General features: G+C 44.3%; 1 pseudogene; it reads right to left on the bottom strand.

Moving 5' to 3' along the window:
• Positions 1-217,598: 217,598 nt before the first annotated feature.
• Positions 217,599-220,915, bottom strand: LOC113735758 (probable leucine-rich repeat receptor-like protein kinase IMK3; annotated as a pseudogene).
• Positions 220,916-288,358: the final 67,443 nt, after the last annotated feature.

Consider the following 288,358-nt stretch of genomic DNA (forward strand, 5'->3'; position numbering starts at 1 on the left):
AAGCATGGATCAGGGCCCACTCAATGATCCGGTCCGAGTTCCATTGGGCCTAGTCACACGTGCACGAGCCAAGCTCTTCAAGGAATCCCTCCAAGGCCTTGTTCGAATGGTCCAAGACCAACATGGAATCCATTGGGATGTTGAAGGCATAGAAGGAGAAAAGCAAATCATCTACACCATGATGCAAGCCCATGGAGAGTCAAGCGGGCCTCCAATTGATTGGACAGAGTGTGGTCTTTAGGCCTTAATGTTGCTTAGGGTTAGATTAACTGTGTAGTAGAAGCATGGGCCGGCCTATCTCGACATCAAGATGGCCGACTGCCTTTTTAGAGTTTCCTTAGGGTTTTAGTAACCTCTAGCCCATAAAAGGGCTGGCTTTGTAAGGGTTTTGGACACAAGTTGGAACAATAAAGTGTGATTAATTTCGATTCTTAAAGTTAAGAGAGATCGAGCCTTTTTACTTGCCTTGGCATGGGTTGTGAGCAATCTTGCATCTCGTCTTAGATTGTTCTACCGACCTATCCATTAGAGTAATCACCTTGGTGAGTCGTCGTTCTACCGCCCATAATCAACTCGTTTCGTCCCGTTTGATTCTAGGTTCCGCAATCCAAGCGTTGGACCACCTCGCAAGATCCTTGGGCAAACGTGCTACGTGTCTCGAAACGAATTGTTCGAGATGTATCCATTAGAGTAATCCCTTCTGTGGAGTCGTCGTTCTACCGCCTATAATTATATCGTGTCGTCGTTTTGTTCTAGGTTCCGCATTCCAAATCATCTTGCGTCTCGTCCACGATTGTTCTACCCACCTATCCATTAGAGTAGTCACTTCTGTGGAGTCATCGTTCTACCGTCTATAATCAAATCGTGTTGTCCGTTTGATTCTATGTTCCGCAATCCGAGCGTTGGACCACCTCGCTACATCCTTGCGCAAACATGCTACGTGTCTCGAAAAGAGTTGATCGAGGACCGTATCAGTGATTTGTGCATGGATCAGGGCCCACGCCATGACCCCGTCCGAGTTCCATTGGGCCCAGTCACACGTGCACGAGCCAAGCTCTTCAAGGGTTCCCTCCAAGGCCTTGTTCGAATGGTCCAAGACTTATATGGAGTCCATAGGGATATTGAAAGCCTAGAAGGAGACAAGCAAATCATCTACTCCATGATCCTAGCCCATGGAGAGTCAAGCGGGCCTCCAATTGATTGGACAGAGCGTGGTATTTTGGCTTTAATTTTGCTTAGGGTTAGATTAACTACACCCGGCCCATCTCGACACCAAGATGGCCGACTGCTCTTTTAGGGTTTCCTTAGGATTTTAGTAACCTCTAGCCTATAAAAGGGCTTGCATTGTAAGGGTTTTGGACACAAGTTGGATCAATAAAGTTTGATTAATTTCGATTCTTCTTGTTAAGAGATATTCGAGCCTTTTTACTTGCCTTGGCAAGGGTTGTGAGCAATCTTGCATCTCGTCGTAGATGGTTCTACCGACTGGTCCATTAGAGTACTCATATCTGTGGTGTCGTCGTTCGACCGCCTACAATCAAATCGTGTCTTTCGTTTGATTCTGGGTTTCGTAATCCAAGCGTCGGACCATCTCGCTAGATCCTTGGGCAAACATGCTACGTGTCACGAAACGAGTTGATCTAGGACCGTATCAGTGATGTAAGCATGGATCAGGGCCCACTCAATGATCCGGTCCGAGTTCCACTGGGCCTAGTCACACGTGCACGAGCCAAGCTCTTCAAGGAATCCCTCCAAGGCCTTGTTCGAATGGTCCAAGACCAACATGGAGTCCATTGGGATATTGAAGGCTTAGAAGGTGACAAACAAATCATCTACACCATGATGCAAGCCCATGGAGAGTCAAGCGGGCCTCCAATTGATTGTGCAGAGTATGGTCTTTAGGCCTTAATGTTGCTTAGGGTTAGATTAACTGTGTAGTAGAAGCATGTGCCGGCCCATCTCGACACCAAGATGGCCGACTGCTCTTTTAGAGTTTCCTTAGGGTTTTAGTAACCTCTAGCCTATAAAAGGGCTGGCTTTGTAAGGGTTTTGGACACAAGTTGGAATAATAAAGTTTGATTAATTTCGATTCTTAAAGTTAAGAGAGATCGAGCCTTTTACTTGCCTTGGCATGGGTTGTGAGCAATCTTGCGTCTCGTCTTAGATTGTTCTACCGACCTATCCATTAGAGTAATCACCTAGGTGGAGTCGTCGTTCTACCGCCTATAATCAAATCGTGTTGTCCCGTTTGATTTTAGGTTCCGCAATCCAAGCGTTGGACCACCTCGCTAGATCCTTGGGCAAACGTGCTACGTGTCTTGAAACGAGTTGTTCGAGATGTATCCATTAGAGTAATCCCCTCTGTGGAGTCGTCGTTCTACCGCCTATAATTATATCGTGGCATCGTTTGGTTCTAGGTTCCGCATTCCAAATCATATTGCGTCTCGTCCACGATTGTTCTACCCACCAATCCATTAGAGTAGTCACCTTTGTGGAGTCATCGTTCTACCGTCTATAATCAAATCGTGTTGTCCGTTTGATTCTAGGTTCCGCAATCCGAGCGTTGGACTACCTCGCTAGATCCTTACGCAAACATGCTACGTGTCTCGAAAAGAGTTGATCGAGGACCGTATCAGTGATTTGTGAATGGAACAGGGCCCATGCCATGACCCCCGTCCGAGTTCCATTGGGCCCATTCACACGTGCACGAGCCAAGCCCTTCAAGGGTTCCCTCCAAGGCCTTGTTCGAATGGACCAAGACTAACATGGAGTCCATAGGGATATTGAAAGCCTAGAAGGAGACAAGCAAATCATCTACTCCATGATCCAAGCCCGGGGAGAGTCAAGCGGGCCTCCAATTGATTGGACAGAGCGTGGTATTTTGGGCTTAATTTTGCTTAGGGTTAGATTAACTACACCCTGCCAATCTCGACACCAAGATGGCCGACTGCTCTTTTAGGGTTTCCTTAGGATTTTAGTAACCTCTAGCCTATAAAAGGGCTTGCATTGTAAGGGTTTTGGACACAAGTTGGAGCAATAAAGTTTGATTAATTTCGATTCTTCTTGTTAAGAGATATTCGAGCCTTTTTACTTGCCTTGGCAAGGGTTGTGAGCAATCTTGCGTCTCGTCGTAGATGGTTCTACCGACTTGTCCATTAGAGTACTCATATCTGTGGCGTCGTCGTTCTACCACCTACAATCAAATCGTGTCTTTCGTTTGATTCTGGGTTTCGTAATCCAAGCGTCGGACCATCTCGCTAGATCCTTGGGCAAACATGCTACGTGTCACGAAACGAGTTGATCTAGGACCGTATCAGTGATGTAAGCATGGATCAGGGCCCACTCAATGATCCGGTCCGAGTTCCATTGGGCCTAGTCACACGTGCACGAGCCAAGCTCTTCAAGGAATCCCTCCAAGGCCTTGTTCGAATGGTCCAAGACCAACATGGAATCCATTGGGATGTTGAAGGCATAGAAGGAGAAAAGCAAATCATCTACACCATGATGCAAGCCCATGGAGAGTCAAGCGGGCCTCCAATTGATTGGACAGAGTGTGGTCTTTAGGCCTTAATGTTGCTTAGGGTTAGATTAACTGTGTAGTAGAAGCATGGGCCGGCCTATCTCGACATCAAGATGGCCGACTGCCTTTTTAGAGTTTCCTTAGGGTTTTAGTAACCTCTAGCCCATAAAAGGGCTGGCTTTGTAAGGGTTTTGGACACAAGTTGGAACAATAAAGTGTGATTAATTTCGATTCTTAAAGTTAAGAGAGATCGAGCCTTTTTACTTGCCTTGGCATGGGTTGTGAGCAATCTTGCATCTCGTCTTAGATTGTTCTACCGACCTATCCATTAGAGTAATCACCTTGGTGAGTCGTCGTTCTACCGCCCATAATCAACTCGTTTCGTCCCGTTTGATTCTAGGTTCCGCAATCCAAGCGTTGGACCACCTCGCAAGATCCTTGGGCAAACGTGCTACGTGTCTCGAAACGAATTGTTCGAGATGTATCCATTAGAGTAATCCCTTCTGTGGAGTCGTCGTTCTACCGCCTATAATTATATCGTGTCGTCGTTTTGTTCTAGGTTCCGCATTCCAAATCATCTTGCGTCTCGTCCACGATTGTTCTACCCACCTATCCATTAGAGTAGTCACTTCTGTGGAGTCATCGTTCTACCGTCTATAATCAAATCGTGTTGTCCGTTTGATTCTATGTTCCGCAATCCGAGCGTTGGACCACCTCGCTACATCCTTGCGCAAACATGCTACGTGTCTCGAAAAGAGTTGATCGAGGACCGTATCAGTGATTTGTGCATGGATCAGGGCCCACGCCATGACCCCGTCCGAGTTCCATTGGGCCCAGTCACACGTGCACGAGCCAAGCTCTTCAAGGGTTCCCTCCAAGGCCTTGTTCGAATGGTCCAAGACTTATATGGAGTCCATAGGGATATTGAAAGCCTAGAAGGAGACAAGCAAATCATCTACTCCATGATCCTAGCCCATGGAGAGTCAAGCGGGCCTCCAATTGATTGGACAGAGCGTGGTATTTTGGCTTTAATTTTGCTTAGGGTTAGATTAACTACACCCGGCCCATCTCGACACCAAGATGGCCGACTGCTCTTTTAGGGTTTCCTTAGGATTTTAGTAACCTCTAGCCTATAAAAGGGCTTGCATTGTAAGGGTTTTGGACACAAGTTGGATCAATAAAGTTTGATTAATTTCGATTCTTCTTGTTAAGAGATATTCGAGCCTTTTTACTTGCCTTGGCAAGGGTTGTGAGCAATCTTGCATCTCGTCGTAGATGGTTCTACCGACTGGTCCATTAGAGTACTCATATCTGTGGTGTCGTCGTTCGACCGCCTACAATCAAATCGTGTCTTTCGTTTGATTCTGGGTTTCGTAATCCAAGCGTCGGACCATCTCGCTAGATCCTTGGGCAAACATGCTACGTGTCACGAAACGAGTTGATCTAGGACCGTATCAGTGATGTAAGCATGGATCAGGGCCCACTCAATGATCCGGTCCGAGTTCCACTGGGCCTAGTCACACGTGCACGAGCCAAGCTCTTCAAGGAATCCCTCCAAGGCCTTGTTCGAATGGTCCAAGACCAACATGGAGTCCATTGGGATATTGAAGGCTTAGAAGGTGACAAACAAATCATCTACACCATGATGCAAGCCCATGGAGAGTCAAGCGGGCCTCCAATTGATTGTGCAGAGTATGGTCTTTAGGCCTTAATGTTGCTTAGGGTTAGATTAACTGTGTAGTAGAAGCATGTGCCGGCCCATCTCGACACCAAGATGGCCGACTGCTCTTTTAGAGTTTCCTTAGGGTTTTAGTAACCTCTAGCCTATAAAAGGGCTGGCTTTGTAAGGGTTTTGGACACAAGTTGGAATAATAAAGTTTGATTAATTTCGATTCTTAAAGTTAAGAGAGATCGAGCCTTTTACTTGCCTTGGCATGGGTTGTGAGCAATCTTGCGTCTCGTCTTAGATTGTTCTACCGACCTATCCATTAGAGTAATCACCTAGGTGGAGTCGTCGTTCTACCGCCTATAATCAAATCGTGTTGTCCCGTTTGATTTTAGGTTCCGCAATCCAAGCGTTGGACCACCTCGCTAGATCCTTGGGCAAACGTGCTACGTGTCTTGAAACGAGTTGTTCGAGATGTATCCATTAGAGTAATCCCCTCTGTGGAGTCGTCGTTCTACCGCCTATAATTATATCGTGGCATCGTTTGGTTCTAGGTTCCGCATTCCAAATCATATTGCGTCTCGTCCACGATTGTTCTACCCACCAATCCATTAGAGTAGTCACCTTTGTGGAGTCATCGTTCTACCGTCTATAATCAAATCGTGTTGTCCGTTTGATTCTAGGTTCCGCAATCCGAGCGTTGGACTACCTCGCTAGATCCTTACGCAAACATGCTACGTGTCTCGAAAAGAGTTGATCGAGGACCGTATCAGTGATTTGTGAATGGAACAGGGCCCATGCCATGACCCCCGTCCGAGTTCCATTGGGCCCATTCACACGTGCACGAGCCAAGCCCTTCAAGGGTTCCCTCCAAGGCCTTGTTCGAATGGACCAAGACTAACATGGAGTCCATAGGGATATTGAAAGCCTAGAAGGAGACAAGCAAATCATCTACTCCATGATCCAAGCCCGGGGAGAGTCAAGCGGGCCTCCAATTGATTGGACAGAGCGTGGTATTTTGGGCTTAATTTTGCTTAGGGTTAGATTAACTACACCCTGCCAATCTCGACACCAAGATGGCCGACTGCTCTTTTAGGGTTTCCTTAGGATTTTAGTAACCTCTAGCCTATAAAAGGGCTTGCATTGTAAGGGTTTTGGACACAAGTTGGAGCAATAAAGTTTGATTAATTTCGATTCTTCTTGTTAAGAGATATTCGAGCCTTTTTACTTGCCTTGGCAAGGGTTGTGAGCAATCTTGCGTCTCGTCGTAGATGGTTCTACCGACTTGTCCATTAGAGTACTCATATCTGTGGCGTCGTCGTTCTACCACCTACAATCAAATCGTGTCTTTCGTTTGATTCTGGGTTTCGTAATCCAAGCGTCGGACCATCTCGCTAGATCCTTGGGCAAACATGCTACGTGTCACGAAACGAGTTGATCTAGGACCGTATCAGTGATGTAAGCATGGATCAGGGCCCACTCAATGATCCGGTCCGAGTTCCATTGGGCCTAGTCACACGTGCACGAGCCAAGCTCTTCAAGGAATCCCTCCAAGGCCTTGTTCGAATGGTCCAAGACCAACATGGAATCCATTGGGATGTTGAAGGCATAGAAGGAGAAAAGCAAATCATCTACACCATGATGCAAGCCCATGGAGAGTCAAGCGGGCCTCCAATTGATTGGACAGAGTGTGGTCTTTAGGCCTTAATGTTGCTTAGGGTTAGATTAACTGTGTAGTAGAAGCATGGGCCGGCCTATCTCGACATCAAGATGGCCGACTGCCTTTTTAGAGTTTCCTTAGGGTTTTAGTAACCTCTAGCCCATAAAAGGGCTGGCTTTGTAAGGGTTTTGGACACAAGTTGGAACAATAAAGTGTGATTAATTTCGATTCTTAAAGTTAAGAGAGATCGAGCCTTTTTACTTGCCTTGGCATGGGTTGTGAGCAATCTTGCATCTCGTCTTAGATTGTTCTACCGACCTATCCATTAGAGTAATCACCTTGGTGAGTCGTCGTTCTACCGCCCATAATCAACTCGTTTCGTCCCGTTTGATTCTAGGTTCCGCAATCCAAGCGTTGGACCACCTCGCAAGATCCTTGGGCAAACGTGCTACGTGTCTCGAAACGAATTGTTCGAGATGTATCCATTAGAGTAATCCCTTCTGTGGAGTCGTCGTTCTACCGCCTATAATTATATCGTGTCGTCGTTTTGTTCTAGGTTCCGCATTCCAAATCATCTTGCGTCTCGTCCACGATTGTTCTACCCACCTATCCATTAGAGTAGTCACTTCTGTGGAGTCATCGTTCTACCGTCTATAATCAAATCGTGTTGTCCGTTTGATTCTATGTTCCGCAATCCGAGCGTTGGACCACCTCGCTACATCCTTGCGCAAACATGCTACGTGTCTCGAAAAGAGTTGATCGAGGACCGTATCAGTGATTTGTGCATGGATCAGGGCCCACGCCATGACCCCGTCCGAGTTCCATTGGGCCCAGTCACACGTGCACGAGCCAAGCTCTTCAAGGGTTCCCTCCAAGGCCTTGTTCGAATGGTCCAAGACTTATATGGAGTCCATAGGGATATTGAAAGCCTAGAAGGAGACAAGCAAATCATCTACTCCATGATCCTAGCCCATGGAGAGTCAAGCGGGCCTCCAATTGATTGGACAGAGCGTGGTATTTTGGCTTTAATTTTGCTTAGGGTTAGATTAACTACACCCGGCCCATCTCGACACCAAGATGGCCGACTGCTCTTTTAGGGTTTCCTTAGGATTTTAGTAACCTCTAGCCTATAAAAGGGCTTGCATTGTAAGGGTTTTGGACACAAGTTGGATCAATAAAGTTTGATTAATTTCGATTCTTCTTGTTAAGAGATATTCGAGCCTTTTTACTTGCCTTGGCAAGGGTTGTGAGCAATCTTGCATCTCGTCGTAGATGGTTCTACCGACTGGTCCATTAGAGTACTCATATCTGTGGTGTCGTCGTTCGACCGCCTACAATCAAATCGTGTCTTTCGTTTGATTCTGGGTTTCGTAATCCAAGCGTCGGACCATCTCGCTAGATCCTTGGGCAAACATGCTACGTGTCACGAAACGAGTTGATCTAGGACCGTATCAGTGATGTAAGCATGGATCAGGGCCCACTCAATGATCCGGTCCGAGTTCCACTGGGCCTAGTCACACGTGCACGAGCCAAGCTCTTCAAGGAATCCCTCCAAGGCCTTGTTCGAATGGTCCAAGACCAACATGGAGTCCATTGGGATATTGAAGGCTTAGAAGGTGACAAACAAATCATCTACACCATGATGCAAGCCCATGGAGAGTCAAGCGGGCCTCCAATTGATTGTGCAGAGTATGGTCTTTAGGCCTTAATGTTGCTTAGGGTTAGATTAACTGTGTAGTAGAAGCATGTGCCGGCCCATCTCGACACCAAGATGGCCGACTGCTCTTTTAGAGTTTCCTTAGGGTTTTAGTAACCTCTAGCCTATAAAAGGGCTGGCTTTGTAAGGGTTTTGGACACAAGTTGGAATAATAAAGTTTGATTAATTTCGATTCTTAAAGTTAAGAGAGATCGAGCCTTTTACTTGCCTTGGCATGGGTTGTGAGCAATCTTGCGTCTCGTCTTAGATTGTTCTACCGACCTATCCATTAGAGTAATCACCTAGGTGGAGTCGTCGTTCTACCGCCTATAATCAAATCGTGTTGTCCCGTTTGATTTTAGGTTCCGCAATCCAAGCGTTGGACCACCTCGCTAGATCCTTGGGCAAACGTGCTACGTGTCTTGAAACGAGTTGTTCGAGATGTATCCATTAGAGTAATCCCCTCTGTGGAGTCGTCGTTCTACCGCCTATAATTATATCGTGGCATCGTTTGGTTCTAGGTTCCGCATTCCAAATCATATTGCGTCTCGTCCACGATTGTTCTACCCACCAATCCATTAGAGTAGTCACCTTTGTGGAGTCATCGTTCTACCGTCTATAATCAAATCGTGTTGTCCGTTTGATTCTAGGTTCCGCAATCCGAGCGTTGGACTACCTCGCTAGATCCTTACGCAAACATGCTACGTGTCTCGAAAAGAGTTGATCGAGGACCGTATCAGTGATTTGTGAATGGAACAGGGCCCATGCCATGACCCCCGTCCGAGTTCCATTGGGCCCATTCACACGTGCACGAGCCAAGCCCTTCAAGGGTTCCCTCCAAGGCCTTGTTCGAATGGACCAAGACTAACATGGAGTCCATAGGGATATTGAAAGCCTAGAAGGAGACAAGCAAATCATCTACTCCATGATCCAAGCCCGGGGAGAGTCAAGCGGGCCTCCAATTGATTGGACAGAGCGTGGTATTTTGGGCTTAATTTTGCTTAGGGTTAGATTAACTACACCCTGCCAATCTCGACACCAAGATGGCCGACTGCTCTTTTAGGGTTTCCTTAGGATTTTAGTAACCTCTAGCCTATAAAAGGGCTTGCATTGTAAGGGTTTTGGACACAAGTTGGAGCAATAAAGTTTGATTAATTTCGATTCTTCTTGTTAAGAGATATTCGAGCCTTTTTACTTGCCTTGGCAAGGGTTGTGAGCAATCTTGCGTCTCGTCGTAGATGGTTCTACCGACTTGTCCATTAGAGTACTCATATCTGTGGCGTCGTCGTTCTACCACCTACAATCAAATCGTGTCTTTCGTTTGATTCTGGGTTTCGTAATCCAAGCGTCGGACCATCTCGCTAGATCCTTGGGCAAACATGCTACGTGTCACGAAACGAGTTGATCTAGGACCGTATCAGTGATGTAAGCATGGATCAGGGCCCACTCAATGATCCGGTCCGAGTTCCATTGGGCCTAGTCACACGTGCACGAGCCAAGCTCTTCAAGGAATCCCTCCAAGGCCTTGTTCGAATGGTCCAAGACCAACATGGAATCCATTGGGATGTTGAAGGCATAGAAGGAGAAAAGCAAATCATCTACACCATGATGCAAGCCCATGGAGAGTCAAGCGGGCCTCCAATTGATTGGACAGAGTGTGGTCTTTAGGCCTTAATGTTGCTTAGGGTTAGATTAACTGTGTAGTAGAAGCATGGGCCGGCCTATCTCGACATCAAGATGGCCGACTGCCTTTTTAGAGTTTCCTTAGGGTTTTAGTAACCTCTAGCCCATAAAAGGGCTGGCTTTGTAAGGGTTTTGGACACAAGTTGGAACAATAAAGTGTGATTAATTTCGATTCTTAAAGTTAAGAGAGATCGAGCCTTTTTACTTGCCTTGGCATGGGTTGTGAGCAATCTTGCATCTCGTCTTAGATTGTTCTACCGACCTATCCATTAGAGTAATCACCTTGGTGAGTCGTCGTTCTACCGCCCATAATCAACTCGTTTCGTCCCGTTTGATTCTAGGTTCCGCAATCCAAGCGTTGGACCACCTCGCAAGATCCTTGGGCAAACGTGCTACGTGTCTCGAAACGAATTGTTCGAGATGTATCCATTAGAGTAATCCCTTCTGTGGAGTCGTCGTTCTACCGCCTATAATTATATCGTGTCGTCGTTTTGTTCTAGGTTCCGCATTCCAAATCATCTTGCGTCTCGTCCACGATTGTTCTACCCACCTATCCATTAGAGTAGTCACTTCTGTGGAGTCATCGTTCTACCGTCTATAATCAAATCGTGTTGTCCGTTTGATTCTATGTTCCGCAATCCGAGCGTTGGACCACCTCGCTACATCCTTGCGCAAACATGCTACGTGTCTCGAAAAGAGTTGATCGAGGACCGTATCAGTGATTTGTGCATGGATCAGGGCCCACGCCATGACCCCGTCCGAGTTCCATTGGGCCCAGTCACACGTGCACGAGCCAAGCTCTTCAAGGGTTCCCTCCAAGGCCTTGTTCGAATGGTCCAAGACTTATATGGAGTCCATAGGGATATTGAAAGCCTAGAAGGAGACAAGCAAATCATCTACTCCATGATCCTAGCCCATGGAGAGTCAAGCGGGCCTCCAATTGATTGGACAGAGCGTGGTATTTTGGCTTTAATTTTGCTTAGGGTTAGATTAACTACACCCGGCCCATCTCGACACCAAGATGGCCGACTGCTCTTTTAGGGTTTCCTTAGGATTTTAGTAACCTCTAGCCTATAAAAGGGCTTGCATTGTAAGGGTTTTGGACACAAGTTGGATCAATAAAGTTTGATTAATTTCGATTCTTCTTGTTAAGAGATATTCGAGCCTTTTTACTTGCCTTGGCAAGGGTTGTGAGCAATCTTGCATCTCGTCGTAGATGGTTCTACCGACTGGTCCATTAGAGTACTCATATCTGTGGTGTCGTCGTTCGACCGCCTACAATCAAATCGTGTCTTTCGTTTGATTCTGGGTTTCGTAATCCAAGCGTCGGACCATCTCGCTAGATCCTTGGGCAAACATGCTACGTGTCACGAAACGAGTTGATCTAGGACCGTATCAGTGATGTAAGCATGGATCAGGGCCCACTCAATGATCCGGTCCGAGTTCCACTGGGCCTAGTCACACGTGCACGAGCCAAGCTCTTCAAGGAATCCCTCCAAGGCCTTGTTCGAATGGTCCAAGACCAACATGGAGTCCATTGGGATATTGAAGGCTTAGAAGGTGACAAACAAATCATCTACACCATGATGCAAGCCCATGGAGAGTCAAGCGGGCCTCCAATTGATTGTGCAGAGTATGGTCTTTAGGCCTTAATGTTGCTTAGGGTTAGATTAACTGTGTAGTAGAAGCATGTGCCGGCCCATCTCGACACCAAGATGGCCGACTGCTCTTTTAGAGTTTCCTTAGGGTTTTAGTAACCTCTAGCCTATAAAAGGGCTGGCTTTGTAAGGGTTTTGGACACAAGTTGGAATAATAAAGTTTGATTAATTTCGATTCTTAAAGTTAAGAGAGATCGAGCCTTTTACTTGCCTTGGCATGGGTTGTGAGCAATCTTGCGTCTCGTCTTAGATTGTTCTACCGACCTATCCATTAGAGTAATCACCTAGGTGGAGTCGTCGTTCTACCGCCTATAATCAAATCGTGTTGTCCCGTTTGATTTTAGGTTCCGCAATCCAAGCGTTGGACCACCTCGCTAGATCCTTGGGCAAACGTGCTACGTGTCTTGAAACGAGTTGTTCGAGATGTATCCATTAGAGTAATCCCCTCTGTGGAGTCGTCGTTCTACCGCCTATAATTATATCGTGGCATCGTTTGGTTCTAGGTTCCGCATTCCAAATCATATTGCGTCTCGTCCACGATTGTTCTACCCACCAATCCATTAGAGTAGTCACCTTTGTGGAGTCATCGTTCTACCGTCTATAATCAAATCGTGTTGTCCGTTTGATTCTAGGTTCCGCAATCCGAGCGTTGGACTACCTCGCTAGATCCTTACGCAAACATGCTACGTGTCTCGAAAAGAGTTGATCGAGGACCGTATCAGTGATTTGTGAATGGAACAGGGCCCATGCCATGACCCCCGTCCGAGTTCCATTGGGCCCATTCACACGTGCACGAGCCAAGCCCTTCAAGGGTTCCCTCCAAGGCCTTGTTCGAATGGACCAAGACTAACATGGAGTCCATAGGGATATTGAAAGCCTAGAAGGAGACAAGCAAATCATCTACTCCATGATCCAAGCCCGGGGAGAGTCAAGCGGGCCTCCAATTGATTGGACAGAGCGTGGTATTTTGGGCTTAATTTTGCTTAGGGTTAGATTAACTACACCCTGCCAATCTCGACACCAAGATGGCCGACTGCTCTTTTAGGGTTTCCTTAGGATTTTAGTAACCTCTAGCCTATAAAAGGGCTTGCATTGTAAGGGTTTTGGACACAAGTTGGAGCAATAAAGTTTGATTAATTTCGATTCTTCTTGTTAAGAGATATTCGAGCCTTTTTACTTGCCTTGGCAAGGGTTGTGAGCAATCTTGCGTCTCGTCGTAGATGGTTCTACCGACTTGTCCATTAGAGTACTCATATCTGTGGCGTCGTCGTTCTACCACCTACAATCAAATCGTGTCTTTCGTTTGATTCTGGGTTTCGTAATCCAAGCGTCGGACCATCTCGCTAGATCCTTGGGCAAACATGCTACGTGTCACGAAACGAGTTGATCTAGGACCGTATCAGTGATGTAAGCATGGATCAGGGCCCACTCAATGATCCGGTCCGAGTTCCATTGGGCCTAGTCACACGTGCACGAGCCAAGCTCTTCAAGGAATCCCTCCAAGGCCTTGTTCGAATGGTCCAAGACCAACATGGAATCCATTGGGATGTTGAAGGCATAGAAGGAGAAAAGCAAATCATCTACACCATGATGCAAGCCCATGGAGAGTCAAGCGGGCCTCCAATTGATTGGACAGAGTGTGGTCTTTAGGCCTTAATGTTGCTTAGGGTTAGATTAACTGTGTAGTAGAAGCATGGGCCGGCCTATCTCGACATCAAGATGGCCGACTGCCTTTTTAGAGTTTCCTTAGGGTTTTAGTAACCTCTAGCCCATAAAAGGGCTGGCTTTGTAAGGGTTTTGGACACAAGTTGGAACAATAAAGTGTGATTAATTTCGATTCTTAAAGTTAAGAGAGATCGAGCCTTTTTACTTGCCTTGGCATGGGTTGTGAGCAATCTTGCATCTCGTCTTAGATTGTTCTACCGACCTATCCATTAGAGTAATCACCTTGGTGAGTCGTCGTTCTACCGCCCATAATCAACTCGTTTCGTCCCGTTTGATTCTAGGTTCCGCAATCCAAGCGTTGGACCACCTCGCAAGATCCTTGGGCAAACGTGCTACGTGTCTCGAAACGAATTGTTCGAGATGTATCCATTAGAGTAATCCCTTCTGTGGAGTCGTCGTTCTACCGCCTATAATTATATCGTGTCGTCGTTTTGTTCTAGGTTCCGCATTCCAAATCATCTTGCGTCTCGTCCACGATTGTTCTACCCACCTATCCATTAGAGTAGTCACTTCTGTGGAGTCATCGTTCTACCGTCTATAATCAAATCGTGTTGTCCGTTTGATTCTATGTTCCGCAATCCGAGCGTTGGACCACCTCGCTACATCCTTGCGCAAACATGCTACGTGTCTCGAAAAGAGTTGATCGAGGACCGTATCAGTGATTTGTGCATGGATCAGGGCCCACGCCATGACCCCGTCCGAGTTCCATTGGGCCCAGTCACACGTGCACGAGCCAAGCTCTTCAAGGGTTCCCTCCAAGGCCTTGTTCGAATGGTCCAAGACTTATATGGAGTCCATAGGGATATTGAAAGCCTAGAAGGAGACAAGCAAATCATCTACTCCATGATCCTAGCCCATGGAGAGTCAAGCGGGCCTCCAATTGATTGGACAGAGCGTGGTATTTTGGCTTTAATTTTGCTTAGGGTTAGATTAACTACACCCGGCCCATCTCGACACCAAGATGGCCGACTGCTCTTTTAGGGTTTCCTTAGGATTTTAGTAACCTCTAGCCTATAAAAGGGCTTGCATTGTAAGGGTTTTGGACACAAGTTGGATCAATAAAGTTTGATTAATTTCGATTCTTCTTGTTAAGAGATATTCGAGCCTTTTTACTTGCCTTGGCAAGGGTTGTGAGCAATCTTGCATCTCGTCGTAGATGGTTCTACCGACTGGTCCATTAGAGTACTCATATCTGTGGTGTCGTCGTTCGACCGCCTACAATCAAATCGTGTCTTTCGTTTGATTCTGGGTTTCGTAATCCAAGCGTCGGACCATCTCGCTAGATCCTTGGGCAAACATGCTACGTGTCACGAAACGAGTTGATCTAGGACCGTATCAGTGATGTAAGCATGGATCAGGGCCCACTCAATGATCCGGTCCGAGTTCCACTGGGCCTAGTCACACGTGCACGAGCCAAGCTCTTCAAGGAATCCCTCCAAGGCCTTGTTCGAATGGTCCAAGACCAACATGGAGTCCATTGGGATATTGAAGGCTTAGAAGGTGACAAACAAATCATCTACACCATGATGCAAGCCCATGGAGAGTCAAGCGGGCCTCCAATTGATTGTGCAGAGTATGGTCTTTAGGCCTTAATGTTGCTTAGGGTTAGATTAACTGTGTAGTAGAAGCATGTGCCGGCCCATCTCGACACCAAGATGGCCGACTGCTCTTTTAGAGTTTCCTTAGGGTTTTAGTAACCTCTAGCCTATAAAAGGGCTGGCTTTGTAAGGGTTTTGGACACAAGTTGGAATAATAAAGTTTGATTAATTTCGATTCTTAAAGTTAAGAGAGATCGAGCCTTTTACTTGCCTTGGCATGGGTTGTGAGCAATCTTGCGTCTCGTCTTAGATTGTTCTACCGACCTATCCATTAGAGTAATCACCTAGGTGGAGTCGTCGTTCTACCGCCTATAATCAAATCGTGTTGTCCCGTTTGATTTTAGGTTCCGCAATCCAAGCGTTGGACCACCTCGCTAGATCCTTGGGCAAACGTGCTACGTGTCTTGAAACGAGTTGTTCGAGATGTATCCATTAGAGTAATCCCCTCTGTGGAGTCGTCGTTCTACCGCCTATAATTATATCGTGGCATCGTTTGGTTCTAGGTTCCGCATTCCAAATCATATTGCGTCTCGTCCACGATTGTTCTACCCACCAATCCATTAGAGTAGTCACCTTTGTGGAGTCATCGTTCTACCGTCTATAATCAAATCGTGTTGTCCGTTTGATTCTAGGTTCCGCAATCCGAGCGTTGGACTACCTCGCTAGATCCTTACGCAAACATGCTACGTGTCTCGAAAAGAGTTGATCGAGGACCGTATCAGTGATTTGTGAATGGAACAGGGCCCATGCCATGACCCCCGTCCGAGTTCCATTGGGCCCATTCACACGTGCACGAGCCAAGCCCTTCAAGGGTTCCCTCCAAGGCCTTGTTCGAATGGACCAAGACTAACATGGAGTCCATAGGGATATTGAAAGCCTAGAAGGAGACAAGCAAATCATCTACTCCATGATCCAAGCCCGGGGAGAGTCAAGCGGGCCTCCAATTGATTGGACAGAGCGTGGTATTTTGGGCTTAATTTTGCTTAGGGTTAGATTAACTACACCCTGCCAATCTCGACACCAAGATGGCCGACTGCTCTTTTAGGGTTTCCTTAGGATTTTAGTAACCTCTAGCCTATAAAAGGGCTTGCATTGTAAGGGTTTTGGACACAAGTTGGAGCAATAAAGTTTGATTAATTTCGATTCTTCTTGTTAAGAGATATTCGAGCCTTTTTACTTGCCTTGGCAAGGGTTGTGAGCAATCTTGCGTCTCGTCGTAGATGGTTCTACCGACTTGTCCATTAGAGTACTCATATCTGTGGCGTCGTCGTTCTACCACCTACAATCAAATCGTGTCTTTCGTTTGATTCTGGGTTTCGTAATCCAAGCGTCGGACCATCTCGCTAGATCCTTGGGCAAACATGCTACGTGTCACGAAACGAGTTGATCTAGGACCGTATCAGTGATGTAAGCATGGATCAGGGCCCACTCAATGATCCGGTCCGAGTTCCATTGGGCCTAGTCACACGTGCACGAGCCAAGCTCTTCAAGGAATCCCTCCAAGGCCTTGTTCGAATGGTCCAAGACCAACATGGAATCCATTGGGATGTTGAAGGCATAGAAGGAGAAAAGCAAATCATCTACACCATGATGCAAGCCCATGGAGAGTCAAGCGGGCCTCCAATTGATTGGACAGAGTGTGGTCTTTAGGCCTTAATGTTGCTTAGGGTTAGATTAACTGTGTAGTAGAAGCATGGGCCGGCCTATCTCGACATCAAGATGGCCGACTGCCTTTTTAGAGTTTCCTTAGGGTTTTAGTAACCTCTAGCCCATAAAAGGGCTGGCTTTGTAAGGGTTTTGGACACAAGTTGGAACAATAAAGTGTGATTAATTTCGATTCTTAAAGTTAAGAGAGATCGAGCCTTTTTACTTGCCTTGGCATGGGTTGTGAGCAATCTTGCATCTCGTCTTAGATTGTTCTACCGACCTATCCATTAGAGTAATCACCTTGGTGAGTCGTCGTTCTACCGCCCATAATCAACTCGTTTCGTCCCGTTTGATTCTAGGTTCCGCAATCCAAGCGTTGGACCACCTCGCAAGATCCTTGGGCAAACGTGCTACGTGTCTCGAAACGAATTGTTCGAGATGTATCCATTAGAGTAATCCCTTCTGTGGAGTCGTCGTTCTACCGCCTATAATTATATCGTGTCGTCGTTTTGTTCTAGGTTCCGCATTCCAAATCATCTTGCGTCTCGTCCACGATTGTTCTACCCACCTATCCATTAGAGTAGTCACTTCTGTGGAGTCATCGTTCTACCGTCTATAATCAAATCGTGTTGTCCGTTTGATTCTATGTTCCGCAATCCGAGCGTTGGACCACCTCGCTACATCCTTGCGCAAACATGCTACGTGTCTCGAAAAGAGTTGATCGAGGACCGTATCAGTGATTTGTGCATGGATCAGGGCCCACGCCATGACCCCGTCCGAGTTCCATTGGGCCCAGTCACACGTGCACGAGCCAAGCTCTTCAAGGGTTCCCTCCAAGGCCTTGTTCGAATGGTCCAAGACTTATATGGAGTCCATAGGGATATTGAAAGCCTAGAAGGAGACAAGCAAATCATCTACTCCATGATCCTAGCCCATGGAGAGTCAAGCGGGCCTCCAATTGATTGGACAGAGCGTGGTATTTTGGCTTTAATTTTGCTTAGGGTTAGATTAACTACACCCGGCCCATCTCGACACCAAGATGGCCGACTGCTCTTTTAGGGTTTCCTTAGGATTTTAGTAACCTCTAGCCTATAAAAGGGCTTGCATTGTAAGGGTTTTGGACACAAGTTGGATCAATAAAGTTTGATTAATTTCGATTCTTCTTGTTAAGAGATATTCGAGCCTTTTTACTTGCCTTGGCAAGGGTTGTGAGCAATCTTGCATCTCGTCGTAGATGGTTCTACCGACTGGTCCATTAGAGTACTCATATCTGTGGTGTCGTCGTTCGACCGCCTACAATCAAATCGTGTCTTTCGTTTGATTCTGGGTTTCGTAATCCAAGCGTCGGACCATCTCGCTAGATCCTTGGGCAAACATGCTACGTGTCACGAAACGAGTTGATCTAGGACCGTATCAGTGATGTAAGCATGGATCAGGGCCCACTCAATGATCCGGTCCGAGTTCCACTGGGCCTAGTCACACGTGCACGAGCCAAGCTCTTCAAGGAATCCCTCCAAGGCCTTGTTCGAATGGTCCAAGACCAACATGGAGTCCATTGGGATATTGAAGGCTTAGAAGGTGACAAACAAATCATCTACACCATGATGCAAGCCCATGGAGAGTCAAGCGGGCCTCCAATTGATTGTGCAGAGTATGGTCTTTAGGCCTTAATGTTGCTTAGGGTTAGATTAACTGTGTAGTAGAAGCATGTGCCGGCCCATCTCGACACCAAGATGGCCGACTGCTCTTTTAGAGTTTCCTTAGGGTTTTAGTAACCTCTAGCCTATAAAAGGGCTGGCTTTGTAAGGGTTTTGGACACAAGTTGGAATAATAAAGTTTGATTAATTTCGATTCTTAAAGTTAAGAGAGATCGAGCCTTTTACTTGCCTTGGCATGGGTTGTGAGCAATCTTGCGTCTCGTCTTAGATTGTTCTACCGACCTATCCATTAGAGTAATCACCTAGGTGGAGTCGTCGTTCTACCGCCTATAATCAAATCGTGTTGTCCCGTTTGATTTTAGGTTCCGCAATCCAAGCGTTGGACCACCTCGCTAGATCCTTGGGCAAACGTGCTACGTGTCTTGAAACGAGTTGTTCGAGATGTATCCATTAGAGTAATCCCCTCTGTGGAGTCGTCGTTCTACCGCCTATAATTATATCGTGGCATCGTTTGGTTCTAGGTTCCGCATTCCAAATCATATTGCGTCTCGTCCACGATTGTTCTACCCACCAATCCATTAGAGTAGTCACCTTTGTGGAGTCATCGTTCTACCGTCTATAATCAAATCGTGTTGTCCGTTTGATTCTAGGTTCCGCAATCCGAGCGTTGGACTACCTCGCTAGATCCTTACGCAAACATGCTACGTGTCTCGAAAAGAGTTGATCGAGGACCGTATCAGTGATTTGTGAATGGAACAGGGCCCATGCCATGACCCCCGTCCGAGTTCCATTGGGCCCATTCACACGTGCACGAGCCAAGCCCTTCAAGGGTTCCCTCCAAGGCCTTGTTCGAATGGACCAAGACTAACATGGAGTCCATAGGGATATTGAAAGCCTAGAAGGAGACAAGCAAATCATCTACTCCATGATCCAAGCCCGGGGAGAGTCAAGCGGGCCTCCAATTGATTGGACAGAGCGTGGTATTTTGGGCTTAATTTTGCTTAGGGTTAGATTAACTACACCCTGCCAATCTCGACACCAAGATGGCCGACTGCTCTTTTAGGGTTTCCTTAGGATTTTAGTAATGAAGGCTTAGAAGGAGAAAAGCAAATCATCTACACCATGATGCAAGCCCATGGAGAGTCAAGCGGGCCTCCAATTGATTGGACAGAGTGTGGTCTTTAGGCCTTAATGTTGCTTAGGGTTAGATTAACTGTGTAGTAGAAGCATGGGCCGGCCTATCTCGACATCAAGATGGCCGACTGCCTTTTTAGAGTTTCCTTAGGGTTTTAGTAACCTCTAGCCCATAAAAGGGCTGGCTTTGTAAGGGTTTTGGACACAAGTTGGAATAATAAAGTTTGATTAATTTCGATTCTTAAAGTTAAGAGAGATCGAGCCTTTTACTTGCCTTGGCATGGGTTGTGAGCAATCTTGCGTCTCGTCTTAGATTGTTCTACCGACCTATCCATTAGAGTAATCACCTAGGTGGAGTCGTCGTTCTACCGCCTATAATCAAATCGTGTTGTCCCGTTTGATTTTAGGTTCCGCAATCCAAGCGTTGGACCACCTCGCTAGATCCTTGGGCAAACGTGCTACGTGTCTTGAAACGAGTTGTTCGAGATGTATCCATTAGAGTAATCCCCTCTGTGGAGTCGTCGTTCTACCGCCTATAATTATATCGTGGCATCGTTTGGTTCTAGGTTCCGCATTCCAAATCATATTGCGTCTCGTCCACGATTGTTCTACCCACCAATCCATTAGAGTAGTCACCTTTGTGGAGTCATCGTTCTACCGTCTATAATCAAATCGGGTTGTCCGTTTGATTCTAGGTTCCGCAATCCGAGCGTTGGACTACCTCGCTAGATCCTTACGCAAACATGCTACGTGTCTCGAAAAGAGTTGATCGAGGACCGTATCAGTGATTTGTGAATGGAACAGGGCCCATGCCATGACCCCCGTCCGAGTTCCATTGGGCCCATTCACACGTGCACGAGCCAAGCCCTTCAAGGGTTCCCTCCAAGGCCTTGTTCGAATGGACCAAGACTAACATGGAGTCCATAGGGATATTGAAAGCCTAGAAGGAGACAAGCAAATCATCTACTCCATGATCCAAGCCCGGGGAGAGTCAAGCGGGCCTCCAATTGATTGGACAGAGCGTGGTATTTTGGGCTTAATTTTGCTTAGGGTTAGATTAACTACACCCTGCCAATCTCGACACCAAGATGGCCGACTGCTCTTTTAGGGTTTCCTTAGGATTTTAGTAACCTCTAGCCTATAAAAGGGCTTGCATTGTAAGGGTTTTGGACACAAGTTGGAGCAATAAAGTTTGATTAATTTCGATTCTTCTTGTTAAGAGATATTCGAGCCTTTTTACTTGCCTTGGCAAGGGTTGTGAGCAATCTTGCGTCTCGTCGTAGATGGTTCTACCGACTTGTCCATTAGAGTACTCATATCTGTGGCGTCGTCGTTCTACCACCTACAATCAAATCGTGTCTTTCGTTTGATTCTGGGTTTCGTAATCCAAGCGTCGGACCATCTCGCTAGATCCTTGGGCAAACATGCTACGTGTCACGAAACGAGTTGATCTAGGACCGTATCAGTGATGTAAGCATGGATCAGGGCCCACTCAATGATCCGGTCCGAGTTCTATTGGGCCTAGTCACACGTGCACGAGCCAAGCTCTTCAAGGAATCCCTCCAAGGCCTTGTTCGAATGGTCCAAGACCAACATGGAATCCATTGGGATGTTGAAGGCATAGAAGGAGAAAAGCAAATCATCTACACCATGATGCAAGCCCATGGAGAGTCAAGCGGGCCTCCAATTGATTGGACAGAGTGTGGTCTTTAGGCCTTAATGTTGCTTAGGGTTAGATTAACTGTGTAGTAGAAGCATGGGCCGGCCTATCTCGACATCAAGATGGCCGACTGCCTTTTTAGAGTTTCCTTAGGGTTTTAGTAACCTCTAGCCCATAAAAGGGCTGGCTTTGTAAGGGTTTTGGACACAAGTTGGAACAATAAAGTGTGATTAATTTCGATTCTTAAAGTTAAGAGAGATCGAGCCTTTTTACTTGCCTTGGCATGGGTTGTGAGCAATCTTGCATCTCGTCTTAGATTGTTCTACCGACCTATCCATTAGAGTAATCACCTTGGTGAGTCGTCGTTCTACCGCCCATAATCAACTCGTTTCGTCCCGTTTGATTCTAGGTTCCGCAATCCAAGCGTTGGACCACCTCGCAAGATCCTTGGGCAAACGTGCTACGTGTCTCGAAACGAATTGTTCGAGATGTATCCATTAGAGTAATCCCTTCTGTGGAGTCGTCGTTCTACCGCCTATAATTATATCGTGTCGTCGTTTTGTTCTAGGTTCCGCATTCCAAATCATCTTGCGTCTCGTCCACGATTGTTCTACCCACCTATCCATTAGAGTAGTCACTTCTGTGGAGTCATCGTTCTACCGTCTATAATCAAATCGTGTTGTCCGTTTGATTCTATGTTCCGCAATCCGAGCGTTGGACCACCTCGCTACATCCTTGCGCAAACATGCTACGTGTCTCGAAAAGAGTTGATCGAGGACCGTATCAGTGATTTGTGCATGGATCAGGGCCCACGCCATGACCCCGTCCGAGTTCTATTGGGCCCAGTCACACGTGCACGAGCCAAGCTCTTCAAGGGTTCCCTCCAAGGCCTTGTTCGAATGGTCCAAGACTTATATGGAGTCCATAGGGATATTGAAAGCCTAGAAGGAGACAAGCAAATCATCTACTCCATGATCCTAGCCCATGGAGAGTCAAGCGGGCCTCCAATTGATTGGACAGAGCGTGGTATTTTGGCTTTAATTTTGCTTAGGGTTAGATTAACTACACCCGGCCCATCTCGACACCAAGATGGCCGACTGCTCTTTTAGGGTTTCCTTCGGATTTTAGTAACCTCTAGCCTATAAAAGGGCTTGCATTGTAAGGGTTTTGGACACAAGTTGGAGCAATAAAGTTTGATTAATTTCGATTCTTCTTGTTAAGAGATATTCAAGCCTTTTTACTTGCCTTGGCAAGGGTTGTGAGCAATCTTGCGTCTCGTCGTAGATGGTTCTACCGACTTGTCCATTAGAGTACTCATATCTGTGGCGTCGTCGTTCTACCGCCTACAATCAAATCGTGTCTTTCGTTTGATTCTGGGTTTCGTAATCCAAGCGTCGGACCATCTCGCTAGATCCTTGGGCAAACATGCTACGTGTCACGAAACGAGTTGATCTAGGACCGTATCAGTGATGTAAGCATGGATCAGGGCCCACTCAATGATCCGGTCCGAGTTCCATTAGGCCTAGTCACACGTGCACGAGCCAAGCTCTTCAATGAATCCCTCCAAGGCCTTGTTCGAATGGTCCAAGACCAACATGGAATCCATTGGGATGTTGAAGGCATAGAAGGAGAAAAGCAAATCATCTACACCATGATGCAAGCCCATGGAGAGTCAAGCGGGCCTCCAATTGATTGGACAGAGTGTGGTCTTTAGGCCTTAATGTTGCTTAGGGTTAGATTAACTGTGTAGTAGAAGCATGGGCCGGCCTATCTCGACATCAAGATGGCCGACTGCCTTTTTAGAGTTTCCTTAGGGTTTTAGTAACCTCTAGCCCATAAAAGGGCTGGCTTTGTAAGGGTTTTGGACACAAGTTGGAACAATAAAGTGTGATTAATTTCGATTCTTAAAGTTAAGAGAGATCGAGCCTTTTTACTTGCCTTGGCATGGGTTGTGAGCAATCTTGCGTCTCGTCTTAGATTGTTCTACCGACCTATCCATTAGAGTAATCACCTTGGTGAGTCGTCGTTCTACCGCCCATAATCAACTCGTTTCGTCCCGTTTGATTCTAGGTTCCGCAATCCAAGCGTTGGACCACCTCGCAAGATCCTTGGGCAAACGTGCTACGTGTCTCGAAACGAATTGTTCGAGATGTATCCATTAGAGTAATCCCTTCTGTGGAGTCGTCGTTCTACCGCCTATAATTATATCGTGTCGTCGTTTTGTTCTAGGTTCCGCATTCCAAATCATCTTGCGTCTCGTCCACGATTGTTCTACCCACCTATCCATTAGAGTAGTCACTTCTGTGGAGTCATCGTTCTACCGTCTATAATCAAATCGTGTTGTCCGTTTGATTCTATGTTCCGCAATCCGAGCGTTGGACCACCTCGCTACATCCTTGCGCAAACATGCTACGTGTCTCGAAAAGAGTTGATCGAGGACCGTATCAGTGATTTGTGCATGGATCAGGGCCCACGCCATGACCCCGTCCGAGTTCCATTGGGCCAGTCACACGTGCACGAGCCAAGCTCTTCAAGGGTTCCCTCCAAGGCCTTGTTCGAATGGTCCAAGACTTATATGGAGTCCATAGGGATATTGAAAGCCTAGAAGGAGACAAGCAAATCATCTACTCCATGATCCTAGCCCATGGAGAGTCAAGCGGGCCTCCAATTGATTGGACAGAGCGTGGTATTTTGGCTTTAATTTTGCTTAGGGTTAGATTAACTACACCCGGCCCATCTCGACACCAAGATGGCCGACTGCTCTTTTAGGGTTTCCTTAGGATTTTAGTAACCTCTAGCCTATAAAAGGGCTTGCATTGTAAGGGTTTTGGACACAAGTTGGATCAATAAAGTTTGATTAATTTCGATTCTTCTTGTTAAGAGATATTCGAGCCTTTTTACTTGCCTTGGCAAGGGTTGTGAGCAATCTTGCATCTCGTCGTAGATGGTTCTACCGACTTGTCCATTAGAGTACTCATATCTGTGGTGTCGTCGTTCGACCGCCTACAATCAAATCGTGTCTTTCGTTTGATTCTGGGTTTCGTAATCCAAGCGTCGGACCATCTCGCTAGATCCTTGGGCAAACATGCTACGTGTCACGAAACGAGTTGATCTAGGACCGTATCAGTGATGTAAGCATGGATCAGGGCCCACTCAATGATCCGGTCCGAGTTCCACTGGGCCTAGTCACACGTGCACGAGCCAAGCTCTTCAAGGAATCCCTCCAAGGCCTTGTTCGAATGGTCCAAGACCAACATGGAGTCCATTGGGATATTGAAGGCTTAGAAGGTGACAAACAAATCATCTACACCATGATGCAAGCCCATGGAGAGTCAAGCGGGCCTCCAATTGATTGGGCAGAGTATGGTCTTTAGGCCTTAATGTTGGTTAGGGTTAGATTAACTGTGTAGTAGAAGCATGTGCCGGCCCATCTCGACACCAAGATGGCCGACTGCTCTTTTAGAGTTTCCTTAGGGTTTTAGTAACCTCTAGCCTATAAAAGGGCTGGCTTTGTAAGGGTTTTGGACACAAGTTGGAATAATAAAGTTTGATTAATTTCGATTCTTAAAGTTAAGAGAGATCGAGCCTTTTACTTGCCTTGGCATGGGTTGTGAGCAATCTTGCGTCTCGTCTTAGATTGTTCTACCGACCTATCCATTAGAGTAATCACCTAGGTGGAGTCGTCGTTCTACCGCCTATAATCAAATCGTGTTGTCCCGTTTGATTTTAGGTTCCGCAATCCAAGCGTTGGACCACCTCGCTAGATCCTTGGGCAAACGTGCTACGTGTCTTGAAACGAGTTGTTCGAGATGTATCCATTAGAGTAATCCCCTCTGTGGAGTCGTCGTTCTACCGCCTATAATTATATCGTGGCATCGTTTGGTTCTAGGTTCCGCATTCCAAATCATATTGCGTCTCGTCCACGATTGTTCTACCCACCAATCCATTAGAGTAGTCACCTTTGTGGAGTCATCGTTCTACCGTCTATAATCAAATCGTGTTGTCCGTTTGATTCTAGGTTCCGCAATCCGAGCGTTGGACTACCTCGCTAGATCCTTACGCAAACATGCTACGTGTCTCGAAAAGAGTTGATCGAGGACCGTATCAGTGATTTGTGAATGGAACAGGGCCCATGCCATGACCCCCGTCCGAGTTCCATTGGGCCCATTCACACGTGCACGAGCCAAGCCCTTCAAGGGTTCCCTCCAAGGCCTTGTTCGAATGGACCAAGACTAACATGGAGTCCATAGGGATATTGAAAGCCTAGAAGGAGACAAGCAAATCATCTACTCCATGATCCAAGCCCGGGGAGAGTCAAGCGGGCCTCCAATTGATTGGACAGAGCGTGGTATTTTGGGCTTAATTTTGCTTAGGGTTAGATTAACTACACCCGGCCCATCTCGACACCAAGATGGCCGACTGCTCTTTTAGGGTTTCCTTAGGATTTTAGTAACCTCTAGCCTATAAAAGGGCTTGCATTGTAAGGGTTTTGGACACAAGTTGGATCAATAAAGTTTGATTAATTTCGATTCTTCTTGTTAAGAGATATTCGAGCCTTTTTACTTGCCTTGGCAAGGGTTGTGAGCAATCTTGCATCTCGTCGTAGATGGTTCTACCGACTTGTCCATTAGAGTACTCATATCTGTGGTGTCGTCGTTCGACCGCCTACAATCAAATCGTGTCTTTCGTTTGATTCTGGGTTTCGTAATCCAAGCGTCGGACCATCTCGCTAGATCCTTGGGCAAACATGCTACGTGTCACGAAACGAGTTGATCTAGGACCGTATCAGTGATGTAAGCATGGATCAGGGCCCACTCAATGATCCGGTCCGAGTTCCACTGGGCCTAGTCACACGTGCACGAGCCAAGCTCTTCAAGGAATCCCTCCAAGGCCTTGTTCGAATGGTCCAAGACCAACATGGAGTCCATTGGGATATTGAAGGCTTAGAAGGTGACAAACAAATCATCTACACCATGATGCAAGCCCATGGAGAGTCAAGCGGGCCTCCAATTGATTGGGCAGAGTATGGTCTTTAGGCCTTAATGTTGCTTAGGGTTAGATTAACTGTGTAGTAGAAGCATGTGCCGGCCCATCTCGACACCAAGATGGCCGACTGCTCTTTTAGAGTTTCCTTAGGGTTTTAGTAACCTCTAGCCAATAAAAGGGCTGGCTTTGTAAGGGTTTTGGACACAAGTTGGAATAATAAAGTTTGATTAATTTCGATTCTTAAAGTTAAGAGAGATCGAGCCTTTTACTTGCCTTGGCATGGGTTGTGAGCAATCTTGCGTCTCGTCTTAGATTGTTCTACCGACCTATCCATTAGAGTAATCACCTAGGTGGAGTCGTCGTTCTACCGCCTATAATCAAATCGTGTTGTCCCGTTTGATTTTAGGTTCCGCAATCCAAGCGTTGGACCACCTCGCTAGATCCTTGGGCAAACGTGCTACGTGTCTTGAAACGAGTTGTTCGAGATGTATCCATTAGAGTAATCCCCTCTGTGGAGTCGTCGTTCTACCGCCTATAATTATATCGTGGCATCGTTTGGTTCTAGGTTCCGCATTCCAAATCATATTGCGTCTCGTCCACGATTGTTCTACCCACCAATCCATTAGAGTAGTCACCTTTGTGGAGTCATCGTTCTACCGTCTATAATCAAATCGTGTTGTCCGTTTGATTCTAGGTTCCGCAATCCGAGCGTTGGACTACCTCGCTAGATCCTTACGCAAACATGCTACGTGTCTCGAAAAGAGTTGATCGAGGACCGTATCAGTGATTTGTGAATGGAACAGGGCCCATGCCATGACCCCCGTCCGAGTTCCATTGGGCCCATTCACACGTGCACGAGCCAAGCCCTTCAAGGGTTCCCTCCAAGGCCTTGTTCGAATGGACCAAGACTAACATGGAGTCCATAGGGATATTGAAAGCCTAGAAGGAGACAAGCAAATCATCTACTCCATGATCCAAGCCCGGGGAGAGTCAAGCGGGCCTCCAATTGATTGGACAGAGCGTGGTATTTTGGGCTTAATTTTGCTTAGGGTTAGATTAACTACACCCTGCCAATCTCGACACCAAGATGGCCGACTGCTCTTTTAGGGTTTCCTTAGGATTTTAGTAACCTCTAGCCTATAAAAGGGCTTGCATTGTAAGGGTTTTGGACACAAGTTGGAGCAATAAAGTTTGATTAATTTCGATTCTTCTTGTTAAGAGATATTCGAGCCTTTTTACTTGCCTTGGCAAGGGTTGTGAGCAATCTTGCGTCTCGTCGTAGATGGTTCTACCGACTTGTCCATTAGAGTACTCATATCTGTGGCGTCGTCGTTCTACCGCCTACAATCAAATCGTGTCTTTCGTTTGATTCTGGGTTTCGTAATCCAAGCGTCGGACCATCTCGCTAGATCCTTGGGCAAACATGCTACGTGTCACGAAACGAGTTGATCTAGGACCGTATCAGTGATGTAAGCATGGATCAGGGCCCACTCAATGATCCGGTCCGAGTTCCATTGGGCCTAGTCACACGTGCACGAGCCAAGCTCTTCAAGGAATCCCTCCAAGGCCTTGTTCGAATGGTCCAAGACCAACATGGAGTTCATTGGGATGTTGAAGGCATAGAAGGAGAAAAGCAAATCATCTACACCATGATGCAAGCCCATGGAGAGTCAAGCGGGCCTCCAATTGATTGGACAGAGTGTGGTCTTTAGGCCTTAATGTTGCTTAGGGTTAGATTAACTGTGTAGTAGAAGCATGGGCCGGCCTATCTCGACATCAAGATGGCCGACTGCCTTTTTAGAGTTTCCTTAGGGTTTTAGTAACCTCTAGCCCATAAAAGGGCTGGCTTTGTAAGGGTTTTGGACACAAGTTGAAACAATAAAGTGTGATTAATTTCGATTCTTAAAGTTAAGAGAGATCGAGCCTTTTTACTTGCCTTGGCATGGGTTGTGAGCAATCTTGCGTCTCGTCTTAGATTGTTCTACCGACCTATCCATTAGAGTAATCACCTTGGTGGAGTCGTCATTCTACCGCCCATAATCAACTCGTTTCGTCCCGTTTGATTCTAGGTTCCGCAATCCAAGTGTTGGACCACCTCGCTAGATCCTTGGGCAAACGTGCTACGTGTCTCGAAACGAATTGTTCGAGATGTATCCATTAGAGTAATCCCTTCTGTGGAGTCGTCGTTCTACCGCCTATAATTATATCGTGTCGTCGTTTTGTTCTAGGTTCCGCATTCCAAATCATCTTGCGTCTCGTCCACGATTGTTCTACCCACCTATCCATTAGAGTAGTCACCTCTGTGGGGTCATCGTTCTACCGTCTATAATCAAATCGTGTTGTCCGTTTGATTCTAGGTTCCGCAATCCGAGCGTTGGACCACCTCGCTACATCCTTGCGCAAACATGCTACGTGTCTCGAAAATAGTTGATCGAGGACCGTATCAGTGATTTGTACATGGATCAGGGCCCACGCCATGACCCCGTCCGAGTTCCATTGGGCCCAGTCACACGTGCACGAGCCAAGCTCTTCAAGGGTTCCCTCCAAGGCATTGTTCGAATGGTCCAAGACTTATATGGAGTCCATAGGGATATTGAAAGCCTAGAAGGAGACAAGCAAATCATCTACTCCATGATCCAAACCCGTGGAGAGTCAAGCGGGCCTCCAATTGATTGGACAGAGCGTGGTATTTTGGCTTTAATTTTGCTTAGGGTTAGATTAACTACACCCGGCCCATCTCGACACCAAGATGGCCGACTGCGCTTTTAGGGTTTCCTTCGGATTTTAGTAACCTCTAGCCTATAAAAGGGCTTGCATTGTAAGGGTTTTGGACACAAGTTGGAGCAATAAAGTTTGATTATTTTCGATTCTTCTTGTTAAGAGATATTCGAGCCTTTTTACTTGCCTTGGCAAGGGTTGTGAGCAATCTTGCGTCTCGTCGTAGATGGTTCTACCGACTTGTCCATTAGAGTACTCATATCTGTGGTGTCGTCGTTCTACCGCCTACAATCAAATCGTGTCTTTCGTTTGATTCTGGGTTTCGTAATCCAAGCGTCGGACCATCTCGCTAGATCCTTGGGTAAACATGCTACGTGTCACGAAACGAGTTGATCTAGGACCGTATCAGTGATGTAAGCATGGATCAGGGCCCACTCAATGATCCGGTCCGAGTTCCATTGGGCCTAGTCACACGTGCACGAGCCAAGCTCTTCAAGGAATCCCTCCAAGGCCTTGTTCGAATGGTCCACGACCAACATGGAGTCCATTGGGATGTTGAAGGCTTAGAAGGAGAAAAGCAAATCATCTACACCATGATGCAAGCCCATGGAGAGTCAAGCGGGCCTCCAATTGATTGGACAGAGTGTGGTCTTTAGGCCTTAATGTTGCTTAGGGTTAGATTAACTGTGTAGTAGAAGCATGGGCCGGCCTATCTCGACATCAAGATGGCCGACTGCCTTTTTAGAGTTTCCTTAGGGTTTTAGTAACCTCTAGCCCATAAAAGGGCTGGCTTTTTAAGGGTTTTGGACACAAGTTGGAACAATAAAGTGTGATTAATTTCGATTTTTAAAGTTAAGAGAGATCGAGCCTTTTTACTTGCCTTGGCATGGGTTGTGAGCAATCTTGCGTCTCGTCTTAGATTGTTCTACCGACCTATCCATTAGAGTAATCACCTTGGTGAGTCGTCGTTCTACCGCCCATAATCAACTCGTTTCGTCCCGTTTGATTCTAGGTTCCGCAATCCAAGCGTTGGACCACCTCGCTAGATCCTTGGGCAAACGTGCTACGTTTCTCGAAACGAATTGTTCGAGATGTATCCATTAGAGTAATCCCTTCTGTGGAGTCGTCGTTCTACCGCCTATAATTATATCGTGTCGTCGTTTTGTTCTAGGTTCCGCATTCCAAATCATCTTGCGTCTCGTCCACGATTGTTCTACCCACCTATCCATTAGAGTAGTCACCTCTGTGGAGTCATCGTTCTACCGTCTATAATCAAATCGTGTTGTCCGTTTGATTCTAGGTTCCGCAATCCGAGCGTTGGACCACCTCGCTACATCCTTGCGCAAACATGCTACGTGTCTCGAAAAGAGTTGATCGAGGACCGTATCAGTGATTTGTGCATGGATCAGGGCCCACGCCATGACCCCGTCCGAGTTCCATTGGGCCCAGTCACACGTGCACGAGCCAAGCTCTTCAAGGGTTCCCTCCAAGGCCTTGTTCGAATGGTCCAAGACTTATATGGAGTCCATAGGGATATTGAAAGCCTAGAAGGAGACAAGCAAATCATCTACTCCATGATCCAAACCCGTGGAGAGTCAAGCGGGCCTCCAATTGATTGGACAGAGCGTGGTATTTTGGCTTTAATTTTGCTTAGGGTTAGATTAACTACACCCGGCCCATCTCGACACCAAGATGGCCGACTGCGCTTTTAGGGTTTCCTTCGGATTTTAGTAACCTCTAGCCTATAAAAGGGCTTGCATTGTAAGGGTTTTGGACACAAGTTGGAGCAATAAAGTTTGATTATTTTCGATTCTTCTTGTTAAGAGATATTCGAGCCTTTTTACTTGCCTTGGCAAGGGTTGTGAGCAATCTTGCGTCTCGTCGTAGATGGTTCTACCGACTTGTCCATTAGAGTACTCATATCTGTGGTGTCGTCGTTCTACCGCCTACAATCAAATCGTGTCTTTCGTTTGATTCTGGGTTTCGTAATCCAAGCGTCGGACCATCTCGCTAGATCCTTGGGTAAACATGCTACGTGTCACGAAACGAGTTGATCTAGGACCGTATCAGTGATGTAAGCATGGATCAGGGCCCACTCAATGATCCGGTCCGAGTTCCATTGGGCCTAGTCACACGTGCACGAGCCAAGCTCTTCAAGGAATCCCTCCAAGGCCTTGTTCGAATGGTCCACGACCAACATGGAGTCCATTGGGATGTTGAAGGCTTAGAAGGAGAAAAGCAAATCATCTACACCATGATGCAAGCCCATGGAGAGTCAAGCGGGCCTCCAATTGATTGGACAGAGTGTGGTCTTTAGGCCTTAATGTTGCTTAGGGTTAGATTAACTGTGTAGTAGAAGCATGGGCCGGCCTATCTCGACATCAAGATGGCCGACTGCCTTTTTAGAGTTTCCTTAGGGTTTTAGTAACCTCTAGCCCATAAAAGGGCTGGCTTTTTAAGGGTTTTGGACACAAGTTGGAACAATAAAGTGTGATTAATTTCGATTTTTAAAGTTAAGAGAGATCGAGCCTTTTTACTTGCCTTGGCATGGGTTGTGAGCAATCTTGCGTCTCGTCTTAGATTGTTCTACCGACCTATCCATTAGAGTAATCACCTTGGTGAGTCGTCGTTCTACCGCCCATAATCAACTCGTTTCGTCCCGTTTGATTCTAGGTTCCGCAATCCAAGCGTTGGACCACCTCGCTAGATCCTTGGGCAAACGTGCTACGTTTCTCGAAACGAATTGTTCGAGATGTATCCATTAGAGTAATCCCTTCTGTGGAGTCGTCGTTCTACCGCCTATAATTATATCGTGTCGTCGTTTTGTTCTAGGTTCCGCATTCCAAATCATCTTGCGTCTCGTCCACGATTGTTCTACCCACCTATCCATTAGAGTAGTCACCTCTGTGGAGTCATCGTTCTACCGTCTATAATCAAATCGTGTTGTCCGTTTGATTCTAGGTTCCGCAATCCGAGCGTTGGACCACCTCGCTACATCCTTGCGCAAACATGCTACGTGTCTCGAAAAGAGTTGATCGAGGACCGTATCAGTGATTTGTGCATGGATCAGGGCCCACGCCATGACCCCGTCCGAGTTCCATTGGGCCCAGTCACACGTGCACGAGCCAAGCTCTTCAAGGGTTCCCTCCAAGGCCTTGTTCGAATGGTCCAAGACTTATATGGAGTCCATAGGGATATTGAAAGCCTAGAAGGAGACAAGCAAATCATCTACTCCATTATCCTAGCCCGTGGAGAGTCAAGCGGGCCTCCAATTGATTGGACAGAGTGTGGTATTTTGGCTTTAATTTTGCTTAGGGTTAGATTAACTACACCCGGCCCATCTCGACACCAAGATGGCCGACTGCTCTTTTAGGGTTTCCTTAGGATTTTAGTAACCTCTAGCCTATAAAAGGGCTTGCATTGTAAGGGTTTTGGACACAAGTTGGATCAATAAAGTTTGATTAATTTCGATTCTTCTTGTTAAGAGATATTCGAGCCTTGTTACTTGCCTTGGCAAGGGTTGTGAGCAATCTTGCATCTCGTCGTAGATGGTTCTACCGACTTGTCCATTAGAGTACTCATATCTGTGGTGTCGTCGTTCGACCGCCTACAATCAAATCGTGTCTTTCGTTTGATTCTGGGTTTCGTAATCCAAGCGTCGGACCATCTCGCTAGATCCTTGGGCAAACATGCTACGTGTCACGAAACGAGTTGATCTAGGACCGTATCAGTGATGTAAGCATGGATCAGGGCCCACTCAATGATCCGGTCCGAGTTCCACTGGGCCTAGTCACACGTGCACGAGCCAAGCTCTTCAAGGAATCCCTCCAAGGCCTTGTTCGAATGGTCCAAGACCAACATGGAGTTCATTGGGATGTTGAAGGCATAGAAGGAGAAAAGCAAATCATCTACACCATGATGCAAGCCCATGGAGAGTCAAGCGGGCCTCCAATTGATTGGGCAGAGTATGGTCTTTAGGCCTTAAGGTTGCTTAGGGTTAGATTAACTGTGTAGTAGAAGCATGGGCCGGCCCATCTCGACACCAAGATGGCCGACTGCTCTTTTAGAGTTTCCTTAGGGTTTTAGTAACCTCTAGCCTATAAAAGGGCTGGCTTTGTAAGGGTTTTGGACACAAGTTGGAATAATAAAGTTTGATTAATTTCGATTCTTAAAGTTAAGAGATATCGAGCCTTTTACTTGCCTTGGCATGGGTTGTGAGCAATCTTGCGTCTCGTCTTAGATTGTTCTACCGACCTATCCATTAGAGTAATCACCTAGGTGGAGTCGTCGTTCTACCGCCTATAATCAAATCGTGTTGTCCCGTTTGATTTTAGGTTCCGCAATCCAAGCGTTGGACCACCTCGCTAGATCCTTGGGCAAACGTGCTACGTGTCTTGAAACGAGTTGTTCGAGATGTATCCATTAGAGTAATCCCCTCTGTGGAGTCGTCGTTCTACCGCTTAAAATTATATCGTGGCATCGTTTGGTTCTAGGTTCCGCATTCCAAATCATCTTGCGTCTCGTCCACGATTGTTCTACCCACCAATCCATTAGAGTAGTCACCTTTGTGGAGTCATCGTTCTACCGTCTATAATCAAATCGTGTTGTCCGTTTGATTCTAGGTTTCGCAATCCGAGCGTTGGACTACCTCGCTAGATCCTTACGCAAACATGCTACGTGTCTCGAAAAGAGTTGATCGAGGACCGTATCAGTGATTTGTGCATGGATCAGGGCCCATGCCATGACCCCGTCCGAGTTCCATTGGGCCCATTCACACGTGCACGAGCCAAGCCCTTCAAGGGTTCCCTCCAAGGCCTTGTTCGAATGGACCAAGACTAACATGGAGTCCATAGGGATATTGAAAGCCTAGAAGGAGACAAGCAAATCATCTACTCCATGATCCAAGTCCGGGGAGAGTCAAGCGGGCCTCCAATTGATTGGACAGAGCGTGGTATTTTGGGCTTAATTTTGCTTAGGGTTAGATTAACTACACCCTGCCAATCTCGACACCAAGATGGCCGACTGCTCTTTTAGGGTTTCCTTAGGATTTTAGTAACCTCTAGCCTATAAAAGGGCTTGCATTGTAAGGGTTTTGGACACAAGTTGGAGCAATAAAGTTTGATTAATTTCGATTCTTCTTGTTAAGAGATATTCGAGCCTTTTTACTTGCCTTGGCAAGGGTTGTGAGCAATCTTGCGTCTCGTCGTAGATGGTTCTACCGACTTGTCCATTAGAGTACTCATATCTGTGCCGTCGTCGTTCTACCGCCTACAATCAAATCGTGTCTTTCGTTTGATTCTGGGTTTCGTAATCCAAGCGTCGGACCATCTCGCTAGATCCTTGGGCAAACATGCTACGTGTCACGAAACGAGTTGATCTAGGACCGTATCAGTGATGTAAGCATGGATAAGGGCCCACTCAATGATCCGGTCCGAGTTCCATTAGGCCTAGTCACACGTGCACGAGCCAAGCTCTTCAATGAATCCCTCCAAGGCCTTGTTCGAATGGTCCAAGACCAACATGGAATCCATTGGGATGTTGAAGGCATAGAAGGAGAAAAGCAAATCATCTACACCATGATGCAAGCCCATGGAGAGTCAAGCGGGCCTCCAATTGATTGGACAGAGTGTGGTCTTTAGGCCTTAATGTTGCTTAGGGTTAGATTAACTGTGTAATAGAAGCATGGGCCGGCCTATCTCGACATCAAGATGGCCGACTGCCTTTTTAGAGTTTCCTTAGGGTTTTAGTAACCTCTAGCCCATAAAAGGACTGGCTTTGTAAGGGTTTTGGACACAAGTTGGAACAATAAAGTGTGATTAATTTCGATTCTTAAAGTTAAGAGAGATCGAGCCTTTTTACTTGCCTTGGCCTGGGTTGTGAGCAATCTTGCGTCTCGTCTTAGATTGTTCTACCGACCTATCCATTAGAGTAATCACCTTGGTGGAGTCGTCATTCTACCGCCCATAATCAACTCGTTTCGTCCCGTTTGATTCTAGGTTCCGCAATCCAAGCGTTGGACCACCTCGCTAGATCCTTGGGCAAACGTGCTACATGTCTCGAAACGAATTGTTCGAGATGTATCCATTAGAGTAATCCCTTCTGTGGAGTCGTCGTTCTACCGCCTATAATTATATCGTGTCGTCTTTTTGTTCTAGGTTCCGCATTCCAAATCATCTTGCGTCTCGTCCACGATTGTTCTACCCACCTATCCATTAGAGTAGTCACCTCTGTAGAGTCATCGTTCTACCGTCTATAATCAAATCGTGTTGTCCGTTTGATTCTAGGTTCCGCAATCCGAGCGTTGGACCACCTCGCTACATCCTTGCGCAAACATGCTATGTGTCTCGAAAAGAGTTGATCGAGGACCGTTTCAGGGATTTGTACATGGATCAGGGCCCACGCCATGACCCCGTCCGAGTTCCATTGGGCCCAGTCACACGTGCACGAGCCAAGCTCTTCAAGGGTTCCCTCCAAGGCCTTGTTCGAATGGTCCAAGACTTATATGGAGTCCATAGGGATATTGAAAGCCTAGAAGGAGACAAGCAAATCATCTACTCCATGATCCAAGCCCGTGGAGAGTCAAGCGGGCCTCCAATTGATTGGACAGAGCGTGGTATTTTGGCTTTAATTTTGCTTAGGGTTATATTAACTACACCCGGCCTATCTCGACACCAAGATGGCCGACTGCTCTTTTAGGGTTTCCTTAGGATTTTAGTAATCTCTAGCCTATAAAAGGGCTTGCATTGTAAGGGTTTTGGACACAAGTTGGATCAATAAAGTTTGATTAATTTCGATTCTTCTTGTTAAGAGATATTCGAGCCTTTTTACTTGCCTTGGCAAGGGTTGTGAGCAATCTTGCGTCTCGTCGTAGATGGTTCTACCGACTTGTCCATTAGAGTACTCATATCTGTGGCGTCGTCGTTCTACCGCCTACAATCAAATCGTGTCTTTCGTTTCATTCTGGGTTTCGTAATCCAAGCGTCGGACCATCTCGCTAGATCCTTGGGCAAACATGCTACGTGTCACGAAACGAGTTGATCTAGGACCGTATCAGTGATGTAAGCATGGATCAGGGCCCACTCAATGCTCCGGTCCGAGTTCCACTGGGCCTAGTCACACGTGCACGAGCCAAGCTCTTCAAGGAATGCCTCCAAGGCCTTGTTCGAATGGTCCAAGACCAACATGGAGTCCATTGGGATATTGAAGGCTTAGAAGGTGACAAACAAATCATCTACACCATGATGCAAGCCCATGGAGAGTCAAGCGGGCCTCCAATTGATTGGGCAGAGTATGGTCTTTAGGCCTTAATGTTGCTTAGGGTTAGATTAACTGTGTAGTAGAAGCATGGGCCGGCCCATCTCGACACCAAGATGGCCGACTGCTCTTTTAGAGTTTCCTTAGGGTTTTAGTAACCTCTAGCCTATAAAAGGGCTGGCTTTGTAAGGGTTTTGGACACAAGTTGGAATAATAAAGTTTGATTAATTTCGATTCTTAAAGTTAAGAGAGATCGAGCCTTTTACTTGCCTTGGCATGGGTTGTGAGCAATCTTGCGTCTCGTCTTAGATTGTTCTACCGACCTATCCATTAGAGTAATCACCTAGGTGGAGTCGTCGTTCTACCGCCTATAATCAAATCGTGTTGTCCCGTTTGATTTTAGGTTCCGCAATCCAAGCGTTGGACCACCTCGCTAGATCCTTGGGCAAACGTGCTACGTGTCTTGAAACGAGTTGTTCGAGATGTATCCATTAGAGTAATCCCCTCTGTGGAGTCGTCGTTCTACCGCCTAAAATTATATCGTGGCATCGTTTGGTTCTAGGTTCCGCATTCCAAATCATCTTGCGTCTCGTCCACGATTGTTCTACCCACCAATCCATTAGAGTAGTCACCTTTGTGGAGTCATCGTTCTACCGTCTATAATCAAATCGTGTTGTCCGTTTGATTCTAGGTTCCGCAATCCGAGCGTTGGATTACCTCGCTAGATCCTTACGCAAACATGCTACGTGTCTCGAAAAGAGTTGATCGAGGACCGTATCAGTGATTTGTGCATGGATCAGGGCCCATGCCATGACCCCGTCCGAGTTCCATTGGGCCCATTCACACGTGCACGAGCCAAGCCCTTCAAGGGTTCCCTCCAAGGCCTTGTTCGAATGGACCAAGACTAACATGGAGTCCATAGGGATATTGAAAGCCTAGAAGGAGACAAGCAAATCATCTACTCCATGATCCAAGCCCGGGGAGAGTCAAGCGGGCCTCCAATTGATTGGACAGAGCGTGGTATTTTGGGCTTAATTTTGCTTAGGGTTAGATTAACTACACCCTGCCAATCTCGACACCAAGATGGCCGACTGCTCTTTTAGGGTTTCCTTAGGATTTTAGTAACCTCTAGCCTATAAAAGGGCTTGCATTGTAAGGGTTTTGGACACAAGTTGGAGCAATAAAGTTTGATTAATTTCGATTCTTCTTGTTAAGAGATATTCGAGCCTTTTTACTTGCCTTGGCAAGGGTTGTGAGCAATCTTGCGTCTCGTCGTAGATGGTTCTACCGACTTGTCCATTAGAGTACTCATATCTGTGGCGTCGTCGTTTTACCGCCTACAATCAAATCGTGTCTTTCGTTTGATTCTGGGTTTCGTAATCCAAGCGTCGGACCATCTCGCAAGATCCTTGGACAAACATGCTACGTGTCACGAAACGAGTTGATCTAGGACCGTATCAGTGATGTAAGCATGGATCAGGGCCCACTCAATGATCCGGTCCGAGTTCCATTAGGCCTAGTCACACGTGCACGAGCCAAGCTCTTCAATGAATCCCTCCAAGGCCTTGTTCGAATGGTCCAAGACCAACATGGAATCCATTGGGATGTTGAAGGCATAGAAGGAGAAAAGCAAATCATCTACACCATGATGCAAGCCCATGGAGAGTCAAGCGGGCCTCCAATTGATTGGACAGAGTGTGGTCTTTAGGCCTTAATGTTGCTTAGGGTTAGATTAACTGTGTAATAGAAGCATGGGCCGGCCTATCTCGACATCAAGATGGCCGACTGCCTTTTTAGAGTTTCCTTAGGGTTTTAGTAACCTCTAGCCCATAAAAGGACTGGCTTTGTAAGGGTTTTGGACACAAGTTGGAACAATAAAGTGTGATTAATTTCGATTCTTAAAGTTAAGAGAGATCGAGCCTTTTTACTTGCCTTGGCATGGGTTGTGAGCAATCTTGCGACTCGTCTTAGATTGTTCTACCAACCTATCCATTAGAGTAATCACCATGGTGGAGTCGTCATTCTACCGCCCATAATCAACTCGTTTCGTCCCGTTTGATTCTAGGTTCCGCAATCCAAGCGTTGGACCACCTCGCTAGATCCTTGGGCAAACGTGCTACATGTCTCGAAACGAATTGTTCGAGATGTATCCATTAGAGTAATCCCTTCTGTGGAGTCGTCGTTCTACCGCCTATAATTATATCGTGTCGTCTTTTTGTTCTAGGTTCCGCATTCCAAATCATCTTGCGTCTCGTCCACGATTGTTCTACCCACCTATCCATTAGAGTAGTCACCTCTGTAGAGTCATCGTTCTACCGTCTATAATCAAATCGTGTTGTCCGTTTGATTCTAGGTTCCGCAATCCGAGCGTTGGACCACCTCGCTACATCCTTGCGCAAACATGCTATGTGTCTCGAAAAGAGTTGATCGAGGACCGTTTCAGGGATTTGTACATGGATCAGGGCCCACGCCATGACCCCGTCCGAGTTCCATTGGGCCCAGTCACACGTGCACGAGCCAAGCTCTTCAAGGGTTCCCTCCAAGGCCTTGTTCGAATGGTCCAAGACTTATATGGAGTCCATAGGGATATTGAAAGCCTAGAAGGAGACAAGCAAATCATCTACTCCATGATCCAAGCCCGTGGAGAGTCAAGCGGGCCTCCAATTGATTGGACAGAGCGTGGTATTTTGGCTTTAATTTTGCTTAGGGTTATATTAACTACACCCGGCCTATCTCGACACCAAGATGGCCGACTGCTCTTTTAGGGTTTCCTTAGGATTTTAGTAATCTCTAGCCTATAAAAGGGCTTGCATTGTAAGGGTTTTGGACACAAGTTGGATCAATAAAGTTTGATTAATTTCGATTCTTCTTGTTAAGAGATATTCGAGCCTTTTTACTTGCCTTGGCAAGGGTTGTGAGCAATCTTGCGTCTCGTCGTAGATGGTTCTACCGACTTGTCCATTAGAGTACTCATATCTGTGGCGTCGTCGTTCTACCGCCTACAATCAAATCGTGTCTTTCGTTTCATTCTGGGTTTCGTAATCCAAGCGTCGGACCATCTCGCTAGATCCTTGGGCAAACATGCTACGTGTCACGAAACGAGTTGATCTAGGACCGTATCAGTGATGTAAGCATGGATCAGGGCCCACTCAATGCTCCGGTCCGAGTTCCACTGGGCCTAGTCACACGTGCACGAGCCAAGCTCTTCAAGGAATGCCTCCAAGGCCTTGTTCGAATGGTCCAAGACCAACATGGAGTCCATTGGGATATTGAAGGCTTAGAAGGTGACAAACAAATCATCTACACCATGATGCAAGCCCATGGAGAGTCAAGCGGGCCTCCAATTGATTGGGCAGAGTATGGTCTTTAGGCCTTAATGTTGCTTAGGGTTAGATTAACTGTGTAGTAGAAGCATGGGCCGGCCCATCTCGACACCAAGATGGCCGACTGCTCTTTTAGAGTTTCCTTAGGGTTTTAGTAACCTCTAGCCTATAAAAGGGCTGGCTTTGTAAGGGTTTTGGACACAAGTTGGAATAATAAAGTTTGATTAATTTCGATTCTTAAAGTTAAGAGAGATCGAGCCTTTTACTTGCCTTGGCATGGGTTGTGAGCAATCTTGCGTCTCGTCTTAGATTGTTCTACCGACCTATCCATTAGAGTAATCACCTAGGTGGAGTCGTCGTTCTACCGCCTATAATCAAATCGTGTTGTCCCGTTTGATTTTAGGTTCCGCAATCCAAGCGTTGGACCACCTCGCTAGATCCTTGGGCAAACGTGCTACGTGTCTTGAAACGAGTTGTTCGAGATGTATCCATTAGAGTAATCCCCTCTGTGGAGTCGTCGTTCTACCGCCTAAAATTATATCGTGGCATCGTTTGGTTCTAGGTTCCGCATTCCAAATCATCTTGCGTCTCGTCCACGATTGTTCTACCCACCAATCCATTAGAGTAGTCACCTTTGTGGAGTCATCGTTCTACCGTCTATAATCAAATCGTGTTGTCAGAGTCAAGCGGGCCTCCAATTGATTGGACAGAGCGTGGTATTTTGGGCTTAATTTTGCTTAGGGTTAGATTAACTACACCCTGCCAATCTCGACACCAAGATGGCCGACTGCTCTTTTAGGGTTTCCTTAGGATTTTAGTAACCTCTAGCCTATAAAAGGGCTTGCATTGTAAGGGTTTTGGACACAAGTTGGAGCAATAAAGTTTGATTAATTTCGATTCTTCTTGTTAAGAGATATTCGAGCCTTTTTACTTGCCTTGGCAAGGGTTGTGAGCAATCTTGCGTCTCGTCGTAGATGGTTCTACCGACTTGTCCATTAGAGTACTCATATCTGTGGCGTCGTCGTTCTACCGCCTACAATCAAATCGTGTCTTTCGTTTGATTCTGGGTTTCGTAATCCAAGCGTCGGACCATCTCGCTAGATCCTTGGGCAAACATGCTACGTGTCGCGAAACGAGTTGATCTAGGACCGTATCAGTGATGTAAGCATGGATCAGGGCCCACTCAATGATCCGGTCCGAGTTCCATTGGGACTAGTCACACGTGCACGAGCCAAGCTCTTCAAGGAATCCCTCCAAGGCCTTGTTCGAATGGTCCAAGACCAACATGGAGTCCATTGGGATGTTGAAGGCTTAGAAGGAGAAAAGCAAATCATCTACACCATGATGCAAGCCCATGGAGAGTCAAGCGGGCCTCCAATTGATTGGACAGAATGTGGTCTTTAGGCCTTAATGTTGCTTAGGGTTAGATTAACTGTGTAGTAGAAGCATGGGCCGGCCTATCTCGACATCAAGATGGCCGACTGCCTTTTTAGAGTTTCCTTAGGGTTTTAGTAACCTCTAGCCCATAAAAGGGCTGGCTTTGTAAGAGTTTTGGACACAAGTTGGAACAATAAAGTGTGATTAATTTCGATTCTTAAAGTTAAGAGAGATCGAGCCTTTTTACTTGCCTTGGCATGGGTTGTGAACAATCTTGCGTCTCGTCTTAGATTGTTCTACCGACCTATCCATTAGAGTAATCACCTTGGTGGAGTCGTCATTCTACCGCCCATAATCAACTCGTTTCTACCCGTTTGATTCTAGGTTCCGCAATCCAAGCGTTGGACCACCTCGCTAGATCCTTGGGCAAACGTGCTACGTGTCTCGAAACGAATTGTTCGAGATGTATCCATTAGAGTAATCCCTTCTGTGGAGTCGTCGTTCTACCGCCTATAATTATATCGTGTCGTCTTTTTGTTCTAGGTTCCGCATTCCAAATCATCTTGCGTCTCGTCCACGATTGTTCTACCCACCTATCCATTAGAGTAGTCACCTCTGTGGAGTCATCGTTCTACCGTCTATAATCAAATCGTGTTGTCCGTTTGATTCTAGGTTCCGCAATCCGAGCGTTGGACCACCTCGCTACATCCTTGCGCAAACGTGCTACGTGTCTCGAAAAGAGTTGATCGAGGACAGTATCAGGGATTTGTACATGGATCAGGGCCCACGCCATGACCCCGTCCGAGTTCCATTGGGCCCAGTCACACGTGCACGAGCCAAGCTCTTCAAGGGTTCCCTCCAAGGCCTTGTTCGAATGGTCCAAGACTTATATGGAGTCCATAGGGATATTGAAAGCCTAGAAGGAGACAAGCAAATCATCTACTCCATGATCCAAGCCCGTGGAGAGTCAAGCGGGCCTCCAATTGATTGGACAGAGCGTGGTATTTTGGCTTTAATTTTGCTTAGGGTTAGATTAACTACACCCGGCCCATCTCGACACCAAGATGGCCGACTGCTCTTTTAGGGTTTCCTTAGGATTTTAGTAACCTCTAGCCTATAAAAGGGCTTGCATTGTAAGGGTTTTGGACACAAGTTGGATCAATAAAGTTTGATTAATTTCGATTCTTCTTGTTAAGAGATATTCGAGCCTTTTTACTTGCCTTGGCAAGGGTTGTGAGCAATCTTGCGTCTCGTCGTAGATGGTTCTACCGACTTGTCCATTAGAGTACTCATATCTGTGGTGTCGTCGTTCTGCCGCCTACAATCAAATCGTGTCTTTCGTTTGATTCTGGGTTTCGTAATCCAAGCGTCGGACCATCTCGCTAGATCCTTGGGCAAACATGCTACGTGTCACGAAACGAGTTGATCTAGGACCGTATCAGTGATGTAAGCATGGATCAGGGCCCACTCAATGCTCCGGTCCGAGTTGCACTGGGCCTAGTCACACGTGCACGAGCCAAGCTCTTCAAGGAATCCCTCCAAGGCCTTGTTCGAATGGTCCAAGACCAACATGGAGTCCATTGGGATATTGAAGGCTTAGAAGGTGACAAACAAATCATCTACACCATGATGCAAGCCCATGGAGAGTCAAGCGGGCCTCCAATTGATTGGACAGAGTGTGGTCTTTAGGCCTTAATGTTGCTTAGGGTTAGATTAACTGTGTAGTAGAAGCATGGGCCGGCCTATCTCGACATCAAGATGGCCGACTGCCTTTTTAGAGTTTCCTTAGGGTTTTAGTAACCTCTAGCCCATAAAAGGGCTGGCTTTGTAAGAGTTTTGGACACAAGTTGGAACAATAAAGTGTGATTAATTTCGATTCTTAAAGTTAAGAGAGATCGAGCCTTTTTACTTGCCTTGGCATGGGTTGTGAACAATCTTGCGTCTCGTCTTAGATTGTTCTACCGACCTATCCATTAGAGTAATCACCTTGGTGGAGTCGTCATTCTACCGCCCATAATCAACTCGTTTCTACCCGTTTGATTCTAGGTTCCGCAATCCAAGCGTTGGACCACCTCGCTAGATCCTTGGGCAAACGTGCTACGTGTCTCGAAACGAATTGTTCGAGATGTATCCATTAGAGTAATCCCTTCTGTGGAGTCGTCGTTCTACCGCCTATAATTATATCGTGTCGTCTTTTTGTTCTAGGTTCCGCATTCCAAATCATCTTGCGTCTCGTCCACGATTGTTCTACCCACCTATCCATTAGAGTAGTCACCTCTGTGGAGTCATCGTTCTACCGTCTATAATCAAATCGTGTTGTCCGTTTGATTCTAGGTTCCGCAATCCGAGCGTTGGACCACCTCGCTACATCCTTGCGCAAACGTGCTACGTGTCTCGAAAAGAGTTGATCGAGGACCGTATCAGGGATTTGTACATGGATCAGGGCCCACGCCATGACCCCGTCCGAGTTCCATTGGGCCCAGTCACACGTGCACGAGCCAAGCTCTTCAAGGGTTCCCTCCAAGGCCTTGTTCGAATGGTCCAAGACATATATGGAGTCCATCGGGATATTGAAAGCCTAGAAGGAGACAAGCAAATCATCTACTCCATGATCCAAGCCCGTGGAGAGTCAAGCGGGCCTCCAATTGATTGGACAGAGCGTGGTATTTTGGCTTTAATTTTGCTTAGGGTTAGATTAACTACACCCGGCCCATCTCGACACCAAGATGGCCGACTGCTCTTTTAGGGTTTCCTTAGGATTTTAGTAACCTCTAGCCTATAAAAGGGCTTGCATTGTAAGGGTTTTGGACACAAGTTGGATCAATAAAGTTTGATTAATTTCGATTCTTCTTGTTAAGAGATATTCGAGCCTTTTTACTTGCCTTGGCAAGGGTTGTGAGCAATCTTGCGTCTCGTCGTAGATGGTTCTACCGACTTGTCCATTAGAGTACTCATATCTGTGGTGTCGTCGTTCTGCCGCCTACAATCAAATCGTGTCTTTCGTTTGATTCTGGGTTTCGTAATCCAAGCGTCGGACCATCTCGCTAGATCCTTGGGCAAACATGCTACGTGTCACGAAACGAGTTGATCTAGGACCGTATCAGTGATGTAAGCATGGATCAGGGCCCACTCAATGCTCCGGTCCGAGTTGCACTGGGCCTAGTCACACGTGCACGAGCCAAGCTCTTCAAGGAATCCCTCCAAGGCCTTGTTCGAATGGTCCAAGACCAACATGGAGTCCATTGGGATATTGAAGGCTTAGAAGGTGACAAACAAATCATCTACACCATGATGCAAGCCCATGGAGAGTCAAGCGGGCCTCCAATTGATTGGGCAGAGTATGGTCTTTAGGCCTTAATGTTGCTTAGGGTTAGATTAACTGTGTAGTAGAAGCATGGGCCGGCCCATCTCGACACCAAGATGGCCGACTGCTCTTTTAGAGTTTCCTTAGGGTTTTAGTAACCTCTAGCCTATAAAAGGGCTGGCTTTGTAAGGGTTTTGGACACAAGTTGGAATAATAAAGTTTGATTAATTTCGATTCTTAAAGTTAAGAGAGATCGAGCCTTTTACTTGCCTTGGCATGGGTTGTGAGCAATCTTGCGTCTCGTCTTAGATTGTTCTACCGACCTATCCATTAGAGTAATCACCTAGGTGGAGTCGTCGTTCTACCACCTATAATCAAATCGTGTTGTCCCGTTTGATTTTAGGTTCCGCAATCCAAGCGTTGGACCACCTCGCTAGATCCTTGGGCAAACATGCTACGTGTCTTGAAACGAGTTGTTCGAGATGTATCCAATAGAGTAATCCCCTCTGTGGAGTCGTCGTTCTACCGCCTAAAATTATATCGTGGCATCGTTTGGTTCTAGGTTCCGCATTCCAAATCATCTTGCGTCTCGTCCACGATTGTTCTACCCACCAATCCATTAGAGTAGTCACCTTTGTGGAGTCATCGTTCTACCGTCTATAATCAAATCGTGTTGTCCGTTTGATTCTAGGTTCCGCAATCAGAGCGTTGGACTACCTCGCTAGATCCTTACGCAAACATGCTACGTGTCTCGAAAAGAGTTGATCGAGGACCGTATCAGTGATTTGTGCATGGATCAGGGCCCATGCCATGACCCCGTCCGAGTTCCATTGGGCCCATTCACACGTGCACGAGCCAAGCCCTTCAAGGGTTCCCTCCAAGGCCTTGTTCGAATGGACCAAGACTAACATGGAGTCCATAGGGATATTGAAAGCCTAGAAGGAGACAAGCAAATCTTCTACTCCATGATCCAAGCCCGGGGAGAGTCAAGCGGGCCTCCAATTGATTGGACAGAGCGTGGTATTTTGGGCTTAATTTTGCTTAGGGTTAGATTAACTACACCCTGCCAATCTCGACACCAAGATGGCCGACTGCTCTTTTAGGGTTTCCTTAGGATTTTAGTAACCTCTAGCCTATAAAAGGGCTTGCATTGTAAGGGTTTTGGACACAAGTTGGAGCAATAAAGTTTGATTAATTTCGATTCTTCTTGTTAGGAGATATTCGAGCCTTTTTACTTGCCTTGGCAAGGGTTGTGAGCAATCATGCGTCTCGTCGTAGATGGTTCTACCGACTTGTCCATTAGAGTACTCATATCTGTGGCGTCGTCGTTCTACCGCCTACAATCAAATCGTGTCTTTCGTTTGATTCTGGGTTTCGTAATCCAAGCGTCGGACCATCTCGCTAGATCCTTGGGAAACATGCTACGTGTCGCGAAACGAGTTGATCTAGGACCGTATCAGTGATGTAAGCATGGATCAGGGCCCACTCAATGATCCGGTCCGAGTTCCATTGGGACTAGTCACACGTGCACGAGCCAAGCTCTTCAAGGAATCCCTCCAAGGCCTTGTTCGAATGGTCCAAGACCAACATGGAGTCCATTGGGATGTTGAAGGCTTAGAAGGAGAAAAGCAAATCATCTACACCATGATGCAAGCCCATGGAGAGTCAAGCGGGCCTCCAATTGATTGGACAGAGTGTGGTCTTTAGGCCTTAATGTTGCTTAGGGTTAGATTAACTGTGTAGTAGAAGCATGGGCCGGCCTATCTCGACATCAAGATGGCCGACTGCCTTTTTAGAGTTTCCTTAGGGTTTTAGTAACCTCTAGCCCATAAAAGGGCTGGCTTTGTAAGGGTTTTGGACACAAGTTGGAACAATAAAGTGTGATTAATTTCGATTCTTAAAGTTAAGAGAGATCGAGCCTTTTTACTTGCCTTGGCATGGGTTGTGAGCAATCTTGCGTCTCGTCTTAGATTGTTCTACCGACCTATCCATTAGAGTAATCACCTTGGTGGAGTCGTCATTCTACCGCCCATAATCAACTCGTTTCTTCCCGTTTGATTCTAGGTTCCGCAATCCAAGCGTTGGACCACCTCGCTAGATCCTTGGGCAAACGTGCTACGTGTCTCGAAACGAATTGTTCGAGATGTATCCATTAGAGTAATCCCTTCTGTGGAGTCGTCGTTCTACCGCCTATAATTATATCGTGTCGTCTTTTTGTTCTAGGTTCCGCATTCCAAATCATCTTGCGTCTCGTCCACGATTGTTCTACCCACCTATCCATTAGAGTAGTCACCTCTGTGGAGTCATCGTTCTACCGTCTATAATCAAATCGTGTTGTCCGTTTGATTCTAGGTTCCGCAATCCGAGCGTTGGACCACCTCGCTACATCCTTGCGCAAACGTGCTACGTGTCTCGAAAAGAGTTGATCGAGGACCGTATCAGGGATTTGTACATGGATCAGGGCCCACGCCATGACCCCGTCCGAGTTCCATTGGGCCCAGTCACACGTGCACGAGCCAAGCTCTTCAAGGGTTCCCTCCAAGGCCTTGTTCGAATGGTCCAAGACATATATGGAGTCCATCGGGATATTGAAAGCCTAGAAGGAGACAAGCAAATCATCTACTCCATGATCCAAGCCCGTGGAGAGTCAAGCGGGCCTCCAATTGATTGGACAGAGCGTGGTATTTTGGCTTTAATTTTGCTTAGGGTTAGATTAACTACACCCGGCCCATCTCGACACCAAGATGGCCGACTGCTCTTTTAGGGTTTCCTTAGGATTTTAGTAACCTCTAGCCTATAAAAGGGCTTGCATTGTAAGGGTTTTGGACACAAGTTGGATCAATAAAGTTTGATTAATTTCGATTCTTCTTGTTAAGAGATATTCGAGCCTTTTTACTTGCCTTGGCAAGGGTTGTGAGCAATCTTGCGTCTCGTCGTAGATGGTTCTACCGACTTGTCCATTAGAGTACTCATATCTGTGGTGTCGTCGTTCTGCCGCCTACAATCAAATCGTGTCTTTCGTTTGATTCTGGGTTTCGTAATCCAAGCGTCGGACCATCTCGCTAGATCCTTGGGTGTGAGAACCCGTAAAAACCCTAATCTTTTCCTAGGGTTTATTTCCCCTTAATTGCATGTTTTCTGCGTTTTCTGGCTTAGGAAATTTTCCTGATGAATTTTTATGAGCAATTATAGTTTTAAGATGATTTTTCTAGTATTGGAGAATTTTTAGAAAATTAAGAATATATATTGGACGTGGGACCCACTAGTGCGATAAGTTCGGAAAAATTCGGCCAATAAGATTAAGTTTCGGATACTGTGAAAAATTTATCGGGTGTTAAGAGATATGTAGAGTGTGTGAAATGATTGATGTGAGAGAGAAAAGAAAGATAAGAATGCATTTATGAAGGTGACAAGTGTCACCTTCTCATTGGATGGCTTTTAAGAAACACTATTCATTTTCTTGACTTTTTTGACCAAGGGATTAAATATCAAAAATTGCACAAAATTCACCATTTTGCACCCTTGATGGCCGGCCCTCTCCAAGCAAGAAGAAAAACAAAACTCTTCAACATTCTAGCAAACTCCTAGCTCAAATCAACTAAACCACTTGTTTAACTTAGTTTTCACTCCATAAAATTCTTCCTTCTAGAGCTAGTAAGTTGTTTGGTGAACTTTGTTTGAAGGATTAAGGTGCCCAACATCTTCCTCTCTCTTGGTTCTTGGTAAGTGAAGCTTGAAACACCCTACTACACCTAATGATGCTTATGTTGTGCTTATTAGTGATAAGAGTGCTGAAATTTCTGGTTTTAATCTTGGTTTGAAGTGATTTGGTGAAGTTTTCCATTTTATGATGATTTTTCTGGTTTAATTGGATATGATTGGGTGGTCATGTATGATGATTGGAAATGATGTTTAATGACTCTAGGAGGTGGAAAAAGTGATTAAGTGCAATCAATTTCTGTTTTGGAAGAAATTTCAGAAAATTAGGTTTTGTAGTTCTTCATTCTGCCCGAATTTATTGCACCATGTTAGAGGCCGAATTGGACTTTGCTCAAAACATGAAAGTTGTAGGTATTGATATGTTTGAGGTGCCTGTAAAATTTCAGGTCATTTGGATTAATGTGGAATGAGTTATGACGAAATTACTGTAGCTGTTCTGCTTTGGACAGAATGCGAAAACTGTACTGGTTATTGGCCATTTTGACTGGAATTGGTTTGGATTTAGTTGTTGGTGTCTTCTGATGAAATGTATCTGGATGTCTTAGCTAACATATGCCTTTGGAATTTCGGCATTTGGACTTCTATGGACTGAGATATACCGATTACAGTTTTCTGTGTTTTGCAAACCTGTTTTGGTGATTCTGGTTTAGTGTTTGGCATTTTTGACCTAGTTGGGCCAGGAACTGGATTGAGTGACCTTCTACATTGTTGTAGCCCTGTTTCATAGTTTCGAAACGGTGGGTCTTGCACCCCCATCCGATAACCGTAGTGAAAGTGGTGTCATTACCGCATTATGAGGTCAAATACGTTTTTTTTGTTAAGGCCTAAGTTAAAGCCATTTCTTAATTTCTGGTTACCTATGATGCTTATTTATGCATATGAAACCCTATTAGGGTTATAATTGGTATGGCTATATGACTCGTTATCGAGTCTCTTTTAGGGCTTGCTTTCATTTCGGTTGTTTCCTAGCTAACTTTTGCACTTGTACCACTTTGAGCCTAGCGAACGGCTTTTGGGAAATGAGATGAATTTTGTGTGAGGTGTTGGGACTGATTTGAGGATATAATGAAGCCTTGATGGCTGGAAAAGTAAGAATTTTAGGGGAGGTGCTGCCCGATTTTATAGGCCGTTTGGTTCCTTTAAGTTGGATTTGCCTTTTGGTGGAAATGAAAGGCTTTTGGGTTGTTTGCGCCTAAGTCTTCATGTTACCTTTTTGTTTCCAAGAAAATCATGTTTTCCACCCTTGCATTGGTAATTATTTGGCGAGGCATACGACAAGTAGTCGAGCCTCATGTGCACTGTGTTTACTCGATTATGGATGTGAAACCTTCAATTGGTTTATTTTGTTATTTTAGGGTTTTTGGCGATTAAGGCCAATCTGAAGTGAAAACTTTTGAAGTTGAACCGGTGAGTGTACCACTCCCCTCCATTGCTGTTTAACTTGATTTCTGCTCTGCAATCTGTTTATTTGTTCGAGACGGGGGTGTACTTTATCACACTCGTTCTCTAGTCTGTTCATATGCCAATTTACTATGCAAAATTTGAATCTGTTATCTGTGTCTGCATCTGTTCGAATTTCTATGACCTATGAGCTCAATCCTGTGGCTAAGTTATTCGAGTCGGGCCGGCAAGGGCCTGGACGATTAGATAACGAACCACGGTAGTCTGTTCGGGGATTTTTGGGTATTGAGACCCTTGATTCCGGTATACTCGAGTATTACCATTTCTGTTCGGTTACGGTGAGCGGGCCCGGTAAAGGGGTGTTTGGTGGACGGAATTCGGTGTAAAGAGGGGTCTACGGACGTTTTGGTTCTATATACGTTGACGGAGAGTCAACCGGTTTGGATCAAGTACTGCGCTGGAAATTTGGCTCCTGAGAGCCACCCGTATCCTTCTGATTTGAATCATTGGTTCCTTTGCTTTACATCTGGCATGTGTATCTGATTTGTTAAATGTGAAATGCCATGATTTTCTGCTATATGTTTGGTACCTCATTGAGCGCAAGCTCACCCCTTTCTGTTCCTTTTGTTTTCCTTACAGGAAAATAAACCCTTTTGGTCTGGATTTGACAAATGGCTGCCAAATTGAGCTAGTTGAACATATCTTTTGTATAGCTCATGTATTAAAACCCTAAGTGTACTTTTGGGGCGTTTTCTCTTTTGATTTGGCAAACCGTGTATATGTATTAACTTTTGAAAACTTTTGTATGTCCTTTTGGATTGTAATCGCTAAAGTTCAGATGTGAATGTTTGTTAGCTATTTCGGTTGGGTTCTGACGGGTCGGTTACTATTCATGGCCGACCCCGGATTTCATTTTTTTTTATTCTGGGTTATTTTACCATTTTGACTTGTTTACGCTCGTTTGTAAGTTCCGGATCGCTATAGATAGTTCTAGTCTGCATCGTGAGTCCTGGCGAGAGCTGGGCAGGCAGTCCGCTCACCACTTTGGTTCGCCTTAGGGGAAAGTGGGGCTGTCACAAGTGGTATCAGAGCCACTTCGCGTGGTCTCTGCGCGGAGTGAGACTGGGCCAAGTGGTGTTGTGGTCCTAATTTCATGAATATGTCTAAGTGCTCGTTTGAGCGTAAGTTATGAACCGGGCATGTGATAAGTGTACGAATCATTATTATGCAACTTGAGGAAGATAGATATGTATGTCGGGTAGGAATCTATAATATGGACGATTTACGCTTGGGACCGGTCGGCTCGAGATGTGAATTATCCTAGACGAGATTCTTGCGCCCGGATACGAAAGATATGAAGGCCTAGGGTAGAAAGGATTTGGTGAACTAGAAAGGCAATTCTATGGAACTTCGTGTGGTTTGTTCGGGTGGTTAAGCGTGATCGACCTTGATTAAGATATAAATATTTGGACGAAACCCTAGAAGGGGGACAAGGATGTATCGAAAGTGTCCTCTCGGGTGTACTCCTTAGAACAACATCAAGTCTTTGACCCTTTGGAGGACATGGAAGGTAATAATTTACTGAACCTGGCCAGTGAAGGGGTACCGATCTGTTAGCTAAGTATAGTGCTCAATTTAATCCCGGAGTAATCAATGATAAGGAATTTCGAGGACGAAATTCTTTTAAGGGGGAGAGAGTGTGAGAACCCGTAAAAACCCTAATCTTTTCCTAGGGTTTATTTCCCCTTAATTGCATGTTTTCTGCGTTTTCTGGCTTAGGAAATTTTCCTGATGAATTTTTATGAGCAATTATAGTTTTAAGATGATTTTTCTAGTATTGGAGAATTTTTAGAAAATTAAGAATATATATTGGACGTGGGACCCACTAGTGCGATAAGTTCGGAAAAATTCGGCCAATAAGATTAAGTTTCGGATACTGTGAAAAATTTATCGGGTGTTAAGAGATATGTAGAGTGTGTGAAATGATTGATGTGAGAGAGAAAAGAAAGATAAGAATGCATTTATGAAGGTGACAAGTGTCACCTTCTCATTGGATGGCTTTTAAGAAACACTATTCATTTTCTTGACTTTTTTGACCAAGGGATTAAATATCAAAAATTGCACAAAATTCACCATTTTGCACCCTTGATGGCCGGCCCTCTCCAAGCAAGAAGAAAAACAAAACTCTTCAACATTCTAGCAAACTCCTAGCTCAAATCAACTAAACCACTTGTTTAACTTAGTTTTCACTCCATAAAATTCTTCCTTCTAGAGCTAGTAAGTTGTTTGGTGAACTTTGTTTGAAGGATTAAGGTGCCCAACATCTTCCTCTCTCTTGGTTCTTGGTAAGTGAAGCTTGAAACACCCTACTACACCTAATGATGCTTATGTTGTGCTTATTAGTGATAAGAGTGCTGAAATTTCTGGTTTTAATCTTGGTTTGAAGTGATTTGGTGAAGTTTTCCATTTTATGATGTTTTTTCTGGTTTAATTGGATATGATTGGGTGGTCATGTATGATGATTGGAAATGATGTTTAATGACTCTAGGAGGTGGAAAAAGTGATTAAGTGCAATCAATTTCTGTTCTGGAAGAAATTTCAGAAAATTAGGTTTTGTAGTTCTTCATTCTGCCCGAATTTATTGCACCATGTTAGAGGCCGAATTGGACTTTGCTCAAAACATGAAAGTTGTAGGTATTGATGTGTTTGAGGTGCCTGTAAAATTTCAGGTCATTTGGATTAATGTGGAATGAGTTATGACGAAATTACTGTAGCTGTTCTGCTTTGGACAGAATGCGAAAACTGTACTGGTTATTGGCCATTTTGACTGGAATTGGTTTGGATTTAGTTGTTGGTGTCTTCTGATGAAATGTATCTGGATGTCTTAGCTAACATATGCCTTTGGAATTTCGGCATTTGGACTTGTATGGACTGAGATATACCGATTACAGTTTTCTGTGTTTTGCAAACCTGTTTTGGTGATTCTGGTTTAGTGTTTGGCATTTTTGACCTAGTTGGGCCAGGAACTGGATTGAGTGACCTTCTACATTGTTGTAGCCCTGTTTCATAGCTTCGAAACGGTGGGTCTTGCACCCCCATCCGATAACCGTAGTGAAAGTGGTGTCATTACCGCATTATGAGGTCAAATACGTTTTTTTTGTTAAGGCCTAAGTTAAAGCCATTTCTTAATTTCTGGTTACCTATGATGCTTATTTATGCATATGAAACCCTATTAGGGTTATAATTGGTATGGCTATATGACTCGTTATCGAGTCTCTTTTAGGGCTTGCTTTCATTTCGGTTGTTTCCTAGCTAACTTTTGCACTTGTACCACTTTGAGCCTAGCGAACGGCTTTTGGGAAATGAGATGAATTTTGTGTGAGGTGTTGGGACTGATTTGAGGATATAATGAAGCTTTGATGGCTGGAAAAGTAAGAATTTTAGGGGAGGTGCTGCCCGATTTTATAGGCCGTTTGGTTCCTTTAAGTTGGATTTGCCTTTTGGTGGAAATGAAAGGCTTTTGGGTTGTTTGCGCCTAAGTCTTCATGTTACCTTTTTGTTTCCAAGAAAATCATGTTTTCCACCCTTGCATTGGTAATTATTTGGCGAGGCATACGACAAGTAGTCGAGCCTCATGTGCACTGTGTTTACTCGATTATGGATGTGAAACCTTCAATTGGTTTATTTTGTTATTTTAGGGTTTTTGGCGATTAAGGCCAATCTGAAGTGAAAACTTTTGAAGTTGAACCGGTGAGTGTACCACTCCCCTCCATTGCTGTTTAACTTGATTTCTGCTCTGCAATCTGTTTATTTGTTCGAGACGGGGGTGTACTTTATCACACTCGTTCTCTAGTCTGTTCATATGCCAATTTACTATGCAAAATTTGAATCTGTTATCTGTGTCTGCATCTGTTCGAATTTCTATGACCTATGAGCTCAATCCTGTGGCTAAGTTATTCGAGTCGGGCCGGCAAGGGCCTGGACGATTAGATAACGAACCACGGTAGTCTGTTCGGGGATTTTTGGGTATTGAGACCCTTGATTCCGGTATACTCGAGTATTACCATTTCTGTTCGGTTACGGTGAGCGGGCCCGGTAAAGGGGTGTTTGGTGGACGGAATTCGGTGTAAAGAGGGGTCTACGGACGTTTTGGTTCTATATACGTTGACGGAGAGTCAACCGGTTTGGATCAAGTACTGCGCTGGAAATTTGGCTCCTGAGAGCCACCCGTATCCTTCTGATTTGAATCATTGGTTCCTTTGCTTTACATCTGGCATGTGTATCTGATTTGTTAAATGTGAAATGCCATGATTTTCTGCTATATGTTTGGTACCTCATTGAGCGCAAGCTCACCCCTTTCTGTTCCTTTTGTTTTCCTTACAGGAAAATAAACCCTTTTGGTCTGGATTTGACAAATGGCTGCCAAATTGAGCTAGTTGAACATATCTTTTGTATAGCTCATGTATTAAAACCCTAAGTGTACTTTTGGGGCGTTTTCTCTTTTGATTTGGCAAACCGTGTATATGTATTAACTTTTGAAAACTTTTGTATGTCCTTTTGGATTGTAATCGCTAAAGTTCAGATGTGAATGTTTGTTAGCTATTTCGGTTGGGTTCTGACGGGTCGGTTACTATTCATGGCCGACCCCGGATTTCATTTTTTTTTTATTCTGGGTTATTTTACCATTTTGACTTGTTTACGCTCGTTTGTAAGTTCCGGATCGCTATAGATAGTTCTAGTCTGCATCGTGAGTCCTGGCGAGAGCTGGGCAGGCAGTCCGCTCACCACTTTGGTTCGCCTTAGGGGAAAGTGGGGCTGTCACAAGTGGTATCAGAGCCACTTCGCGTGGTCTCTGCGCGGAGTGAGACTGGGCCAAGTGGTGTTGTGGTCCTAATTTCATGAATATGTCTAAGTGCTCGTTTGAGCGTAAGTTATGAACCGGGCATGTGATAAGTGTACGAATCATTATTATGCAACTTGAGGAAGATAGATATGTATGTCGGGTAGGAATCTATAATATGGACGATTTACGCTTGGGACCGGTCGGCTCGAGATGTGAATTATTCTAGACGAGATTCTTGCGCCCGGATACGAAAGATATGAAGGCCTAGGGTAGAAAGGATTTGGTGAACTAGAAAGGCAATTCTATGGAACTTCGTGTGGTTTGTTCGGGTGGTTAAGCGTGATCGACATTGATTAAGATATAAATATTTGGACGAAACCCTAGAAGGGGGACAAGGATGGATCGAAAGTGTCCTCTCGGGTGTACTCCTTAGAACAACATCAAGTCTTTGACCCTTTGGAGGACATGGAAGGTAATAATTTACTGAACCTGGCCAGTGAAGGGGTACCGATCTGTTAGCTAAGTATAGTGCTCAATTTAATCCCGGAGTAATCAATGATAAGGAATTTCGAGGACGAAATTCTTTTAAGGGGGAGAGAGTGTGAGAACCCGTAAAAACCCTAATCTTTTCCTAGGGTTTATTTCCCCTTAATTGCATGTTTTCTGCGTTTTCTGGCTTAGGAAATTTTCCTGATGAATTTTTATGAGCAATTATAGTTTTAAGATGATTTTTCTAGTATTGGAGAATTTTTAGAAAATTAAGAATATATATTGGACGTGGGACCCACTAGTGCGATAAGTTCGGAAAAATTCGGCCAATAAGATTAAGTTTCGGATACTGTGAAAAATTTATCGGGTGTTAAGAGATATGTAGAGTGTGTGAAATGATTGATGTGAGAGAGAAAAGAAAGATAAGAATGCATTTATGAAGGTGACAAGTGTCACCTTCTCATTGGATGGCTTTTAAGAAACACTATTCATTTTCTTGACTTTTTTGACCAAGGGATTAAATATCAAAAATTGCACAAAATTCACCATTTTGCACCCTTGATGGCCGGCCCTCTCCAAGCAAGAAGAAAAACAAAACTCTTCAACATTCTAGCAAACTCCTAGCTCAAATCAACTAAACCACTTGTTTAACTTAGTTTTCACTCCATAAAATTCTTCCTTCTAGAGCTAGTAAGTTGTTTGGTGAACTTTGTTTGAAGGATTAAGGTGCCCAACATCTTCCTCTCTCTTGGTTCTTGGTAAGTGAAGCTTGAAACACCCTTACTACACCTAATGATGCTTATGTTGTGCTTATTAGTGATAAGAGTGCTGAAATTTCTGGTTTTAATCTTGGTTTGAAGTGATTTGGTGAAGTTTTCCATTTTATGATGATTTTTCTGGTTTAATTGGATATGATTGGGTGGTCATGTATGATGATTGGAAATGATGTTTAATGACTCTAGGAGGTGGAAAAAGTGATTAAGTGCAATCAATTTCTGTTTTGGAAGAAATTTCAGAAAATTAGGTTTTGTAGTTCTTCATTCTGCCCGAATTTATTGCACCATGTTAGAGGCCGAATTGGACTTTGCTCAAAACATGAAAGTTGTAGGTATTGATGTGTTTGAGGTGCCTGTAAAATTTCAGGTCATTTGGATTAATGTGGAATGAGTTATGACGAAATTACTGTAGCTGTTCTGCTTTGGACAGAATGCGAAAACTGTACTGGTTATTGGCCATTTTGACTGGAATTGGTTTGGATTTAGTTGTTGGTGTCTTCTGATGAAATGTATCTGGATGTCTTAGCTAACATATGCCTTTGGAATTTCGGCATTTGGACTTGTATGGACTGAGATATACCGATTACAGTTTTCTGTGTTTTGCAAACCTGTTTTGGTGATTCTGGTTTAGTGTTTGGCATTTTTGACCTAGTTGGGCCAGGAACTGGATTGAGTGACCTTCTACATTGTTGTAGCCCTGTTTCATAGCTTCGAAACGGTGGGTCTTGCACCCCCATCCGATAACCGTAGTGAAAGTGGTGTCATTACCGCATTATGAGGTCAAATACGTTTTTTTTGTTAAGGCCTAAGTTAAAGCCATTTCTTAATTTCTGGTTACCTATGATGCTTATTTATGCATATGAAACCCTATTAGGGTTATAATTGGTATGGCTATATGACTCGTTATCGAGTCTCTTTTAGGGCTTGCTTTCATTTCGGTTGTTTCCTAGCTAACTTTTGCACTTGTACCACTTTGAGCCTAGCGAACGGCTTTTGGGAAATGAGATGAATTTTGTGTGAGGTGTTGGGACTGATTTGAGGATATAATGAAGCCTTGATGGCTGGAAAAGTAAGAATTTTAGGGGAGGTGCTGCCCGATTTTATAGGCCGTTTGGTTCCTTTAAGTTGGATTTGCCTTTTGGTGGAAATGAAAGGCTTTTGGGTTGTTTGCGCCTAAGTCTTCATGTTACCTTTTTGTTTCCAAGAAAATCATGTTTTCCACCCTTGCATTGGTAATTATTTGGCGAGGCATACGACAAGTAGTCGAGCCTCATGTGCACTGTGTTTACTCGATTATGGATGTGAAACCTTCAATTGGTTTATTTTGTTATTTTAGGGTTTTTGGCGATTAAGGCCAATCTGAAGTGAAAACTTTTGAAGTTGAACCGGTGAGTGTACCACTCCCCTCCATTGCTGTTTAACTTGATTTCTGCTCTGCAATCTGTTTATTTGTTCGAGACGGGGGTGTACTTTATCACACTCGTTCTCTAGTCTGTTCATATGCCAATTTACTATGCAAAATTTGAATCTGTTATCTGTGTCTGCATCTGTTCGAATTTCTATGACCTATGAGCTCAATCCTGTGGCTAAGTTATTCGAGTCGGGCCGGCAAGGGCCTGGACGATTAGATAACGAACCACGGTAGTCTGTTCGGGGATTTTTGGGTATTGAGACCCTTGATTCCGGTATACTCGAGTATTACCATTTCTGTTCGGTTACGGTGAGCGGGCCCGGTAAAGGGGTGTTTGGTGGACGGAATTCGGTGTAAAGAGGGGTCTACGGACGTTTTGGTTCTATATACGTTGACGGAGAGTCAACCGGTTTGGATCAAGTACTGCGCTGGAAATTTGGCTCCTGAGAGCCACCCGTATCCTTCTGATTTGAATCATTGGTTCCTTTGCTTTACATCTGGCATGTGTATCTGATTTGTTAAATGTGAAATGCCATGATTTTCTGCTATATGTTTGGTACCTCATTGAGCGCAAGCTCACCCCTTTCTGTTCCTTTTGTTTTCCTTACAGGAAAATAAACCCTTTTGGTCTGGATTTGACAAATGGCTGCCAAATTGAGCTAGTTGAACATATCTTTTGTATAGCTCATGTATTAAAACCCTAAGTGTACTTTTGGGGCGTTTTCTCTTTTGATTTGGCAAACCGTGTATATGTATTAACTTTTGAAAACTTTTGTATGTCCTTTTGGATTGTAATCGCTAAAGTTCAGATGTGAATGTTTGTTAGCTATTTCGGTTGGGTTCTGACGGGTCGATTACTATTCATGGCCGACCCCGGATTTCATTTTTTTTTTATTCTGGGTTATTTTACCATTTTGACTTGTTTACGCTCGTTTGTAAGTTCCGGATCGCTATAGATAGTTCTAGTCTGCATCGTGAGTCCTGGCGAGAGCTGGGCAGGCAGTCCGCTCACCACTTTGGTTCGCCTTAGGGGAAAGTGGGGCTGTCACATTGGGCAAACATGCTACGTGTCACGAAACGAGTTGATCTAGGACCGTATCAGTGATGTAAACATGGATCAGGGCCCACTCAATGCTCCGGTCCGAGTTCCACTGGGCCTAGTCACACGTGCACGAGCCAAGCTCTTCAAGGAATCCCTCCAAGGCCTTGTTCGAATGGTCCAAGACCAACATGGAGTCCATTGGGATATTGAAGGCTTAGAAGGTGACAAACAAATCATCTACACCATGATGCAAGCCCATGGAGAGTCAAGCGGGCCTCCAATTGATTGGGCAGAGTATGGTCTTTAGGCCTTAATGTTGCTTAGGGTTAGATTAACTGTGTAGTAGAAGCATGGGCCGGCCCATCTCGACACCAAGATGGCCGACTGCTCTTTTAGAGTTTCCTTAGGGTTTTAGTAACCTCTAGCCTATAAAAGGGCTGGCTTTGTAAGGGTTTTGGACACAAGTTGGAATAATAAAGTTTGATTAATTTCGATTCTTAAAGTTAAGAGAGATCGAGCCTTTTACTTGCCTTGGCATGGGTTGTGAGCAATCTTGCGTCTCGTCTTAGATTGTTCTACCGACCTATCCATTAGAGTAATCACCTAGGTGGAGTCGTCGTTCTACCGCCTATAATCAAATCGTGTTGTCCCGTTTGATTTTAGGTTCCGCAATCCAAGCGTTGGACCACCTCGCTAGATCCTTGGGCAAACGTGCTACGTGTCTTGAAACGAGTTGTTCGAGATGTATGCATTAGAGTAATCCCCTCTGTGGAGTCGTCGTTCTACCGCCTAAAACTATATCGTGGCATCGTTTGGTTCTAGGTTCCGCATTCCAAATCATCTTGCGTCTCGTCCACGATTGTTCTACCCACCAATCCATTAGAGTAGTCACCTTTGTGGAGTCATCGTTCTTCCGTCTATAATCAAATCGTGTTGTCCGTTTGATTCTAGGTTCCGCAATCAGAGCGTTGGACTACCTCGCTAGATCCTTACGCAAACATGCTACGTGTCTCGAAAAGAGTTGATCGAGGACCGTATCAGTGATTTGTGCATGGATCAGGGCCCATGCCATGATCCCGTCCGAGTTCCATTGGGCCCATTCACACGTGCACGAGCCAAGCCCTTCAAGGGTTCCCTCCAAGGCCTTGTTCGAATGGACCAAGACTAACATGGAGTCCATAGGGATATTGAAAGCCTAGAAGGAGACAAGCAAATCATCTACTCCATGATCCAAGCCCGGGGAGAGTCAAGCGGGCCTCCAATTGATTGGACAGAGCGTGGTATTTTGGGCTTAATTTTGCTTAGGGTTAGATTAACTACACCCTGCCAATCTCGACACCAAGATGGCCGACTGCTCTTTTAGGGTTTCCTTGGGATTTTAGTAACCTCTAGCCTATAAAAGGGCTTGCATTGTAAGGGTTTTGGACACAAGTTGGAGCAATAAAGTTTGATTAATTTCGATTCTTCTTGTTAAGAGATATTCGAGCCTTTTTACTTGCCTTGGCAAGGGTTGTGAGCAATCTTGCGTCTCGTCGTAGATGGTTCTACCGACTTGTCCATTAGAGTACTCATATCTGTGGCGTCGTCGTTCTACCGCCTACAATCAAATCGTGTCTTTCGTTTGATTCTGGGTTTCGTAATCCAAGCGTCGGACCATCTCGCTAGATCCTTGGGCAAACATGCTACGTGTCGCGAAACGAGTTGATCTAGGACCGTATCAGTGATGTAAGCATGGATCAGGGCCCACTCAATGATCCGGTCCGAGTTCCATTGGGACTAGTCACACGTGCACGAGCCAAGCTCTTCAAGGAATCCCTCCAAGGCCTTGTTCGAATGGTCCAAGACCAACATGGAGTCCATTGGGATGTTGAAGGCTTAGAAGGAGAAAAGCAAATCATCTACACCATGATGCAAGCCCATGGAGAGTCAAGCGGGCCTCCAATTGATTGGACAGAGTGTGGTCTTTAGGCCTTAATGTTGCTTAGGGTTAGATTAACTGTGTAGTAGAAGCATGGGCCGGCCTATCTCGACATCAAGATGGCCGACTGCCTTTTTAGAGTTTCCTTAGGGTTTTAGTAACCTCTAGCCCATAAAAGGGCTGGCTTTGTAAGGGTTTTGGACACAAGTTGGAACAATAAAGTGTGATTAATTTCGATTCTTAAAGTTAAGAGAGATCGAGCCTTTTTACTTGCCTTGGCATGGGTTGTGAGCAATCTTGCGTCTCGTCTTAGATTGTTCTACCGACCTATCCATTAGTGTAATCACCTTGGTGGAGTCGTCATTCTACCGCCCATAATCAACTCGTTTCTTCCCGTTTGATTCTAGGTTCCGCAATCCAAGCGTTGGACCACCTCGCTAGATCCTTGGGCAAACGTGCTACGTGTCTCGAAACGAATTGTTCGAGATGTATCCATTAGAGTAATCCCTTCTGTGGAGTCGTCGTTCTACCGCCTATAATTATATCGTGTCGTCTTTTTGTTCTAGGTTCCGCATTCCAAATCATCTTGCGTCTCGTCCACGATTGTTCTACCCACCTATCCATTAGAGTAGTCACCTCTGTGGAGTCATCGTTCTACCGTCTATAATCAAATCGTGTTGTCCGTTTGATTCTAGGTTCCGCAATCCGAGCGTTGGACTACCTCGCTAGATCCTTACGCAAACATGCTACGTGTCTCGAAAAGAGTTGATCGAGGACCGTATCAGTGATTTGTGCATGGATCAGGGCCCATGCCATGACCCCGTCCGAGTTCCATTGGGCCCATTCACACGTGCACGAGCCAAGCCCTTCAAGGGTTCCCTCCAAGGCCTTGTTCGAATGGACCAAGACTAACATGGAGTCCATAGGGATATTGAAAGCCTAGAAGGAGACAAGCAAATCATCTACTCCATGATCCAAGCCCGGGGAGAGTCAAGCGGGCCTCCAATTGATTGGACAGAGCGTGGTATTTTGGGCTTAATTTTGCTTAGGGTTAGATTAACTACACCCTGCTAATCTCGACACCAAGATGGCCGACTGCTCTTTTAGGGTTTCCTTAGGATTTTAGTAACCTCTAGCCTATAAAAGGGCTTGCATTGTAAGGGTTTTGGACACAAGTTGGAGCAATAAAGTTTGATTAATTTCGATTCTTCTTGTTAAGAGATATTCGAGCCTTTTTACTTGCCTTGGCAAGGGTTGTGAGCAATCTTGCGTCTCGTCGTAGATGGTTCTACCGACTTGTCCATTAGAGTACTCATATCTGTGGCGTCGTCGTTCTACCGCCTACAATCAAATCGTGTCTTTCGTTTGATTCTGGGTTTCGTAATCCAAGCGTCGGACCATCTCGCTAGATCCTTGGGCAAACATGCTACGTGTCGCGAAACGAGTTGATCTAGGACCGTATCAGTGATGTAAGCATGGATCAGGGCCCACTCAATGATCCGGTCCGAGTTCCATTGGGACTAGTCACACGTGCACGAGCCAAGCTCTTCAAGGAATCCCTCCAAGGCCTTGTTCGAATGGTCCAAGACCAACATGGAGTCCATTGGGATGTTGAAGGCTTAGAAGGAGAAAAGCAAATCATCTACACCATGATGCAAGCCCATGGAGAGTCAAGCGGGCCTCCAATTGATTGGACAGAGTGTGGTCTTTAGGCCTTAATGTTGCTTAGGGTTAGATTAACTGTGTAGTAGAAGCATGGGCCGGCCTATCTCGACATCAAGATGGCCGACTGCCTTTTTAGAGTTTCCTTAGGGTTTTAGTAACCTCTAGCCCATAAAAGGGCTGGCTTTGTAAGGGTTTTGGACACAAGTTGGAACAATAAAGTGTGATTAATTTCGATTCTTAAAGTTAAGAGAGATCGAGCCTTTTTACTTGCCTTGGCATGGGTTGTGAGCAATCTTGCGTCTCGTCTTAGATTGTTCTACCGACCTATCCATTAGAGTAATCACCTTGGTGAGTCGTCGTTCTACCGCCCATAATCAACTCGTTTCGTCCCGTTTGATTCTAGGTTCCGCAATCCAAGCGTTGGACCACCTCGCAAGATCCTTGGGCAAACGTGCTACGTGTCTCGAAACGAATTGTTCGAGATGTATCCATTAGAGTAATCCCTTCTGTGGAGTCGTCGTTCTACCGCCTATAATTATATCGTGTCGTCGTTTTGTTCTAGGTTCCGCATTCCAAATCATCTTGCGTCTCGTCCACGATTGTTCTACCCACCTATCCATTAGAGTAGTCACTTCTGTGGAGTCATCGTTCTACCGTCTATAATCAAATCGTGTTGTCCGTTTGATTCTATGTTCCGCAATCCGAGCGTTGGACCACCTCGCTACATCCTTGCGCAAACATGCTACGTGTCTCGAAAAGAGTTGATCGAGGACCGTATCAGTGATTTGTGCATGGATCAGGGCCCACGCCATGACCCCGTCCGAGTTCCATTGGGCCCAGTCACACGTGCACGAGCCAAGCTCTTCAAGGGTTCCCTCCAAGGCCTTGTTCGAATGGTCCAAGACTTATATGGAGTCCATAGGGATATTGAAAGCCTAGAAGGAGACAAGCAAATCATCTACTCCATGATCCTAGCCCATGGAGAGTCAAGCGGGCCTCCAATTGATTGGACAGAGCGTGGTATTTTGGCTTTAATTTTGCTTAGGGTTAGATTAACTACACCCGGCCCATCTCGACACCAAGATGGCCGACTGCTCTTTTAGGGTTTCCTTAGGATTTTAGTAACCTCTAGCCTATAAAAGGGCTTGCATTGTAAGGGTTTTGGACACAAGTTGGAGCAATAAAGTTTGATTAATTTCGATTCTTCTTGTTAAGAGATATTCGAGCCTTTTTACTTGCCTTGGCAAGGGTTGTGAGCAATCTTGCGTCTCGTCGTAGATGGTTCTACCGACTTGTCCATTAGAGTACTCATATCTGTGGCGTCGTCGTTCTACCGCCTACAATCAAATCGTGTCTTTCGTTTGATTCTGGGTTTCGTAATCCAAGCGTCGGACCATCTCGCTAGATCCTTGGGCAAACATGCTACGTGTCGCGAAACGAGTTGATCTAGGACCGTATCAGTGATGTAAGCATGGATCAGGGCCCACTCAATGATCCGGTCCGAGTTCCATTGGGACTAGTCACACGTGCACGAGCCAAGCTCTTCAAGGAATCCCTCCAAGGCCTTGTTCGAATGGTCCAAGACCAACATGGAGTCCATTGGGATGTTGAAGGCTTAGAAGGAGAAAAGCAAATCATCTACACCATGATGCAAGCCCATGGAGAGTCAAGCGGGCCTCCAATTGATTGGACAGAGTGTGGTCTTTAGGCCTTAATGTTGCTTAGGGTTAGATTAACTGTGTAGTAGAAGCATGGGCCGGCCTATCTCGACATCAAGATGGCCGACTGCCTTTTTAGAGTTTCCTTAGGGTTTTAGTAACCTCTAGCCCATAAAAGGGCTGGCTTTGTAAGGGTTTTGGACACAAGTTGGAACAATAAAGTGTGATTAATTTCGATTCTTAAAGTTAAGAGAGATCGAGCCTTTTTACTTGCCTTGGCATGGGTTGTGAGCAATCTTGCGTCTCGTCTTAGATTGTTCTACCGACCTATCCATTAGAGTAATCACCTTGGTGAGTCGTCGTTCTACCGCCCATAATCAACTCGTTTCGTCCCGTTTGATTCTAGGTTCCGCAATCCAAGCGTTGGACCACCTCGCAAGATCCTTGGGCAAACGTGCTACGTGTCTCGAAACGAATTGTTCGAGATGTATCCATTAGAGTAATCCCTTCTGTGGAGTCGTCGTTCTACCGCCTATAATTATATCGTGTCGTCGTTTTGTTCTAGGTTCCGCATTCCAAATCATCTTGCGTCTCGTCCACGATTGTTCTACCCACCTATCCATTAGAGTAGTCACTTCTGTGGAGTCATCGTTCTACCGTCTATAATCAAATCGTGTTGTCCGTTTGATTCTATGTTCCGCAATCCGAGCGTTGGACCACCTCGCTACATCCTTGCGCAAACATGCTACGTGTCTCGAAAAGAGTTGATCGAGGACCGTATCAGTGATTTGTGCATGGATCAGGGCCCACGCCATGACCCCGTCCGAGTTCCATTGGGCCCAGTCACACGTGCACGAGCCAAGCTCTTCAAGGGTTCCCTCCAAGGCCTTGTTCGAATGGTCCAAGACTTATATGGAGTCCATAGGGATATTGAAAGCCTAGAAGGAGACAAGCAAATCATCTACTCCATGATCCTAGCCCATGGAGAGTCAAGCGGGCCTCCAATTGATTGGACAGAGCGTGGTATTTTGGCTTTAATTTTGCTTAGGGTTAGATTAACTACACCCGGCCCATCTCGACACCAAGATGGCCGACTGCTCTTTTAGGGTTTCCTTAGGATTTTAGTAACCTCTAGCCTATAAAAGGGCTTGCATTGTAAGGGTTTTGGACACAAGTTGGATCAATAAAGTTTGATTAATTTCGATTCTTCTTGTTAAGAGATATTCGAGCCTTTTTACTTGCCTTGGCAAGGGTTGTGAGCAATCTTGCATCTCGTCGTAGATGGTTCTACCGACTAGTCCATTAGAGTACTCATATCTGTGGTGTCGTCGTTCGACCGCCTACAATCAAATCGTGTCTTTCGTTTGATTCTGGGTTTCGTAATCCAAGCGTCGGACCATCTCGCTAGATCCTTGGGCAAACATGCTACGTGTCACGAAACGAGTTGATCTAGGACCGTATCAGTGATGTAAGCATGGATCAGGGCCCACTCAATGATCCGGTCCGAGTACCACTGGGCCTAGTCACACGTGCACGAGCCAAGCTCTTCAAGGAATCCCTCCAAGGCCTTGTTCGAATGGTCCAAGACCAACATGGAGTCCATTGGGATATTGAAGGCTTAGAAGGTGACAAACAAATCATCTACACCATGATGCAAGCCCATGGAGAGTCAAGCGGGCCTCCAATTGATTGGGCAGAGTATGGTCTTTAGGCCTTAATGTTGCTTAGGGTTAGATTAACTGTGTAGTAGAAGCATGTGCCGGCCCATCTCGACACCAAGATGGCCGACTGCTCTTTTAGAGTTTCCTTAGGGTTTTAGTAACCTCTAGCCTATAAAAGGGCTGGCTTTGTAAGGGTTTTGGACACAAGTTGGAATAATAAAGTTTGATTAATTTCGATTCTTAAAGTTAAAAGAGATCGAGCCTTTTACTTGCCTTGGCATGGGTTGTGAGCAATCTTGCGTCTCGTCTTAGATTGTTCTACCGACCTATCCATTAGAGTAATCACCTAGGTGGAGTCGTCGTTCTACCACCTATAATCAAATCGTGTTGTCCCGTTTGATTTTAGGTTCCGCAATCCAAGCGTTGGACCACCTCGCTAGATCCTTGGGCAAACGTGCTACGTGTCTTGAAACGAGTTGTTCGAGATGTATCCAATAGAGTAATCCCCTCTGTGGAGTCGTCGTTCTACCGCCTAAAATTATATCGTGGCATCGTTTGGTTCTAGGTTCCGCATTCCAAATCATCTTGCGTCTCGTCCACGATTGTTCTACCCACCAATCCATTAGAGTAGTCACCTTTGTGGAGTCATCGTTCTACCGTCTATAATCAAATCGTGTTGTCCGTTTGATTCTAGGTTCCGCAATCCGAGCGTTGGACCACCTCGCTACATCCTTGCGCAAACGTGCTACGTGTCTCGAAAAGAGTTGATCGAGGACCGTATCAGTGATTTGTGCATGGATCAGGGCCCATGCCATGACCCCGTCCGAGTTCCATTGGGCCCATTCACATGTGCACGAGCCAAGCCCTTCAAGGGTTCCCTCCAAGGCCTTGTTCGAATGGACCAAGACTAACATGGAGTCCATAGGGATATTGAAAGCCTAGAAGGAGACAAGCAAATCATCTACTCCATGATCCAAGCCCGGGGAGAGTCAAGCGGGCCTCCAATTGATTGGACAGAGCGTGGTATTTTGGGCTTAATTTTGCTTAGGGTTAGATTAACTACACCCTGCCAATCTCGACACCAAGATGGCCGACTGCTCTTTTAGGGTTTCCTTAGGATTTTAGTAACCTCTAGCCTATAAAAGGGCTTGCATTGTAAGGGTTTTGGACACAAGTTGGAGCAATAAAGTTTGATTAATTTCGATTCTTCTTGTTAAGAGATATTCGAGCCTTTTTACTTGCCTTGGCAAGGGTTGTGAGCAATCTTGCGTCTCGTCGTAGATGGTTCTACCGACTTTTCCATTAGAGTACTCATATCTGTGGCGTCGTCGTTCTACCGCCTACAATCAAATCGTGTCTTTCGTTTGATTCTGGGTTTCGTAATCCAAGCGTCGGACCATCTCGCTAGATCCTTGGGCAAACATGCTACGTGTCGCGAAACGAGTTGATCTAGGACCGTATCAGTGATGTAAGCATGGATCAGGGCCCACTCAATGATCCGGTCCGAGTTCCATTAGGCCTAGTCACACGTGCACGAGCCAAGCTCTTCAATGAATCCCTCCAAGGCCTTGTTCGAATGGTCCAAGACCAACATGGAATCCATTGGGATGTTGAAGGCATAGAAGGAGAAAAGCAAATCATCTACACCATGATGCAAGCCCATGGAGAGTCAAGCGGGCCTCCAATTGATTGGACAGAGTGTGGTCTTTAGGCCTTAATGTTGCTTAGGGTTAGATTAACTGTGTAGTAGAAGCATGGGCCGGCCTATCTCGACATCAAGATGGCCGACTGCCTTTTTAGAGTTTCCTTAGGGTTTTAGTAACCTCTAGCCCATAAAAGGGCTGGCTTTGTAAGGGTTTTGGACACAAGTTGGAACAATAAAGTGTGATTAATTTCGATTCTTAAAGTTAAGAGAGATCGAGCCTTTTTACTTGCCTTGGCATGGGTTGTGAGCAATCTTGCGTCTCGTCATAGATTGTTCTACCGACCTATCCATTAGAGTAATCACCTTGGTGAGTCGTCGTTCTACCGCCCATAATCAACTCGTTTCGTCCCGTTTGATTCTAGGTTCCGCAATCCAAGCGTTGGACCACCTCGCTAGATCCTTGGGCAAACGTGCTACGTGTTTCGAAACGAATTGTTCGAGATGTATCCATTAGAGTAATCCCTTCTGTGGAGTCGTTGTTCTACCGCCTATAATTATATCGTGTCGTCGTTTTGTTCTAGGTTCCGCATTCCAAATCATCTTGCGTCTCGTCCACGATTGTTCTACCCACCTATCCATTAGAGTAGTCACCTCTGTGGAGTCTTCGTTCTACCGTCTATAATCAAATCGTGTTGTCCGTTTGATTCTAGGTTCCGCAATCCGAGCGTTGGACCACCTCGCTACATCCTTGCACAAACATGCAACGTGTCTCGAAAAGAGTTGATCGAGGACCGTATCAGTGATTTGTAAATGGATAAGGGCCCACGCCATGACCCCGTCCGAGTTCCATTGGGCCCAGTCACACGTGCACGAGCCAAGCCCTTCAAGGGTTCCCTCCAAGGCCTTGTTCGAATGGTCCAAGACTTATATGGAGTCCATAGGGATATTGAAAGCCTAGAAGGAGACAAGCAAATCATCTACTCCATGATCCAAGCCCGTGGAGAGTCAAGCGGGCCTCCAATTGATTGGACAGAGCGTGGTATTTTGGCTTTAATTTTGCTTAGGGTTAGATTAACTACACCCGGCCCATCTCGACACCAAGATGGCCGACTGCTCTTTTAGGGTTTCCTTAGAATTTTAGTAACCTCTAGCCTATAAAAGGGCTTGCATTGTAAGGGTTTTGGACACAAGTTGGATCAATAAAGTTTGATTAATTTCGATTCTTCTTGTTAAGAGATATTCGAGCCTTTTTACTTGCCTTGGCAAGGGTTGTGAGCAATCTTGCGTCTCGTCGTAGATGGTTCTACCGACTTGTCCATTAGAGTACTCATATCTGTGGTGTCGTCGTTCTACCGCCTACAATCAAATCGTGTCTTTCGTTTGATTCTGGGTTTCGTAATCCAAGAGTCGGACCATCTCGCTAGATCCTTGGGCAAACATGCTCGAGTCACGAAACGAGTTGATCTAGGACCGTATCAGTGATGTAAGCATGGATCAGGGCCCATTCAATGATCCGGTCCGAGTTCCATTGGGCCTAGTCACACGTGCACGAGCCAAGCTCTTCAAGGAATCCCTCCAAGGCCTTGTTCGAATGGTCCAAGACCAACATGGAGTCCATTGGGATGTTGAAGGCTTAGAAGGAGAAAAGCAAATCATCTACACCATGATGCAAGCCCATGGAGAGTCAAGCGGGCCTCCAATTGATTGGACAGAGTGTGGTCTTTAGGCCTTGATGTTGCTTAGGGTTAGATTAACTGTGTAGTAGAAGCATGGGCCGGCCTATCTCGACATCAAGATGGCCGACTGCCTTTTTAGAGTTTCCTTAGGGTTTTAGTAACCTCTAGCCAATAAAAGGGCTGGCTTTGTAAGGGTTTTGTACACAAGTTGGAACAATAAAGTGTGATTCATTTCGATTCTTAAAGTTAAGAGAGATCGAGCCTTTTTACTTGCCTTGGCATGTGTTGTGAGCAATCTTGCGTCTCGCCTTAGATTGTTCTACCAACCTATCCATTAGAGTAATCACCTTGGTGGAGTCGTCATTCTACTGCCCATAATCAACTCGTTTCGTCCCGTTTGATTCTAGGTTCCGCAATCCAAGCGTTGGACCACCTCGCTAGATCCTTGGGCAAACGTGCTACGTGTCTCGAAACGAATTGTTCGAGATGTATACATTAGAGTAATCCCTTCTGTGGAGTCGTCGTTCTACCGCCTATAATTATATCGTGTCGTCGTTTTGTTCTAGGTTCCGCATTCCAAATCATCTTGCGTCTCGTCCACGATTGTTCTACCCACCTATCCATTAGAGTAGTCACCTCTGTGGAGTCATCGTTCTACCGTCTATAATCAAATCGTGTTGTCCGTTTGATTCTAGGTTCCGCAATCCGAGCGTTGGACCACCTCGCTACATCCTTGCGCAAACATGCTACGTGTCTCGAAAAGAGTTGATCGAGGACCGTATCAGTGATTTGTGCATGGATCAGGGCCCACGCCATGACCCCGTCCGAGTTCCATTGGGCCCAGTCACACGTGCACGAGCCAAGCTCTTCAAGGGTTCCCTCCTAGGCCTTGTTCGAATGGTCCAAGACTTATATGGAGTCCATAGGGATATTGAAAGCCTAGAAGGAGACAAGCAAATCCTCTACTCCATGATCCTACCCCGTGGAGAGTCAAGCGGGCCTCCAATTGATTGGACAGAGCGTGGTATTTTGGCTTTAATTTTGCTTAGGGTTAGATTAACTACACCCGGCCCATCTCGACACCAAGATGGCCGACTGCTCTTTTAGGGTTTCCTTAGGATTTTAGTAACCTCTAGCCTATAGAAGGGCTTGCATTGTAAGGGTTTTGGACACAAGTTGGATCAATAAAGTTTGATTAATTTCGATTCTTCTTGTTAAGAGATATTCGAGCCTTTTTACTTGCCTTGGCAAGGGTTGTGAGCAATCTTGCATCTCGTCGTAGATGGTTCTACCGACTTGTCCATTAGAGTACTCATATCTGTGGTGTCGTCGTTCTACCGCCTACAATCAAATCGTGTCTTTCGTTTGATTCTGGGTTTCGTAATCCAAGCGTCGGACCATCTCGCTAGATCCTTGGGCAAACATGCTACGTGTCACGAAACGAGTTGATCTAGGACCGTATCAGTGATGTAAGCATGGATCAGGGCCCACTCAATGATCCGGTCCGAGTTCCACTGGGCCTAGTCACACGTGCACGAGCCAAGCTCTTCAAGGAATCCCTCCAAGGCCTTGTTCGAATGGTCCAAGACCAACATGGAGTCCATTGGGATGTTGAAGGCTTAGAAGGAGAAAAGCAAATCATCTACACCATGATGCAAGCCCATGGAGAGTCAAGCGGGCCTCCAATTGATTGGACAGAGTGTGGTCTTTAGGCCTTAATGTTGCTTAGGGTTAGATTAACTGTGTAGTAGAAGCATGGGCCGGCCTATCTCGACATCAAGATGGCCGACTGCCTTTTTAGAGTTTCCTTAGGGTTTTAGTAACCTCTAGCCCATAAAAGGGCTGGCTTTGTAAGGGTTTTGGACACAAGTTGGAACAATAAAGTGTGATTAATTTCGATTCTTAAAGTTAAGAGAGATCGAGCCTTTTTACTTGCCTTGGCATGGGTTGTGAGCAATCTTGCGTCTCGTCTTAGATTGTTCTACCGACCTATCCATTAGAGTAATCACCTTGGTGGAGTCGTCATTCTACCGCCCATAATCAACTCGTTTCTTCCCGTTTGATTCTAGGTTCCGCAATCCAAGCGTTGGACCACCTCGCTAGATCCTTGGGCAAACGTGCTACGTGTCTCGAAACGAATTGTTCGAGATGTATCCATTAGAGTAATCCCTTCTGTGGAGTCGTCGTTCTACCGCCTATAATTATATCGTGTCGTCTTTTTGTTCTAGGTTCCGCATTCCAAATCATCTTGCGTCTCGTCCACGATTGTTCTACCCACCTATCCATTAGAGTAGTCACCTCTGTGGAGTCATCGTTCTACCGTCTATAATCAAATCGTGTTGTCCGTTTGATTCTAGGTTCCGCAATCCGAGCGTTGGACTACCTCGCTAGATCCTTACGCAAACATGCTACGTGTCTCGAAAAGAGTTGATCGAGGACCGTATCAGTGATTTGTGCATGGATCAGGGCCCATGCCATGACCCCGTCCGAGTTCCATTGGGCCCATTCACACGTGCACGAGCCAAGCCCTTCAAGGGTTCCCTCCAAGGCCTTGTTCGAATGGACCAAGACTAACATGGAGTCCATAGGGATATTGAAAGCCTAGAAGGAGACAAGCAAATCATCTACTCCATGATCCAAGCCCGGGGAGAGTCAAGCGGGCCTCCAATTGATTGGACAGAGCGTGGTATTTTGGGCTTAATTTTGCTTAGGGTTAGATTAACTACACCCTGCTAATCTCGACACCAAGATGGCCGACTGCTCTTTTAGGGTTTCCTTAGGATTTTAGTAACCTCTAGCCTATAAAAGGGCTTGCATTGTAAGGGTTTTGGACACAAGTTGGAGCAATAAAGTTTGATTAATTTCGATTCTTCTTGTTAAGAGATATTCGAGCCTTTTTACTTGCCTTGGCAAGGGTTGTGAGCAATCTTGCGTCTCGTCGTAGATGGTTCTACCGACTTGTCCATTAGAGTACTCATATCTGTGGCGTCGTCGTTCTACCGCCTACAATCAAATCGTGTCTTTCGTTTGATTCTGGGTTTCGTAATCCAAGCGTCGGACCATCTCGCTAGATCCTTGGGCAAACATGCTACGTGTCGCGAAACGAGTTGATCTAGGACCGTATCAGTGATGTAAGCATGGATCAGGGCCCACTCAATGATCCGGTCCGAGTTCCATTGGGACTAGTCACACGTGCACGAGCCAAGCTCTTCAAGGAATCCCTCCAAGGCCTTGTTCGAATGGTCCAAGACCAACATGGAGTCCATTGGGATGTTGAAGGCTTAGAAGGAGAAAAGCAAATCATCTACACCATGATGCAAGCCCATGGAGAGTCAAGCGGGCCTCCAATTGATTGGACAGAGTGTGGTCTTTAGGCCTTAATGTTGCTTAGGGTTAGATTAACTGTGTAGTAGAAGCATGGGCCGGCCTATCTCGACATCAAGATGGCCGACTGCCTTTTTAGAGTTTCCTTAGGGTTTTAGTAACCTCTAGCCCATAAAAGGGCTGGCTTTGTAAGGGTTTTGGACACAAGTTGGAACAATAAAGTGTGATTAATTTCGATTCTTAAAGTTAAGAGAGATCGAGCCTTTTTACTTGCCTTGGCATGGGTTGTGAGCAATCTTGCGTCTCGTCTTAGATTGTTCTACCGACCTATCCATTAGAGTAATCACCTTGGTGAGTCGTCGTTCTACCGCCCATAATCAACTCGTTTCGTCCCGTTTGATTCTAGGTTCCGCAATCCAAGCGTTGGACCACCTCGCAAGATCCTTGGGCAAACGTGCTACGTGTCTCGAAACGAATTGTTCGAGATGTATCCATTAGAGTAATCCCTTCTGTGGAGTCGTCGTTCTACCGCCTATAATTATATCGTGTCGTCGTTTTGTTCTAGGTTCCGCATTCCAAATCATCTTGCGTCTCGTCCACGATTGTTCTACCCACCTATCCATTAGAGTAGTCACTTCTGTGGAGTCATCGTTCTACCGTCTATAATCAAATCGTGTTGTCCGTTTGATTCTATGTTCCGCAATCCGAGCGTTGGACCACCTCGCTACATCCTTGCGCAAACATGCTACGTGTCTCGAAAAGAGTTGATCGAGGACCGTATCAGTGATTTGTGCATGGATCAGGGCCCACGCCATGACCCCGTCCGAGTTCCATTGGGCCCAGTCACACGTGCACGAGCCAAGCTCTTCAAGGGTTCCCTCCAAGGCCTTGTTCGAATGGTCCAAGACTTATATGGAGTCCATAGGGATATTGAAAGCCTAGAAGGAGACAAGCAAATCATCTACTCCATGATCCTAGCCCATGGAGAGTCAAGCGGGCCTCCAATTGATTGGACAGAGCGTGGTATTTTGGCTTTAATTTTGCTTAGGGTTAGATTAACTACACCCGGCCCATCTCGACACCAAGATGGCCGACTGCTCTTTTAGGGTTTCCTTAGGATTTTAGTAACCTCTAGCCTATAAAAGGGCTTGCATTGTAAGGGTTTTGGACACAAGTTGGATCAATAAAGTTTGATTAATTTCGATTCTTCTTGTTAAGAGATATTCGAGCCTTTTTACTTGCCTTGGCAAGGGTTGTGAGCAATCTTGCATCTCGTCGTAGATGGTTCTACCGACTTGTCCATTAGAGTACTCATATCTGTGGTGTCGTCGTTCGACCGCCTACAATCAAATCGTGTCTTTCGTTTGATTCTGGGTTTCGTAATCCAAGCGTCGGACCATCTCGCTAGATCCTTGGGCAAACATGCTACGTGTCACGAAACGAGTTGATCTAGGACCGTATCAGTGATGTAAGCATGGATCAGGGCCCACTCAATGATCCGGTCCGAGTACCACTGGGCCTAGTCACACGTGCACGAGCCAAGCTCTTCAAGGAATCCCTCCAAGGCCTTGTTCGAATGGTCCAAGACCAACATGGAGTCCATTGGGATATTGAAGGCTTAGAAGGTGACAAACAAATCATCTACACCATGATGCAAGCCCATGGAGAGTCAAGCGGGCCTCCAATTGATTGGGCAGAGTATGGTCTTTAGGCCTTAATGTTGCTTAGGGTTAGATTAACTGTGTAGTAGGAGCATGTGCCGGCCCATCTCGACACCAAGATGGCCGACTGCTCTTTTAGAGTTTCCTTAGGGTTTTAGTAACCTCTAACCTATAAAAGGGCTGGCTTTGTAAGGGTTTTGGACACAAGTTGGAATAATAAAGTTTGATTAATTTCGATTCTTAAAGTTAAAAGAGATCGAGCCTTTTACTTGCCTTGGCATGGGTTGTGAGCAATCTTGCGTCTCGTCTTAGATTGTTCTACCGACCTATCCATTAGAGTAATCACCTAGGTGGAGTCGTCGTTCTACCACCTATAATCAAATCGTGTTGTCCCGTTTGATTTTAGGTTCCGCAATCCAAGCGTTGGACCACCTCGCTAGATCCTTGGGCAAACGTGCTACGTGTCTTGAAACGAGTTGTTCGAGATGTATCCAATAGAGTAATCCCCTCTGTGGAGTCGTCGTTCTACCGCCTAAAATTATATCGTGGCATCGTTTGGTTCTAGGTTCCGCATTCCAAATCATCTTGCGTCTCGTCCACGATTGTTCTACCCACCAATCCATTAGAGTAGTCACCTTTGTGGAGTCATCGTTCTACCGTCTATAATCAAATCGTGTTGTCCGTTTGATTCTAGGTTCCGCAATCCGAGCGTTGGACCACCTCGCTACATCCTTGCGCAAACGTGCTACGTGTCTCGAAAAGAGTTGATCGAGGACCGTATCAGTGATTTGTGCATGGATCAGGGCCCATGCCATGACCCCGTCCGAGTTCCATTGGGCCCATTCACACGTGCACGAGCCAAGCCCTTCAAGGGTTCCCTCCAAGGCCTTGTTCGAATGGACCAAGACTAACATGGAGTCCATAGGGATATTGAAAGCCTAGAAGGAGACAAGCAAATCATCTACTCCATGATCCAAGCCCGGGGAGAGTCAAGCGGGCCTCCAATTGATTGGACAGAGCGTGGTATTTTGGGCTTAATTTTGCTTAGGGTTAGATTAACTACACCCTGCCAATCTCGACACCAAGATGGCCGACTGCTCTTTTAGGGTTTCCTTAGGATTTTAGTAACCTCTAGCCTATAAAAGGGCTTGCATTGTAAGGGTTTTGGACACAAGTTGGAGCAATAAAGTTTGATTAATTTCGATTCTTCTTGTTAAGAGATATTCGAGCCTTTTTACTTGCCTTGGCAAGGGTTGTGAGCAATCTTGCGTCTCGTCGTAGATGGTTCTACCGACTTTTCCATTAGAGTACTCATATCTGTGGCGTCGTCGTTCTACCGCCTACAATCAAATCGTGTCTTTCGTTTGATTCTGGGTTTCGTAATCCAAGCGTCGGACCATCTCGCTAGATCCTTGGGCAAACATGCTACGTGTCGCGAAACGAGTTGATCTAGGACCGTATCAGTGATGTAAGCATGGATCAGGGCCCACTCAATGATCCGGTCCGAGTTCCATTAGGCCTAGTCACACGTGCACGAGCCAAGCTCTTCAATGAATCCCTCCAAGGCCTTGTTCGAATGGTCCAAGACCAACATGGAATCCATTGGGATGTTGAAGGCATAGAAGGAGAAAAGCAAATCATCTACACCATGATGCAAGCCCATGGAGAGTCAAGCGGGCCTCCAATTGATTGGACAGAGTGTGGTCTTTAGGCCTTAATGTTGCTTAGGGTTAGATTAACTGTGTAGTAGAAGCATGGGCCGGCCTATCTCGACATCAAGATGGCCGACTGCCTTTTTAGAGTTTCCTTAGGGTTTTAGTAACCTCTAGCCCATAAAAGGGCTGGCTTTGTAAGGGTTTTGGACACAAGTTGGAACAATAAAGTGTGATTAATTTCGATTCTTAAAGTTAAGAGAGATCGAGCCTTTTTACTTGCCTTGGCATGGGTTGTGAGCAATCTTGCGTCTCGTCATAGATTGTTCTACCGACCTATCCATTAGATTAATCACCTTGGTGAGTCGTCGTTCTACCGCCCATAATCAACTCGTTTCGTCCCGTTTGATTCTAGGTTCCGCAATCCAAGCGTTGGACCACCTCGCTAGATCCTTGGGCAAACGTGCTACGTGTTTCGAAACGAATTGTTCGAGATGTATCCATTAGAGTAATCCCTTCTGTGGAGTCGTTGTTCTACCGCCTATAATTATATCGTGTCGTCGTTTTGTTCTAGGTTCCGCATTCCAAATCATCTTGCGTCTCGTCCACGATTGTTCTACCCACCTATCCATTAGAGTAGTCACCTCTGTGGAGTCTTCGTTCTACCGTCTATAATCAAATCGTGTTGTCCGTTTGATTCTAGGTTCCACAATCCGAGCGTTGGACCACCTCGCTACATCCTTGCGCAAACATGCAACGTGTCTCGAAAAGAGTTGATCGAGGACCGTATCAGTGATTTGTAAATGGATAAGGGCCCACGCCATGACCCCGTCCGAGTTCCATTGGGCCCAGTCACACGTGCACGAGCCAAGCCCTTCAAGGGTTCCCTCCAAGGCCTTGTTCGAATGGTCCAAGACTTATATGGAGTCCATAGGGATATTGAAAGCCTAGAAGGAGACAAGCAAATCATCTACTCCATGATCCAAGCCCGTGGAGAGTCAAGCGGGCCTCCAATTGATTGGACAGAGCGTGGTATTTTGGCTTTAATTTTGCTTAGGGTTAGATTAACTACACCCGGCCCATCTCGACACCAAGATGGCCGACTGCTCTTTTAGGGTTTCCTTAGAATTTTAGTAACCTCTAGCCTATAAAAGGGCTTGCATTGTAAGGGTTTTGGACACAAGTTGGATCAATAAAGTTTGATTAATTTCGATTCTTCTTGTTAAGAGATATTCGAGCCTTTTTACTTGCCTTGGCAAGGGTTGTGAGCAATCTTGCGTCTCGTCGTAGATGGTTCTACCGACTTGTCCATTAGAGTACTCATATCTGTGGTGTCGTCGTTCTACCGCCTACAATCAAATCGTGTCTTTCGTTTGATTCTGGGTTTCGTAATCCAAGAGTCGGACCATCTCGCTAGATCCTTGGGCAAACATGCTCGAGTCACGAAACGAGTTGATCTAGGACCGTATCAGTGATGTAAGCATGGATCAGGGCCCATTCAATGATCCGGTCCGAGTTCCATTGGGCCTAGTCACACGTGCACGAGCCAAGCTCTTCAAGGAATCCCTCCAAGGCCTTGTTCGAATGGTCCAAGACCAACATGGAGTCCATTGGGATGTTGAAGGCTTAGAAGGAGAAAAGCAAATCATCTACACCATGATGCAAGCCCATGGAGAGTCAAGCGGGCCTCCAATTGATTGGACAGAGTGTGGTCTTTAGGCCTTGATGTTGCTTAGGGTTAGATTAACTGTGTAGTAGAAGCATGGGCCGGCCTATCTCGACATCAAGATGGCCGACTGCCTTTTTAGAGTTTCCTTAGGGTTTTAGTAACCTCTAGCCAATAAAAGGGCTGGCTTTGTAAGGGTTTTGTACACAAGTTGGAACAATAAAGTGTGATTCATTTCGATTCTTAAAGTTAAGAGAGATCGAGCCTTTTTACTTGCCTTGGCATGTGTTGTGAGCAATCTTGCGTCTCGCCTTAGATTGTTCTACCAACCTATCCATTAGAGTAATCACCTTGGTGGAGTCGTCATTCTACTGCCCATAATCAACTCGTTTCGTCCCGTTTGATTCTAGGTTCCGCAATCCAAGCGTTGGACCACCTCGCTAGATCCTTGGGCAAACGTGCTACGTGTCTCGAAACGAATTGTTCGAGATGTATACATTAGAGTAATCCCTTCTGTGGAGTCGTCGTTCTACCGCCTATAATTATATCGTGTCGTCGTTTTGTTCTAGGTTCCGCATTCCAAATCATCTTGCGTCTCGTCCACGATTGTTCTACCCACCTATCCATTAGAGTAGTCACCTCTGTGGAGTCATCGTTCTACCGTCTATAATCAAATCGTGTTGTCCGTTTGATTCTAGGTTCCGCAATCCGAGCGTTGGACCACCTCGCTACATCCTTGCGCAAACATGCTACGTGTCTCGAAAAGAGTTGATCGAGGACCGTATCAGTGATTTGTGCATGGATCAGGGCCCACGCCATGACCCCGTCCGAGTTCCATTGGGCCCAGTCACACGTGCACGAGCCAAGCTCTTCAAGGGTTCCCTCCTAGGCCTTGTTCGAATGGTCCAAGACTTATATGGAGTCCATAGGGATATTGAAAGCCTAGAAGGAGACAAGCAAATCATCTACTCCATGATCCTACCCCGTGGAGAGTCAAGCGGGCCTCCAATTGATTGGACAGAGCGTGGTATTTTGGCTTTAATTTTGCTTAGGGTTAGATTAACTACACCCAGCCCATCTCGACACCAAGATGGCCGACTGCTCTTTTAGGATTTCCTTAGGATTTTAGTAACCTCTAGCCTATAAAAGGGCTTGCATTGTAAGGGTTTTGGACACAAGTTGGATCAATAAAGTTTGATTAATTTCGATTCTTCTTGTTAAGAGATATTCGAGCCTTTTTACTTGCCTTGGCAAGGGTTGTGAGCAATCTTGCATCTCGTCGTAGATGGTTCTACCGACTTGTCCATTAGAGTACTCATATCTGTGGTGTCGTCGTTCTACCGCCTACAATCAAATCGTGTCTTTCGTTTGATTCTGGGTTTCGTAATCCAAGCGTCGGACCATCTCGCTAGATCCTTGGGCAAACATGCTACGTGTCACGAAACGAGTTGATCTAGGACCGTATCAGTGATGTAAGCATGGATCAGGGCCCACTCAATGATCCGGTCCGAGTTCCACTGGGCCTAGTCACACGTGCACGAGCCAAGCTCTTCAAGGAATCCCTCCAAGGCCTTGTTCGAATGGTCCAAGACCAACATGGAGTCCATTGGGATATTGAAGGCATAGAAGGAGAAAAGCAAATCATCTACACCATGATGCAAGCCCATGGAGAGTCAAGCGGGCCTCCAATTGATTGGACAGAGTGTGGTCTTTAGGCCTTAATGTTGCTTAGGGTTAGATTAACTGTGTAGTAGAAGCATGGGCCGGCCTATCTCGACATCAAGATGGCCGACTGCCTTTTTAGAGTTTCCTCAGGGTTTTAGTAACCTCTAGCCCATAAAAGGGCTGGCTTTGTAAGGGTTTTGGACACAAGTTGGAACAATAAAGTGTGATTAATTTCGATTCTTAAAGTTAAGAGAGATCGAGCCTTTTTACTTGCCTTGGCATGGGTTGTGAGCAATCTTGCGTCTCGTCTTAGATTGTTCTACCGACCTATCCATTAGAGTAATCACCTTGGTGGAGTCGTCATTCTACCGCCCATAATCAACTCGTTTCGTCCCGTTTGATTCTAGGTTCCGCAATCCAAGCGTTGGACCACCTCGCTAGATCCTTGGGCAAACGTGCTACATGTCTCGAAACGAATTGTTCGAGATGTATCCATTAGAGTAATCCCTTCTGTGGAGTCGTCGTTCTACCGCCTATAATTATATCGTGTCGTCTTTTTGTTCTAGGTTCCGCATTCCAAATCATCTTGCGTCTCGTCCACGATTGTTCTACCCACCTATCCATTAGAGTAGTCACCTCTGTGGAGTCATCGTTCTACCGTCTATAATCAAATCGTGTTGTCCGTTTGATTCTAGGTTCCGCAATCCGAGCGTTGGACCACCTCGCTACATCCTTGCGCAAACATGCTACGTGTCTCGAAAAGAGTTGATCGAGGACATTATCAGGGATTTGTACATGGATCAGGGCCCACGCCATGACCCCGTCCAAGTTCCATTGGGCCCAGTCACACGTGCACGAGCCAAGCTCTTCAAGGGTTCCCACCAAGGCCTTGTTCGAATGGTCCAAGACTTATATGGAGTCCATAGGGATATTGAAAGCCTAGAAGGAGACAAGCAAATCATCTACTCCATGATCCAAGCCCGTGGAGAGTCAAGCGGGCCTCCAATTGATTGGACAGAGCGTGGTATTTTGGCTTTAATTTTGGTTAGGGTTAGATTAACTACACCCGGCCTATCTCGACACCAAGATGGCCGACTGCTCTTTTAGGGTTTCCTTAGGATTTTAGTAATCTCTAGCCTATAAAAGGGCTTGCATTGTAAGGGTTTTGGACACAAGTTGGATCAATAAAGTTTGATTAATTTCGATTCTTCTTGTTAAGAGATATTCGAGCCTTTTTACTTGCCTTGGCAAGGGTTGTGAGCAATCTTGCGTCTCGTCGTAGATGGTTCTACCGACTTGTCCATTAGAGTACTCATATCTGTGGTGTCGTCGTTCTGCCGCCTACAATCAAATCGTGTCTTTCGTTTGATTCTGGGTTTCGTAATCCAAGCGTCGGACCATCTCGCTAGATCCTTGGGCAAACATGCTACGTGTCACGAAACGAGTTGATCTAGGACCGTATCAGTGATGTAAGCATGGATCAGGGCCCACTCAATGATCCGGTCCGAGTTCCATTAGGCCTAGTCACACGTGCACGAGCCAAGCTCTTCAATGAATCCCTCCAAGGCCTTGTTCGAATGGTCCAAGACCCACATGGAATCCATTGGGATGTTGAAGGCATAGAAGGAGAAAAGCAAATCATCTACACCATGATGCAAGCCCATGGAGAGTCAAGCGGGCCTCCAATTGATTGGACAGAGTGTGGTCTTTAGGCCTTAATGTTGCTTAGGGTTAGATTAACTGTGTAGTAGAAGCATGGGCCGGCCTATCTCGACATCAAGATGGCCGACTGCCTTTTTAGAGTTTCCTTAGGGTTTTAGTAACCTCTAGCCTATAAAAGGGCTGGCTTTGTAAGGGTTTTGGACACAAGTTGGAATAATAAAGTTTGATTAATTTCGATTCTTAAAGTTAAGAGAGATCGAGCCTTTTACTTGCCTTGGCATGGGTTGTGAGCAATCTTGCGTCTCGTCTTAGATTGTTCTACCGACCTATCCATTAGAGTAATCACCTAGGTGGAGTCGTCGTTCTACCGCCTATAATCAAATCGTGTTGTCCCGTTTGATTTTAGGTTCCGCAATCCAAGCGTTGGACCACCTCGCTAGATCCTTGGGCAAACGTGCTACGTGTCTTGAAACGAGTTGTTCGAGATGTATCCATTAGAGTAATCCCTTCTGTGGAGTCGTTGTTCTACCGCCTATAATTATATCGTGTCGTCGTTTTGTTCTAGGTTCCGCATTCCAAATCATCTTGCGTCTCGTCCACGATTGTTCTACCCACCTATCCATTAGAGTAGTCACCTCTGTGGAGTCTTCGTTCTACCGTCTATAATCAAATCGTGTTGTCCGTTTGATTCTAGGTTCCGCAATCCGAGCGTTGGACCACCTCGCTACATCCTTGCGCAAACATGCAACGTGTCTCGAAAAGAGTTGATCGAGGACCGTATCAGTGATTTGTAAATGGATAAGGGCCCACGCCATGACCCCGTCCGAGTTCCATTGGGCCCAGTCACACGTGCACGAGCCAAGCCCTTCAAGGGTTCCCTCCAAGGCCTTGTTCGAATGGTCCAAGACTTATATGGAGTCCATAGGGATATTGAAAGCCTAGAAGGAGACAAGCAAATCATCTACTCCATGATCCAAGCCCGTGGAGAGTCAAGCGGACCTCCAATTGATTGGACAGAGCGTGGTATTTTGGCTTTAATTTTGCTTAGGGTTAGATTAACTACACCCGGCCCATCTCGACACCAAGATGGCCGACTGCTCTTTTAGGGTTTCCTTAGGATTTTAGTAACCTCTAGCCTATAAAAGGGCTTGCATTGTAAGGGTTTTGGACACAAGTTGGATCAATAAAGTTTGATTAATTTCGATTCTTCTTGTTAAGAGATATTCGAGCCTTTTTACTTGCCTTGGCAAGGGTTGTGAGCAATCTTGCGTCTCGTCGTAGATGGTTCTACCGACTTGTCCATTAGAGTACTCATATCTGTGGTGTCGTCGTTCTACCGCCTACAATCAAATCGTGTCTTTCGTTTGATTCTGGGTTTCGTAATCCAAGAGTCGGACCATCTCGCTAGATCCTTGGGCAAACATGCTCGAGTCACGAAACGAGTTGATCTAGGACCGTATCAGTGATGTAAGCATGGATCAGGGCCCATTCAATGATCCGGTCCGAGTTCCATTGGGCCTAGTCACACGTGCACGAGCCAAGCTCTTCAAGGAATCCCTCCAAGGCCTTGTTCGAATGGTCCAAGACCAACATGGAGTCCATTGGGATGTTGAAGGCTTAGAAGGAGAAAAGCAAATCATCTACACCATGATGCAAGCCCATGGAGAGTCAAGCGGGCCTCCAATTGATTGGACAGAGTGTGGTCTTTAAGCCTTGATGTTGCTTAGGGTTAGATTAACTGTGTAGTAGAAGCATGGGCCGGCCTATCTCGACATCAAGATGGCCGACTGCCTTTTTAGAGTTTCCTTAGGGTTTTAGTAACCTCTAGCCAATAAAAGGGCTGGCTTTGTAAGGGTTTTGGACACAAGTTGGAACAATAAAGTGTGATTCATTTCGATTCTTAAAGTTAAGAGAGATCGAGCCTTTTTACTTGCCTTGGCATGTGTTGTGAGCAATCTTGCGTCTCGCCTTAGATTGTTCTACCAACCTATCCATTAGAGTAATCACCTTGGTGGAGTCGTCATTCTACTGCCCATAATCAACTCGTTTCGTCCCGTTTGATTCTAGGTTCCGCAATCCAAGCGTTGGACCACCTCGCTAGATCCTTGGGCAAACGTGCTACGTGTCTCGAAACGAATTGTTCGAGATGTATACATTAGAGTAATCCCTTCTGTGGAGTCGTCGTTCTACCGCCTATAATTATATCGTGTCGTCGTTTTGTTCTAGGTTCCGCATTCCAAATCATCTTGCGTCTCGTCCACGATTGTTCTACCCACCTATCCATTAGAGTAGTCACCTCTGTGGAGTCATCGTTCTACCGTCTATAATCAAATCGTGTTGTCCGTTTGATTCTAGGTTCCGCAATCCGAGCGTTGGACCACCTCGCTACATCCTTGCGCAAACATGCTGCGTGTCTCGAAAAGAGTTGATCGAGGACCGTATCAGTGATTTGTGCATGGATCAGGGCCCACGCCATGACCCCGTCCGAGTTCCATTGGGCCCAGTCACACGTGCACGAGCCAAGCTCTTCAAGGGTTCCCTCCAAGGCCTTGTTCGAATGGTCCAAGACTTATATGGAGTCCATAGGGATATTGAAAGCCTAGAAGGAGACAAGCAAATCATCTACTCCATGATCCTACCCCGTGGAGAGTCAAGCGGGCCTCCAATTGATTGGACAGAGCGTGGTATTTTGGCTTTAATTTTGCTTAGGGTTAGATTAACTACACCCGGCCCATCTCGACACCAAGATGGCCGACTGCTCTTTTAGGGTTTCCTTAGGATTTTAGTAACCTCTAGCCTATAAAAGGGCTTGCATTGTAAGGGTTTTGGACACAAGTTGGATCAATAAAGTTTGATTAATTTCGATTCTTCTTGTTAAGAGATATTCGAGCCTTTTTACTTGCCTTGGCAAGGGTTGTGAGCAATCTTGCATCTCGTCGTAGATGGTTCTACCGACTTGTCCATTAGAGTACTCATATCTGTGGTGTCGTCGTTCTACCGCCTACAATCAAATCGTGTCTTTCGTTTGATTCTGGGTTTCGTAATCCAAGCGTCGGACCATCTCGCTAGATCCTTGGGCAAACATGCTACGTGTCACGAAACGAGTTGATCTAGGACCGTATCAGTGATGTAAGCATGGATCAGGGCCCACTCAATGATCCGGTCCGAGTTCCACTGGGCCTAGTCACACGTGCACGAGCCAAGCTCTTCAAGGAATCCCTCCAAGGCCTTGTTCGAATGGTCCAAGACCAACATGGAGTCCATTGGGATATTGAAGGCATAGAAGGAGAAAAGCAAATCATCTACACCATGATGCAAGCCCATGGAGAGTCAAGCGGGCCTCCAATTGATTGGACAGAGTGTGGTCTTTAGGCCTTAATGTTGCTTAGGGTTAGATTAACTGTGTAGTAGAAGCATGGGCCGGCCTATCTCGACATCAAGATGGCCGACTGCCTTTTTAGAGTTTCCTCAGGGTTTTAGTAACCTCTAGCCCATAAAAGGGCTGGCTTTGTAAGGGTTTTGGACACAAGTTGGAACAATAAAGTGTGATTAATTTCGATTCTTAAAGTTAAGAGAGATCGAGCCTTTTTACTTGCCTTGGCATGGGTTGTGAGCAATCTTGCGTCTCGTCTTAGATTGTTCTACCGACCTATCCATTAGAGTAATCACCTTGGTGGAGTCGTCATTCTACCGCCCATAATCAACTCGTTTCGTCCCGTTTGATTCTAGGTTCCGCAATCCAAGCGTTGGACCACCTCGCTAGATCCTTGGGCAAACGTGCTACATGTCTCGAAACGAATTGTTCGAGATGTATCCATTAGAGTAATCCCTTCTGTGGAGTCGTCGTTCTACCGCCTATAATTATATCGTGTCGTCTTTTTGTTCTAGGTTCCGCATTCCAAATCATCTTGCGTCTCGTCCACGATTGTTCTACCCACCTATCCATTAGAGTAGTCACCTCTGTGGAGTCATCGTTCTACCGTCTATAATCAAATCGTGTTGTCCGTTTGATTCTAGGTTCCGCAATCCGAGCGTTGGACCACCTCGCTACATCCTTGCGCAAACATGCTACGTGTCTCGAAAAGAGTTGATCGAGGACCGTATCAGGGATTTGTACATGGATCAGGGCCCACGCCATGACCCCGTCCGAGTTCCATTGGGCCCAGTCACACGTGCACGAGCCAAGCTCTTCAAGGGTTCCCACCAAGGCCTTGTTCGAATGGTCCAAGACTTATATGGAGTCCATAGGGATATTGAAAGCCTAGAAGGAGACAAGCAAATCATCTACTCCATGATCCAAGCCCGTGGAGAGTCAAGCGGGCCTCCAATTGATTGGACAGAGCGTGGTATTTTGGCTTTAATTTTGGTTAGGGTTAGATTAACTACACCCGGCCTATCTCGACACCAAGATGGCCGACTGCTCTTTTAGGGTTTCCTTAGGATTTTAGTATTCTCTAGCCTATAAAAGGGCTTGCATTGTAAGGGTTTTGGACACAAGTTGGATCAATAAAGTTTGATTAATTTCGATTCTTCTTGTTAAGAGATATTCGAGCCTTTTTACTTGCCTTGGCAAGGGTTGTGAGCAATCTTGCGTCTCGTCGTAGATGGTTCTACCGACTTGTCCATTAGAGTACTCATATCTGTGGTGTCGTCGTTCTGCCGCCTACAATCAAATCGTGTCTTTCGTTTGATTCTGGGTTTCGTAATCCAAGCGTCGGACCATCTCGCTAGATCCTTGGGCAAACATGCTACGTGTCACGAAACGAGTTGATCTAGGACCGTATCAGTGATGTAAGCATGGATCAGGGCCCACTCAATGATCCGGTCCGAGTTCCATTAGGCCTAGTCACACGTGCACGAGCCAAGCTCTTCAATGAATCCCTCCAAGGCCTTGTTCGAATGGTCCAAGACCCACATGGAATCCATTGGGATGTTGAAGGCATAGAAGGAGAAAAGCAAATCATCTACACCATGATGCAAGCCCATGGAGAGTCAAGCGGGCCTCCAATTGATTGGACAGAGTGTGGTCTTTAGGCCTTAATGTTGCTTAGGGTTAGATTAACTGTGTAGTAGAAGCATGGGCCGGCCTATCTCGACATCAAGATGGCCGACTGCCTTTTTAGAGTTTCCTTAGGGTTTTAGTAACCTCTAGCCTATAAAAGGGCTGGCTTTGTAAGGGTTTTGGACACAAGTTGGAATAATAAAGTTTGATTAATTTCGATTCTTAAAGTTAAGAGAGATCGAGCCTTTTACTTGCCTTGGCATGGGTTGTGAGCAATCTTGCGTCTCGTCTTAGATTGTTCTACCGACCTATCCATTAGAGTAATCACCTAGGTGGAGTCGTCGTTCTACCGCCTATAATCAAATCGTGTTGTCCCGTTTGATTTTAGGTTCCGCAATCCAAGCGTTGGACCACCTCGCTAGATCCTTGGGCAAACGTGCTACGTGTCTTGAAACGAGTTGTTCGAGATGTATCCATTAGAGTAATCCCTTCTGTGGAGTCGTTGTTCTACCGCCTATAATTATATCGTGTCGTCGTTTTGTTCTAGGTTCCGCATTCCAAATCATCTTGCGTCTCGTCCACGATTGTTCTACCCACCTATCCATTAGAGTAGTCACCTCTGTGGAGTCTTCGTTCTACCGTCTATAATCAAATCGTGTTGTCCGTTTGATTCTAGGTTCCGCAATCCGAGCGTTGGACCACCTCGCTACATCCTTGCGCAAACATGCAACGTGTCTCGAAAAGAGTTGATCGAGGACCGTATCAGTGATTTGTAAATGGATAAGGGCCCACGCCATGACCCCGTCCGAGTTCCATTGGGCCCAGTCACACGTGCACGAGCCAAGCCCTTCAAGGGTTCCCTCCAAGGCCTTGTTCGAATGGTCCAAGACTTATATGGAGTCCATAGGGATATTGAAAGCCTAGAAGGAGACAAGCAAATCATCTACTCCATGATCCAAGCCCGGGGAGAGTCAAGCGGGCCTCCAATTGATTGGACAGAGCGTGGTATTTTGGGCTTAATTTTGCTTAGGGTTAGATTAACTACACCCTGCCAATCTCGACACCAAGATGGCCGACTGCTCTTTTAGGGTTTCCTTAGGATTTTAGTAACCTCTAGCCTATAAAAGGGCTTGCATTGTAAGGGTTTTGGACACAAGTTGGAGCAATAAAGTTTGATTAATTTCGATTCTTCTTGTTAAGAGATATTCGAGCCTTTTTACTTGCCTTGGCAAGGGTTGTGAGCAATCTTGCGTCTCGTCATAGATGGTTCTACCGACTTGTCCATTAGAGTACTCATATCTGTGGCATCGTCGTTCTACCGCCTACAATCAAATCGTGTCTTTCGTTTGATTCTGGGTTTCGTAATCCAAGCGTCGGACCATCTCGCTAGATCCTTGGGCAAACATGCTATGTGTCGCGAAACGAGTTGATCTAGGACCGTATCAGTGATGTAAGCATGGATCAGGGCCCACTCAATGATCCGGTCCGAGTTCCATTAGGCCTAGTCACACGTGCACGAGCCAAGCTCTTCAATGAATCCCTCCAAGGCCTTGTTCGAATGGTCCAAGACCAACATGGAATCCATTGGGATGTTGAAGGCATAGAAGGAGAAAATCAAATCATCTACACCATGATGCAAGCCCATGGAGAGTCAAGCGGGCCTCCAATTTATTGGACAGAGTGTGGTCTTTAGGCCTTAATGTTGCTTAGGGTTAGATTAACTATGTAGTAGAAGCATGGGCCGGCCCATCTCGACATCAAGATGGCCGACTGCCTTTTTAGAGTTTCCTTAGGGTTTTAGTAACCTCTAGCCCATAAAAGGGCTGGCTTTGTAAGGGTTTTGGACACAAGTTGGAACAATAAAGTGTGATTAATTTCGATTCTTAAAGTTAAGAGAGATCGAGCCTTTTTACTTGCCTTGGCATGGGTTGTGAGCAATCTTGCGTCTCGTCTTAGATTGTTCTACCGACATATCCATTAGAGTAATCACCTTGGTGGAGTCGTCATTCTACCGCCCATAATCAACTCGTTTCGTCCCGTTTGATTCTAGGTTCCGCAATCCAAGCGTTGGACCACCTCGCTAGATCCTTGGGCAAACGTGCTACGTGTCTCGAAACGAATTGTTCGAGATGTATCCATTAGAGTAATCCCTTCTATGGAGTCGTTGTTCTACCGCCTATAATTATATCGTGTCGTCGTTTTGTTCTAGGTTCCGCATTCCAAATCATCTTGCGTCTCGTCCACGATTGTTCTACCCACCTATCCATTAGAGTAGTCACCTCTGTGGAGTCATCGTTCTACCGTCTATAATCAAATCGTGTTGTCCGTTTGATTCTAGGTTCCGCAATCCGAGCGTTGGACCACCTCGCTACATCCTTGCGCAAACATGCTACGTGTCTCGAAAAGAGTTGATCGAGGACCGTATCAGTGATTTGTGCATGGATCAGGGCCCACGCCATGACCCCGTCCGAGTTCCATTGGGCCCAGTCACACGTGCACGAGCCAAGCTCTTCAAGGGTTCCCTCCAAGGCCTTGTTCGAATGGTCCAAGACTTATATGGAGTCCATAGGGATATTGAAAGCCTAGAAGGAGACAAGCAAATCATCTACTCCATGATCCTACCCCGTGGAGAGTCAAGCGGGCCTCCAATTGATTGGACAGAGCGTGGTATTTTGGCTTTAATTTTGCTTAGGGTTAGATTAACTACACCCGGCCCATCTCGACACCAAGATGGCCGACTGCTCTTTTAGGGTTTCCTTAGGATTTTAGTAACCTCTAGCCTATAAAAGGGCTTGCATTGTAAGGGTTTTGGACACAAGTTGGATCAATAAAGTTTGATTAATTTCGATTCTTCTTGTTAAGAGATATTCGAGCCTTTTTACTTGCCTTGGCAAGGGTTGTGAGCAATCTTGCATCTCGTCGTAGATGGTTCTACCGACTTGTCCATTAGAGTACTCATATCTGTGGTGTCGTCGTTCTACCGCCTACAATCAAATCGTGTCTTTCGTTTGATTCTGGGTTTCGTAATCCAAGCGTCGGACCATCTCGCTAGATCCTTGGGCAAACATGCTACGTGTCACGAAACGAGTTGATCTAGGACCGTATCAGTGATGTAAGCATGGATCAGGGCCCACTCAATGATCCGGTCCGAGTTCCACTGGGCCTAGTCACACGTGCACGAGCCAAGCTCTTCAAGGAATCCCTCCAAGGCCTTGTTCGAATGGTCCAAGACCAACATGGAGTCCATTGGGATATTGAAGGCATAGAAGGAGAAAAGCAAATCATCTACACCATGATGCAAGCCCATGGAGAGTCAAGCGGGCCTCCAATTGATTGGACAGAGTGTGGTCTTTAGGCCTTAATGTTGCTTAGGGTTAGATTAACTGTGTAGTAGAAGCATGGGCCGGCCTATCTCGACATCAAGATGGCCGACTGCCTTTTTAGAGTTTCCTTAGGGTTTTAGTAACCTCTAGCCCATAAAAGGGCTGGCTTTGTAAGGGTTTTGGACACAAGTTGGAACAATAAAGTGTGATTAATTTCGATTCTTAAAGTTAAGAGAGATCGAGCCTTTTTACTTGCCTTGGCATGGGTTGTGAGCAATCTTGCGTCTCGTCTTAGATTGTTCTACCGACCTATCCATTAGAGTAATCACCTTGGTGGATTCGTCATTCTACCGCCCATAATCAACTCGTTTCGTCCCGTTTGATTCTAGGTTCCGCAATCCAAGCGTTGGACCACCTCGCTAGATCCTTGGGCAAACGTGCTACATGTCTCGAAACGAATTGTTCGAGATGTATCCATTAGAGTAATCCCCTTCTGTGGAGTCGTCGTTCTACCGCCTATAATTATATCGTGTCGTCTTTTTGTTCTAGGTTCCGCATTCCAAATCATCTTGCGTCTCGTCCACGATTGTTCTACCCACCTATCCATTAGAGTAGTCACCTCTGTGGAGTCATCGTTCTACCGTCTATAATCAAATCGTGTTGTCCGTTTGATTCTAGGTTCCGCAATCCGAGCGTTGGACCACCTCGCTACATCCTTGCGCAAACATGCTACATGTCTCGAAAAGAGTTGATCGAGGACCGTATCAGGGATTTGTACATGGATCAGGGCCCACGCCATGACCCCGTCCGAGTTCCATTGGGCCCAGTCACACGTGCACGAGCCAAGCTCTTCAAGGGTTCCCACCAAGGCCTTGTTCGAATGGTCCAAGACTTATATGGAGTCCATAGGGATATTGAAAGCCTAGAAGGAGACAAGCAAATCATCTACTCCATGATCCAAGCCCGTGGAGAGTCAAGCGGGCCTCCAATTGATTGGACAGAGCGTGGTATTTTGGCTTTAATTTTGGTTAGGGTTAGATTAACTACACCCGGCCTATCTCGACACCAAGATGGCCGACTGCTCTTTTAGGGTTTCCTTAGGATTTTAGTAATCTCTAGCCTATAAAAGGGCTTGCATTGTAAGGGTTTTGGACACAAGTTGGATCAATAAAGTTTGATTAATTTCGATTCTTCTTGTTAAGAGATATTCGAGCCTTTTTACTTGCCTTGGCAAGGGTTGTGAGCAATCTTGCGTCTCGTCGTAGATGGTTCTACCGACTTGTCCATTAGAGTACTCATATCTGTGGTGTCGTCGTTCTGCCGCCTACAATCAAATCGTGTCTTTCGTTTGATTCTGGGTTTCGTAATCCAAGCGTCGGACCATCTCGCTAGATCCTTGGGCAAACATGCTACGTGTCACGAAACGAGTTGATCTAGGACCGTATCAGTGATGTAAGCATGGATCAGGGCCCACTCAATGCTCCGGTCCGAGTTCCACTGGGCCTAGTCACACGTGCACGAGCCAAGCTCTTCAAGGAATCCCTCCAAGGCCTTGTTCGAATGGTCCAAGACCAACATGGAGTCCATTGGGATATTGAAGGCTTAGAAGGTGACAAACAAATCATCTACACCATGATGCAAGCCCATGGAGAGTCAAGCGGGCCTCCAATTGATTGGGCAGAGTATGGTCTTTAGGCCTTAATGTTGCTTAGGGTTAGATTAACTGTGTAGTAGAAGCATGGGCCGGCCCATCTCGACACCAAGATGGCCGACTGCTCTTTTAGAGTTTCCTTAGGGTTTTAGTAACCTCTAGCCTATAAAAGGGCTGGCTTTGTAAGGGTTTTGGACACAAGTTGGAATAATAAAGTTTGATTAATTTCGATTCTTAAAGTTAAGAGAGATCGAGCCTTTTACTTGCCTTGGCATGGGTTGTGAGCAATCTTGCGTCTCGTCTTAGATTGTTCTACCGACCTATCCATTAGAGTAATCACCTAGGTGGAGTCGTCGTTCTACCGCCTATAATCAAATCGTGTTGTCCCGTTTGATTTTAGGTTCCGCAATCCAAGCGTTGGACCACCTCGGTAGATCCTTGGGCAAACGTGCTACGTGTCTTGAAACGAGTTGTTCGAGATGTATCCATTAGAGTAATCCCCTCTGTGGAGTCGTCGTTCTACCGCCTAAAATTATATCGTGGCATCGTTTGGTTCTAGGTTCCGCATTCCAAATCATCTTGCGTCTCGTCCACGATTGTTCTACCCACCAATCCATTAGAGTAGTCACCTTTGTGGAGTCATCGTTCTACCGTCTATAATCAAATCGTGTTGTCCGTTTGATTCTAGGTTCCGCAATCCGAGCGTTGGACTACCTCGCTAGATCCTTACGCAAACATGCTACGTGTCTCGAAAAGAGTTGCTCGAGGACCGTATCAGTGATTTGTGCATGGATCAGGGCCCATGCCATGACCCCGTCCGAGTTCCATTGGGCCCATTCACACGTGCACGAGCCAAGCCCTTCAAGGGTTCCCTCCAAGGCCTTGTTCGAATGGACCAAGACTAACATGGAGTCCATAGGGATATTGAAAGCCTAGAAGGAGACAAGCAAATCATCTACTCCATGATCCAAGCCCGGGGAGAGTCAAGCGGGCCTCCAATTGATTGGACAGAGCATGGTATTTTGGGCTTAATTTTGCTTAGGGTTAGATTAACTACACCCTGCCAATCTCGACACCAAGATGGCCGACTGCTCTTTTAGGGTTTCCTTAGGATTTTAGTAACCTCTAGCCTATAAAAGGGCTTGCATTGTAAGGGTTTTGGACACAAGTTGGAGCAATAAAGTTTGATTAATTTCGATTCTTCTTGTTAAGAGATATTCTAGCCTTTTTACTTGCCTTGGCAAGGGTTGTGAGCAATCTTGCGTCTCGTCGTAGATGGTTCTACCGACTTGTCCATTAGAGTACTCATATCTGTGGCGTCGTCGTTCTACCGCCTACAATCAAATCGTGTCTTTCGTTTGATTCTGGGTTTCGTAATCCAAGCGTCGGACCATCTCGCTAGATCCTTGGGCAAACATGCTACGTGTCGCGAAACGAGTTGATCTAGGACCGTATCAGTGATGTAAGCATGGATCAGGGCCCACTCAATGATCCGGTCCGAGTTCCATTAGGCCTAGTCACACGTGCACGAGCCAAGCTCTTCAATGAATCCCTCCAAGGCCTTGTTCGAATGGTCCAAGACCAACATGGAATCCATTGGGATGTTGAAGGCATAGAAGGAGAAAAGCAAATCATCTACACCATGATGCAAGCCCATGGAGAGTCAAGCGGGCCTCCAATTGATTGGACAGAGTGTGGTCTTTAGGCCTTAATGTTGCTTAGGGTTAGATTAACTGTGTAGTAGAAGCATGGGCCGGCCTATCTCGACATCAAGATGGCCGACTGCCTTTTTAGAGTTTCCTTAGGGTTTTAGTAACCTCTAGCCCATAAAAGGGCTGGCTTTGTAAGGGTTTTGGACACAAGTTGGAACAATAAAGTGTGATTAATTTCGATTCTTAAAGTTAAGAGAGATCGAGCCTTTTTACTTGCCTTGGCATGGGTTGTGAGCAATCTTGCGTCTCGTCTTAGATTGTTCTACCGACCTATCCATTAGAGTAATCACCTTGGTGGAGTCGTCATTCTACCGCCCATAATCAACTCGTTTCGTCCCGTTTGATTCTAGGTTCCGCAATCCAAGCGTTGGACCACCTCGCTAGATCCTTGGGCAAACGTGCTACGTGTCTCGAAACGAATTGTTCGAGATGTATCCATTAGAGTAATCCCTTCTATGGAGTCGTCGTTCTACCGCCTATAATTATATCGTGTCGTCGTTTTGTTCTAGGTTCCGCATTCCAAATCATCTTGCGTCTCGTCCACGATTGTTCTACCCACCTATCCATTAGAGTAGTCACCTCTGTGGAGTCATCGTTCTACCGTCTATAATCAAATCGTGTTGTCCGTTTGATTATAGGTTCCGCAATCCGAGCGTTGGACCACCTCGCTACATCATTGCGCAAACATGCTACGTGTCTCGAAAAGAGTTGATCGAGGACCGTATCAGTGATTTGTGCATGGATCAGGGCCCACGCCATGACCCCGTCCGAGTTCCATTGGGCCCAGTCACACGTGCACGAGCCAAGCTCTTCAAGGGTTCCCTCCAAGGCCTTGTTCGAATGGTCCAAGACTTATATGGAGTCCATAGGGATATTGAAAGCCTAGAAGGAGACAAGCAAATCATCTACTCCATGATCCTACACCGTGGAGAGTCAAGCGGGCCTCCAATTGATTGGACAGAGCGTGGTATTTTGGCTTTAATTTTGCTTAGGGTTAGATTAACTACACCCGGCCCATCTCGACACCAAGATGGCCGACTGCTCTTTTAGGGTTTCCTTAGGATTTTAGTAACCTCTAGCCTATAAAAGGGCTTGCATTGTAAGGGTTTTGGACACAAGTTGGATCAATAAAGTTTGATTAATTTCGATTCTTCTTGTTAAGAGATATTCGAGCCTTTTTACTTGCCTTGGCAAGGGTTGTGAGCAATCTTGCATCTCGTCGTAGATGGTTCTACCGACTTGTCCATTAGAGTACTCATATCTGTGGTGTCGTCGTTCTACCGCCTACAATCAAATCGTGTCTTTCGTTTGATTCTGGGTTTCGTAATCCAAGCGTCGGACCATCTCGCTAGATCCTTGGGCAAACATGCTACGTGTCACGAAACGAGTTGATCTAGGACCGTATCAGTGATGTAAGCATGGATCAGGGCCCACTCAATGATCCGGTCCGAGTTCCACTGTGCCTAGTCACACGTGCACGAGCCAAGCTCTTCAAGGAATCCCTCCAAGGCCTTGTTCGAATGGTCCAAGACCAACATGGAGTCCATTGGGATATTGAAGGCATAGAAGGAGAAAAGCAAATCATCTACACCATGATGCAAGCCCATGGAGAGTCAAGCGGGCCTCCAATTGATTGGACAGAGTGTGGTCTTTAGGCCTTAATGTTGCTTAGGGTTAGATTAACTGTGTAGTAGAAGCATGGGCCGGCCTATCTCGACATCAAGATGGCCGACTGCCTTTTTAGAGTTTCCTTAGGGTTTTAGTAACCTCTAGCCCATAAAAGGGCTGGCTTTGTAAGGGTTTTGGACACAAGTTGGAACAATAAAGTGTGATTAATTTCGATTCTTAAAGTTAAGAGAGATCGAGCCTTTTTACTTGCCTTGGCATGGGTTGTGAGCAATCTTGCGTCTCGTCTTAGATTGTTCTACCGACCTATCCATTAGAGTAATCACCTTGGTGGATTCGTCATTCTACCGCCCATAATCAACTCGTTTCGTCCCGTTTGATTCTAGGTTCCGCAATCCAAGCGTTGGACCACCTCGCTAGATCCTTGGGCAAACGTGCTACATGTCTCGAAACGAATTGTTCGAGATGTATCCATTAGAGTAATCCCTTCTGTGGAGTCGTCGTTCTACCGCCTATAATTATATCGTGTCGTCTTTTTGTTCTAGGTTCCGCATTCCAAATCATCTTGCGTCTCGTCCACGATTGTTCTACCCACCTATCCATTAGAGTAGTCACCTCTGTGGAGTCATCGTTCTACCGTCTATAATCAAATCGTGTTGTCCGTTTGATTCTAGGTTCCGCAATCCGAGCGTTGGACCACCTCGCTACATCCTTGCGCAAACATGCTACGTGTCTCGAAAAGAGTTGATCGAGGATCGTATCAGTGATTTGTACATGGATCAGGGCCCACGCCATGACCCCGTCCGAGTTCCATTGGGCCCAGTCACACGTGCACGAGCCAAGCTCTTCAAGGGTTCCCACCAAGGCCTTGTTCGAATGGTCCAAGACTTATATGGAGTCCATAGGGATATTGAAAGCCTAGAAGGAGACAAGCAAATCATCTACTCCATGATCCAAGCCCGGGGAGAGTCAAGCGGGCCTCCAATTGATTGGACAGAGCGTGGTATTTTGGGCTTAATTTTGCTTAGGGTTAGATTAACTACACCCTGCCAATCTCGACACCAAGATGGCCGACTGCTCTTTTAGGGTTTCCTTATGATTTTAGTAACCTCTAACCTATAAAAGGGCTTGCATTGTAAGGGTTTTGGACACAAGTTGGAGCAATAAAGTTTGATTAATTTCGATTCTTCTTGTTAAGAGATATTCGAGCCTTTTTACTTGCCTTGGCAAGGGTTGTGAGCAATCTTGCGTCTCGTCATAGATGGTTCTACCGACTTGTCCATTAGAGTACTCATATCTGTGGCATCGTCGTTCTATCGCCTACAATCAAATCGTGTCTTTCGTTTGATTCTGGGTTTCGTAATCCAAGCGTCGGACCATCTCGCTAGATCCTTGGGCAAACATGCTATGTGTCGCGAAACGAGTTGATCTAGGACCGTATCAGTGATGTAAGCATGGATCAGGGCCCACTCAATGATCCGGTCCGAGTTCCATTAGGCCTAGTCACACGTGCACGAGCCAAGCTCTTCAATGAATCCCTCCAAGGCCTTGTTCGAATGGTCCAAGACCAACATGGAATCCATTGGGATGTTGAAGGCATAGAAGGAGAAAAGCAAATCATCTACACCATGATGCAAGCCCATGGAGAGTCAAGCGGGCCTCCAATTGATTGGACAGAGTGTGGTCTTTAGGCCTTAATGTTGCTTAGGGTTAGATTAACTGTGTAGTAGAAGCATGGGCCGGCCCATCTCGACATCAAGATGGCCGACTGCCTTTTTAGAGTTTCCTTAGGGTTTTAGTAACCTCTAGCCCATAAAAAGGCTGGCTTTGTAAGGGTTTTGGACACAAGTTGGAACAATAAAGTGTGATTAATTTCGATTCTTAAAGTTAAGAGAGATCGAGCCTTTTTACTTGCCTTGGCATGGGTTGTGAGCAATCTTGCGTCTCGTCTTAGATTGTTCTACCGACCTATCCATTAGAGTAATCACCTTGGTGGAGTCGTCATTCTACCGCCCATAATCAACTCGTTTCGTCCCGTTTGATTCTAGGTTCCGCAATCCAAGCGTTGGACCACCTCGCTAGATCCTTGGGCAAACGTGCTACGTGTCTCGAAACGAATTGTTCGAGATGTATCCATTTGAGTAATCCCTTCTGTGGAGTCGTCGTTCTACCGCCTATAATTATATCGTGTCGTCGTTTTGTTCTAGGTTCCGCATTCCAAATCATCTTGCGTCTCGTCCACGATTGTTCTACCCACCTATCCATTAGAGTAGTCACCTCTGTGGAGTCATCGTTCTACCGTCTATAATCAAATCATGTTGTCCGTTTGATTCTAGGTTCCGCAATCCGAGCGTTGGACCACCTCGCTACATCCTTGCGCAAACATGCTACGTGTCTCGAAAAGAGTTGATCGAGGACCGTATCAGTGATTTGTACATGGATCAGGGCCCACGCCATGACCCCGTCCGAGTTCCATTGGGCCCAGTCACACGTGCACGAGCCAAGCTCTTCAAGGGTTCCCTCCAAGGCCTTGTTCGAATAGTCCAAGACTTATATGGAGTCCATAGGGATATTGAAAGCCTAGAAGGAGACAAGCAAATCATCTACTCCATGATCCAAGCCCGTGGAGAGTCAAGCGGGCCTCCAATTGATTGGACAGAGCGTGGTATTTTGGCTTTAATTTTGCTTATGGTTAGATTAACTACACCCGGCCCATCTCGACACCAAGATGGCCGACTGCACTTTTAGGGTTTCCTTAGGATTTTAGTAACCTCTAGCCTATAAAAGGGCTTGCATTATAAGGGTTTTGGACACAAGTTGGAGCAATAAAGTTTGATTAATTTCGATTCTTCTTGTTAAGAGATATTCGAGCCTTTTTACTTGCCTTGGCAAGGGTTGTGAGCAAACTTGCGTCTCGTCGTAGATGGTTCTACCGACTTGTCCATTAGAGTACTCATATCTGTGGTGTCGTCGTTCTACCGCCTACAATCAAATCGTGTCTTTCGTTTGATTCTGGGTTTCGTAATCCAAGCGTCGGACCATCTCGCTAGATCCTTGGGCAAACATGCTACGTGTCACGAAACGAGTTGATCTAGGACCGTATCAGTGATGTAAGCATGGATCAGGGCCCACTCAATGATCCGGTCCGAGTTCCATTGGGCCTAGTCACACGTGCACGAGCCAAGCTCTTCAAGGAATCCCTCCAAGGCCTTGTTCGAATGGTCCAAGACCAACATGGAGTCCATTGGGATGTTGAAGGCTTAGAAGGAGAAAAGCAAATCATCTACACCATGATGCAAGCCCATGGAGAGTCAAGCGGGCCTCCAATTGATTGGACAGAGTGTGGTCTTTAGGCCTTAATGTTGCTTAGGGTTAGATTAACTGTGTAGTAGAAGCATGGGCCGGCCTATCTCGACATCAAGATGGCCGACTGCCTTTTTAGAGTTTCCTTAGGGTTTTAGTAACCTCTAGCCCATAAAAGGGCTGGCTTTGTAAGGGTTTTGGACACAAGTTGGAACAACAAAGTGTGATTCATTTCGATTCTTAAAGTTAAGAGAGATCGAGCCTTTTTACTTGCCTTGGCATGGGTTGTGAGCAATCTTGCGTCTCGTCTTAGATTGTTCTACCAACCTATCCATTAGAGTAATCACCTTGGTGGAGTCGTCATTCTACCGCCCATAATCAACTCGTTTCGTCCCGTTTGATTCTAGGTTCCGCAATCCAAGCGTTGGACCACCTCGCTAGATCCTTGGGCAAACGTGCTACGTGTCTCGAAACGAATTGTTCGAGATGTATCCATTAGAGTAATCCCTTCTGTGGAGTCGTCGTTCTACCGCCTATAATTATATCGTGTCGTCGTTTTGTTCTAGGTTCCGCATTCCAAATCATCTTGCGTCTCGTCCACGATTGTTCTACCCACCTATCCATTAGAGTAGTCACCTCTGTGGAGTCATCGTTCTACCGTCTATAATCAAATCGTGTTGTCCGTTTGATTCTAGGTTCCGCAATCCGAGCGTTGGACTACCTCGCTAGATCCTTACGCAAACATGCTACGTGTCTCGAAAAGAGTTGATCGAGGATCGTATCAGTGATTTGTGCATGGATCAGGGCCCATGCCATGACCCCGTCCGAGTTCCATTGGGCCCATTCACACGTGCACGAGCCAAGCCCTTCAAAGGTTCCCTCCAAGGCCTTGTTCGAATGGACCAAGACTAACATGGAGTCCATAGGGATATTGAAAGCCTAGAAGGAGACAAGCAAATCATCTACTCCATGATCCAACCCCGGGGAAGGTGAAGCGGGCCTCCAAATGATTGGACAGAGCGTGGTATTTTGGGCTTAATTTTGCTTAGGGTTAGATTAACTACACCCTGCCAATCTCGACACCAAGATGGCCGACTGCTCTTTTAGGGTTTCCTTCGGATTTTAGTAACCTCTAGCCTATAAAAGGGCTTACATTGTAAGGGTTTTGGACACAAGTTGGAGCAATAAAGTTTGATTAATTTCGATTCTTCTTGTTAAGAGATATTCGAGCCTTTTTACTTGCCTTGGCAAGGGTTGTGAGCAATCTTGCGTCTCGTCGTAGATGGTTCTACCGACTTGTCCATTAGAGTACTCATATCTGTGGTGTCGTCGTTCTACCGCCTACAATCAAATCGTGTCTTTCGTTTGATTCTGGGTTTCGTAATCCAAGCGTCGGACCATCTCGCTAGATCCTTGGGCAAACATGCTACGTGTCACGAAACGAGTTGATCTAGGACCGTATCAGTGATGTAAGCATGGATCAGGGCCCACTCAATGATCCGGTCCGAGTTCCATTGGGCCTAGTCACACGTGCACGAGCCAAGCTCTTCAAGGAATCCCTCCAAGGCCTTGTTCGAATGGTCCAAGACCAACATGGAGTCCATTGGGATGTTGAAGGCTTAGAAGGAGAAAAGCAAATCATCTACACCATGATGCAAGCCCATGGAGAGTCAAGCGGGCCTCCAATTGATTGGACAGAGTGTGGTCTTTAGGCCTTAATGTTGCTTAGGGTTAGATTAACTGTGTAGTAGAAGCATGGGCCGGCCTATCTCGACATCAAGATGGCCGACTGCCTTTTTAGAGTTTCCTTAGGGTTTTAGTAACCTCTAGCCCATAAAAGGGCTGGGTTTGTAAGGGTTTTGGACACAAGTTGGAACAATAAAGTGTGATTAATTTCGATTTTTAAAGTTAAGAGAGATCGAGCCTTTTTACTTGCCTTGGCATGGGTTGTGAGCAATCTTGCGTCTCGTCTTAGATTGTTCTACTGACATATCCATTAGAGTAATCACCTTGGTGAGTCGTCGTTCTACCGCCCATAATCAACTCGTTTCGTCCCGTTTGATTCTAGGTTCCGCAATCCAAGCGTTGGACCACCTCGCTAGATCCTTGGGCAAACGTGCTACGTGTCTCGAAACGAATTGTTCGAGATGTATCCATTAGAGTAATCCCTTCTGTGGAGTCGTCGTTCTACCGCCTATAATTATATCGTGTCGTCGTTTTGTTCTAGGTTCCGCATTCCAAATCATCTTGCGTCTCGTCCACGATTGTTCTACCCACCTATCCATTAGAGTAGTCACCTCTGTGGAGTCATCGTTCTACCGTCTATAATCAAATCGTGTTGTCCGTTTGATTCTAGGTTCCGCAATCCGAGCGTTGGACCACCTCGCTACATCCTTGCGCAAACATGCTACGTGTCTCGAAAAGAGTTGATCGAGGACCGTATCAGTGATTTGTGCATGGATCAGGGCCCACGCCATGACCCCGTCCGAGTTCCATTGGGCCCAGTCACACGTGCACGAGCCAAGCTCTTCAAGGGTTCCCTCCAAGGCCTTGTTCGAATGGTCCAAGACTTATATGGAGTCCATAGGGATATTGAAAGCCTAGAAGGAGACAAGCAAATCATCTACTCCATGATCCAAGCCCGTGGAGAGTCAAGCGGGCCTCCAATTGATTGGACAGAGCGTGGTATTTTGGCTTTAATTTTGCTTATGGTTAGATTAACTACACCCGGCCCATCTCGACACCAAGATGGCCGACTGCTCTTTTAGGGTTTCCTTAGGATTTTAGTAACCTCTAGCCTATAAAAGGGCTTGCATTATAAGGGTTTTGGACACAAGTTGGAGCAATAAAGTTTGATTAATTTCGATTCTTCTTGTTAAGAGATATTCGAGCCTTTTTACTTGCCTTGGCAAGGGTTGTGAGCAAACTTGCGTCTCGTCGTAGATGGTTCTACCGACTTGTCCATTAGAGTACTCATATCTGTGGTGTCGTCGTTCTACCGCCTACAATCAAATCGTGTCTTTCGTTTGATTCTGGGTTTCGTAATCCAAGCGTCGGACCATCTCGCTAGATCCTTGGGCAAACATGCTACGTGTCACGAAACGAGTTGATCTAGGACCGTATCAGTGATGTAAGCATGGATCAGGGCCCACTCAATGATCCGGTCCGAGTTCCATTGGGCCTAGTCACACGTGCACGAGCCAAGCTCTTCAAGGAATCCCTCCAAGGCCTTGTTCGAATGGTCCAAGACCAACATGGAGTCCATTGGGATGTTGAAGGCTTAGAAGGAGAAAAGCAAATCATCTACACCATGATGCAAGCCCATGGAGAGTCAAGCGGGCCTCCAATTGATTGGACAGAGTGTGGTCTTTAGGCCTTAATGTTGCTTAGGGTTAGATTAACTGTGTAGTAGAAGCATGGGCCGGCCTATCTCGACATCAAGATGGCCGACTGCCTTTTTAGAGTTTCCTTAGGGTTTTAGTAACCTCTAGCCCATAAAAGGGCTGGCTTTGTAAGGGTTTTGGACACAAGTTGGAACAACAAAGTGTGATTCATTTCGATTCTTAAAGTTAAGAGAGATCGAGCCTTTTTACTTGCCTTGGCATGGGTTGTGAGCAATCTTGCGTCTCGTCTTAGATTGTTCTACCAACCTATCCATTAGAGTAATCACCTTGGTGGAGTCGTCATTCTACCGCCCATAATTAACTCGTTTCGTCCCGTTTGATTCTAGGTTCCGCAATCCAAGCGTTGGACCACCTCGCTAGATCCTTGGGCAAACGTGCTACGTGTCTCGAAACGAATTGTTCGAGATGTATCCATTAGAGTAATCCCTTCTGTGGAGTCGTCGTTCTACCGCCTATAATTATATCGTGTCGTCGTTTTGTTCTAGGTTCCGCATTCCAAATCATCTTGCGTCTCGTCCACGATTGTTCTACCCACCTATCCATTAGAGTAGTCACCTCTGTGGAGTCATCGTTCTACCGTCTATAATCAAATCGTGTTGTCCGTTTGATTCTAGGTTCCGCAATCCGAGCGTTGGACTACCTCGCTAGATCCTTACGCAAACATGCTACGTGTCTCGAAAAGAGTTGATCGAGGATCGTATCAGTGATTTGTGCATGGATCAGGGCCCATGCCATGACCCCGTCCGAGTTCCATTGGGCCCATTCACACGTGCACGAGCCAAGCCCTTCAAAGGTTCCCTCCAAGGCCTTGTTCGAATGGACCAAGACTAACATGGAGTCCTTAGGGATATTGAAAGCCTAGAAGGAGACAAGCAAATCATCTACTCCATGATCCAAGCCCGGGGAAGGTGAAGCGGGCCTCCAAATGATTGGACAGAGCGTGGTATTTTGGGCTTAATTTTGCTTAGGGTTAGATTAACTACACCCTGCCAATCTCGACACCAAGATGGCCGACTGCTCTTTTAGGGTTTCCTTCGGATTTTAGTAACCTCTAGCCTATAAAAGGGCTTGCATTGTAAGGGTTTTGGACACAAGTTGGAGCAATAAAGTTTGATTAATTTCGATTCTTCTTGTTAAGAGATATTCGAGCCTTTTTACTTGCCTTGGCAAGGGTTGTGAGCAATCTTGCGTCTCGTCGTAGATGGTTCTACCGACTTGTCCATTAGAGTACTCATATCTGTGGTGTCGTCGTTCTACCGCCTACAATCAAATCGTGTCTTTCGTTTGATTCTGGGTTTCGTAATCCAAGCGTCGGACCATCTCGCTAGATCCTTGGGCAAACATGCTACGTGTCACGAAACGAGTTGATCTAGGACCGTATCAGTGATGTAAGCATGGATCAGGGCCCACTCAATGATCCGGTCCGAGTTCCATTGGGCCTAGTCACACGTGCACGAGCCAAGCTCTTCAAGGAATCCCTCCAAGGCCTTGTTCGAATGGTCCAAGACCAACATGGAGTCCATTGGGATGTTGAAGGCTTAGAAGGAGAAAAGCAAATCATCTACACCATGATGCAAGCCCATGGAGAGTCAAGCGGGCCTCCAATTGATTGGACAGAGTGTGGTCTTTAGGCCTTAATGTTGCTTAGGGTTAGATTAACTGTGTAGTAGAAGCATGGGCCGGCCTATCTCGACATCAAGATGACCGACTGCCTTTTTAGAGTTTCCTTAGGGTTTTAGTAACCTCTAGCCCATAAAAGGGCTGGGTTTGTAAGGGTTTTGGACACAAGTTGGAACAATAAAGTGTGATTAATTTCGATTTTTAAAGTTAAGAGAGATCGAGCCTTTTTACTTGCCTTGGCATGGGTTGTGAGCAATCTTGCGTCTCGTCTTAGATTGTTCTACCGACATATCCATTAGAGTAATCACCTTGGTGAGTCGTCGTTGTACCGCCCATAATCAACTCGTTTCGTCCCGTTTGATTCTAGGTTCCGCAATCCAAGCGTTGGACCACCTCGCTAGATCCTTGGGCAAACGTGCTACGTGTCTCGAAACGAATTGTTCGAGATGTATCCATTAGAGTAATCCCTTCTGTGGAGTCGTCGTTCTACCGCCTATAATTATATCGTGTCGTCGTTTTGTTCTAGGTTCCGCATTCCAAATCATCTTGCGTCTCGTCCACGATTGTTCTACCCACCTATCCATTAGAGTAGTCACCTCTGTGGAGTCATCGTTCTACCGTCTATAATCAAATCGTGTTGTCCGTTTGATTCTAGGTTCCGCAATCCGAGCGTTGGACCACCTCGCTACATCCTTGCGCAAACATGCTACGTGTCTCGAAAAGAGTTGATCGAGGACCGTATCAGTGATTTGTGCATGGATCAGGGCCCACGCCATGACCCCGTCCGAGTTCCATTGGGCCCAGTCACACGTGCACGAGCCAAGCTCTTCAAGGGTTCCCTCCAAGGCCTTGTTCGAATGGTCCAAGACTTATATGGAGTCCATAGGGATATTGAAAGCCTAGAAGGAGACAAGCAAATCATCTACTCCATGATCCAAGCCCGTGGAGAGTCAAGCGGGCCTCCAATTGATTGGACAGAGCGTGGTATTTTGGCTTTAATTTTGCTTATGGTTAGATTAACTACACCCGGCCCATCTCGACACCAAGATGGCCGACTGCTCTTTTAGGGTTTCCTTAGGATTTTAGTAACCTCTAGCCTATAAAAGGGCTTGCATTATAAGGGTTTTGGACACAAGTTGGAGCAATAAAGTTTGATTAATTTCGATTCTTCTTGTTAAGAGATATTCGAGCCTTTTTACTTGCCTTGGCAAGGGTTGTGAGCAAACTTGCGTCTCGTCGTAGATGGTTCTACCGACTTGTCCATTAGAGTACTCATATCTGTGGTGTCGTCGTTCTACCGCCTACAATCAAATCGTGTCTTTCGTTTGATTCTGGGTTTCGTAATCCAAGCGTCGGACCATCTCGCTAGATCCTTGGGCAAACATGCTACGTGTCACGAAACGAGTTGATCTAGGACCGTATCAGTGATGTAAGCATGGATCAGGGCCCACTCAATGATCCGGTCCGAGTTCCATTGGGCCTAGTCACACGTGCACGAGCCAAGCTCTTCAAGGAATCCCTCCAAGGCCTTGTTCGAATGGTCCAAGACCAACATGGAGTCCATTGGGATGTTGAAGGCTTAGAAGGAGAAAAGCAAATCATCTACACCATGATGCAAGCCCATGGAGAGTCAAGCGGGCCTCCAATTGATTGGACAGAGTGTGGTCTTTAGGCCTTAATGTTGCTTAGGGTTAGATTAACTGTGTAGTAGAAGCATGGGCCGGCCTATCTCGACATCAAGATGGCCGACTGCCTTTTTAGAGTTTCCTTAGGGTTTTAGTAACCTCTAGCCCATAAAAGGGCTGGCTTTGTAAGGGTTTTGGACACAAGTTGGAACAACAAAGTGTGATTCATTTCGATTCTTAAAGTTAAGAGAGATCGAGCCTTTTTACTTGCCTTGGCATGGGTTGTGAGCAATCTTGCGTCTCGTCTTAGATTGTTCTACCAACCTATCCATTAGAGTAATCACCTTGGTGGAGTCGTCATTCTACCGCCCATAATCAACTCGTTTCGTCCCGTTTGATTCTAGGTTCCGCAATCCAAGCGTTGGACCACCTCGCTAGATCCTTGGGCAAACGTGCTACGTGTCTCGAAACGAATTGTTCGAGATGTATCCATTAGAGTAATCCCTTCTGTGGAGTCGTCGTTCTACCGCCTATAATTATATCGTGTCGTCGTTTTGTTCTAGGTTCCGCATTCCAAATCATCTTGCGTCTCGTCCACGATTGTTCTACCCACCTATCCATTAGAGTAGTCACCTCTGTGGAGTCATCGTTCTACCGTCTATAATCAAATCGTGTTGTCCGTTTGATTCTAGGTTCCGCAATCCGAGCGTTGGACTACCTCGCTAGATCCTTACGCAAACATGCTACGTGTCTCGAAAAGAGTTGATCGAGGATCGTATCAGTGATTTGTGCATGGATCAGGGCCCATGCCATGACCCCGTCCGAGTTCCATTGGGCCCATTCACACGTGCACGAGCCAAGCCCTTCAAAGGTTCCCTCCAAGGCCTTGTTCGAATGGACCAAGACTAACATGGAGTCCATAGGGATATTGAAAGCCTAGAAGGAGACAAGCAAATCATCTACTCCATGATCCAAGCCCGGGGAAGGTGAAGCGGGCCTCCAAATGATTGGACAGAGCGTGGTATTTTGGGCTTAATTTTGCTTAGGGTTAGATTAACTACACCCTGCCAATCTCGACACCAAGATGGCCGACTGCTCTTTTAGGGTTTCCTTCGGATTTTAGTAACCTCTAGCCTATAAAAGGGCTTGCATTGTAAGGGTTTTGGACACAAGTTGGAGCAATAAAGTTTGATTAATTTCGATTCTTCTTGTTAAGAGATATTCGAGCCTTTTTACTTGCCTTGGCAAGGGTTGTGAGCAAACTTGCGTCTCGTCGTAGATGGTTCTACCGACTTGTCCATTAGAGTACTCATATCTGTGGTGTCGTCGTTCTACCGCCTACAATCAAATCGTGTCTTTCGTTTGATTCTGGGTTTCGTAATCCAAGCGTCGGACCATCTCGCTAGATCCTTGGGCAAACATGCTACGTGTCACGAAACGAGTTGATCTAGGACCGTATCAGTGATGTAAGCATGGATCAGGGCCCACTCAATGATCCGGTCCGAGTTCCATTGGGCCTAGTCACACGTGCACGAGCCAAGCTCTTCAAGGAATCCCTCCAAGGCCTTGTTCGAATGGTCCAAGACCAACATGGAGTCCATTGGGATGTTGAAGGCTTAGAAGGAGAAAAGCAAATCATCTACACCATGATGCAAGCCCATGGAGAGTCAAGCGGGCCTCCAATTGATTGGACAGAGTGTGGTCTTTAGGCCTTAATGTTGCTTAGGGTTAGATTAACTGTGTAGTAGAAGCATGGGCCGGCCTATCTCGACATCAAGATGGCCGACTGCCTTTTTAGAGTTTCCTTAGGGTTTTAGTAACCTCTAGCCCATAAAAGGGCTGGGTTTGTAAGGGTTTTGGACACAAGTTGGAACAATAAAGTGTGATTAATTTCGATTTTTAAAGTTAAGAGAGATCGAGCCTTTTTACTTGCCTTGGCATGGGTTGTGAGCAATCTTGCGTCTCGTCTTAGATTGTTCTACCGACATATCCATTAGAGTAATCACCTTGGTGAGTCGTCGTTCTACCGCCCATAATCAACTCGTTTCGTCCCGTTTGATTCTAGGTTCCGCAATCCAAGCGTTGGACCACCTCGCTAGATCCTTGGGCAAACGTGCAACGTGTCTCGAAACGAATTGTTCGAGATGTATCCATTAGAGTAATCCCTTCTGTGGAGTCGTCGTTCTACCGCCTATAATTATATAGTGTCGTCGTTTTGTTCTAGGTTCCGCATTCCAAATCATCTTGCGTCTCGTCCACGATTGTTCTACCCACCTATCCATTAGAGTAGTCACCTCTGTGGAGTCATCGTTCTACCGTCTATAATCAAATCGTGTTGTCCGTTTGATTCTAGGTTCCGCAATCCGAGCGTTGGACCACCTCGCTACATCCTTGCGCAAACATGCTACGTGTCTCGAAAAGAGTTGATCGAGGACCGTATCAGTGATTTGTGCATGGATCAGGGCCCACGCCATGACCCCGTCCGAGTTCCATTGGGCCCAGTCACACGTGCACGAGCCAAGCTCTTCAAGGGTTCCCTCCAAGGCCTTGTTCGAATGGTCCAAGACTTATATGGAGTCCATAGGGATATTGAAAGCCTAGAAGGAGACAAGCAAATCATCTACTCCATGATCCAAGCCCGTGGAGAGTCAAGCGGGCCTCCAATTGATTGGACAGAGCGTGGTATTTTGGCTTTAATTTTGCTTATGGTTAGATTAACTACACCCGGCCCATCTCGACACCAAGATGGCCGACTGCTCTTTTAGGGTTTCCTTAGGATTTTAGTAACCTCTAGCCTATAAAAGGGCTTGCATTATAAGGGTTTTGGACACAAGTTGGAGCAATAAAGTTTGATTAATTTCGATTCTTCTTGTTAAGAGATATTCGAGCCTTTTTACTTGCCTTGGCAAGGGTTGTGAGCAAACTTGCGTCTCGTCGTAGATGGTTCTACCGACTTGTCCATTAGAGTACTCATATCTGTGGTGTCGTCGTTCTACCGCCTACAATCAAATCGTGTCTTTCGTTTGATTCTGGGTTTCGTAATCCAAGCGTCGGACCATCTCGCTAGATCCTTGGGCAAACATGCTACGTGTCACGAAACGAGTTGATCTAGGACCGTATCAGTGATGTAAGCATGGATCAGGGCCCACTCAATGATCCGGTCCGAGTTCCATTGGGCCTAGTCACACGTGCACGAGCCAAGCTCTTCAAGGAATCCCTCCAAGGCCTTGTTCGAATGGTCCAAGACCAACATGGAGTCCATTGGGATGTTGAAGGCTTAGAAGGAGAAAAGCAAATCATCTACACCATGATGCAAGCCCATGGAGAGTCAAGCGGGCCTCCAATTGATTGGACAGAGTGTGGTCTTTAGGCCTTAATGTTGCTTAGGGTTAGATTAACTGTGTAGTAGAAGCATGGGCCGGCCTATCTCGACATCAAGATGGCCGACTGCCTTTTTAGAGTTTCCTTAGGGTTTTAGTAACCTCTAGCCCATAAAAGGGCTGGCTTTGTAAGGGTTTTGGACACAAGTTGGAACAACAAAGTGTGATTCATTTCGATTCTTAAAGTTAAGAGAGATCGAGCCTTTTTACTTGCCTTGGCATGGGTTGTGAGCAATCTTGCGTCTCGTCTTAGATTGTTCTACCAACCTATCCATTAGAGTAATCACCTTGGTGGAGTCGTCATTCTACCGCCCATAATTAACTCGTTTCGTCCCGTTTGATTCTAGGTTCCGCAATCCAAGCGTTGGACCACCTCGCTAGATCCTTGGGCAAACGTGCTACGTGTCTCGAAACGAATTGTTCGAGATGTATCCATTAGAGTAATCCCTTCTGTGGAGTCGTCGTTCTACCGCCTATAATTATATCGTGTCGTCGTTTTGTTCTAGGTTCCGCATTCCAAATCATCTTGCGTCTCGTCCACGATTGTTCTACCCATCTATCCATTAGAGTAGTCACCTCTGTGGAGTCATCGTTCTACCGTCTATAATCAAATCGTGTTGTCCGTTTGATTCTAGGTTCCGCAATCCGAGCGTTGGACCACCTCGCTACATCCTTGCGCAAACATGCTACGTGTCTCGAAAAGAGTTGATCGAGGACCGTATCAGTGATTTGTGCATGGATCAGGGCCCACGCCATGACCCCGTCCGAGTTCCATTGGGCCCAGTCACACGTGCACGAGCCAAGCTCTTCAAGGGTTCCCTCCAAGGCCTTGTTCGAATGGTCCAAGACTTATATGGAGTCCATAGGGATATTGAAAGCCTAGAAGGAGACAAGCAAATCATCTACTCCATGATCCTAGCCCGTGGAGAGTCAAGCGGGCCTCCAATTGATTGGAGAGAGCGTGGTATTTTGGCTTTAATTTTGCTTAGGGTTAGATTAACTACACCCGGCCCATCTCGACACCAAGATGGCCGACTGCTCTTTTAGGGTTTCCTTAGGATTTTAGTAACCTCTAGCCTATAAAAGGGCTTGCATTGTAAGGGTTTTGGACACAATTTGGATCAATAAAGTTTGATTAATTTCGATTCTTCTTGTTAAGAGATATTCGAGCCTTTTTACTTGCCTTGGCAAGGGTTGTGAGCAATCTTGCATCTCGTCGTAGATGGTTCTACCGACTTGTCCATTAGAGTACTCATATCTGTGGTGTCGTCGTTCTACCGCCTACAATCAAATCGTGTCTTTCGTTTGATTCTGGGTTTCGTAATCCAAGCGTCGGACCATCTCGCTAGATCCTTGGGCAAACATGCTACGTGTCACGAAACGAGTTGATCTAGGACCGTATCAGTGATGTAAGCATGGATCAGGGCCCACTCAATGATCCGGTCCGAGTTCCACTGGGCCTAGTCACACGTGCACGAGCCAAGCTCTTCAAGGAATCCCTCCAAGGCCTTGTTCGAATGGTCCAAGACCAACATGGAGTCCATTGGGATATTGAAGGCTTAGAAGGTGACAAACAAATCATCTACACCATGATGCAAGCCCATGGAGAGTCAAGCGGGCCTTCAATTGATTGGGCAGAGTATGGTCTTTAGGCCTTAAGGTTGCTTAGGGTTAGATTAACTGTGTAGTAGAAGCATGGGCCGGCCCATCTCGACACCAAGATGGCCGACTGCTCTTTTAGAGTTTCCTTAGGGTTTTAGTAACCTCTAGCCTATAAAAGGGCTGGCTTTGTAAGGGTTTTGGACACAAGTTGGAATAATAAAGTTTGATTAATTTCGATTCTTAAAGTTAAGAGAGATCGAGCCTTTTACTTGCCTTGGCATGGGTTGTGAGCAATCTTGCGTCTCGTCTTAGATTGTTCTACCGACCTATCCATTAGAGTAATCACCTAGGTGGAGTCGTCGTTCTACCGCCTATAATCAAATCGTGTTGTCCCGTTTGATTTTAGGTTCCGCAATCCAAGCGTTGGACCACCTCGCTATATCCTTGGGCAAACGTATCCATTAGAGTAATCCCCTCTATGGAGTCGTCGTTCTACCGCCTAAAATTATATCGTGGCTTCGTTTGGTTCTAGGTTCCGCATACCAAATCATCTTGCGTCTCTTCCACGATTGTTCTACCCACCAATCCATTAGAGTAGTCACCTTTGTGGAGTCATCGTTCTACCGTGTATAATCAAATCGTGTTGTCCGTTTGATTCTAGGTTCCGCAATCCGAGCGTTGGACTACCTCGCTAGATCCTTACGCAAACATGCTACGTGTCTCGAAAAGAGTTGATCGAGGACCGTATCAGTGATTTGTGCATGGATCAGGGCCCATGCCATGTCCCCGTCCGAGTTCCATTGGGCCCATTCACACGTGAACGAGCCAAGCCCTTCAAGGGTTCCCTCCAAGGCCTTGTTCGAATGGACCAAGACTAACATGGAGTCCATAGGGATATTGAAAACCTAGAAGGAGACAAGCAAATCATCTACTCCATGATCCAACCCCGGGGAGAGTCAAGCGGACCTCCAATTGATTGGACAGAGCGTGGTATTTTGGGATTAATTTTGCTTAGGGTTAGATTAACTACACCCTGCCAATCTCGACACCAAGATGGCCGACTGCTCTTTTAGGGTTTCCTTAGGATTTTAGTAACCTCTAGCCTATAAAAGGGCTTGCATTGTAAGGGTTTTGGACACAAGTTGGAACAATAAAGTTTGATTAATTTCGATTCTTCTTGTTAAGAGATATTCGAGCCTTTTTACTTGCCGTGGCAAGGGTTGTGAGCAATCTTGCGTCTCGTCGTAGATGGTTCTACCGACTTGTCCATTAGAGTACTCATATCTGTGGTGTCGTCGTTCTACCGCCTACAATCAAATCGTGTCTTTCGTTTGATTCTGGGTTTCGTAATCCAAGCGTCGGACCATCTCGCTAGATCCTTGGGCAAACATGCTACGTGTCACGAAACGAGTTGATCTAGGACCGTATCAGTGATGTAAGCATGGATCAGGGCCCACTCAACGATCCGGTCCGAGTTCCATTTGGCCTAGTCACACGTGCACGAGCCAAGCTCTTCAAGGAATCCCTCCAAGGCCTTGTTCGAATGGTCCAAGACCAACATGGAGTCCATTGGGATGTTGAAGGCTTTGAAGGAGAAAAGCAAATCATCTACACCATGATGCAAGCCCATGGAGAGTCAAGCGGGCCTCAAATTCATTGGACAGAATGTGGTCTTTAGGCCTTAATGTTGCTTAGGGTTAGATTAACTGTGTAGTACAAGCATGGGCCGGCCTATCTCGACATCAAGATGGCCGACTGCCTTTTTAGAGTTTCCTTAGGGTTTTAGTAACCTCTAACCTATAAAAGGGCTGGCTTTGTAAGGGTTTTGGACACAAGTTGGAACAAAAAAGTGTGATTAATTTCGATTCTTAAAGTTAAGAGAGATCGAGCCTTTTTACTTGCCTTGGCAAGGGTTGTGAGCAATCTTGCGTCTCGTCTTAGATTGTTCTACCAACCTATCCATTAGAGTAATCACCTCGGTGGAGTCGTCGTTCTTCCGCCCATAATCAAATCGTTTCGTCCCGTTTGATTCTAGGTTCCGCAATCCAAGCGTTGGACCACCTCGCTAGATCCTTGGGCAAACGTGCTACGTGTTTTGAAACGAGTTGTTCGAGATGTATCCATTAGAGTAATCCCCTCTGTGGAGTCGTCATTCTACCGCCTATAATTATATCGTGGCATCGTTTGGTTCTGGGTTCCGCATTCCAAATCATCTTGCATCTCGTCCATGATTGTTCTACCCACCAATCCATTAGAGTAGTCACCTTTGTGGAGTCATCGTTCTACCGTCTATAATCAAATCGTGTTGTTCGTTTGATTCTAGGTTCCGCAATCCGAGCGTTGGACCACCTCGCTAGATCCATACGCAAACATGCTACGTGTCTCGAAAAGAGTTGATCGAGGACCGTATCAGTGATTTGTGCATGGATCAGGGCCCATGCCATGACCCCGTCCAAGTTCCATTGGGCCCATTCACACGTGCACGAGCCAAGCCCTTCAAGGGTTCCCTCCAAGGCCTTGTTCGAATGGACCAAGACTAACATGGAGTCCATAGGGATATTGAAAGCCTAGAAGGAGACAAGCAAATCATCTACTCCATGATCCAAGCCCGTGGAGAGTCAAGCGGGCCTCCAATTGATTGGACAGAGCGTGGTATTTTGGCCTTAATTTTGCTTAGGGTTAGATTAACTACACCCTGCCAATCTCGACACCAAGATGGCCGACTGCTCTTTTAGGGTTTCCTTCGGATTTTAGTAACCTCTAGCCTATAAAAGGGCTTGCATTGTAAGGGTTTTGGACACAAGTTGTAGCAATAAAGTTTGATTAATTTCGATTCTTCTTGTTAAGAGATATTCGAGCCTTTTTACTTGCCTTGGCAAGGGTTGTGAGCAATCTTGCGTCTCGTCGTAGATGGTTCTACCGACTTGTCCATTAGAGTACTCATATCTGTGGTGTCGTCGTTCTACCGCCTACAATCAAATCGTGTCTTTCGTTTGATTCTGGGTTTCGTAATCCAAGCGTCGGACCATCTCGCTAGATCCTTGGGCAAACATGCTACGTGTCACGAATCGAGTTGATCTAGGACCGTATCAGTGATGTAAGCATGGATCAGGGCCCACTCAATGATCCGGTCCGAGTTCCATTGGGCCTAGTCACACGTGCACGAGCCAAGCTCTTCAAGGAATCCCTCCAAGGCCTTGTTCGAATGGTCCAAGACCAACATGGAGTCCATTGGGATGTTGAAGGCTTAGAAGGAGAAAAGCAAATCATCTACACCATGATGCAAGCCCATGGAGTGTCAAGAGGGGCTCCAATTGATTTGACAGAGTGTGGTCTTTAGGCCTTAATGTTGCTTAGGGTTAGATTAACTGTGTAGTATAAGCATGGGCCGGCCTATCTCGACATCAAGATGGCCGACTGCCTTTTCAGAGTTTCCTTAGGGTTTTAGTAACCTCTAGCCCATAAAAGGGCTGGCTTTGTAAGGGTTTTGGACACAAGTTGGAACAATAAAGTGTGATTCATTTCGATTCTTAAAGTTAAGAGAGATCGAGCCTTTTTAGTTGCCTTGGCATGGGTTGTGAGCAATCTTGCGTCTCGTCTTAGATTGTTCTACCAACCTATCCATTAGATTAATCACCTTGGTGGAGTCGTCATTCTACCGCCCATAATCAACTCGTTTCGTCCCGTTTGATTCTAGGTTCCGCAATCCAAGCGTTGGACCACCTCGCTAGATCCTTGGGCAAACGTGCTACGTGTCTCGAAACGAATTGTTCGAGATGTATCCATTAGAGTAATCCCTTCTGTGGAGTCGTCGTTCTACCGCCTATAATTATATCGTGTCGTCGTTTGGTTCTAGGTTCCGCATTCCAAATCATCTTGCGTCTCGTCCACGATTGTTCTACCCACCTATCCATTAGAGTAGTCACCTCTGTGGAGTCATCGTTCTACCGTCTATAATCAAATCGTGTTGTCCGTTTGATTCTAGGTTCCGCAATCCGAGCGTTGGACCACCTCGCTAGATCCTTGCGCAAACATGCTACGTGTCTCGAAAAGAGTTGATCGAGGACCGTATCAGTGATTTGTGCATGGATCAGGGCCCACGCCATGACCCCGTCCGAGTTCCATTGGGCCCAATCACACGTGCACGAGCCAAGCCCTTCAAGGGTTCCCTCCAAGGGCTTGTTCGAATGGACCAAGACTAACATGGAGTCCATAGGGATATTGAAAGCCTAGAAGGAGACAAGCAAATCATCTACTCCATGATCCAAGCCCGTGGAGAGTCAAGCGGGCCTCCAATTGATTGGACAGAGCGTGGTATTTTGGCCTTAATTTTGCTTAGGGTTAGATTAACTACACCCGGCCCATCTCGACACCGATGGCCGACAGCTCTTTTAGCATTTCCTTAGGATTTTAGAAACCTCTAGCCTATAAAAGGGCTTGCATTGTAAGGGTTTTGGACACAAGTTGGATCAATAAAGTTTGATTAATTTCGATTCTTCTAGTTAAGAGATATTCGAGCTTTTTTACTTGCCTTGGCAAGGTTTGTGAGCAATCTTGCATCTCGTCGTAGATGGTTCTACCGACTTGTCCATTAGAGTACTCATATCTGTGGTGTTGTCGTTCTACCGCCTACAATCAAATCGTGTCTTTCGTTTGATTCTGGGTTTCGTAATCCAAGCGTCGACCATCTCACTAGATCCTTGGGCAAACATGCTACGTGTCACGAAACGAGTTGATCTAGGACCGTATCAGAGATGTAAGCATGGATCAGGGCCCACTCAATGATCCGGTCCGAGTTCCACTGGGCCTAGTCACACGTGCACGAGCCAAGCTCTTCAAGGAATCCCTCCAAGGCCTTGTTCGAATGGTCCAAGACCAACATGGAGTCCATTGGGATATTGAAGGCTTAGAAGGTGACAAACAAATCATCTACACCATGATGCAAGCCCATGGAGAGTCAAGCGGGCCTCCAATTGATTGGGCAGAGTGTGGTCTTTAGGCCTTAATGTTGCTTAGGGTTAGATTAACTGTGTAGTAGAAGCATGGGCCGGCCCATCTCGACACCAAGATGGCCGACTGCTCTTTTAGAGTTTCCTTAGGGTTTTAGTAACCACTAGCCTATAAAAGGGCTGGCTTTGTAAGGGTTTTGGACACAAGTTGGAACAATAAAGTGTGATTAATTTCGATTCTTAAAGTTAAGAGAGATCGAGCCTTTTTACTTGCCTTGGCAAGGGTTGTGAGCAATCTTGCGTCTCGTCTTAGATTGTTCTACCAACCTATCCATTAGAGTAATCACCTCGGTGGAGTCGTCGTTCTACCGCCCATAATCAAATCGTTTCGTCCCGTTTGATTCTAGGTTCCGCAATCCAAGCGTTGGACCACCTCGCTAGATCCTTGGGCAAACGTGCTACGTGTTTTGAAACGAGTTGTTCGAGATGTATCCATTAGAGTAATCCCCTCTGTGGAGTCGTCGTTCTACCGCCTATAATTATATCGTGGCATCGTTTGGTTCTGGGTTCCGCATTCCAAATCATCTTGCATCTCGTCCATGATTGTTCTACCCACCAATCCATTAGAGTAGTCACCTTTGTGGAGTCATCGTTCTACCGTCTATAATCAAATCGTGTAGTCCGTTTGATTCTAGGTTCCGCAATCCGAGCATTGGACCACCTCGCTAGATCCTTACGCAAACATGCTACGTGTCTCGAAAAGAGTTGATCGAGGACCGTATCAGTGATTTGTGCATGGATCAGGGCCCACGCCATGACCCCGTCCGAGTTCCATTGGGCCCGGTCACACGTGCACGAGCCAAGCTCTTCAAGGGTTCCCTCCAAGGGCTTGTTCGAATGGACCAAGACTAACATGGAGTCCATAGGGATATTGAAAGCCTAGAAGGAGACAAGCAAATCATCTACTCCATGATCCAAGCCCGTGGAGAGTCAAGCGGGCCTCTAATTGATTGGACAGAGCGTGGTATTTTGGCCTTAATTTTGCTTAGGGTTAGATTAACTACACCGGGCCCATCTCGACACCAAGATGGCCGACTGCTCTTTTAGGGTTTCCTTCGGATTTTAGTAACCTCTAGCCTATAAAAGGGCATGCATTGTAAGGGTTTTGGACACAAGTTGGAGCAATAAAGTTTGATTAATTTCGATTCTTCTTGTTAAGAGATATTCGAGCCTTTTTACTTGCCTTGGCAAGGGTTGTGAGCAATCTTGCGTCTCGTCGTAGATGGTTCTACCGACTTGTCCATTAGAGTACTCATATCTGTGGTGTCGTCGTTCTACCGCCTACAATCAAATCGTGTCTTTCGTTTGATTCTGGGTTTCGTAATCCAAGCGTCGGACCATCTCGCTAGATCCTGGGGCAAACATGCTACGTGTCATGAAACGTGTTGATCTAGGACCGTATCAGTGATGTAAGCATGGATCAGGGCCCACTCAATGATCCGGTCCGAGTTTCATTTGGTCTAGTCGCACGTGCACGAGCCAAGCTCTTCAAGGAATCCCTCCAAGGCCTTGTTCGAATGGTCCAAGACCAACATTAAGTCCATCGGGATGTTGATGGCTTAGAAGGTGACAAACAAATCATCTACACCATGATGCAAGCCCATGGAGAGTCAAGCGGGCCTCCAATTGATTGGGCAGAGTGTGGTATTTAGGCCTTAATGTTGCTTAGGGTTAGATTAACTGTGTAGTAGAAGCATGGGCCGGCCCATCTAGACACCAAGATGGCCGACTGCTCTTTTAGAGTTTCCTTAGGGTTTTAGTAACCTCTAGCCTATAAAAGGGCAGGCTTTGTAAGGGTTTTGGACACAAGTTGGAACTATAAAGTTTGATTAATTTCGATTCTTAAAGTTAAGAGAGATCGAGCCTTTTTACTTGCCTTGGCATGGGATGTGAGCAATCTTGCGTCTCGTCTTAGATTGTTCTACCGACCTATCCATTAGAGTAATCACCTTGGTGGAGTCGTCGTTCTACCGCCTATAATCAAATCGTGTCGTCCTGTTTGATTTTAGGTTCCGCAATCCAAGCGTTGGACCACCTCGCTAGATCCTTGGGCAAACGTGCTACGTGTCTCAAAACGAGTTGTTCGAGATGTATCCATTAGAGTAATCCCCTCTGTGGAGTCGTCGTTCTACCGCCTATAATTATATCGTGTCGTCGTTTGGTTCTAGGTTCCGCATTCCAAATTATCTTGCGTCTCGTCCGTGATTGTTCTATCCACCTATCCGTTAGAGTAGTCACCTCTGTGGAGTCATCGTTCTACCGTCTATAATCAAATCGTGTTGTCTGTTTGATTCTAGGTTCCGCAATCCGAGCGCTGGACCACCTCGCTAGATCCTTGCGCAAACATGCTACGTGTCTCGAAAAGAGTTGATCGAGGACCGTATCAGTGATTTGTGCATGGATCAGGGCCCACGCCATGACCCCGTCCGAGTTCCATTGGGCCCAGTCACACGTGCACGAGCCAAGCTCTTCAAGGGTTCCCTCCAAGGCCTTGTTCGAATGGTCCAAGACTTATATGGAGTCCATAGGGATATGGAAAGCCTAGAAGGAGACAAGCAAATCATCTACTCCATGATCCATGCCCGTGGAGAGTCAAGAGGGCCTCCAATTGATTGGACAGAGCGTGGTATTTTGGCTTTAATTTTGCTTAGGGTTAGATTAACTACACCCGGCCCATCTCGACACCAAGATGGCCGACTGCTCTTTTAGGGTTTCCTTAGGATTTTAGTAACCTCGAACCTATAAAAGGGCTTGCATTGTAAGGGTTTTGGACACAAGTTGGATCAATAGAGTTTGATTAATTTCGATTCTTCTTGTTAAGAGATATTCGAGCCTTTTTACTTGCCTTGGCAAGGGTTGTGAGCAATCTTGCGTCTCGTCGTAGATGGTTCTACCGACTTGTCCATTAGAGTACTCATATCTGTGGTGTCGTCGTTCTACCGCCTACAATCAAATCGTGTCTTTCGTTTGATTCTGGGTTTCGTAATCCAAGCGTTGGACCATCTCGCTAGATCCTTGGGCAAACATGCTACGTGTCACGAAACGAGTTGATCTAGGACCGTATCCGTGATGTAAGCATGGATCAGGGCCCACTCAATGATCCGGTCCGAGGTCCACTGGGCATAGTCACACGTGCACGAGCCAAGCTCTTCAAGGAATCCCTCCAAGGCCTTGTTCGAATGGTCCAAGACCAACATGGAGTCCATTGGTATGTTGAAGGATTAGTAGGAGAAAAGCAAATCATCTACACCATGATGCAAGCCCATGGAGAGTCAAGCGGGCCTCCAATTGATTGGACAGAGTGTGGTCTTTAGGCCTTAATGTCGCTTAGGGTTAGATTAACTGTGTAGTAGAAGCATGGGCCGGCCCATCTCGACACCAATATGGCCGACTGCTCTTTTAGAGTTTCCTTAGGCTTTTTGTAACCTCTAGCCTATAAAAGGGCTAGCTTTGTAAGGGTTTTGGACACAAGTTGGAACAATAAAGTTTGATTAATTTCGATTCTTAAAGTTAAGAGAGATCGAGCCTTTTTACTTGCCTTGGCATGGTTGTGAGCAATCTTGCGTCTCGTCTTAGATTGTTCTACCGACCAATCCATTAGAGTAATCACCTTGGTGGAGTCGTCGTTCTACCGCCTATAATCAAATCGTGTCGTCCCGTTTGATTCTAGGTTCCGCAATCCAAGCGTTGGACCACCTCGCTAGATCCTTGGGCAAACGTGCTACGTGTCTTGAAACGAGTTGTTCGGGATGTATCCATTAGAGTGATCCCCTCTGTGGAGTCGTCGTTCTACCGCCTATAATTATATCGTGGCGTCGTTTGGTTATAGGTTCCGCATTCCAAATCATCTTGCGACGATTGTTCTACCCACCAATCCATTAGAGCAGTCACCTTTGTGGAGTCATCGTTCTACCGTCTATAATCAAATGGTGTTGTCCGTTTGATTTTAGGTTCCGCAATCCGAGCGTTGGACCACCTCGCTAAATCCTTGCGCAAACATGCCACGTGTCTCGAAAAGAGTTGATCGAGGACCGTATCAATGATTTGTGCATGGATCAGGGCCCATGCCATGACCCCGTCCGAGTTCCATTGGGCCCAGTCACACGTGCACGAGCCAAGCTCTTCAAGGGTTCCCTCCAAGGCCTTGTTCGAATGGACCAAGACTAACATGGAGTCCATAGGGATATTGAAAGCCTAGAAAGAGACAAGCAAATCATCTACTCCATGATCCAAGCCCGTGGAGAGTCAAGCGGGCTTCCAATTGATTGGACCGAGCGTGGTATTTTGGCCTTAATTTTGCTTAGGGTTAGATTAACTACATCCGGCCCATCTCGACACCAAGATGGCCGACTGCACTTTTAGGATTTTAGTAACCTCTAGCCTAAAAAAGGGCTTGCATTGTAAGGGTTTTGAACACAAGTTGGATCAATAAAGTTTGATTAATTTCGATTCTTCTTGTTAAGAGATATTCGAGCCTTTTTACTTGCCTTGGCTAGGGTTGTGAGCAATCTTGCATCTCGTCGTAGATGGTTCTACCGACTTGTCCATTAGAGTACTCATATCTGTGGTGTCGTCGTTCTACCGCCTACAATCAAATCGTGTCTTTCGTTTGATTCTGGGTTTCGTAATCCAAGCGTCGGACCATCTCGCTAGATCCTTGGGCAAACATGCTACGTGTCACGAAACGAGTTGATCTAGGACCGTATCAGTGATGTAAGCATGGATCAGGGCCCACTCAATGATCCGGTCCGAGTTCCATTGGGCCTAGTCACACGTGCACGAGCCAAGCACTTCAAGGAATCCCTCCAAGGCCTTGTTCGAATGGTCCAAGACCAACATGGAGTCCATTGGGATGTTGAAGGCTTAGAAGGAGAAAAGCAAATCATCTACACCATGATGCAAGCCCATGGAGAGTCAAGCGGGCCTCCAATTGATTGGACAGAGTGTGGTCTTTAGGCCTTAATGTTGCTTAGGGTTAGATTAACTGTGTAGTAGAAGCATGGGCCGGCCCATCTAGACACCAAGATGGCCGACTGCTTTTTTAGAGTTTCCTTAGGGTTTTAGTAACCTCTAGCCTATAAAAGGGCTGGCTTTGTAAGGGTTTTGGACACTAGTTGGAATAATAAAGTTTGATTAATTTCGATTCTTAAAGTTAAGAGAGATCGAGCCTTTTTACTTTCCTTGGCATGGGTTGTGAGCAATCTTGCGTCTCGCCTTAGATTGTTCTACCGACCTATCCATTAGAGTAATCACCTCGGTGGAGTCGTCGTTCTACCGCCTATTATCAAATCGTGTTGTCCCGTTTGATTCTAGGTTCCGCAATCCAAGCGTTGGACCACCTCGCTAGATCCTTGGGCAAACGTGCTACGTGTCTTGAAACGAGTTGTTCGAGATGCATCCATTAGAGTAATCCCCTCTGTGGAGTCATTCTACCGCCTATAATTATATCGTGGCGTCGTTTGGTTATAGGCTCCGCATTCCAAATCATCTTGCGTCTCGTCCACGATTGTTCTACCCACCAATCCATTAGAGTAGTCACCTTTGTGGAGTCATCGTTCTACCGTCTATAATCAAATGGTGTTGTCCGTTTGATTCTAGGTTCCGCAATCCGAGAGTTGGACCATCTCGCTACATCCTTGCGCAAACATGCTACGTGTCTCGAAAAGAGTTGATCGAGGACCGTATCAGTGATTTGTGCATGGATCAGGGCCCACGCCATGACCCCATCCGAGTTCCATTGGGCCCAGTCACACGTGCACGAGCCAAGCTCTTCAAGGGTTCCCTCCAAGGGCTTGTTCGAATGGACCAAGACTAACATGGAGTCCATAGGGATATTGAAAGCCTAGAAGGAGACAAACAAATCATCTACTCCATGATCCAAGCCCGTGGAGAGTCAAGCGGCCCTCCAATTGATTGGACAGAGCGTGGTATTTTGGCCTTAATTTTGCTTAGGGTTAGATTAACTACACCCGGCCCATCTCGACACCAAGATGGCCGACTGCTCTTTTAGGGTTTCCTTAGGATTTTAGTAACCTCTAGCCTATAAAAGGGCTTGCATTCTAAGCGTTTTGGACACAAGTTGGATCAATAAAGTTTGATTAATTTCGATTCTTCTTGTTAAGAGAGATTCGAGCCTTTTTACTTGCCTTGGCAAGGGTTGTGAGCAATCTTGCGTCTCGTCGTAGATGGTTCTACCGACTTGTCCATTAGAGTACTCATATCTGTGGTGTCGTCGTTCCATCGCCTACAATCAAATCGTGTCTTTCGTTTGATTCTGGGTTTCGTAATCCAAGCGTTGGACCATCTCGCTAGATCCTTGGGCAAACATGCTACGTGTCACGAAACGAGTTGATCTAGGACCGTATCGGTGATGTAAGCATGGATCAGGGCCCACTCAATGATCCGGTCCGAGTTCCACTCGGCCTAGTCACACGTGCACGAGCCAAGCTCTTCAAGGAATCCCTCCAAGGCCTTGTTCGAATGGTCCAAGACCAACATGGAGTCCATTGGGATGTTGAAGGCTTAGAAGGAGACAAGCAAATCATCTACACCATGATGCAAGTCCATGGAGAGTCAAGCGGGCCTCCAATTGATTGGGCAGAGTGTGGTCTTTAGGCCTTAATGTTGCTTAGGGTTAGATTAACTGTGTAGTAGAAGCATGGGTCGGCCCATCTCGACATCAAGATGGCCGACTGCTCTTTTAGAGTTTCCTTAGGGTTTTAGTAACCTCTAGCCTATAAAAGGGCTGGCTTTGTAAGGGTTTTGGACACAAGTTGGAACAATAAAGTTTGATTAATTTCGATTCTTAAAGTTAAGAGAGATCGAGCCTTTTTACTTGCCTTGGCATGGTTGTGAGCAATCTTGCGTCTCGTCTTAGATTGTTCTACCGACCAATCCATTAGAGTAATCACCTCGGTGGAGTCGTTGTTCTATCGCCTATCATCAAATCATGTCGTCCCGTTTGATTCTAGGTTCCGTAATCCAAGCGTTGGACCACCTCGCTAGATCCTTGGGCAAACGTGCTACGTTTCTCGAAACGAGTTGTTCGAGATGTATCCATTAGAGTAATCCCCTCTGTGGAGTCGTCGTTCTACCGCCAATAATAATATCGTGTCGTTGTTTGGCTCTAGGTTCCGCATTCCAAATCATCTTGCGTCTCGTCCACGATTGTTCTACCCACCTATCCATTAGAGTAGTCACCTCTGAGGAGTCATCGTTCTACCGTTTATAATCAAATCGTGTTGTCCGTTTGATTCTAGGTTCCGCAATCCGAGCGTTGGACCACCTCGCTAGATCGTTGCGTAAACATGCTACGAGTCTCGAAAAGAGTTGATCGAGGACCGTATCAGTGATTTGTGCATGGATCAGGGCCCACGCCATGACACCGTCCGAGTTCCATTGGCCCAGTCACACGTGCACGAGCCAAGCCCTTCCAGGGTTCCCTCCAAGGCCTTGTTCGAATGGTCCAAGACTAACATGGAGTCCATAGGGATAGTGAAAGCCTAGAAGAAGACAAGCAAATCATCTACTCCGTGATCCAAGCCCGGGGAGAGTCAAGCGGCCCTCCAATTGATTGAATAGAGCGTGGTATTTTGGCCTTAATTTTGCTTAGGGTTAGATTAACTACACCCGGCCCATCTCGACACCAAGATGGCCGACTACTCTTTTAGGGTTTCCTTCGGATTTTAGTAACCTCTAGCCTATAAAAGGGCTTGCATTGTAAGGGTTTGGGACACAAGTTAGATCAATAAAGTTTGATTAATTTCGATTCTTCTTCTTAAGAGAGATTCGAGCCTTTTTACTTCCCTTGGCAAGGGTTGTGAGCAATCTTGCGTCTCGTCGTAGATGGTTCTACCGACTTGTCCATTAGAGTACTCATATCTGTGGTGTCGTCGTTCTACCGCCTACAATCAAATCTTGTCTTTCTTTTGATTCTAGGTTTCGTATTCCAAGCATTGGACCATCTCGCTAGATCCTTGGGCAAACATGCTACGTGTTACGAAATGAGTTGATCTAGGACCGTTTCAGTGATATAAGCATGGATCGAGGTCCACTCAAAGATCCGGTCCGAGTTCCATTGGGCCTAGTCACACGTGCACGAGCCAAGCTCTTCAAGGAATCCCTCCAAGGTCTTGTTCGAATGGTCCAAGACCAACATTGAGTCCATTGGGATATTGAAGGCTTAGAAGGAGACAAGCAAATCATCTACACCGTGATGCAAGCCCATGGAGAGTCAAGCGGGCCACCAATTGATTGGGCAGAGTGTGGTCTTTAGGCCTTAATGTTGCTTAGGGTTAGATTAACTGTGTAGTAGAAGCATGGGCCGGCCCATCTCGACATCAAGATGGCCGACTGCTCTTTTAGAGTTTCCTTAGGGTTTTAGTAACCTCTAGCCTATAAAAGGGCTGGCTTTGTAAGGGTTTTGGACACAAGTTGGAGCAATAAAGTTTGATTAATTTCGATTCTTAAAGTTAAGAGAGATCGAGCCTTTTTACTTGCCTTGGCATGGTTGTGAGCAATCTTGCGTCTCGTCTTAGATTGTTCTACCGACCAATCCATTAGAGTAATCACCTCGGTGGAGTCGTCGTTCTATCGCCTATCATCAAATCATGTCGTCCCGTTTGATTCTAGGTTCCGCAATCCAAGCGTTGGACCACCTCGCTAGATCCTTGGGCAAACGTGGTACGTTTCTCGAAACGAGTTGTTCGAGATGTATCCATTAGAGTAATCCCCTCTGTGGAGTCGTCGTTCTACCGCCAATAATAATATCGTGTCGTTGTTTGGCTCTAGGTTCCGCATTCCAAATAATCTTGCGTCTCGTCCACGATTGTTCTACCCACCTATCCATTAGAGTAGTCACCTCTGAGGAGTCATCGTTCTACCGTCTATAATCAAATCGTGTTGTCCGTTTGATTCTAGGTTCTGCAATCCGAGTGTTGGACTACCTCGCTAGATCCTTGCGCAAACATGCTACGTGTCTCGAAAAGAGTTGATCGAGGACCGTATCAGTGATTTGTGGATGGATCAGGGCCCACGCCATGACGCTGTCTGAGTTCCATTGGGCCCAGTCACACGTGCACGAGCCAAGCTCTTCAAGGGTTCCTTCCAAGACCTTGTTCGAATGGTCCAAAATTAGCATGGAGTCCATAGGGATATTGAAAGCCTAGAAGGAGGCAAGCAAATCATCTACTCCATGATCCAAGCCCGTGGAGAGTCAAGCGGGCCTCCAATTGATTGGAAAGAGCATGGTATTTTGGCCTTAATTTTGCTTAGGGTTAGATTAACCACACCCGGCCCATCTCGACACCAAGATGGCCGACTGCACTTTTAGGGTTTCCTTAGAGTTTTAGTAACCTCTAGCCTATAAAATGGCTTGCATTGTAAGGGTTTCGAACACAAGTTGGATCAATAAATTTTGATTAATTTCGATTCTTCTTGTTATGAGAGATTCGAGCCTTTTTACTTGCCTTGGCAAGGGTTGTGAGCAATCTTGCGTCTCGTCGTAGATGGTTCTACCGACTTGTCCATTAGAGTACTCATATCTGTGGTGTCGTCGTTCTACCGCCTACAATCAAATCGCGTCTTTCGTTTGATTCTGGGTTTCGTAATCCAAGTGTTGGACCATCTCGCTAGATCCTTGGGAAACATGCTACGTGTCACGAAACGAGTTGATCTAGGACCATATCAGTGATGTAAGCATGGATCAGGGCCCACTCAATGATCCGGTCCGAGTTCCATTGGGCCTAGTCACACGTGCACGAGCCAAGCTCTTCAAGGAATCCCTCCAAGGCCTTGTTCGAATAGTCCAAGACCAACATGGAGTCCATTGGGATGTTGAAGGCTTAGAAGGAGACAAGCAAATCATCTATACCATGATGCAAGCCCATGGTGAGTCAAGCGGGCCTCCAATTGATTGGGCAGAGTGTGGTCTTTAGGCCTTAATGTTGCTTAGGGTTAGATTAACTGCGTAGTAGAAGCATGGGCCGGCCCATCTCGACATCAAGATGGCCGACTGCTCTTTTAGAGTTTCCTTAGGGTTTTAGTAACCTCTAGCCTATAAAAGGGCTGGCTTTGTAAGGGTTTTGGACACAAGTTGGAACAATAAAGTTTGATTATTTTCGATTCTTAAAGTTAAGAGAGATCGAGCCTTTTTACTTCCCTTGGCATAGGTTGTGAGCAATCTTGCGTCGCGTCTTAAATTGTTCTACCGACCTATCCATTAGAGTAATCACGTCGGTGGAGTCGTCGTTCTACCGCTTATAATCAAATTGTGTCGTCCCTTTGATTCTAGGTTCCGCAATCCAAGTGTTGGACCACCTCGCTAGATCCTTGGGCAAACATGCTACGTGTCTCGAAACGAGTTGTTCGAGATGTATCCATTAGAGTAATCCCCTCTGTGGTGTCGTCGTTCTACCGCCTATAATTATATCGTCTCGTCGTTTGGTTCTAGGTTCCGCATTCCAAATCATCTTGCGTCTCGTCACGATTGTTCTACCGACCTATCCATTAGAGTACTCATCTCTGTGGAGTCATCGTTCTACCGTCTATAATCAAATCGTGTTGTCCGTTTGATTCTAGGTTCCGCAATCCGAGCGTTGGACCAACTCGCTAGATCCTTGCGCAAACATGCTATGAGTCTCGAAAAGAGTTGATCGAGGACCGTATCAGTGATTTGTGCATGGATCAGGGCCCACGCCATGACACTGTCCGAGTTCCATTGGGCCCAGTCACACGTGCACGAGCCAAGCTCTTCCAGGGTTCCCTCCAAGGCCTTGTTCGAATGGTCCAGGACTAACATGGAGTCCATAGGGATATTGAAAGCCTAGAAGGAGACAAGCAAATCATCTACTCCGTGATCCAAGCCCGGGGAGAGTCAAGCGGGCCTCCAATTGATTGGACAGAGCGTGGTATTTTGGCCTTAATTTTACTTAGGGTTAGATTAACTACACCCGGCCCATCTCGACACCAAGATGGCCGACTGCACTTTTAGGGTTTTCTTAGGATTTTAGTAACCTCTAGCCTATAAAAGGGCCTGCATTGTAAGGGTTTGGAACACAAGTTGGATCAATAAATTTTGATTAATTTCGATTCTTCTAGTTAAGAGAGATTCGAGCCTTTTTACTTGCCTTGGCAAGGGTTGTGAGCAATCTTGCGTCTCGTCGTAGATGGTTCTACCGACTTGTCCATTAGAGAACTCATATCTGTGGTGTCGTCGTTCTACCGCCTACAATCAAATCGTGTCTTTCATTTGATTCTGGGTTTCGTAATCCAAGCGTTGGGCCATCTCGCTAGATCCTTGGGCAAACATGCTACGTGTCACGAAACGAGTTGATCTAGGACCGTATCAGTGATGTAAGCATGGATCAGGGCCCACTCAATGATCCGGTCCGATTTCCATTGGGCCTAGTCACACGTGCACGAGACAAACACTTTAAGGAATCCCTCCAAGGCCTTGTTCGAATGGTCCAAGACCAACATGGAGTCCATTGGGATGTTGAAGGCTTAGAAGGAGACAAGCAAATCATCTATACCATGATGCAAGCCCAGGGTGAGTCGAGCGGGCCTCCAATTGATTGGGCAGAGTGTGGTCCTTAGACCTTAATGTTGCTTAGGGTTAGATTAACTGTGTAGTAGAAGCATGGATCGACCCATCTCGACATCAAGATGGCCGACTGCTCTTTTAGGGTTTCCTTAGGATTTTTGTAACCTCTAGCCTATAAAAGGGCTTGCATTGTAAGGGTTTGGGACACAAGTTAGATCAATAAAGTTTGATTAATATCGATTCTTCTTCTTAAGAGAGATTCGAGCCTTTTTACTTGCCTTGGCAAGGGTTGTGAGCAATCTTGCGTCTCGTCGTAGATGGTTCTACCGACTTGTCCATTAGAGTACTCATATCTGTGGTGTCGTCGTTCTACCGCCTACAATCAAATCGTGTCTTTCGTTTGATTCTAGGTTTCGTATTCCAAGCATTGGACCATCTCGCTAGATCCTTGGGCAAACATGCTACGTGTCACGAAACGAGTTGATCTAGGACCGTTTCAGTGATGTAAGCATGGATCAAGGTCCACTCAATGATCCGGTCCGAGTTCCATTGGGCCTAGTCACACGTGCACGAGCCAAGCTCTTCAATGAATCCCTCCAACGCCTTGTTCGAATGGTCCAAGACCAACATTGAGTCCATTGGGATATTGAAGGCTTAGAAGGAGACAAGCAAATCATATACACCATGATGCAAGCCTATGGAGAGTCAAGCGGGCCTCCAATTGATTGGGCAGAGTGTGGTCTTTAGGCCTTAATGTTGCTTAGGGTTAGATTAACTGTGTTGTAGAAGCATGGGCCGGCCCATCTCGACATCAAGATGGCCGACTGCTCTTTTAGAGTTTCGTTAGGGTTTTAGTAACCTCTAGCCTATAAAAGGGCTGGCTTTGTAAGGGTTTTGGTCACAAGTTGGAACAATAAAGTTTGATTAATTTCGATTCTTAAAATTAAGAGAGATCGAGACTTTTTACTTGCCTTGGCATGGGTTGTGAGCAATCTTGCGTCTCGTCTTAGATTGTTCTACCGACCTATCGATTAGAGTAATCACCTCGGTGGAGTCGTCGTTCTATCGCCTATCATCAAATCATGTCGTCCCGTTTGATTCTAGGTTCCGCAATCCAAGCGTTGGACCACCTCGCTAGATCCTTGGGCAAACGTGCTACGTTTCTCGAAACGAGTTGTTCGAGATGTATCCATTAGAGTAATCCCCTCTGTGGAGTCGTCGTTCTACCGCCTATAATAATATCGTGTCATTGTTTGGCTCTAGGTTTCGCATTCCAAATCATCTTGCGTCTCGTCCACGATTGTTCTACCCACCTATCCATTAGAGTTGTCACCTCTGTGGAGTCATCGTTCTACCGTCTATAATCAAATCGTGTTGTCCGTTTGATTCTAGGTTCTGCAATCGGAGTGTTGGACCACCTCGCTAGATCCTTGCGCAAACATGCTACGTGTCTCGAAAAGAGTTGATCGAGGACCGTATAAGTGATTTGTGGATGGATCAGGGCCCACGCCATGACCCTGTCTGAGTTCCACTGGGCCCAGTCACACGTGCACGAGCCAAGCTCTTCAAGGGTTCCTTCCAAGGCCTTGTTCGAATGGTCCAAAACTAGCATGGAGTCTATAGGGATATTGAAAGCCTAGAAGGAGACAAGCAAATCATCTACTCCATGATCCAAGCCTGTGGAGAGTCAAGCAGGACTCCAATTGATTGGACAGAGCGTGGTATTTTGGCCTTAATTTTGCTTAGGGTTAGATTAACCACACCCGGCCCATCTCGACACCAAGATGGCCGACTGCACTTTTAGGGTTTCCTTAGGATTTTAGTAACCTCTAGCCTATAAAAGGGCCTGCATTGTAAGGGTTTGGAACACAAGTTGGATCAATAAATTTTGATTAATTTCGATTCTTCTTGTTAAGAGAGATTCGAGCCTTTTTACTTGCCTTGGCAAGGGTTGTGAGCAATCTTGCATCTCGTCGTAGATGGTTCTACCGACTTGTCCATTAGAGAACTCATATATGTGGTGTCGTCGTTCTACCGCCTACAATCAAATCGTGTCTTTCATTTGATTATGGGTTTCGTAATCCAAGCGTTGGGCCATCTCGCTAGATCCTTGGGCAAACATGCTACGTGTCACGAAACGAGTTGATCTAGGACCGTATCAGTGATGTAAGCATGGATCAGGGCCCACTCAATGATCCGGTCCGAGTTCCATTGGGCCTAGTCACACGTGCACGAGCCAAGCTCTTCAAGGAATCCCTCCAAGGCCTTGTTCGAATAGTCCAAGACCAACATGGAGTCCATTGGGATGTTGAAGGCTTAGAAGGAGACAAGCAAATCATCTATACCATGATGCAAGCCCATGGTGAGTCAAGCGGGCCTCCAATTGATTGGGCAGAGTGTGGTCTTTAGGCCTTAATGTTGCTTAGGGTTAGATTAACTGCGTAGTAGAAGCATGGGCCGGCCCATCTCGACATCAAGATGGCCGACTGCTCTTTTAGAGTTTCCTTAGGGTTTTAGTAACCTCTAGCCTATAAAAGGGCTGGCTTTGTAAGGGTTTTGGACACAAGTTGGAACAATAAAGTTTGATTATTTTCGATTCTTAAAGTTAAGAGAGATCGAGCCTTTTTACTTCCCTTGGCATAGGTTGTGAGCAATCTTGCGTCGCGTCTTAAATTGTTCTACCGACCTATCCATTAGAGTAATCACGTCGGTGGAGTCGTCGTTCTACCGCTTATAATCAAATTGTGTCGTCCCTTTGATTCTAGGTTCCGCAATCCAAGTGTTGGACCACCTCGCTAGATCCTTGGGCAAACGTGCTACGTGTCTCGAAACGAGTTGTTCGAGATGTATCCATTAGAGTAATCCCCTCTGTGGTGTCGTCGTTCTACCGCCTATAATTATATCGTCTCGTCGTTTGGTTCTAGGTTCCGCATTCCAAATCATCTTGCGTCTCGTCACGATTGTTCTACCGACCTATCCATTAGAGTACTCATCTCTGTGGAGTCATCGTTCTACCGTCTATAATCAAATCGTGTTGTCCGTTTGATTCTAGGTTCCGCAATCCGAGCGTTGGACCAACTCGCTAGATCCTTGCGCAAACATGCTATGAGTCTCGAAAAGAGTTGATCGAGGACCGTATCAGTGATTTGTGCATGGATCAGGGCCCACGCCATGACACTGTCCGAGTTCCATTGGGCCCAGTCACACGTGCACGAGCCAAGCTCTTCCAGGGTTCCCTCCAAGGCCTTGTTCGAATGGTCCAGGACTAACATGGAGTCCATAGGGATATTGAAAGCCTAGAAGGAGACAAGCAAATCATCTACTCCGTGATCCAAGCCCGGGGAGAGTCAAGCGGGCCTCCAATTGATTGGACAGAGCGTGGTATTTTGGCCTTAATTTTACTTAGGGTTAGATTAACTACACCCGGCCCATCTCGACACCAAGATGGCCGACTGCACTTTTAGGGTTTTCTTAGGATTTTAGTAACCTCTAGCCTATAAAAGGGCCTGCATTGTAAGGGTTTGGAACACAAGTTGGATCAATAAATTTTGATTAATTTCGATTCTTCTAGTTAAGAGAGATTCGAGCCTTTTTACTTGCCTTGGCAAGGGTTGTGAGCAATCTTGCGTCTCGTCGTAGATGGTTCTACCGACTTGTCCATTAGAGAACTCATATCTGTGGTGTCGTCGTTCTACCGCCTACAATCAAATCGTGTCTTTCATTTGATTCTGGGTTTCGTAATCCAAGCGTTGGGCCATCTCGCTAGATCCTTGGGCAAACATGCTACGTGTCACGAAACGAGTTGATCTAGGACCGTATCAGTGATGTAAGCATGGATCAGGGCCCACTCAATGATCCGGTCCGATTTCCATTGGGCCTAGTCACACGTGCACGAGACAAACACTTTAAGGAATCCCTCCAAGGCCTTGTTCGAATGGTCCAAGACCAACATGGAGTCCATTGGGATGTTGAAGGCTTAGAAGGAGACAAGCAAATCATCTATACCATGATGCAAGCCCAGGGTGAGTCGAGCGGGCCTCCAATTGATTGGGCAGAGTGTGGTCCTTAGACCTTAATGTTGCTTAGGGTTAGATTAACTGTGTAGTAGAAGCATGGATCGACCCATCTCGACATCAAGATGGCCGACTGCTCTTTTAGGGTTTCCTTAGGATTTTTGTAACCTCTAGCCTATAAAAGGGCTTGCATTGTAAGGGTTTGGGACACAAGTTAGATCAATAAAGTTTGATTAATATCGATTCTTCTTCTTAAGAGAGATTCGAGCCTTTTTACTTGCCTTGGCAAGGGTTGTGAGCAATCTTGCGTCTCGTCGTAGATGGTTCTACCGACTTGTCCATTAGAGTACTCATATCTGTGGTGTCGTCGTTCTACCGCCTACAATCAAATCGTGTCTTTCGTTTGATTCTAGGTTTCGTATTCCAAGCATTGGACCATCTCGCTAGATCCTTGGGCAAACATGCTACGTGTCACGAAACGAGTTGATCTAGGACCGTTTCAGTGATGTAAGCATGGATCAAGGTCCACTCAATGATCCGGTCCGAGTTCCATTGGGCCTAGTCACACGTGCACGAGCCAAGCTCTTCAATGAATCCCTCCAACGCCTTGTTCGAATGGTCCAAGACCAACATTGAGTCCATTGGGATATTGAAGGCTTAGAAGGAGACAAGCAAATCATATACACCATGATGCAAGCCTATGGAGAGTCAAGCGGGCCTCCAATTGATTGGGCAGAGTGTGGTCTTTAGGCCTTAATGTTGCTTAGGGTTAGATTAACTGTGTTGTAGAAGCATGGGCCGGCCCATCTCGACATCAAGATGGCCGACTGCTCTTTTAGAGTTTCGTTAGGGTTTTAGTAACCTCTAGCCTATAAAAGGGCTGGCTTTGTAAGGGTTTTGGTCACAAGTTGGAACAATAAAGTTTGATTAATTTCGATTCTTAAAATTAAGAGAGATCGAGACTTTTTACTTGCCTTGGCATGGGTTGTGAGCAATCTTGCGTCTCGTCTTAGATTGTTCTACCGACCTATCGATTAGAGTAATCACCTCGGTGGAGTCGTCGTTCTATCGCCTATCATCAAATCATGTCGTCCCGTTTGATTCTAGGTTCCGCAATCCAAGCGTTGGACCACCTCGCTAGATCCTTGGGCAAACGTGCTACGTTTCTCGAAACGAGTTGTTCGAGATGTATCCATTAGAGTAATCCCCTCTGTGGAGTCGTCGTTCTACCGCCTATAATAATATCGTGTCATTGTTTGGCTCTAGGTTTCGCATTCCAAATCATCTTGCGTCTCGTCCACGATTGTTCTACCCACCTATCCATTAGAGTTGTCACCTCTGTGGAGTCATCGTTCTACCGTCTATAATCAAATCGTGTTGTCCGTTTGATTCTAGGTTCTGCAATCGGAGTGTTGGACCACCTCGCTAGATCCTTGCGCAAACATGCTACGTGTCTCGAAAAGAGTTGATCGAGGACCGTATAAGTGATTTGTGGATGGATCAGGGCCCACGCCATGACCCTGTCTGAGTTCCACTGGGCCCAGTCACACGTGCACGAGCCAAGCTCTTCAAGGGTTCCTTCCAAGGCCTTGTTCGAATGGTCCAAAACTAGCATGGAGTCTATAGGGATATTGAAAGCCTAGAAGGAGACAAGCAAATCATCTACTCCATGATCCAAGCCTGTGGAGAGTCAAGCAGGACTCCAATTGATTGGACAGAGCGTGGTATTTTGGCCTTAATTTTGCTTAGGGTTAGATTAACCACACCCGGCCCATCTCGACACCAAGATGGCCGACTGCACTTTTAGGGTTTCCTTAGGATTTTAGTAACCTCTAGCCTATAAAAGGGCCTGCATTGTAAGGGTTTGGAACACAAGTTGGATCAATAAATTTTGATTAATTTCGATTCTTCTTGTTAAGAGAGATTCGAGCCTTTTTACTTGCCTTGGCAAGGGTTGTGAGCAATCTTGCATCTCGTCGTAGATGGTTCTACCGACTTGTCCATTAGAGAACTCATATATGTGGTGTCGTCGTTCTACCGCCTACAATCAAATCGTGTCTTTCATTTGATTATGGGTTTCGTAATCCAAGCGTTGGGCCATCTCGCTAGATCCTTGGGCAAACATGCTACGTGTCACGAAACGAGTTGATCTAGGACCGTATCAGTGATGTAAGCATGGATCAGGGCCCACTCAATGATCCGGTCCGAGTTCCATTGGGCCTAGTCACACGTGCACGAGCCAAGCTCTTCAAGGAATCCCTCCAAGGCCTTGTTCGAATAGTCCAAGACCAACATGGAGTCCATTGGGATGTTGAAGGCTTAGAAGGAGACAAGCAAATCATCTATACCATGATGCAAGCCCATGGTGAGTCAAGCGGGCCTCCAATTGATTGGGCAGAGTGTGGTCTTTAGGCCTTAATGTTGCTTAGGGTTAGATTAACTGCGTAGTAGAAGCATGGGCCGGCCCATCTCGACATCAAGATGGCCGACTGCTCTTTTAGAGTTTCCTTAGGGTTTTAGTAACCTCTAGCCTATAAAAGGGCTGGCTTTGTAAGGGTTTTGGACACAAGTTGGAACAATAAAGTTTGATTATTTTCGATTCTTAAAGTTAAGAGAGATCGAGCCTTTTTACTTCCCTTGGCATAGGTTGTGAGCAATCTTGCGTCGCGTCTTAAATTGTTCTACCGACCTATCCATTAGAGTAATCACGTCGGTGGAGTCGTCGTTCTACCGCTTATAATCAAATTGTGTCGTCCCTTTGATTCTAGGTTCCGCAATCCAAGTGTTGGACCACCTCGCTAGATCCTTGGGCAAACGTGCTACGTGTCTCGAAACGAGTTGTTCGAGATGTATCCATTAGAGTAATCCCCTCTGTGGTGTCGTCGTTCTACCGCCTATAATTATATCGTGTCGTCGTTTGGTTCTAGGTTCCGCATTCCAAATCATCTTGCGTCTCGTCACGATTGTTCTACCGACCTATCCATTAGAGTACTCATCTCTGTGGAGTCATCGTTCTACCGTCTATAATCAAATCGTGTTGTCCGTTTGATTCTAGGTTCCGCAATCCGAGCGTTGGACCACCTCGCTAGATCCTTGCGCAAACATGCTATGAGTCTCGAAAAGAGTTGATCGAGGACCGTATCAGTGATTTGTGCATGGATCAGGGCCCACGCCATGACACTGTCCGAGTTCCATTGGGCCCAGTCACACGTGCACGAGCCAAGCTCTTCCAGGGTTCCCTCCAAGGCCTTGTTCGAATGGTCCAGGACTAACATGGAGTCCATAGGGATATTGAAAGCCTAGAAGGAGACAAGCAAATCATCTACTCCGTGATCCAAGCCCGGGGAGAGTCAAGCGGGCCTCCAATTGATTGGACAGAGCGTGGTATTTTGGCCTTAATTTTACTTAGGGTTAGATTAACTACACCCGGCCCATCTCGACACCAAGATGGCCGACTGCACTTTTAGGGTTTTCTTAGGATTTTAGTAACCTCTAGCCTATAAAAGGGCCTGCATTGTAAGGGTTTGGAACACAAGTTGGATCAATAAATTTTGATTAATTTCGATTCTTCTAGTTAAGAGAGATTCGAGCCTTTTTACTTGCCTTGGCAAGGGTTGTGAGCAATCTTGCGTCTCGTCGTAGATGGTTCTACCGACTTGTCCATTAGAGAACTCATATCTGTGGTGTCGTCGTTCTACCGCCTACAATCAAATCGTGTCTTTCATTTGATTCTGGGTTTCGTAATCCAAGCGTTGGGCCATCTCGCTAGATCCTTGGGCAAACATGCTACGTGTCACGAAACGAGTTGATCTAGGACCGTATCAGTGATGTAAGCATGGATCAGGGCCCACTCAATGATCCGGTCCGATTTCCATTGGGCCTAGTCACACGTGCACGAGACAAACACTTCAAGGAATCCCTCCAAGGCCTTGTTCGAATGGTCCAAGACCAACATGGAGTCCATTGGGATGTTGAAGGCTTAGAAGGAGACAAGCAAATCATCTATACCATGATGCAAGCCCAGGGTGAGTCGAGCGGGCCTCCAATTGATTGGGCAGAGTGTGGTCCTTAGACCTTAATGTTGCTTAGGGTTAGATTAACTGTGTAGTAGAAGCATGGATCGACCCATCTCGACATCAAGATGGCCGACTGCTCTTTTAGGGTTTCCTTAGGATTTTTGTAACCTCTAGCCTATAAAAGGGCTTGCATTGTAAGGGTTTGGGACACAAGTTAGATCAATAAAGTTTGATTAATATCGATTCTTCTTCTTAAGAGAGATTCGAGCCTTTTTACTTGCCTTGGCAAGGGTTGTGAGCAATCTTGCGTCTCGTCGTAGATGGTTCTACCGACTTGTCCATTAGAGTACTCATATCTGTGGTGTCGTCGTTCTACCGCCTACAATCAAATCGTGTCTTTCGTTTGATTCTAGGTTTCGTATTCCAAGCATTGGACCATCTCGCTAGATCCTTGGGCAAACATGCTACGTGTCACGAAACGAGTTGATCTAGGACCGTTTCAGTGATGTAAGCATGGATCAAGGTCCACTCAATGATCCGGTCCGAGTTCCATTGGGCCTAGTCACACGTGCACGAGCCAAGCTCTTCAATGAATCCCTCCAACGCCTTGTTCGAATGGTCCAAGACCAACATTGAGTCCATTGGGATATTGAAGGCTTAGAAGGAGACAAGCAAATCATCTACACCATGATGCAAGCCTATGGAGAGTCAAGCGGGCCTCCAATTGATTGGGCAGAGTGTGGTCTTTAGGCCTTAATGTTGCTTAGGGTTAGATTAACTGTGTTGTAGAAGCATGGGCCGGCCCATCTCGACATCAAGATGGCCGACTGCTCTTTTAGAGTTTCGTTAGGGTTTTAGTAACCTCTAGCCTATAAAAGGGCTGGCTTTGTAAGGGTTTTGGTCACAAGTTGGAACAATAAAGTTTGATTAATTTCGATTCTTAAAATTAAGAGAGATCGAGACTTTTTACTTGCCTTGGCATGGGTTGTGAGCAATCTTGCGTCTCGTCTTAGATTGTTCTACCGACCTATCGATTAGAGTAATCACCTCGGTGGAGTCGTCGTTCTATCGCCTATCATCAAATCATGTCGTCCCGTTTGATTCTAGGTTCCGCAATCCAAGCGTTGGACCACCTCGCTAGATCCTTGGGCAAACGTGCTACGTTTCTCGAAACGAGTTGTTCGAGATGTATCCATTAGAGTAATCCCCTCTGTGGAGTCGTCGTTCTACCGCCTATAATAATATCGTGTCATTGTTTGGCTCTAGGTTTCGCATTCCAAATCATCTTGCGTCTCGTCCACGATTGTTCTACCCACCTATCCATTAGAGTTGTCACCTCTGTGGAGTCATCGTTCTACCGTCTATAATCAAATCGTGTTGTCCGTTTGATTCTAGGTTCTGCAATCGGAGTGTTGGACCACCTCGCTAGATCCTTGCGCAAACATGCTACGTGTCTCGAAAAGAGTTGATCGAGGACCGTATAAGTGATTTGTGGATGGATCAGGGCCCACGCCATGACCCTGTCTGAGTTCCACTGGGCCCAGTCACACGTGCACGAGCCAAGCTCTTCAAGGGTTCCTTCCAAGGCCTTGTTCGAATGGTCCAAAACTAGCATGGAGTCTATAGGGATATTGAAAGCCTAGAAGGAGACAAGCAAATCATCTACTCCATGATCCAAGCCTGTGGAGAGTCAAGCAGGACTCCAATTGATTGGACAGAGCGTGGTATTTTGGCCTTAATTTTGCTTAGGGTTAGATTAACCACACCCGGCCCATCTCGACACCAAGATGGCCGACTGCACTTTTAGGGTTTCCTTAGGATTTTAGTAACCTCTAGCCTATAAAAGGGCCTGCATTGTAAGGGTTTGGAACACAAGTTGGATCAATAAATTTTGATTAATTTCGATTCTTCTTGTTAAGAGAGATTCGAGCCTTTTTACTTGCCTTGGCAAGGGTTGTGAGCAATCTTGCATCTCGTCGTAGATGGTTCTACCGACTTGTCCATTAGAGAACTCATATATGTGGTGTCGTCGTTCTACCGCCTACAATCAAATCGTGTCTTTCATTTGATTATGGGTTTCGTAATCCAAGCGTTGGGCCATCTCGCTAGATCCTTGGGCAAACATGCTACGTGTCACGAAACGAGTTGATCTAGGACCGTATCAGTGATGTAAGCATGGATCAGGGCCCACTCAATGATCCGGTCCGAGTTCCATTGGGCCTAGTCACACGTGCACGAGCCAAGCTCTTCAAGGAATCCCTCCAAGGCCTTGTTCGAATAGTCCAAGACCAACATGGAGTCCATTGGGATGTTGAAGGCTTAGAAGGAGACAAGCAAATCATCTATACCATGATGCAAGCCCATGGTGAGTCAAGCGGGCCTCCAATTGATTGGGCAGAGTGTGGTCTTTAGGCCTTAATGTTGCTTAGGGTTAGATTAACTGCGTAGTAGAAGCATGGGCCGGCCCATCTCGACATCAAGATGGCCGACTGCTCTTTTAGAGTTTCCTTAGGGTTTTAGTAACCTCTAGCCTATAAAAGGGCTGGCTTTGTAAGGGTTTTGGACACAAGTTGGAACAATAAAGTTTGATTATTTTCGATTCTTAAAGTTAAGAGAGATCGAGCCTTTTTACTTCCCTTGGCATAGGTTGTGAGCAATCTTGCGTCGCGTCTTAAATTGTTCTACCGACCTATCCATTAGAGTAATCACGTCGGTGGAGTCGTCGTTCTACCGCTTATAATCAAATTGTGTCGTCCCTTTGATTCTAGGTTCCGCAATCCAAGTGTTGGACCACCTCGCTAGATCCTTGGGCAAACGTGCTACGTGTCTCGAAACGAGTTGTTCGAGATGTATCCATTAGAGTAATCCCCTCTGTGGTGTCGTCGTTCTACCGCCTATAATTATATCGTGTCGTCGTTTGGTTCTAGGTTCCGCATTCCAAATCATCTTGCGTCTCGTCACGATTGTTCTACCGACCTATCCATTAGAGTACTCATCTCTGTGGAGTCATCGTTCTACCGTCTATAATCAAATCGTGTTGTCCGTTTGATTCTAGGTTCCGCAATCCGAGCGTTGGACCACCTCGCTAGATCCTTGCGCAAACATGCTATGAGTCTCGAAAAGAGTTGATCGAGGACCGTATCAGTGATTTGTGCATGGATCAGGGCCCACGCCATGACACTGTCCGAGTTCCATTGGGCCCAGTCACACGTGCACGAGCCAAGCTCTTCCAGGGTTCCCTCCAAGGCCTTGTTCGAATGGTCCAAGACTAACATGGAGTCCATAGGGATATTGAAAGCCTAGAAGGAGACAAGCAAATCATCTACTCCGTGATCCAAGCCCGGGGAGAGTCAAGCGGGCCTCCAATTGATTGGACAGAGCGTGGTATTTTGGCCTTAATTTTACTTAGGGTTAGATTAACTACACCCGGCCCATCTCGACACCAAGATGGCCGACTGCACTTTTAGGGTTTTCTTAGGATTTTAGTAACCTCTAGCCTATAAAAGGGCCTGCATTGTAAGGGTTTGGAACACAAGTTGGATCAATAAATTTTGATTAATTTCGATTCTTCTAGTTAAGAGAGATTCGAGCCTTTTTACTTGCCTTGGCAAGGGTTGTGAGCAATCTTGCGTCTCGTCGTAGATGGTTCTACCGACTTGTCCATTAGAGAACTCATATCTGTGGTGTCGTCGTTCTACCGCCTACAATCAAATCGTGTCTTTCATTTGATTCTGGGTTTCGTAATCCAAGCGTTGGGCCATCTCGCTAGATCCTTGGGCAAACATGCTACGTGTCACGAAACGAGTTGATCTAGGACCGTATCAGTGATGTAAGCATGGATCAGGGCCCACTCAATGATCCGGTCCGATTTCCATTGGGCCTAGTCACACGTGCACGAGACAAACACTTCAAGGAATCCCTCCAAGGCCTTGTTCGAATGGTCCAAGACCAACATGGAGTCCATTGGGATGTTGAAGGCTTAGAAGGAGACAAGCAAATCATCTATACCATGATGCAAGCCCAGGGTGAGTCGAGCGGGCCTCCAATTGATTGGGCAGAGTGTGGTCCTTAGACCTTAATGTTGCTTAGGGTTAGATTAACTGTGTAGTAGAAGCATGGATCGACCCATCTCGACATCAAGATGGCCGACTGCTCTTTTAGGGTTTCCTTAGGATTTTTGTAACCTCTAGCCTATAAAAGGGCTTGCATTGTAAGGGTTTGGGACACAAGTTAGATCAATAAAGTTTGATTAATATCGATTCTTCTTCTTAAGAGAGATTCGAGCCTTTTTACTTGCCTTGGCAAGGGTTGTGAGCAATCTTGCGTCTCGTCGTAGATGGTTCTACCGACTTGTCCATTAGAGTACTCATATCTGTGGTGTCGTCGTTCTACCGCCTACAATCAAATCGTGTCTTTCGTTTGATTCTAGGTTTCGTATTCCAAGCATTGGACCATCTCGCTAGATCCTTGGGCAAACATGCTACGTGTCACGAAACGAGTTGATCTAGGACCGTTTCAGTGATGTAAGCATGGATCAAGGTCCACTCAATGATCCGGTCCGAGTTCCATTGGGCCTAGTCACACGTGCACGAGCCAAGCTCTTCAATGAATCCCTCCAACGCCTTGTTCGAATGGTCCAAGACCAACATTGAGTCCATTGGGATATTGAAGGCTTAGAAGGAGACAAGCAAATCATCTACACCATGATGCAAGCCTATGGAGAGTCAAGCGGGCCTCCAATTGATTGGGCAAAGTGTGGTCTTTAGGCCTTAATGTTGCTTAGGGTTAGATTAACTGTGTTGTAGAAGCATGGGCCGGCCCATCTCGACATCAAGATGGCCGACTGCTCTTTTAGAGTTTCGTTAGGGTTTTAGTAACCTCTAGCCTATAAAAGGGCTGGCTTTGTAAGGGTTTTGGTCACAAGTTGGAACAATAAAGTTTGATTAATTTCGATTCTTAAAATTAAGAGAGATCGAGACTTTTTACTTGCCTTGGCATGGGTTGTGAGCAATCTTGCGTCTCGTCTTAGATTGTTCTACCGACCTATCGATTAGAGTAATCACCTCGGTGGAGTCGTCGTTCTATCGCCTATCATCAAATCATGTCGTCCCGTTTGATTCTAGGTTCCGCAATCCAAGCGTTGGACCACCTCGCTAGATCCTTGGGCAAACGTGCTACGTTTCTCGAAACGAGTTGTTCGAGATGTATCCATTAGAGTAATCCCCTCTGTGGAGTCGTCGTTCTACCGCCTATAATAATATCGTGTCATTGTTTGGCTCTAGGTTTCGCATTCCAAATCATCTTGCGTCTCGTCCACGATTGTTCTACCCACCTATCCATTAGAGTTGTCACCTCTGTGGAGTCATCGTTCTACCGTCTATAATCAAATCGTGATGTCCGTTTGATTCTAGGTTCTGCAATCGGAGTGTTGGACCACCTCGCTAGATCCTTGCGCAAACATGCTACGTGTCTCGAAAAGAGTTGATCGAGGACCGTATAAGTGATTTGTGGATGGATCAGGGCCCACGCCATGACCCTGTCTGAGTTCCACTGGGCCCAGTCAAACGTGCACGAGCCAAGCTCTTCAAGGGTTCCTTCCAAGGCCTTGTTCGAATGGTCCAAAACTAGCATGGAGTCTATAGGGATATGGAAAGCCTAGAAGGAGACAAGCAAATCATCTACTCCATGATCCAAGCCTGTGGAGAGTCAAGCAGGACTCCAATTGATTGGACAGAGCGTGGTATTTTGGCCTTAATTTTGCTTAGGGTTAGATTAACCACACCCGGCCCATCTCGACACCAAGATGGCCGACTGCACTTTTAGGGTTTCCTTAGGATTTTAGTAACCTCTAGCCTATAAAAGGGCCTGCATTGTAAGGGTTTGGAACACAAGTTGGATCAATAAATTTTGATTAATTTCGATTCTTCTTGTTAAGAGAGATTCGAGCCTTTTTACTTGCCTTGGCAAGGGTTGTGAGCAATCTTGCATCTCGTCGTAGATGGTTCTACCGACTTGTCCATTAGAGAACTCATATATGTGGTGTCGTCGTTCTACCGCCTACAATCAAATCGTGTCTTTCATTTGATTATGGGTTTCGTAATCCAAGCGTTGGGCCATCTCGCTAGATCCTTGGGCAAACATGCTACGTGTCACGAAACGAGTTGATCTAGGACCGTATCAGTGATGTAAGCATGGATCAGGGCCCACTCAATGATCCGGTCCGATTTCCATTGGGCCTAGTCACACGTGCACGAGCCAAGCTCTTCAAGGAATCCCTCCAAGGCCTTGTTCGAATAGTCCAAGACCAACATGGAGTCCATTGGGATGTTGAAGGCTTAGAAGGAGACAAGCAAATCATCTATACCATGATGCAAGCCCATGGTGAGTCAAGCGGGCCTCCAATTGATTGGGCAGAGTGTGGTCTTTAGGCCTTAATGTTGCTTAGGGTTAGATTAACTGCGTAGTAGAAGCATGGGACGGCCCATCTCGACATCAAGATGGCCGACTGCTCTTTTAGAGTTTCCTTAGGGTTTTAGTAACCTCTAGCCTATAAAAGGGCTGGCTTTGTAAGGGTTTTGGACACAAGTTGGAACAATAAAGTTTGATTATTTTCGATTCTTAAAGTTAAGAGAGATCGAGCCTTTTTACTTCCCTTGGCATAGGTTGTGAGCAATCTTGCGTCGCGTCTTAAATTGTTCTACCGACCTATCCATTAGAGTAATCACGTCGGTGGAGTCGTCGTTCTACCGCTTATAATCAAATTGTGTCGTCCCTTTGATTCTAGGTTCCGCAATCCAAGTGTTGGACCACCTCGCTAGATCCTTGGGCAAACGTGCTACGTGTCTCGAAAAGAGTTGATCGAGGACCGTATCAGTGATTTGTGCAAGGATCAGGGCCCACGCCATGACCCCGTCCGAGTTCCATTGGGCCCAGTCACACGTGCACGAGCCAAGCTCTTCAAGGGTTCCCTCCAAGGCCTTGTTCGAATGGTCCAAGACTAACATGGAGTCCATAGGGATATTGAAAGCCTTGAAGGAGACAAGCAAATCATCTACTCCATGATCCAAACCCGTGGAGAGTCAAGCGGGCATCCAATTGATTGGACAGAGCGTGGTATTTTGGCCTTAATTTTGCTTTGGGTTAGATTAACTGCACCCGGCCCATCTCGACACCAAGATGGCCGACTACTCTTTTAGTGTTTCCTTAGGATTTTAGTAACCTCTAGCCTATAAAAGGGCTTGCATTGTAAGGGTTTTGGACACAAGTTGGATCAATAAAGTTTGATTAATTTCGATTCTTCTTGTTAAGAGAGATTCGAGCCTTTTTACTTGCCTTGGCAAGGGTTGTGAGCAATCTTGCGTCTCGTCGTAGATGGTTCTACCGACTTGTCCATTAGAGTACTCATATCTGTGGTGTCGTCGTTCTACCGCCTACAATCAAATCGTGTCTTTCGTTTGATTCTGGGTTTCGTAATCCAAGCGTTGGACCATCTCGCTAGATCCTTGGACAAACATGCTACGTGTCACGAAACGAGTTGATCTAGGACCGTATCAGTGATGTAAGCATGGATCAGGGCCCACTCAATGATCCGGTCCGAGTTCTATTGGGCCTAGTCACACGTGCACGAGCCAAGCTCTTCAAGGAATCCCTCCAAGGCCTTGTTCGAATGGTCCAAGACCAACATGGAGTCCATTGGGATGTTGAAGGCTTAGAAGTAGACAAGCAAATCATCTACACCATGATACAAGCCCATGGAGAGTCAAGCGGGCCTCCAATTGATTGGGCAGAGTGTGGTCCTTTGACCTTAATGTTGCTTAGGGTTAGATTAACTGTGTAGTAGAAGCATGGATCGACCCATCTCGACATCAAGATGGCCGACTGCTCTTTTAGGGTTTCCTTAGGATTTTTGTAACCTCTAGCCTATAAAAGGGCTTGCATTGTAAGGGTTTGGGACACAAGTTAGATCAATAAAGTTTGATTAATATCGATTCTTCTTCTTAAGAGAGATTCGAGCCTTTTTACTTGCCTTGGCAAGGGTTGTGAGCAATCTTGCGTCTCGTCGTAGATGGTTCTGCCGACTTGTCCATGAGAGAACTCATATCTGTGGTGTCGTCGTTCTACCGCCTACAATCAAATCGTGTCTTTCGTTTGATTCTAGGTTTCGTAATCCAAGCGTTGGGCCATCTCGCTAGATCCTTGGGCAAACATGCTACGTGTCACGAAACGAGTTGATCTAGGACCGAATCAGTGATGTAAGCATGGATCAGGGTCCACTCAATGATCCGGTCCGAGTTCCAATGGGCCTAGTCACACGTGCACGAGCCAAGCTCTTCAATGAATCCCTCCAACGCCTTGTTCGAATGGTCCAAGACCAACATTGAGTCCATTGGGATATTGAAGGCTTAGAAGGAGACAAGCAAATCATCTACACCATGATGCAAGCCTATGGAGAGTCAAGCGGGCCTCCAATTGATTGGGCAAAGTGTGGTCTTTAGGCCTTAATGTTGCTTAGGGTTAGATTAACTGTGTTGTAGAAGCATGGGCCGGCCCATCTCGACATCAAGATGGCCGACTGCTCTTTTAGAGTTTCGTTAGGGTTTTAGTAACCTCTAGCCTATAAAAGGGCTGGCTTTGTAAGGGTTTTGGTCACAAGTTGGAACAATAAAGTTTGATTAATTTCGATTCTTAAAATTAAGAGAGATCGAGACTTTTTACTTGCCTTGGCATGGGTTGTGAGCAATCTTGCGTCTCGTCTTAGATTGTTCTACCGACCTATCGATTAGAGTAATCACCTCGGTGGAGTCGTCGTTCTATCGCCTATCATCAAATCATGTCGTCCCGTTTGATTCTAGGTTCCGCAATCCAAGCGTTGGACCACCTCGCTAGATCCTTGGGCAAACGTGCTACGTTTCTCGAAACGAGTTGTTCGAGATGTATCCATTAGAGTAATCCCCTCTGTGGAGTCGTCGTTCTACCGCCTATAATAATATCGTGTCATTGTTTGGCTCTAGGTTTCGCATTCCAAATCATCTTGCGTCTCGTCCACGATTGTTCTACCCACCTATCCATTAGAGTTGTCACCTCTGTGGAGTCATCGTTCTACCGTCTATAATCAAATCGTGATGTCCGTTTGATTCTAGGTTCTGCAATCGGAGTGTTGGACCACCTCGCTAGATCCTTGCGCAAACATGCTACGTGTCTCGAAAAGAGTTGATCGAGGACCGTATAAGTGATTTGTGGATGGATCAGGGCCCACGCCATGACCCTGTCTGAGTTCCACTGGGCCCAGTCAAACGTGCACGAGCCAAGCTCTTCAAGGGTTCCTTCCAAGGCCTTGTTCGAATGGTCCAAAACTAGCATGGAGTCTATAGGGATATGGAAAGCCTAGAAGGAGACAAGCAAATCATCTACTCCATGATCCAAGCCTGTGGAGAGTCAAGCAGGACTCCAATTGATTGGACAGAGCGTGGTATTTTGGCCTTAATTTTGCTTAGGGTTAGATTAACCACACCCGGCCCATCTCGACACCAAGATGGCCGACTGCACTTTTAGGGTTTCCTTAGGATTTTAGTAACCTCTAGCCTATAAAAGGGCCTGCATTGTAAGGGTTTGGAACACAAGTTGGATCAATAAATTTTGATTAATTTCGATTCTTCTTGTTAAGAGAGATTCGAGCCTTTTTACTTGCCTTGGCAAGGGTTGTGAGCAATCTTGCATCTCGTCGTAGATGGTTCTACCGACTTGTCCATTAGAGAACTCATATATGTGGTGTCGTCGTTCTACCGCCTACAATCAAATCGTGTCTTTCATTTGATTATGGGTTTCGTAATCCAAGCGTTGGGCCATCTCGCTAGATCCTTGGGCAAACATGCTACGTGTCACGAAACGAGTTGATCTAGGACCGTATCAGTGATGTAAGCATGGATCAGGGCCCACTCAATGATCCGGTCCGATTTCCATTGGGCCTAGTCACACGTGCACGAGCCAAGCTCTTCAAGGAATCCCTCCAAGGCCTTGTTCGAATAGTCCAAGACCAACATGGAGTCCATTGGGATGTTGAAGGCTTAGAAGGAGACAAGCAAATCATCTATACCATGATGCAAGCCCATGGTGAGTCAAGCGGGCCTCCAATTGATTGGGCAGAGTGTGGTCTTTAGGCCTTAATGTTGCTTAGGGTTAGATTAACTGCGTAGTAGAAGCATGGGCCGGCCCATCTCGACATCAAGATGGCCGACTGCTCTTTTAGAGTTTCCTTAGGGTTTTAGTAACCTCTAGCCTATAAAAGGGCTGGCTTTGTAAGGGTTTTGGACACAAGTTGGAACAATAAAGTTTGATTATTTTCGATTCTTAAAGTTAAGAGAGATCGAGCCTTTTTACTTCCCTTGGCATAGGTTGTGAGCAATCTTGCGTCGCGTCTTAAATTGTTCTACCGACCTATCCATTAGAGTAATCACGTCGGTGGAGTCGTCGTTCTACCGCTTATAATCAAATTGTGTCGTCCCTTTGATTCTAGGTTCCGCAATCCAAGTGTTGGACCACCTCGCTAGATCCTTGGGCAAACGTGCTACGTGTCTCGAAAAGAGTTGATCGAGGACCGTATCAGTGATTTGTGCAAGGATCAGGGCCCACGCCATGACCCCGTCCGAGTTCCATTGGGCCCAGTCACACGTGCACGAGCCAAGCTCTTCAAGGGTTCCCTCCAAGGCCTTGTTCGAATGGTCCAAGACTAACATGGAGTCCATAGGGATATTGAAAGCCTTGAAGGAGACAAGCAAATCATCTACTCCATGATCCAAACCCGTGGAGAGTCAAGCGGGCATCCAATTGATTGGACAGAGCGTGGTATTTTGGCCTTAATTTTGCTTTGGGTTAGATTAACTGCACCCGGCCCATCTCGACACCAAGATGGCCGACTACTCTTTTAGTGTTTCCTTAGGATTTTAGTAACCTCTAGCCTATAAAAGGGCTTGCATTGTAAGGGTTTTGGACACAAGTTGGATCAATAAAGTTTGATTAATTTCGATTCTTCTTGTTAAGAGAGATTCGAGCCTTTTTACTTGCCTTGGCAAGGGTTGTGAGCAATCTTGCGTCTCGTCGTAGATGGTTCTACCGACTTGTCCATTAGAGTACTCATATCTGTGGTGTCGTCGTTCTACCGCCTACAATCAAATCGTGTCTTTCGTTTGATTCTGGGTTTCGTAATCCAAGCGTTGGACCATCTCGCTAGATCCTTGGACAAACATGCTACGTGTCACGAAACGAGTTGATCTATGACCGTATCAGTGATGTAAGCATGGATCAGAGCCCACTCAATGATCCGGTCCGAGTTCTATTGGGCCTAGTCACACGTGCACGAGCCAAGCTCTTCAAGGAATCCCTCCAAGGCCTTGTTCGAATGGTCCAAGACCAACATGGAGTCCATTGGGATGTTGAAGGCTTAGAAGTAGACAAGCAAATCATCTACACCATGATACAAGCCCATGGAGAGTCAAGCGGGCCTCCAATTGATTGGACAGAGTGTGGTCTTTAGGCCTTAATGTTGCTTAGGGTTAGATTAACTGTGTAGTAGAAGCATGGGCCGGCCCATCTCGACACCAAGATGGCCGACTACTCTTTTAGTGTTTCCTTAGGATTTTAGTAACCTCTAGCCTATAAAAGGGCTTGCATTGTAAGGGTTTTGGACACAAGTTGGATCAATAAAGTTTGATTAATTTCGATTCTTCTTGTTAAGAGAGATTCGAGCCTTTTTACTTGCCTTGGCAAGGGTTGTGAGCAATCTTGCGTCTCGTCGTAGATGGTTCTACCGACTTGTCCATTAGAGTACTCATATCTGTGGTGTCGTCGTTCTACCGCCTACAATCAAATCGTGTCTTTCGTTTGATTCTGGGTTTCGTAATCCAAGCGTTGGACCATCTCGCTAGATCCTTGGACAAACATGCTACGTGTCACGAAACGAGTTGATCTAGGACCGTATCAGTGATGTAAGCATGGATCAGAGCCCACTCAATGATCCGGTCCGAGTTCTATTGGGCCTAGTCACACGTGCACGAGCCAAGCTCTTCAAGGAATCCCTCCAAGGCCTTGTTCGAATGGTCCAAGACCAACATGGAGTCCATTGGGATGTTGAAGGCTTAGAAGGAGACAAGCAAATCATCTACACCATGATGCAATCCCATGGAGAGTCAAGCGGGCCTCCAATTGATTGGGCAGAGTGTGGTCTTTAGGCCTTAATGTTGCTTAGGGTTAGATTAACTGTGTAGTAGAAGCATGGGCCGGCCCATCTCGACACCAAGATGGCCGACTACTCTTTTAGTGTTTCCTTAGGATTTTAGTAACCTCTAGCCTATAAAAGGGCTTGCATTGTAAGGGTTTTGGACACAAGTTGGATCAATAAAGTTTGATTAATTTCGATTCTTCTTGTTAAGAGAGATTCGAGCCTTTTTACTTGCCTTGGCAAGGGTTGTGAGCAATCTTGCGTCTCGTCGTAGATGGTTCTACCGACTTGTCCATTAGAGTACTCATATCTGTGGTGTCGTCGTTCTACCGCCTACAATCAAATCGTGTCTTTCGTTTGATTCTGGGTTTCGTAATCCAAGCGTTGGACCATCTCGCTAGATCCTTGGACAAACATGCTACGTGTCACGAAACGAGTTGATCTAGGACCGTATCAGTGATGTAAGCATGGATCAGAGCCCACTCAATGATCCGGTCCGAGTTCTATTGGGCCTAGTCACACGTGCACGAGCCAAGCTCTTCAAGGAATCCCTCCAAGGCCTTGTTCGAATGGTCCAAGACCAACATGGAGTCCATTGGGATGTTGAAGGCTTAGAAGGAGACAAGCAAATCATCTACACCATGATGCAATCCCATGGAGAGTCAAGCGGGCCTCCAATTGATTGGGCAGAGTGTGGTCTTTAGGCCTTAATGTTGCTTAGGGTTAGATTAACTGTGTAGTAGAAGCATGGCCGGCCCATCTCGACATCAAGATGGCCGACTGCTCTTTTAGAGTTTCCTTAGGGTTTTAGTAACCTCTAGCCTATAAAAGTGCTGCTTTGTAAGGGTTTTGGACACAAGTTGGAACAATAAAGTTTGATTAATTTCGATTCTTCTTCTTAAGAGAGATTCGAGCCTTTTTACTTGCCTTGGCAAGGGTTGTGAGCAATCTTGCGTCTCGTCGTAGATGGTTCTGCTGACTTGTCCATTAGAGAACTCATATCTGTGGTGTCGTCGTTCTACCGCCTACAATCAAATCGTGTCTTTCGTTTGATTCTGGGTTTCGTAATCCAAGCGTTGGGCCATCTCGCTAGATCCTTGGGCAAACATGCTACGTGTCACGAAACGAGTTGATCTAGGACCGTATCAGTGATGTAAGCATGGATCAGGGCCTACTCAATGATCCGGTCCGATTTCCATTGGGCCTAGTCACACGTGCACGAGACAAACTCTTCAAGGAATCCCTGCAAGGCCTTGTTCGAATGGTCCAAGACCAACATGGAGTCCATTGGGATGTTGAAGGCTTAGAAGGAGACAAGCAAATCATCTATACCATGATGCAAGCCCAGGGCGAGTCGAGCGGGCCTCCAATTGATTGGGCAGAGTGTGGTCCTTAGACCTTAATGTTGCTTAGGGTTAGATTAACTGTGTAGTAGAAGCATGGATCGACCCATCTCGACATCAAGATGGCCGACTGCTCTTTTAGGGTTTCCTTAGGATTTTAATAACCTCTAGCCTATAAAAGGGCTTGCATTGTAAGGGTTTGGGACACATGTTAGATCAATAAAGTTTGATTAATATCGATTCTTCTTCATAAGAGAGATTCGAGCCTTTTTACTTGTCTTGGCAAGGGTTGTGAGCAATCTTGCGTCTCGTCGTAGATGGTTCTACCGACTTGTCCATTAGAGTACTCATATCTGTGGTGTCGTCGTTCTACCGCCTACAATCAAATCGTGTCTTTCGTTTGATTCTAGGTTTCGTATTCCAAGCATTGGACCATCTCTCTAGATCCTTGGGTAAACATGCTACGTGTCACGAAACGAGTTGATCTAGGACCGTTTCAGTGATGTAAGCATGGATCAAGGTCCACTCAATGATCCGGTCCGAGTTCCATTGGGCCTAATCACTCGTGCACGAGCCAAGCTCTTCAAGGAATCCCTCCAACGCCTTGTTCGAATGGTTCAAGACCAACATTGAGTCCATTGGGATATTGAAGGCTTAGAAGGAGACAAGCAAATCATCTACACCATGATGCAAGCCCATGGAGAGTCAAGCGGGCCTCCAATTGATTGGGCAGAGTGTGGTCTTTAGGCCTTAATGTTGCTTAGGGTAAGATTAACTGTGTAGTAGAAGCATGGGCCGGCCCATCTCGACATCAAGATGGCCGACTGCTCTTTTAGAGTTTCCTTAGGGTTTTAGTAACCTCTAGCCTATAAAAGGGCTGGCTTTGTAAGGGTTTTGGACACAAGTTGGAACAATAAAGTTTGACTAATTTCGATTCTTAAAGTTAAGAGAGATCGAGCCTTTTTACTTGCCTTGGCATGGGTTGTGAGCAATCTTGCGTCTCGTCTTATATTGTTCTACCGACCAATCCATTAGAGTAATCATCTCGGTGGAGTCGTCGTTCTATCGCCTATCATCAAATCATGTCGTCCCGTTTGATTTTAGGTTCCGCAATCCAAGCGTTGGACCACCTCGCTAGATCTTTGGGCAAACGTGCTACGTTTCTCGAAACGAGTTGTTCGAGATGTATCCATTAGAGTAATCCCCTCTGTGGAGTCGTCGTTCTACCGCCTATAATAATATCGTGTCGTTGTTAGGCTCTAGGTTCCGGATTCCAAATCATCTTGCGTCTCGTCCACGATTGTTCTACCCTCCTATCCATTAGAGTAGTCACCTCTGTGGAGTCATCGTTCTACCGTCTATAATCAAATCGTGTTGTCCGTTTGATTCTAGGTTCTGCAATCCGAGTGTTGGACCACCTCGCTAGATTCTTGCGCAAACATGCTACGTGTCTCGAAAAGAGTTGATCGAGGACCGTATCAGTGATTTGTGGATGGATCAGGGCCCACGCCATGACCCTGTCGGAGTTCCATTGGGCCCAGTCACACGTGCACGAGCCAAGCACTTCAAGGGTTCCTTCCAAGGCCTTGTTCGAATGGTCCAAAACTAGCATGGAGTCCATAGGGATATTGAAAGCCTAGAAGGAGACAAGCAAATCATCTACTCCATGATCCAAACCCGTCGAGAGTCAAAGGGGCCTCCAATAGATTGGACAGAGCGTGGTATTTTGGCCTTAATTTTCCTTAGGGTTAGATTAACTACACCCGGCCCATCTCGACACCATGATGGCCGACTGCTCTTTTAGGGTTTCCTTAGGATTTTAGTAACCTCTAGCCTATAAAAGGGCTTGCATTGTAAGGGTTTTGAACACAAGTTGGATCAATAAAGTTTGATTAATTTCGATTCTTCTTGTTAAGAGAGATTCGAGCCTTTTTACTTGCCTTGGCAAGGGTTGTGAGCAATCTTGCGTCTCGTCGTAGATGGTTCTACCGACTTGTCCATTAGAGTATTCATATCTGTGGTGTCGTCGTTCTACCGCCTACAATCAAATCGTGTCTTTCGTTTGATTCTGGGTTTCGTAATCCAAGCGTCGGACCATCTCGCTAGATCCTTGGGCAAACATGCTACGTGTCACGAAACGAGTTGATCTAGGACCGTATCAGTGATGTAAGCATGGATCAGGGCCCACTCAATGATCCGGTCCGAGTTCCATTGGACCTAGTCACACGTGCACGAGCCAAGCTCTTCATGGAATCCCTCCAAGGCCTTGTTCGAATGGTCCAAGACCAACATGGAGTCCATTGGGATGTTGAAGGCTTAGAAGGAGACAAGCAAATCATCTACACCATGATGCAAGCCTATGGTGAGTCAAGCGGGCCTCCAATTGATTGGGCAGAGTGTGGTCTTTAGGCCTTAATGTTGCTTAGGGTTAGATTAACTGTGTAGTAGAAGCATGGGCCGGCCCATCTCGACATCAAGATGGCCGACTGCTCTTTTAGAGTTTCCTTAGGATTTTAGTAACCTCTTGCCTATAAAAGGGCTGGCTTTGTAAGGGTTTTGGACACAAGTTGGAACAATAAAGTTTGATTAATTTCGATTCTTAATGTTAAGAGAGATCGATCCTTTTTACTTGCCTTGGCATGGGTTGTGAGCAATCTTGCGTCTCATCTTAGATTGTTCTACCGACCTATCCATTAGAGTAATCACCTCGGTGGAGTCTTCGTTCTACCGCCTATAATCAAATCGTGTCGTCCCGTTTGATTCTAGGTTCCGCAATCCAAGCGTTGGACCACCTCGCTAGATCCTTGGGCAAACCTGCTACGTGTCTCAAAACGAGTTGTTCGAGATGTATCCATTAGAGTAATCCCCTCTGTGGAGTCGTCGTTCTACCGCCTATAATTATATCGTGTCGTCGTTTGGTTCTAGGTTCCGCATTCCAAATCATCTTGCGTCTCGTCCACGATTGTTCTACCTACCTATCCATTAGAGTAGTCACCTCTGTGGAGTCATCGTTCTGCAGTCTATAATCTAATCGTGTTGCCCGTTTGATTCTAGGTTCCGTAATCCGAGCATTGGACCACCTCGCTAGATCCTTGCGCAAACATGCTACGTGTCTCGAAAAGAGTTGATCGAGGACCGTATCAGTGATTTGTGCAAGGATCAGGGCCCACGCCATGACCCCGTCCGAGTTCCATTGGGCCCAGTCACACGTTCACGAGCCAAGCTCTTCAAGGGTTCCCTCCAAGGCCTTGTTCGAATGGTCCAAGACTAACATGGAGTCCATAGGGATATTGAAAGCCTAGAAGGACACAAGCAAATCATCTACTCCATGATCCAAACCCGTGGAGAGTCAAGCGGGCATCCAATTGATTGGACAGAGCGTGGTATTTTGGCCTTAATTTTGCTTTGGGTTAGATTAACTGCACCCGGCCCATCTCGACACCAAGATGGCCGACTACTCTTTTAGTGTTTCCTTAGGATTTTAGTAACCTCTAGCCTATAAAAGGGCTTGCATTGTAAGGGTTTTGGACACAAGTTGGATCAATAAAGTTTGATTAATTTCGATTCTTCTTGTTAAGAGAGATTCGAGCCTTTTTACTTGCCTTGGCAAGGATTGTGAGCAATCTTGCGTCTCGTCGTAGATGGTTCTACCGACTTGTCCATTAGAGTACTCATATCTGTGGTGTCGTCGTTCTACCGCCTACAATCAAATCGTGTCTTTCGTTTGATTCTGGGTTTCGTAATCCAAGCGTTGGACCATCTCGCTAGATCCTTGGACAAACATGCTACGTGTCACGATACGAGTTGATCTAGGACCGTATCAGTGATGTAAGCATGGATCAGGGCCCACTCAATGATCCGGTCCGAGTTTTATTGGGCCTAGTCACACGTGCACGAGCCAAGCTCTTCAAGGAATCCCTCCAAGGCCTTGTTCGAATGGTCCAAGACCAACATGGAGTCCATTGGGATGTTGAAGGCTTAGAAGTAGACAAGCAAATCATCTACACCATGATGCAAGCCCATGGAGAGTCAAGTGGGCCTCCAATTGATTGGACAGAGTGTGGTCTTTAGGCCTTAATGTTGCTTAGTGTTAGATTAACTGTGTAGTAGAAGCATGGGCCGGCCTATCTCGACATCAAGATGGCCGACTGCCCTTTTAGAGTTTCCTTAGGGTTTTAGTAACCTCTAGCCTATAAAAGGGCTGACTTTGTAAGGGTTTTGAACACAAGTTGGAACAATAAAGTTTGATTAATTTCGATTATTAAAGTTAAGAGAGATCGAGCCTTTTTACTTGCCTTGGCATGGGTTGTGAGCAATCTTGCGTCTCGTCTTAGATTGTTCTACCGACCTATCCATTTGAGTAATCACCTCGGTGGAGTCGTCGTTCTACCGCCTATAATCAAATCGTGTCGTCCCGTTTGATTCTAGGTTCCGCAATCCAAGCGTTGGACCACCTCGCTAGATCCTTGGGCAAACGTGCTACGTGTCTCGAAAAGAGTTGTTCGAGATGTATCCATTAGAGTAATCCCCTCTGTGGAGTCGTCATTCTACCGCCTATAATTATATCGTGTCGTCGTTTGGTTCTAGGTTCCGCATTCCAAATCATCTTGTGTCTCGTCCACGATTGTTCTACCTACCTATCCATTAGAGTAGTCACCTCTGTGGAGTCATCGTTCTACCGTCTATAATCAAATCATGTTGTCCGTTTGATTCTAGGTTCCGCAATCCGAGCATTGGACCACCTCGCTAGATCCTTGCGCAAACATGCTACGTGTCTCGAAAAGAGTTGATCGAGGACCGTATCAGTGATTTGTGGATGGATCAGGGCCCACGCCATGACCCTGTCGGAGTTCCATTGGGCCCAGTCACACGTGCACGAGCCAAGCTCTTCAAGGGTTCCTTCCAAGGCCTTGTTCGAATGGTCCAAAACTAGCATGGAGTCCATAGGGATATTGAAAGCCTAGAAGGAGACAAGCAAATCATCTACTCCATGATCCAAACCCGTCGAGAGTCAAAGGGGCCTCCAATAGATTGGACAGAGCGTGGTATTTTGGCCTTAATTTTCCTTAGGGTTAGATTAACTACACCCGGCCCATCTCGACACCATGATGGCCGACTGCTCTTTTAGGGTTTCCTTAGGATTTTAGTAACCTCTAGCCTATAAAAGGGCTTGCATTGTAAGGGTTTTGAACACAAGTTGGATCAATAAAGTTTGATTAATTTCGATTCTTCTTGTTAAGAGAGATTCGTGCCTTTTTACTTGCCTTGGCAAGGGTTGTGAGCAATCTTGCGTCTCGTCGTAGATGGTTCTACCGACTTGTCCATTAGAGTATTCAAATCTGTGGTGTCGTCGTTCTACCGCCTACAATCAAATCGTGTCTTTCGTTTGATTCTGGGTTTCGTAATCCAAGCGTCGGACCATCTCGCTAGATCCTTGGGCAAACATGCTACGTGTCACGAAACGAGTTGATCTAGGACCGTATCAGTGATGTAAGCATGGATCAGGGCCCACTCAATGATCCGGTCCGAGTTCCATTGGACCTAGTCACACGTGCACGAGCCAAGCTCTTCATGGAATCCCTCCAAGGCCTTGTTCGAATGGTCCAAGACCAACATGGAGTCCATTGGGATGTTGAAGGCTTAGAAGGAGACAAGCAAATCATCTACACCATGATGCAAGCCTATGGTGAGTCAAGCGGGCCTCCAATTGATTGGGCAGAGTGTGGTCTTTAGGCCTTAATGTTGCTTAGGGTTAGATTAACTGTGTAGTAGAAGCATGGGCCGGCCCATCTCGACATCAAGATGGCCGACTGCTCTTTTAGAGTTTCCTTAGGATTTTAGTAACCTCTTGCCTATAAAAGGGCTGGCTTTGTAAGGGTTTTGGACACAAGTTGGAACAATAAAGTTTGATTAATTTCGATTCTTAATGTTAAGAGAGATCGATCCTTTTTACTTGCCTTGGCATGGGTTGTGAGCAATCTTGCGTCTCGTCTTAGATTGTTCTACCGACCTATCCATTAGAGTAATCACCTCGGTGGAGTCTTCGTTCTACCGCCTATAATCAAATCGTGTCATCCCGTTTGATTCTAGGTTCCGCAATCCAAGCGTTGGACCACCTCGCTAGATCCTTGGGCAAACGTGCTACGTGTCTCATAACGAGTTGTTCGAGATGTATCCATTAGAGTAATCCCCTCTGTGGAGTCGTCGTTCTACCGCCTATAATTATATCGTGTCGTCGTTTGGTTCTAGGTTCCGCATTCCAAATCATCTTGCGTCTCGTCCACGATTGTTCTACCTACCTATCCATTAGAGTAGTCACCTCTGTGGAGTCATCGTTCTGCAGTCTATAATCTAATCGTGTTGCCCGTTTGATTCTAGGTTCCGTAATCCGAGCATTGGACCACCTCGCTAGATCCTTGCGCAAACATGCTACGTGTCTCGAAAAGAGTTGATCGAGGACCGTATCAGTGATTTGTGCAAGGATCAGGGCCCACGCCATGACCCCGTCCGAGTTCCATTGGGCCCAGTCACACGTTCACGAGCCAAGCTCTTCAAGGGTTCCCTCCAAGGCCTTGTTCGAATGGTCCAAGACTAACATGGAGTCCATAGGGATATTGAAAGCCTAGAAGGACACAAGCAAATCATCTACTCCATGATCCAAACCCGTGGAGAGTCAAGCGGGCATCCAATTGATTGGACAGAGCGTGGTATTTTGGCCTTAATTTTGCTTTGGGTTAGATTAACTGCACCCGGCCCATCTCGACACCAAGATGGCCGACTGCTCTTTTAGGGTTTCCTTAGGATTTTACTAACCTCTAGCCAATAAAAGGGCTTGCATTGTAAGGGTTTTGGACACAAGTTGGATCAATAAAGTTTGATTAATTTCGATTCTTCTTGTTAAGAGAGATTCGAGCCTTTTTACTTGCCTTGGCAAGGATTGTGAGCAATCTTGCGTCTCGTCGTAGATGGTTCTAGCGACTTGTCCATTAGAGTACTCATATCTGTGGTGTCGTCGTTCTACCGCCTACAATCAAATCGTGTCTTTCGTTTGATTCTGGGTTTCGTAATCCAAGCGTCGGACCATCTCGCTAGATCCTTGGGCAAACATGCTACGTGTCACGAAACGAGTTGATCTAGGACCGTATCCGTGATGTAAGCATGGATCAGGGCCCACTCAATGATCCGGTCCGAGTTCCATTGGGCCTAGTCACACGTGCACGAGCCAAGCTCTTCAAGGAATCCCTCCAAGGCCTTGTTCGAATGGTCCAAGACCAACATGGAGTCCATTGGGATGTTGAAGGCTTAGAAGTAGACAAGCAAATCATCTACACTATGATGCAAGCCCATGGAGAGTCAAGCGGGCCTCCAATTGATTGGACAGAGTGTGGTCTTTAGGCCTTAATGTTGCTTAGTGTTAGATTAACCGTGTAGTAGAAGCATGGGCCGGCCTATCTCGACATCAAGATGGCCGACTGCCCTTTTAGAGTTTCCTTAGGGTTTTAGTAACCTCTAGCCTATAAAAGGGCTGGCTTTGTAAGGGTTTTGAACACAAGTTGGAACAATAAAGTTTGATTAATTTCGATTATTAAAGTTAAGAGAGATCGAGCCTTTTTACTTGCCTTGGCATGGGTTGTGAGCAATCTTGCGTCTCGTCTTAGATTGTTCTACCGACCCATCCATTTGAGTAATCACCTCGGTGGAGTCGTCGTTCTACCGCCTATAATCAAATCGTGTCGTCCCGTTTGATTCTAGGTTCCGCAATCCAAGCGTTGGACCACCTCGCTAGATCCTTGGGCAAACGTGCTACGTGTCTCGAAATGAGTTGTTCGAGATGTATCCATTAGAGTAATCCCCTCTGTGGAGTCGTCGTTCTACCGCCTATAATTATATCGTGTCGTCGTTTGGTTCTAGGTTCCGCATTCCAAATCATCTTGCGTCTCGTCCACGATTGTTCTACCTACCTATCCATTAGAGTAGTCACCTCTGTGGAGTCATCGTTCTACCGTCTATAATCAAATCATGTTGTCCGTTTGATTCTAGGTTCCGCAATCCGAGCATTGGACCACCTCGCTAGATCCTTGCGCAAACATGCTACGTGTCTCGAAAAGAGTTGATCGAGGACCGTATCAGTGATTTGTGCATGGATCAGGGCCCACGCCATGACCCCGTCCGAGTTCCATTGGGCCCAGTCACACGTGCACGAGCCAAGCTCTTCAAGGGTTCCCTCCAAGGCCTTGTTCGAATGGTCCAAGACTAACATGGAGTCCATAGGGATATTGAAAGCCTAGAAGGAGACAAGCAAATCATCTACTCCATGATCCAAACCCATGGAGAGTCAAGCGGGCCTCCAATTGATTGGACAGAGCATGGTATTTTGGCCTTAATTTTGCTTAGGGTTAGATTAACTACACCCGGCCCATCTCGACACCAAGATGGCCGACTGCTCTTTTAGGGTTTCCTTAGGATTTTAGTAACCTCTAGCCTATAAAAGGGCTTGCATTGTAAGGGTTTTGGACACAAGTTGGGTCAATAAAGTTTGATTAATTTCGATTCTTCTTGTTAAGAGAGATTCGAGCCTTTTTACTTGCCTTGGCAAGGGTTGTGAGCAATCTTGCGTCTCGTCGTAGATGGTTCTACCGACTTGTCCATTAGAGTACTCATATCAGTGGTGTCGTCGTTCTACCGCCTACAATCAAATCGTGTCTTTCGTTTGATTCTAGGTTTCGTATTCCAAGCATTGGACCATCTCGCTAGATCCTTGGGCAAACGTGGTACGTGTCACGAAACTAGTTGATCTAGGACCGTTTCAGTGATGTAAGCATGGATCAAGGTCAACTCAATGATCCGGTCCGAGTTCCAATGGGCCTAGTCACTCGTGCACGAGCCAAGCTCTTCAAGGAATCCCTCCAACGCCTTGTTCGAATGGTCCAAGACCAACATTGAGTCCATTGGGATATTGAAGGCTTAGAAGGAGACAAGCAAATCATCTACACCATGATGTAAGCCCATGGAGAGTCAAGCGGGCCTCCAATTGATTGGGCAGAGTGTGGTCTTTAGGCCTTAATGTTGCTTAGGGTTAGATTAACTGTGTAGTAGAAGCATGGGCCGGCCCATCTCGACATCAAGATGGCCGACTGCTCTTTTAGAGTTTCCTTAGGGTTTTAGTAACCTCTAGCCTATAAAAGTGCTGCTTTGTAAGGGTTTTGGACACAAGTTGGAACAATAAAGTTTGATTAATTTCGATTCTTAAAGTTAAGAGAGATCGAGCCTTTTTACTTGCCTTGGCATGGGTTGTGAGCAATCTTGCGTCTCGTCTTAGACTGTTCTACCGAACAACGCATTAGAGTAATCACCTCGGTGGAGTCGTCGTTCTATCGCCTATCATCAAATCATGTCGTCCCGCTTGATTTTAGGTTCCGCAATCCAAGCGTTGGACCACCTCGCTAGATCTTTGGGCAAACGTGCTACGTTTCTCGAAACGAGTTGTTCGAGATGTATCCATTAGAGTAATCCCCTCTCTGGAGTCGTCGTTCTACCGCCTATAATAATATCGTGTCGTCGTTTGGTTCTAGGTTCCGCATTCCAAATCATCTTGCGTCCACGATTGTTCTACCTACCTATCCATTAGAGTAGTCACCTCTGTGGAGTCATCGTTCTACCGTCTATAATCAAATCGTGTTGCCCGTTTGATTCTAGGTTCTGCAATCCGAGCATTGGACCACGTCGCTAGATCCTTGCGCAAACATGCTACGTGTCTCGAAAAGAGTTGATCGAGGACCGTATCAGTGATTTGTGCATGGATCAGGGCCCATGCCATGACCCCGTCCGAGTTCCATTGGGCCCAGTCTCACGTGCACGAGCCAAGCTCTTCAAGGGTTCCCTCCAAGGCCTTGTTCGAATGGTCCAAGACTGACATGGAATCCATAGGGATATTGAAAGCCTAGAAGGAGACAAGCAAATCATCTACTCTATGATCCAAACCCGTGGAGAGTCAAGCGGGCATCCAATTGATTGGACAGAGCGTGGTATTTTGGCCTTAATTTTGCTTAGGGTTAGATTAACTACACCCGGCCCATCTCGACACCAAGATGGCCGACTACTCTTTTAGGGTTTCCTTAGGATTTTAGTAACCTCTAGCCTATAAAAGGGCTTGCATTGTAAGGGTTTTGGACACAAGTTGGATCAATAAAGTTTGATTAATTTCGATTCTTCTTGTTAAGAGAGATTCGAGCCTTTTTACTTGCCTTGGCAAGGGTTGTGAGCAATCTTGCGTCTCGTCGTAGATGGTTCTACCGACTTGTCCATTAGAGTACTCATATCTGTGGTGTCGTCGTTCTACCGCCTACAATCAAATCGTGTCTTTCGTTTGATTCTGGGTTTCGTAATCCAAGCGTTGGACCATCTCGCTAGATCCTTGGACAAACATGCTACGTGTCACGAAACGAGTTGATCTAGGACCGTATCAGTGATGTAAGCATGGATCAGGGCCCACTCAATGATCCGGTCCGAGTTCCATTGGGCCTAGTCACACGTGCACGAGCCAAGCTCATCAAGGAATCCCTCCAAGGCCTTGTTCGAATAGTCCAAGACCAACATGGAGTCCATTGGGATGTGGAAGGCTTAGAAGTAGACAAGCAAATCATCTACACCATGATGCAAGCCCATGGAGAGTCAAGCGGGCCTCCAATTGATTGGGCAGAGTGTGGTCTTTAGGCCTTAATGTCGCTTAGGGTTAGATTAACTGTGTAGTAGAAGCATGGGCCGGCCCATCTCGACATCAAGATGGCCGACTGCTCTTTTAGAGTTTCCTTAGGATTTTAGTAACCTCTTGCCTATAAAAGGGCTGGCTTTGTAAGGGTTTTGGACACAAGTTGGAACAATAAAGTTTGATTAATTTCGATTCTTAATGTTAAGAGAGATCGAGCCTTTTTACTTGCCTTGGCATGGGTTGTGAGCAATCTTGCGTCTCGTCTTAGATTGTTCTACCGACCTATCCATTAGAGTAATCACCTCGGTGGAGTCGTCGTTCTACCGCCTATAATCAAATCGTGCCGTCCTGTTTGATTCTAGGTTCCGCAATCCAAGCGTTGGACCACCTCGCTAGATCCTTGGGCAAACGTGCTACGTGTCTCGAAACGAGTTGTTCGAGATGTATCCATTAGAGTAATCTCCCCCTGTGGAGTCGTCGTTCTATCGCCTATAATTATATCGTGGCGTTGTTTGGTTCTAGGTTCCGCATTCCAATTCATCTTGCGTCTCGTCCACGGTTGTTCTACCCACCTATCCATTAGAGTAGTCACCTCTGCGGAGTCATCGTTCTGCCGTCTTTAATCAAATCGTGTTGTCCGTTTGATTCTAGGTTCCGCAATCCGAGCGTTGGACCACCTCGCTAGATCTTTGCGCAAACATGCTACGTGTCTCGAAAAGAGTTGATCGAGGACCGTATCAGTGATTTGTGCATGGATCAGGGCCCACGCCGTGACCCCTTCTGAGTTCCATCGGGCCCAGTCACACGTGCACGAGCCAAGCTCTTCAAAGGTTCCCTTCCAGGCCTTGTTCGAATGGTCCAAGACTAATATGGAGTCCATAGGGATATTGTAAGCCTAAAAGGAGACAAGCAAATCATCTCCATGATCCAAGCCCATGGAGAGTCAAGCGGGCCTCCAATTGATTGGACAGAGCGTGGTATTTTGGCCTGAATTTTGCTTAGGGATAGATTAACTACACCCGGCCCATCTCAACACCAAGATGGCCGACTACTCTTTTAGGGTTTTCTTTGGATTTTAGTAAACTCTAGCCTATAAAAGGGCTTGCATTGTAAGGGTTTTGGAAACAAGTTGGATCAATAAAGTTTGATTAATTTCGATTCTTCTTGTTAAGAGAGATTCGAGCCTTTTTACTTGCCTTGGCAAGGGTTGTGAGCAATCTTGCGTCTCGTCGTAGATGGTTCTACCGACTTGTCCATTAGAGTACTCATATCTGTGGTGTCGTCGTTCTACCGCCTACAATCAAATCGTGTCTTTCGTTTGATTCTGGGTTTCGTAATCCAAGCGTTGGACCATCTCACTAGATCCTTGGGCAAACATGCTACGTGTCACGAAACGAGTTGATCTAGGACCGTATCAGTGATGTAAGCATGGATCAGGGCCCACTCAATGATCCGGTCCGAGTTCCATTGGGCCTAGTCACACGTGCACGAGCCAAACTCTTCAAGGAATCCTTCCAAGGCCTTGTTCGAATGGTCCAAGACCAACATGGAGTCCATTGGGATGTTGAAGGCTTAGAAGTAGACAAGCAAATCATCTACACCATGATGCAAGCCCATGGAGAGTCAAGCGGGCCTCCAATTGATTGGACAGAGTGTGGTCTTTAGGCCTTAATGTTGCTTAGTGTTAGATTAACTGTGTAGTAGAAGCATGGGCCGGCCTATCTCGACATCAAGATTGCCGACTGCCCTTTTAGAGTTTCCTTAGGGTTTTAGTAACCTCTAGCCTATAAAAGGGCTGGCTTTGTAAGGGTTTTGGACACAAGTTGGAACAATAAAGTTTGATTAATTTCGATTCTTAAAGTTAAGAGAGATCGAGCCTTTTTACTTGCCGTGGCATGGGTTGTGAGCAATCTTGCGTCTCGTCTTAGATTGTTCTACCGACCTATCCATTAGAGTAATCACCTCGGTAGAGTCGTTGTTCTACCGCCTATAATCAAATCGTGTCGTCCCGTTTGATTCTATGTTCCGCAATCAAAGCGTTGGACCACCTCGCTAGATCCTTGGGCAAACGTGCTACGTGTCTTGAAACGAGTTGTTCGAGATCTATCCATTAGAGTAATCCCCTCTGTGGAGTCGTCGTTCTACCGCCTATAATTATATCGTGGCGTCGTTTGGTTCTAGGTTCCGCATTCCAAATCATCTTGCGTCTCGTCCACGATTGTTCTACCCACCTATCCATTAGAGTAGTCACCTTTGTGGAGTCATCGTTCTGCAGTCTATAATCAAATCGTGTTGTCCGTTTGATTCTAGGTTCCGCAATCCGAGCGTTGGACCACCTCGTTAGATCCTTGCGCAAACATGCTACGTGTCTCGAAAAGAGTTGATCGAGGACCGTATCAGTGATTTGTGCATGGATCAGGGCCCACGCCATGACCCCGTCCGAGTTCCATTGGGCCCAGTCACACGTGCACGGGCCAAGCTCTTCAAGGGTTCCCTCCAAGGCCTTGTTCGAATGGTCCAAGACTAACATGGAGTCCATAGGGATATTGAAAGCCTAGAAGGAGACAAGCAAATCATCTACTCCATGATCCAAACCCGTCGAGAGTCAAAGGGGCCTCCAATAGATTGGACAGAGCGTGGTATTTTGGCCTTAATTTTCCTTAGGGTTAGATTAACTACACCCGGCCCATCTCGACACCAAGATGGCCGACTGCTCTTTTAGGGTTTCCTTAGGATTTTAGTAACCTCTAGCCTATAAAAGGGCTTGCATTGTAAGGGTTTTGGACACAAGTTGGATCAATAAAGTTTGATTAATTTCGATTCTTCTTGTTAAGAGAGATTCGAGCCTTTTTACTTGCCTTGGCAAGGGTTGTGAACAATCTTGCGTCTCGTCGTAGATGGTTCTACCGACTTGTCCATTAGAGTATTCATATCTGTGGTGTCGTCGTTCTACCGCCTACAATCAAATCGTGTCTTTCGTTTGATTCTGGGTTTCGTAATCCAAGCGTCGGACCATCTCGCTAGATCCTTGGGCAAACATGCTACGTGTCACGAAACGAGTTGATCTAGGACCGTATCCGTGATGTAAGCATGGATCAGGGCCCACTCAATGATCCGGTCCGAGTTCCATTGGGCCTAGTCACACGTGCACGAGCCAAGCTCTTCAAGGAATCCCTCCAAGGCCTTGTTCGAATGGTCCAAGACCAACATGGAGTCCATTGGGATGTTGAAGGCTTAGAAGTAGACAAGCAAATCATCTACACTATGATGCAAGCCCATGGAGAGTCAAGCGGGCCTCCAACTGATTGGACAGAGGGTGGTCTTTAGGCCTTAATGTTGCTTAGTGTTAGATTAACCGTGTAGTAGAAGCATGGGCCGGCCTATCTCGACATCAAGATGGCCGACTGCCCTTTTAGAGTTTCCTTAGGGTTTTAGTAACCTCTAGCCTATAAAAGGGCTGGCTTAATAAGGGTTTTGGACACAAGTTGGAACAATAAAGTTTGATTAATTTCGCTTCTTAAAGTTAAGAGAGATCGAGCCTTTTTACTTGCCGTGGCATGGGTTATGAGCAATCTTGCGTCTCGTCTTAGATTGTTCTACCGACCTATCCATTAGAGTAATCACCTCGGTGGAGTCGTCGTTCTACCGCCTATAATCAAATTGTGTCGTCCCGTTTGATTCTATGTTCCGCAATCAAAGCGTTGGACCACCTCGCTAGATCCTTGGGCAAACGTGCTACGTGTCTTGAAACGAGTTGTTCGAGATGTATCCATTAGAGTAATCCCCTCTGTGGAGTCGTCGTTCTACCGCCTATAATTATATCGTGGCGTCGTTTGGTTCTAGGTTCCGCATTCCAAATCATCTTGCGTCTCGTCCACGATTGTTCTACCCACCTATCCATTAGAGTAGTCACCTTTGTGGAGTCATCGTTCTACAGTCTATAATCAAATCGTGTTGTCCGTTTGATTCTAGGTTCCGCAATCCGAGCGTTGGACCACCTCGCTAGATCCTTGCGCAAACATGCTACGTGTCTCGAAAAGAGTTGATCGAGGACCGTATCAGTGATTTGTCCATGGATCAGGGCCCACGCCATGACCCCGTTCGAGTTCCATTGGGCCCAGTCACACGTGCACGAGCCAAGCTCTTCATGGGTTCCCACCAAGGCCTTGTTTGTGACGGCCCCACCTCCCCCTAAGGCGAACCAGAGGGTTCGGCGGGCCGCCTGCCCAGCTCTCGCCGGGACTCAGTCGCTCACTACAGTTCTCAACCCAATTACAATATAAATCTCAAAATTACATCAAATTCTCCAATGATTACATATTACAAATGCAGCGGAAACTGATTCCAATCATGGAACGTATACTTACATCCATATCAATTTCAAATATTTACACAAGCCCAACTCATACATAAAATAGATCCAAACTTAAACTGTGCACGATATAAGCCATCCAGTCACGTGAATAAGCACTCCAAGCTTTTCTTCGCCTTGAGCCCTGTGGGGGGGGAAATAAAACATTTTTGGGGTGAGCTAGAAGCTCAGCGAGTAACCATTAAAATCAGTAATCAATTCAGTTTCACAGTCGTTCATTTCAGTGATGTCATGATTTCAAGATCAAATGTACACTTATTGCTCTCGTGAGCCAGCGAAATCGTTGTACTTAAACATCCAACGCTCCAAACAAACATTTAACAGTAAACAGTCAGTGGGGAGCCATTTGCTCCAGATGAACAGTACACAGAGGTGGAGACGTTGGTGTTCACCACACGAATTCCAAGCACTCATTTAAGCCAAAACATGTCATGGGGCACATGCAAGCACTCATGATATGCAATCAAGTAAATAGTGCAAGAAACGGTTCATAAAAGCTTTAACAATAGTTTGGGGTCACTCACCTCCACGGCTCAGAAACCATCCATCATATAACATTGCCTTGCTCAAATCCAAGTCTTAGATCACAAACCCAATGCAAACAAGTCCCTTCAATGTTCGGACAGCACTTCCCCTACATTTGCTAACTTTTCCATCCATCATGGCTTCATTATTTCTTCAGCCAGTCCCAAAGTCACACAAATAAGTTCATCTAATATCCATTCAGCAAGCTCCAAGAAGTACAAAGACAAGTAAAGCAAGGGAAAAAGTCCGGAAATGAAGGTTAAGCTCAAAACCAGAAAAACAGTTTTGACGTCATTTTGCGGTAATGGTACCAAGGGCGCTACGATTGTCGGATGGGGGTGTAAGATACACCGTTTCGAAGCTAAGAGATAGGGCTTCAATATTACAGAAGGTCACTCAACCCAGTTTCGAGCACAACTAGGTCAAATATGCCAAAAATACCAAACCAGAACCACTAAAACAGGTTCACAAATCCCACTATGCTGTAATGAACACAACTCAGTCTATACAGGTCCAAATGCCGAAATTCCAAAGGCATATGTTAGCTAAGACATCCAGCTACATTTCATCAGAAGACACCAACTTCAAAATCCAAACCAATTCCAGTCAAAACAAACTATTACAAGCGCAGTTTTCGCATTCTGATCAACCCAGAACAGCAACAGTAAAATCGACATATCTCACTCTACACTAGTCCAAATGACCTGAAATTTTACAGGCACTTCAAACACATCAATACCTACAACTTTCATGTTTTAAGCCAAGGCCAATTCGGCCTCTAACATGGTGCAATAAATTCGGGCAGAATGTAGCTTCATGAACCCTAACTTTCCAAAATTTATTCCAAATCCAAAATTGGTTGCAAATATCAATCATTTCCATCCACTAGAGTCATAACCCCTCATTATCAATCATCATAAACAACCACAACACCATAATCCAATTAAACCAGAAAAATCATCAATAAAATCAAAACTTCACCAAATCACTTCAAACCAAGATAAAACCAGAAATTTCAGCACTTTAATCACTACTAATCATATCTTAAGCATCAATAGGTGTAGGTGGAAGTTTAAGCTTCACTTACCAAGTAAACAAGAGAGGGAGAGATGTTGGCCACCTTAGACCTTCAAACAAACTTCACTACAACACCTACTAGCACTAGAAGAAAGGTTTTTATGGAGTAGAATCTAATCTAGGCTTTTGTTTGTGGAAGATTGAAGCAAATGGAGCTTGAAAGTTGAAGAAATGCACTTCCTTCTTGAGCTAGGGAGATCCGGCCACCAAGAGAAGAAAATGGTGATTTTTGTGCATTTTTTTTGATATTTAATCCTTTGGTCAAAAAAAGTCAAGAAAGTGAATAGTAATTCTTAAAGTCCAACCAATGAAAATGTGACACTTGTCACCTCATTAAATGCATTCCTATCCTTTATTTCTTCTCTCACATCAATCATTTCACACACTCTACTTGTCTATTAACACCCGATAAATTTTACACAGTATCCGGAATTTAACCTAATTGGCCGAATTTTTCCGAACTTTTCGCACTAGTGGGTCCCACGTCCAATATATATTCTTAATTTTTAAAAAACTCACTAATGCTAGAAAAATCATCTAAAAACTTTAGTTGCTCATAAAATCCACCCAGATAATATTTCTAAGCCAGAAATGCAAAAATTATGCAATTAAAGGAACTAAAACCCTAGGAAAATATTAGGGTTTTTACGGGTTCTCACACTTTTTTTTTTCGGGGCGTCACATTGTTCGAATGGTCCAAGACTAACATGGAGTCCATAGGGATATTGAAAGCCTAGAAGGAGACAAGCAAATCATCTACTCCATGATCCAAACCCGTGGAGAGTCAAGCGGGCCTCCAATTGATTGGACAGAGCGTGGTATTTTGGCCTTAATTTTGCTTTGGGTTAGATTAACTACACCCGGCCCATCTCGACACCAAGATGGCCGACTGCTCTTTTAGGGTTTCCTTAGGATTTTAGTAACCTCTAGCCTATAAAAGGGCTTGCATTGTAAGGGTTTTGGACACAAGTTGGATCAATAAAGTTTGATTAATTTCGATTCTTCTTGTTAAGAGAGATTCGAGCCTTTTTACTTGCCTTGGCAAGGGTTGTGAGCAATCTTGCGTCTCGTCGTAGATGGTTCTACCGACTTGTCCATTAGAGTATTCATATCTGTGGTGTCGTCGTTCTACCGCCTACAATCAAATCGTGTCTTTCGTTTGATTCTGGGTTTCGTAATCCAAGCGTTGGACCATCTCGCTAGATCCTTGGGCAAACATGCTACGTGTCACGAAACGAGTTGATCTAGGACCGTATCAGTGATGTAAGCATGGATCAGGGCCCACTCAATGATCCGGTCCGAGTTCCATTGGGCCTAGTCACACGTGCACGAGCCAAGCTCTTCAAGGAATCCCTCCAAGGCCTTGTTCGAATGGTCCAAGACCAACATGGAGTCCATTGGGATGTTGAAGGCTTAGAAGTAGACAAGCAAATCATCTACACCATGATGCAAGCCCATGGAGAGTGAAGCGGGCCTCCAATTGATTGGACAGAGTGTGGTCTTTAGGCCTTAATGTTGCTTAGTGTTAGATTAACTGTGTAGTAGAAGCATGGGCCGGCCTATCTCGACATCAAGATGGCCGACTGCCCTTTTAGAGTTTCCTTAGGGTTTTAGTAACCTCTAGCCTATAAAAGGGCTGGCTTTGTAAGGGTTTTGGACACAAGTTGGAACAATAAAGTTTGATTAATTTCGATTCTTAAAGTTAAGAGAGATCGAACCTTTTTACTTGCCTTGGTATGGGTTGCGAGCAATCTTGCGTCTCGTCTTAGATTGTTCTACCGACCTATCCATTAGAGTAATCACCTCGGTGGAGTCGTCGTTCTACCGCCTATAATCAAATCGTGTCGTCCCGTTTGATTCTAGGTTCCGCAATCCAAGCGTTGGACCACCTCGCTAGATCCTAGGGCAAACGTGCTACGTGTCTCGAAACGAGTTGTTCGAGATGTATCCATTAGAGTAATCCCCTCTGTGGAGTCGTCGTTCTACCGCCTATAATTATATCGTGTCGTCGTTTGGTTCTAGGTTTCGCATTCCAAATCATCTTGCGTCTCGTCCACGATTGTTCTACCTACCTATCCATTAGAGTAGTCACCTCTGTGGAGTCATCGTTCTACCGTCTATAATCAAATCATGTTGTCCGTTTGATTCTAGGTTCCGCAATCCGAGCATTGGACCACCTCGCTAGATCCTTGCGCAAACATGCTACGTGTCTCGAAAAGAGTTGATCGAGGACCGTATCAGTGATTTGTGCATGGATCAGGGCCCACGCCATGACCCCGTCCGAGTTCCATTGGGCCCAGTCACACGTGCACGAGCCAAGCTCTTCAAGGGTTCCCTCCAAGGCCTTGTTCGAATGGTCCAAGACTAACATGGAGTCCATAGGGATATTGAAAGCCTAGAAGGAGACAAGCAAATCATCTACTCCATGATCCAAACCCATGGAGAGTCAAGCGGGCCTCCAATTGATTGGACAGAGCATGGTATTTTGGCCTTAATTTTGCTTAGGGTTAGATTAACTACACCCGGCCCATCTCGACACCAAGATGGCCGACTGCTCTTTTAGGGTTTCCTTAGGATTTTAGTAACCTCTAGCCTATAAAAGGGCTTGCATTGTAAGGGTTTTGGACACAAGTTGGGTCAATAAAGTTTGATTAATTTCGATTCTTCTTGTTAAGAGAGATTCGAGCCTTTTTACTTGCCTTGGCAAGGGTTGTGAGCAATCTTGCGTCTCGTCGTAGATGGTTCTACCGACTTGTCCATTAGAGTACTCATATCAGTGGTGTCGTCGTTCTACCGCCTACAATCAAATCGTGTCTTTCGTTTGATTCTAGGTTTCGTATTCCAAGCATTGGACCATCTCGCTAGATCCTTGGGCAAACGTGCTACGTGTCACGAAACTAGTTGATCTAGGACCGTTTCAGTGATGTAAGCATGGATCAAGGTCAACTCAATGATCCGGTCCGAGTTCCAATGGGCCTAGTCACTCGTGCACGAGCCAAGCTCTTCAAGGAATCCCTCCAACGCCTTGTTCGAATGGTCCAAGACCAACATTGAGTCCATTGGGATATTGAAGGCTTAGAAGGAGACAAGCAAATCATCTACACCATGATGTAAGCCCATGGAGAGTCAAGCGGGCCTCCAATTGATTGGGCAGAGTGTGGTCTTTAGGCCTTAATGTTGCTTAGGGTTAGATTAACTGTGTAGTAGAAGCATGGGCCGGCCCATCTCGACATCAAGATGGCCGACTGCTCTTTTAGAGTTTCCTTAGGGTTTTAGTAACCTCTAGCCTATAAAAGTGCTGCTTTGTAAGGGTTTTGGACACAAGTTGGAACAATAAAGTTTGATTAATTTCGATTCTTAAAGTTAAGAGAGATCGAGCCTTTTTACTTGCCTTGGCATGGGTTGTGAGCAATCTTGCGTCTCGTCTTAGACTGTTCTACCGAACAACGCATTAGAGTAATCACCTCGGTGGAGTCGTCGTTCTATCGCCTATCATCAAATCATGTCGTCCCGCTTGATTTTAGGTTCCGCAATCCAAGCGTTGGACCACCTCGCTAGATCTTTGGGCAAACGTGCTACGTTTCTCGAAACGAGTTGTTCGAGATGTATCCATTAGAGTAATCCCCTCTGTGGAGTCGTCGTTCTACCGCCTATAATAATATCGTGTCGTCGTTTGGTTCTAGGTTCCGCATTCCAAATCATCTTGCGTCCACGATTGTTCTACCTACCTATCCATTAGAGTAGTCACCTCTGTGGAGTCATCGTTCTACCGTCTATAATCAAATCGTGTTGCCCGTTTGATTCTAGGTTCTGCAATCCGAGCATTGGACCACGTCGCTAGATCCTTGCGCAAACATGCTACGTGTCTCGAAAAGAGTTGATCGAGGACCGTATCAGTGATTTGTGCATGGATCAGGGCCCATGCCATGACCCCGTCCGAGTTCCATTGGGCCCAGTCTCACGTGCACGAGCCAAGCTCTTCAAGGGTTCCCTCCAAGGCCTTGTTCGAATGGTCCAAGACTGACATGGAATCCATAGGGATATTGAAAGCCTAGAAGGAGACGAGCAAATCATCTACTCTATGATCCAAACCCGTGGAGAGTCAAGCGGGCATCCAATTGATTGGACAGAGCGTGGTATTTTGGCCTTAATTTTGCTTAGGGTTAGATTAACTACACCCGGCCCATCTCGACACCAAGATGGCCGACTACTCTTTTAGGGTTTCCTTAGGATTTTAGTAACCTCTAGCCTATAAAAGGGCTTGCATTGTAAGGGTTTTGGACACAAGTTGGATCAATAAAGTTTGATTAATTTCGATTCTTCTTGTTAAGAGAGATTCGAGCCTTTTTACTTGCCTTGGCAAGGGTTGTGAGCAATCTTGCGTCTCGTCGTAGATGGTTCTACCGACTTGTCCATTAGAGTACTCATATCTGTGGTGTCGTCGTTCTACCGCCTACAATCAAATCGTGTCTTTCGTTTGATTCTGGGTTTCGTAATCCAAGCGTTGGACCATCTCGCTAGATCCTTGGACAAACATGCTACGTGTCACGAAACGAGTTGATCTAGGACCGTATTAGTGATGTAAGCATGGATCAGGGCCCACTCAATGATCCGGTCCGAGTTCCATTGGGCCTAGTCACACGTGCACGAGCCAAGCTCATCAAGGAATCCCTCCAAGGCCTTGTTCGAATAGTCCAAGACCAACATGGAGTCCATTGGGATGTGGAAGGCTTAGAAGTAGACAAGCAAATCATCTACACCATGATGCAAGCCCATGGAGAGTCAAGCGGGCCTCCAATTGATTGGGCAGAGTGTGGTCTTTAGGCCTTAATGTCGCTTAGGGTTAGATTAACTGTGTAGTAGAAGCATGGGCCGGCCCATCTCGACATCAAGATGGCCGACTGCTCTTTTAGAGTTTCCTTAGGATTTTAGTAACCTCTTGCCTATAAAAGGGCTGGCTTTGTAAGGGTTTTGGACACAAGTTGGAACAATAAAGTTTGATTAATTTCGATTCTTAATGTTAAGAGAGATCGAGCCTTTTTACTTGCCTTGGCATGGGTTGTGAGCAATCTTGCGTCTCGTCTTAGATTGTTCTACCGACCTATCCATTAGAGTAATCACCTCGGTGGAGTCGTCGTTCTACCGCCTATAATCAAATCGTGTCGTCCTGTTTGATTCTAGGTTCCGCAATCCAAGCGTTGGACCACCTCGCTAGATCCTTGGGCAAACGTGCTACGTGTCTCGAAACGAGTTGTTCGAGATGTATCCATTAGAGTAATCTCCCCCTGTGGAGTCGTCGTTCTATCGCCTATAATTATATCGTGGCGTTGTTTGGTTCTAGGTTCCGCATTCCAATTCATCTTGCGTCTCGTCCACGGTTGTTCTACCCACCTATCCATTAGAGTAGTCACCTCTGCGGAGTCATCGTTCTGCCGTCTTTAATCAAATCGTGTTGTCCGTTTGATTCTAGGTTCCGCAATCCGAGCGTTGGACCACCTCGCTAGATCTTTGCGCAAACATGCTACGTGTCTCGAAAAGAGTTGATCGAGGACCGTATCAGTGATTTGTGCATGGATCAGGGCCCACGCCGTGACCCCTTCTGAGTTCCATCGGGCCCAGTCACACGTGCACGAGCCAAGCTCTTCAAAGGTTCCCTTCCAGGCCTTGTTCGAATGGTCCAAGACTAATATGGAGTCCATAGGGATATTGTAAGCCTAAAAGGAGACAAGCAAATCATCTCCATGATCCAAGCCCATGGAGAGTCAAGCGGGCCTCCAATTGATTGGACAGAGCGTGGTATTTTGGCCTGAATTTTGCTTAGGGATAGATTAACTACACCCGGCCCATCTCAACACCAAGATGGCCGACTACTCTTTTAGGGTTTTCTTTGGATTTTAGTAAACTCTAGCCTATAAAAGGGCTTGCATTGTAAGGGTTTTGGAAACAAGTTGGATCAATAAAGTTTGATTAATTTCGATTCTTCTTGTTAAGAGAGATTCGAGCCTTTTTACTTGCCTTGGCAAGGGTTGTGAGCAATCTTGCGTCTCGTCGTAGATGGTTCTACCGACTTGTCCATTAGAGTACTCATATCTGTGGTGTCGTCGTTCTACCGCCTACAATCAAATCGTGTCTTTCGTTTGATTCTGGGTTTCGTAATCCAAGCGTTGGACCATCTCACTAGATCCTTGGGCAAACATGCTACGTGTCACGAAACGAGTTGATCTAGGACCGTATCAGTGATGTAAGCATGGATCAGGGCCCACTCAATGATCCGGTCCGAGTTCCATTGGGCCTAGTCACACGTGCACGAGCCAAACTCTTCAAGGAATCCTTCCAAGGCCTTGTTCGAATGGTCCAAGACCAACATGGAGTCCATTGGGATGTTGAAGGCTTAGAAGTAGACAAGCAAATCATCTACACCATGATGCAAGCCCATGGAGAGTCAAGCGGGCCTCCAATTGATTGGACAGAGTGTGGTCTTTAGGCCTTAATGTTGCTTAGTGTTAGATTAACTGTGTAGTAGAAGCATGGGCCGGCCTATCTCGACATCAAGATTGCCGACTGCCCTTTTAGAGTTTCCTTAGGGTTTTAGTAACCTCTAGCCTATAAAAGGGCTGGCTTTGTAAGGGTTTTGGACACAAGTTGGAACAATAAAGTTTGATTAATTTCGATTCTTAAAGTTAAGAGAGATCGAGCCTTTTTACTTGCCGTGGCATGGGTTGTGAGCAATCTTGCATCTCGTCTTAGATTGTTCTACCGACCTATCCATTAGAGTAATCACCTCGGTAGAGTCGTTGTTCTACCGCCTATAATCAAATCGTGTCGTCCCGTTTGATTCTATGTTCCGCAATCAAAGCGTTGGACCACCTCGCTAGATCCTTGGGCAAACGTGCTACGTGTCTTGAAACGAGTTGTTCGAGATGTATCCATTAGAGTAATCCCCTCTGTGGAGTCGTCGTTCTTCCGCCTATAATTATATCGTGGCGTCGTTTGGTTCTAGGTTCCGCATTCCAAATCATCTTGCGTCTCGTCCACGATTGTTCTACCCACCTATCCATTAGAGTAGTCACCTTTGTGGAGTCATCGTTCTGCAGTCTATAATCAAATCGTGTTGTCCGTTTGATTCTAGGTTCCGCAATCCGAGCGTTGGACCACCTCGCTAGATCCTTGCGCAAACATGCTACGTGTCTCGAAAAGAGTTGATCGAGGACCGTATCAGTGATTTGTGCATGGATCAGGGCCCACGCCATGACTCCGTCCGAGTTCCATTGGGCCCAGTCACACGTGCACGGGCCAAGCTCTTCAAGGGTTCCCTCCAAGGCCTTGTTCGAATGGTCCAAGACTAACATGGAGTCCATAGGGATATTGAAAGCCTAGAAGGAGACAAGCAAATCATCTACTCCATGATCCAAACCCGTCGAGAGTCAAAGGGGCCTCCAATAGATTGGACAGAGCGTGGTATTTTGGCCTTAATTTTCCTTAGGGTTAGATTAACTACACCCGGCCCATCTCGACACCAAGATGGCCGACTGCTCTTTTAGGGTTTCCTTAGGATTTTAGTAACCTCTAGCCTATAAAAGGGCTTGCATTGTAAGGGTTTTGGACACAAGTTGGATCAATAAAGTTTGATTAATTTCGATTCTTCTTGTTAAGAGAGATTCGAGCCTTTTTACTTGCCTTGGCAAGGGTTGTGAGCAATCTTGCGTCTCGTCGTAGATGGTTCTACCGACTTGTCCATTAGAGTATTCATATCTGTGGTGTCGTCGTTCTACCGCCTACAATCAAATCGTGTCTTTCGTTTGATTCTGGGTTTCGTAATCCAAGCGTCGGACCATCTCGCTAGATCCTTGGGCAAACATGCTACGTGTCACGAAACGAGTTGATCTAGGACCGTATCCGTGATGTAAGCATGGATCAGGGCCCACTCAATGATCCGGTCCGAGTTCCATTGGGCCTAGTCACACGTGCACGAGCCAAGCTCTTCAAGGAATCCCTCCAAGGCCTTGTTCGAATGGTCCAAGACCAACATGGAGTCCATTGGGATGTTGAAGGCTTAGAAGTAGACAAGCAAATCATCTACACTATGATGCAAGCCCATGGAGAGTCAAGCGGGCCTCCAATTGATTGGACAGAGTGTGGTCTTTAGGCCTTAATGTTGCTTAGTGTTAGATTAACCGTGTAGTAGAAGCATGGGCCGGCCTATCTCGACATCAAGATGGCCGACTGCCCTTTTAGAGTTTCCTTAGGGTTTTAGTAACCTCTAGCCTATAAAAGGGCTGGCTTTGTAAGGGTTTTGGACACAAGTTGGAACAATAAAGTTTGATTAATTTCGCTTCTTAAAGTTAAGAGAGATCGAGCCTTTTTACTTGCCGTGGCATGGGTTATGAGCAATCTTGCGTCTCGTCTTAGATTGTTCTACCGACCTATCCATTAGAGTAATCACCTCGGTGGAGTCGTCGTTCTACCGCCTATAATCAAATTGTGTCGTCCCGTTTGATTCTATGTTCCGCAATCAAAGCGTTGGACCACCTCGCTAGATCCTTGGGCAAACGTGCTACGTGTCTTGAAACGAGTTGTTCGAGATGTATCCATTAGAGTAATCCCCTCTGTGGAGTCGTCGTTCTACCGCCTATAATTATATCGTGGCGTCGTTTGGTTCTAGGTTCCGCATTCCAAATCATCTTGCGTCTCGTCCACGATTGTTCTACCCACCTATCCATCAGAGTAGTCACCTTTGTGGAGTCATCGTTCTACAGTCTATAATCAAATCGTGTTGTCCGTTTGATTCTAGGTTCCGCAATCCGAGCGTTGGACCACCTCGCTAGATCCTTGCGCAAACATGCTACGTGTCTCGAAAAGAGTTGATCGAGGACCGTATCAGTGATTTGTCCATGGATCAGGGCCCACGCCATGACCCCGTTCGAGTTCCATTGGGCCCAGTCACACGTGCACGAGCCAAGCTCTTCATGGGTTCCCACCAAGGCCTTGTTTGTGACGGCCCCACCTCCCCCTAAGGCGAACCAGAGGGTTCGGCGGGCCGCCTGCCCAGCTCTCGCCGGGACTCAGTCGCTCACTACAGTTCTCAACCCAATTACAATATAAATCTCAAAATTACATCAAATTCTCCAATGATTACATATTACAAATGCAGCGGAAACTGATTCCAATCATGGAACGTATACTTACATCCATATCAATTTCAAATATTTACACAAGCCCAACTCATACATAAAATAGATCCAAACTTAAACTGTACACGATATAAGCCATCCAGTCACGTGAATAAGCACTCCAAGCTTTTCTTCGCCTTGAGCCCTGTGGGGGGGGAAATAAAACATTTTTGGGGTGAGCTAGAAGCTCAGCGAGTAACCATTAAAATCAGTAATCAATTCAGTTTCACAGTCGTTCATTTCAGTGATGTCATGATTTCAAGATCAAATGTACACTTATTGCTCTCGTGAGCCAGCGAAATCGTTGTACTTAAACATCCAACGCTCCAAACAAACATTTAACAGTAAACAGTCAGTGGGGAGCCATTTGCTCCAGATGAACAGTACACAGAGGTGGAGACGTTGGTGTTCACCACACGAATTCCAAGCACTCATTTAAGCCAAAACATGTCATGGGGCACATGCAAGCACTCATGATATGCAATCAAGTAAATAGTGCAAGAAACGGTTCATAAAAGCTTTAACAATAGTTTGGGGTCACTCACCTCCACGGCTCAGAAACCATCCATCATATAACATTGCCTTGCTCAAATCCAAGTCTTAGATCACAAACCCAATGCAAACAAGTCCCTTCAATGTTCGGACAGCACTTCCCCTACATTTGCTAACTTTTCCATCCATCATGGCTTCATTATTTCTTCAGCCAGTCCCAAAGTCACACAAATAAGTTCATCTAATATCCATTCAGCAAGCTCCAAGAAGTACAAAGACAAGTAAAGCAAGGGAAAAAGTCCGGAAATGAAGGTTAAGCTCAAAACCAGAAAAACAGTTTTGACGTCATTTTGCGGTAATGGTACCAAGGGCGCTACGATTGTCGGATGGGGGTGTAAGATACACCGTTTCGAAGCTAAGAGATAGGGCTTCAATATTACAGAAGGTCACTCAACCCAGTTTCGAGCACAACTAGGTCAAATATGCCAAAAATACCAAACCAGAACCACTAAAACAGGTTCACAAATCCCACTATGCTGTAATGAACACAACTCAGTCTATACAGGTCCAAATGCCGAAATTCCAAAGGCATATGTTAGCTAAGACATCCAGCTACATTTCATCAGAAGACACCAACTTCAAAATCCAAACCAATTCCAGTCAAAACAAACTATTACAAGCGCAGTTTTCGCATTCTGATCAACCCAGAACAGCAACAGTAAAATCGACATATCTCACTCTACACTAGTCCAAATGACCTGAAATTTTACAGGCACTTCAAACACATCAATACCTACAACTTTCATGTTTTAAGCCAAGGCCAATTCGGCCTCTAACATGGTGCAATAAATTCGGGCAGAATATAGCTTCATGAACCCTAACTTTCCAAAATTTATTCCAAATCCAAAATTGGTTGCAAATATCAATCATTTCCATCCACTAGAGTCATAACCCCTCATTATCAATCATCATAAACAACCACAACACCATAATCCAATTAAACCAGAAAAATCATCAATAAAATCAAAACTTCACCAAATCACTTCAAACCAAGATAAAACCAGAAATTTCAGCACTTTAATCACTACTAATCATATCTTAAGCATCAATAGGTGTAGGTGGAAGTTTAAGCTTCACTTACCAAGTAAACAAGAGAGGGAGAGATGTTGGCCACCTTAGACCTTCAAACAAACTTCACTACAACACCTACTAGCACTAGAAGAAAGGTTTTTATGGAGTAGAATCTAATCTAGGCTTTTGTTTGTGGAAGATTGAAGCAAATGGAGCTTGAAAGTTGAAGAAATGCACTTCCTTCTTGAGCTAGGGAGATCCGGCCACCAAGAGAAGAAAATGGTGATTTTTGTGCATTTTTTTTGATATTTAATCCTTTGGTCAAAAAAAGTCAAGAAAGTGAATAGTAATTCTTAAAGTCCAACCAATGAGAATGTGACACTTGTCACCTCATTAAATGCATTCCTATCCTTTCTTTCTTCTCTCACATCAATCATTTCACACACTCTACTTGTCTATTAACACCCGATAAATTTTACACAGTATCCGGAATTTAACCTAATTGGCCGAATTTTTCCGAACTTTTCGCACTAGTGGGTCCCACGTCCAATATATATTCTTAATTTTTTAAAAACTCACTAATACTAGAAAAATCATCTAAAAACTTTAGTTGCTCATAAAATCCACCCAGATAATATTTCTAAGCCAGAAATGCAAAAATTATGCAATTAAAGGAACTAAAACCCTAGGAAAATATTAGGGTTTTTACGGGTTCTCACACTTTTTTTTTTCGGGGCGTCACATTGTTCGAATGGTCCAAGACTAACATGGAGTCCATAGGGATATTGAAAGCCTAGAAGGAGACAAGCAAATCATCTACTCCATGATCCAAACCCGTGGAGAGTCAAGCGGGCCTCCAATTGATTGGACAGAGCGTGGTATTTTGGCCTTAATTTTGCTTTGGGTTAGATTAACTACACCCGGCCCATCTCGACACCAAGATGGCCGACTGCTCTTTTAGGGTTTCCTTAGGATTTTAGTAACCTCTAGCCTATAAAAGGGCTTGCATTGTAAGGGTTTTGGACACAAGTTGGATCAATAAAGTTTGATTAATTTCGATTCTTCTTGTTAAGAGAGATTCGAGCCTTTTTACTTGCCTTGGCAAGGGTTGTGAGCAATCTTGCGTCTCGTCGTAGATGGTTCTACCGACTTGTCCATTAGAGTATTCATATCTGTGGTGTCGTCGTTCTACCGCCTACAATCAAATCGTGTCTTTCGTTTGATTCTGGGTTTCGTAATCCAAGCGTTGGACCATCTCACTAGATCCTTGGGCAAACATGCTACGTGTCACGAAACGAGTTGATCTAGGACCGTATCAGTGATGTAAGCATGGATCAGGGCCCACTCAATGATCCGGTCCGAGTTCCATTGGGCCTAGTCACACGTGCACGAGCCAAGCTCTTCAAGGAATCCCTCCAAGGCCTTGTTCGAATGGTCCAAGACCAACATGGAGTCCATTGGGATGTTGAAGGCTTAGAAGTAGACAAGCAAATCATCTACACCATGATGCAAGCCCATGGAGAGTGAAGCGGGCCTCCAATTGATTGGACAGAGTGTGGTCTTTAGGCCTTAATGTTGCTTAGTGTTAGATTAACTGTGTAGTAGAAGCATGGGCCGGCCTATCTCGACATCAAGATGGCCGACTGCCCTTTTAGAGTTTCCTTAGGGTTTTAGTAACCTCTAGCCTATAAAAGGGCTGGCTTTGTAAGGGTTTTGGACACAAGTTGGAACAATAAAGTTTGATTAATTTCGATTCTTAAAGTTAAGAGAGATCGAACCTTTTTACTTGCCTTGGTATGGGTTGCGAGCAATCTTGCGTCTCGTCTTAGATTGTTCTACCGACCTATCCATTAGAGTAATCACCTCGGTGGAGTCGTCGTTCTACCGCCTATAATCAAATCGTGTCGTCCCGTTTGATTCTAGGTTCCGCAATCCAAGCGTTGGACCACCTCGCTAGATCCTAGGGCAAACGTGCTACGTGTCTCGAAACGAGTTGTTCGAGATGTATCCATTAGAGTAATCCCCTCTGTGGAGTCGTCGTTCTACCGCCTATAATTATATCGTGTCGTCGTTTGGTTCTAGGTTTCGCATTCCAAATCATCTTGCGTCTCGTCCACGATTGTTCTACCTACCTATCCATTAGAGTAGTCACCTCTGTGGAGTCATCGTTCTACCGTCTATAATCAAATCGTGTTGTTCGTTTGATTCTAGGTTTCGCAATCCGAGCATTGGACCACCTTGCTAGATCCTTGCGGAAACATGCTACGTGTCTCGAAAAGAGTTGATCGAGGACCGTATCAGTGATTTGTGCATGGATCAGGGCCCACGCCATGACCCCGTCCGAGTTCCATTGGGCCCAGTCACACGTGCACGAGCCAAGCTCTTCAAGGGTTCCCTCCAAGGCCTTGTTCGAATGGTCCAAGACTAACATGGAGTCCATAGGGATATTGAAAGCCTAGAAGGAGACAAGCAAATCATCTACTCCATGATCCAAACCCGTCGAGAGTCAAAGGGGCCTCCAATAGATTGGACAGAGCGTGGTATTTTGGCCTTAATTTTCCTTAGGGTTAGATTAACTACACCCGGCCCATCTCGACACCAAGATGGCCGACTACTCTTTTAGGGTTTCCTTAGGATTTTAGTAACCTCTAGCCTATAAAAGGGCTTGCATTGTAAGGGTTTTGGACACAAGTTGGATCAATAAAGTTTGATTAATTTCGATTGTTCTTGTTAAGAGAGATTCGAGCCTTTTTACTTGCCTGGCAAGGGTTGTGAGCAATTTTGCGTCTCGTCGTAGATGGTTCTACCGACTTGTCCATTAGAGTACTCATATCAGTGGTTTCGTCGTTCTACCGCCTACAATCAAATCGTGTCTTTCGTTTGATTCTGGGTTTCGTAATCCAAGCGTTGGACCATCTCGCTAGATCCTTGGGCAAACATGCTACGTGTCACGAAACGAGTTGATCTAGGACCGTATCAGTGATGTAAGCATGGATCAGGGCCCAGCCCGCTCAATGATCCGGTCCGAGTTCCATTGGGCCTAGTCACACGTGCACGAGCCAAGCTCTTCAAGGAATCCCTCCAAGGCCTTGTTCGAATGGTCCAACACCAACATGGAGTCCATTGGGATGTTGAAGGCTTAGAAGTAGACAAGCAAATCATCTACACCATGATCCAAACCCGTGGAGAGTCAAACGGGCCTCCAATAGATTGGACAGAGCGTGGTATTTTGGCCTTAATTTTGCTTAGGGTTAGATTAACTACACCCGGCCCATGTCGACACCAAGATGGCCGACTGCTCTTTTAGGGTTTCCTTAGGATTTTAGTAACCTCTAGCCTATAAAAGGGCTTGCATTGTAAGGGTTTTGGACACAAGTTGGATCAATAAAGTTTGTTTTATTTCGATTCTTCTTGTTAAGAGAGATTCGAGCCTTTTTACTTGCCTTGGCAAGGGTTGTGAGCAATTTTGCGTCTCGTCGTAGATGGTTCTACCGACTTGTCCATTAGAGTACTCATATCTGTGGTGTCGTCGTTCTACCGCCTACAATCAAATCGTGTCTTTCGTTTGATTCTGGGTTTCGTAATCCAAGCGTTGGACCATCTCGCTAGATCCTTGGGCAAACATGCTACGTGTCACGAAACGAGTTGATCTAGGACCGTATCAGTGATGTAAGCATGGATCAGGGCCCACTCAATGATCCGGTCCGAGTTCCATTGGGCCTAGTCACACGTGCACGAGCCAAGCTCTTGAAGGAATCCCTCCAAGGCCTTGTTCGAATGGTCCAAGACCAACATGGAGTCCATTGGGATGTTGAAGGCTTAGAAGTAGACAAGCAAATCATCTACACCATGATCCAAACCCGTGGAGAGTCAAACGGGCCTCCAATAGATTGGACAGAGCGTGGTATTTTGGCCTTAATTTTGCTTAGGGTTAGATTAACTACACCCGGCCCATGTCGACACCAAGATGGCCGACTGCTCTTTTAGGGTTTCCTTAGGATTTTAGTAACCTCTAGCCTATAAAAGGGCTTGCATTGTAAGGGTTTTGGACACAAGTTGGATCAATAAAGTTTGATTAATTTCGATTCTTCTTCTTAAGAGAGATTCGAGCCTTTTTACTTGCCTTGGCAAGGGTTGTGAGCAATTTTGCGTCTCGTCGTAGATGGTTCTACCGACTTGTCCATTAGAGTACTCATATCTGTGGTGTCGTCGTTCTACCGCCTACAATCAAATCGTGTCTTTCGTTTGATTCTGGGTTTCGTAATCCAAGCGTTGGACCATCTCGCTAGATCCTTGGGCAAACATGCTACGTGTCACGAAACGAGTTGATCTAGGACCGTATCAGTGATGTAAGCATGGATCAGGGCCCACTCAATGATCCGGTCCGAGTTCCATTGGGCCTAGTCACACGTGCACGAGCCAAGCTCTTGAAGGAATCCCTCCAAGGCCTTGTTCGAATGGTCCAAGACCAACATGGAGTCCATTGGGATGTTGAAGGCTTAGAAGTAGACAAGCAAATCATCTACACCATGATCCAAACCCGTGGAGAGTCAAACGGGCCTCCAATAGATTGGACAGAGCGTGGTATTTTGGCCTTAATTTTGCTTAGGGTTAGATTAACTACACCCGGCCCATGTCGACACCAAGATGGCCGACTGCTCTTTTAGGGTTTCCTTAGGATTTTAGTAACCTCTAGCCTATAAAAGGGCTTGCATTGTAAGGGTTTTGGACACAAGTTGGATCAATAAAGTTTGATTAATTTCGATTCTTCTTCTTAAGAGAGATTCGAGCCTTTTTACTTGCCTTGGCAAGGGTTGTGAGCAACCTTGCGTCTCGTCGTAGATGGTTCTACCGACTCGTCCATTAGAGTATTCATATCTGTGGTGTCGTCGTTCTACCGCCTCCAATCAAATCGTGTCTTTCGTTTGATTCTGGGTTTCGTAATCCAAGCGTTGGACCATCTCGCTAGATCCTTGGGCAAACATGCTACGCGTCACGAAACGAGTTGATCTAGGACCGTATCAGTGATGTAAGCATGGATCAGGGCCCACTCAATGATCCGGTCCGAGTTCCATTGGGCCTAGTCACACGTGCACGAGCCAAGCTCTTCAAGGAATCCCTCCAAGGCCTTGTTCGAATGGTCCAAGACCAACATGGAGTTCATTAGGATGTTGAAGGCTTAGAAGGAGACAAGCAAATCATCTACACCGTGATGCAAGCCCATGGAGAGTCAAGCGGGCCTCCAATTGATTGGGCAGAGTGTGGTCGACTGCTCTTTTAGAGTTTCCTTAGGGTTTTAGTAACCTCTAGCCTATAAAAGGGCAGGCTTTGTAAGGGTTTTGGTCACAAGTTGGAACAATAAAGTTTGATTAATTTCGATTCTTAAAGTTAATAGAGATCAAGTCTTTTTACTTGCCTTGGCATGGATTGTGAGCAATCTTGCGTCTCGTCTTAGATTGTTCTTCCAACCTATCCATTAGAGTAATCACCTCGGTGGAGTCATCGTTCTACCGCCTATAATCAAATCGTGTAGTCCCGTTTGATTCTACGTTCCGCAATCCAAGCGTTGGACCACCTCGCTAGATCCTTGGGCAAACGTGCTATGTGTCTTGAAACGAGTTGTTTGAGATGTATCCATTAGAGTAATCCCCTCTGTGGAGTCGTCGTTCTACCGCCTATAATTATATCGTGGCGTCGTTTGGTTCTAGGTTCCGCATTCCAAATCATCTTGCGTCTCATCCACGATTGTTCTACCCACCTATCCATTAGAGTAGTCACCTTTGGGGAGTCATCGTTCTGCCGTCTATAATCAAATCGTGTTGTCCGTTTGATTCTAGGTTCCGCAATCCGAGCGTTGGACCACCTCACTAGATCCTTGCGCAAACATGCTACGTGTCTTGAAAAGAGTTGATCGAGGACCGTATTAGTGATTTGTCCATGGATCAGGGCCCACGCCATGACCCCCTCCCAGTTCCATTGGGCCCAGTCACACGTGCACGAGCCAAGCTCTTCAAGGGTTCGCTCCAAGGCCTTGTTCGAATGGTCCAAGACTAACATGGAGTCCATAGGGATTTTGAAAACCTAGAAGGAGACAAGCAAATCATCTACTCCATGATCCAAGCCCGTGGAGAGTCAAGCGGGCCTCCAATTGATTGGACAGAGCGTGGTATTTTGGCCTTAATTTTGCTTTGGGTTAGATTAACTACACCCGGCCCATCTCGACACCAAGATGGCCGACTGCTCTTTTAGGGTTTCCTTAGGATTTTACTAACCTCTAGCCTATAAAAGGGCTTGCATTGTAAGGGTTTTGAACACAAATTGGATCAATAAAGTTTGATTAATTTCGATTCTTCTTGTTAAAAGAGATTCGAGCCTTTTTACTTGCCTTGGCAAGGGTTGTGAGTAACCTTGCGTCTCGTCGTAGATGGTTCTACCGACTTGTCCATTAGAGTACTCATATCTGTGGTGTCGTCGTTCTACCGCCTACAATCAAATCGTGTCTTTCGTTTGATTCTGGGTTTCGTAATCCAAGCGTTGGACCATCTCGCTAGATTCTTAGGCAAACATGCTACGCGTCACGAAACGAGTTGATCTAGGACCGTATCAGTGATGTATGCATGGATCAGGGCCCACTCAATAATCCGGTCCGAGTTCCATTGGGCCTAGTCACACGTGCACGAGCCAAGCTCTTCAAGGAATCCCTCCAAGGCCTTGTTCGAATGGTCCAAGACCAACATGGAGTCCATTGGGATGTTGAAGGCTTAGAAGTAGACAAGCAAATCATCTACACCATGATCCAAACCCGTGGAGAGTCAAACGGGCCTCCAATAGATTGGACAGAGCGTGGTATTTTGGCCTTAATTTTGCTTAGGGTTAGATTAACTACACCCGGCCCATCTCGACACCAAGATGGCCGACTGCTCTTTTAGGGTTTCCTTAGGATTTTAGTAACCTCTAGCCTATAAAAGGGCTTGCATTGTAAGGGTTTTGGACACAAGTTGGATCAATAAAGTTTGATTAATTTCGATTCTTCTTGTTAAGAGAGATTCGAGCCTTTTTACTTGCCTTGGCAAGGGTTGTGAGCAATTTTGCGTCTCGTCGTAGATGGTTCTACCGACTTGTCAATTAGAGTATTCATATCTGTGGTGTCGTCGTTCTACCGCCTACAATCAAATCGTGTCTTTCGTGTGATTCTGGGTTTCGTAATCCAAGCGTTGGACCATCTCGCTAGATCCTTGGGCAAACATGCTACGCGTCACGAAACGAGTTGATCTAGGACCGTATCAGTGATGTATGCATGGATCAGGGCCCACTCAATAATCCGGTCCGAGTTCCATTGGGCCTAGTCACACGTGCACGAGCCAAGCTCTTCAAGGAATCCCTCCAAGGCCATGTTCGAATGGTCCAAGACCAACATGGAGTCCATTGGGATGTTGAAGGCTTAGAAGTAGACAAGCAAATCATCTACACCATGATGCAAACCCATGGAGAGTCAAGCGGGCCTCCAATTGATTGGGCAGAGTGTGGTCTTTAGGCCTTAATGTTGCTTAGGGTTAGATTAACTGTGTAGTAGAAGCATGGGCCGGCCCATCTCGACATCAAGATAGCCGACTGCTCTTTTAGAGTTTTCTTAGGGTTTTAGTAACCTCTAACCTATAAAAGGGCTGGCTTTGTAAGGGTTTTGGACACAAGTTGGAACAATAAAGTTTGATTAATTTCGATTCTTAAAGTTAAGAGAGATCGAGCCTTTTTACTTGCCTTGGCATGGGTTGTGAGCAATCTTGCGTCTCGTCTTAGATTGTTCTACCGACCTATCCATTAGAGTAATCACCTCGGTGGAGTCGTCGTTCTACCGCCTATAATCAAATCGTGTCGTCCCGTTTGATTCTAGGTTCCGCAATCCAAGCATTGGACCACCTCGCTAGATCCTTGGGTAAACGTGCTACGTGTCTTGAAACGAGTTGTTCGAGATGTATCCATTAGAGTAATCCCCTCTGTGGAGTCGTCGTTCTTCCGCCTATAATTATATCGTGGCGTCGTGTGGTTCTAGGTTCTGCATTCCAAATCATCTTGCGTCTCGTCCACGATTGTTCTACCCACCTATCCATTAGAGTAGTCACCTTTGTGGAGTCATCGTTCTGCAGTCTATAATCAAATCGTGTTGTCCGTTTGATTCTAGGTTCCGCAATCCGAGCGTTGGACCACCTCGCTAGATCCTTGCGCAAACATGCTACGTGTCTCGAAAAGAGTTGATCGAGGACCGTATCAGTGATTTGTGCATGGATCAGGGCCCACGCCATGACCCCGTTCGAGTTCCATTGGGCCCAGTCACACGTGCACGAGCCAAGCACTTCAAGGGTTCGCTCCAAGGCCTTGTTCGAATGGTCCAAGACTAATATGGAGTCCATAGGAATATTGAAAGCCTAGAAGGAGACAAGCAAATCATCTACTCCATGATCCAGGCCCGTGGAGAGTCAAGCGGGCCTCCAATTGATTGGACAGAGCGTGGTATTTTGGCTTTAATTTTGCTTAGGGTTAGATTAATTACACCCGGCCCATCTCGACACCATGATGGCCGACTGCTCTTTTAGGGTTTCCTTAGGATTTTACTAACCTCTAGCCTATAAAAGGGCTTGCATTGTAAGGGTTTTGGACAGAAGTTGGATCAATAAAGTTTGATTAATTTCGATTCTTCTTGTTAAGAGATATTCGTGCCTTTTTACTTGCCTTGGCAAGGGTTGTGAGCAATCTTGCGTCTCGTCGTAGATGGTTCTACCGACTTGTCCATTAGAGTACTCATATCTGTGATGTCGTCGTTCTACCGCCTACAATCAAATCGTGACTTTCGTTTGATTCTGGGTTTCGTAATCCAAGCGTTGGACCATCTCGCTAGATCCTTGGGTAAACATGCTACGTGTTGCGAAACGAGTTGATCTGGGACCGTATCAGTGATGTAAGCATGGATCAGGGCCCACTCAATGATCCGGTCCGAGTTCCATTGGATCTAGTCACACGTGCACGAGCCAAGCTCTTCAAGGAATCCTTCCAAGGCTTTGTTCGAATGGTCCAAGACCAACATGGAGTCCATTGGGATATTGAAGGCTTAGAAGGAGACAAGGAAATCTTCTACACCATGATGCAAGCCCATGGAGAGTCAAGCGGGCCTCCAATTGATTGGGCAGAGTGTGGTCTTTAGGCCTTAATGTTACTTAGGATTAGATTAACTGTGTAGTAGAAGCATGGGCCGGCCCATCTCGACATCAAGATAGCCGACTGCTCTTTTAGAGTTTCCTTAGGATTTTAGTAACCTCTAGCCTATAAAAGGGCTGGCTTTGTAAGGGTTTTGGACACAAGTTGGAACAATAAAGTTTGATTAATTTCGATTCTTAAAGTTGAGAGAGATCGAGCCTTTTTACTTGCCTTGGCATGGGTTGTGAGCAATCTTGCGTCTCGTCTTAGATTGTTCTACCGACCTATCCATTAGAGTAATCACTTCGGTGGAGTCGTCGTTCTACCGCCTATAATCAAATCGTGTCGTCCCGTTTGATTCTAGGTTCCGCAATCCAAGCGTTGGACCACCTCGCTAGATCCTTGGGTAAACGTGCTACGTGTCTTGAAACGAGTTGTTCGAGATGTATCCATTAGAGTAATCCCCTCTGTGGAGTCGTCGTTCTACCGCCTATAATTATATCGTGGCGTCGTTTGGTTCTAGGTTCCGCATTCCAAATCATCTTGCGTCTCGTCCACGATTGTTCTACCCACCTATCCATTAGAGTAGTCACCTTTGTGGAGTCATCGTTCTGCAGTCTATAATCAAATCGTGTTGTCCGTTTGATTCTAGGTTCCGCAATCCGAGCGTTGGACCACCTCGCTAGATCCTTGCGCAAACATGCTACGTGTCTCGAAAAGAGTTGATCGAGGACCGTATCAGTGATTTGTGCATGGATCAGGGCCCACGCCATGACCCCGTTCGAGTTCCATTGGGCCCAGTCACACGTGCACGAGCCAAGCTCTACAAGGGTTCCCTCTAAGGCCTTGTTCGAATGGTCCAAGACTAACATGGAGTCCATAGGGATATTGAAAGCCTAGAAGGAGACAAGCAAATCATCTACTCCATGATCCAAACCCGTGGAGAGTCAAGCGGGCCTCCAATTGATTGGACAGAGCGTGGTAGTTTGGCCTTAATTTTGCTTTGGGTTAGATTAACTACACCCGGCCCATCTCGACACCAAGATGGCCGACTGCTCTTTTAGGGTTTCCTTAGGATTTTAGTAATCTCTAGCCTATAAAAGGGCTTGCATTGTAAGGGTATTGGACACAAGTTGGATCAATAAAGTTTGATTAATTTCGATTCTTCTTGTTAAGAGAGATTCGAGCCTTTTTACTTGCCTTGGCAAGGGTTGTGAGCAATCTTACGTCTCGTCGTAGATGGTTCTACCGACTTGTCCATTAGAGTACTCATATCTGTGGTGTCGTCGTTCTACCGCCTACAATCAAATCGTGTCTTTCGTTTGATTCTGGGTTTCGTAATCCAAGCGTTGAACCATCTCGCTAGATCCTTGGGCAAACATGCTACGTGTTACGAAACGAGTTGATATAGGACCGTATCAGTGATGTAAGCATGGATCAGGGCCCACTCAATGATCCGGTCCGAGTTCCATTGGGTCTAGTCACACGTGCACGAGCCAAGCTCTTCAAGGAATCCTTCCAAGGCCTTGTTCGAATGGTCCAAGACCAACATGGAGTCCATTGGGATATTGAAGGCTTAGAAGGAGACAAGCAAATCATCTACACCATGATGGAAGCCCATGGAGAGTCAAGCGGGCCTCCAATTGATTGGGCAGAGTGTGGTCTTTAGGCCTTAATGTTGCTTAGGGTTAGATTAACTGTGTAGTAGAAGCATGGGCCGGCCCATCTCGACATCAAGATGGCCGACTGCTCTTTTAGAGTTTCCTTAGGGTTTTAGAAACCTCTAGCCTATAAAAGGGCTGGCTTTGTCAGGGTTTTGGACACAAGTTGGAACAATAAAGTTTGATTAATTTCGATTCTTAAAGATAAGAGAGATCGAGCCTTTTTACATGCCTTGGCATGGGTTGTGAGCAATCTTGCGTCTCGTCTTAGATTGTTCTACCGACATATCCATTAGAGTAATCACCTCGGTGGAGTCGTCGTTCTACCGCCAATAATCAAATCGTGTCGTCCCGTTTGATTCTAGGTTCCGTAATCCAAGCGTTGGACCACCTCGCTAGATCCTTGGGCAAACGTGCTACGTGTCTTGAAACGAGTTGTTTGAGATGTATCCATTAGAGTAATCCCCTCTGTGGAGTCGTCGTTCTACCGCCTATAATTATATCGTGGCGTCGTTTGGTTCTAGGTTCCGCATTCCAAATCATCTTGCGTCTCGTCCATGATTGTTCTACCCACCTATCCATTAGAGTAGTCACCTTTGTGGAGTCATTGTTCTGCCGTCTATAATCAAATCGTGTTGTCCGTTTGATTCTAGGTTCAGCAATCCGAGCGTTGGACCACCTCGCTAGATCCTTGCACAAACATGCTACGTGTCTTGAAAAGAGTTGATCGAGGACCGTATCAGTGATTTGTGCATGGATCAGGGCCCACGCCATGACCCCGTCCCAGTTCCATTGGGCCCAGTCACACGTGCACGAGCCAAGCTGTTCAAGGGTTCCCTCCAAGGCCTTGTTCGAATGGTCCAAGACTAACATGGAGTCCATAGGGATATTGAAAGCCTAGAAGGAGACAAGCAAATCATCTACTCCATGATCCAAGCCCGTGGAGAGTCAAGCGGGCCTCCAATTGATTGGACAGAGCGTGGTATTTTGGCCTTAATTTTGCTTTGGGTTAGATTAACTACACCCGGCCCATCTCGACACCAAGATGGCCGACTGCTCTTTTAGGGTTTCCTTAGGATTTTACTAACCTCTAGCCTATAAAAGGGCTTGCATTGTAAGGGTTTTGGACACAAATTGGATCAATAAAGTTTGATTAATTTCGATTCTTCTTGTTAAGAGAGATTCGAGCCTTTTTACTTGCCTTGGCAAGGGTTGTGAGCAACCTTGCGTCTCGTCGTAGATGGTTGTACCGACTTGTCCATTAGAGTACTCATATCTGTGGTGTCGTCGTTCTACCGCCTACAATCAAATCGTGTCTTTCGTTTGATTCTGGGTTTCGTAATCCAAGCGTTGGACCATCTCGCTAGATCCTTGGGCAAACATGCTACGCGTCACGAAACGAGTTGATCTAGGACCGTATCAGTGATGTAAGCATGGATCAGGGCCCACTCAATGATCCGGTCCGAGTTCCATTGGGCCTAGTCACACGTGCACGAGCCAAGCTCTTCAAGGAATCCCTCCAAGGCCTTGTTCGAATGGTCCAAGACCAACATGGAGTTCATTAGGATGTTGAAGGCTTAGAAGGAGACAAGCAAATCATCTACACCGTGATGCAAGCCCATGGAGAGTCAAGCGGGCCTCCAATTGATTGGGCAGAGTGTGGTCGACTGCTCTTTTAGAGTTTCCTTAGGGTTTTAGTAACCTCTAGCCTATAAAAGGGCAGGCTTTGTAAGGGTTTTGGTCACAAGTTGGAACAATAAAGTTTGATTAATTTCGATTCTTAAAGTTAATAGAGATCAAGTCTTTTTACTTGCCTTGGCATGGATTGTGAGCAATCTTGCGTCTCGTCTTAGATTGTTCTTCCAACCTATCCATTAGAGTAATCACCTCGGTGGAGTCATCGTTCTACCGCCTATAATCAAATCGTGTAGTCCCGTTTGATTCTACGTTCCGCAATCCAAGCGTTGGACCACCTCGCTAGATCCTTTGGCAAACGTGCTATGTGTCTTGAAACGAGTTGTTTGAGATGTATCCATTAGAGTAATCCCCTCTGTGGAGTCGTCGTTCTACCACCTATAATTATATCGTGGCGTCGTTTGGTTCTAGGTTCCGCATTCCAAATCATCTTGCGCATCCACGATTGTTCTACCCACCTATCCATTAGAGTAGTCACCTTTGGGGAGTCATCGTTCTGCCGTCTATAATCAAATCGTGTTGTCCGTTTGATTCTAGGTTCCGCAATCCGAGCGTTGGACCACCTCAGTAGATCCTTGCGCAAACATGCTACGTGTCTTGAAAAGAGTTGATCGAGGACCGTATTAGTGATTTGTCCATGGATCAGGGCCCACGCCATGACCCCCTCCCAGTTCCATTGGGCCCAGTCACACGTGCACGAGCCAAGCTCTTCAAGGGTTCGCTCCAAGGCCTTGTTCGAATGGTCCAAGACTAACATGGAGTCCATAGGGATATTGAAAACCTAGAAGGAGACAAGAAAATCATCTACTCCATGATCCAAGCCCGTGGAGAGTCAAGCGGGCCTCCAATTGATTGGACAGAGCGTGGTATTTTGGCCTTAATTTTGCTTTGGGTTAGATTAACTACACCCGGCCCATCTCGACACCAAGATGGCCGACTGCTCTTTTAGGGTTTCCTTAGGATTTTACTAACCTCTAGCCTATAAAAGGGCTTGCATTGTAAGGGTTTTGAACACAAATTGGATCAATAAAGTTTGATTAATTTCGATTCTTCTTGTTAAAAGAGATTCGAGCCTTTTTACTTGCCTTGGCAAGGGTTGTGAGTAACCTTGCGTCTCGTCGTAGATGGTTCTACCGACTTGTCCATTAGAGTACTCATATCTGTGGTGTCGTCGTTCTACCGCCTACAATCAAATCGTGTCTTTCGTTTGATTCTGGGTTTCGTAATCCAAGCGTTGGACCATCTCGCTAGATTCTTAGGCAAACATGCTACGCGTCACGAAACGAGTTGATCTAGGACCGTATCAGTGATGTATGCATGGATCAGGGCCCACTCAATAATCCGGTCCGAGTTCCATTGGGCCTAGTCACACGTGCACGAGCCAAGCTCTTCAAGGAATCCCTCCAAGGCCTTGTTCGAATGGTCCAAGACCAACATGGAGTCCATTGGGATGTTGAAGGCTTAGAAGTAGACAAGCAAATCATCTACACCATGATCCAAACCCGTGGAGAGTCAAACGGGCCTCCAATAGATTGGACAGAGCGTGGTATTTTGGCCTTAATTTTGCTTAGGGTTAGATTAACTACACCCGGCCCATGTCGACACCAAGATGGCCGACTGCTCTTTTAGGGTTTCCTTAGGATTTTAGTAACCTCTAGCCTATAAAAGGGCTTGCATTGTAAGGGTTTTGGACACAAGTTGGATCAATAAAGTTTGATTAATTTCGATTCTTCTTGTTAAGAGAGATTCGAGCCTTTTTACTTGCCTTGGCAAGGGTTGTGAGCAATTTTGCGTCTCGTCGTAGATGGTTCTACCGACTGGTCAATTAGAGTATTCATATCTGTGGTGTCGTCGTTCTACCGCCTACAATCAAATCGTGTCTTTCGTGTGATTCTGGGTTTCGTAATCCAAGCGTTGGACCATCTCGCTAGATCCTTGGGCAAACATGCTACGCGTCACGAAACGAGTTGATCTAGGACCGTATCAGTGATGTATGCATGGATCAGGGCCCACTCAATAATCCGGTCCGAGTTCCATTGGGCCTAGTCACACGTGCACGAGCCAAGCTCTTCAAGGAATCCCTCCAAGGCCTTGTTCGAATGGTCCAAGACCAACATGGAGTCCATTGGGATGTTGAAGGCTTAGAAGTAGACAAGCAAATCATCTACACCATGATGCAAACCCATGGAGAGTCAAGCGGGCCTCCAATTGATTGGGCAGAGTGTGGTCTTTAGGCCTTAATGTTGCTTAGGGTTAGATTAACTGTGTAGTAGAAGCATGGGCCGGCCCATCTCGACATCAAGATAGCCGACTGCTCTTTTAGAGTTTTCTTAGGGTTTTAGTAACCTCTAGCCTATAAAAGGGCTGGCTTTGTAAGGGTTTTGGACACAAGTTGGAACAATAAAGTTTGATTAATTTCGATTCTTAAAGTTAAGAGAGATCGAGCCTTTTTACTTGCCTTGGCATGGGTTGTGAGCAATCTTGCGTCTCGTCTTAGATTGTTCTACCGACCTATCCATTAGAGTAATCACCTCGGTGGAGTCGTCGTTCTACCGCCTATAATCAAATCGTGTCGTCCCGTTTGATTCTAGGTTCCGCAATCCAAGCATTGGACCACCTCGCTAGATCCTTGGGTAAACGTGCTACGTGTCTTGAAACGAGTTGTTCGAGATGTATCCATTAGAGTAATCCCCTCTGTGGAGTCGTCGTTCTACCGCCTATAATTATATCGTGGCGTCGTGTGGTTCTAGGTTCTGCATTCCAAATCATCTTGCGTCTCGTCCACGATTGTTCTACCCACCTATCCATTAGAGTAGTCACCTTTGTGGAGTCATCGTTCTGCAGTCTATAATCAAATCGTGTTGTCCGTTTGATTCTAGGTTCCGCAATCCGAGCGTTGGACCACCTCGCTAGATCCTTGCGCAAACATGCTACGTGTCTCGAAAAGAGTTGATCGAGGACCGTATCAGTGATTTGTGCATGGATCAGGGCCCACGCCATGACCCCGTTCGAGTTCCATTGGGCCCAGTCACACGTGCACGAGCCAAGCACTTCAAGGGTTCGCTCCAAGGCCTTGTTCGAATGGTCCAAGACTAATATGGAGTCCATAGGGATATTGAAAGCCTAGAAGGAGACAAGCAAATCATCTAATCCATGATCCAGGCCCGTGGAGAGTCAAGCGGGCCTCCAATTGATTGGACAGAGCGTGGTATTTTGGCTTTAATTTTGCTTAGGGTTAGATTAATTACACCCGGCCCATCTCGACACCAAGATGGCCGACTGCTCTTTTAGGGTTTCCTTAGGATTTTACTAACCTCTAACCTATAAAAGGGCTTGCATTGTAAGGGTTTTGGACACAAGTTGGATCAATAAAGTTTGATTAATTTCGATTCTTCTTGTTAAGAGATATTCGAGCCTTTTTACTTGCCTTGGCAAGGGTTGTGAGCAATCTTGCGTCTCGTCGTAGATGGTTCTACCGACTTGTCCATTAGAGTACTCATATCTGTGATGTCGTCGTTCTACCGCCTACAATCAAATCGTGACTTTCGTTTGATTCTGGGTTTCGTAATCCAAGCGTTGGACCATCTCGCTAGATCCTTGGGTAAACATGCTACGTGTTGCGAAACGAGTTGATCTGGGACCGTATCAGTGATGTAAGCATGGATCAGGGCCCACTCAATGATCCGGTCCGAGTTCCATTGGATCTAGTCACACGTGCACGAGCCAAGCTCTTCAAGGAATCCTTCCAAGGCCTTGTTCGAATGGTCCAAGACCAACATGGAGTCCATTGGGATATTGAAGGCTTAGAAGGAGACAAGGAAATCTTCTACACCATGATGCAAGCCCATGGAGAGTCAAGCGGGCCTCCAATTGATTGGGCAGAGTGTGGTCTTTAGGCCTTAATGTTACTTAGGATTAGATTAACTGTGTAGTAGAAGCATGGGCCGGCCCATCTCGACATCAAGATGGCCGACTGCTCTTTTAGAGTTTCCTTAGGATTTTAGTAACCTCTAGCCTATAAAAGGGCTGGCTTTGTAAGGGTTTTGGACACAAGTTGGAACAATAAAGTTTGATTAATTTCGATTCTTAAAGTTGAGAGAGATCGAGCCTTTTTACTTGCCTTGGCATGGGTTGTGAGCAATCTTGCGTCTCGTCTTAGATTGTTCTACCGACCTATCCATTAGAGTAATCACTTCGGTGGAGTCGTCGTTCTACCGCCTATAATCAAATCGTGTCGTCCCGTTTGATTCTAGGTTCCGCAATCCAAGCGTTGGACCACCTCGCTAGATCCTTGGGTAAACGTGCTACGTGTCTTGAAACGAGTTGTTCGAGATGTATCCATTAGAGTAATCCCCTCTGTGGAGTCGTCGTTCTACCGCCTATAATTATATCGTGGCGTCGTTTGGTTCTAGGTTCCGCATTCCAAATCATCTTGCGTCTCGTCCACGATTGTTCTACCCTCCTATCCATTAGAGTAGTCACCTTTGTGGAGTCATCGTTCTGCAGTCTATAATCAAATCGTGTTGTCCGTTTGATTCTAGGTTCCGCAATCCGAGCGTTGGACCACCTCGCTAGATCCTTGCGCAAACATGCTACGTGTCTCGAAAAGAGTTGATCGAGGACCGTATCAGTGATTTGTGCATGGATCAGGGCCCACGCCATGACCCCGTTCGAGTTCCATTGGGCCCAGTCACACGTGCACGAGCCAAGCTCTTCAAGGGTTCCCTCCAAGGCCTTGTTCGAATGGTCCAAGACTAACATGGAGTCCATAGGGATATTGAAAGCCTAGAAGGAGACAAGCAAATCATCTACTCCATGATCCAAACCCGTGGAGAGTCAAGCGGGCCTCCAATTGATTGGACAGAGCGTGGTAGTTTGGCCTTAATTTTGCTTTGGGTTAGATTAACTACACCCGGCCCATCTCGACACCAAGATGGCCGACTGCTCTTTTAGGGTTTCCTTAGGATTTTAGTAATCTCTAGCCTATAAAAGGGCTTGCATTGTAACGGTTTTGGACACAAGTTGGATCAATAAAGTTTGATTAATTTCGATTCTTCTTGTTAAGAGAGATTCGAGCCTTTTTACTTGCCTTGGCAAGGGTTGTGAGCAATCTTACGTCTCGTCGTAGATGGTTCTACCGACTTGTCCATTAGAGTACTCATATCTGTGGTGTCGTCGTTCTACCGCCTACAATCAAATCGTGTCTTTCGTTTGATTCTGGGTTTCGTAATCCAAGCGTTGGACCATCTCGCTAGATCCTTGGGCAAACATGCTACGTGTTACGAAACGAGTTGATCTAGGACCGTATCAGTGATGTAAGCATGGATCAGGGCCCACTCAATGATCCGGTCCGAGTTCCATTAGGTCTAGTCACACGTGCACGAGCCAAGCTCTTCAAGGAATCCTTCCAAGGCCTTGTTCGAATGGTCCAAGACCAACATGGAGTCCATTGGGATATTGAAAGCTTAGAAGGAGACAAGCAAATCATCTACACCATGATGCGAGCCCATGGAGAGTCAAGCGGGCCTCCAATTGATTGGGCAGAGTGTGGTCTTTAGGCCTTAATGTTGCTTAGGGTTAGATTAACTGTGTAGTAGAAGCATGGGCCGGCCCATCTCGACATCAAGATGGCCGACTGCTCTTTTAGAGTTTCCTTAGGGTTTTAGAAACCTCTAGCCTATAAAAGGGCTGGCTTTGTAAGGGTTTTGGACACAAGTTGGAACAATAAAGTTTGATTAATTTCGATTCTTAAAGATAAGAGAGATCGAGCCTTTTTACTTGCCTTGGCATGGGTTGTGAGCAATCTTGCGTCTCGTCTTAGATTGTTCTACCGACCTATCCATTAGAGTAATCACCTCGGTGGAGTCGTCGTTCTACCGCCTATAATCAAATCGTGTCGTCCCGTTTGATTCTAGGTTCCGCAATCCAAGCATTGGACCACCTCGCTAGATCCTTGGGTAAACGTGCTACGTGTCTTGAAACGAGTTGTTCGAGATGTATCCATTAGAGTAATCCCCTCTGTGGAGTCGTCGTTCTACCGCCTATAATTATATCGTGGCGTCGTGTGGTTCTAGGTTCTGCATTCCAAATCATCTTGCGTCTCGTCCACGATTGTTCTACCCACCTATCCATTAGAGTAGTCACCTTTGTGGAGTCATCGTTCTGCAGTCTATAATCAAATCGTGTTGTCCGTTTGATTCTAGGTTCCGCAATCCGAGCGTTGGACCACCTCGCTAGATCCTTGCGCAAACATGCTACGTGTCTCGAAAAGAGTTGATCGAGGACCATATCAGTGATTTGTGCATGGATCAGGGCCCACGCCATGACCCCGTTCGAGTTCCATTGGGCCCAGTCACACGTGCACGAGCCAAGCACTTCAAGGGTTCGCTCCAAGGCCTTGTTCGAATGGTCCAAGACTAATATGGAGTCCATAGGGATATTGAAAGCCTAGAAGGAGACAAGCAAATCATCTACTCCATGATCCAGGCCCGTGGAGAGTCAAGCGGGCCTCCAATTGATTGGACAGAGCGTGGTATTTTGGCTTTAATTTTGCTTAGGGTTAGATTAATTACACCCGGCCCATCTCGACACCAAGATGGCCGACTGCTCTTTTAGGGTTTCCTTAGGATTTTACTAACCTCTAGCCCATAAAAGGGCTTGCATTGTAAGGGTTTTGGACACAAGTTGGATCAATAAAGTTTGATTAATTTCGATTCTTCTTGTTAAGAGATATTCGAGCCTTTTTACTTGCCTTGGCAAGGGTTGTGAGCAATCTTGCGTCTCGTCGTAGATGGTTCTACCGACTTGTCCATTAGAGTACTCATATCTGTGATGTCGTCGTTCTACCGCCTACAATCAAATCGTGACTTTCGTTTGATTCTGGGTTTCGTAATCCAAGCGTTGGACCATCTCGCTAGATCCTTGGGTAAACATGCTACGTGTTGCGAAACGAGTTGATCTGGGACCGTATCAGTGATGTAAGCATGGATCAGGGCCCACTCAATGATCCGGTCCGAGTTCCATTGGATCTAGTCACACGTGCACGAGCCAAGCTCTTCAAGGAATCCTTCCAAGGCCTTGTTCGAATGGTCCAAGACCAACATGGAGTCCATTGGGATATTGAAGGCTTAGAAGGAGACAAGGAAATCTTCTACACCATGATGCAAGCCCATGGAGAGTCAAGCGGGCCTCCAATTGATTGGGCAGAGTGTGGTCTTTAGGCCTTAATGTTACTTAGGATTAGATTAACTGTGTAGTAGAAGCATGGGCCGGCCCATCTCGACATCAAGATGGCCGACTGCTCTTTTAGAGTTTCCTTAGGATTTTAGTAACCTCTAGCCTATAAAAGGGCTGGCTTTGTAAGGGTTTTGGACACAAGTTGGAACAATAAAGTTTGATTAATTTCGATTCTTAAAGTTGAGAGAGATCGAGCCTTTTTACTTGCCTTGGCATGGGTTGTGAGCAATCTTGCGTCTCGTCTTAGATTGTTCTACCGACCTATCCATTAGAGTAATCACTTCGGTGGAGTCGTCGTTCTACCGCCTATAATCAAATCGTGTCGTCCCGTTTGATTCTAGGTTCCGCAATCCAAGCGTTGGACCACCTCGCTAGATCCTTGGGTAAACGTGCTACGTGTCTTGAAACGAGTTGTTCGAGATGTATCCATTAGAGTAATCCCCTCTGTGGAGTCGTCGTTCTACCGCCTATAATTATATCGTGGCGTCGTTTGGTTCTAGGTTCCGCATTCCAAATCATCTTGCGTCTCGTCCACGATTGTTCTACCCACCTATCCATTAGAGTAGTCACCTTTGTGGAGTCATCGTTCTGCCGTCTATAATCAAATCGTGTTGTCCGTTTGATTCTAGGTTCCGCAATCCGAGCGTTGGACCACCTCACTAGATCCTTGCGCAAACATGCTACGTGTCTTGAAAAGAGTTGATCGAGGACCGTATTAGTGATTTGTGCATGGATCAGGGCCCACGCCATGATCCCGTCCCAGTTCCATTGGGCCCAGTCACACGTGCACGAGCCAAGCTCTTCAAGGGTTCGCTCCTAGGCCTTGTTCGAATGGTCCAAGACTAACATGGAGTCCATAGGGATATTGAAAACCTAGAAGGAGACAAGCAAATCATCTACTCCATGATCCAAGCCCGTGGAGAGTCAAGCGGGCCTCCAATTGATTGGACAGAGCGTGGTATTTTGGCCTTAATTTTGCTTTGGGTTAGATTAACTACACCCGGCCCATCTCGACACCAAGATGGCCGACTGCTCTTTTAGGGTTTCCTTAGGATTTTACTAACCTCTAGCCTATAAAAGGGCTTGCATTGTAAGGGTTTTGAACACAAATTGGATCAATAAAGTTTGATTAATTTCGATTCTTCTTGTTAAAAGAGATTCGAGCCTTTTTACTTGCCTTGGCAAGGGTTGTGAGTAACCTTGCGTCTCGTCGTAGATGGTTCTACCGACTTGTCCATTAGAGTACTCATATCTGTGCTGTCGTCGTTCTACCGCCTACAATCAAATCGTGTCTTTCGTTTGATTCTGGGTTTCGTAATCCAAGCGTTGGACCATCTCGCTAGATTCTTAGGCAAACATGCTACGCGTCACGAAAGGAGTTGATCTAGGACCGTATCAGTGATGTATGCATGGATCAGGGCCCACTCAATAATCCGGTCCGAGTTCCATTGGGCCTAGTCACACGTGCACGAGCCAAGCTCTTCAAGGAATCCCTCCAAGGCCTTGTTCGAATGGTCCAAGACCAACATGGAGTCCATTGGGATGTTGAAGGCTTAGAAGTAGACAAGCAAATCATCTACACCATGATCCAAACCCGTGGAGAGTCAAACGGGCCTCCAATAGATTGGACAGAGCGTGGTATTTTGGCCTTAATTTTGCTTAGGGTTAGATTAACTACACCCGGCCCATGTCGACCCCAAGATGGCCGACTGCTCTTTTAGGGTTTCCTTAGGATTTTAGTAACCTCTAGCCTATAAAAGGGCTTGCATTGTAAGGGTTTTGGACACAAGTTGGATCAATAAAGTTTGATTAATTTCGATTCTTCTTGTTAAGAGAGATTCGAGCCTTTTTACTTGCCTTGGCAAGGGTTGTGAGCAATTTTGCGTCTCGTCGTAGATGATTCTACCGACTTGTCCATTAGAGTACTCATATCTGTGGTGTCGTCGTTCTACCGCCTACAATCAAATCGTGTCTTTCGTTTGATTCTGGGTTTCGTAATCCAAGCGTTGGACCATCTCGCTAGATCCTTGGGCAAACATGCTACGCGTCACGAAACGAGTTGATCTAGGACCGTATCAGTGATGTAAGCATGGATCAGGGCCCACTCAATGATCCGGTCCGAGTTCCATTGGGCCTAGTCACACGTGCACGAGCCAAGCTCTTCAAGGAATCCCTCCAAGGCCTTGTTCGAATGGTCCAAGACCAACATGGAGTTCATTAGGATGTTGAAGGCTTAGAAGGAGACAAGCAAATCATCTACACCGTGATGCAAACCCATGGAGAGTCAAGCGGGCCTCCAATTGATTGGGCAGAGAGTGGTCAACTGCTCTTTTAGAGTTTCCTTAGGGTTTTAGTAACCTCTAGCCTATAAAAGGGCAGGCTTTGTAAGGGTTTTGGTCACAAGTTGGAACAATAAAGTTTGATTAATTTCGATTCTTAAAGTTAATAGAGATCAAGTCTTTTTACTTGCCTTGGCATGGATTGTGAGCAATCTTGCGTCTCGTCTTAGATTGTTCTTCCAACCTATCCGTTAGAGTAATCACCTCGGTGGAGTCATCGTTCTACCGCCTATAATCAAATCGTGTAGTCCCGTTTGATTCTACGTTCCGCAATCCAAGCGTTGGACCACCTCGCTAGATCCTTGGGCAAACGTGCTATGTGTCTTGAAACGAGTTGTTTGAGATGTATCCATTAGAGTAATCCCCTCTGTGGAGTCGTCGTTCTACCGCCTATAATTATATCGTGGCGTCGTTTGGTTCTAGGTTCCGCATTCCAAATCATCTTGCGTCTCATCCACGATTGTTCTACCCACCTATCCATTAGAGTAGTCACCTTTGGGGAGTCATCGTTCTGCCGTCTATAATCAAATCGTGTTGTCCGTTTGATTCTAGGTTCCGCAATCCGAGCGTTGGACCACCTCACTAGATCCTTGCGCAAACATGCTACGTGTCTTGAAAAGAGTTGATCGAGGACCGTATTAGTGATTTGTGCATGGATCAGGGCCCACGCCATGATCCCGTCCCAGTTCCATTGGGCCCAGTCACACGTGCACGAGCCAAGCTCTTCAAGGGTTCGCTCCAAGGCCTTGTTCGAATGGTCCAAGACTAACATGGAGTCCATAGGGATATTGAAAACCTAGAAGGAGACAAGCAAATCATCTACTCCATGATCCAAGCCCGTGGAGAGTCAAGCGGGCCTCCAATTGATTGGACAGAGCGTGGTATTTTGGCCTTAATTTTGCTTTGGGTTAGATTAACTACACCCGGCCCATCTCGACACCAAGATGGCCAACTGCTCTTTTAGGGTTTCCTTATGATTTTACTAACCTCTAGCCTATAAAAGGGCTTGCATTGTAAGGGTTTTGAACACAAGTTGGATCAATAAAGTTTGATTAATTTCGATTCTTCTTGTTAAGAGATATTCGAGCCTTTTTACTTGCCTTGGCAAGGGTTGTGAGCAATCTTGCGTCTCGTCGTAGATGGTTCTACCGACTTGTCCATTAGAGTACTCATATCTGTGATGTCGTCGTTCTACCGCCTACAATCAAATCGTGACTTTCGTTTGATTCTGGGTTTCGTAATCCAAGCGTTGGACCATCTCGCTAGATCCTTGGGTAAACATGCTACGTGTTGCGAAACGAGTTGATCTGGGACCGTATCAGTGATGTAAGCATGGATCAGGGCCCACTCAATGATCCGGTCCGAGTTCCATTGGATCTAGTCACACGTGCACGAGCCAAGCTCTTCAAGGAATCCTTCCAAGGCCTTGTTCGAATGGTCCAAGACCAACATGGAGTCCATTGGGATATTGAAGGCTTAGAAGGAGACAAGGAAATCTTCTACACCATGATGCAAGCCCATGGAGAGTCAAGCGGGCCTCCAATTGATTGGGCAAAGTGTGGTCTTTAGGCCTTAATGTTACTTAGGATTAGATTAACTGTGTAGTAGAAGCATGGGCCGGCCCATCTCGACATCAAGATGGCCGACTGCTCTTTTAGAGTTTCCTTAGGATTTTAGTAACCTCTAGCCTATAAAAGGGCTGGCTTTGTAAGGGTTTTGGACACAAGTTGGAACAATAAAGTTTGATTAATTTCGATTCTTAAAGTTGAGAGAGATCAAGCCTTTTTACTTGCCTTGGCATGGGTTGTGAGCAATCTTGCGTCTCGTCTTAGATTGTTCTACCGACCTATCCATTAGAGTAATCACTTCGGTGGAGTCGTCGTTCTACCGCCTATAATCAAATCGTGTCGTCCCGTTTGATTCTAGGTTCCGCAATCCAAGCGTTGGACCACCTCGCTAGATCCTTGGGTAAACGTGCTACGTGTCTTGAAACGAGTTGTTCCAGATGTATCCATTAGAGTAATCCCCTCTGTGGAGTCGTCGTTCTACCGCCTATAATTATATCGTGGCGTCGTTTGGTTCTAGGTTCCGCATTCCAAATCATCTTGCGTCTCGTCCACGATTGTTCTACCCACCTATCCATTAGAGTAGTCACCTTTGTGGAGTCATCGTTCTGCAGTGTATAATCAAATCGTGTTGTCCGTTTGATTCTAGGTTCCGCAATCCGAGCGTTGGACCACCTCGCTAGATCCTTGCGCAAACATGCTACGTGTCTCGAAAAGATTTGATCGAGGACCGTATCAGTGATTTGTGCATGGATCAGGGCCCACGCCATGACCCCGTTCGAGTTCCATTGGGCCCAGTCACACGTGCACGAGCCAAGCTCTTCAAGGGTTCCCTCCAAGGCCTTGTTCGAATGGTCCAAGACTAACATGGAGTCCATAGGGATATTGAAAGCCTAGAAGGAGACAAGCAAATCATCTACTCCATGATCCAAACCCGTGGAGAGTCAAGCGGGCCTCCAATTGATTGGACAGAGCGTGGTAGTTTGGCCTTAATTTTGCTTTGGGTTAGATTAACTACACCCGGCCCATCTCGACACCAAGATGGCCGACTGCTCTTTTAGGGTTTCCTTAGGATTTTAGTAATCTCTACCCTATAAAAGGGCTTGCATTGTAAGGGTTTTGGACAAAAGTTGGATCAATAAAGTTTGATTAATTTCGATTCTTCTTGTTAAGAGAGATTCGAGCCTTTTTACTTGCCTTGGCAAGGGTTGTGAGCAATCTTACGTCTCGTCGTAGATGGTTCTACCGACTTGTCCATTAGAGTACTCATATCTGTGGTTTCGTCGTTCTACCGCCTACAATCAAATCGTGTCTTTCGTTTGATTCTGGGTTTCGTAATCCAAGCGTTGGACCATCTCGCTAGATCCTTGGGCAAACATGCTACGCGTCACGAAACGAGTTGATCTAGGACCGTATCAGTGATGTAAGCATGGATCAGGGCCCACTCAATGATCCGGTCCGAGTTCCATTGGGCCTAGTCACACGTGCACGAGCCAAGCTCTTCAAGGAATCCCTCCAAGGCCTTGTTCGAATGGTCCAAGACCAACATGGAGTTCATTAGGATGTTGAAGGCTTAGAAGGAGACAAGCAAATCATCTACACCGTGATGCAAGCCCATGGAGAGTCAAGCGGGCCTCCAATTGATTGGGCAGAGTGTGGTCGACTGCTCTTTTAGAGTTTCCTTAGGGTTTTAGTAACCTCTAGCCTATAAAAGGGCAGGCTTTGTAAGGGTTTTGGTCACAAGTTGGAACAATAAAGTTTGATTAATTTCGATTCTTAAAGTTAATAGAGATCAAGTCTTTTTACTTGCCTTGGCATGGATTGTGAGCAATCTTGCGTCTCGTCTTAGATTGTTCTTCCAACCTATCCGTTAGAGTAATCACCTCGGTGGAGTCATCGTTCTACCGCCTATAATCAAATCGTGTAGTCCCGTTTGATTCTACGTTCCGCAATCCAAGCGTTGGACCACCTCGCTAGATCCTTGGGCAAACGTGCTATGTGTCTTGAAACGAGTTGTTTGAGATGTATCCATTAGAGTAATCCCCTCTGTAGAGTCGTCGTTCTACCGCCTATAATTATATCGTGGTGTCGTTTGGTTCTAGGTTCCGCATTCCAAATCATCTTGCGTCTCATCCACGATTGTTCTACCCACCTATCCATTAGAGTAGTCACCTTTGGGGAGTCATCGTTCTGCCGTCTATAATCAAATCGTGTTGTCCGTTTGATTCTAGGTTCCGCAATCCGAGCGTTGGACCACCTCACTAGATCCTTGCGCAAACATGCTACGTGTCTTGAAAAGAGTTGATCGAGGACCGTATTAGTGATTTGTGCATGGATCAGGGCCCACGCCATGATCCCGTCCCAGTTCCATTGGGCCCAGTCACACGTGCACGAGCCAAGCTCTTCAAGGGTTCGCTCCTAGGCCTTGTTCGAATGGTCCAAGACTAACATGGAGTCCATAGGGATATTGAAAACCTAGAAGGAGACAAGCAAATCATCTACTCCATGATCCAAGCCCGTGGAGAGTCAAGCGGGCCTCCAATTGATTGGACAGAGCGTGGTATTTTGGCCTTAATTTTGCTTTGGGTTAGATTAACTACACCCGGCCCATCTCGACACCAAGATGGCCGACTGCTCTTTTAGGGTTTCCTTAGGATTTTACTAACCTCTAGCCTATAAAAGGGCTTGCATTGTAAGGGTTTTGAACACAAATTGGATCAATAAAGTTTGATTAATTTCGATTCTTCTTGTTAAAAGAGATTCGAGCCTTTTTACTTGCCTTGGCAAGGGTTGTGAGTAACCTTGCGTCTCGTCGTAGATGGTTCTACCGACTTGTCCATTAGAGTACTCATATCTGTGCTGTCGTCGTTCTACCGCCTACAATCAAATCGTGTCTTTCGTTTGATTCTGGGTTTCGTAATCCAAGCGTTGGACCATCTCGCTAGATTCTTAGGCAAACATGCTACGCGTCACGAAACGAGTTGATCTAGGACCGTATCAGTGATGTATGCATGGATCAGGGCCCACTCAATAATCCGGTCCGAGTTCCATTGGGCCTAGTCACGCGTGCACGAGCCAAGCTCTTCAAGGAATCCCTCCAAGGCCTTGTTCGAATGGTCCAAGACCAACATGGAGTCCATTGGGATGTTGAAGGCTTAGAAGTAGACAAGCAAATCATCTACACCATGATCCAAACCCGTGGAGAGTCAAACGGGCCTCCAATAGATTGGACAGAGCGTGGTATTTTGGCCTTAATTTTGCTTCAGGTTAGATTAACTACACCCGGCCCATGTCGACCCCAAGATGGCCGACTGCTCTTTTAGGGTTTCCTTAGGATTTTAGTAACCTCTAGCCTATAAAAGGGCTTGCATTGTAAGGGTTTTGGACACAAGTTGGATCAATAAAGTTTGATTAATTTCGATTCTTCTTGTTAAGAGAGATTCGAGCCTTTTTACTTGCCTTGGCAAGGGTTGTGAGCAATTTTGCGTCTCGTCGTAGATGATTCTACCGACTTGTCCATTAGAGTACTCATATCTGTGGTGTCGTCGTTCTACCGCCTACAATCAAATCGTGTCTTTCGTTTGATTCTGGGTTTCGTAATCCAAGCGTTGGACCATCTCGCTAGATCCTTGGGCAAACATGCTACGCGTCACGAAACGAGTTGATCTAGGACCGTATCAGTGATGTAAGCATGGATCAGGGCCCACTCAATGATCCGGTCCGAGTTCCATTGGGCCTAGTCACACGTGCACGAGCCATGCTCTTCAAGGAATCCCTCCAAGGCCTTGTTCGAATGGTCCAAGACCAACATGGAGTTCATTAGGATGTTGAAGGCTTAGAAGGAGACAAGCAAATCATCTACACCGTGATGCAAGCCCATGGAGAGTCAAGCGGGCCTCCAATTGATTGGGCAGAGTGTGGTCGACTGCTCTTTTAGAGTTTCCTTAGGGTTTTAGTAACCTCTAGCCTATAAAAGGGCAGGCTTTGTAAGGGTTTTGGTCACAAGTTGGAACAATAAAGTTTGATTAATTTCGATTCTTAAAGTTAATAGAGATCAAGTCTTTTTACTTGCCTTGGCATGGATTGTGAGCAATCTTGCGTCTCGTCTTAGATTGTTCTTCCAACCTATCCATTAGAGTAATCACCTCGGTGGAGTCATCGTTCTACCACCTATAATCAAATCGTGTAGTCCCGTTTGATTCTACGTTCCGCAATCCAAGCGTTGGACCACCTCGCTAGATCCTTGGGCAAACGTGCTATGTGTCTTGAAACGAGTTGTTTGAGATGTATCCATTAGAGTAATCCCCTCTGTGGAGTCGTCGTTCTACCGCCTATAATTATATCGTGGCGTCGTTTGGTTCTAGGTTCCGCATTCCAAATCATCTTGCGTCTCATCCACGATTGTTCTACCCACCTATCCATTAGAGTAGTCACCTTTGGGGAGTCATCGTTCTGCCGTCTATAATCAAATCGTGTTGTCCGTTTGATTCTAGGTTCCGCAATCCGAGCGTTGGACCACCTCACTAGATCCTTGCGCAAACATGCTACGTGTCTTGAAAAGAGTTGATCGAGGACCGTATTAGTGATTTGTGCATGGATCAGGGCCCACGCCATGATCCCGTCCCAGTTCCATTGGGCCCAGTCACACGTGCACGAGCCAAGCTCTTCAAGGGTTCGCTCCAAGGCCTTGTTCGAATGGTCCAAGACTAACATGGAGTCCATAGGGATATTGAAAACCTAGAAGGAGACAAGCAAATCATCTACTCCATGATCCAAGCCCGTGGAGAGTCAAGCGGGCCTCCAATTGATTGGACAGAGCGTGGTATTTTGGCCTTAATTTTGCTTTGGGTTAGATTAACTACACCCGGCCCATCTCGACACCAAGATGGCCGACTGCTCTTTTAGGGTTTCCTTAGGATTTTACTAACCTCTAGCCTATAAAAGGGCTTGCATTGTAAGGGTTTTGAACACAAATTGGATCAATAAAGTTTGATTAATTTCGATTCTTCTTGTTAAAAGAGATTCGAGCCTTTTTACTTGCCTTGGCAAGGGTTGTGAGTAACCTTGCGTCTCGTCGTAGATGGTTCTACCGACTTGTCCATTAGAGTACTCATATCTGTGGTGTCGTCGTTCTACCGCCTACAATCAAATCGTGTCTTTCGTTTGATTCTGGGTTTCGTAATCCAAGCGTTGGACCATCTCGCTAGATTCTTAGGCAAACATGCTACGCGTCACGAAACGAGTTGATCTAGGACCGTATCAGTGATGTAAGCATGGATCAGGGCCCACTCAATGATCCGGTCCGAGTTCCATTGGACCTTGTCACACGTGCACGAGCCAAGCTCTTCAAGGAATCCCTCCAAGGCCTTGTTCGAATGGTCCAAGACCAACATGGAGTTCATTAGGATGTTGAAGGCATAGAAGGAGACAAGCAAATCATCTACACCGTGATGCAAGCCCATGGAGAGTCAAGCGGGCCTCCAATTGATTGGGCAGAGTGTGGTCTTTAGGCCTTAATGTTGCTTAGGGTTAGATTAACTGTGTATTAGAAGCATGGGCCGGCCCATCTCGACATCAAGATGGCCGACTGCTCTTTTAGAGTTTCCTTAGGGTTTTAGTAACCTCTAGCCTATAAAAGGGCAGGTTTTGTAAGGGTATTGGTCACAAGTTGGAACAATAAAGTTTGATTAATTTCGATTCTTAAAGTTAATAGAGATCGAGCCTTTTTACTTGCCTTGGCATGGGTTGTGAGCAATCTTGCGTCTCGTCTTAGATTGTTCTTCCGACCTATCCGTTAGAGTAATCACCTCGGTGGAGTCATCGTTCTACCGCCTATAATCAAATCGTGTAGTCCCGTTTGATTCTACGTTTCGCAATCCAAGCGTTGGACCACCTCGCTAGATCCTTGGGCAAACGTGCTACGTGTCTTGAAACGAGTTGTTTGAGATGTATCCATTAGACTAATCCCCTCTGTGGAGTCGTCGTTCTACCGCCTATAATTATATCGTGGCGTCGTTTGGTTCTAGGTTCCGCATTCCAAATCATCTTGCGTCTCGTCCACGATTGTTCTACCCACCTATCCATTAGAGTAGTCACCTTTGTGGAGTCATCGTTCTGCCGTCTATAATCAAATCGTGTTGTCCGTTTGATTCTAGGTTCCGCAATTCGAGCGTTGGACCACCCCGCTAGATCCTAGCGCAAACATGCTACGTGTCTTGAAAAGAGTTGATCGAGGACCGTATCAGTGATTTGTGCATGGATCAGGGCCCACGCCATGACCCCGTCCCAGTTCCATTGGGCCTAGTCACACGTGCACGAGCCAAGCTCTTCAAGGGTTCCCTCCAAGGCCTTGTTCGAATGGTCCAAGACTAACATGGAGTCCATAGGGATATTGAAAGCCAAGAAGGAGACAAGCAAATCATGTACTCCATGATCCAAGCCCGTGGAGAGTCAAGCGGGCCTCCAATTGATTGGACAGAGCGTGGTATTTTGGCCTTAATTTTGCTTTGGGTTAGATTAACTACACCCGGCCATATCGACACCAAGATGGCCGACAGCTCTTTTAGGGTTTCCTTAGGATTTTACTAACCTCTAGCCTATAAAAGGGCTTGCATTGTAAGGGTTTTGGACACAATTTGGATCAATAAAGTTTGATTAATTTCGATTCTTCTTGTTAAGAGAGATTCGAGCCTTTTTACTTGCCTTGGCAAGGGTTGTGAGCAACCTTGCGTCTCGTCGTAGATGGTTCTACTGACTTGTCCATTAGAGTACTCATATCTGTGGTGTCGTCGTTCTACCGCCTACAATCAAATCGTGTCTTTCGTTTGATTCTGGGTTTCGTAATCCAAGCGTTGGACCATCTCGCTAGATCCTTGGGCAAACGTGCTACGCGTCACGAAACGAGTTGATCTAGGACCGTATCAGTGATGTAAGCATGGATCAGGGCCCACTCAATGATCCGGTCCGAGTTCCATTGGGCCTAGTCAGGGCCCACTCAATGATCCGGTCCGAGTTCCATTAGGCCTTGTCACACGTGCACGAGCCAAGCTCTTCAAGGAATCCCTCCAAGGCCTTGTTCGAATGGTCCAAGACCAACATGGAGTTCATTAGGATGTTGAAGGCTTAGAAGGAGACAAGCAAATCATCTACACCGTGATGCAAGCCCATGGAGAGTCAAGCGGGCCTCCAATTGATTGGGCAGAGTGTGGTCTTTAGGCCTTAATGTTGCTTAGGGTTAGATTAACTGTGTATTAGAAGCATGGGCCGGCCCATCTCGACATCAAGATGGCCGACTGCTCTTTTAGAGTTTCCTTAGGGTTTTAGTAACCTCTAGCCTATAAAAGGGCAGGTTTTGTAAGGGTTTTGGTCACAAGTTGGAACAATAAAGTTTGATTAATTTCGATTCTTAAAGTTAATAGAGATCGAGCCTTTTTACTTGCCTTGGCATGGGTTGTGAGCAATCTTGCGTCTCGTCTTAGATTGTTCTTCCGACCTATCCGTTAGAGTAATCACCTCGGTGGAGTCATCGTTCTACCGCCTATAATCAAATCGTGTAGTCCCGTTTGATTCTACGTTTCGCAATCCAAGCGTTGGACCACCTCGCTAGATCCTTGGGCAAACGTGCTACGTGTCTTGAAACGAGTTGTTTGAGATGTATCCATTAGACTAATCCCCTCTGTGGAGTCGTCGTTCTACCGCCTATAATTATATCGTGGCGTCGTTTGGTTCTAGGTTCCACATTCCAAATCATCTTGCGTCTCGTCCACGATTGTTCTACCCACCTATCCATTAGAGTAGTCACCTTTGTGGAGTCATCGTTCTGCCGTCTATAATCAAATCGTGTTGTCCGTTTGATTCTAGGTTCCGCAATCCGAGCGTTGGACTACCTCGCTAGATCCTTGCGCAAACATGCTACGTGTCTCGAAAAGAGTTGATCGAGGACCGTATCAGTGATTTGTTAATGGATCAGGGCCCACGCCATGACCCCGTCCGAGTTCCATTGGGCCAGTCACACGTGCACGAGCCAAGCTCTTCAAGGGTTCGCTCCAAGGCCTTGTTCGAATGGTCCAAGACTAACATGAAGTCCATGGGGTTATTGAAAGCCTTGAAGGAGACAAGCAAATCATCTACTCCATGATCCAAGCCCGTGGAGAGTCAAGCGGGCCTCCAATTGATTGGACTGAGCGTGGTATTTTGGCCTTAATTTTGCTTAGGGTTAGATTAACTACACCCGGCCCATCTCGACACCAAGATGGCCGACTGCTCTTTTAGGATTTCCTTAGGATTTTACTAACCTCTAGCCTATAAAAGGGCTTGCATTGTAAGGGTTTTGGACACAAGTTGGATCAATAAAGTTTGATTAATTTCGATTCTTCTTGTTAAGAGAGATTCGAGCCTTTTTACTTGCCTTGACAAGGGTTGTGAGCAATCTTGTGTCTCGTCGTAGGTGGTTCTACCGACTTGTCCATTAGAGTACTCATATCTATGGTGTCGTCGTTCTACCGCCTACAATCAAATCGTGTCTTTCGTTTGATTCTGGGTTTCGTAATCCAAGCGTTGGACCATCTCGCTAGATCTTTGGGCAAACATGCTACGCGTCACGAAACGAGTTGATCTAGGACCTTATCAGTGATGTAAGCATGGATCAGGGCCCACTCAATGATCCGGTCCGAGTTCCATTGGGCCTAGTCACACGTGCACGAGCCAAGCTCTTCAAGGAATCCCTCCAAGGCCTTGTTCGAATGGTCCAAGACCAACATGGAGTTCATTAGGATGTTGAAGGCTTAGAAGGAGACAAGCAAATCATCTACACCGTGATGCAAGCCCATAGAGAGTCAAGCGGGCCTCCAATTGATTGGGCAGAGTGTGGTCTTTAGGCCTTAATGTTGCTTAGGGTTAGATTAACTGTGTATTAGAAGCATGGGCCGGCCCATCTCGACATCAAGATGGCCGACTGCTCTTTTAGAGTTTCCTTAGGGTTTTAGTAACCTCTAGCCTATAAAAGGGCTGGCTTTGTAAGGGTTTTGGTCACAAGTTGGAACAATAAAGTTTGATTAATTTCGATTCTTAAAGTTAAGAGAGATCGAGCCTTTTTACTTGCCTTGGCATGGGTTGTGAGCAATCTTGCGTCTCGTCTTAGATTGTTCTTCCGACCAATCCATTAGAGTAATCACCTCGGTGGAGTCATCGTTCTACCGCCTATAATCAAATCGTGTAGTCCCGTTTGATTCTACGTTCCGTAATCCAAGCATTGGACCACCTCGCTAGATCCTTGGGCAAACGTGCTACGTGTCTTGAAACGAGTTGTTTGAGATGTATCCATTAGACTAATCCCCTCTGTGGAGTCGTCGTTCTACCGCCTATAATTATATCGTGGCGTCGTTTGGTTCTAGGTTCCGCATTCCAAATCATCTTGCGTCTCGTCCACGATTGTTCTACCCACCTATCCATTAGAGTAGTCACCTTTGTGGAGTCATCGTTCTGCCGTCTATAATCAAATCGGGTTGTCCGTTTGATTCTAGGTTCCGCAATCCGAGCGTTGGACCACCTCGCTAGATCCTTGCGCAAACATGCTACGTGTCTTGAAAAGACTTGATCGAGGACCGTATCAGTGATTTGTGCATGGATCAGGGCCCACGCCATGACCCCGTCCCAGTTCCATTGGGCCCAGTCACACGTGCACGAGCCAAGCTCTTCAAGGGTTCCCTCCAAGGCCTTGTTCGAATGGTCCAAGACTAACATGGAGTCCATAGTGATATTGAAAGCCTAGAAGGAGACAAGCAAATCATCTACTCCATGATGCAAGCCCGTGGAGAGTCAAGCGGGCCACCAATTGATTGGACAGAGCGTGGTATTTTGGCCTTAATTTTGCTTTGGGTTAGATTAACTACACCCGGCCCATCTCGACACCAAGATGGCCGACTGCTCTTTTAGGGTTTCCTTAGGATTTTACTAACCTCTAGCCTATAAAAGGGCTTGCATTGTAAGGGTTTTGGACACAAATTGGATCAATAAAGTTTTATTAATTTCGATTCTTCTTGTTAAGAGAGATTCGAGCCTTTTTACTTGCCTTGGCAAGGGTTGTGAGCAACCTTGCGTCTCGTCGTAGATGGTTCTACCGACTTGTCCATTAGAGTACTCATATCTATGGTGTCGTCGTTCTACCGCCTACAATCAAATCGTGTCTTTCGTTTGATTCTGGGTTTCGTAATCCAAGCGTTGGACCATCTCGCTAGATCTTTGGGCAAACATGCTACGCGTCACGAAACGAGTTGATCTAGGACCGTATCAGTGATGTAAGCATGGATCAGGGCCCACTCAATGATCCGGTCCGAGTTCCATTGGGCCTAGTCACACGTGCACGAGCAAAACTCTTCAAGGAATCCCTCCAAGGCCTTGTTCGAATGGTCCAAGACCAACATGGAGTTCATTAGGATGTTGAAGGCTTAGAAGGAGACAAGCAAATCATCTACACCGTGATGCAAGCCAATGGAGAGTCAAGCGGGCCTCCAATTGATTGGGCAGAGTGTGGTCTTTAGGCCTTAATGTTGCTTAGGGTTAGATTAACTGTGTATTTGAAGCATAGGCCGGCCCATCTCGACATCAAGATGGCCGACTGCTCTTTTAGAGTTTCCTTAGGGTTTTAGTAACCTCTAGCCTATAAAAGGGCAGGCTTTGTAAGGGTTTTGGTCACAAGTTGGAACAATAAAGTTTGATTAATTTCGATTCTTAAAGTTAATAGAGATCGAGCCTTTTTACTTGCCTTGGCATGGGTTGTGAGCAATCTTGCGTCTCGTCTTAGATTGTTCTTCCGACCTATCCATTAGAGTAATCACCTCGGTGGAGTCATCGTTCTACCGCCTATAATCAAATCGTGTAGTCCCGTTTGATTCTACGTTCCGCAATCCAAGCGTTGGACCACCTCGCTAGATCCTTGGGTAAACGTGCTACGTGTCTTGAAACGAGTTGTTTGAGATGTATCCATTAGAGTAATCCCCTCTGTGGAGTCGTCGTTCTACCGCCTATAATTATATCGTGGCGTCGTTTGGTTCTAGGTTCCGCATTCCAAATCATCTTGCGTCTCGTCCACGATTGTTCTACCCACCTATCCATTAGAGTAGTCACCACTGTGGAGTCATCGTTCTACCGTCTATAATCAAATCGTGTTGTCCGTTTGATTCTAGGTTCCGCAATCCGAGCGTTGGACCACCTCGCAAGATCCTTGCGCAAACATGCTACGTGTCTCGAAAAGAGTTGATCGAGGACCGTATCAGTGATTTGTGCATGGATCAGGGCCCACGCCATGACACCGTCCAAGTTCCATTGGACCCAGTCACACGTGCACGAGCCAAGCTCTTCAAGGGTTCCCTCCAAGGCCTAGTTCGAATGGTCCAAGACTAACATGGAGTCCATAGGGATATTGAAAGCCTAGAAGGAGACAAGCAAATCATCTACTCCATGATCCAACCCCGTGGAGAGTCAAGCGGGCCTCCAATTGATTGGACAGAGCGTGGTATTTTGGCTTTAATTTTGCTTAGGGTTAGATTAACTACACCCGGCCCATCTCGACATCAAGATGGCCGACTGCTCTTTTAGCGTTTCCTTAGGATTTTAGTAACCTCTAGCCTATAAAAGGGCTTGCATTGTAAGGGTTTTAGACACAAGTTGGATCAATAAAGTTTGATTAATTTCAATTCTTCTTGTTAAGAGAGATTCGAGCCTTTTTACTTGCCTTGGCAAGGGTTGTGAGCAATCTTGCGTCTCGTCGTAGATGGATCTACCGACTTGTCCATGGTGAGTCAAGCTGGCTTTGTAAGGGTTTTGGACACAAGTTGGAACAATAAAGTTTGATTAATCTCGATTCTTAAAGTTAAGAGAGATCGAGCCTTTTTACTTGCCTTGGCATGGGTTGTGAGCAATATTGCGTCTCGTCTTAGATTGTACTATCGACCTATCCATTAGAGCAATCACCTCAGTGGAATCATCGTTCTACCGCCTATAATCAAATTGTGTTGTCCCGTTTGATTCTAGGTTCCGTAATCCAAGCGTTGGACCACCTCGCTAGATCCTTGGGCAAACGTGCTACGTGTCTTGAAATGAGTTGTTCGAGATGTATCCATTAGAGTAATCCCCTCTGTGGAGTCGTCGGTCTACCGCCTATAATTATATCGTGGCGTCGTTTGGTTCTAGGTTCCGCATTCCAAATCATCTTGCGTCTCGTCCACGATTGTTCTACCCACCTATCCATTAGAGTAGTCACCTTTGTGGAGTCATCGTTCTGCAGTCTATAATCAAATCGTGTTGTCCGTTTGATTTTAGGTTCCGCAATCCGAGCGTTGGACCACCTCGCTAGATCCTTGCGCAAACATGCTACGAATCTCGAAAAGAGTTGATCGAGGACCGTATCAGTGATTTGTGCATGGATCAGGGCCCACGCCATGACACCGTCCGAGTTCTATTGGGTCCAGTCACACGTGCACGAGCCAAGCTCTTCAAGGGTTCCCTCCAAGGCCTTGTTCGAATGGTCCAAGACTAACATGGAGTCCATAGGGATATTGAAAGCCTAGATGGAGACAAGCAAATCATCTACTCCATGATCCAAACCCGTGGAGAGTCAAGCGGGCCTCCAATTGATTGGACAGAGCGTGGTATTTTGGCCTTAATTTTGCTTAGGGTTAGATTAACTACACCCCGCCCATCTCGACACCAAGATGGCCGACTGCTCTTTTAGGGTGTCCTTAGGATTTTAGTAACCTCTAGCCTATTAAAGGGCTTGCATTGTAAGGGTTTTGGACACAAGTTGGATCAATAAAGTTTGATTAATTTCGATTCTTCTTGTTAAGAGAGATTCGAGCCTTTTTACTTGCCTTGGCAAGGGTTGTGAGCAATCTTGCGTCTCGTCGTAGATGGTTCTACCGACTTGTCCATTAGAGTACTCATATCTGTGGTGTCGTCGTTCTACCGCCTACATTCAAATCGTGTCTTTCGTTTGATTCTGGGTTTCGTAATCCAAGCGTTGGACCATCTCGCTAGATCCTTGGGCAAACACGCTACGTGTCACGAAACGAGTTGATCTAGGACCGTATCAGTGATGTAAGCATGGATCAGGGCCCACTCAATGATCCGGTCCGAATTCCATTGGGCCTAGTCACACGTGCATGTGCCAAGCTCTTCAAAGAATCCCTCCAAGGCCTTGTTCGAATGGTCCAAGACCAACATGGAGTCCATTGGGATGTTGAAGGCTTAGAAGTAGACAAGCAAATCATCTACACCATGATGCAAGCCCATGGAGAGTCAAACGGGCCTCCAATTGATTGGGCAGAGTGTGGTCTTTAGGCCTTAATGTTGCTTAGGGTTAGATTAACTGTGTAGTAGAAGCATGGGCCGGCCCATCTCGACATCAAGATGGTCGTCTGCTCTTTTAGAGTTTCCTTAGGATTTTAGTAGCCTCTAGCCTATAAAAGGGCTGGCTTTGTAAGGGTTTTGGACACAAGTTGGAACAATAAAATTTGATTAATTTCGATTCTTAAAGTTAAGAGAGATCGAGCCTTTTTACTTGTCTTGGCATGGGTTGTGAACAATCTTGCGACTCGTCTTAGATTGTTCTACCGACCTATCCATTAGAGTAATCACCATGGTGGAGTCGTCGTTCTACCGCCTATAATCAAATCGTGTTGTCCCGTTTGATTCTAGGTTCCGTAATCCAAGCGTTGGACCACCTCGCTAGATCCTTGGGCAAACGTGCTACGTGTCTTGAAACGAGTTGTTTGAGATGTATCCATTAGAGTAATCCCCTCTGTGGAGTCGTCGTTCTACCGCCTATAATTATATCGTGGCGTCGTTTGGTTCTAGGTTCCGCATTCCAAATCATCTTGCGTCTCGTCCACGATTGTTCTACCTACCTATCCATTAGAGTAGTCACCTTTGTGGAGTCATCGTTCTGCCGTCTATAATCAAATCGTGTTGTCCGTTTGATTCTAGGTTCCGCAATCCGAGCGTTGGACCACCTCGCTAGATCCTTGCGCAAACATGCTACGTGTCTTGAAAAGAGTTGATCGAGGACCGTATCAGTGATTTGTACATGGATCAAGGCCCACGCCATGACCCCGTCCCAGTTCCATTGGGCCCAGTCACACGTGCACGAGCCAAGCTCTTCAAGGGTTCCCTCCAAGGCCTTGTTCGAATGGTCCAAGACTAACATGGAGTCCATAGGGATATTGAAAGCCTAGAAGGAGACAAGCAAATCATCTACTCCATGATCCAAGCCCGTGGAGAGTCAAGCGGGCCTCCAATTGATTGGACAGAGCGTGGTATTTTGGCCTTAATTTTGCTTTGGGTTAGATTAACTACACCCGGCCCATCTCGACACCAAGATGGCCAACTGCTCTTTTAGGGTTTCCTTAGGATTTTACTAACCTCTAGCCTATAAAAGGGCTTGCATTGTAAGGGTTTTGGACACAAATTGGATCAATAAAGTTTGATTAATTTCGATTCTTCTTGTTAAGAGAGATTCGAGCCTTTTTACTTGCCTTGGCAAGGGTTGTGAGCAACCTTGCGTCTCGTCGTAGATGGTTCTACCGACTTGTCCATTAGAGTACTCATATCTGTGGTGTCGTCATTCTACCGCCTACAAACAAATCGTGTCTTTCGTTTGATTCTGGGTTTCGTAATCCAAGCGTTGGACCATCTCGCTAGATCCTTGGGCAAACATGCTACGCGTCACGAAACGAGTTGATCTAGGACCGTATCAGTGATGTAAGCATGGATCAGGGCCCACTCAATGATCCGGTCCGAGTTCCATTGGGCCTAGTCACACGTGCACGAGCCAAGCTCTTCAAGGAATCCCTCCAAGGCCTTGTTCGAATGGTCCAAGACCAGCATGGAGTTCATTAGGATGTTGAAGGCTTAGAAGGAGACAAGCAAATCATCTACACCGTGATGCAAGCCCATGGAGAGTCAAGCGGGCCTCCAATTGATTGGGCAGAGTGTGGTCTTTAGGTCTTAATGTTGCTTAGGGTTAGATTAACTGTGTATTAGAAGCATGGGCCGGCCCATCTCGACATCAAGATGGCCGACTGCACTTTTAGAGTTTCCTTAGGGTTTTAGTAACCTCTAGCCTATAAAAGGGCTGGCTTTGTAAGGGTTTTGGTCACAAGTTGGAACAATAAAGTTTGATTAATTTCGATTCTTAAAGTTAAGAGAGATCGAGCCTTTTTACTTGCCTTGGCATGGGTTGTGAGCAATCTTGCGTCTCGTCTTAGATTGTTCTTCCGACCTATCCATTAGAGTAATCACCTCGGTGGAGTCATCGTTCTACCGCCTATAATCAAATCGTGTAGTCCCGTTTGATTCTACGTTCCGCAATCCAAGCGTTGGACCACCTCGCTAGATCCTTGGGTAAACGTGCTACGTGTCTTGAAACGAGTTGTTTGAGATGTATCCATTAGAGTAATCCCCTCTGTGGAGTCGTCGTTCTACCGCCTATAATTATATCGTGGCGTCGTTTGGTTCTAGGTTCCGCATTCCAAATCATCTTGCGTCTCGTCCACGATTGTTCTACCCACCTATCCATTAGAGTAGTCACCTTTGTGGAGTCATCGTTCTGCCGTCTATAATCAAATCGTGTTGTCCGTTTGATTCTAGGTTCCGCAATCCGAGCGTTGGACCACCTCGCTAGATCCTTGCGCAAACATGCTACGTGTCTTGAAAAGAGTTGATCGAGGACCGTATCAGTGATTTGTGCATGGATCAGGGCCCACGCCATGACCCCGTCCCAGTTCCCCTGGGCCCAGTCACACGTGCACGAGCCAAGCTCTTCAAGGGTTCCCTCCAAGGCCTTGTTCGAATGGTCCAAGACTAACATGGAGTCCATAGGGATATTGAAAGCCTAGAAGGAGACAAGCAAATCATCTACTCCATGATCCAAGCCCGTGGAGAGTCAAGCGGGCCTCCAATTGATTGGACAGAGCGTGGTATTTTGGCCTTAATTTTGCTTTGGGTTAGATTAACTACACCCGGCCCATCTCGACACCAAGATGGCCGACTGCTCTTTTAGGGTTTCCTTAGGATTTTAGTAACCTCTAGCCTATAAAAGGGCTTGCATTGTAAGGGTTATGGACACAAATTGGATCAATAAAGTTTGATTAATTTCGATTCTTAAAGTTAAGAGAGATCGAGCCTTTTTACTTTCCTTAGGCATGGGTTGTGAGCAATCTTGCGTGTCGTCTTAGATTGTTCTACCGACTTATCGATTAGAGTAATCACCTCGGTGGAGTCGTCGTTCTATTGCCTATAATCAAATGATGTCGTCCCGTTTGATTCTAGGTTACGCAATCCAAGCGTTGGACCACCTCGCTAGATCCTTGGGAAAACGTGCTACGTGTCTCGAAACGAGTTGTTCGAGATGTATCCATTAGAGTAATCCCCTCTGTGGAGTCGTCGTTCTACCACCTATAATTATAACGTGTCGTCGTTTGGTTCTAGGTTTCGCATTCCAAATCATCTTGCATCTCGTCCACGATTGTTCTACCGACCTATCCATTAGAATAGTCACCTCTGTGGAGTCATCGTTCTACCGTCTATAATCAAATCGTGTTGTCCGTTTGATTCTAGGTTCCGCAATCCGAGCGTTGGACCACCTCGCTAGATCCTTATGCAAACATGCTACGTGTCTCGAAAAGAGTTGATCGAGGACCGTATCAGTGATTTGTGCATGGATCAGGGCCCACGCCATGACCCTGTCCGAGTTCCATTGGCCCAGTCACACGTGCACGTGCCAAGCTCTTCAAGGGTTCCCTCCAAGGCCTTGTTCGAATGGTCCAAGACTAACATGGAGTCCATAGGGATAATGAAAGCCTAGAAGGAGACATGCAAATCATCTATTCCATGATCCAAGCCCATGGAGAGTCAAGCGGGCCTCCAATTGATTGGAAAGAGTGTGGTCTTTAGGCCTTAATTTTGCTTAGGGTTAGATCAACTACACCCGGCCCTTCTCGGTACCAAGATGGCCGGCTGCTCTTTTAGGGTTTCCTTAGGGTTTGAGTAACCTCTAGCCTATAAAAGGGCTTGCTTTTTAAGGTTTCGGACACAAGTTGGATCAATAAAGTTTGATTAATTTCGATTCTTCTTGTTAAGAGAGATTCGAGCCTTTTACTTGCCTTGGCAAGGGTTGTGAGCAATCTTGCGTCTCGTCATAGATGGTTCTCCCGACCTATCCATTAGAGTAATTATATCTGTGGTGTCGTCGTTCTACTGCCTACAATCAAATCATGTCGTCCGTTTCATTCTAGGTTCCGTAATCGAAGCGTTGGACCACCTCGCTAGATCCTCGGGCAAACATGCTACGTGCCTCGAAACGAGTTGATCGAGGACCGTATCAGTGATGTAAGCATGGATCAGGGCCCCTCAATGATCCGGTCCGTGTTCCATTGGGCCCAGTCACACGTGCACGAGCCAAGCTCTTCAAGGAATCCCTCCATGGCCTTGTTCGAATGGTCCAAGACCAACATGGAGTCCATTGGCATATTGAAGGCCGAGAAGAAGACAAGCAAATCATCTACACCATGATACAAGCCCATGGAGAGTCAAGCGGGCCTCCAATTGATTGGGCAGAGTGTGGTCTTTAGGCCTTAATGTTGCTTAGGGTTAGATTAACTGTGTAGTAGAAGCATGGGCCGACCCATCACGACACCAAGATGGCCGACTGCTCTTTTAGAATTTCCTTATGGTTTTAGTAACCTTTAGCCTATAAAAGGGCTGGCTTTGTAAGGGTTTTGGACACAAGTTGGAACAACAAAGTTTGATTAATTTTGATTCTTAAAGTTAAGAGAGATTCGAGCCTTTTTACTTGCCTTGGCAAGGGTTGTAAGCAATCTTGCGTCTCGTCTTAGATTGTTCTACCGATCTATTCGATTAGAGTAATCAAATCGTGTCGTCCCGTTGGACCACCTCGCTTAATCCTTGGGCAAACGTGCAACGTGTCTCAAAACGAGTTGATCGAGGTGTATCCATTAGAGTAATCACCGTTGTGGAGTCGTCGTTCTACCGCCTATAATTAAATCGTGTCGTCCGTTTGATTCTAGGTTCTGCAATCCAAATCATCTTGCGTCTCGTCCAAGATTGTTCTACCGACCTATCCATTAGGGTAATCACCTCTGTGGAGTCGTCGTTCTACCGTCTATAATCAAATCGTGTTATCCGTTTGATTCTAGGTTCCGCAATCCAAGCGTTGGACAACCTCGCTAGATCCTTGCACAAACATGCTACGTGTCTCGAAAAGAGTTGAACGAGGATCGTATCAGTCATTTGTGCATGGATCAAGGCCCACGCCATGACCCGGTCCGAGTTCCATTGGGCCCAGTCACATGTGCACGAGCCAAGCTCTTCAAGGAATCCCTCCCAGGCCGTGTTCGAATGGTCCAAGACTAGCATGGAGTCCATAGGGATATTGAAGGCCTAGAACGAGACAAGCAAATCATCTACCCCATGATCCAAGCCCATGGAGAGTCAAGCGGGCCTTCAAGTGATTGGGCTGAATAGGGTCTTTAGGCCTTAATGTTGCTTAGGGTTAGAATAACTACGTAGTAGAAGCATTGGCCTGCCCATCTTGACATCAAGATGGCCGACTGCTCTTTTAGGGTTTCTTTAGGGTTTCAGTAACCTCTAACCTATAAAAGGGCTTGCGTTGTTAGGGTTTTGGACTCGAGTTGGATCAATAAAGTTTGATTAATTTCTATTCTTCTAGTTAAGAGAGATTCGAGCCTTTTTACTTGCCTTGGCTAGGGTTGTGAGCAATCTTGCATCTCATCTTAGATTGTTCTACCGACCTATCCATTAGAATAATCGCCTCTGTGGAGTCGTCTTTCTACCGCCTATAATCAAATCGTGTCGTCCGTTTGAATCTTGGTTACGCAATCCAAGCGTTGGACCACCTCACTAGATCCTTAGACAATCGTGCTACGTGTCTCCAAACGAGTTGATCGAGGACCGTATCAGTGATGTAAGCATGGATCAGGGACCACTCAATGATCCGGTCCGAGTTCCATTGGGCCCAATCACACGTGCACGAGCCAAGCTCTTCAAGGAATCCCTCCAAGGCCTTGTTCGAATGGTCCAAGACCAACATGGAGTCTATTGGGATATTGAAGGCCTAGAAGGAGACAAGCAAATCATCTACACCATGATGCAAGCCTATTGAGAGTCAAGCGGGCCTCTAATTGATTGGGCAGAGTGTGGTCTTTAGGCCTTAATGTTACTTAGGATTAGATTAACTGTGTAGTAGAAGCTTGGACCGGCCCATCTCGACACCAAGATGGCCGACTGCTCTTTTAGAATTTCCTTAGGGTTTTAGTAACCTCTATTCTATAAAAGGGCTGGCTTTGTAAGGGTTTTGGACACAAGTTGGAATAATAAAGTTTGATTAATTTCGATTCTTAAAGTTAAGAGACTAATTTTATTGATGAAACGTCTGACCCTTAAAACTTACAAAGGAAGCCTATTTATAGGCTAAAGTGACTAAAACCCTAAAAGGGGCTTGGAGAAGGAAAGAGGCGGCCCATGTTTTTGAAACAAGGCGGGCCGGCCCATGCTCTTACTTAATCATTAACTAAGTGCTAACTAATTAATGGGGCCTAAGGCCTTATTTTCTTACTCTTCGTGGGCTTGGATCATGGTGTAAATGACTCGATTGTCTCTCTCCAAGCCCTCAATATCTTTGTGAACTCCATGTTGGTCTTGGACGACTCTAACCAGGGCTTGGAGTGATTCTTTGAAGACGTGTGACGGGGCCCAATGGGACTCAGACTGGGTCATTGTGTGGGCCGAGGCTCGTGCACACATCACTGTCGGAGGTCTAGTTTTGAAAAGACCACCGCATCTTGCAACTGGTCAAATAACTCATCAATGTGGGATAGTGGATACTTATTCTTAATGGTCACGTTGTTCAACTCTCGATAATCAATACACAGTCTCAAGGTCCCATCCTTCTTTTTAACAAGGGTAAAATACACGGAACCCCCCTATGGTTTCGCGAAAAGACACATTACCCCCCTTTCCTTTAGAAACATACATATAAACACCCTAAACTTCATAACTAAAGTGGAAATAGACCTATAGCCGGGTGAACGACCTACTGATGATGGATATGCAAGATTCTTTTGAAAAGATCTTGAGTTTCATTCCCAAGCTACCCTTCACACGCTATATTGGAGTGACATAACAGGGGAGAAGAGATTTGAAGCTATCAAAGAGTAAAAGGAAAAAAGGAGAAGATCTAACGAGAAGCTTTCACCTTTCAGACCTAAATAATAAGTCCTCATCGATAAAAGGTTTGGACGCCTGATCTTCCCCAATATATTAACCTCAGTTTCAAATTCCCTTTGTCCTTTAGTAATCTTCTCTCTCAATCTCTTCACTGCAGCAACACTACCATCCTCCAATGTTGCCTTATATATTGTTCCGTTCCATAAGTGCTCTTACCCATGATCTCTGCTGTGGCACACAACAGATCGTCTGCTGTAAAAACCATGGGTCCATCAAAGTGGACAATCTTTCCTCCTGCTTCTCCAGCTGCTTCCACTTCACCTGCAGTTGGATGAGTGCCTTTTTCTCTAGAGATGAGGAGAGCCCCAGCTACAATGAGAATAATGTCTTTGGTGCTCAGTCTATGATGTTTCTTTGCTAGAGATTTTGGTGGAGTTGATGGGCCCGGAGAGGGTGGTATTGGACATTGGGTTAATGCACTGTATCCACATAGCTCAAGATTGCCCACGAAGGAGCTTGCATTGAACTTTTGAGCAAGCTTAGTTGGAACAAGACCGGACAGATTATTGTAAGACACATTAAAGGAAGTAAGATTAGGTAAATCACCTATAAATGCTGGAATCTCTCCACTAAACTTGCTTTGAGATAAATCAACTTGTGTCAGGAAAGAAATGTTCCCAACTGTTGCTGGAATAGGACAAGCAAATTGGTTATTTCTCAAGTTGAGAACAGATAGTTTCTGTAGTTTGTTTACAGCTGCAGGAATTTGGTGGTCAATATGGTTGCTTTCCAAGTTCAAAACTACAAGGTTTGATAAATTGGAAAGAGCGCCAGTAAGCTCCCATTGAGTGCATTATATGAGAAATCAAGTGTTCTAAGCCTAGATAGTCTTCCAATTTCATTGGGTATCAATCTAGCCATGTTGTTATGACTAAGTGAATTCTCTTAGAGCTCACTTAAGTTGCCAAGAGAAGCTGGAATTGTCCCAGAAAATGAATTGTGACCAAGTGTCAGGGACTGAAGTTGATAGAGGGCCTTCACATTTCCACCCCAAGAGTCAGGAATGGAACCAGAGAGATTGTTGTGCTCTAGAGCAAGAAAAATCAGCGATTGCGATTGAGTAAGGCTAGTGGGAATTGAACCAGACAAAGAGCTGTAGCTAAAATTAAGCCTAAAGAGCTTGGTTGAATTGGCAAGAGTAGCTGGAATAGTTCCAGAGAGGGAGTTGTTACAGAAATCTAGTGATTGAAGAAGGGGACTCAAACCAAGTGTAGGTGGGATTGAACCAGAAAACCGATTATTGAATAATTGAACACCTCTGAGGTTAGGCAGAAGCCCCAACGAGGAAGGAATTGCACCACCAATTGCATTATCATTGAGGCTAAGCTTTCTGAGAGCTTGAAGCTGCCCAATTTTTTCAGTTACTCGACCACCTAGACCTTTCCAGGGAAGCTGGATTACAATTACTAGTCGTCGAGCACATTTAATCCTGGCCCAGCCACCCGAACAAGCTCCAATACCACTGTCGTTCCAGCTTCTCAGGAACTCTTTAGGATCAACCAATTCATGTCCGAAAGGCAGCCACGCCGTTTTCAACTCAGATTCACGATATTTCAGCAACAATTTAGTATACAAATCCCTTGTTTTAGGGTTTTTTTTTCTTACACAGGATAAACGAGAGAGAGTCAGTTCTTGATTCTCTTTCCCTCTCTATTATAAATGTGGGTAGTTTGGGTATTCGACCTGCAGCTGGTAACTCAGCCGGTTAAGAAGTCAATTTTCACTTTAATTATGAAGTTTAGAGTGTTTATGTGTATGTTTCTAAACGATAGGGGGGTAATGTGTCTTTTCGCGAAACGATAGGGGGGTTCCGTGTATTTTATCCTTTTAACAAAGCGAACAGGTGCCCCCAAGGTGATCCACTCTCATGGATAAAACCCCGCTCTTGAAGGTCTTGCAACTGCAATTTCAACTCTTTGAGTTCAGCAGGCGCCATTCGGTAGGGAGTCTTGGAGATAGGAGAAGTCCCCGGTAATAGGTTAATCTCAAACTCGATCTCTCTTTTCGGCGGTAGATTCACTAATTCATCGGGAAATACGTCCGGATATTCACTCACTACTGGGACATTTTCTATTTTCAGTTTATCAGTAGGAGTGTTAATGAGAAAGGTTAGGAACCATTATGCCCCTCTACTCAATAGTTTCTTAGCCCGAATACCCGAAATCATAGCAGATGAGACTAGACTACCCCTCACATCTTACCTCAAGGTTGCCTCCTAGGGATATGAAATTCTACTATTTTTCTCTTACAGTCCAGTTGGGCATCATACCGACCCAACCAATCCATGCCCAATATCACATCGTACCCCTTAATGGCCAAACTTATCAAATTCCCCAATAATTTCCTCTCTCCTACCCAGATTTCGCAATTTGTATACATTTCATTAGAAATCAAACATTGGTCCCCCATAGGAGTACTGACTTCCAACTCATAGGGTAGATTGACAGGGTTTATATCAAATCCACATATAAACTCAGGGTTAACAAAGGAATTGGTGGCACCAGGGTCTATCAAAATTCTAGCTAGGCGGTGGAAGACAGGGATCGTACCTTCCACCACTTCCGCCAAGGCAGGGACTGGATGTTACTCGATGGAATATACTTGAGCAGGCACCTTCGGTTTTGCTCCTTCTACTTGTGACTGACCCAAAGTACCCTTCGACGACTGAGTAGTCCCTCTCGCTTCCCGAGGTTGGATCGGACAACTAGCGATCTGGTGCTTCACATTCCCATAATGTAAGCACTTCTTCTCCTTTCTCCAACAATTGTTTTCCGTGTGGTTTGGTTTCCCACAGAAACCACACGGGCCACGAGAAACAGTGGCTGAACTTCCTTGCGAGGCACTCCTTTGCTGGCCTCGTCCAGTTTGGCCACCTCGAGGTGGAGTCCCTCTCGCCGTATCGGGTAAGCGTCCTCCTCCAGCTCCCCTTCCAAATTTAGGAGGAGTACCCTTATCCCCTTGGGTTGAGCTACTCCCGGAAACTCCACGTTTTCTATTTTGGAAATTCCGCACTTGAAGCCTTGCATTTTCAGCTCGTAAAGCTTTCTCAACTGCATCACTGAAGGTGGTAATTTGGGCCACGGCTAGGTCCTTTTGAATTTCTACGTTGAGCCCCTGAAGAAAACGTCTCACCCTCCTTTGTTTCGTCAAAATGAGTTCAGGGGCAAACTTGGATAATCGTGTGAATTGGCTCTCGTATTTGGCCGCCGATTGAGTGCCTTGGCGTAGACGAATAAATTCGTCTTCTTTTTCTCTTGGATCAGAGGCGGAAAGTACTTGGCATTGAATTCCCTTACAAAATTCACCCATGTCCGTGGCATCTGTTCTCGCTCCCACTTCGTCCGGATAATATTCCACCAAGAACGAGCAGCCCCTTCTAATTGAAAGACCGCAAAGGTGACCTGTCTCTCTTCCGAGTAGTGTAGAGCGGCAAAAATGTCTATCATCTTCTCCAACCACTATTGGGCCACGTTCGGATCGGGCCCTCCAAGAAACTTTGGTATAGAAAAATTTAAAAATCGCTTGAGAGCTCGATCCTTGCTCTCGATGTGATTTCCAGGGTTTCCAGGATTACCGACTGGTGGATTAGGGTTGGGGCCCTATTGTTGCACCACCTGTGCTAGGAGATCGGTCATCCGCTGGATAGCAGCGGCTACCTAAATATTGGGATCAATTTGGGGTTCAGAATTGGATTCGGGCATAGTAGTCCCAATACCCCGTTCAATCGTGGGTTGCCAACCCCCACGTCCACGGTTTCGGCCACTGCGAGTGCCTTCCATCGATCTAGGTCAATCTAAGGTCGAGACACAATTATAGTGTTAGAAAGACAAATGCCCCTTCACGTAAAGTAATCATAGATAATTACTCAATCAAATACCACATAAGGGATGGAAACACATTGAACATATATACATATAACACATAACTCTCATATAGTAGTTCAGTCAAACATGTACAAAAGGATCCCATCAAACAAAGCGGGATTCCCCAAAAGTCACTACACAACCTAGGAAAAGGCCAACAGCTAACAATGACCTATCTTCCCAGGTACCCTACACCCAGGGTCAAAACACGGCTCAAGGAACTTTAACCTAGTTCCCAACTGAGCCTACGGATTCACCCCCATGACTAGAACTGGGCGTGACTCCTTCTCCAGGTGCCCCAACACCTGGAACCTCCACTTCATGTAGCTGCTCTCGAAGAGCATTCACTCGCTCTTGCTCCATGACTAAATCGTCTCGGAGCTCCGCAATTCGGTCGGCTTGCATCCTAAGGATGCCTCTCAGTCTAAGGATCTCAATGTGATCCTGAGCGACCGCGTGTCGGAGCCTTCTCCTCTTCTCAAGCACCTCCACGACCACATGATCAGCATAGGAGTACCTCTTGCAACGGGTATAATGTCGGGTACGGGTAGCAGTGTACCATAGCCGAATCGAACCTTCAGGTCTCTCCTGGTAGTCAATAACACGATAACGTCTTTGCGGCGGCTCACCTCCACTCCCACTAGCTCCGTCCATACCTATAAGAGAGTCATGAGTGATCACTCAGACAATACAATAACACTAATGTGTTTTCTAGCACAATTTCCACCAAATCCCAAAACCAAGTCCTAGTTTGCCCAGATTAACTCAAACCTGGCTTTGATACCAATTGTGACGGCCCCATCTCTTCCTAAGGCGAACCAAAGGAATCGACAGACCGCCTGCCCAACTCTCGCCAGGACTATGGAAATGGATCACACAAAACGCACCTAACTTATGAAAGAAGAATTCAAGAAACGAGCACTCAAACTTATCGAGCCATTCTTTCCCAATAAATATTACTACAAATGAAAGTACAGCGTTCAAGCACTTAAATCGGTCACGAAAACGGAAAACAAAAAATTTGCCGATGATGAACAGTGCCAGCCACATCACTATCAGGCCGAAATTTGGTTGGATTGCCGGCCGGATTCTTGGTCGGATAGGAGGCAGTGGCCAACTCCAAAAGGGTTGAAATCCCCTGCCAATCCGGCCAGAAACTGGCCGGATTGCGGCCAGAGACCAAAACCCAAATTTTTTTCCTCTCCTGCATATCCAACCTTGTATCCAGCCAGAACTTGGCCGGATTTGATGAACAGTAAATTCGCCAAAAATCTTTTCTTCCTTCGTTCAAATCCCGCACTCATCTCAAACCAAGCCAAACACATAGAGCAAGTAATCACTAACTTGATATGTACATACCACAACAAATCTACGTCATATACATATGAGGAATACAATTATCGAACCCATATTTACAAGACACAACTCAAAAGTATACTTGAAATCAAATACTTCAAGGGTTTCCAAAACAATCAAGGAGCTATCCAAGAGAACAAAGTGCCTAACTAGCTCAACTCGTTTTCTCAAAACATGGTTCCGAAAGTGTCCTATAAGGAAAACAAAACAACGGGGGTGAGCTTACGCTCGTGAGGTACCAAAAGACTCACAAGTACAACTATGTATGGCCAACAAACACATAAATTCTTTCATCATAATAAGCACATATAAAAGGATACGGTCGGCTCTCAAGGGCTGTTTTCCAATTGCCATACTTGATCATACCCGTTGACACTCAGTCAACCGTTGAAAAGAGAAACAAGACCGTAGATTCCACTTGACACCACTTCCTTCCACCGATCACCCCCTTATCGGGCCCGAACACCTCACAGTAACAAAAGGTAATACTCGAGTATACTAAATGGTCGAGGAGTTAACACTCCACTTGACTAACAGTGGTCCCAAGGTTCGTTATCGATTCGCCCAAACCCTTGCCGGCTCGATTCGAATAACGACCTAAGGGAATGAGCTCAGATTTCACAGTAATAATCGGGCATAGCCCCAGCCAATGTCACCTGATGCTCATATAAGTGTACAGTTTAATAGTAATAGCAACACAGATAAGGGATCAAGAGTGATAAAGTACACTTTCGTCCCGTTCACACCATTCAGGTTCACATAACACGTATAACCAGTCCTTTAAATAGTAAACCATGTAATAGTACACTCACCAAAGTAATCAAGCAAATTCACACGTTTGCTTTAGACGTAGGCCCCGGATCACTGGTACGACCTAAAACAAGCAAGAAAAGCACGATTGAGACTCGAATACGAGTCAAATCATTAACATTATACTACTAGTATAATATACCAAAAGTGAAATGGGGTGATAATAGTGTGGAACGTGAACAACTCCAAGATCCTTCCATTGCTACTCAAATTCCTCTCAATTCAAGATTACCCACATTCCTTATCAATTTGGCAGCACCTCCCCTTAAATTTTCTCATTTCCAACCCTAAAACCAACATCCAAACGAACACAAGTACAAGTGCAATTCATAGGCTATTCCATTCATCTCATTAGGGTCACAATACCCTCAAATCTTCATCAATTGCAAGTGTAAGAGCCAACCATAGTAAAGCTCCAATTGAAACCCTAAAATCTGAAATTGGCTCACATAAGCTAAAATTTCCTATAACCAGCCACCATTAACGTGTAAATGCTCCAATTAACTCACTATAACACCATCATTCCATAGCCAACCATACCATACCATATAAAACAGAAGTATTCCCAATAAATAGACAAATTGGCCAAGCCCATCAATAATTCATGAAATACTCAATAAAATTGCATCTTTAGCTACTAACACCTACTAATTTCACATTATAACCAACAAAGAGACAATTTCTTAACCACTTACCTTACAAACACAAGAGACAAGGTAGCTTAGAGTCTTTCCCTTCCAAACAACTCCACCAAGCACTTCAATCCTTCTTAGCAAGTAGGTTTTATGGAGAAATTTGGGAAATTAATAGTTGGATTTCAAGATTTGAGCAAGAAAAGGAAGCAAAAGTTGAAGAGCTCTCTCTCTTTTCTCTCCAAGGTTGGCCAGCCAAGATGAAGAAAATAAGGATGATTTTGGGTCAAAATTAAGTTTGGGAAAGGTAAGGTAGAATAGTCAAATTCCAACTCCCAATAGAAATGCAACATGTGGGGCCTTATCAAGCTTATCTTACTTCTTTGTCTTGCAAAGCTTAATTAAACTAGCTAACCTCTAATTAGTTCATAATACCATATAATATAATCCCTGTATATCAAAAGTCCTCTATAGTACTCATATTTACCGCACTTAGTGCACTAGTAGGTCTCACATCCACTATACACCACCATTAACACAGAAAATAACTCATTTTTTTAAAAATGATTTAAAAATCATATTTTCTCATAAAAATCTCCAAAAAATTCATGTAATAAAGAAAATACTAAAATGGAGCCCAAAAGACTAAAACAAATGCCTAGAAAATAAGAAAATTTTCGGGGGCTCACAACATCCAGGTGTTCGAGGCATACTAGCAATCCTCAGGTCAACTGGTAAGTGCTCACAAGAGTGGCTACTTGGCCCAAAGGGGTCTTTCTCCAGTGAGATAATGGGTTATTGAGCGGATTTCGCACTTTACGCGACAGAAGTTTCCAATTCGCTATCTTGGCTTCCCGTTGTACACAGGTAGATGCAGAGCTGCACACTTGGAGAAATGTGTCAGGCAGTGTTAGCTTGGATCATAACGCAAAAATCTAGGATGCTATCCCATGGGGGGAGAATAGTGCTGATAAAGCATGTGCTCTTTTCCATCCCGATGCATTTATTGTCGGCTGCGGTGTGTCCCGTCTCAGTCCTTAAGAGAATTGAACAGGCTTGTACAAACTTCTTATGGGGAGCTTTAGGGGACGGTGTCGCGCCCCATTTTTTGATAAATAAATAAATGGTTTAAAAAATGTATTTTTGTGATTGAAAAATGAATTTTGATTTAAAAGAAAAATGGGTCTAAATGGGGGTTTGAGAATGCGACGATTTGACCCAACATTATAGTTTAAAAGGGTTTTTAAAACTAAATACGGAGTCGCCACTTGGTAATGAGTTAAGGTGTACCAAGTCACCTAAAAAATGTATTTTTAAAGAAAAAATAGGAAAAAGTAGTAAGAAACCCCTTTTAAACGACTCCTAGTCCACGTAAACCAACGAAAAAGGTTTGGGAGTCACATTTGACGAAGGGGAAGGCAAGGATAAAAATCCAAGGCACCCCTTCGACCTAGCCAAGGCTAGTTGCATGATTTAATCAAAGATTTTCTTGTTTTAACCAAAGAATTTATTACATTTGGATGCACTACATGAATGCAAACCCTAGACCTAGGGGTATTGGGGGAAATTTCTCTTCAAAGGTTGAGTGGTGCCAATCACATTAATTGTGAAGCCCAATAACGATCCTTTGAAGAAGTCACGAATGATGCGAGTGAGATGCAAATGAATGGAACGCATGTATGCAATGTGAGGACATGAGTTTGAAAAAGTAATAAAAGACAATAAATATATAAATGAAAATGTGCACGTGAGTGGGTAAGGTACGGTATGTGAAATGATAATGTAAAGTGCATGTGTGCAAGTGATGATAAAAAGTGATGCACGTGTGCAAATGGGAGGAAAAATGAAAGTGTAATGATAGAGTGGATTTAGAAATGCATGAGCCTAGGGAATTCATGCATATTGGGTACGGGGAGACCTAAATCGTGACTCAATTTGCCCTTTTATAGAGAGGATACAAGCGTGCTAAGGCTTAGAAAAAGCCACACTCGTCTATATCCCATATTTAAGGGGACTCTCAAGCAAATGAACCCTATAACTAGCATGAAATGCAAAAATCCTAAAATGGAGGGACAAGGGGTTCGAGGGGCATGCAAAATAATAAAACTAAGAAAAATGCATGAAATGAAGTGAAACATGCAAACATGTACTAACGAGGGGAAATCCCTAAGGGTCTAGCGTTGGACTAGCCCATTCTATGAATTCCGACTAGCGTTGGACTAGTGGAAACGTACATTCATCCATCACATTCATTCATGGCTATGAAAAGCGAGTAGACATGCCAAACACTCATAAACACATAGCACATAACATTTAGCATGCTCGACTAGATGCATGGCCCTAACAATGCAAATTAACACTTAACACGTAGGCATGCAACCAAGCTAATGAACCTATTACATTCACTAACTAAAACAAAAGGGGAAAGGGAAAATGGACCAAATTGCTCGCCACAGCCCTATCTATTACAAGCCAAGAGGTGTACACATACCCCATTAAAAGAATAACTTAATGACAAAAAAGTAAATGACATAAGTAAAAGGAATAGGAAAGCAAAGTAGACATGCAATTCACTTAGCACGTTGAGTCACATAGGAGAGACACAAAGAGGGATAAAAGAAATTATACCGCCACCTTGAATTGATGCTCTAAATGGAGTGAAATCACTTATTTATCCTCCAAAATAAAAGAAATGGTCAAGGTACCAATTTATTTGAAGAGATTAAAGAAAATAGGCAAACAAGAGCTCATTCGGTCATAAAGCCCCCAAAGTCATGGCTTAAGTGCAATTGACAAAGCATGGTAGTTAATTTGAAGCAAAGCAAGCAATGAAGTTTCAAAATTAAAACTACCAAGGACTAAATTGAGGAGATTATTCAATTGATAGGGTCCTAGTGGAATAAGGGGGATCTTGAGGGTTTAAAGTGCAATTTTCTTTTGGTTCTCATGCATGCATACGTTAGAAAAATTCTGCATTTTGAAGCTTCTTGCAACTAAACATAGGCTGGCTGCATTTTTGTTTCCAAGCTCAAATTTCAGACTTGAACACTCAAGCTTTGCTCAAGACATTTTCAATCAGAATCATAACTTGAAACCAAGCAACAAAACGTATAACCTCAACCTCCAAATAACAAACAACATAAAGGGAGTTGATGCAAAAATCTGGAGGAACACTCAAACACATTTTTCTTTGAAGGAACGAACACTGCTGCAATTTTTCATAAACTTCAGCTTTTCCCGCAACCACATTCATGCCATTCCCTTATTCAGTTTAAAAGTATTCATGCAAACAAACCAAGAAGAAACATGTTGGAATTATTATCTAATAAAAACAGCAAAGCTAGGAACCGAAATGGAAGAAAACAACAAGACAAGGCCGTGAGTTTCTGGTTCAGCAAACTGAACTGCATTTTCCAGCAAGCACTTGGGCATGATTCAAATATCTTTTAAATCCTAACACATAAACTCAGCACCAAGCTTTTCACTTCTTTCCCTTCAACACAAGATTAAACTAGCGAAGGATGACTAAAACTAGCTTTGTGTGCTGTTGCGGGGAGCAAAGAAGACAGCAAAACATAAAGATGAAGTGCATCTATCAAGAACCCAGAAAATTTTACAGCTTAACATTCATTATTCTCACCATGAACACACGCACTGAACAACACAATAGAGGAAATCTGGGATAGAAGAGATGGTGTAATGTTCAAAAATTTTCATGCATAACACTTGACAGCTTTTGCTACAATTTCCTGCTTCAACATTCATCCAGCCTTTTCCCGCAACTTTAAACTCTCAAATGCAGATTTCATAGAAGACTTCAAGCAAAAGCCAACAAAACCATCACTCAATCACCATTTAACAACTTAAACACTTTGACTAACATAACACAATTGAACATGCAACAAAAGGAGCGGAACACATCCCCCAAAAGTTCATGTAACTCAACCAAAGCTATGCTGCGTTTTTTTCCTGATTCACTATCGAGTTTCCTGATGCAAACCAACCGCAAGGAACAACTTAGACAACGAAGGCTTGGACTGAAGGAACCAGATTACCAAACATTTCCCACTGTTAGCCGCAAAAATCTTATATTTAAACATCTGAAATTCGGACAAATGATCATGCAAGCATAGAAATAACATTCTGCAGTTTTTAGATTCGATTTTCTACCATTTTATTGCTGCAACATTTCTGTCGTGAAATCCTTTCCAGTTCGTCATGCGAGTATACTCACCAAATGTCAAGATTTTCCCTAACAATCATTGACCAAATATGCAACTTCATTGCAAGATTAAAACATGAATTGAAGCTATCCATCAGGGATAAAAATTGAACAGCAAAAGAAAGAAGAAGGAAAAGATGCAGCAAGGTTCTTCTTTCAGCAACTACAGACCAAGCGGATTGCTAGCCTCTACTGCTAAGCTCCCAACATTCCCACGACATCTCAGGTGAATGGCAAACAGATCAGACATTTCAAGCAACACAAAACTTCAGCAAACCAAGGAAAAAGACTCTACCAACACGGCTGCAACTAGCTTAGCATCACCATAACAAGCAAACAGAGACTCAAAGTTTGGACCTTTATCACCTTCCCCAAAATGTCTGATAATCCTTAAACATACAAAACCATCTAGCTACCTTATAAAATCAGCTTTGAAGGGAATCAACAAAAGGAATCAAGACAGAGCATAAAACACAAACCGATGGCAGCGACAGAGAACAAAAGAGAACTGCAAATGTTTAGACCAACGAGTGACAAAGGGAGGAACTATAAGATTAGTTCAGAAGAGGACCTGATGAAGCCTTCTGACCGAACTTGAACAAGGAAAACGAGCAAAGAAAACAGCTGCAGTCGACTCGTTGGCCCTTTGAACATGAACCAGAAATGAGGTCGGCAAATGTAGAGACAGATTCGAAGACGTTTCAGGCGTCCTTTCTGCCAAACTTCCGAACGAAATTCCTCTCCCCAGGGTTGGAGTTTGTGTAGAAATTTATGGTTTCGTGGGCAAAGCTGGATTGACCGCAACTCTCTTGGTTTCTTTTCTTCTCAGCCGTAAACCCTTTTTCCCTTTCCAGATTTTCTGTTGTCTTTCCCAGCCGTCACCCTTCTTTGTGCCTTCCTCTCTCCCTTACACTAGCCTTTTCTCACTTTTTCCAAGCCCTTTTCTTCCTACAGCCGGCCAACCCCAGCTCTCTCTTGTCCTCTCTCAGCTATTCCCCGTCACTCTTCTCCGCCGTTTTTTCTTTTGCCGTTAATCTTGATCCTCTCTATATCTCACTTTTCCCTTCCTTCGTCCACTGTTTTGCTCTCCCTCTTTTGCAGATTTTACCAGCCGTCACTCTCTCAGATGAAGCCTCCCCTCTCTCACGCACTCCTTCCCTTCCTTTTATATCATCATGAATCTCTTAACCCTCATCTGGATGGTCACAAACCTCCCAGCTCAATCCTTTACCTCGGCCATCCGATGGCTATTGCATGAAAATAGCTTTTTCCCCTTTTTTTTTTTTAAGTAATACAATAATAACAATATTGATAAAAAATAAATAATAATAAAAACAAATTAACAAAATTGACAAGAAAAAACCAAGTAATAATAATAATAATGAAAAAAAACAAATAAAAACAACAAAAACGACCATTTTTCAATTTTTTCTTTCACTTTTCATTTTTCATCATTTTTCTTTTTTTTTTCTTTTTTTCTCAAAATAACTTAATAAAAATAACTAAAATGCCAAAATTTGAATTCAAAAGAAATAAACATATTTTTGTGAACAAATTTTCCTTTCTTCTCTTTTTTCATGATTTTTCTTCTTTTTTTTTCCTCATGATTTTTCTACGCTAAAACTTAAAAATAAAATAAAAACTAGAAACTAAAAAAAAAAACTAAAAAGCAACCACGACAAATGAGAATAAAAAGTAAAAGAAATTACACCAAAAATTTGGTGTCTACAGTTTGCCCCTCTTTGTCTGAGTTTTGAAAAAACTTGAGACAAAGAAGTAGACACCAAATACTTACCTGTGTTATTCGGCTACGAATGATTTTAATGAACAGGAATTCTAAAATGGGACTGACCCAAACATGAAATTAAAACGGGACTGACCCGAACAGGAAATTTAAACGGGACTGACCCGAACAGAATTTAAACGGGACTGACCCGAACAGAAATTTAAACGGGACTGACCCTAACAGGAATTTAAACGGGACTGACCCGAACAGGAATTTAAACGGGACTGACCCGAACAGAATTTAAACGGGACTGACCCGAACAGGAATTTAAACGGGACTGAATTTAAACGGGACTGACCCGAACAGAATTTAAACGGGACTGACCCGAACAGGAATTTAAACAGGACTGACTCGAACAGGAATTTAAACGGGACTGACCCGAACAGAATTTAAACGGGACTGGCCCGAACAGAATTTAAACGGGACTGACCCGAACAGGAATTTAAACGGGATGAATTGAAGTGAGATGGAGTATTGGTGGGGTTGACCCATGTTTATTGGTGATGCAAATGAAAGAAGCGAAATGAAGTGTTAATGGGACTGATCCACGTTCCAATGGCTGTGAAAATGAAATGTTCACTGGCGGGACTGACCCACGTTCCAGTGGCTATGAAAATGAGATGCTCGCTGGCGGGACAAACCACACGCTCCAGTGGCTATGATCATGAAATGCTCACTGGCGGGACAAACCTCAGCTCCAGTGGCTATGAAAATGAAAAGCTCACTGGCGGAACTAACCTCAGCTCCAGTGGCTATGAAAATGAAAAGCTCACTGGCAGGACAAACCTCAGCTCCAGTGGCTATGAACGTGAAATGCTCACTGGCGGGACAAACCTCAGCTCCAGTGGCTATGAAAAGGAAAAGCTCACTGGCGGGACTAACCTCAGCTCCAGTGGCTATGAACATGAAATGCTCACTGGCGGGACAAACCTCAGCTCCAGTGGCTATGAAAATGAAAAGCTCACTGGCGGGACTAACCTCAGCTCCAGTGGCTATGAAAATGAAAAGCTCACTGGCGGGACAAACCTCAGCTCCAGTGGCTATGAACATGAAATGCTCACTGGCAGGACAAACCTCAGCTCCAGTGGCTATGAAAATGAAAAGCTCACTGGCGGGACAAACCACACGCTCCAGTGGCTATGAAAATGAAATGCTCACTGGCGGGACAAACCACACGCTCCAGTGGCTATGAAAATGAAATGCTCACTGGCGGGACTAACCTCAGCTCCAGTGGCTATGAAAATGAAAAAGCTCACTGGCGGGACAAACCTCAGCTCCAGTGGCTATGAAAATGAAAAGCTCACTGGCGGGACAAACCTCAGCTCCAGTGGCTATGAACATGAAATGCTCACTGGCGGGACAAACCTCAACTCCAGTGGCCATGATCATGAAATGCTCACTGGCGGGACAAACCTCAGCTCCAGTGGCTATGAAAATGAAAAGCCTTGACAATCGGACAGTGGGATCAAACCCGAGCCTGCCATGATGAATTTGATTTGATTTTTGATGATTTTTTTTTTGATTTTTTGTTTTTGTTTTTTTTTTTGATTTTTTGATTTTTGATTTTTTTGATTTTTTGATGATGATTTTTTTTTCGATAGAATTTTTCAAAAATAATTTGCCCCAGTGTGACGAATTGGTCAGTGGGATTAAACCCAAGCCTGCCCAATGGGAAGTTGTGATGTTGGCGGCACGAAATCCAGGCCCAACTTGAACTTTGGAATGTTGGCAGCACGAAACTCAGGCCCAACTTGATTTTTGGAATGTTGGCGGCACGAAATCCAGGCCCAACAGGATGTTTAGGACGTTGGTGGCACTAAATCCAGGCCCAACGTGATCTTTAGAATGTTGGCGGCACGAAACTCAGGCCCAACAGGATGTTTGGAATGTTGGCGGCACGAAACTCAGGCCCAACTTGATTTTTGGAATGTTGGCGGCACGAAATCCAGGCCCAACAGGATGTTTAGGACGTCAAGAGAAGGGGGGAACAGAATGATGCGCGGCGTGCATTGAAGCTTCGCCCACAAGAAATCAAATTTGATTTTCCAAGAAACAAGAATTTGAACTTGATTTTTGACTTTTTAATTTTTTGATTGATTTTTTTTTTAGAGAATTTTTCAAAAATAATTTACCCCAAGTGTAGGGCCCTTTTCCCTTCTTTCTTCTCTTTCTTCGACATCGGCTTCCCACATCACCATATGCTTTTTCGTCATTTTGAACCATGAATACCTGTACAAGGGGTTCATCAAAGTATGACATGCATTCAAATTTCTTATTTGGAAAGAACAGCGTGATTGGTTTGACATCCTCAAATGTTTTACAAAAATTTTTGCCCCAGTATGGGCTATTTTGCAAAATCTCTCACATGAAAATTTTCCCCAGTGTAGGCCTATTTAATTGCACAAAATTTGTTTGAATGACCCTCCATTTATTTGAACAAAGTAAGCAATTGCTTTTCCTAACATATCATGTGAAGAAAATTGAATGTCTTGCTTAAACTCACATTTCATGATGAATTTCTCAAAATAATGCCAAATTACGAAAGATTTCTTCCCCACTTTAGCATCAATGCTTTGGGTGATGGGTCACCATTTCTGGTTGGTTCATCTTTCAGGAGCAATCCAGTGATCGTATTTCTGATTTTTGAGGGGGTTAAGGGAAATGAGAAGTCAAGATTTGTTTGGTTCTTGTGCCCAAAATTGTAATTCCTTCAATACCACATCTTAGTGAAAGCAAAGAGTTTGTCACTCTTATTCCTTAAGAAAACTTAGTCAACGTATAAGCTTTATAGGCTTGCAACAACATGGGTAGAAGCGATAGCTAAACCTGTGAAAACTAGTTATACCCCTATGATCACAAATGATTGATGGATTTTTTACGAGCATAATCCTCACTTTGGATTGTCATGAAGGAATAAGTCAACGATGGACTTTGTTAGCTTGTAATGTAACTGGAAAACGATAGTTAAAGAAATAAGATTTTCAAGGACATTGCACTGAAGATCGCTCTTTTCCAAAAATTGCCCCTATTCTGAACTCAAAAGATTTCAGACTTTGTTTGGATTTTCTCATCATTCCCCAGGGACTTCAGCGTCAAGTCTTTTTGCACTTTCTCTTTTTTTTTCGACTCTTTTTCCTTTCCCTCAATTTGGTGGGTTTTCACATGGTGAGTAGCGTCAACCCCATACCCAGGCAATTCAGAAATACAGCTAAAATTTTCCGGCATCAGAAATCTTCTTGACAGGGTCATTGCAAAGAACAGAAGTCAGGACTTTCGGCTTTTGTAATGGGGTCAGGTGGGGTGCTTAGAGAAGTTAAGGCTTGAAGGCAGATTTTAAAAATGGTTTGAAGAATCTGAGATCGCATTGTTGCGCCAACCCTATTTTAGGGTTAAATCAGAATTTGCCCCAGTTTATGCTCAATTGAGGCTTTTTCTCTTTCATTTTTTTTTCTGATTTTTCGGCCTTCTGCCATTCTTTTGAACTTTCACAAAATTTGCCCCAGTTTATATTTGAACTGAGGTTCTCTTTTCTCTTTTCCTTTTGATTTTGTTGCATTGTTACTTTTCACTTCTTGAAACTTTCCTTTTCAAACTCAAACTTGCCCCAGTGTGGGGTTTGCGATTCTCAGGGGTTGCAAAACGAAATAATTTATTCTGATGGCTCAAAAGGGATAACTAGGGATAGAATGCTTGATTGGGAAAGAAGAGGGCCTGACTTTTATTCTATTCCTTACAATAACTCTGAAAGGAAACTTTCGTCAAGGCGAAATTTTTTGCATGTATCTGAATTAACTGACTGAGGAAGACCCTTGTTCATCCATATTTGTGAAACATAGGCGGTCCGTGCGGACAAATCTCTTCCTTTTCTCTCTTTTTTTTCCTTTTCAAAAATTGGAACCCAAGTGGAATCAAATTTCCCCAATTTGCGGTTCCCTCCTTATTCTAGCATTTTTCTTTTCCCTTTTTCTCTTTTTTCTTTTTCAAAATTCCCCAATCTCCTTCCCCAATGTGAGGTGTGATCATATGTGCACTCGAAAAGAACCACCAATTTTTTTTTTTTTTGCTCAAATGAGGATGCAAGGGATAAATGGTGTTTAGGTCGTAGAAACGATGGCCAAAGTGTCATTCTTACGCCTCATGACAACCAAAGTAACGAAATGGTCATTGAAAATCCATTCCCTTTTGAAAATCTTCCCAATGTAGGGTAGTGATCATTAAGGCTCTTATTTGAAACGAAATTATTCTTTCAAAGGCTCAAATGGGAGAGCAAATGATAAACTCTGTATAGGTAGAGAAAAGAATGCTCGAAGTATCATTCCAAATTTTCAAAACAAACAAGAATAATGCACATTTTTGCTTTCACTTAGATGTGAATTGAATCTGGTTAAACCAATAGGCATTTTTCAAGCAAGGATGGCCCAAATTTGCAATTTATCAATCAATGTGACTGATTTTATTTTGGGGTTAAGTGAAGGTATCTCATTGGGCCTTTTGAGTGACCTCTTTTCAATTTTTGAGCACTTTTATTGTATAACTCGGATCACCAATCTAGTGTAAGGATTTTAGGAAGCATATACTTGCGAAATTCAGGCTATAGGTTGAAAAAATCTCAATTTGGTCTTACTTCTCAAAATTCATCATGAAATCTCTAATGAGTAGGAATAAAGAATGAAATGTACATATACACAAGACAATAATTGTCCAAAAATTTTATTGCTGAAAAAGTTTGAAACAAAAATTCCTGTTCAATTACGATACACATGAGAAGAGAGAAACTTGTAAAGAGCTCCACATATACACTTTTTATCTCCTTTTCTTTTGGAACAAAATGTATTAACTAAATATACAAAATTTTCCTTTGGAAATAATTACAAAAATCTCTCAGATGCTTTAGCGTAGAGCTTCCAGATAGATCATTTACGTTTTCATTGTAGGATCTGCCCAAGAATCACAAAATACTTGCAATTTTGACACCTTATTAGATCAGAAGTGTCATCAGATATAGAAAAATATTTTCCCTTTTATTGAAGTGTTTTTTTATGAATGCAAGGGAAGGGGGGAAACAAAAGAAAAATACCTTGAGTTAGTAAGAAAGAATATAAAATCGGTATGCATGTCCTATGGGGGGACCCTTTTTGTGCCAAGGGTAGGCCTAGCATGAAAATGCAATCCTCCAGAGCAGGCACTATACTATACCTGGCGGATCTGATCAACTCATTGAGTGAAAAATAATTTTGAAAGAATTTGGTCAATTGGAGTGACGAGAGATTTGTCAAAATGAGGACAACGTCCGAATAGATTGATCACCTTTGATTTGCAAAACGCACGGGTTTGATCTTGATGAACTTCCTATCGAAGAGATTGGAGTTCGTTGACCAAATTTTCAGTGAAGCACGGGTCAAAACTCCGACTGATCAAATGGCTGGATGCAATGGATGGTTTTCTCCAAAATCGACTAGGTTTCCCAATTTGAAATTCGACCTTGAAACCCTAATTAGTCAAATGGGTTGAATGAAATTGACCATTTATTTAAAATCGACTGGATTATCTTAAAAAGGGAAACGAGTCAAATGAATTGAGTAAAATTTAATAACTTACTCAAAATTGACCGGATCATCCTAAAAAAGGAACTTGATCGAATGAAATTGAGAAATTTATTCAAAATGGACCAGATCATCCTAAAAAATAAAATTGGTCAAATGAATTGAATGAAAATCGAAAATTTATTCAAAATTGACCAGATCGCCCTAGAAGGATAAATTGCTCAAATAGATTGAGCGAGATTTGATTTATTCAAAATCGGCTCGGCTGCTTTAAAAATGGGTAAATTGGCCAAACGAATGAAATTGAATTAATGATTTATTCAAAAATCGACCGGATGACCCTAAAAAGGGTAAATTGGTCAAATGAATTGATGATTTATTCAAAAATTGATCGGATAACCCTAAAAAGGGTAAATTGGTCAGATGAAAGGACGATTTATTCAAAAATTGACCGAATGACCTTAAAAAGGGTAAATTGGTCAAATGAATTGACGATTTATTCAAAATCGACCAGGTGACCCTAAAAAGGGTAAATTGGTCAAATGAATTGACGATTTATTCAAAATCGACCGAATGACCCTAAAAAGGGTAAATTGGTCAAATGACCCTAAAAAGGGTAAATTGGTCAAAAGATGGTTTATTCAAAATTGATTATGAATTGACAAAATGGATCGATTGAATCGGCCGGCCATTGGTGATTTCAAAAAATTAGTCTATGAGCCTTAAAATCACGATTTGGCCTCAATTTATTCATCGTCTCAACAAGAGGAATCATTTGTGAATTTCTTCAAATTAATGTCCTTCACGCAAGGGATTTTTACCAATTTTTGATAAAATGGCCAAAAAGTGATTATTAGATGCTCATATTCCAAAGATCACTCTATGAAAATGATCGGATCCTACCTTACCTTGTGCACTACCCCTTCGGATGGACAAAATATAAACGTGCAGGTCTCGTTGGATTAAGTATCCGAGACGCAAGGTGGTTTATTCCTAACACGGGATCCCCTAAGTGGCATTCCCTTTCTAGGGTTTAACGCATGATGCCATTTTTATCAAAGCAAGAAAATATGCAATTCGAAACGAAACGTGACCTAAGGAACCCTTTATCTGCCAGGGTAGGCTTAGAATGATATGCACTCATTAATCTATGAATGCAATATACCAAAATCTTTAAACGTGCAATAGCCTGTCTACAAAGGTAGGTTCTAAAAGAAAGTCATGCCAGACCTCTTATTTGCTAGGGTTTGTGAATGTAAAAGACAAGAGACAAGGAAACGTGAGTTCAACACGTAATCACATAACACATTGGACAATTAAGCAACAAAGACAGATAAGGAAAAAGGGTTGGGACCCTCCCCTCGTGAAATAGTGTTTCCTAATTTTAGGGTAAGGTCGACTCTACCCTAGGCAATTCTAATATGGATGCATGAGGTTGGGGTTCACTAATGCATCTAGACTCGACAAGCTTCGGCTCCCAAGCCTTCAGACTTGGAAACCAAGGGTCACCAATCCCAAGGTTCCTTGTCGGTGGCTCGAGCGATTCCCCAAACACCGCTACGCACACATCGTGTCACGGCTACGTGTTTGAGTGAATCTATAAAAAATCCTCAACCTTCGACTAAAAGCTAAAGGCTATCAACCCATAGCTTAAAGCGGAAGATTGAGTGACCCATTGGATCGTGCTACACACACATCGTGTCGTGATCACACGTCCAATTGGGTCACCTAATCCTAATAGGGTGGAGTGGCGTGACAAGCCACTAAAAGAAAAATAAATGAAGGGTGAAAAAAATTAAAACGTATGCTCGTATGCTAGTGCTCGTTTGGAGGGGAGGGGTCAAGAACCAACGCGAGGCTCTAAGGTGACACACCCCCCCCTAAATGCAATGCAAGCGCGAGATAAACAAATAAACATTCATTCAACCAACCAATCATACATTCGAACGTGAGTGAGGGATTTGTTTGATATGCGTGAAATGCAAAAATCCTAAAAAGAAAAAATGCAACCCTAAAACACCCAAATGTGATATATGAAAAGGTTAAAAGAAGAAAAAGGTTGATTAAATCAAATTTGCTCGGACTCTCGAATGTCCCCAGTGGAGTCGCCAACTGTCGCGCCCCATTTTTTGATAAATAAATAAATGGTTTAAAAAATGTATTTTTGTGATTGAAAAATGAATTTTGATTTAAAAGAAAAATGGGTCTAAATGGGGGTTTGAGAATGCGACGATTTGACCCAACATTATAGTTTAAAAGGGTTTTTAAAACTAAATACGGAGTTGCCACTTGGTAATGAGTTAAGGTGTACCAAGTCACCTAAAAAATGTATTTTTAAAGAAAAAATAGGAAAAAGTAGTAAGAAACCCCTTTTAAACGACTCCTAGTCCACGTAAACCAACGAAAAAGGTTTGGGAGTCACATTTGACGAAGGGGAAGGCAAGGATAAAAATCCAAGGCACCCCTTCGACCTAGCCAAGGCTAGTTGCATGATTTAATCAAAGATTTTCTTGTTTTAACCAAAGAATTTATTACATTTGGATGCACTACATGAATGCAAACCCTAGACCTAGGGGTATTGGGGGAAATTTCTCTTCAAAGGTTGAGTGGTGCCAATCACATTAATTGTGAAGCCCAATAACGATCCTTTGAAGAAGTCACGAATGATGCGAGTGAGATGCAAATGAATGGAACGCATGTATGCAATGTGAGGACATGAGTTTGAAAAAGTAATAAAAGACAATAAATATATAAATGAAAATGTGCACGTGAGTGGGTAAGGTACGGTATGTGAAATGATAATGTAAAGTGCATGTGTGCAAGTGATGATAAAAAGTGATGCACGTGTGCAAATGGGAGGAAAAATGAAAGTGTAATGATAGAGTGGATTTAGAAATGCATGAGCCTAGGGAATTCATGCATATTGGGTACGGGGAGACCTAAATCGTGACTCAATTTGCCCTTTTATAGAGAGAATACAAGCGTGCTAAGGCTTAGAAAAAGCCACACTCGTCTATATCCCATATTTAAGGGGACTCTCAAGCAAATGAACCCTATAACTAGCATGAAATGCAAAAATCCTAAAATGGAGGGACAAGGGGTTCGAGGGGCATGCAAAATAATAAAACTAAGAAAAATGCATGAAATGAAGTGAAACATGCAAACATGTACTAACGAGGGGAAATCCCTAAGGGTCTAGCGTTGGACTAGCCCATTCTATGAATTCCGACTAGCGTTGGACTAGTGGAAACGTACATTCATCCATCACATTCATTCATGGCTATGAAAAGCGAGTAGACATGCCAAACACTCATAAACACATAGCACATAACATTTAGCATGCTCGACTAGATGCATGGCCCTAACAATGCAAATTAACACTTAACACGTAGGCATGCAACCAAGCTAATGAACCTATTACATTCACTAACTAAAACAAAAGGGGAAAGGGAAAATGGACCAAATTGCTCGCCACAGCCCTATCTATTACAAGCCAAGAGGTGTACACATACCCCATTAAAAGAATAACTTAATGACAAAAAAGTAAATGACATAAGTAAAAGGAATAGGAAAGCAAAGTAGACATGCAATTCACTTAGCACGTTGAGTCACATAGGAGAGACACAAAGAGGGATAAAAGAAATTATACCGCCACCTTGAATTGATGCTCTAAATGGAGTGAAATCACTTATTTATCCTCCAAAATAAAAGAAATGGTCAAGGTACCAATTTATTTGAAGAGATTAAAGAAAATAGGCAAACAAGAGCTCATTCGGTCATAAAGCCCCCAAAGTCATGGCTTAAGTGCAATTGACAAAGCATGGTAGTTAATTTGAAGCAAAGCAAGCAATGAAGTTTCAAAATTAAAACTACCAAGGACTAAATTGAGGAGATTATTCAATTGATAGGGTCCTAGTGGAATAAGGGGGATCTTGAGGGTTTAAAGTGCAATTTTCTTTTGGTTCTCATGCATGCATACGTTAGAAAAATTCTGCATTTTGAAGCTTCTTGCAACTAAACATAGGCTGGCTGCATTTTTGTTTCCAAGCTCAAATTTCAGACTTGAACACTCAAGCTTTGCTCAAGACATTTTCAATCAGAATCATAACTTGAAACCAAGCAACAAAACGTATAACCTCAACCTCCAAATAACAAACAACATAAAGGGAGTTGATGCAAAAATCTGGAGGAACACTCAAACACATTTTTCTTTGAAGGAACGAACACTGCTGCAATTTTTCATAAACTTCAGCTTTTCCCGCAACCACATTCATGCCATTCCCTTATTCAGTTTAAAAGTATTCATGCAAACAAACCAAGAAGAAACATGTTGGAATTATTATCTAATAAAAACAGCAAAGCTAGGAACCGAAATGGAAGAAAACAACAAGACAAGGCCGTGAGTTTCTGGTTCAGCAAACTGAACTGCATTTTCCAGCAAGCACTTGGGCATGATTCAAATATCTTTTAAATCCTAACACATAAACTCAGCACCAAGCTTTTCACTTCTTTCCCTTCAACACAAGATTAAACTAGCGAAGGATGACTAAAACTAGCTTTGTGTGCTGTTGCGGGGAGCAAAGAAGACAGCAAAACATAAAGATGAAGTGCATCTATCAAGAACCCAGAAAATTTTACAGCTTAACATTCATTATTCTCACCATGAACACACGCACTGAACAACACAATAGAGGAAATCTGGGATAGAAGAGATGGTGTAATGTTCAAAAATTTTCATGCATAACACTTGACAGCTTTTGCTACAATTTCCTGCTTCAACATTCATCCAGCCTTTTCCCGCAACTTTAAACTCTCAAATGCAGATTTCATAGAAGACTTCAAGCAAAAGCCAACAAAACCATCACTCAATCACCATTTAACAACTTAAACACTTTGACTAACATAACACAATTGAACATGCAACAAAAGGAGCGGAACACATCCCCCAAAAGTTCATGTAACTCAACCAAAGCTATGCTGCGTTTTTTTCCTGATTCACTATCGAGTTTCCTGATGCAAACCAACCGCAAGGAACAACTTAGACAACGAAGGCTTGGACTGAAGGAACCAGATTACCAAACATTTCCCACTGTTAGCCGCAAAAATCTTATATTTAAACATCTGAAATTCGGACAAATGATCATGCAAGCATAGAAATAACATTCTGCAGTTTTTAGATTCGATTTTCTACCATTTTATTGCTGCAACATTTCTGTCGTGAAATCCTTTCCAGTTCGTCATGCGAGTATACTCACCAAATGTCAAGATTTTCCCTAACAATCATTGACCAAATATGCAACTTCATTGCAAGATTAAAACATGAATTGAAGCTATCCATCAGGGATAAAAATTGAACAGCAAAAGAAAGAAGAAGGAAAAGATGCAGCAAGGTTCTTCTTTCAGCAACTACAGACCAAGCGGATTGCTAGCCTCTACTGCTAAGCTCCCAACATTCCCACGACATCTCAGGTGAATGGCAAACAGATCAGACATTTCAAGCAACACAAAACTTCAGCAAACCAAGGAAAAAGACTCTACCAACACGGCTGCAACTAGCTTAGCATCACCATAACAAGCAAACAGAGACTCAAAGTTTGGACCTTTATCACCTTCCCCAAAATGTCTGATAATCCTTAAACATACAAAACCATCTAGCTACCTTATAAAATCAGCTTTGAAGGGAATCAACAAAAGGAATCAAGACAGAGCATAAAACACAAACCGATGGCAGCGACAGAGAACAAAAGAGAACTGCAAATGTTTAGACCAACGAGTGACAAAGGGAGGAACTATAAGATTAGTTCAGAAGAGGACCTGATGAAGCCTTCTGACCGAACTTGAACAAGGAAAACGAGCAAAGAAAACAGCTGCAGTCGACTCGTTGGCCCTTTGAACATGAACCAGAAATGAGGTCGGCAAATGTAGAGACAGATTCGAAGACGTTTCAGGCGTCCTTTCTGCCAAACTTCCGAACGAAATTCCTCTCCCCAGGGTTGGAGTTTGTGTAGAAATTTATGGTTTCGTGGGCAAAGCTGGATTGACCGCAACTCTCTTGGTTTCTTTTCTTCTCAGCCGTAAACCCTTTTTCCCTTTCCAGATTTTCTGTTGTCTTTCCCAGCCGTCACCCTTCTTTGTGCCTTCCTCTCTCCCTTACACTAGCCTTTTCTCACTTTTTCCAAGCCCTTTTCTTCCTACAGCCGGCCAACCCCAGCTCTCTCTTGTCCTCTCTCAGCTATTCCCCGTCACTCTTCTCCGCCGTTTTTTCTTTTGCCGTTAATCTTGATCCTCTCTATATCTCACTTTTCCCTTCCTTCGTCCACTGTTTTGCTCTCTCTCTTTTGCAGATTTTACCAGCCGTCACTCTCTCAGATGAAGCCTCCCCTCTCTCACGCACTCCTTCCCTTCCTTTTATATCATCATGAATCTCTTAACCCTCATCTGGATGGTCACAAAACTCCCAGCTCAATCCTTTACCTCGGCCATCCGATGGCTATTGCATGAAAACAGCTTTTTCCCTTTTTTTTTTTTAAGTAATACAATAATAACAATATTGATAAAAAATAAATAATAATAAAAAAAATTAACAAAATTGACAAGAAAAAACCAAGTAATAATAATAATAATGAAAACAAACAAATAAAAACAACAAAAACGACCATTTTTCAAATTTTTCTTTCACTTTTCACTTTTCATCATTTTTCTTTTTTTTTCTTTTTTTCTCAAAATAACTTAATAAAAATAACTAAAATGCCAAAATTTGAATTCAAAAGAAATAAACATATTTTTGTGAACAAATTTTCCTTTCTTCTCTTTTTTCATGATTTTTCTTCTTTTTTTTTCTTTTTCATGATTTTTCTACGTTAAAACTTAAAAATAAAATAGAAACTAGAAACTAAAAAAAAAAACTAAAAAGCAACCACGACAAATGAGAATAAAAAGTAAAAGAAATTACACCAAAAATTTGGTGTCTACAGACGGGATGAAGCTTCACTGGATCAGATGGTCTCAATTATGCCTCCCAGTCTAGGAGGGGAGTGCGGGGTTTAGGAAGCTCTGGGATTTATACGAGGCTTTCTCGTGCAAATTATGGTGTAATTTTCGGACTGGTACGTCACTTTGGGTAGACTTTATCCGAGCAAATTATTGCAGGTGTCTCCATCCTTGCCAGGTGGAATGGAGGCGCTCTGATTCGCCGACTTGGCGGCGATTGTTAAATATCAGTCGGCATGTAGAAATAGGCATGGTTTGGTTGGTGAATGGGGGGACCTGCGACTTCTGGTATGATAATTGGCTTGGCAATGAAGCCCTATTTTTGAAGGCCCCGGTGGACCTAATAGTCACCTTCAGGGATTTCATCACAAATGGGGAATGGGATGTTCAGTCACTTGGTCAGTACCTCCTGAAGGAGCTCACCCGCCAGATAGTGCAACATCCAGTCCCGATGGGAGATGGGCATGATGAGATGTTTTGGAGTTTGACGGCTTTCGCGTCTGCATTCAAGAATGTCTGTCAGGCTCACGGTGTTTCAGTGATCCACTCTCAGGTTTGGCATCCTCATATCCCGTTGAAGATTTCATTCTTCATGCTGCGGTTGCTCGTCGAAAAACTGCCTTTAACTAATGCCTTGTGGAAGGGAGGCATACAATTGGCCTCTAAGTGTTTGTGCTGCCTCGATGGGGCGACGAAGCTGCTGAAGCATGTTTTCTCGGAGGGACAGGTTGCGATGGAAGTCTAGAGATACTTTGGTAACATCTGTGGGGTTGCTCAGCAAGGGTCATCACTTTGGGCATGGCATATGTCTTGGTAGATGTCATCTCCCTGGTCGAAGAAACGACGGGTTCTGTTCACTATTCTGTCCAGTTTCATCTGCTGGCACATCTGGAAGGCTCAGAATAAAGCGCACTATGAAGGGACTCGAATGTGTGTGGCAAGAGTTTGCCGTGACGTCTTCACGGATGTGAAGGATGTGGTGGAGGCTCAGTTTGGCTGGCGGCTGGGGTTGCACACGTTGCCTCGGTTATATGAGTGGTCTCGGGATCTGTTGCCTCGATATAGGTTTCAGGTAGTGGGATGGAAGGCGAAGGCAGCTGGACTGCTAATGCTGAATACAGATGGGTGTTCCAAAGGTAACCCAGGAGTGAGTGGTGATGGGGGAGTACTTCGGGATGCAGCAGGGGTTCTTTATTTTGCCTTCTCGGCTTACTTTGAGGAAGCATCGAGTCTGCGAGCTAAAGCTTTGGCGCTGGTGATGGGGCTATGCTTGGACTGGCAGAAGAGGTTTACCAACATCAACATACAGGTCAACTCTCTGGTCCTGGTTAGGATCCTTCAGCGACGTCTTCTGTGCCCGTGGATGATACGAAGGGAGGTGGATGAGATCTAGGGCATGGTTACAGAAGTGACGCGGGTGTCCCACTGTTACAGAGAAGCAAACAGGGTGGCAGATTGCCTAGCAAACGTGGGTGTTTCGGACATCCACCCTCATATTAGAGTCTACGAACAGCTCAGTGAACTTTCTCGATTGGCGTGGGGAGAAATTCTGTTAGACAAGGCTGGTGTACCTTCAATTAGGAGGAGAAGAGTAGGCTAGCCCGTGAGGGTGGGCGAGTCAGGAGGGCGGGTTGACCTTGTATTCTTGTTGATTCACTTTCAATCAGTAAAGCTTTTACAAAAAAAAAAATAATTAGATAAACCAGTAAAATAAAATATATCCAAGTCCTCACATCCTTCCCTCCTTAAAAGAGTTTCGTTATCGAAATTCATATCTTGATTTACAAATAAATCTGGATACTTCTTTCGGATCTCCTTTTCAACTTCCCAAGTTGCTTTTTCAATTCCATGATTTCTCCATAAGACCTTCACTAGAGGGATTTGCTTGCATCTTAACTCCTTCACTTTTCGATCTAAAAGTTTTACTGACTTTTCCTCATATGACAAATTCTCATTAATTTTCACTTCTTCCAGTCATAACACATGGGATGGGTTGGGATGATATTTCTTAAATATGGAGACATGGAAGACATCATGAATTCTGAATAAGTTCAAAGGTAATTCCAACTTGTAAGCCACGTTCCCTACATGCTGGATAACCTTATAGGACCCTACAAATCTCGATTGTAATTTCTTTCCTTTTCCCGCCATTAGACTCGCTTCAAAAGTGTAATCTTAAGGAACACTTTATCTCCAACCTCGAAATCCAAATCTTTCCTCCAATTATCTGCATAGCTCTTTTGGTAGTTTTGAACTGTTCGGATCCTCTGACGTATCAATTTCACCTTGTCAAAAGTTTCTTCAATCTAAGGCATGATAGTCGGGTCCAAAATTTTCTTTTCTCCAACTTCGTCCCAATGAATCGGAAACCGACAATTTTGACCATAAAGAGTTTCGTAAGGAGCTATTTGCATTGAGGAATGAAAACTGTTATTATAAGCAAATTCCACCAATATAAGGTACTGACTCCAATTTTCTCCATAATCCAAAGTACAAGACCTCAACATGTCCTCTAGGGTTTGGATCGTCCTTTCCGATTGTCCATCGGTTTGCGGGTGGTAGGTGGCACTAAAATTCAATTTAGTCCCTAGGTTTTCTTGCATTTTTTGCCAAAACCGTGACACAAACCTAGGGTCCCGATCTGATACTATACTCACCGGTATCCCATGCAACCTTATAATTTCGTCCAAGTACAATTTAGCTAAATTTTCCAAGAAGTACTTCATACTAATCAGCAAAAAGTGAGCAGATTTGGTCAACCAATCCACTATTACCCAAATAGCATTGTGCTCTCTCTAAGTCCTTGGTAGCTCTGATACAAAATTCATAGTGATATTTTCCCACTTCCATTCAGGTATCTCCAACGACTGTAATAACCCAAACGGTTTCTGATACTCGGTCTTAACTTGTTGGCAAGTGAGACAGGCCCGAACAAATTGGACAATTTCTCTTTTTATATTCTCCTACCAATAAATGCTTTTCAAGTCCTGATACATTTTATTACCTCCAAGGTGTACCGTATACTTGGAACGGTGAGTTTCATTCAAAATTTCCTTCTTTAGTCCTTCATCTTTTACCACCACTAGACAATTTCTAAACTTTAACACTCTATCGATCCCCAAATTGAAGTCGGACTTTTCCCCTTTTTGAACTTTCTCAATCAATTTTTGCACTTTGGGGTCTCATTTTTGAGTTTCTTTAATTCGATCTAGCAAGGTAGACTTCACAGTGATATTCTGAAAAATTACCCTCTGAGACTCAAAACGTGGGTTCCAAATACTAATTTCCTCTAGCATGTGCCATTCTCTCACCATTAAGTTGGCCACTTGTACTTTACGACTTAGCCCATCTGCCACTACATTAGCTTTTTCAAGGTGATAGTTAAGTATACAGTCATAATCTTCCAAAAATTCCACCCATCTATGTTGCCTCAAATTCAACTCCTTCTGGGAGAATAAACACTTAAAACTCTTATGATCAGTGAAAATCTTGAAAATCATCCCATACAGACAATGTCTCCACTTTTTCAAGGCAAAGGCCACTACCACTAACTCCAAGTCATGAGTCAGGTAATTCTATTCATGAGGCTTCAACTTTCGGGAGGCATGCGCAATCACTTTTCCGTTTGCATTAACACACACCTTAAACCATCCTTTGAAGCATCTGTATAAACCACGAAACCATCTCCTCAACTCGACAATGCTAATACAGGTGTCTCGGTCAAATACTTCTTCAACTCTTGGAACCCTTTCTCACATTTAAAATCTCATATGAACTTGCCATACTTCTTATTCAACTCGGTTAGTGTAACGACCCCACCTCCCCCTAAGGCGTACCAGAGGGTTCGGCGGGCCACCTGCCCAACTCTCGCCGGGACTCAGTCGTTCGCTACAGTTCTCAATTAAAAATTGAAATAAATCACTAGAATAAATAGGGCATTGATCTAAACTTAAAGCGGAACTTATATACATTGCCAACCCAAAAGAGAATATAAACATCAAATATACAAGGGTTCTCAATCCTTCATACGTCCAGCCCGTGCCAAGCACTAGGCGAGAACCGCTACAAAAGAAACAAAACTAGATTGGCTAGTCTATCTCAAGCTCACGTCCTCGCTCGCCTTCCCCTGTAAGGAAAACAAAACTAAAGGAATGAGCTAAAAGCCCAGTGAGGTTCCGAACACATAATCAGATAATCAATCCAATACATTAAACATGGAGTATCAATAATTCAATAAACATTTACAATGGAAAGCGATAGTAACACATTCATTAAAAGGATACGGCTCACAAGGAGCAATTCGTTATTTCGTTCATTCGTTCTCCTGACATTTCCCCTTATTCCTCCAATCATTAGAAAATGCAATTTTCGTTTATCAATAAACCCTCGTTCGTTCGTTCGTTCGTTCATTCATCCCCGTCCTGGCCGTTGGCCAGTCTCCACCAACCTACACGGTAATACTCGAGTATACCAAACGTTCACCCAAGTCCCTAATCGCCCGACCGAGTCCGCTTCTGCCTCGAGACGACCGGTAACAAGGGGCAATGGCCAGTTCAGCCCAAAAGGCTTACATTCATGCGCAAGTAACATTTCAATCATTAAATCCTTGAAAATTGCACAGTTATTTAGGTCGAGTGAACTAAAGTACACACTCGCCTAGAAAGCTCATTTTGGAAATCATTAAAAGCAATTAACACATTAGCAAATGATAACAACAAGCCATAAAGTCAAATAAGGAACACTCACCTAGATATGCAAAATAACATGCAAAATCCTTCCGGATATTACCCTTAGTCACCAATGAAACCTAAGGTTGAACAAGAGAACATATTACAGTTTATCGAGCAAAACATTTAAGGGAAACGAAGATACCCGACTAATTAAGAGTAAAACGTGTAAAGATGACTTTCAAGTAAGAAGAGGGTTGTTTGAACCCAAGGATGAAAAATTGTGTTTTTAAAATGGAAAACCGGTCATGGTATTGGCCAAACAAAAGTATACAAGTTCCAATAGAAACCTAGCCCTCGAGCGAAAATTTGGGCAGCACGCCCTTTGTGTTTACCTAATTTTCCAGCCATTTTGGCTTCATTATTTTTCCTCAACCACAACCCAACATCACACATAAGCAATTCAAGTCAAGAGCCGTTCCATAGGCTCACAATATCATAAGAATAAGAATTACAACAATCACAAGTGCAGAAATTCAACTTAGCACAAGACAGATTTGACGTACGAATGCGGAAATAACATATCCGAAGCTACGCTTATCGGATTGAGACAAAACCTATGCCGTTTCGAAACTAAGACACAGAGCTACAACATTCATGAAGGTCACTTAGTCCAGTTCCTAATGTAACTTAGTCAAATTCTCAAATTACTAAACCAGAAACCAATTCGTCGGCTGTTTAAATGCAGAACACTGTAATGGACATATCTCAGAGTACACAAGTCTGAATCAGGTGTTCTTAGAGGCATTTGAAAGCTAATTCAGAATACTACAACTTTCATGTTTTGGTAAAAAGCTAAATCAGAATGGATCCTAGTCGAAAAACGTGATAAACTGGACTTAACTGATCACACGGACTGCTTGGGAAATACTTAAAACAGTAAGGGTATTTCGGACTTTTCATGACCTACGTTGCTCCGATTGAGCTGAAATTTTACAGGAACCTACAAAATATCATTCTCTACAACTTTTCTTCTTTGACCCAAGGCCAATTCGGCCTCTAACATGCAGTTACCAAACCGGACAGAATGGAAGCTAGAATTTCCAGAAATCTGAAATTTGTAGTTTCTAGTGCAACTTTCCCCAATTTCTCACTTCTCACACTACCAAAACATCTTATACAACATTAATTGTAACATACAAGCATCATACAACAAGTTGGGCAGAATTTCCCAAACCCTAGTTCATCATATAAAGAGGGGAAAAACTTCCAAACATGCTAGCATCCATGATTCCACTACTACTCAAGTTACTAGACTTAATTTAACCAAGATTGAAAGAAAAATTTAGAGAGATATCATCTTCCTTACCTTAATATGAGTTCTCCAAGTGTAGCCCAAGCCTTCTCTTTCCAAAATTTCACCACCAAACACTAGCTAATCACTCAAGGAGAAGTTTAATCGGTTTAGTTCTTTTGATTTCTCACTTTGTAGCTTGAATTAAGAAGAAATGAAGAAAGTTCACTCTTGTTCTTCTCCTCTCTCTCTCTCAGCTCCCTTGGCAGAAATATGAAGAGGTATGAAGCTAAGTTGTCTTATATTAAAGCCAAAAGGATTAGAACTAATGGTGTCCACAAATTGCCCAACACTTGGCCTAATCTTGGCCACTAATTTTTCTCTTTCTTTCCCTTGCTTATGAGCCACAAATTTCGGTCAAGCTTGCTGCCAAGAGAGAAGATATTTTGCTCAAGTTCAATAAATTTGTTTGGTAAGCAAAAATGGTGGTCAAGTGGTGCGTTCAAACGGTAGTGCGCGGGACCCGCCGGTTCGCGCCGTTTTTCTTAAAAACTCACGTACTAGGGTTTTTACTTCCCATTCACTAACCTTATATCATTGCTACCAATCACATATTATTTCTCACTTAAAAGTCACTTTTAATCCTCAAATTTAATCCTTACTCTGTACCGAAAATTCATCCGGCGAAAAATCGCGAAAACCCTAATTTTGCTCCAAACTTGAAATCGAAGCGTAAAACCCTATTTTCTAGGTTTATCTACACTTAATGTGAAATATTTGGGTAGTGGCCTTTGGTAAATACTAATTTTCAAATAAAAGGATATTTTTGAGGAAAAATACAAGGAATTTGCGAGTCCTCACAGTTAGGGGTTTCGCTATCTTAGAAAAATCCTCGATAAATCGGCGGTAATACCCCCTAAATCTAAGAAACTCCGAACATCGGTAGGGTTTTCTGATGGTTTCCAGTTAGAAATGGTTTCTACCTTAGCTGGATCCATAGTAATCCCTTCCTTAGAAATTATATGACCTAAAAAGGCTATTTCTTCCAACTAAAACTCACACTTATTGAATTTAGCGAAAAATTGGTGCTCTCTCAGGATCTGCAAAACTATCTTCAAGTGTCGTTCATGATCTTCTAAAGACTTAGAGTACACCAATATGTCACCAATGAATACCACCACAAATTGATCCAAATACGGCTTAAAGACCCGATGCATCAAGTCCAAAAATACTGCTAGCGCCTTAGTTAACCCAAAAGGCATAACTGTAAATTTAAAATGTCCATATCTCGAATTGAAAGCGGTCTTAGACACATCCGCTTCTAGGATCCTCAACTGGTAATAGCCCTACCTCAAATCCAACTTGAAAAATAACATGGCCCCTTACAATTGATTAAATAACTTATCTATGTGAGGCAAAGGGTATTTGTTCTTAATGGTCACATTGTTCAAGCCACAATAGTCTATGCATTGCCTTAACCTTCCATCTTTCTTCTTAATAAAGAGCACTGGAGCTCCCCACGGTGAATCACTTTCTCTAATAAAGCCTTTTTTTAATAAATCTTTCAACTATAACTTCAATTCTTTTAATTCGGTTGGAACCATCCTGTAAAGCATCTTAGAGATAGGTGCCATTCTCGGAGTTACATCAATTTTAAACACTATTTCTCTCTCCGGAGGCAACGTCTCTAATTTCTCTGGAAAGACATCGAAAAATTCTTTCACTACTGGCACGTTTTCCAACTTCACCTTATCCAACTTCACCTTATCCTTTAGCCCTACTACTCAACAACTTCCTAACTCAAATCTCGAAAATTAGAACAGATGATGCTAGTCTACCCCTCACATCTAACTTCAAAGTTACTTCTCCCGGGATGCATAATTCTATTAATTTCATCTTACAATCCAATTGAGTACGGTATCGAGTTAACCAATCCATCCCAAGTATCACATCATATCCCTTAATTGCTAGGCTCATAAAATCTATCAACAATTTCCCCTCACCAACCCAAATTTGACAATTCCTATAAACCTTATTAACAATTAGGTACTGGTTCCCCATAGGAGTCTTAATTTCCAAATCAAAAGGTAAAAAATCATAAGTTACATCTACACCCTTCATAAAGTTAGGATCTATGAATGAATGCGTTGCCCCGAGATCAATTAAAATCCTAACTAGACAATGAAAATCGGGGATCGTACCTTTTACCGCATTGGTTGGATTAGGGATTTACTGGTTGTTTAAGGCATAAACCCTAGCTGGCACTTTTAGTCGGCACCCTCCGGCACTCGACTGCTTTGAAGCGGATCTATCAAGCTATTGAGTATTTCCTCCTTCCTTAGAGGCAGTAGAGAAACTCGAGATCTGATACTCGGCACTACCACAGAGCAGACACTTTCCTTGCTTTCTCCAGCATTCGGTCTCAGTGTGGTTAGGCTTGCCACAATATTCACAAGTCACACGAGGAGTCATGGCCTGACCAATTTGAGAATTTTCTTTTTGCTAACCTTGTCCACTCTAATTTCCTTTTGGCGGGGCTCCCTTTGATAGAACTCCTCCTGATGTTTCGAGCATCTTCACTCCTCCAACCCCTTTTCCCATCTTAAATGGTTGGGTGGACTTCTCAGACAGTCCAAGGGCATTGCTTGGATTACCTCTCTTTCTAACATGAAATGCTTTGGATTGGCACTTAGCATTCTCTACCTTCTATGCCTTATCTAACGTATCCATGACGGTGGTGATCTAGGCAACGATTAGGGATTCTTGAATTTCTACATTTAACCCTTGAATGAATTTTCTTATCCTTTTGCGCTCCTTGACCACTAGCTCAGGGGCACATTTGAAAAGTTTGGTGAACCGGTCCTTGTACTCGACCACACTTAACAACCCTTAGTTCAGCCTAATAAAGTCGTCCTCCCTCTTTTCTTGTATCATAGGCAGAAGGAACTTGGCATTAAACTCTCTCTCAAAGTTTGCCCAAGTTCAGGGAGTTTGTTCTATCTCCTATTCAACCCTAATAGCATTCTACCACGAGCACGCTGCTTCCTCGAACTGGAAGACGGCGAAGTTCACTGTCTCTCCTCGACATAATTTAGAGCGGCAAAGATCTCTACCATTCTCGCAAACCAATTTTCTACCATATCGGGATTTGATCCTCCATGAAATCTAGGTGGGGCGAACTTCAGGAAATGTTCTAGGGCTCTATCCTCACCCGTCTCTTGGTTTCTATATGGGTTGACCGGTTCAGGACCTTAGCACTCAGCTAGATGCTCAAGAACATTAGTTATATGGTTAAGGGTTGTAGCCACTTGGCTACCTCCTTTGTAGACACCAAATTTTTGGTGTAATTTCATTTACTGTTTATTTTTAGTTTTTTATTTGTCGTGTTAGTTTTATTCGATTTTTAGTTTTTAGTTTATAGTTTTATTTTTATTTTTAAGTTTTTAGCATAGGATTTCTTGAAAAAAACAAAAAAAAGAGAGAAAAAGAAAAAAATGAAAAAAAGAGAAAAAGGAAAAATCATGAAAAAATGAAAAAAAAGAAAAATTATAAAAAAAGGAAAAAAGGAAAAGGAAAAAATAGCAATTTTTTTTTATTTGGTTTTATTTATCTATTTTAGTCATTTCTACTTAATTTATCTTTTATTTTTGTTTGGTTCATTTAGAAAAAAAGAAAAGAGCAAAAACGATGAAAATGGGAAATGAAAAAAAAGAATTGGATTTTATACTTTGTTGTTTCTAGTTTATTTATTTTATCCAAGGTTAATTAAATTATTTTGTTATTTATTTTTATTATTATCAATATTGTTTTAATTAATGTTTAAAAAAAAATGGAAATGCGGCATGCAAGCTGCGTATTGCCGCAGCTTGCAAACAGAGGACCAGGCAGCCCTCCAGCTGCAATTTGAGGAAAGATGTTTAGGGTTGTGGTGCCCATATAAATAGAAAAGGAAAGGCAGCCGCAAAGGGGAGAGTTTTAGAGAACGGCGGAAAGAAAAACTGAGCGACCGAAGGAGAGGTTTTAGAGAGTGGACGGCTAGAGAAAAACTGAAAGAGAGAGAGAGGGAGCCAGAGAGCTGGAGTTGCAGCGGAGAAGGAGTGGGGCGGCCGTGAAGACTAGGGTTAAAAAAGAGAAAAAGAAAACAGCAAGGGGGATCGGCAGGGTAGAACTGAGAGCAAGAGAGGAAAAGGGGGCATCGAGTGACGGCTGCAAAAGCTGGAGGAAGGAAAGAAAAACAGAAAGGTTACAGAGAGAGAGAGTTGGCGGCTGCATAAACAGAAACGGAGGGGAGTGGACGGCGGTAGAACGAAACAAGAGAGAAAAAGAGATTTGGGGGTGACGGTTAGAATCTGGGAGGAGAGGAGAGAAAGACTGGAAAAACTGGAAAGAACGAGAGACCAGTGAGCTTGAGGAAAACGAGAGAAAAACCAGAGAGAGGAGTTAATGGCTGAATGAAAAGCCGAGGAAGAGAGAAACGGAGGATAACCTGGGCAAACAGGAGAGAAACCTAACGATTACAGCGTCGACTAAGGAAGAGGAGTCAGCAAAAGAGCCCTCAAAGTTGCTAATCCTCCTGATCGTCATCACTTTCACTGAGAGGAAGCACCATCACTGTAAGCTGCGCCTTCTTTCCTTTAAACTATCGGATCCTGTTCTTTGTTTGTGAGCTGGAAAACCCCAGATCTTAATGATTATATGCTGGGCTGTGTTTAAAATTTGTGTATTTTATAAAACTTGGATGCCATCTGCGGTTCCTGCTTCTGTGACTTCCTGATGGGCCCAAAGATTGGATTTTTATGGCTTTGGGATTTTGTAGATATGGAAATGGAAAGGGTTTCGGGCAAATCTGTTCTAGTGTTTCGTTAGTCGCTGCTCTTCCTGCTTTTGTTGTCTGTTTGGATGTCTAGTTTTAGTGTTAGATAAAGCAAATTGCGAGTCTTGATTGGTATTTGGTTTGTACTGTTATACGTTTGATAAAAAACCAGAAAATTGTTGAAGGTTCTTGCAAAAATTTTGCACGCACGGATAATTGACACTATGTGATCCAGGCTTGATATCTAAATCAGATTTTAGTCATGTAGAACCTGCACACTTGCACTAAAAAAACAGAAAATAAAGAAAACTGATTGTTTGCAACGGGAGGGGAGAATGGATCACACATTCGGTTTTTTTTTGTGTTTTGTTTTGTCTGTGCGAGTCGATGCTTTGAAGAGCTGAATTGCTCTGGTTTCCATTTGGTTAGTTTCAAGGGTTCATATTTTGTTAAAAAGTGTTGAGTAATGGTTTGATGGGATTTGTTTCAAAGCTATCATGTGGTTTTTTTTGTTTGCCGAGGGTCTGCATGTTATAGCAGAAAGTTGCAGCAAGTTGTAAACGATAATGCAGAAGGCTTCACCTTCGGTTTGCTGAGTTTTGATTGTTGGAACTACTTATTTGAAATGTTTTGGGAGGTGATTAGCATGTTTGAGTGGAGCCTATTCAAAGTTTTGCATGAATGGTATGTTTGCCGAAAGATCCATAGCTTGGTGAAACTTTGTTGTAGAAGGTGTTCCAACGTTGCTTTGCATGAAAACTTCCTTGACTTTGCATCATTTCTTTCTGTGTTTTACTGGTTTGAATGTCCAAGTTGTGTGTTGTGTTGTTTAATTTAAAGTTTGGACATTGGTGAGAGAGTTTGATCAAAGTTTGAGTTAGTTTCTGAAATTTATGGTTGAAAATGAAAGTGCAGCCGGCATTCTAGTTGCAGAAGGCTTTAAAATGCAGAAATCTTCTTCGTATGCATGCTTTGCATGAAGAAATAATTTCTAAAAATTGCAAATCAACCCCTTGGCTTGTCCTTAATGCTACTAGGACCCAATCAATTAAATCATTTCATCAATTTGGTCCTTGGTAATTTTAATTTGTGCAACTCCATTGCTTGTTTGCTTCAATTAACTACCGTGCTTTGTTTCAATTGCGCTTAAGTCATGACTTTAGGGACTTTATGATCAAGTAAGCTTTGTTTTGCATATTTCTTTTAATTTTTCTCAAATAAAGTGGTACCTTGACCTTTTTATTGTTTTGAAGTCATTTTTACTTCATTTGATTACCATCGCGAAGGAGGTATAACTTTTCTTTTATTCTTTTGTCTCTCCACTATGTGATCCAACGTGCTAAGTGAAAATTGCATGTCTACTTGCTTCCCTTGCCTTTCCTTAATTTCTTTTATTTATGTCATTTACTTTTGCTTTTTTTATTTAAGTTATTCTTTATGGGGTATGTGTACACCTCTTGGCTTGTAATAGTTAGGGATTTAATTATTTTATTCCTTTTCCCCCTTTAGATTGTAGTAGGGTCTCCCTAATGTAATAGATAGGGCTTGGAGGAGCATTCAATGAAGACCTATCGAAGTCATGTGCCTAGCTAGCAAATGTAATAGTTAGGGTTTTAATTGTCTTATGTGTCTTGCATGCTTAGTTACTACGTGTTAATTTGCTTTATTAGGGCCTTGCATCTAGTCGAGCATGCTAAGTGTTATGTGCTATGTGTTTACGAGTGTTTGGCATGTCTACTCGCTTTTCCATGGCCATGAATGAATGTGATGGATGAATGTACGTTTCCACTAGTCCAACGCTAGTCAGAATTCATAGAATGGGCTAGTCCAACGCTAGACCCTTAGGGATTTCCCCTCGTTAGTACATGTTTGCATGTTCATTACATGTCATGCATTCTTTTTAGTTTTATCATTTTGCATGCCCCTCGAACCCCTTTTCCCTCCATTTTAGGATTTTTGCATTTCATGCTAGTTATAGGGTTCATTTGCTTGAGAGTCCCCTTAAATATGGGATATAGACGAGTGTGGCTTTTTCTAAGCCTTAGCACGCTTGTATTCCCTCTATAAAAGGGTAAATTGAGTCATGATTTAGGTCTCCCCGTACCCAATATGCATGAATTCCCTAGGCTCACGCATTTTCAAATCCACTCTACCATTTTATACCCTCATCACACTTTCATTTTTCCTCCCATCTTGCACACGTGCACCTTTATGTTTCTTCACTTGCACACGAACACTTTTATCATCACTTGCACACATGCATTTCATATTATCATTTCACATACCGTACCTTGCCCACTCACATGCACATTTTCATTTACATATTTATTGTTTTTTTATTACTTTTTCAAACTCATGTCCTCACATTGCATACATGCATTCCATTCATTTGCATCCCACTCGTATTATTCGTGACTTCTTCAAAGGATCGTTATTGGGCTTCACAATTAATGTGATTGGCACCACTCAACCTTTGAAGAGAAATTTCCCCCAATACCCCTAGGTCTAGGGTTTGCATTCATGTAGTGCATCCAAATGTAATAAATTCTTTGGTTAAAACAAGAAAATCTTTGATTAAATCATGCAACTAGCCTTGGCTAGGTCAAAGGGGTGCCTTGGATTTTATCCTTGCCTTCCCCTTTGTCAAATGTGACTCCCGAACCTTTTTCTTTGGTTTACGTGGACTAGGAGTCGTTTAAAAGGGGTTTCTTACTACTTTTTCCTATTTTTTCTTTAAAAATTCATTTTTGGTGACTTGGTACACCTTAACTCATTACCAAGTGGCGACTCCAATTTTTATTTCAAAAACCCTTTTTAAACTATAATTTTGGGTCAAATCGTCGCATTCTCAAACCCCCATTTAGACCCATTTTTCTTTTAAATCACAATTCATTTTCCAATCACAAATTGAATAAAAAAAAATACATTTTTAAACCATTTATTTATTTATTCAAAAAATGGGGCGCGGCATCCTTCATTTCTAGGATTGTGGTTCGGACCAGTCGCTGATCCCTCATCTCTATCGGGAGTGCGGGGTTGCCGAAACCCACTGTCGCGCCCCATTTTTTGATGAAATAAATAAATGGTTTGAAAAATGGATTTTGTGATTGGAAAATGAATCGTGATTTAAAAGAAAAATGGGTCTAGATGGGGGTTTGAAAATGCGACGATTTGACCCAAAATTATAGTTTAAAAAGGGTTTTTAAAAAAAATGGGAGTCGCCACTTGGTAATGAGTTAAGGTGTACCAAGTCACCTAAAAATGAATTTTTTAGGAAAAAATTATAAGAAACCCCTTTTAAACGACTCCTAGTCCACGTAAACCAATGAAAAAGGTTCGGGAGTCACATTTGACGAAGGGGAAGGCAAGGATAAAAATCCAAGGCACCCCTTCGACCTAGCCAAGGCTAGTTGCATGATTTAATCAAAGATTTTCTTGTTTTAACCAAAGAATTTATTACATTTGGATGCACTACGTGAATGCAAACCCTAGACCTAGGGGTATTGGGGGAAATTTCCCTTCAAAGGTTAAGTGGTGCCAATCACATTAATTGTGAAGCCCAATAACGATCCTTTGAAGAAGTCACGAATAATGCAAGTGGGATGCAAATGAAGGGAATGCATGTATGCAATGTGAAGGCATAAATTTGAAAAAGTAATAAAAAACAAAGATGCATAAGTGAAAATGTGCACGTGAGTGGGCAAGGTATGGTATGTGCAATGGTAATATGAAGTGCATGTGTGCAAGTGATGATAAAAGCGTTCGCGTGTAAGTGAAGGGATAAAATGTGTACGTGTGCAAAATGGGACAAAAGTGTTAGTGTGCAAGTGAAGGGATAAAAGGTGTACGTGTGCAAATGGGAGGAAAAAATGAAAGTGTAATGATAGGGTGGATGCATGAACCTAGGGAATGCATGCATATTGGGTACGGGGAGACCTAAATCGTGACTCAATTTACCCTTTTGTAGAGGGAATACAAGCGTGCTAAGGCTTAGAAAAAGCCACACTCGTCTATATTCCATATTTAAGGGGACTCTCAAGCAAATGAACCCTATAACTAGCATGAAATGCAAAAATCCTAACATGGAGGGAAAAGGGGTTCGAGGGGCATGCAAAATGATAAAACTAAAAAGAATGCATGACATGTAATGAACATGCAAATATGTGCTAACGAGGGGAAATCCCTAAGGGTCTAGCGTTGGACTAGCCCATTCTATGCATTCCGACTAGCGTTGGACTAGTGGAAACGTCCATTCATCCATCACATTCATTCAGGCTATAGAAAGCGAGTAGACATGCCAAACACTCGTAAACACATAGCACATAACATTTAACATGCTCGACTAGATGCAAGGCCTTAACAAAGCAAATTAACACGTAGCAACTAAGCATGCAAGACACATAAGACAATTACACCCCTAACTATTACATTTGCTAGCTAGGCACACGTCTTCGATAGGTCTTCATTGAATGCTCCTCCAAGCCCTATCTATTACATTCACTAACTAAAACAAAAGGGGGAAGGGGAAAATGGACCAAATTGCTCGCCAAAGCCCTATCTATTACAAGCCAAGAGGTGTACACATACCCCAAAAGAATAACTTAATGAAAACAAAAAGTAAATGACATAAGTAAAAGGAATTAAAGAAAAGCTAGGAAAGCAAAGTAGACATGCAATTCACTTAGCACATTGGACCACATAGGAGAGATAAACAAAGATAAAAGAAATTATACCTTCCCCTAATGGCAAGCAAATGAAGGAAAATGGCTTCAAAACAATAAAGGGGTCAAGGCATCAATTTAAAAGTAAAGTATGAGCAAAAACATCAAAACCCTCCTAATGGCAACTTGAATGAGCTCAAAAAATGCTTAAAGACCACGAAAGCGGAATCACCCGTTCCATTTCCAAATATAGCATCTACTAAAGACCCAAAACAAGCATTACTCAAACATTCAAGTCCAAATAAATCGTTTAAGCACTTCAAAGATTCCAAAAATAAAGAAAGAGCCAAACAATGATTGAAGTTGCAATGATTTTAGGACTTAATTACAAGATACTAAAACATGCTTGGGCTATTGTGGCACAAAGAGAAACTTAGAGGGATCAAATTGATTAAATGTTCCAATTACTTGGGCCCTAGTGGCATAAGGGTAGACTTGGGGGTCAAAGTGCAATTTCTGGAAAACATTTTCATGCAAATGCATGCAATCTCATGAAGAAACACATCTCTGCAATGTTTCTGCTATTCTTTCACCAACCGAAACCCAAATCTCAAACATACCATTTGCTATTCAGGAGCAGCAATTTAAATACAAATTCACAACTTTTAAACTAGATAACCAATTACATTGTTGTCATCATCCAAACATGCAAAAACTTAGGAAAGATCTCATGCAAAAATCTGGAAAAGAAGAAAAGAAAGAGAAAAAAAAACAAGCATGAAACTGCTGCAAGCTTCTCGGCTTCACCTTCCAAGACCAAATTCAGATTCAAACCTATACCTTAACCAAAGTTTCCTTGATCTAACATCTGAACTTTGAACTAAACAAACAAGACATGGACAATCAATCAAGCAAAGACATAGGGAGGAGTTCAAAAATAGAAAAAGCTGATGCAAAATTTCTGGAACCAAAACTCAAACACAGTTTTTTTCTTTGAAGGAACGGACACTGCTGCAATTTTTCTATAAATTTCAGCTTTTCTCGCAATCACATTCGTGCCATTTCCTTATTCAGTTTAAGAGTGTTCAGGCAAACAAACCAAAAAGAAATGAGATGGAATCGTTATCTAAACAAAACCACAACTGAAAGGCCGAAAGGGCAGGACAAAACTCAAGAACAAAACCTTAAAAATTTCTGTTCGGTAATCTGAAATTATTTTTCCAGCAGACATTTGGACATAACTTAGATACCCCTCAAACCCAAATGCCCAGATTCAAAACCAAATTTCCACTTCTGTTATCCAACACAAAATTCAGCATGAAACTGAAATGCAAAACTCAGCTAGCCATTAAAAAAGAAGAAAATGCAGGCATAAAAAGAACGGCAGCTTTTCCTTTGCTGCATTTTCTAGCCATGCTACCCTTTCATACAAATGCCATGTTTTATCTGAACCCAACTAACCTCTCTGCTAAATAACAAAACCCAGATCTTAAACCATAAAAATAACAAAACATTCAACGTCCAAATCATGACTGAATCAGTAAAAAAAATGCAATCTTTCCTCAAAACTTTCCTTCGGCTCACAGGTTTTAACATGAAATTTAGCATCTGATAACAAGAGTTTAAGAGATGGCTTCAAACAAAATCCAAGCATTTACATGCTTAACGCCCAAATAAACAACCAAAGACATCATCTTTGAAGCTATAAACATAAGAATGAAACGAACAGCAACCCATAGACGATGGAATACATGTTTTACCAACTTCTATCAATTAAAACTGACCAAAACTCTTCTCATAGAAACCAGAAATGATATCTGAGTACTTAACACAAAACTTGGCTTAAAAGAATCCTTACCGTAAGAAGAAAAACTTGGCTGTCGACGAAACTGATGCTTGAAACTGCACCTCTTTAATGCCGTTCCTCTGTCTTTCTTTGCTTCTCAACCCGTATCCCTCTCAGTTCTTGCTTCCCTTTCCTATCTAGCTCTCCCTGTTTCTTTTCTGAATCCAACCCTTTCTTCTTCTTCCCCAGAACCTACGCCGCCTCTCTTTTTCTGGTTCCTTCTCTTTGCTTTTGCCGTATCTCCCTCTTTCTCTCTCTTGCGGCTACTGGCTCTCTTTCTATTTATATGGAACCTCCCTCACCCTAAAACCTCCAGTCCTTTCTTCCATATTTGCTGCCAAGGAGCTGCCCAAGAGCCCTTCTTTGCAAGCTGCGACAAAACGCAGCTTGCATGCCGCATTACACTTTTTTTTTTTAAACAACTTAACAAAATATAGATAACTAATTAATAAAAAAAGCTAATGAAGAAAAAATTAAATACAATGAGCGGAAATAGGCATAAAAGGATAAAAATGAAATGCTAATTTTCTTTTCTTTTTCTTTCCTCTTTTTCCCCTTTTTTTTTCTTTTTTAAATAATTTAGCAAAAATGATAATAAAATTAAATAAAAACCAACAATTTGATTAACATCAGATAAAAATAAATAAATAAACTAGAAATAATAAACAGCAAAGTTGCAATTTTTATCATTTTTCTCTTTTTTCCTTTTTTTTTTCATTTTCAATTTTCATTTTTTTTCATTTTTTCCAAGAAAACATTGAATTTAAATCAAAACAATTAAAACATATTTTTTTTTTTTGAATGCTTTTTCTTTTTTTTTCGAGAAATTCTATGCTAAAAACTTAAAAAACAATAACAACATAAAAAACTAAAAAACTAAAAACTAAAAAGTGAATAAAACAAGCACAAACTAAAAAAAATAAATAGTAAATGAAATTACACCAAAATTTGGTGTCTACAGTTTGCCCCTCTTTGTCTGAGTTTTGGAAAAACTTGAGACAAAGAAGTAGACACCAAATACTTACCTGCTTTATTCGGTGGCAAACGTCACGAACGGTGGACGTTTTAGAAATAACGACTGACCCTTTTTGGCAAAACTTTTAAAATGGAATTGACTTGGACAGGAGATTTAAAGCGGGATTGACCCGAACGAAATTTAAAGACGGGATTGGCCCAAACAGGAACTTAAAGCGGGACTGACCCGAACAGGAATTTAAAACGGGACTGACCCGAACATGGATTGAAAACGGGACTGACCCGGACAGGAATGTAAATGGGATAGACCCACGGAATAGACCTGAACAGAAATTTAAATGGGATAGACCCAGACAGAAATTTAAATGGGATAGACCCAGACAGAAATTTAAAACGGGACTGATCCGAACAGAAAAATTAAAATTGGGACTGACTAGAGAAGGAAATTCAAATCATGGGACTGGCCTGAACAAGCTTTAATCGCGGGACTGACCCGAATAAGCTTTGAATCGCGGGACTGACCCGAACAGGCTTTGAATTGTGGGACTGACCCGCATAAGTTTTGAATCGTGGGACTGACCCGAATAAGCTTTGAATCGTGGGACTGACCCGAAAATGCTTTTGATCGTGGGACTGACCCGAATAAGATTTTAATCGCGGGACTGACCCGAACAGGCTTTGAATCGCGGGACTGACCCGAATAAACTTTGAATCGTGGGACTGACCCGAATAAGCTTTTGATCATGGAACTGACCCGAAAATGCTTTTGATCATGGGACTGACCCGAAAATGCTTTTGATCGTGGGACTGACCCGGATAAGATTTTGATCATGGGACTGACCCGAATAAGCTCTTGATCGTGGGACTGACCCGAATAAGATTTTGATCATGGGACTGACCCGAATAAGCTCTTGATCGTGGGACTGACCCGAATAAGATTTTGATCATGGGACTGACCTGAATAAACTCTTGATCGTGGGACTGACCCGAAAATGCTTTTGATCGTGGGACTGACCCGAATAAGATTTTAATCGCGGGACTGACCCGAACAGGTTTTGAATCGCGGGACTGACCCGAATAAACTTTGAATCGTGGGACTGACCCGAATAAGCTTTTGATCATGGAACTGACCCGAAAATGCTTTTGATCATGGGACTGACCCGAAAATGCTTTTGATCGTGGGACTGACCCGAATACGCTTTTGATCATGGGACTGACCCGAATAAGCTCTTGATCGTGGGACTGACCCGAATAAAATTTTGATCATGGGACTGACCCGAATAAGCTCTTGATCGTGGGACTGACCCGAAAATGCTTTTGATCATGGGACTGACCCGAAAATGCTTTTGATCGTGGGACTGACCCGAATAAGCTTTTGATCATGGGACTGACCCGAATAATCTCTTGATCGTGGGACTGACCCGAATAAGATTTTGATCATGGGACTGACCCGAATAAGCTCTTGATCGTGGGACTGACCCGAATAAGCTCTTGATCATGGGACTGACCCGAAAATGCTTTTGATCGTGGGGCTGACCCGAATAAGCTCTGACAATCGGTCAGTGGGTTTAAACCCGAGCCTGCCGTGATAAAATTTGTGTTGATTTTTGATTGATGTTTTTTTTCTTTTGCTCTTCTTTTTGACTTTTGAAAATCTTTCCAAAAAAATTAATTTGCCCCAGTATGATGAATTTTTGCAATGTGAGTCCAGAGTTGATTCTGTATCGCCATGTTGTTGCATTTTTTTGATGAAATTTGCTTGCGACATTTTCAATCTGCCTTTGTTCACCGGAGGACCCTTTCCGACACTGATTCCAGTGCGAGGTATGCTTACTTTCATCTGTGTATGCAATTTTCTGCAAAAGAGAGAAAAAACAAAGAAATTGCCACCATCATTTGATCCGTTTTCCTTTGGGAATCGTGTAAACATGAGTCTTTCAAGGCCTTTATCAACTTTTGCTGCGGCAGTCGATTGAGTTGGATTTTTCACCCTAAGGCTTTTCCGATTTACAAACTGATCAGATATGTGCTTTGCCATATTGTAAAGTCTGCGTAACTGACTTTGTTGAACCTTAACCCTTTTCAAGAGATGACTGAACCCAAGTATGCTTTGAATAAACCACGGGGATTGTTATTCACCAAAATTCAAAGAGAAAGAATGAAGTATGCAAGAAAATTCACATGTCATGAAAGAATAAATATGCACAAGAATGCACACATAACCATTTGTGCTTAAATTCTACAAAAATGCCATGAATGCAAGTAATTTGGAAAAAATGAGCTTCCTAAGAATGTATTTGCAAAAGAATGTTTTACAAAATGACACAGCTTTGGCCAACAGATGTCATATTTGAATCTTTCGGGTATCCTTGTTCTGGGATTCAGTATTGGCAGAAATATGACAAAAATGAGGAGAAATTCACATGAACCAGGTCGCCAGCCGTTCCTTCTCGTGCTCGCTTACGGCAAAAAACTTACCTTGGCGCCCTTTCGGGTTTTCACCAAGGTTGCCCCTACATTTTTTTGTTTTGTTTTGTCTTTTCTCTTTTTCCTTTTCTTCTTCTTTTCTTCTTTTTTTTTCTTTTTGAGGTGCCCTTTCGGGTTTTTACGTAAGGAAGCAATGGAAGAGCTCAACCATAATCGCCTCAGGAGTATGAGTTAAAGATTTCTGACATCAGTAAAATGCACTTCCCTTGTAAGATTAAGCGAAGGCATTATGGACATCACTTGTCAGTTGATTAGCAAACTTTCCAATAGAAATATAGCAAGTGACGAAAGTCAGGACTTTGGGCTTTTGTAATGGAGTCAGGTGGGGTATTTCAAGAAAAGTTAAGGCTTGAAAACAAATTTTGATGAGAGAGGTGTGAAATGACCTGAAATTGCATCATTTGAAATCATTTCCAAATTTTGAACGAAGCTGAGGAAAATTTGCCCAAGTTTGATTGGATTTTCTCTCTTTGCATTTTCATTGCATTTCCTCACTTTTGCATTTTTCTTTAAAGCTAATTGCCCCGGTGTGGGGTTTTCTTTTCTCTTTTCCTCTTTTCCCTTTTGATCATCTCTTTTCAAAATGAATTTGCCCCAGTATGGGGATTTTTCCTTTTCCCTCTCTGATAATCTCGTTTCAAAATGAATTTGCCCCAGTGTGGGGTTTGCAATTCTCAGGGGCTGCCAAACGAAAATTATTGTTCTGATAGCTCAAAAGGGATGACTAGGGATGAAATGTTTTGATTGGAAAGGAAGATGGCCTGACCTTTGCCTCGTCCCTTGCATGATTTCCAAAAGAAATTTGCATAATCAAAAATAAAACTTCTTACACATATCTGAGTTGATAGGTTGCAGGAATGTCTGTCCATCTGTTTCTGCCAAAATGATTGCTCCGCCAGGTAATACCTTTTGAACGCCTAATGAGCTTTGCCAATTTGAAGCAATTTTTGCCTTTGGCTTCATCTTTCATTAGCAAAATCACTTTAGCACTTTGTTCCTTCCTTCAAAGGATCGGTGGCGGACCTTTTTGTTATGAACACAGGCCATGGGTTTTGGCAACATTTGGCCATGGCACATAGCATTCAACTGCTTTTCATCAATCAGAATCAATCGTTGATGACACTGCTTTAACCAATCAGCTTTCAACCTGGTCAGAAAGGGATTTTCTTAAATGAAGGAATTTCTCAAATGAAGGGATTTTTCAAGTAAAGGAATTTTTCAAATGAAGGGATTTCTCAAATGGAGGTATTTTCCAATGTATGGCTTCCTCAAAGAAAGGATTTCTCAATGAGGGAGTTCTTAATGAAGGGTTTTCTCAATGAAGGCTTTCTCAAAGAAGGGATTTCTCGATGAAGAGATTTTTCAAATGAAGGGATTTTTCAATGAAGGAATTTTCAATGAAGGGATCATCGGATTCCAGAACAGTGATATTCAAAGGATCAAATAATTTCATCTTTGGCCATCTAAAAGAATTTTAAAAAAAAATTCATGACAATGATCAAATAAACAAATAAAACCAATTGTGCATTTCATGAAACTCCAAATCAAAGCGAAAACAAGACAAAACTCAATTTGCAAAAGGCGCTTTCATTAAGCTATTCACACATGCAAGAAAAAGTTTTTGTGAACTTTAGCAAATGACAACCCCTAGATTTATCGAAATTATCTTCGAGGGGGAAGATAGTCAGCCATCCAACTTGTGCAGAGCTCCTTTAGGATTTTCAAATTTCGTCATTGGAGGTGGATGCTTCAAAGGTGTCCTTGTGTTTAGGAAAGGGATTTGTACTTATACTTGGTCCTTGTTCACCCTTTCCCTTTAGCACTATTTCCCCAGCCTCGATCATGTCTTGAACTTTGTGCTTAAGTGCCCTGCAATCGACGGTTGAGTGGCCAGGTACTCCCGAATGATAGGCACAAATAGCATGTGGATTGTACCCAGCAGGCATGCCATGAAGGTAAGTTGGAGGGGGAATCACGCCTATTTTGTTGGCAACCTTCAATTGCTCATACAATTGGTCCAAAGGCCTGCCTAGGTTGGCGAAGGTTCGGGTACGGCTTTGATTGTAGGTTTCAGTGGGTCGGGGATAGTTGTAAGTGGGTCTATTTGGTGGGGAAAATCTTTGGTGGTAAGGAGGCCGAGGACGAGCTTGTTGAAAGCTTGATTGAGATATTTGGAAAGGGGTTGTAGGCGGGTTGGCATAATTTGGGCGAGGTCGAGGATGAGTGATATTGGTGTGGTAAACAGGACGAGGATTTGAGTAGTAGGGGTAAGGGTTTGAGTAGGTAGGGTATTGTCGAGGTCTGGGTCTTGGGACAGGGTTTTGATTCCATGTGAAGGCAGTTTCCCCCTCTTTCTTTTGAAATTGCGGGTTCTTCCCACTAGTCCCCTGACCTTGCAAAGCATCCAACTGTGACTTGAGGGTAGAGACATTAACAATCTTCCCAGCTTTCACGAAGTCATCGTACTCCTCAAGTTTATTGACAATAGTAGCGAACGAGCATCCAGTCATGCGAAAAATTTCTTCGAAATATGGAGGATCATGTGCCTTAATGAAAGTGCGTATGATTTCGTCCTCAGTCATCGGTGGCTCGACTTTGGCAGCTATTTTCCTCCATCTCTTGGCATAAGTCTTGTGATCCTCGGAGGGTTTTCTTTTTGTTCCTTCCAACGTGTTTCGTGTTGGAGCCAGCTCGCAGTTATACTCGTATTGCCTTACAAACGTATTGGACAAGTCAATCCATGTTCTTACTTCTTCGGGCTTCAAATTTGAGTACCAGTCAAGGGCATCCCCCTCCAGACTTTCCGGGAACAACCTTAGAGGCAGGTTCTCATCATCTACGGGCCTTCCCAACTTGTTGGCAAACAGTCGGAGATGTGTTTTGGGATTACCCGTCCCATCATACTTGTTAAATTTAGGGGTTTTGAACCCTTCAGGCAATTTCACATTGGGAAAAAGGCAAAGCTCATCGTAATCCAGGACTCCTTGCTTGTTCAACCCCTGACTCTTCCTCATAAACTCATCAAAATGATCAAGGCGTTTGAGCAGCTTTATATCAACGGGAGCGAAAGATTCCCTCATTTCTGCCTTGGTTTGAACAGTATGATCTGGCAAGAAAGGCTCGGCAGCAGTGTGATAAAAGGTGTGTGGCTCAGGTGGTATATTTGAAGTGATTTGGGGTTGTGGACCTCGCATGTGAGTAAGAAAAAATGAAGGATGAGGAGGGTAAGTGTATGGCAAATTTGTGGTGGGATAGGTGAAAGTTTCTTCGGTTGTAATAGGAAATGATGGAGTAATAGGGGCTTGGACCGAAGGTAGGACCAATGGCTCTTGCTCAGGCTGTCTGGCGGGTACAGGTTCGGATTGAACTCCGCTGCTAATTAGCTCATCACTCAACTTCCTTTGGGCAGCCATCTCAGACGCCATCTCTCCGAATTTGGTAAGCATCTCAGTCAACTGAATCCCCAAACTTGCAGTCTCGGGTTGAGCGGTAGTAGCAGACCTATCTGACTGTTCCGGTTGTGAACTCATGTTTTCACGACTCCTCTAGGCTTGATTACGAGATCGTGGTATGATGGGGTTTCGACGAAAAGCTAAGTTTAAATATTACCTGAAAATTTTTGAAAAATTGCCTTTAGATTTAACCCTCGCTTAGTTATTCCAAGAAAATAAAGAAAAGGAAAAGAAAAAGACAAGAGTTAGTAAATATCTAAAAAAAATCGGATGCATGTCCTACGGGGGAGCCCTTTTTGTGCCAAGGGTAGGCCTAGCATGAAAATGCAATCCGCTAGAGTAGGCACTATACAATACCTGATAGATCTGATCAACTCATGGAGTGAAAAATAATTTGAAAAATTTAATCAATTGGAATGACGAGAGACACTCTGTCAAAATGAGGTCAACATCCGAATGGATTGATCACTTTTGATCGATACAGGAATTTGCAAAAAACATACGGGTTTGATCTTGACGAACGGGTCAAAACTCCAACTGATCAAATGGCTGGATGCCATGGATGGTTTTCTCAAAAATTGACTAAATTTCCCAATTCGAAATTGGCATTGAAACCCTAATTGGTCAAATGGGTTGAATGAAATTGACAATTTATTTAAAAATCGACCGGATTACCCTAAAAAGGGAAACGGGTCAAATGAATTAAGTGAAGTTTAAAAACTTACTCAAAATTGACCGAATCATCCTAAAAAAGGAATTTGATCGATTGAAATTGAGAAATTTATTTAAAACAGACCGGATCGCCCTAAAAGGGTAAACTGGTCCAATGAATCGGACGAACTTGATGATTTATCAAAAATCGACAAAAATGCCCTAACTAATCAAATGAATTGAATGAAATTGGTGATTTATTCAAAAATCGACTAGATTGCCTTAAAAATGGGTGAATTAGCCAAATGAAATGAAGATTTATTCAAAAATCGACCGGATGACCCTAAAAAGGGTAAATTGGTCAAATTGATGATTTATTCAAAAATCGACCAGATGACCCTAAAAAAGGGTAAATTGATCAAATGAATTGATGATTTATTCAAAATCGACCAAGTGACCCTAAAAGGGTAAATTGATCAAATGACCCTAAAAGGGTAAATTGATCAAATGACCCTAAAAAGGGTAAATTGGTCAAATGAATTGACGATTTATCGAATGAATCGGCAAAATGGATTGGTTGAATCGTCCGGCCATTGGTTATTTCAAAAAATTAGTCTATGAGCCTTCTAAAATCACGATTTGGCCTCAATTTATTAATTGTCTCAATAGGAGGAATCATTTGTGAATCTCTTCAAATTAATGTCCTTCACGCAAGGGATTTTTACCAATTTTTGATAAAATGGCCAAAAAGTGATTATTAGATACTCATATTCCAAAGATCACTCTATGAAAATGATCGGATCCTACCTTACCTTGTGCACTACCCCTTTGGATGGTACAAAATGTAAACGTGCAAGTCTCACTGGATTAAGTATCCGAGACACAAGGTGGCTTATTCCTAAACACGGGATTCCCTATGTGGCATTCCCTTTCTAGGGTTTATGCATGATGCCATTTATTAAAGCGATGTAAATATGTGACAAATATGGCCTAAAGGACATAGATAATGCATCGAGGGGAAAAGGTCTAAAGTGAAATGTACTTATTGAAAATTAAGTGCAATAACTGAAATTTAAACATGCGAGTTATCTAGTGGGTAAGTCACTAAAAGAGTGCCAAAGAGGCCTCTTATTGCTAAGACATATGGATGCAAGCCAAGAAAACAAAAGAATGGTTAGTACAACTGATAGTACACATAACATATTGGGAGCAATTAAGAAAAAGAAATACAATAAAGCAAGTAAAAGGGGTGGAACCCCTTCCCTCGTGCCTAATGTGCTTAAAATAGGGTGAGGCTGACTCTAACCTAGGAAAATTCTAACATGGATGCATGAGGTTGGGGTTCACTAATGCGACTAGACTCGATAAGGCTTCGGCTCCCAAACCTTCAGACCTAAAGGCGAAGGGTCATCACTCCCAGGGCCCTTGGTCGGTGGTTCGAGTGATCCCTTAGGTAGCGCTATGGGCGCAGCGCACACCAGCCGCCTACCCAAGGCGATCGATCCTAATCCTACAAGGCGGTGTGGGAAACGCCCACGAAAAATAAAATAAAAAGGGATAACAATAAGTAAACGTGCACGTATGAAGTGTTCCCTATTTTGAGGGAAGGGGTTGAGAACCACGCGAGGCTCTAAAGGTGGCACACCCCCCCCCAAATGCAATGCAAGCGCGAGATAAGTAAGTAAACATACATCCAATCAACCAATCATGCATTCATGACCGAGGGAGTGGTTTGAGACGCATGAAATGCAAAATCCTAAAAGAGGAAAAAAATGCAACCCTAAAACACCCAAATGTTATATATGAAAAGGTTAAAAGAAGAAAAAGGTTGATTAAATCAAATTTGCTCGGACTCTCGAAAGTCCCCAGTGGAGTCGCCAACTGTCGCGCCCCATTTTTTGATGAAATAAATAAATGGTTTGAAAAATGGATTTTGTGATTGGAAAATGAATCGTGATTTAAAAGAAAAATGGGTCTAGATGGGGGTTTGAAAATGCGACGATTTGACCCAAAATTATAGTTTAAAAAGGGTTTTTAAAAAAAATGGGAGTCGCCACTTGGTAATGAGTTAAGGTGTACCAAGTCACCTAAAAATGAATTTTTTAGGAAAAAATTATAAGAAACCCCTTTTAAACGACTCCTAGTCCACGTAAACCAATGAAAAAGGTTCGGGAGTCACATTTGACGAAGGGGAAGGCAAGGATAAAAATCCAAGGCACCCCTTCGACCTAGCCAAGGCTAGTTGCATGATTTAATCAAAGATTTTCTTGTTTTAACCAAAGAATTTATTACATTTGGATGCACTACGTGAATGCAAACCCTAGACCTAGGGGTATTGGGGGAAATTTCCCTTCAAAGGTTAAGTGGTGCCAATCACATTAATTGTGAAGCCCAATAACGATCCTTTGAAGAAGTCACGAATAATGCAAGTGGGATGCAAATGAAGGGAATGCATGTATGCAATGTGAAGGCATAAATTTGAAAAAGTAATAAAAAACAAAGATGCATAAGTGAAAATGTGCACGTGAGTGGGCAAGGTATGGTATGTGCAATGGTAATATGAAGTGCATGTGTGCAAGTGATGATAAAAGCGTTCGTGTGTAAGTGAAGGGATAAAATGTGTACGTGTGCAAAATGGGACAAAAGTGTTAGTGTGCAAGTGAAGGGATAAAAGGTGTACGTGTGCAAATGGGAGGAAAAAATGAAAGTGTAATGATAGGGTGGATGCATGAACCTAGGGAATGCATGCATATTGGGTACGGGGAGACCTAAATCGTGACTCAATTTACCCTTTTGTAGAGGGAATACAAGCGTGCTAAGGCTTAGAAAAAGCCACACTCGTCTATATTCCATATTTAAGGGGACTCTCAAGCAAATGAACCCTATAACTAGCATGAAATGCAAAAATCCTAACATGGAGGGAAAAGGGGTTCGAGGGGCATGCAAAATGATAAAACTAAAAAGAATGCATGACATGTAATGAACATGCAAATATGTGCTAACGAGGGGAAATCCCTAAGGGTCTAGCGTTGGACTAGCCCATTCTATGCATTCCGACTAGCGTTGGACTAGTGGAAACGTCCATTCATCCATCACATTCATTCAGGCTATAGAAAGCGAGTAGACATGCCAAACACTCGTAAACACATAGCACATAACATTTAGCATGCTCGACTAGATGCAAGGCCTTAACAAAGCAAATTAACACGTAGCAACTAAGCATGCAAGACACATAAGACAATTACACCCCTAACTATTACATTTGCTAGCTAGGCACACGTCTTCGATAGGTCTTCATTGAATGCTCCTCCAAGCCCTATCTATTACATTCACTAACTAAAACAAAAGGGGGAAGGGGAAAATGGACCAAATTGCTCGCCAAAGCCCTATCTATTACAAGCCAAGAGGTGTACACATACCCCAAAAGAATAACTTAATGAAAACAAAAAGTAAATGACATAAGTAAAAGGAATTAAAGAAAAGCTAGGAAAGCAAAGTAGACATGCAATTCACTTAGCACATTGGACCACATAAGAGAGATAAACAAAGATAAAAGAAATTATACCTTCCCCTAATGGCAAGCAAATGAAGGAAAATGGCTTCAAAACAATAAAGGGGTCAAGGCATCAATTTAAAAGTAAAGTATGAGCAAAAACATCAAAACCCTCCTAATGGCAACTTGAATGAGCTCAAAAAATGCTTAAAGACCACGAAAACGGAATCACCCGTTCCATTTCCAAATATAGCATCTACTAAAGACCCAAAACAAGCATTACTCAAACATTCAAGTCCAAATAAATCGTTTAAGCACTTCAAAGATTCCAAAAATAAAGAAAGAGCCAAACAATGATTGAAGTTGCAATGATTTTAGGACTTAATTACAAGATACTAAAACATGCTTGGGCTATTGTGGCACAAAGAGAAACTTAGAGGGATCAAATTGATTAAATGTTCCAATTACTTGGGCCCTAGTGGCATAAGGGTAGACTTGGGGGTCAAAGTGCAATTTCTGGAAAACATTTTCATGCAAATGCATGCAATCTCACGAAGAAACACATCTCTGCAATGTTTCTGCTATTCTTTCACCAACCGAAACCCAAATCTCAAACATACCATTTGCTATTCAGGAGCAGCAATTTAAATACAAATTCACAACTTTTAAACTAGATAACCAATTACATTGTTGTCATCATCCAAACATGCAAAAACTTAGGAAAGATCTCATGCAAAAATCTGGAAAAGAAGAAAAGAAAGAGAAAAAAAAACAAGCATGAAACTGCTGCAAGCTTCTCGGCTTCACCTTCCAAGACCAAATTCAGATTCAAACCTATACCTTAACCAAAGTTTCCTTGATCTAACATCTGAACTTTGAACTAAACAAACAAGACATGGACAATCAATCAAGCAAAGACATAGGGAGGAGTTCAAAAATAGAAAAAGCTGATGCAAAATTTCTGGAACCAAAACTCAAACACAGTTTTTTTCTTTGAAGGAACGGACACTGCTGCAATTTTTCTATAAATTTCAGCTTTTCTCGCAATCACATTCGTGCCATTTCCTTATTCAGTTTAAGAGTGTTCAGGCAAACAAACCAAAAAGAAATGAGATGGAATCGTTATCTAAACAAAACCACAACTGAAAGGCCGAAAGGGCAGGACAAAACTCAAGAACAAAACCTTAAAAATTTCTGTTCGGTAATCTGAAATTATTTTTCCAGCAGACATTTGGACATAACTTAGATACCCCTCAAACCCAAATGCCCAGATTCAAAACCAAATTTCCACTTCTGTTATCCAACACAAAATTCAGCATGAAACTGAAATGCAAAACTCAGCTAGCCATTAAAAAAGAAGAAAATGCAGGCATAAAAAGAACGGCAGCTTTTCCTTTGCTGCATTTTCTAGCCATGCTACCCTTTCATACAAATGCCATGTTTTATCTGAACCCAACTAACCTCTCTGCTAAATAACAAAACCCAGATCTTAAACCATAAAAATAACAAAACATTCAACGTCCAAATCATGACTGAATCAGTAAAAAAAATGCGATCTTTCCTCAAAACTTTCCTTCGGCTCACAGGTTTTAACATGAAATTTAGCATCTGATAACAAGAGTTTAAGTGATGGCTTCAAACAAAATCCAAGCATTTACATGCTTAACGCCCAAATAAACAACCAAAGACATCATCTTTGAAGCTATAAACATAAGAATGAAACGAACAGCAACCCATAGACGATGGAATACATGTTTTACCAACTTCTATCAATTAAAACTGACCAAAACTCTTCTCATAGAAACCAGAAATGATATCTGAGTACTTAACACAAAACTTGGCTTAAAAGAATCCTTACCGTAAGAAGAAAAACTTGGCTGTCGACGAAACTGATGCTTGAAACTGCACCTCTTTAATGCCGTTCCTCTGTCTTTCTTTGCTTCTCAACCCGTATCCCTCTCAGTTCTTGCTTCCCTTTCCTATCTAGCTCTCCCTGTTTCTTTTCTGAATCCAACCCTTTCTTCTTCTTCCCCAGAACCTACGCCGCCTCTCTTTTTCTGGTTCCTTCTCTTTGCTTTTGCCGTATCTCCCTCTTTTTCTCTCTTGCGGCTACTGGCTCTCTTTCTATTTATATGGAACCTCCCTCACCCTAAAACCTCCAGTCCTTTCTTCCATATTTGCTGCCAAGGAGCTGCCCAAGAGCCCTTCTTTGCAAGCTGCGACAAAACGCAGCTTGCATGCCGCATTACACTTTTTTTTTTTTAAAAACAACTTAACAAAATATAGATAACTAATTAATAAAAAAAACTAATGAAGAAAAAATTAAATACAATGAGCGGAAATAGGCATAAAAGGATAAAAATGAAATGCTAATTTTCTTTTCTTTTTCTTTCCTTTTTTTCCCCTTTTTTTTTCTTTTTTAAATAATTTAGCAAAAATGATAATAAAATTAAATAAAAACCAACAATTTGATTAACATCAGATAAAAATAAATAAATAAACTAGAAATAATAAACAGCAAAGTTGCAATTTTTATCATTTTTCTCTTTTTTCCTTTCATTTTCAATTTTCATTTTTTTTCATTTTTTCCAAGAAAACATTGAATTTAAATCAAAACAATTAAAACATATTATTTTTTTTTGAATGCTTTTTCTTTTCTTTTCGAGAAATTCTATGCTAAAAACTTAAAAAACAATAACAACATAAAAAACTAAAAAACTAAAAACTAAAAAGTGAATAAAACAAGCACAAACTAAAAAAAATAAATAGTAAATGAAATTACACCAAAATTTGGTGTCTACACCCACGTCCACGACCCCATCCACATTCTCGCCGATCCATTTAGCAAGAGTCTAAATGCATAATTAAAAGAGAGGAAATAAGTATAGAAATTTACAAGCATATGCAAGAACATTTGAAATTAAAGCATACTTATTTACATAAATTAAAAGTCATGTTACAACTCAAGAGTTCATAAAACAAGCCAATAATGTCAAGTACAGGATATAGGCATCCAAGTGCCTCAAAATATAGGGGTACATGCATTAAAAAATAAAAGGTCTCAAGGCGAGAATGACCCCTTCTAAGTCCTTAGCAAAAATCAAAAGATCAGAAGATTACAAGTCTAAGTGGACCGTACTAGAAGACCCCATATCCTCAGAAGGATCCTCCTCAGGCTCCTCCTTAGGCCCCGCCTCCATGGGCTTTATCTCCTCATCATCAAGGACAGCATCCTCAGGTTTTCCTCTATCCATGGCCTCCTCTATGTGATCGACCATGGTCCTACACTCCGCTAAAATATCGTCCACATGGTCTCTCATCTCTTCCACAATCCGAATGAGGAGCCCATCGGTCGCCTGAAGCCGAGCGTGGGAAATGTCAGTCCTCTGACGCTTCTCGAGAACCCTAACCTCCAACTTCTGAATCCTGGCGAATTGGGCCTCCATAGTGGCCCTCATCTCCTCCCTCTCTGCTCGAGTTACCCTGACATCATAGGTCAACTGTCTCCTCTCCTCTCCTTAACTACCCCTAACACCACGCAGTTAGGGTAAGAGAACCTTTTTTGTCACAAGCACATCCTAACCCGTTTGACGGGTGACCACCGAATGGGGGTTCGCCTCCAATCATCCGAAACCGAATCCTGGAGAAGGTCCCTCGATCCTATCACTATCGCTGCCACTGTCCATTTTCTACAAATAACCCACAAAACTAAAGGTCAGATCCTTAAAATCACTGGTGCCATCCAAAATTTTAACTTAAAGTTTATCACAGATTTCTATGACCAAAAGTTCACAACTAAGAACTCCGAACATTCTTCTAGGTATTTCAAATCTAGCGCTCTGATACCAACTGTGACGCCCCCACCTCTCCCTAAGGCGAGCCCTAGGATATCAGTAGGGCGCCTACCCAACTCTCGTCAGAATTCACACACTCATTCAAGTTTAATAGAGATCCACAAGTCAACGAAAGATTTAGGATTAAAGAAATACTTCGAATATACAAGCCAAATTCTTCTAAGGCTACCATTTACAATTACAATCCAAGAACCCAAATATAACAAAGTTTACACTTCAAATGTCTCCAATATCTTACAAAAGATTTACTAGTTTCAACTAAAAATTGATAGTCTAGAGTCCCCAACTTCCACTTCCAAAACCTGTTAAGAAAAAAACTTAAGGTGAGCTAATGCTCAGTGAGGCCAAGAAAATCAAGCAAACAAGCAAGTAGCACGAACCAAATCAAATAGCACACTTAAAACGAATTAACATGAACTTCATATAAGTGACCAAGTGGAAGTAAAACACAAGTAAAAATGATACAGGAGCTCTCAGGAGCTATTCCCACATCTCGACCGATTCGAGCCAGTTTTTGTTGACCCTCCATCAATTCAAGTAGCAACATGTCCGTAGAACTCTATTTATTTCCTCCATCCACCATAACACCCACTTGGATCCGAAACCAAACAAGCAAGAGTTGGCAATACCATTCGAGTATGCTAAGCAAGATCTCAAAAGATCAAACTATAAAATTTTCCAAGGTTCACCAAATTTCTTGATCAAGCCCTTGCCGGTTTGAGTTACGAGGTTAGCCAATGGGTCGGGCGTCCTCACAAGTATAATTGGTCGATGAGACAACACTCCAATCGACTTAGAATCAATAATAGCACTGAGTCGGAATGAGAGGCACCTCCCACCTGAATAGAGTATGGTACATGCTGCTGCTCAGTGCTCACGAGTTAAAAGCATATTCAAGTACAAGTGCAAGTCATACAAATTCATATAACAAGTAGCAATTATTCAAGAGGGAGAGGACGACTGCGATAAAGTACACCCTCGCCTCGACAAGTTCACAAGAGTCACATAGCACTTGTACAAATATTATTTCAATCATAGCAATAAGAAGCATGCACTTGACACTCACCAAAAGTCAAGAGCAAAAACGAGACCAAAAGCAAGAGCTCAAACGAGCTCCTCGATGTCCACGTGATCACCTGAGATGTGCACAATCACGGTTACCTAGGTACTCGACCAAGGCTAATAAGAAAAATATTTTCTTGCTACCCACACTTAAAAACCACAAGTTCAAGTCGAATTAAAGGAGATTTTCTCGCTTAATTAATGAAATAATACTCAAGAAGGACTCAAAATTCATTTTCGAGTCAAGTCGTGGCAAAAAATTTCAATTTCAAAAGTACCATACTTAATTTTTGGCATGAAAATTGACGAAAGGAAAACTGATTTTCATATCTTAAAACTTCCAATCCTATGCCCAAGTTTTAGAATATAAATGAGTGCTCACGTTTTCTAAACTTATGAAGTCAAAATTCATCAAAAGCATCACTTATTTCATGGTAAATATTGAAGTTAAAAGTTCCAAGTTTCAAATATAAAGCTAGTGAAGTTCCTCAAGAATTACTTTAGTTAAAACGCTCCATTTATGGTTCATTTTCATGAAAACCGAGGGCATAAGACTAGGAGGTGAAATCCATTTCTCAAATTTGAAATGAGGTGCAAATAATCAAGAAAGTTAGGCTTGAAACCTAGAAAATGCCCCCAAGCCACTTTTTAAGCTTTTGCCGCTTTATAGAGAAAATTCAGTTTTGGTAATCTTTTTTGAAAAATCATAACTTGAGTTCTATAAGTCCAAAAATTGCAAATCTTATACCGTTGGAAAATAGGCTCAATGAACTAAACTCTCTAGAAGACACTTTTTCCATATTCAAATCTAAATTCAGTCAAATCTTAGCTCAAAATTGCTGCTTTAGTAAAAACAGGGCAAAACAGTCTTGAATTTCAGGGAACTTTGAAAATTTGTCAAAATTCATAGCAATCGAACTAGCCTCTAAAATTTTTACCACTGAAAGAACTTCAAATCTAGTTTCAAATGGAACAAACAGAACTCAATTTATACTTTTCTACGCCAAGGTACAACAGTTTTTCAAAAGCTGATTTTTGAAACTTGAAATACGAAATTCCAGCTTTGGAACACCCGATGCAATTTCTAAATTAGGTCATAACTAAGGCTACACAAGTCCAAAATTAGTGTAGTTTATGGTCTTGAAAACTATATTCAAAATACTAAAACTCACTAGAAGGAACTGTCTTCAAATTCATTTTGTAAGGGGGGTGAAATCGAGTTACAAACTGCAGCTGTGCTTATCTCGTGGTTAAAACAGTAAGAGAAAACAACCAATTTTGCCGGTTCACTGCGATTCATAGAAAATGAACTAGCAGGTGTATTTTATACCGTTAGAAAGCTCTCGGAGTCTAGTTTCACATGCCATAAACGGAACTTGATTTTGACTCCTGTATGAAAAATTACGTGCTGTTTAGTGCATACTAGTTGGCTATCCTGATAAAAAATTTCCAGGTTTGGTTCCCTCTTTTAAACTTAACTTTAACTCATTCAAATGAAATGATTTTTGGAAGATAATTTACACACATATAACCCAACATGTAGCAAGCATTTTTACATCAATTTTGATGTGTGCACGGATGGCGACCTTAACTCAAGGCTTTCATAGAGACATTGAAGGCTTGAAGGCTGATCATCAAGTTGTCTACACCATGATCCAAGCCCATGAAGAGTCAAGCGGACCTCCAAGCGAGTTGGCCGAATAGGGCCTTAGGCCTTAGTGTTTAGTTGAGAGTTAGATTAGTTGTTCTAGTAGAGCATGGGCCGGCCCATCTTGATCCCAAGATGGCCGAATTCCCCTACCCTATTTCCCTTAGGTTTTAGTAGCCAATAGCTTATAAAAAGGCTTGCTTTGTAAGGTTTTGAGGTAGTCGCTTTATCAATAAAGTTTGATTAATTTCGATTCTTCTTGTTAAGAGAGATTCGAGCCTTTTTACTTGCTTTGGCAAGGGTTGTAAGAATGGTTGTTAAAATCGCGATCCAGATCGTAGGATCGTATGATCCTACAATCCGGAAAGGTAAAATCGATCCGGATCGCACTCAGAATCACAAATTCCTTGAATCTATATAGGATCGAGGTAGGATCGGTAGGATCGCATAGAATCGTACGATCCTACTTCGATCCTACAAATTTTTGCTAATTTGTGGAATACAAGGTTCATTTTGCAATTAAAAATCAACATTTAGGGTAGGCTTGTAAGTTCACACTCAATTGCAGGCCTTAGTTGCAATGTTTTAACAAATTTTGCCTCAAAGTCAAAAGATTCCGTCAAAAAGCTTCGGGCCTTCTTCATCTTCCCCTCAAGCAGAGCTTTGACGTTTCTCTTCTGCTCTTCGCTGCCCAAATCAAATCCCTAATTTTAACCATCAAACCACCTCAAGCTTCGACTACAGCTCTTACCAAGAACCCACAAGACAAATCGCTGCGGCTTCTACCAAGAACCCACAAGCTACAGCCGATAGCTATTGCAGAAAAAGTTCATCTTCTGCATTGGGTGAAAAGCTGAGCAGCAAAATCATCATCTTCCTCTCTCATACCCATACTACTTTGTAAGCGTTTAAACATGAGTGCAATAGTGACTAATTAATGGCGTGTGAAATTAGGATGGAAATGTACAAATTTTACCTTTTCTCAAGCTTTTTTCGTTTACATTGTAGGAAATTATATGATACCAGGAATTCTATTCTGTTGGATGGTGCTCCTATTTTTTTTTCTCAATAATTGAAATTTGTATTTGGCAACTTTAATTAGTGAAACCACAGGAAGTTTTAAATGCTTGAATTAAATGATGAAATGAAATCTAATGCCAGAACTTTTTCTGCCCATTTAATATTTGAGCTTTATATATATATATATATATATTATTAAGTTTTTGTAATGAATGTTCAATATTTGATCGTTAACACATTCAATTCACACCTATTACGTATATGCACTTCTAACACGGATAACCTTTTTTTATATTCATATATATACCTTTTTTGATTAATATTACTTTTCTAAAAATTTCATACTTCAACTACGTACATATTTTTCATTAATTCGAAATTGTAAACATATTATTGATCTTTTGTGATTGGCAATTGGCAATCAAAACATTCTTGAAATGCTGTCGGCTGTAACTTCTTCATCTTTTTATTACTTGTCAGATAGTAAGTAAAAAATGCTATATATTGATGAGTAACTTATTTATTTGATATCTTTTAGGATGTACAAAATGGTATATGAATTTCAATTTCATTAATTTAGTAAATTTAGGAGCTTTTGGTGGGATCTTACGATCCTACGATCCGATTCTGTGAAACTAAAATCGATCCTATGTGGAATCCCGATTTTACAAACCTTGGCAATCTTGCATCTTGTTCTAGATTGTTTTACCGACCTATCTATTAGAGTAATCACCTCTGTGGAGTCGTCGTTCTACTGCCTATAATCAAATCATGTCGTCTGTTTGATTCTAGGTTCCGCAATCCAAGCGTTGGACCACCTCGCTAGTGTGACGACCCCACTTTCTTCTAGGGCGTACCCTAAAAGTTAGCGGATCGCCTGCCTGACTCTCGCCAGGACTCACTCACTTACCTTAACTTCAGAGATAACATTATCATTGAACAACTGAACATTCATTCTTAAATACAACTCTAATCAGCTTGAACACAAATTCGTCCTATAAACGAAACACAATATATGTTCTAAACATCCATTCTTAATATTTCACCAACTCAAAACAGAAGATTCAACCATCATAAAATACAAAAGAAAACGTGACTCCAATATATACACATAGTGATGGATCTTCCCAAAATAACTTTCCAATTTTATCGGATCACTTTTCAATCTCCAACTCTTGTAAGGAAAACAAAGCTAAAAGGTTGAGCTAAACCCCAGTGAGGTTTGCCGAGCAAGTAACATTTAATAAACACTGAAATCGGTACAATTAACCAAGTAATGCAAATTTCACTATACAATCACTTTCATTAAACAATTGAGGAAACACTTCACTAAACAATCACTTTTAAAGGATATGGTGCTCGCATTAGAGCCACTTCAATGCACTACACACTCCGCCGAAATCCTCCTTATAACCTCCAAAACAGTAAACACTTCCCTCACTTAGATGGCCATATCAATATTGGTAATCTGCTACTCCGTGGTAATACTCGAGCATATCGAAAGACTTACCCAAAGCTACCGTCCTACCCGACCAAGCCCATTGCTGGCTCGAATAGTCCGTTGAACAGAGGGTTTTGGGGCCCAGTTCAGCTAGTGTGATAAGGTACACACATGGCTTACAGTCATGCACACTTACAATATCACTTGATCAATTATCAACCTTCAAGCTCAACTAAGCCGAGTGCGATAAAGTACACCCTCGACTTTGAAGGCGAGGGACAATTGAGATACACTTTACAATGAATCACTTAGCAACATTCCATAATAAGCGCATTTATCACATAATTTCACCTAAATAAACATAAACAGTTAAACACATAAATTCGGAAACACTCACCAATTATTCAAGTAACTCGAGCTTCGGGTCTGTTTCTTGGTTCGCAGCTACTTCCTGAGATCAATATATAATTCCAAGGTAAATCTACAATTTGTTGCTATCTACCTATTATTTAAATCATTTGAATTAGGTTTGACTTTAAATATAACTATAACATATTCAATATTTATTTTATTTTATTGTCTAAACTATTAAAATCAAGTTTGACCCTAAATGCAAAATATACGCGATATGTATACCCCAATATTTATTTTCCAATTTAGTTCGAAACTCCTTGACTTTATTATCTTAAATCAAGATACATACATATTTTCCGAGTTAATAATTTATAAAATATTTATTTTAGAATTAAATCATTTTTCACTCAAGATTCTAGAATTAAGGCTTACAAGTACTCCATTGGTCCCTTTTTAATTAATGAATCCCTAGGTTATTTGGTAATTAGATTTTATTCCACTACACCAGTCCCTCAAATTTTATAGTCTTTAAATTATTTGTAAAGACAGTATTAAGTAATTAGAAGCCAATTTAATTATCATGAGTTTTCCTCTCATTTGCTTTAGTTTAACTCTACTTGTGGAGCTATATATAGCTATTAAATCTCAGACTAACCGTAACTATCATTTATGAAAGCTTACAAAGTTGAAAATTAGAGGAAATGCTGGTTAAAAGTTGGTTCCTCACGGTTTGCATCTTGGCAAAGTGCATTCGGGAACAAAAGGAAAGGCAGCTTTGCCATCCTCGGGTGTTTTGATCATAATTGGAGCTACGCTTATCGGATTGAGGCGAATTTTATAGCGTTTCGAAGCTAAGACCTAGACCTACATTTCCTATGAAGACATCGACATCCAGTTATCGCGTTTTCAAGGCCAAAATGGGATGGTCAGAAGCACAATCTGTTTCATTTATCGGACAGCAACCAAAACTAGTAACGTTACTTCAAGCTTTCGGCGAAAACGCTATTCTTTCACTTGCTTAAAGCTCTAAATATTTAAAGTACATTCAGTCCAGCATAAACCAAGACAAAGAGCATCTAGTTTAAACAGATTATTCAACCCAACAGCCACGCACAACAATCTGACATTAGCTAAGACATTGGACAACTAAAGCTTCCAGCAGTGCCGCAGTTTAATATGCAACATTTTTACCATAACTCCTTCAATTTTAACTCCAGCTCATCATGCCAAATACAAGTATTAAACTACCGAGTAACTTTAGATATCAGATGTGAAAGTTTACAAAGTGGAGTTTGAAGGAAAAACTGATCAAAGGTTTAACTCTCTCTCTCTCTCTCTCGGCCTTGATAGAAAGCTTCAGACAGCAATCAATATTTTAGCAAGAAATTCCTCCATTAACTACTTCATTTCATACCCAAATCTAACATGCATGCCAAAACTAAAATATTATGCAATGAACTAAGCCTCAACGTAGGAGTTTAGAACCAAAATATATAAAGAAACTTGGACATTTCTATCTTTCCTCCTTCAGCCAGCATAGCAGAAACTTCCAACTATTTCCTTCAACCAAACTTAGTTTTTCTTAGCTACAATCCAACATGCAACCTTAATATTCAAGTGTACTGAATAACTAAGAGGTTATTACAGAAAATTTTCTTTATTTATGGGCTGCAACTCAACAACAACTCTCGGTTCCCTCCATTTCTGTCCAATTCTCATCTTTTTCTCCTTTATTAGATTTCTCCTCGGTTAAAACTCATTATGCCTTGCTAAAACTAACATGCAGCTTGTATATATACTCATTTGTGCCAAATAAGCAGAAGGTTATGGTAGATTCTTACCTCTTTTCCCTTAAAAATCAATAATGAAGACTGCTCAAGTTTGTTATCACAACTCCTCACTCGACCTCCGTTCTGTTTTCATTCGTATAGTTAGCTGATCGTGAAGCTTACACTTTCTTTTCCCTCACACTCTGTCTCACTCACTCGAGTCTGCTTTAGGAAGAAAGCAAGAAAGGAAGACAACTTTTCTTCTCAACTCTCTCGGCCTTATTGATTAAGGAGATCAGATTGTTTCTTTTCGGTCACCGCCCAGCTTTTTTTTGTTTCTTTTAAGCTGCTCTCTATTTAGTTATTGCTTACTCAGCTGGCTTAGTAACATTTCCTTCCTGACAGCTGTCTCAATTCACCGCCCAAGCTCAGTTACATCCTAACTTCCCACCGCTTGGATTTAGCAGATAATTGCCTAGCCTCCATTCGGTTCTAATCACAGAAACCTTCCTTTCTCGGTTTTGTTATAAGCTTTGATAGTTTATGTCTTGGCTTCATGGTAGTTAGGCTAAAATCTTGAGGGTAGTTTAGTCTTTTTGTTGTAGTTTATTTGCTCACCGAGGACTAAAATTTTATGATTTTATGCATAGACCCCTAACTTCATTTGTATTTTCGTGGAACATTTTCTTACGTTGATTTAGTCGATTTCGACACATTTAGCTTTAAGAAAACCTCATTAGACATGTACTTGTTAAATTTATTTTTTTTTTCTAACTTCTCAATTTATGGGGTCCAATTAGGCATTTAAGGTAAACGTTTATTTGTTATGTATAATTTTTCTAATATCAAAGTAAATAAAATAAAAATAATTTTAAGGTATACACATAATTTTCTTGGGTTCTCACAGCTAGATCCTTGGGCAAACGTGCTACGTGTCTCGAAACGAGTTGATTGAGGACCATATCAGTTGGCTTCAGAGCTTTGGTAGAGGTATATTCTGTTATATCAGCTGTTTTGTCTTAATTTTCCTTGTTTCCGCTGCCTTGTTTTACCAAAAAAAAAAACGTCATTGTTCATCATTACTGTTCACTGACACTGTTTATCATACTATTCACTGATACTGTTCATCGTACTGTTCACCGACACTGTTCATCATTACTGTTCACCCACACTGTTCACGTCACTGTTCATCCAAACACAAAATCTGTTGGTGTGTTATCTCCTTTGTGTTTGTGTCTAGTTTGTTGATAATTCTTGTCCACAACTTGTTTCTTGTGTTTGAATCGTTTGGCTCCAATTCTGTCCGTCGTTTATGTTCTTGTTGCGTCGAGTTGTTGTCCATAGTTGTGTTCAAATCTGACCGCAACTTGATTCACATGTTACATCGTTGAATTCTGTCCGTCTTTGGTTTCCAATTATTGCCGTGAAACCTGACCAAAGTGTGATGACGTTTGGCTTAAATTTCTGTCCATAGTGCGCCTTGTATTGTTGAACAAATCTGTCCTCAAGTCGTGTCTTGTTGTTTGGTTGGAAGTTTGTCTTCAAGCCTGCCATAGTCTTGCTCGTTGTTTGTGTCCAATCAGTCGCGGCTTGTGTACACTTGGAACGTGAAAAAAAAATTTCTGGTTGAGCCTCCAAGTTTGTTTGGTTCGTTAGTCATCGCCTAAGCCACAAGAAAATCACTAGTGGTGGCAGCTAGGGTTTCTACTTGCGGCTAGGATGTCTAATTATGGCTAGGGTTTCATTTGCGCTAGGGTTTCTTTGTTTCAAATCTGTCCAAGTATTGCTTGCTTCATCCAAGTTGTTTACTAAATTTTCCAAAGTCAATTAGGAGACTAAATAAAGCACTTGGATGACTCTTTTCTCACTTGGACACTCTCCTACATTCTCTCCTACATTTTAGGAACACACTCATACATTTTTAGGAAGCTAAGTTTTCATTGAGTACAAGACGTTGCCATCAAATTCCAGCCACTTAAACGTTGCCATCTTGAAGTACTTGGAGAGAAGTTGATTGAAAATTCATTGAGGAATTCCATTTCTTCAAGGGGAACAATCTGTGACTTAAGAAGTGTTGTGAGAGCATTAGAGTGACATCCATATACACGAGTGCGAGTGGATACATGTAAGGGAGCATGAAAGGCAATATTTTCAGTTTCGTTGCTAATTTTTTACAGGTTCCCTCATACATTCATGGCGAGTACAAGACGCATAAAAACTAGCTCACAACGTTGTCTTCCTAATCCTAAGGGAGACAAAGAAGTTGCATTACGTGGTGTAGATAAGCAATTGGACATCGTCAAATCTCAGTTGCTTGGTTGGTTTTATACTCGTTGTGAAGTCAAAGATAAAATCTGTAGCTTGGCCATTGATGGGAGTTTCATGGTTGAGAAATTAAATCTTCCAACCATTGATCATCTTTAACCGTACAAGCTGACGAGCACTCATGGTGATGTTTGGATTATTAAGCACACACTTGTACCTATTCAAATCGGCAAATATGTGGATGAGGTGTTGTGTGATGTAGTCCCAATTCAAGTGACACATATGTTGTTGGGCAAAGCATGAATATCAAGGCGAGAAGTTAAATATAATGGACATACTAATAGTCGTCGTTTTGGACTAGTATCACTTACTTATGACCAGCTTTGTATTGATCTAGCATGCATGAAACGTGAGATTGAGCGTTATAGTATGGAGAAAAGGATAGATGAGGGAATTGTGTCGGAAGCGGTAAAACCCGAGGGAGTTGAAAGCAATGAGATGAAAGTGTTAGCTGTTGAACTAGAAAAAGAGATGAAAAAATATGATGAGATGGGTGGTAAAAAGAAAGAAAAGATAGAAAGTGGGCTAATCTTGAGCAACCCCGTGAAGGCCTATTATTTTCCTAACGAACTTACCTTTGTTTTGTTTAGTGTTTCTTCTTTTATACAGATCAAGCAAAGGCACGTTGAACTGATCTTGGTGTGTTCCATTCCAAAATCAATTGTAGACCTTGCAAGCCTCCATGGAGTCGGTACTCCAAGAGTTAAACCCCGTTGGTAACCATTCATGGAATAATGTCAACTCCAATCAGTCCACACCAAAGGGGAGTTGATTCAAGCTCATCTTGAAGGAAACACTCCACATTTTGGGGATGGTTGTGTACCAAGGATTCGTTTAAAGAACAAGTACCTCAATGACGATTATGACTTTCATCTTGCTCTTAGTCCACATGAAGCTCCAACATCACCAAATCCGCCTTGGTGCCTTGCAAGTGTGTTCGAGCCGGAGTTCGATTTCATGGGATACACTTCACACCACTTTGAGGACCCTTACCTCATGACCACAAACGATCAAGTTAAGCATACATTGAAGATGGTTTGTGAGATTCAAGGTTAGACAAGGGTTATTTTCCAACTTAGCACGTGGGTTTTGCATTGGATGACATCTGTAGCCATCATAACAAGATTGAGTCGAAGGCATGTAACTCGTCTTGTTACCATCCGTGCTTCAATTTGTGGGCAAATTGCTTTCAAGAGGAGGGGAATAATACGAACAAGATGAGCCATTGGAGTAAAGCCATGAGTTTTCTTGTCTGGATATGAGCCAAGAGACACGAATTCAAACTAACCAAGAGACATAAGCACCGAATCATAGTAATCATGGCGTATGCAAGTATCATTCAGTCCAAGAGGACCAATATGTAGTGGCATTAGATATGGCATTCATACTACCAACTCTTGTAGTATCATCCATTTCCATCCAGATTTGAGGACAAATCCTTCTCAAGTGGAGGGGACTGATGTGTGCACGAATGGCGGCCTTGACTCAAGGCTTTCATAGAGACATTGAAGGCTTGAAGGATGATAATCAAGTTGTCTACACCATAATCCAAGCCCATGAAGAGTCAAGTAGGCCTTCAAGTGAGTTGGCCGCATAGGGCCTTAGGCCTTAGTGTTTAGTTGAGAGTTAGATTAGTTGTTCTAGCAGAGCATGGGCCGGCCCATCTTGATCCCAAGATGGCCGAATTCCCCTACCCTATTTCCCTTAGGTTTTAGTAGCCAATAGCCTATAAAAGGCTTGCTTTGTAAGGTTTTGAGGTAGTCGTTTTATCAATAAAGTTTGATTAATTTCGATTCTTCTTGTTAAGAGAGATTCGAGCCTTTTTACTTGCTTTGGCAAGGGCTGTGAGCAATCTTGCATCTTGTCCTAGATTGTTCTACCGACCTATCCATTAGAGTAATCACCTCTGTGGAGTCGTCGTTCTACTGCCTATAATCAAATGTCGTCCGTTTGATTCTAGATTCCGCAATCCAAGCGTTGGACCACATCGCTAGATCCTTGGGCAAACGTGCTACGTGTCTTGAAACGAGTTGATCGAGGACCATATCAAAATTAACCACAAATTTTGAAATTAAAACAAAGGAATCACCCCCTCAAAATTTTGGACAGCAGCCCTAGTTTCTTTCTCTCCAAATTTCCTCTCAAACTCTCACACCAAAACCAAGTTAGAATTCATCACAACAACAACCATCAAGCAAGAAATCCTCAAGGCCACTACCTAATAATCTTCCTCAATGCATCTTCCTAAGAACAAGTCAAGAAAGCGAGAATATCCTCAAGGCATACTACCTAATGTCAAAGTTCATGGAACCCATCAACAATCCGAAGTTTATCTAGCTAAAAACTAAATAAAAGATGAAAGAAAAATGGGAGCTTGGAGGGTTTACCTTCTTCCAAGAATAGCAATTATGTGAGGCCCCAGTTCGTTCTACGTTGATATATTCATTAATTGGGCGGTAACGTTTGGTTTTGGGAGTATTTCGAAAACCCTAAGTAGGGATTAAGATTTAAACCCTAAGTTCCGGTTAAGATTGAAAACCCGTTTTTTCTACATTTTCTTTATTAGAAAATTCCCCAGATAACTTTTATGAGTAAATATAGTTTTTAGATGATTTTTCTAGTATTGGTTAGATTTTGAGAAATTAAGAACGTATATCGGACGTGGGACCCACTAGTGCGAAAAGTTCGGAAAAATTCGGCCAATTAGGTTAAATTCCGGATACTGTGTAAAATTTATCGGGTGTTAAGAGATAAGTAGAGAGTGAGATATGATTGATGTGAGAGAGAAAAGAAAGGATAGGAATGCATTAATGGTGGTGACAAGTGTCACCATTTCATTGGAGAAGACTTAAGAATTACTATTCACTTTCTTGACTTTTTTGACCAAATGTTAAATATCTTAAAAATTCATTAAAATTTCCTCATTCTTTCTTCACCATAGCCGGCCCTCTCAAGCTCCACAAGGAAGGAAATTTCTTCAACTTTCAAGCTTCTACTTGGTGCAAATCATCCAAAAACATTTGTTAGATCCAATTCCACTCCATAAAATCTTTCCTTTTTGTGATAGTGAGTGCTTTAGTGAAGCTTGTTTGAAGGTTTAAGGTGTCCAACATCCTCCTCTCTCTTGTTTCTTGGTAAGTGAGGCTTGAAACACCCTACTACACCTAATGATGCTTATGTTATGCTTATTGGTGATTCAAGTGCTGAAATTTCTGGTTTTTATCTTGGTTTGGAGTGATTTGGTGAAGTTTTCCATTTTATGATGATTTTTCTGGTTTAATTGGATTATGATGGTGTGGTTGTTTGTGATGATTGGCATTGGACTATAATGGCTCTAGTGGATGTGAAATGTGGATAAATGCAACCAATTTTGGATTTGGTGTGAAAATTGCAAAGCTAGGGTTCTTAAATCCCCAATTCTGTCCGGTTTTGGATCATAGGGTTAGAGGCCGAATTTGACTTTGCTCAAAACATGAAAGTTGTAGGTATTGATGTTATTGAGATGCCTACAAAATTTCAGGTCATTTAGATTAATGTAGAATGAGTTATGACGAAATTACTGTAGCTGTTCTGCTTTGGACAGAATGCGAAAACTGCGATAGTAATTGGCCATTTTGACTGGTTTTGGTTTGGATTTTGAAGTTGGTGTCTTCTGATGAAATGTAGCAGGATGTCTTAGCTAACATAAGCCTTTGGAATTTCGGCATTTGGACTTGTATAGACTAAGTTATAGTAATT

This window comes from Coffea arabica, chromosome 3c (assembly GCF_036785885.1).
Source record: "Coffea arabica cultivar ET-39 chromosome 3c, Coffea Arabica ET-39 HiFi, whole genome shotgun sequence".
Taxonomy (NCBI): Eukaryota; Viridiplantae; Streptophyta; class Magnoliopsida; order Gentianales; family Rubiaceae; genus Coffea; species Coffea arabica.